We start from the raw sequence: 238,620 nt of genomic DNA, 5'->3' as shown, positions 1-238,620 counted from the left end.
TAAAAAATGGGGCCTAGGAAATAAGGCGACTAGAAAATTAGACGACCGTAAAGAAACGGAATTTACTGACTTACTGACAACAAGTATTTAATCAGACAAAAGATAATTTAAGTCTGTAATTAAATTTCACGCAAGTTATTGCCTGAATTTCGTTATTTTCTGGTCGTCTAATTTGCTTGTCATCTAACTTCCTAAACGCCATGAAAAAATAATAAATTGTGTTTGAGGAACACTGTTCAATAATGGTCAAATTTGTCATCATGAATCTCAAAAAACGGTTGCTCGAATTTTCAAACATTTCCACGTTAATTCCATAGTTAATTCCAAATTTTGAAATTGTTCTTACTGCCAAAACAACAACGGCAATCACCAATAGAAACATTTCACAGGCCAATTATTCGGTTGCATCTCTTTGTCTTGCTTTCGTCCGCCGCTGCGCTGAGTAATCGCCGGCTCCTCGTAAACATACTTGCTACCGGAAATCTGCTCATCTTGTTCAATGTTCGCCGACTCATTGTTCTCAATTTTTTTGTCAAAATAACTGTTTCATGGAGTTTATACTTTTGGACAAAACTTCAAGTTGCCATTTGGTATTTGTGGCATTTTACTTGTAGTCAAATATTCTATATTAATTTTCTGGTCTTTTTAGTTGGTTTATCATTTTTAAGCAGAGTTAATTCTACACTACAGATACAGAAACATTAGAACAAAACTGAAACTGAACTGAAATAATTTATTGTCTATTGTAAAACTTTAAATCCAAGCAGGAGAAAAACTTAATGAAAATTTTGTGAATTACTGCCAGTTTTAGTGACTTTTAATGAAATCATACAGAACTTATGAAAAAAATTGGGAGGATCAAACCAGTGATCTCGTATTTCACAAAACAATTTGTTAATTGAACAAGTATCCACCCAGAAGCTACTTAAAATTGGAAAACGGTGATTTGCAAATTAGTTTCAAAATTTTATCGACTTTTTTCAAGTCGATCAAATTGACTATCCGAGCTCTCCCAACTAAAAAGATCTTTTTTTTGAACAAATTTTCAGCAGCACAGGCAATTTTCTGACAAAAAAAAACAGGTCAGAGAAGGCGTTTTTCTCTCAAATTTAAAACATATTGGCACCAAAGGCGCCTTTAGAAAAAGTTTAGTGTCCGTCAGCCAAAATTGGAGATCTTGAAAAAGTACAAAGAGTGTACTTTTTGGGTCGGCAGGGCGTCGAATCCCTGAGAGGAGCAGCGCGTTCGCCTCCACCGCCCCCTTAATCCGCTGGTGAGTTGCATGAAAGCTGCATGAAAGTGTGATTATCTTTTCCAATATGCCATATGCCCCAAGCCTTCATAAATAAGAAAACCAAGTGCTTTTTTATTTTTAGGAAATATATATATAATTTCTTCTTTTCAAATTTTGTTTCATTTTTTTCTCCAATCACCAACTCCACAATTTTTTTCAAGTTAACGGGTTTTTATCCCGTTCTTTATCTTATTTTAGTTTATAATGTTTTTCATAAAAAGTAGGCGGCGAAATATTTATCTCCGGCAAAGGAATAATGTCGGTTGATATATTAGGTTTTGTTCTATAGGTTAGTTTATATATCAATTACTCTGATCTACTTTTATCTGTAAACCATTTTTGTTAAGTTTTCACTATTTGAGATTTCAATTTTCCGAGTGCGGTGGAGTTATTACAATTCCATAGGCTCTATTGTATACTGTAGCCGAAGTTTTCCTGATTATCTTTTGCTGTGGTACCAGAGCTTTAGCCAGTGCTATATAAATTTTCTATAGCATGGTGTTCATTTTCCTCAAAAATCTTCCATTTGACATCTCCGGGTCAAAAGTATAGTACTGTGTACTTCAGCAGGGGCTGATCTAGGATTCTTTCGTGGGGGCGGTGTGGGTATCACAAAAGTTTTCGAAATTTTGTCAACATTTTTTTTAGATAGATCAAATTGATTTTCTGATCTCTCACCAATCACTATAAAGACCCTATTTGACCGATATTTTTGCACTGGAGGCAAACTTTTGAAGAACAGGTCGAAACAGGCGTTTTTAGGCACTTTTTGAAAAAATTTGTAAAAATTAGTATAGATCGGTGCCAAAAGCGTCTTTAGAAAATGGGACGAAACGCTGCTCAACTGGTAGCAACAATGTTTTATGTTTTCAATACTTGAATTCAGCATTTACTTTATTCTTTTTTTTTTCAAGTAGTATTTATTTAGATACTCCTACTATGTACTCTCAGATATAGTGTCACTTGGTTACAATTAACACACTTTAGCACAACTCTCTCTCTCTCCCTTATCAACCGCAGTGCAACTTTGACCTACAACGGGAAATTCTTCGCGCACGAAAACGTGGTGGGCCGCGCTCACGATGTTGTTTCTAACTATGAAAATTCAAGTCGAGTTGAAACCCCCACCCCCCTAAAAGGCTCCCTGGGGTCAGGATGTTGTCTTAGTGTTCCAAAATACCAGGAAGCCCTTCATTAAAAATGGGGCCTAGGAAATAAGGCGACTAGAAATTAGACGACCGTAAAGAAACGGAATTTACTGACTTACTGACAACAAGTATTTAATCAGACAAAAGATAATTTAAGTCTGTAATTAAATTTCACGCAAGTTATTGCCTGAATTTCGTTATTTTCTGGTCTTCAAATTTGCTTGTCATCTAACTTCCTAAACGCCATGAAAAAATATTAAATTGTGTTTGAGGAACACTGTTCAATAATGGTCAAATTTGTCATCATGAATCTCAAAAAACGGTTGCTCTAAAACTGGAAAACAGTGATTTGCAAACTAGTTTCAAAATTTTATCGACTTTTTTCAAGTCGATCAAATTGATTATCCGAGCTCTCCCAACTAAAAAGATCTTTTTTTGAACAAATTTTCAGCAGCACAGGCAATTTTCTGACAAAAAAAAAACAGGTCAGAGAAGGCGTTTTTCTCTCAAATTTAAAACATATTGGCACCAAAGGCGCCTTTAGAAAAAGTTTAGTGTCCGTCAGCCAAAATTGGAGATCTTGAAAAAGTACAAAGAGTGTACTTTTTGGGTCGGCAGGGCGTCGAATCCCTGAGAGGAGCAGCGCGTTCGCCTCCACCGCCCCCTTAATCCGCTGGTGAGTTGCATGAAAGCTGCATGAAAGTGTGATTATCTTTTCCAATATGCCATATGCCCCAAGCCTTCATAAATAAGAAAACCAAGTGCTTTTTTATTTTTAGGAAATATATATATAATTTCTTCTTTTCAAATTTTGTTTCATTTTTTTCTCCAATCACCAACTCCACAATTTTTTTCAAGTTAACGGGTTTTTATCCCGTTCTTTATCTTATTTTAGTTTATAATGTTTTTCATAAAAAGTAGGCGGCGAAATATTTATCTCCGGCAAAGGAATAATGTCGGTTGATATATTAGGTTTTGTTCTATAGGTTAGTTTATATATCAATTACTCTGATCTACTTTTATCTGTAAACCATTTTTGTTAAGTTTTCACTATTTGAGATTTCAATTTTCCGAGTGCGGTGGAGGTATTACAATTCCATAGGCTCTATTGTATACTGTAGCCGAAGTTTTCCTGATTATCTTTTGCTGTGGTACCAGAGCTTTAGCCAGTGCTATATAAATTTTCTATAGCATGGTGTTCATTTTCCTCAAAAATCTTCCATTTGACATCTCCGGGTCAAAAGTATAGTACTGTGTACTTCAGCAGGGGCTGATCTAGGATTCTTTCGTGGGGGCGGTGTGGGTATCACAAAAGTTTTCGAAATTTTGTCAAGATTTTTTTTAGATAGATCAAATTGATTTTCTGATCTCTCACCAATCACTATAAAGACCCTATTTGACCGATATTTTTGCACTGGAGGCAAATTTTTGAAGAACAGGTCGAAACAGGCATTTTTAGGCACTTTTTGAAAAAATTTGTAACAATTAGTATAGATCGGTGCCAAAAGCGTCTTTAGAAAATGGGACGAAATGCTGTTCAACTGGTAGCAACAATGTTTTATGTTTTCAATACTTTAATTCAGCATTTACGCTATTCTTTTTTTTTTCAATTAGTATTGATTTAGATACTCCTACTATGTACTCTTAGATATAGTGTCACTTGGTTACAATTAACACACTTTAGCACAACTCTCTCTCTCTCCCTTATCAACCGCAGTGCAACTTTGACCTACAACGGGAAATTCTTCGCGCACGAAAACGTGTTGGGCCGCGCTCACGATGTTGTTTCTAACTATGAAAATTCGAGTCGAGTTGAAACCCCCACCCCCCTAAAAGGCTCCCTGGGGTCAGGATGTTGTCTTATTGTTCCAAAATACCAGGAAACCCTTCATTAAAAATGGGGCCTAGGAAATAAGGCGACTAGAAATTAGACGACCGTAAAGAAACGGAATTTACTGACTTACTGACAACAAGTATTTAATCAGACAAAAGATAATTTAAGTCTGTAATTAAATTTCACGCAAGTTATTGCCTGAATTTCGTTATTTTCTGGTCGTCTAATTTGCTTGTCATCTAACTTCCTAAACGCCATGAAAAAATATTAAATTGTGTTTGAGGAACACTGTTCAATAATGGTCAAATTTGTCATCATGAATCTCAAAAAACGGTTGCTCGAATTTTCAAACATTTCCACGTTAATTCCATAGTTAATTCCATATTTTGAAATTGTTCTTACTGCCAAAACAACAACGGCAATGACCAATAAAAACATTTCACAGGCCAATTATTCGGTTGCATCTCTTTGTCTTGCTTTCGTCCGCCGCTGCGCTGAGTAATCGCCGGCTCCTCGTAAACATACTTGCTACCGGAAATCTGCTCATCTTGTTCAATGTTCGCCGACTCATTGTTCTCTCAATTTTTTTGTCAAAAAAACTGTTGCATGGAGTTTATACTTTTGGACAAAACTTCAAGTTGCCATTTGGTATTTGTGGCATTTTACTTGTAGTCAAATATTCGATATTAATTTCCTGGTCATTTTAGTTCGTTTATTTTGGTTGTTAATCGAAATATGCTCATCTTGTCAAATAATCGCCGACTCGTCGTAAGCAATATCTTGTCGGTTGTTACCGGAAATCTGCTCATCTTGTTGAAGATTCGTTCGGCTCCTCGTAAACACTATCTTCTCCTTTATTACCGGAAATTTGCTCATCTTCACTGATGTATATGTTTGGTTCAGTAAATTGAAAATGGAAATTACCATCATCAGTTGACGTACTGAAAGATGCCATTTGCGTGTTTTGTTTTGAATAAGTTAAATACATATATTTTTAATTCGCTCGTTAAGATCATGTTTAACCACTGATATCAAGAACTGTGCGCTTATCTATAATTTTCATTTACTGTACGAGTGTTGAAATAATTTCAAAAACGCCTAAAGATCTGGCTTTCTACCTGGCTTATGTAAAAAAAAGCAAGTTAGACAGTCTACAAGATCATGCATAATCCAGTTAAAACAAATTTTGTACCTTTTTATCAAATGCGCTCGAGCTATAAATTTATTTGTCGAATTAAAACTAGTTATGTGTCTTTTTATCAAAAATTACATAAATATATCTGTATGTATCAGCTGTGAGTTAAAGGTAATTTATGAAAAAATACATTTAAAGAAATGTATTTGTTATTCACCTGTAGAACATTGAATTCTTGCACTTTTGCACTTCTCATCTAAGCCAGAGAGGTTGTTTTCCTTTCCGGATACGGCGGCGCTTCTGGCTGGCATGATAGGTTACTGCTGATAACCTTCAGAATCTGAAACTGGGTATGGAAGCGGTTGCTGCTGCAAATTTTGATGATGTTGGTTATAAGACTGGACCCCTGATGGCGGGTAAGGTTTTGGTTTCGGCGGGTAATTATTGTAGAAAAACTGCGGAAAACAAAAAAACTGAAACACACCCAAATACAAAGATTCTACATATTTCTAAAATGATTGCAACAACAGAAAATCTAGTGAAAATTTGTGAAAAGTAGAATTATCAAAAAAGAAACTCGGAGACACAGGGAGCTTTATGGACTTCATATTGTTGCAAGATAAATAATCCTTTTTTCATTTTTCTGATTGTTTTGAAACTTTGCACCTTTGTCAGAGCAAAATTGATAGACAATTGTTGTTTAATAAGTAAGATATACCCTAGTGGATAAAATAAAGTGCAGATTCAGAATTTTTGTCTCTAAAATGCTTGTTTTCACGGATGATTTGAACAAAGTTTACTAAAAACTTAAACCTAACTTTATACCTAAGCTAATAGCAAATGATCATAGCTTCCCTCCGTGAAATTATTTAAGTTTGGTTTTAAGGACTTAAACTAACATTTTGTTGGGTCCGAAGCCATCTTACCATCTGCACTAGGTTTTGCAACGGATGGAACTTCTTTATGAATAAGTAGAGAAAAAATTTGTCCAAGTGATTCGAAACATTCTAAGCGATCAAATTGATTTGTTCAGGGTTAAAACATTTACTTAACTCTGTTTCTCGCAAGATCACGAATTTTGAAAAAATTGTGCTTGTTTTGGAAACTGGCATTTTTAAACCTGGAAACAACTGGGAATTCCCCGAAACTACTGGTAAGTCGTTTCACGAAGGGTAGCTCTGATTGATCATTTGCTCCCGGTCTTTGTAAAATTTTGTTGAACTTCCTTGTCAAAGATGTGAGAAATCATTCTTTGAACCAGGGCGGATCTAAGATTTTCTCGAGTGGGGGGGGGGGGTGCGGATTTTCAAAAAACTTTCCAATGCTCTCCCATTTTCCAAGTTCCCCCAAAGCACTAAAAAGCTCCTGTTTTGTTAAAATTTTAGGGACAGTCAGCCAAAAATATCTTTTTCAAAATAGTACAAAAAGGGACCCCCAAATTCGCCCATGCATTAAACACAGGCGTTTTAGAGATAAAACCGCAGTTTGCGCCTAATTTTGTTCACTTTTTCAACAAAATTCTACTCAACAATTGAACGCTTTACTAATCATTCTTTTTACAATTTTGATTACACCTTTGACTCAAATTAGTTGTCCAAAACATGCTGCTCTGTTTTATGAACTACAAGGTTCTCTTGTTTGTATTACTCCCCGTGATATAATGCTCCGTTGAAAGTTGCATCGATCCGCACAGTTTTGTACCTTGATTTGCAAATCATCAGCTTGAAAAAGAGACAGGTATTTCTGCAAAGTTAGGTCCTTAGAGTTTTTTGCACAACTTTTCAGCGTTTTGGCAAAGCCTTCACTCAGAGTAGCGACAAAAAAACTACGAAAAAAGAGTCCGAAATTTTATAATTTATATTGATTAAGCTACGTTTTCTTTATCTTGCCATTGTCAAGCAGACCGAAAGCCAGACTGACTCAGATAGACACGCGTGTAATTTTTAGTTTCGAATTATAGCAGTGCTTTAACCATTATCAGTAAAGTGAAATATAACATATGTTTTCAACATGTTTTCTTGCCGTGTTTAAAAAAAACGTGTTTTTTTTTCGACGCCATTTTTGAAATTTTTGTGCATTATTTGAAAAACTAGTGAAAAACTGAAAAACAAGTGCATTATTTGAATCACTTGTGCAGTATTGTTACTAGAGCTCTCAACCAAAGATAGAAGAGCATGTTTTTGCTCTTTCACACAAGTTTTTTCTTGACAAGGCATGAATAAAAAATGAAATATTAGAACGCATGAACGAAAAAACAAATCATTTGCATAGTTTTGCGCACTTTTCCGGGCTCTTTTTTTGAAAGAACCCCAATTCAAACAATCATAAGAACAAAATCAAACAGAAAGAGCAAAAACATACTTTTCAACAGTTAGAACATAGTTGAAGATGGCCTCGGGCAAAAAAGCCCGGCCTTGGGCACACAAAAAGCCCGGCCTTGGGCACTTTTTCACTCGTGCATTTCTCAATTATGTTCTAACTACTACTTCGAGAGATAAAAACACGTAACAGCATCAAAATTTTCCAAATGAGTGTTTCTTTTTTCGTTTTTTTTGCATGTGCTTCATACCAGATAAATGGCAGCTTATTTAACATCTTGTAAATTGTTGAAATCTTGAGACCACGTGTCTCGATTGATCACCTAATTTTTCTGTTTGAACTCATAGCTGCTTTTTAAAAAAAAAATTTATCTCCGAGCTTTATTTGAACAATCAAACTTTTGAAACAGATGGAAAAAACTACGTGTTGGCCAGAGTGTTTTACACTAGTGGACAAAATTAAGCGCAAAATGGAGATTTTACTGTGTAAAATGCCTGTTTTCAATTTGAATTTCGAACAACATTACATTCGAAACTCAGTAAAATTTGTAATTGACCGAGAGCAAATGTTCAGAGCCACCATCAGTGAAAGTATCAATATTTGATTCAATGACTTACTAATGTAATCCAGGTCCAAAAACTCCAGTTTTCCTCATCTGAGAAAAAAATTTTACTGAAAAAGTAACAAACATCTGAGCTTAGTAAAAATTTCACACTGATTGTTTCCATTTTCTCGCTGATAGTGTTTCAAGCTGCATGAATATTTACTCCGCTTATTCAAGAAAGATTTCACTACGATGCAAAACTTAGTGAAGATGAGGAAAACTGGTAATTTCGGACTTGGATTACATTGGTAAGTCAGAGAAACCAAATTTTGATATCATCACTTATGGTAGCTCTGATCATTTGCTCTCGGACAATGTAAAAATTTTACTGAAATTCGAAAAAAATGTTGTTTCAAATTTACATTGAAAACAGGTATTTTAATTTAGACTTTGCGCTTATTTTTGACCACTAGTGTACAACAGATAACAACAACTTTTTGGTTTCAATGACTTATCAAAGTAATACTGTTTTTAAAAGGCCAGTTTTACTTATCTGTACTAGAGCCAATCAGGGTCGTTTTCATTCGACAGTGTCGGCATATGAGGATATCAGGGTCAATTTAACTCGACTCAGTCGACACATGAGCTAACCATGTTCAAACAGAGTCAATAAAATCGACATATATGCCAATCAGGGTCAATCAATGTCGACAGAACCGACACCTGAGCATATCAGGGTCGAATTCATTCATCAGAGTCGACACATGAGCTTATCAGGGTCGATTTAAGTCGACAGAGTCAAAACATGGGCATATCAGCGTCGATATCAGTCAACAGAGTCCACACATGAGCATATCAGGGTCAATCACAGTCGACAGAGCCATCACATGAGCCGATAAGGGTCAATTTGATTTGACAGAGTCGACATATGAGCATAAGAGGGTCGATTTCAGTCGACAGAGTAGTCGACAAATGAGCCAATCAGGGTCAATCAATGTCAACACAGTCGTTACATGAGGCAATCTTGATCAAACGCAGACAAAAATTTTGACACACGTGTCAATCAGGGTCAATCACAGTCGACAGAGTCGACTCATTAGCCGATCGGGGTAAATTTCTTGCGACAGAGTCGACACATGAGCACATCAGGGTCAATTTTAGTCGACAGATTCGACACATGGGTTTATCAGGGTCAACTTCATTTGAAAGTGTTGACTCATGGGCATATCAGCGTGGATTTTTTTCGACAGAATCGACGCATGAGTTTATCAGGGTCCATTTCATTCGACAGTGTCGACACATGAGCATATCATGGTCGATTTCTTTCAACAGAGGTGACACATGGGTTTGTCAGGGTCGATTTCATTCGACAGTGTCGACACATGAGTATATCAGGGTGGATTTTTTTCGACAGAGTCGACACATGGGTTTATCAGGGTCGATTTTATTCGACAGTATCGACACATGAGCACATCAGGGTCAATTTCATTCGACAGATTCGACACATGGGTTTATCAGGGTCGATTTCATTCGACAGTGTCGACACATGAGCATATCAGGATGGATTTCTTTCGACAGAGTCGACATATGAGCTTATCAGGGTCGATTTCATTCGACAGTGTCGACACATGAGCATATCAGGGTCGATTTCTTTCAACAGAGTCGACATATGGGCTTATCAGGGTCGATTTCATTGGACAGTGTTGACACATGAGTATATCAGGGTGGATTTCTTTCGACAGAGTCGACACATGGGTTTATCAGTGTCAATTTCATTCGACAGAGTCGACACATGGGTATATCAGGGTCAATCAATGTCGACAGAGTCGACATAAGAGTTGATCAGGGTCAATCAATACATTTCGACAGAACGACAGACTCTTGAGTCAACTGGTGTCTAATTTGTTGCTTTCTTTTACACGAAAATTAAAAGTTTTTAAGACTCAAAGAATTAAATCTGGTCAACTTTAGAATGACTTGAACACAAAATTTTACCACGAAATTAAAAAATAATAGATCTTAAAACATTTTGACATTATGAAACAAAATGCAGAATCCCGAGTCAGTTGAAAAAAATGGCTCATCTAATGAAACTACGAATGAAAAACAAGGTGATTACGTTTTGAAGAAACCTTTTTTTTATAAAATCAGTTTTTTAGAAAGAAGAAAACGAAGAAATACCTATCGAGATCTAAATTGATTCCAAGCCTTCAAAATTTCAAAATTTTAAATTAATTCAGGCTAGTCAAGGATTATGATATTCATACACTATGACGAACTCTGACATCAAAGTTAACAAGATCCGGAAATTTCGCCAACAATGACTATGATCGAAAAAAGTTAACCAGAATAAGCCCCATATGACAAAAGTTGAACAGACTCAACCAAAGTTCAACCCATACGGTAAATACAGTTCACCGTCTCAGCTGAGTAGTGTTACTGATTTATTTATCATAACTTACAGGAACCATTTTAAAACCTTTTTTTTTCAGACGGTAGTGTTATGATATGTTTTACAGCAAATTAATATTCCGAGTTTTGCTATCAATAAATTTCCAGTGAATCTTTTAATAAGAGTTTTTTTGTTGACAATTTTTAAATATAAAAACCAAATTCAATTATGTACTGGTAGCTTTTCTCATTCATTTTAAGCTTAAAATGAAACATTTACAGCACATGTCCTTATTTAATCTTATTTGAAATCTCAAATGTTTAGCAAGTAATCTAGAAATCAATATGTTAAGTTCATGAAATAAACTTGACATTTTTTTGGTTCTTCTAGAAGAGTTCATGTCTGAAATTAGTTCCAATTAATTTTTTTGTGGTTAGTTCATGTTCTTCTATAGTCATCTTCTCTAGTCTTAGTTTGTCCTCCAGTCAGCCGACTCGAATCATTCTCATCTCACTGGATGAAAGCAATATCCATTCACTAGAACCACCATCAATATATCGCATATGTTGATTGAGTGGTGCTTCTGAAGTGACCAGTTTACCATTCAGATAAACATTAGAACAAGATCTATACCACCAGCCACCTCCTTCCCCAAACCGTGCAGCACAGTTGCCAATATGTTCGTCTTGATCTCTGTCAGTCGTTGTGAAAGCCATTCCGTTGTGCCAATCAAGGCCAGAACCAGTACCACTGGTGTTGTACATATTCTCACTCTTTGCCACCATTGTGCCAAAAGATATATTGTAAAAGGGAGCGGGTTGGATCGTGAAGTCTAAAACAGAGCAAATTTATCCTCTTCGAATTACGCCTAAAATATGTTCACCCAAAAGTACACAGATGATTTTTGTTGAAAGACAGCAAATTAAGATCGCTTGTATCAGGCGATACCCTGACAGTTCTGACTGGCCTTTATCTGCATAACTCATGTTTTTGTTATATTTTTGAATGTCAAGATAATTCTCTTTCAGTAACAAAGTATTTGTAGCAATTACAGTGCCGTATTTCCTTTTTCTGCTTTTCAAACTGAAAAGCTGTTCGAAGTCATAAACAGTATCAAACTTTTGAAATTCAATAAAAACTTTCAAAGATGATCTTCATAAGGAAAATAAATTTTTATTAATCAGGCATTGGTCAATGCATACATAAACAAGCCATACAAAAAAGGCACTTTCAGCGTTTTTGAAAAAATATATGTCAGAGAAATGGAAAAATTTACTGTATCCAGGACTAAGCTCTGCGCACAAAGATTTTTTGAAAAGTTTTTTGGTGTACTATAGTTTTTTTGCCAGTGAAAAAGAATCAAAATAATTATTGGGCATTTTCGAAACTCATGTTCTTTAAAAATTTAATAACACCATTTTAGCAAAAGGTATCATGTTTGTATGACTAGTATTTTCTATAGACTTAGTTCATGAAACTGTTTGATTAGCATTTTTGGTCTATGGTGGTCAAGCAGGGGTTAGCAGGTTTTGAATGATTTTTTGCGCATAAAACCAATTTCTGACACTGGTTGAAAAACGATATTGCCCATTTAACCCATTTACGAGTTTTTTAACCAAAACAATGGGGTTTTTAACCAAAACATTTTGATTATCTCGTTTAGACAGTTATTTTTAAAATACGTTAAGTTGCTCTGAGATCAAAATATCTAATTAAAAGTGCAAATTAGTTTGACAATGCCCTTTTTTTGATTGACAACAGTATGCGGGTGTTTTCTTGATATTTTTTTCTCATTTTTAAACTTTTAATTGAAAGCTGTGTAATGATGACTGTTTGTTTAGTTTACCTGACCATTCGCCCCAAAAAAGTGTATTGTTGGAGAAACTGCGCATCGAAACTCGAAGGTTCCATCTTCCTTTTTGTGTCAACCTGTGCATTCTGTTCAACCCCAGCCACACATCTCCTGCTCCGGAAAAGTCTCCAAAACCTGCTTCATACTCCCCAAAAGTGCGGTTGAATAAAATGTCAAATTGTTTTCGCCTCTGTAAAACTATCTCCTGTCCCCACTGAAATGCGGGTCAACTTAAAAATTACAATCCCTTTCAAGAACAGGAGTAATTCTTTTGTAAATTCAACCCAGAAAACTGTATTTCGGGAACTAAACGGTATTTTAGAACGCATTTGGACCCAAGTTTGTATGAAAAAAAAAACACGTGAAACATCCGGGAAGAGGTCTGTTTGAGGCTAAGCTAGATGTAATTGCTTCATTTTGACATGTGCCGCTCTGATAGTTAGCATTTGTTTAGTGAAATTGATTCAATTTAAATACAAAAATTTTTATATACCAATTTTTCATGCTTTAAAGGGAGTAGGAAGACCCTTAGATAAATCATATATTCAGCTTTTTCAAAATTTTTGCTGCAAATGCTTGAATAAAACTAATTTTTGTACATGCTTTTTTTTATATTGTTGCCGCGTTTTTTCTAAGATGAGCGTTTTTTAGTTATTAGCCTCCAGGATAGTTTTTTTGTTCTCAATATCCGCTTTTAGCATTTGTTTTTGTGTATTGTGATTGCAATGCTGCAAGATTTTTTGACCTTTTTTTATTTCTTGACATTCAATGGTAAAGTTTCCTAAATCATACATAGAAAACGGTTTTTCTAGATAACTTACTGTTATTTCTTTCAGATTCACCTCCACCCTCTCAATTCTGCTGGATACATTTGCTAACTCACCGGCAACACTATCAATTTTTATTGAAATGTTAGTCAAACCGTCTGCCAGTCGGGCGAGGTTTTCCGTAATACGATTGCTGTTGACATCGTTCCTTCGATTGGCGTCAGTGTGTTGTGCGTTGATCTTTTTTGTTTCATTTGATAAAAAAACTGTCAGGAACAATAGAACGACAACCAATGTCTAAATAATTGAAAAAAAAACATCAATACAAGGAATAAATTACAAAAAGAAAATTATTGGGCTTCTCATGCTGTTGAAGAAAAGTAACATAAAAATTGAACAATCCTCCATCAAATGCCTCACAATTTTTTTTTCAGTAAAAAAAATTTGACAAAATGATTAATTTTCATTAAAAATTTTTAGATTCAAAATTGTTGCTTGTTTTCATTCATTCTTTTTGGCGCCAACGTAACAAATTTTGTGGGGGAGCGCTCGTCAAGAAAACGCAATTTTTTGATCAAAATTTCCCAAAAGTGCCTAAAAACGCCTTTTTTGGTCTGTTTTTTTTTAAAACTTGCCTGCGCCGGAAAATTTTGTTTTTCACTTAATAGGGTCCTTATACTATTTTAGGAGAGCTCGGAAAATCTAATTGGACAACCTAAATAACTTCTGCGAAATTTGCCATGTTTTTAAAAATACCCCCTGGAAAACTTTTGCGCAAGCCACTCGGTTCAAGTTCTACCATTTAAAGTAATTTTTAAACGCTACTGTTCATCAGTTTTCGTTTCATTATTCATAAAAATAACAGTTGTTTTGCGTTTCTGACACTGGCAGAAAATATCTTTAGAAAAAATTGTGGCTTCCACTTGCGCTCAACTGTTTTCGTTTTCCAATCAGTTTAGTTTATGCAAACTTAAGCTTTTGATAAAAATTCTCGCATTTTTTCTTAAATGGAAGTTTATTCAACAACCCCGTACCCAGCAAAGACTTCTGAATTACTTAGAAAAATATATAGATTACCTTCGCTATAACTACTGTTTCCGAACAAAAAAATCTATTTCTTATCTGACAATAGAAACAAACAAGTTCAAGTGAAGTCTAAGCTAAGAGCATTTCACCGCTCTACCATTTCATATTAGATCAAAACGTTTTTAAGTATACAAAAAAGTCGTAGCTTTATGATGCGTTCAAAATCTCTCATCTGACATCTCCGGTTTGAAAGTATAGTCCTGTGTACTCTAACAGGGGCGACGGATCTAGAATTTTCTCGAGGGGGGGGATTTCGAAAAAAAAATTTCAAAAAATTTGTCGACAGTTTTTTTAAAGTAGATCAAATTAATTTTCTCATCTCTCACCAATGACTTATAAAGTCCCTATTTGACCAAATTTTCTGCTGCGCAGGCAAATCTTAGAAAAACAGGCCAAAAAATTGAACTTTTTGTTAAAACTAGGGTATTTTGACGCCAAAAGCGTACTAAAAAAATGGACCAAAATGCTGCTCAACTGGTAGCTACAAGGTTTTAATTGTTTTAAACACTTTAATTATGCATTTAACTTTTTCTTCTTTTTTCAATTAGTACTGGTTTAGCCACTCCTAATGTACTCTTAGATAGTGTCATTTGATTACAATTAAAACACCTCAGCGCAACTCTTCTTTATCAATTGAAGTGCAAAAAATTACGGGAAGTTCTTTGCACACGAAAACGTAGTGGAGTGGACCGCTGTCACGATGTCGTATCTAACTATAAAAACTCGAATCGAAATGAACCCCCCCCCCCCAAAAAAAAAAAAAAACGCTCTAGGATAACGGGATGTTATCTTATTGCTCCAAATTGCATATGAGCCCTTCAATAAAAATGATCAAGGTGTTTTTGATGAACACTGTTCAATAATGGTCTAATTTGTTGTCATGAATCTTTGAAAAAGGTCGCTCGAAATTTCAAACAACTTGATTAATTCCCGCTATAATTCCATAGTTTGAAACTTTACTTACTGCCAAAACAACAACGGCAATCACCAATGCGATCATCATAGCCATGAAACATTTCACAGGCCAATTATTCGCTTGCGGCTCTTTGTCTTCCTTTTGTCCGCCGCTGCGCTGAGTAATCGCCGGCTCCTCGTAAACATATTTGCTACCGGAAATCTGCTCATCTTGTTCAATGTTCGCCGACTCCTCATAAACGCTATCTTCCCGTTTGTTACCGGAATTCTGCCCATCTGCATTGATGTTCGGGTTAGATTCAGTATTTTGAAGTTGGAAACTAACATCACCAGTCGATGTTTTGAAAGATGCCATTTGCGTGTTGTTTATTAAAAAAATTTGGTTACCCCTTTTTAAATGCGCTTGTAAAGTTTATGTATAACCACCGATATTAAGAGCTGTGCTCTTATCTATCTTTTTCATTTACTGTGCAAGTGTTCAAATATTTTCAATAATGACCAAAGATCTGGCTTTCTACCTGGCTTATGAAAAAAAGCAAGTTAAACGTTCTACAAGAACATCATAATACAGTTAAAACTACTCTTTTGGCACTTTTATCAAATGCGCTCGAACTATAATTATCTCTGTCGAGTTAAAACTAGTTATGTGTACTTTTATGATTACCCCTTTTTTAAATGCGCTTGTAAAGTTTTTTATAACCACTGATATCAAGAGCTGCGTGCTCTTATCTATCTTTTTCATTTACTGTGCAAGTGTTCAAATAATTTCAATAATGACCAAAGATCTGGCTTTCTACCTGGCTTATGAAAAAAAGCAAGTTAAACGTTCTACAAGAACATCATAATACAGTTAAAACTACTCTTTTGGCACTTTTATCAAACGCGCTCGAACTATAAATATCCCTGTCGAGTTGAAACTAATTTTGTGTAATTTTATCGAAAATTACATAAATATCTCTGATTTTATCAATTGTGAATTAAAGGTAATTTATGAAAAATGCATTATAAAAAGTCTAATTGACATTCACATGCAGAACATTAATTTCTTGCAGAGTTTTTTTGCAGTTCTCATCTAAGCCAGAGAGGTTGTTTTGCTTTCCGGATACGGTGGCGCTTCTGGCATGCTAGGGTACTGCTGATAACCCCCAGAATCTGAAACTGGGTACGGAAGCGATTGCTGCTGCGAATTTTGATGAGGTTGGTTATAAGACTGACCCCCTGATGGCGGGTAAGGATTTGGATTCGGGGGGTAGTTATTGTAGGCCCCTGGATACTGTCCAGGTGCTGCTGATTGGTTGGTGGGTGTGTACCCTGGTGTGTATTGGTACCCTTGTTGAAGAGGGGGATGGGCTGCCATGTTTGGGTTGTAGTGGTTGGGAGCATATCCAGGTGGGGGTGGGGGCTGATTAGGATGGACTGATTGAGTCATCGGGGGAGGGGGAGGTGGGATTGTTTGGCCCGGACCCCAATTCGGTTGACCTAAAACAACAAACAAGGTCATTTAATTTGCATGAGGTGTAATTTATTCGAGGCATAATACAAACAATTTTTTTTGATAGTTTCGAAGACGAGAAAACGTGGGAATGTTTGTTCTGTACGCCATGTTCTAACCCGCAGATCTGTATCCCTAAAAATTCTCTAAAAATTCTCGCAAGATCTTACAAAGTACGGCGTTTGCATCTCAACTTAGCTATCTTGAAAAATCTTGTTGGAACTTCGCAAGATTGTTATTCATCTGAAAGAGTTCTTTGTACGATGTTTGCAAAAAAAAATCCCAAAAATCATTTAATGTTGGCCAAAAATTGTTTAATCTTTTCTTCGGCTGAAACTGTTCTCAAAATGATGTGACAGTAAGGAAAATTACACTCTAAATAATGTGCAGAAAAATAATTTATATAGAATCGATGAAAGATTTTGCGCATGTAGACTTTTTTAATGGTTCACACGAAACTGAAAAGGATATAAAAAGAAAATGGGGGGGGCTCTGTTGGAAATTAAAGCCTGTGTCACGTACCTCCAAAGGGGTTGTTGTTCTGTCCCCCTCCTCCTCCTCCAATGTCACTGGTGAGTATCTTCAGGGCAGCCACAGTCTGTATGGTGTCGTGTGAGATATGAGGTCGCTGATACTAATCAAATGTAATATTAATAGATAATAGATAATAAATTGTCTTCAGATTTATAATCAATAAAATGCATTCTTTTCTTCACATAATTATTTACCATTTTGAAGCCTGAGAAGCGACATTAGACAAACTCAAAACAAAAAGACAGTTCGCAGCAAAAGGCATTTTGAAATTTAGGGAGGGGGGGTCGATTGGTTACCACAACTTCAGAGTTTTTAGAGTTTTTATCACTCAAACTTTTCCAGCCAGTCAAACAATTTGTATTGCGTTTATGCCTTTACTTTGTTGACCCCCCACCTTTGAAATTTTCGCCGCTATCATATAATATTTTGAGTGGCGAATGCGCGCCAAAAAAACTCCATGGTCGAAACTATTCCAAATGTGTCCAATTTCGCCAATTTCGTACTTTTTGTTAAAAACGTCTGATCCGCAAAATTTTTAAGAAAAATAGGTCCTGGCAGTTTTTTAAAAGAGTTCTTAAATTTTTTGCAAACCACAGAAAAGTTCGGAGATACATTTTCGAAGGTCCGCCTGAAAGTCCCAGAGCAGAGTGTATAAATCAGACTAGTCGGCATTTGGGTTAAAATTTGCATGATTTTTGTAGCTACATGCGTTTATCATATTCCTCTGTATTTTTTAGTGTTTTCGGTTGGTTTATTTTCCGGCAGGGATCTTGCTTACTAGTTTTTTAACTACCCCCCCCCCCCATTACCATAAGAGATGTGGCTCGTTGTAAGAAAATAAGAATTAGTTATAGGCGTACAATATACCACCATTGTTACCTGGTTGCAGAGTCCCTCCAGTTTGGGTCGAATGAAACAGCAGAGGAAGCAGCAGCCTGCCAGAATGAGTGCCAGAATGACCAGGATCAAAATGGCCAACCACACTGGCATCGGTTCCTTCACACAACATCGGCCAGGGGTCATCACCTGCAGAACACAACAGGGTTGTTATACAAATATGAGATTTTTGTTCCTGTAAGAATAGTTGAAAAGAAAAGTAATAGTAAACAAATGAGCTTGTTTTTTTTCGAATACTTTCAATCCCATTAAAGTTTCTAGAGCAGTAGCTGTCCATTTATAATTTACTAACTGATGATATAAGAAACAGAATTTTTTTGGAAGCTATTCTGACAACAATCTAATAAAGTTTTCTCTTTGGTCGGTTGAAACAAGTCTTTAACGGTTTTTTATTTTTTTACTGATAAAAAATTTTTTGTTCACTCTTTTCTGCTCAAAACCATGGCCCTCTGAACATTCTTTATATAATCAGTTCTCTTTTGCTCATCCCATCGCCAAATCCTCGCTTTCTACATTTCATGCCGGTTTTTTTCATTCTTTTGATAGTGTCATCCCTCCTGAATGGCGAAACCATAAGGTTTATTGTATTATATATACATAAATTGTTTTTATACTGGTGGCATGACCTTGTGGGTTTTCAAGGCCATCTTAATTACCAAACCGAGTGATCGGCAGAGCAAAAAATAATTTGTTTATCATACAGTTGTCAATTTACCCATAACCTGCGTCATTGTATTTGTCAATTTCGTTCGCATTCGATATTGAAGATCTACGCATACCGTAAGGTTTGACATGGTACATCCATCAAACTATACCAAGAACCTGCTAAATATCAATCCATTTTGACCGCGAGCATCTGCAGGTTCACCATTAGAATGGTCGAAGTGGGCGGCCCTAATGGAAATGGCCATATTCGCCAAAGATCGAATTGAAGTACGAAATTCACGCCGTGACAAAGCGACACTCACAGATCCGACTGAACCCATATACGAAGTCAAAATAAATGGAGAAACCGACGCTCAAAAAACTTCCGGGTACGTAAACAAGGAGAGATAACCGGCTGGGAGAATAAAGTATTAAAAGCACGAGAAAAAGGAGTGCAAACAATTCCTTTGGATGGAACGAGGTAGAGGCAAAAGTCAAAAGTTACATATTCTTATGTTTGGGTGCTGAAGGCCAGAGACAACTAGAGTGAAAAAAGACCGGGCGTGGCCCTACAATCTACGAAAACGAGACAAATAGTAACAATTGTGGAAGCTTTTTCATAACAGAACAAAAAATTGCATTTGAACGCCTTAATTTGTCGAAAACAGGGAAAAAATGAACCACTTCAACAATTTCATACAGATTTAGTGAAATTGGCGTAAAGGGCCGACTGCGTAGATTCAGAAGACGAATGCGTACAAGATAGGTTTACTGCCTAAATAAACCACAAAAAGACAGCCAAAGAACTATTAGCAGAGATACGATCTGCACAAGATGCGTACGAATATGCAACTTGTCGAGAAAAGGGAACCAAACACGGTAGAGCAACAAAAAAAACTTTTCGGTCCATCATTTTCTACACCAACAAAATTAGAATTTATGGGATACACACAACCTCGAGAAAGAAAAAACAGGCAAACTAACAAACTAATCAAAGGGACCGACCTCATGAGGACGATAGAACTTCACACGAGGAAAATTGAACAATAGAAGAGAACAGATTACAAATCACGTGGGACAATACAAGAAATATTACAAATGCTGAAGACAATTCGGTCGGAACCCTTTATAATCATGCACCGCGAAAGATAAGATCTGTTCTAGAAATGCAGAGGGGAGATTTGGCAAAAGTTTGCTAATCTACAAAAGTTAACTTCATGCGAGTGGGAGAAAATGAATAACAACTACAAAACTAAGAAGACATCACAAAGGTAGAAGAGGTAACCCAGTGGCGTTCGCTGAAATCATGTCAACAAACGGATGGGAAGATATCCCACTAGACAACTTCACAGTTATGGCCATAGCAGAAGCGTTTAAAGTCAGAGACACACCAAAAATAACCAAAAAAGACTTAAACGAGCACATAGTAAAATGAAAACGACATCTGAGAACATGAATGCCATTCCAAATTCCGGCAGTCTGATATGTTCCAAGGAAAAAGTCTGCACAACAATTGAGGACAAACGATGAATCGACGACTTTCAACTACATCCCATCGGAGGACGCTGCTCGAGTTCTCGCATTTTATATTGGGAAATTAATGTTTCCGAAAGGACGACTTGCCATTGCACTATAACTCGGATGATGAACAGTTCAATTAGCACCGTTCATCATCGTAGACGATCAAAAGGAGAAAATCGTCGGAGGACATTAAACTGGTACATATTTTTAATTCGCTCGTTAAGTTCATGTTTAACCACTGATATCAAGAACTGTGCGCTTATCTATAATATTCATTTACTTTACGAGTGTTGAAATAATTTCAAAAACGCCTAAAGATCTGGCTTTCTACCTGGCTTATGTAAAAAAAAGCAAGTTAGACAGTCTACAAGATCATGCATAATCCAGTTAAAACAAATTTTGTACCTTTTTATCAAATGCGCTCGAGCTATAAATTTATTTGTCGAATTAAAACTAGTTATGTGTCTTTTTATCAAAAATTACATAAATATATCTGTATGTATCAGCTGTGAGTTAAAGGTAATTTATGAAAAAATACATTTAAAGAAATGTATTTGTTATTCACCTGTAGAACATTGAATTCTTGCACTTTTGCACTTCTCATCTAAGCCAGAGAGGTTGTTTTCCTTTCCGGATACGGCGGCGCTTCTGGCTGGCATGATAGGTTACTGCTGATAACCTTCAGAATCTGAAACTGGGTATGGAAGCGGTTGCTGCTGCAAATTTTGATGATGTTGGTTATAAGACTGGACCCCTGATGGCGGGTAAGGTTTTGGTTTCGGCGGGTAATTATTGTAGAAAAACTGCGGAAAACAAAAAAACTGAAACACACCCAAATACAAAGATTCTACATATTTCTAAAATGATTGCAACAACAGAAAATCTAGTGAAAATTTGTGAAAAGTAGAATTATCAAAAAAGAAACTCGGAGACACAGGGAGCTTTATGGACTTCATATTGTTGCAAGATAAATAATCCTTTTTTCATTTTTCTGATTGTTTTGAAACTTTGCACCTTTGTCAGAGCAAAATTGATAGACAATTGTTGTTTAATAAGTAAGATATACCCTAGTGGATAAAATAAAGTGCTGATTCAGAATTTTTGTCTCTAAAATGCTTGTTTTCACGGATGATTTGAACAAAGTTTACTAAAAACTTAAACCTAACTTTATACCTAAGCTAATAGCAAATGATCATAGCTTCCCTCCGTGAAATTATTTAAGTTTGGTTTTAAGGACTTAAACTAACATTTTCTTGGGTCCGAAGCCATCTTACCATCTGCACTAGGTTTTGCAACGGATGGAACTTCTTTATGAATAAGTAGAGAAAAAATTTGTTCAAGTGATTCGAAACATTCTAAGCGATCAAATTGATTTGTTCAGGGTTAAAACATTTACTTAACTCTGTTTCTCGCAAGATCACGAATTTTGAAAAAATTGTGCTTGTTTTGGAAACTGGCATTTTTAAACCTGGAAACAACTGGGAATTCCCCGAAACTACTGGTAAGTCGTTTCACGAAGGGTAGCTCTGATTGATCATTTGCTCCCGGTCTTTGTAAAATTTTGTTGAACTTCCTTGTCAAAGATGTGAGAAATCATTCTTTGAACCAGGGCGGATCTAGGATTTTCTCGAGTGGGGGGGGGTGCGGATTTTCAAAAAACTTTCCAATGCTCTCCCATTTTCCAAGTTCCCCCAAAGCACTAAAAAGCTCCTGTTTTGTTAAAATTTTAGGGACAGTCAGCCAAAAATATCTTTTTCAAAATAGTACAAAAAGGGACCCCCAAATTCGCCCATGCATTAAACACAGGCGTTTTAGAGATAAAACCGCAGTTTGCGCCTAATTTTGTTCACTTTTTCAACAAAATTCTACTCAACAATTGAACGCTTTACTAATCATTCTTTTTACAATTTTGATTACACCTTTGACTCAAATTAGTTGTCCAAAACATGCTGCTCTGTTTTATGAACTACAAGGTTCTCTTGTTTGTATTACTCCCCTGATATAATGCTCCGTTGAAAGTTGCATCGATCCGCACAGTTTTGTACCTTGATTTGCAAATCATCAGCTTGAAAAAGAGACAGGTATTTCTGCAAAGTTAGGTCCTTAGAGTTTTTTGCACAACTTTTCAGCGTTTTGGCAAAGCCTTCACTCAGAGTAGCGACAAAAAAACTACGAAAAAAGAGTCCGAAATTTTATAATTTATATTGATTAAGCTACGTTTTCTTTATCTTGCCATTGTCAAGCAGACCGAAAGCCAGACTGACTCAGATAGACACGCGTGTAATTTTTAGTTTCGAATTATAGCAGTGCTTTAACCATTATCAGTAAAGTGAAATATAACATATGTTTTCAACATGTTTTCTTGCCGTGTTTAAAAGAAACGTTTTTTTTTTCGACGCCATTTTTGAAATTTTTGTGCATTATTTGAAAAACTAGTGAAAAACTGAAAAACAAGTGCATTATTTGAATCACTTGTGCAGTATTGTTACTAGAGCTCTCAACCAAAGATAGAAGAGCATGTTTTTGCTCTTTCACACAAGTTTTTTCTTGACAAGGCATGAATAAAAAATGAAATATTAGAACGCATGAACGAAAAAACAAATCATTTGCATAGTTTTGCGCACTTTTCCGGGCTCTTTTTTTGAAAGAACCCCAATTCAAACAATCATAAGAACAAAATCAAACAGAAAGAGCAAAAACATACTTTTCAACAGTTAGAACATAGTTGAAGATGGCCTCGGGCAAAAAAGCCCGGCCTTGGGCACACAAAAAGCCCGGCCTTGGGCACTTTTTCACTCGTGCATTTCTCAATTATGTTCTAACTACTACTTCGAGAGATAAAAACACGTAACAGCATCAAAATTTTCCAAATGAGTGTTTCTTTTTTCGTTTTTTTTTGCATGTGCTTCATACCAGATAAATGGCAGCTTATTTAACATCTTGTAAATTGTTGAAATCTTGAGACCACGTGTCTCGATTGATCACCTAATTTTTCTGTTTGAACTCATAGCAGCTTTTTTAAAAAAAATTTATCTCCGAGCTTTATTTGAACAATCAAACTTTTGAAACAGATGGAAAAAACTACGTGTTGGCCAGAGTGTTTTACACTAGTGGACAAAATTAAGCGCAAAATCGAGATTTTACTGTGTAAAATGCCTGTTTTCAATTTGAATTTCGAACAACATTACATTCGAAACTCAGTAAAATTTGTAATTGACCGAGAGCAAATGTTCAGAGCCACCATCAGTGAAAGTATCAATATTTGATTCAATGACTTACTAATGTAATCCAGGTCCAAAAACTCCAGTTTTCCTCATCTGAGAAAAAAATTTTACTGAAAAAGTAACAAACATCTGAGCTTAGTAAAAATTTCACACTGATTGTTTCCATTTTCTCGCTGATAGTGTTTCAAGCTGCATGAATATTTACTCCGCTTATTCAAGAAAGATTTCACTACGATGCAAAACTTAGTGAAGATGAGGAAAACTGGTAATTTCGGACTTGGATTACATTGGTAAGTCAGAGAAACCAAATTTTGATATCATCACTTATGGTAGCTCTGATCATTTGCTCTCGGACAATGTAAAAATTTTACTGAAATTCGAAAAAAATGTTGTTTCAAATTTACATTGAAAACAGGTATTTTAATTTAGACTTTGCGCTTATTTTTGACCACTAGTGTACAACAGATAACAACAACTTTTTGGTTTCAATGACTTATCAAAGTAATACTGGTTTTAAAAGGCCAGTTTTACTTATCTGTACTAGAGCCAATCAGGGTCGTTTTCATTCGACAGTGTCGGCATATGAGGATATCAGGGTCAATTTAACTCGACTCAGTCGACACATGAGCTAACCATGTTCAAACAGAGTCAATAAAATCGACATATATGCCAATCAGGGTCAATCAATGTCGACAGAACCGACACCTGAGCATATCAGGGTCGAATTCATTCATCAGAGTCGACACATGAGCTTATCAGGGTCGATTTAAGTCGACAGAGTCAAAACATGGGCATATCAGCGTCGATATCAGTCAACAGAGTCCACACATGAGCATATCAGGGACAATCACAGTCGACAGAGCCATCACATGAGCCGATAAGGGTCAATTTGATTTGACAGAGTCGACATATGAGCATAAGAGGGTCGATTTCAGTCGACAGAGTAGTCGACAAATGAGCCAATCAGGGTCAATCAATGTCAACACAGTCGTTACATGAGGCAATCTTGATCAAACGCAGACAAAAATTTTGACACACGTGTCAATCAGGGTCAATCACAGTCGACAGAGTCGACTCATTAGCCGATCGGGGTAAATTTCTTGCGACAGAGTCGACACATGAGCACATCAGGGTCAATTTTAGTCGACAGATTCGACACATGGGTTTATCAGGGTCAATTTCATTTGAAAGTGTTGACTCATGGGCATATCAGCGTGGATTTTTTTCGACAGAATCGACGCATGAGTTTATCAGGGTCCATTTCATTCGACAGTGTCGACACATGAGCATATCATGGTCGATTTCTTTCAACAGAGTCGACACATGGGTTTATCAGGGTCGATTTTATTCGACAGTATCGACACATGAGCACATCAGGGTCAATTTCATTCGACAGATTCGACACATGGGTTTATCAGGGTCGATTTCATTCGACAGTGTCGACACATGAGCATATCAGGATGGATTTCTTTCGACAGAGTCGACATATGAGCTTATCAGGGTCGATTTCATTCGACAGTGTCGACACATGAGCATATCAGGGTCGATTTCTTTCAACAGAGTCGACATATGGGCTTATCAGGGTCGATTTCATTCGACAGTGTTGACACATGAGTATATCAGGGTGGATTTCTTTCGACAGAGTCGACACATGGGTTTATCAGTGTCAATTTCATTCGACAGAGTCGACACATGGGTATATCAGGGTCAATCAATGTCGACAGAGTCGACATAAGAGTTGATCAGGGTCAATCAATACATTTCGACAGAACGACAGACTCTTGAGTCAACTGGTGTCTAATTTGTTGCTTTCTTTTACACGAAAATTAAAAGTTTTTAAGACTCAAAGAATTAAATCTGGTCAACTTTAGAATGACTTGAACACAAAATTTTACCACGAAATTAAAAAATAATAGATCTTAAAACATTTTGACATTATGAAACAAAATGCAGAATCCCGAGTCAGTTGAAAAAAATGGCTCATCTAATGAAACTACGAATGAAAAACAAGGTGATTACGTTTTGAAGAAACCTTTTTTTTATAAAATCAGTTTTTTAGAAAGAAGAAAACGAAGAAATACCTATCGAGATCTAAATTGATTCCAAGCCTTCAAAATTTCAAAATTTTAAATTAATTCAGGCTAGTCAAGGATTATGATATTCATACACTATGACGAACTCTGACATCAAAGTTAACAAGATCCGGACATTTCGCCAACAATGACTATGATCGAAAAAAGTTTACCAGAATAAGCCCCATATGACAAAAGTTGAACAGACTCAACCAAAGTTCAACCCATACGGTAAATACAGTTCACCGTCTCAGCTGAGTAGTGTTACTGATTTATTTATCATAACTTACAGGAACCATTTTAAAACCTTTTTTTTTCAGACGGTAGTGTTATGATATGTTTTACAGCAAATTAATATTCCGAGTTTTGCTATCAATAAATTTCCAGTGAATCTTTTAATAAGAGTTTTTTTGTTGACAATTTTTAAATATAAAAACCAAATTCAATTATGTACTGGTAGCTTTTCTCATTCATTTTAAGCTTAAAATGAAACATTTACAGCACATGTCCTTATTTAATCTTATTTGAAATCTCAAATGTTTAGCAAGTAATCTAGAAATCAATATGTTAAGTTCATGAAATAAACTTGACATTTTTTTGGTTCTTCTAGAAGAGTTCATGTCTGAAATTAGTTCCAATTAATTTTTTTGTGGTTAGTTCATGTTCTTCTATAGTCATCTTCTCTAGTCTTAGTTTGTCCTCCAGTCAGCCGACTCGAATCATTCTCATCTCACTGGATGAAAGCATTATCCAATCACTAGAACTAAAATCAGTATATCGCATATGTTGATTGAGTGGTGCTTCTGAAGTGACCAGTCTACCATTCAGATAAACATGAGAACAAGCTTTATACCACCAACCACCTCCTTCCCCAAGCCGTGCAGCACAGTTGTCACTACGTTCGTCTTGATCTCTGTCAGTCGTTGTGAAAGCCATTCCGTTTTGATTATCAAGGCCAGTATTAGTACCAGTGGTGTTGTACATATTCTCACTCTTTGCCACCATTGTGCCAAAAGATATTTTGTAAAAGGGAGCGGGTTGGATCGTGAAGTCTAAAACAGAGCAAATTTATCCTCTTCGAATTACGCCTAAAATATGTTCACCCAAAAGTACACAGATGATTTTTGTTGAAAGACAGCAAATTAAGATCGCTTGTATCAGGCGATACCCTGACAGTTCTGACTGGCCTTTATCTGCATAACTCATGTTTTTGTTATATTTTTGAATGTCAAGATAATTCTCTTTCAGTAACAAAGTATTTGTAGCAATTACAGTGCCGTATTTCCTTTTTCTGCTTTTCAAACTGAAAAGCTGTTCGAAGTCATAAACAGTATCAAACTTTTGAAATTCAATAAAAACTTTCAAAGATGATCTTCATAAGGAAAATAAATTTTTATTAATCAGGCATTGGTCAATGCATACATAAACAAGCCATACAAAAAAGGCACTTTCAGCGTTTTTGAAAAAATATATGTCAGAGAAATGGAAAAATTTACTGTATCCAGGACTAAGCTCTGCGCACAAAGATTTTTTGAAAAGTTTTTTGGTGTACTATAGTTTTTTTGCCAGTGAAAAAGAATCAAAATAATTATTGGGCATTTTCGAAACTCATGTTCTTTAAAAATTTAATAACACCATTTTAGCAAAAGGTATCATGTTTGTATGACTAGTATTTTCTATAGACTTAGTTCATGAAACTGTTTGATTAGCATTTTTGGTCTATGGTGGTCAAGCAGGGGTTAGCAGGTTTTGAATGATTTTTTGCGCATAAAACCAATTTCTGACAATGGTTGAAAAACGATATTGCCCATTTAACCCATTTACGAGTTTTTTAACCAAAACAATGGGGTTTTTAACCAAAACATTTTGATTATCTCGTTTAGACAGTTATTTTTAAAATACGTTAAGTTGCTCTGAGATCAAAATATCTAATTAAAAGTGCAAATTAGTTTGACAATGCCCTTTTTTTGATTGACAACAGTATGCGGGTGTTTTCTTGATATTTTTTTCTCATTTTTAAACTTTTAATTGAAAGCTGTGTAATGATGACTGTTTGTTTAGTTTACCTGACCATTCGCCCCAAAAAAGTGTATTGTTGGAGAAACTGCGCATCGAAACTCGAAGGTTCCATCTTCCTTTTTGTGTCAACCTGTGCATTCTGTTCAACCCCAGCCACACATCTCCTGCTCCGGAAAAGTCTCCAAAACCTGCTTCATACTCCCCAAAAGTGCGGTTGAATAAAATGTCAAATTGTTTTCGCCTCTGTAAAACTATCTCCTGTCCCCACTGAAATGCGGGTCAACTTAAAAATTACAATCCTTTTCAAGAACAGGAGTAATTCTTTTGTAAATTCAACCCAGAAAACTGTATTTCGGGAACTAAACGGTATTTTAGAACGCATTTGGACCCAAGTTTGTATGAAAAAAAAACACGTGAAACATCCGGGAAGAGGTCTGTTTGAGGCTAAGCTAGATGTAATTGCTTCATTTTGACATGTGCCGCTCTGATAGTTAGCATTTGTTTAGTGAAATTGATTCAATTTAAATACAAAAATTTTTATATACCAATTTTTCATGCTTTAAAGGGAGTAGGAAGACCCTTAGATAAATCATATATTCAGCTTTTTCAAAATTTTTGCTGCAAATGCTTGAATAAAACTAATTTTTGTACATGCTTTTTTTTATATTGTTGCCGCGTTTTTTCTAAGATGAGCGTTTTTTAGTTATTAGCCTCCAGGATAGTTTTTTTGTTCTCAATATCCGCTTTTAGCATTTGTTTTTGTGTATTGTGATTGCAATGCTGCAAGATTTTTTGACCTTTTTTTATTTCTTGACATTCAATGGTAAAGTTTCCTAAATCATACATAGAAAACGGTTTTTCTAGATAACTTACTGTTATTTCTTTCAGATTCACCTCCACCCTCTCAATTCTGCTGGATACATTTGCTAACTCACCGGCAACACTATCAATTTTTATTGAAATGTTAGTCAAACCGTCTGCCAGTCGGGCGAGGTTTTCCGTAATACGATTGCTGTTGACATCGTTCCTTCTATTGGCGTCAGTGTGTTGTGCGTTGATCTTTTTTGTTTCATTTGATAAAAAAACTGTCAGGAACAATAGAACGACAACCAATGTCTAAATAATTGAAAAAAAAACATCAATACAAGGAATAAATTACAAAAAGAAAATTATTGGGCTTCTCATGCTGTTGAAGAAAAGTAACATAAAAATTGAACAATCCTCCATCAAATGCCTCACAATTTTTTTTTCAGTAAAAAAAATTTGACAAAATGATTAATTTTCATTAAAAATTTTTAGATTCAAAATTGTTGCTTGTTTTCATTCATTCTTTTTGGCGCCAACGTAACAAATTTTGTGGGGGAGCGCTCGTCAAGAAAACGCAATTTTTTGATCAAAATTTCCCAAAAGTGCCTAAAAACGCCTTTTTTGGTCTGTTTTTTTTTAAAACTTGCCTGCGCCGGAAAATTTTGTTTTTCACTTAATAGGGTCCTTATACTATTTTAGGAGAGCTCGGAAAATCTAATTGGACAACCTAAATAACTTCTGCGAAATTTGCCATGTTTTTAAAAATACCCCCTGGAAAACTTTTGCGCAAGCCACTCGGTTCAAGTTCTACCATTTAAAGTAATTTTTAAACGCTACTGTTCATCAGTTTTCGTTTCATTATTCATAAAAATAACAGTTGTTTTGCGTTTCTGACACTGGCAGAAAATATCTTTAGAAAAAATTGTGGCTTCCACTTGCGCTCAACTGTTTTCGTTTTCCAATCAGTTTAGTTTATGCAAACTTAAGCTTTTGATAAAAATTCTCGCATTTTTTCTTAAATGGAAGTTTATTCAACAACCCCGTACCCAGCAAAGACTTCTGAATTACTTAGAAAAATATATAGATTACCTTCGCTATAACTACTGTTTCCGAACAAAAAAATCTATTTCTTATCTGACAATAGAAACAAACAAGTTCAAGTGAAGTCTAAGCTAAGAGCATTTCACCGCTCTACCATTTCATATTAGATCAAAACGTTTTTAAGTATACAAAAAAGTCGTAGCTTTATGATGCGTTCAAAATCTCTCATCTGACATCTCCGGTTTGAAAGTATAGTCCTGTGTACTCTAACAGGGGCGACGGATCTAGAATTTTCTCGAGGGGGGGGATTTCGAAAAAAAAATTTCAAAAAATTTGTCGACAGTTTTTTTAAAGTAGATCAAATTAATTTTCTCATCTCTCACCAATGACTTATAAAGTCCCTATTTGACCAAATTTTCTGCTGCGCAGGCAAATCTTAGAAAAACAGGCCAAAAAATTGAACTTTTTGTTAAAACTAGGGTATTTTGACGCCAAAAGCGTACTAAAAAAATGGACCAAAATGCTGCTCAACTGGTAGCTACAAGGTTTTAATTGTTTTAAACACTTTAATTATGCATTTAACTTTTTCTTCTTTTTTCAATTAGTACTGGTTTAGCCACTACTAATGTACTCTTAGATAGTGTCATTTGATTACAATTAAAACACCTCAGCGCAACTCTTCTTTATCAATTGAAGTGCAAAAAATTACGGGAAGTTCTTTGCACACGAAAACGTAGTGGAGTGGACCGCTGTCACGATGTCGTATCTAACTATAAAAACTCGAATCGAAATGAACCCCCCCCCCCAAAAAAAAAAAAAAACGCTCTAGGATAACGGGATGTTATCTTATTGCTCCAAATTGCATATGAGCCCTTCAATAAAAATGATCAAGGTGTTTTTGATGAACACTGTTCAATAATGGTCTAATTTGTTGTCATGAATCTTTGAAAAAGGTCGCTCGAAATTTCAAACAACTTGATTAATTCCCGCTATAATTCCATAGTTTGAAACTTTACTTACTGCCAAAACAACAACGGCAATCACCAATGCGATCATCATAGCCATGAAACATTTCACAGGCCAATTATTCGCTTGCGGCTCTTTGTCTTCCTTTTGTCCGCCGCTGCGCTGAGTAATCGCCGGCTCCTCGTAAACATATTTGCTACCGGAAATCTGCTCATCTTGTTCAATGTTCGCCGACTCCTCATAAACGCTATCTTCCCGTTTGTTACCGGAATTCTGCCCATCTGCATTGATGTTCGGGTTAGATTCAGTATTTTGAAGTTGGAAACTAACATCACCAGTCGATGTTTTGAAAGATGCCATTTGCGTGTTGTTTATTAAAAAAATTTGGTTACCCCTTTTTAAATGCGCTTGTAAAGTTTATGTATAACCACCGATATTAAGAGCTGTGCTCTTATCTATCTTTTTCATTTACTGTGCAAGTGTTCAAATATTTTCAATAATGACCAAAGATCTGGCTTTCTACCTGGCTTATGAAAAAAAGCAAGTTAAACGTTCTACAAGAACATCATAATACAGTTAAAACTACTCTTTTGGCACTTTTATCAAATGCGCTCGAACTATAATTATCTCTGTCGAGTTAAAACTAGTTATGTGTACTTTTATGATTACCCCTTTTTTAAATGCGCTTGTAAAGTTTTTTATAACCACTGATATCAAGAGCTGCGTGCTCTTATCTATCTTTTTCATTTACTGTGCAAGTGTTCAAATAATTTCAATAATGACCAAAGATCTGGCTTTCTACCTGGCTTATGAAAAAAAGCAAGTTAAACGTTCTACAAGAACATCATAATACAGTTAAAACTACTCTTTTGGCACTTTTATCAAACGCGCTCGAACTATAAATATCCCTGTCGAGTTGAAACTAATTTTGTGTAATTTTATCGAAAATTACATAAATATCTCTGATTTTATCAATTGTGAATTAAAGGTAATTTATGAAAAATGCATTATAAAAAGTCTAATTGACATTCACATGCAGAACATTAATTTCTTGCAGAGTTTTTTTGCAGTTCTCATCTAAGCCAGAGAGGTTGTTTTGCTTTCCGGATACGGTGGCGCTTCTGGCATGCTAGGGTACTGCTGATAACCCCCAGAATCTGAAACTGGGTACGGAAGCGATTGCTGCTGCGAATTTTGATGAGGTTGGTTATAAGACTGACCCCCTGATGGCGGGTAAGGATTTGGATTCGGGGGGTAGTTATTGTAGGCCCCTGGATACTGTCCAGGTGCTGCTGATTGGTTGGTGGGTGTGTACCCTGGTGTGTATTGGTACCCTTGTTGAAGAGGGGGATGGGCTGCCATGTTTGGGTTGTAGTGGTTGGGAGCATATCCAGGTGGGGGTGGGGGCTGATTAGGATGGACTGATTGAGTCATCGGGGGAGGGGGAGGTGGGATTGTTTGGCCCGGACCCCAATTCGGTTGACCTAAAACAACAAACAAGGTCATTTAATTTGCATGAGGTGTAATTTATTCGAGGCATAATACAAACAATTTTTTTTGATAGTTTCGAAGACGAGAAAACGTGGGAATGTTTGTTCTGTACGCCATGTTCTAACCCGCAGATCTGTATCCCTAAAAATTCTCTAAAAATTCTCGCAAGATCTTACAAAGTACGGCGTTTGCATCTCAACTTAGCTATCTTGAAAAATCTTGTTGGAACTTCGCAAGATTGTTATTCATCTGAAAGAGTTCTTTGTACGATGTTTGCAAAAAAAAATCCCAAAAATCATTTAATGTTGGCCAAAAATTGTTTAATCTTTTCTTCGGCTGAAACTGTTCTCAAAATGATGTGACAGTAAGGAAAATTACACTCTAAATAATGTGCAGAAAAATAATTTATATAGAATCGATGAAAGATTTTGCGCATGTAGACTTTTTTAATGGTTCACACGAAACTGAAAAGGAGATAAAAAGAAAATGGGGGGGGGGGGCTCTGTTGGAAATTAAAGCCTGTGTCACGTACCTCCAAAGGGGTTGTTGTTCTGTCCCCCTCCTCCTCCTCCAATGTCACTGGTGAGTATCTTCAGGGCAGCCACAGTCTGTATGGTGTCGTGTGAGATGTGAGGTCGCTGATACTAATCAAATGTAATATTAATAGATAATAGATAATTAATTGTCTTCAGATTTATAATCAATAAAATGCATTCTTTTGTTCACATAATTATTTACCATTTTGAAGCCTGAGAAGCGACATTAGACAAACTCAAAACAAAAAGACAGTTCGCAGCAAAAGGCATTTTGAAATTTAGGGAGGGGGGGGGTCGATTGGTTACCACAACTTCAGAGTTTTTAGAGTTTTTATCACTCAAACTTTTCCAGCCAGTCAAACAATTTGTATTGCGTTTATGCCTTTACTTTGTTGACCCCCCACCTTTGAAATTTTCGCCGCTATCATATAATATTTTGAGTGGCGAATGCGCGCCAAAAAAACTCCATTGTCGAAACTATTCCAAATGTGTCCAATTTCGCCAATTTCGTACTTTTTGTTAAAAACGTCTGATCCGCAAAATTTTTAAGAAAAATAGGTCCTGGCAGTTTTTTAAAAGAGTTCTTAAATTTTTTGCAAACCACAGAAAAGTTCGGAGATACATTTTCGAAGGTCCGCCTGAAAGTCCCAGAGCAGAGTGTATAAATCAGACTAGTCGGCATTTGGGTTAAAATTTGCATGATTTTTGTAGCTACATGCGTTTATCATATTCCTCTGTATTTTTTAGTGTTTTCGGTTGGTTTATTTTCCGGCAGGGATCTTGCTTACTAGTTTTTTAACTACCCCCCCCCCCCCATTACCATAAGAGATGTGGCTCGTTGTAAGAAAATAAGAATTAGTTATAGGCGTACAATATACCACCATTGTTACCTGGTTGCAGAGTCCCTCCAGTTTGGGTCGAATGAAACAGCAGAGGAAGCAGCAGCCTGCCAGAATGAGTGCCAGAATGACCAGGATCAAAATGGCCAACCACACTGGCATCGGTTCCTTCACACAACATCGGCCAGGGGTCATCACCTGCAGAACACAACAGGGTTGTTATACAAATATGAGATTTTTGTTCCTGTAAGAATAGTTGAAAAGAAAAGTAATAGTAAACAAATGAGCTTGTTTTTTTTTCGAATACTTTCAATCCCATTAAAGTTTCTAGAGCAGTAGCTGTCCATTTATAATTTACTAACTGATGATATAAGAAACAGAATTTTTTTGGAAGCTATTCTGACAACAATCTAATAAAGTTTTCTCTTTGGTCGGTTGAAACAAGTCTTTAACGGTTTTTTATTTTTTTACTGATAAAAAATTTTTTGTTCACTCTTTTCTGCTCAAAACCATGGCCCTCTGAACATTCTTTATATAATCAGTTCTCTTTTGCTCATCCCATCGCCAAATCCTCGCTTTCTACATTTCATGCCGGTTTTTTTCATTCTTTTGATAGTGTCATCCCTCCTGAATGGCGAAACCATAAGGTTTATTGTATTATATATACATAAATTGTTTTTATACTGGTGGCATGACCTTGTGGGTTTTCAAGGCCATCTTAATTACCAAACCGAGTGATCGGCAGAGCAAAAAATAATTTGTTTATCATACAGTTGTCAATTTACCCATAACCTGCGTCATTGTATTTGTCAATTTCGTTCGCATTCGATATTGAAGATCTACGCATACCGTAAGGTTTGACATGGTACATCCATCAAACTATACCAAGAACCTGCTAAATATCAATCCATTTTGACCGCGAGCATCTGCAGGTTCACCATTAGAATGGTCGAAGTGGGCGGCCCTAATGGAAATGGCCATATTCGCCAAAGATCGAATTGAAGTACGAAATTCACGCCGTGACAAAGCGACACTCACAGATCCGACTGAACCCATATACGAAGTCAAAATAAATGGAGAAACCGACGCTCAAAAAACTTCCGGGTACGTAAACAAGGAGAGATAACCGGCTGGGAGAATAAAGTATTAAAAGCACGAGAAAAAGGAGTGCAAACAATTCCTTTGGATGGAACGAGGTAGAGGCAAAAGTCAAAAGTTACATATTCTTATGTTTGGGTGCTGAAGGCCAGAGACAACTAGAGTGAAAAAAGACCGGGCGTGGCCCTACAATCTACGAAAACGAGACAAATAGTAACAATTGTGGAAGCTTTTTCATAACAGAACAAAAAATTGCATTTGAACGCCTTAATTTGTCGAAAACAGGGAAAAAATGAACCACTTCAACAATTTCATACAGATTTAGTGAAATTGGCGTAAAGGGCCGACTGCGTAGATTCAGAAGATGAATGCGTACAAGATAGGTTTACTGCCTAAATAAACCACAAAAAGACAGCCAAAGAACTATTAGCAGAGATACGATCTGCACAAGATGCGTACGAATATGCAACTTGTCGAGAAAAGGGAACCAAACACGGTAGAGCAACAAAAAAAATCTTTTCGGTCCATCATTTTCTACACCAACAAAATTAGAATTTATGGGATACACACAACCTCGAGAAAGAAAAAACAGGCAAACTAACAAACTAATCAAAGGGACCGACCTCATGAGGACGATAGAACTTCACACGAGGAAAATTGAACAATAGAAGAGAACAGATTACAAATCACGTGGGACAATACAAGAAATATTACAAATGCTGAAGACAATTCGGTCGGAACCCTTTATAATCATGCACCGCGAAAGATAAGATCTGTTCTAGAAATGCAGAGGGGAGATTTTGCAAAAGTTTGCTAATCTACAAAAGTTAACTTCATGCGAGTGGGAGGAAATGAATAACAACTACAAAACTAAGAAGACATCACAAAGGTAGAAGAGGTAACCCAGTGGCGTTCGCTGAAATCATGTCAACAAACGGATGGGAAGATATCCCACTAGACAACTTCACAGTTATGGCCATAGCAGAAGCGTTTAAAGTCAGAGACACACCAAAAATAACCAAAAAAGACTTAAACGAGCACATAGTAAAATGAAAACGACATCTGAGAACATGAATGCCATTCCAAATTCCGGCAGTCTGATATGTTCCAAGGAAAAAGTCTGCACAACAATTGAGGACAAACGATGAATCGACGACTTTCAACTACATCCCATCGGAGGACGCTGCTCGAGTTCTCGCATTTTATATTGGGAAATTAATGTTTCCGAAAGGACGACTTGCCATTGCACTATAACTCGGATGATGAACAGTTCAATTAGCACCGTTCATCATCGTAGACGATCAAAAGGAGAAAATCATCGGAGGACATTAAACTGGTACAAGTAAAACCAAAAAAGGAGCAGATAGGCAGCCTTTATGAGAACAAAATTTCAGACCCAGAGATCAAACAGTGAATAAAAAACAATTGCAAACAATTGTGTTTGAGAAATGGTAAAGTCGAAAACTATCTAATAAAAACCCAATTGATCGAAAAAGTTGTCCCGATTCAAGAAAAAGGAAGAAGAACTCCGATACATTTGAAAGAAAGAGCCGAGAAAGAGCTGTAAAAATTGATCAAACAAAAGCAGATCACTGAATTAAACAAGTGCACAGACAACCAATTAATTAGTCCCATAATCATAACCATAAAAAGGATCAAATTGCCAAATTGGCATTGGATTCCAAGAAATTTAACAATATCATACACAAAAACAAATATCAATTGCCCAATACAGAACTGTTTCTGGACAAAACAGCGCAGATAGTAAAATCAAAAGAAAAAAGTCAAAATGTTTTCTCAAATATCGATTACGATATGATTACTCGCAAATTCCGCTGGATCCAAAATCCAGAGAACACTGCAATTTCAATCTTATCTGAGGAAATGCAACAGGAAGAGTCAAAATCCAAACTTGGTTTTAGGATCAACCGACATGCCAAACGAAACTGCACCATCAAATACAGGTAGTACACAACAAAAACTAGAGGCAAGCCACAAAATGATCACGAGCAGCATTGTGACACCATTCCTTCTCAATTCAACTAAGACAGACATTATTGGAAAGCATCCATCTCATGGACCCAAGATCCGCCGCTATGATCGACCTCTGCGAACCCATTTGGTTTACGCACATACACAGATCAATTGTCCAGTTGTCACGAAACTGCCGACAATGTACTGAACGAGGTAAAAATTTAAGACCATTTTTAGGGAACACTCATTCACTCCAAATCGAATCAACAGTCGAGCCGAATGAAGAGGTTCAACTAGATTTCGCAGGACTTCTACCCAACGAACTAAACCACCGAAGCGTATATACTCGTAGCCATAGATTACTGGTCGAATTTCCGACAGCTAAAGTGGTATTTAACAACAGAGCAGCCACAAGATTTATGCAAAGATATAAATCAATCAACAGCGTCTCGCAAAATTCAGATGCAATCAGAGTCAAAAGTTCTGTTTTTTTTTTGTGGATCAAGCAACATCAAATAATTATTTGCATCTGCAAACAATCACCACTTGATAGGTGTGGTCAGACGAATGATACAAGCATTAAAACGCAAGCTAAAAGTTATGAGAATAGAGAAAAATAACTTATCTTATAAAATAGCATCAGACAAAGCTGAAATAATCAAAACATTTTGAATCACTCCAGTGGCTGAAATTCTCGCCATTCGAAGCACACATAGAACCAAACCAAGCACACTATCATCAAGTATAACAACAAGCTCAGCAAATAACCTAAACTGGGACGATGCAAAACACGCCTGAAGACAAAGTGGTTAAAAACGGCGGCCATCAGACCTCCTACCAGAACCTTTGAACAAGGAAATTATAAAACCAGCACAAGCAGCCCAACAGGAAACACGTGTGAAAACTAGGCAGACATTATTTAAAGAGCGAGAAAAGTTATATCTAAGATACAAAATGATACAACACCAGGTAGATGCAAACACCAAATAACGGACAGATGAAGTGGCAACGAGAAAAATAAGAGTAGCTACAAAAAAAGACCCAGAAACATCGAACAAAAATACAAAACTACGAACGGGAAAATCTTAATTTACACACCACACACACAGCTTGGGTGCAGACATTGGGTAAGCCACCGAGAATACCAAGAAATGGCAGATTCGCATTTGTCCCCAATCTGCTGATTTATGGACCTTGCATACCCTCACGACTAAGCAAGTACGTTGCATGTAGATCCGCGCAGAGAACAGGACTAGGTTTACAATTGTTTTAAACATTGAAAAACCAAACGCGCCACAACATCCCATGTTCAAAAAAAGGAATATGTCAAGAAAAGATAAACAGTAGCAGTCACAAGATAGCCAAAGAAAAAAAAACGCGAAGCAAACAGGACAGAAGTCAGGAGGAAATCTAGCGCAGATAAACCCAACAAGAGGAATGCAATTCAGGTCAGAACTATAAAAAGAGATCAGCACCCCAACAAACAGGGACATTGAGACGCCAGAGCAACAAACGTCATCAAGTGAGGCTTGGTCCTCTACATTCGAGAACACGGCCCCATCTCCGAGTAGACTGAATCAAAAGAAGACGCATCCCCAATTACCACGAATATCGGCAGAAGCAACCAGGAAATCCACTAAGAACCGACAATCGGCGTTGGCGGGAGCGTTGGGAACTCCAGTACCAATAAGTGCAATTAACGAAGCTAAGCAAATGCCAACGGAACCCAAAAAGAAACAATTTTCTATCGAGTCACCGACCAACAAATAAAGGGAGGGGAACAACTCGAAAATAAAAAGTTTAACCCACGAGATGGGTTTCCATGAAAAATTGCCAGAATATCAAGCATGTGTGAAATTTTCAAAAACAATAAAACCCAAACCTAAAAACAAAAGCATGGAAATATTGGATTTGGTGTCCCCGACTTTCAGTTCAAGCAGAATGATATCAGATATTAGAGAGGTTTTTCTTGGTATCGATCAAAAAACAAGAAGACAACGAAAGAAGAAATAAACTCGGGACTCAATAAATCAATAAAATATGAAGGGACTCAATAAACTCGCAATTCAACTTAAGTCTACTTGGACTCAAAAACTCAAGTTTATTTTTGACTTCCAGGGGTAGTGTCATCCGGCCCGAATGGCAAAACCATAACAGTGGTTATATTTGAATATACATATAGTAATCTATACTGATCGAATGGCCTTGTATCTTTTGAAAACTACCTCCATAGCCACACCGAGTGATCGGCAGAGCAAGAAATAAATGGTTTTATCAAACAGTTGTCTTTTTTACACGTAACCTCAGTCGTCGTATTTGCCAATTCCGCTCGGATTTGATATTGAAGATCTACGCATACCATAAGGTATGACATATAGATTCATGCCAGATATGCTTGGTGTTTTTTCACATAGTTTCAACTCTGCCATTGGCGTGCGCAGAAATTTTCTATGGAAAAGCGGTTTTTCGAAATAAGTTTGAAAACTTTTTTTAGGTCGACCAATTTGTTTCTTCGAACTCTCCGAAACAATTATTCTGTCAACAATTTTTTGAGCGGCATGCATTATTTTTTTTTGAAAAACAAGCTAAAAATGGCGTTTTTAGCATTTTCAAAAACTATTTGATTAATAAAATGCGTTTTTTCAGCGCGCGCTTCCCCCTCAAATGTAGTTATATTGGCGTCGTAGACGCCTTCAGAAGTTTATTTATAGTTCACGTTGAAAATTGAGGAAAATTACTCAAAATCTTTTGCAAAAGTTACTCAAAAGCTTTTAAAAAGTATCTCAGAAGTGTTTCAAATCTTACGTCATCCTCATAATCTTCGTCGTCATAGCCTGAAGAGTAGTCGCCAGTTGCGTAAGTCGCATTTGCATCACAACATTCGTAGATCTTCAGCTCAGCGATTAGTGTCGAGTTCACATCGCTAGTCATGTTCACGTAGATGTTCCTCAGTTTTTCCAACTCTGCCTCGGCGGTGAAGTTGCGACATTCGTAGTCGTGATAGCACACTTTGTCTTCGTAAGTTCTTTGCCTGAAACGAATATGCGGTCAGTTTGTTCCAAAAAGATAGACTTCAATTTCTGTTTTTTTTTCTAATCTTTCGTAAACTTGCATTAGAAGCAGGAGCGAACCTAGGATTTCTTCGAGGGGGAAGGGGAGCTTTCTCCCTTCAAATTAAGCATATTGTAGAAAAAAAATTAGGGTCAAAAATTAGCCAAAAATTGCTGTCTTAAAAGGTACCAAAGGGGGAGGGAAGTTCAAAACAAGCATATTGGCAAAAGCAGCTTGAAAAAATTAAGGGTTTGTCGACCAAAAGTCATAGAGCCCAAAAGTGGCGAGGAGTTCGAATCCGGGGAAGGAGGGGCTGGTGAATGACTGTGTGTCGCTATTAAAATCTTCGCTGGGCAATTGAAAAAACAAGAGGGTGGGGTAGAGGAGTTTTTTTGCATTTGTTGCGTTTGTTTCTTCTCCATAAACCCGCTCTCGTTAAATTATGGTATAAATCAACTATTTAAAAACAAATAATTAAGTGTCGCCAAAATTGCTGTTTTCTGACAAAAAATGTTGCCTTTTCAACGTTAGTAAGGCCGCACACTAACAAATTTAGTGTTAATGACAATCATTAGCTTTTTCAAAAAAAAATAGAAAAAGCTTTAATTAAGAAACGCTCTATTGGTAACATTTAAAATAACAAATAGGAGATTGGGGATAGCGGGAATTTTCTGAATGAAACAAAAACATTTATTACTATAAAGTATTATTAAAATAGTCGATTAAGGGGGTAACCACGAGAAAAAAGGCACAAAACTTTGAAAAGGTTTTATATCCGAGTGATTTTGTGGGGCTTCAACCTATTGAGTTTTCCATTTTATCACTATTTTATTGAATATTTAATGACCCATAACTTATTACCATTTTCCTTCCAATTATTGCCATTTATAATCGGGTTGTCTTTTGTTGCCCCCGAATTGGTCTCAAAATAGTGGTAAAAAAGGGGTTAGACCGATTTTTTTCTGTTATTGTTCTCTGACAAATTACCCTTTTAAAATATTCATCTCCGACTCTTATTGCTTTTAACCTGGTTTTGCTGTCATAAAATACTATCACCAACAAATACCTATATAATAAACACTATTAGAAACCGATTACTTGTAGATTGTAGCCGTTGAAAATGAATAAAGTTATTCTGAGCCTCGTACTACTCTCAATTTTGGTAAGTTTTTTATCATGGCGAATTTTGTATGCACACTTCCGGGGACCGTAATTTTAGCATAAAGATAAACAAGACTGCTCGTATCAGGGCGAAGCCCTGAATGTTCCGACTGCCTTTTAAGCATTATGGGGCAGTAATAACATCAAAAAATAAATTTAATAAAATAGAAATGAAAAAAAAAATTCTAAAATTTGAATTTTTTTATGAAATCATCCCCCGACACGCCATATAAAGTAAAAAAAAAAATTTCGCTCATTTTAACAAATCAATTATGGCAAATAAGTTTCGTTCAACCAATTTGGAACGATTTCTAAGACGCATTAAATCTCCGCTTACGCGTTAATAGCCCGAAATATATCGCGCGTTAATTGTCCCAAATTGGTCAAAATGGCAATCTTTAAACCCCCATAACTGTACGAAAAATCATCACAGGTGAAATATCTTTTCAAATTTAAGCTTAGACAACAATACCTTTTGAATGATAAAAAAAATTCTGTCAAAAATGGCTAGTTAAAAAGTCAAAATTTGTCTGAAGAAAAAAAACCCACCCCGAGCACAAATATTCCGTTACTTTCGTATCGAAAAACGGAACAATAGCATGAAAATTTGAGAGGTGTTCCATTACACATAAGCCGATCAGATTTCATAATACTAATACTATCCAAAACATTTCGGTCATCGATGTTATTCTGCTATATCAGAAATTTGGTAGTAAATGAGCACAACAAAAAAAATGACATAGCTTTCATTCAGTTTGTACTAACGTAAGAATGCTCGTATATCAGGGCAAAACCCGAATGTTTTGACTGCCCTTCAATTGGTCTCAAATAGTTTTAGATAAAAGAGAATATATGAGAAACTATTAATTTTGAACAATGTCGAAGATCGAGTGTGAAAATATTAGTCGTACGACATTATTAACAATGATTTTGTTGTGCGGGATTATTCGCCAAACATTAATATTTCGATTAGGAGTCGCCAAGGCGCTTAAAGATTTACTGTTAAAAATTTTTACTTCGATCGCCGAAAAATGTTTTGATAAAAAACCACCCCAAGCATAAATATTCCGTTTCTTTCAAAAATTGGAACAAAAAATAGCAAAAACGAATAAATTTCATGCATCTGCCACTAAATTTCGATGCCAAAATTTTTGTCCGATTTTTTCAGAATCACGATATGGATTGCTGCTACAGAGCTGAAAATTTAGTTACAAAAGCACGCGATAACTTGTAAATAAAGCTGGCAAAAACCCTATTTTGTATGCTAATGTTTTTGTTCATCCCCACGCTCTAGCATAGAATTCTGTTATCAGCATCTTGAACGACTTTCAATTTCATCAGGAAGTTTCACAAAAATTTTTTGAAGCCAAGTTTGCGAAACTTAAACTATTTATACTTGAAGGCAAAAAAAAAGCATCTTTTAAGATAAATATTTTTACTGAATCAAAGTGCTTAAGTTTAACTAAAGTTTGATTTATGGTGCTGCAAAATTTGGCCCAGATTACAGATGGAACATTTTTAAAATGGACAGATAGCTCTTATTGGAAGCAAGAATTGCTATCCTGAAGCTTAGTACAGACATGTATGAACTGCCAATTGTGTGTTTTTAATTTTGGGTTTTATAAAAAAACTTTTGCTTAATGAAAATCAATCAGAATGTCTGCTTAAAAAATTTCGAAGACAAAAATTGATTGTCATTTGGCAGCGACTATCTGAAAAAAATATAGTACATATATGTATGAGAAGAAACCTTGAAGGGAGGCGGAGCAATAAGTAGAATGGTCCAAGTGCAGAATGGGTCCAAGGGCAGAAAAACAGAAAAATATTGACTTATGTTGGCTTATAAGGGCTAATTGATAAAACATTTATTATAATCGTCAAAAAATACCAAGAAAACGAATAAATTACGCATGAATTGACTAATTTCATTAGGTGTTTTGATTAATTTTTTTAAAATTCTTGATTAAATTGCTCAAATTATGCATAAAATGTTCGTTGCTTTGCTATTATTGACATTTCTGATGATTATTATACCGATTAGCTTATAGAAGTTGTTATTTTTCCTTTTTTTCTGCTCTTGGACTCATTCTGCTCTTAGACCATTCTGCTTATTGACTGGCCGCCACCTTGAAGACTATGTAATCAAGGCCATTACTTTCGTCCAAATCAATTTCTCCTCACTCAGATCAGCGAGAAAGAACTAACAAGAATACTAGTATCTCCTGGCAAAGCGCCTTCAGTTGCCTTTGTCGTCGGTATCGAATAGTTTTAATCAAGGACAAATTAAAAAACCATAAAATCTGGACTATATCTAACATCAAGTGTGAAAATTGGATTCGTACTGAATTGTTATGACCGATTAGCCGCCATTTACTTTTGAATGGTTGCCTAGTACGGGTTAAATTGCGACGCAAAAACTTCTTGAGTTGCGTTTTCAGCATCAACTGCACTGGAGCTCTACGAAAAAATAATGATTAAATCTGACTTTTATTGTCTATATCTATAAGAGAAAAATAATCAACTATGATCAATTAAAAACGGACTTTATGGTTCTTTTTATCAAAAAAAAACTTTGCAAATCAATTATAATCGATCAATTTTCACTTTTACAGATAAAGACAATGCAACTTCATTATATTGATTTTTTTTTTCGTTTTTTTGAGATGCGCAAAAAATTGCTCATTTGAAACATTTTCTCAATTTACTTAAACAAGAGTTGTATGTATCTAATTACCCTGAGAAACAGCGCGCTGAAAAATGCAGTTTCTGAAAAATGGAACTTCGACCTGTATTTTTTGGTGTTTGGGGATTGGTTCTGGTGATGGGGGGGGGGGGTAGTGGCGGTGGGAAATAACAAAGGACAAATGGGGAGGGAAAAGGGCAAACGTTTGCATTTTGAAAAATCTGAGGTTTAAAAATAGAGTAAGCTGTAGACCCGTTTTGCATAAGAAAAATGCTTTTGCAGAACTTTTGAAAAATCTGCAGATCTTTTGAAAATCTGCTTTTGCAGATCATGTTTTTGCAGAAATCGTTGCAGAAGTTTTTGCTGAAGTTTGAACGACACCAAACAAAATAAAGTAGAAAAAATTCATTCTAATTGAATTTAAATGGATTATAATTAACTTTAAATTTGATAAAACAATGGATAAAAATCAAGTCTTTATTCCCTTTTGTGGTCTGATAGTCACAGGGGATTTGATTTTTTTGATAAAATTTTAGACTACAGAGATCCATTTCAATTAAATTTCTTTTCACTTTTCTTAGATGCGGGCATAACAAGTCTTCAAAGAACATGTAGGCTAGTCCAAAGCATGGCCAAAATGGCTGGCAACTTTTCAATCCCCAATATTTTACAAAAAAAACTCTGTTTATATTTGAGTTCACGGAGTCGATATCTGCAATGGGGTATGTAAGTTTTTTCTTAAAAGTTTTGATTCAATCACCGAATTTTGGCTGATAAAAAAATCAATCCAATAAAAAAATTTTCCCATTTTCTTTAGAAGTCGGAACAAAAAATTCTTGATTGTTTTGACTGCCCTTCATGGCTTACTAATAAGCTTATCAAATAACTTTTTGCAGGATTAAAAAAAAAATTCCCCACACGCTATATAATGTACAAAAGTGTTGAACTAACGGCTCTTTTCCACTCCCTACCTGAATTAATTTTTAGTGACGTATTGTTAGGATCAAAACGCGCCTCAATTTGGAACGAAAACTGCTCTAAATATGTCGCACGGGTAATGTCCAAAATGGACCAATTTGGCATTTTTAAAAATATACAATTTTAGAAGTATGATCGCTGGTTGATAATAATTTTTAAATGTTGTTCAGGAGGCATCAATAGTTTTCAGATGTATGTAAAAATTTTCCCTACCAGAACAGCCAGTTCAAAAATTGCAAAAACCTGGCAAAAAAAAAGAAATTGAAAAAAAATTTCATCGATGCTGATAGATAAACAGATTGAGGCAAAAATAAAAATTATCAGGTTGCTTTGCCAATAGCGCTGAGTGATCCAACTACAGAAACAATCGCCAAATTTTCATGAAAAAACGTAACAAGTAAACGATCTTTTCCCCATAATCAGTTTAGGAATGAGGTTGTTCGTTGGTTCAAGCTATATTTTTCACCCAATCAGAATTCAGCAGTTTACTGTTTTACTTGGCCATTTATTTTTTTTCTTGTAAGAGGGGGTGGTCAGCGTACCAATTTTTTCCATTTAAACAGCCAATCAGCCATATCAGCAATACCTTATCAGCCATAAACTAAACACCAAAAACAGCACTGTTTTCAGAGTTTTAGAAGTAGTTATTTTATGTTTAATTTTTTTCTCGTTTTGGGCGAGGGGTTGGAAAGCTGCCCCAGAATTAAGTGTTTTAAAAAATGATGTGTCAGTGGATGATTTGGAAAAAACATCTCTTTTTTTTGAAAAAATAATCATTTTTTAATCAAAAACTTGTCCATGGAGAGGGTGGAACTTGTCCACGGAGAGCCGGTTATCGCCTCTAACTTTATCTCGGTTTCAGGTAACAGGCGACCTTAGGCCGAGATAGTCAGCTCAGTTGTCTCTGACCAATCGAACTGTTTAAAGAACATAGGCTAGATTGGCACAGGGTTGATTGGCATAGGGTTGATTGGAATATAGGGTAGATTAGAATAGGGTAGAATGGCATAGAATAGATTGTCATGGATCCAAAAAATTATAGCAGCATACCGTTTTAAAATTTTGGTTTTACTAACAAAGCTTCTTTCTAGTTTAAAATGTGCTTTATATGTTGCAGGCTAGCAGCATCAGTGCGGGTCGTGTTTCGAAACAGTGGCTGATTGACAACAAAGACAACTTGCACAAATTTCACCCGGGTTTGTACGGGAAGCGAAGCGGTTCCGCGATGAAAACTACTAGACGGGAACAGGTCAGCAAATTGAATCGAAACTGAAAAAATATATAAATTTGCATTAATTTCGAATCGTTTTCAAATACAGGCGAGTTTTTCTATTTTATTCAGTGAGGCTATGATCACTTAAAATCAATATTTTTATGGATAAGTTTTACCGAACTAAAAAATTTAGAAACTCCTGTACGACAAGTTCCTCAAATTGTGAAGGTCTTATCTGTTTCAGGAACAGCTCGAGTCTAATTCAATAGGTGGACCGCAGCAAGGATTTGCAGAGAAACACTTTTTCGTAGCACCGATTCCCGAGTTGAAAAAGAAATCATCGGCCATGTATTTCCGAAAATAAAACTAGCACTAAAATGAAATTGCAAAGAAAACTCAAATATCCAGTATCAAAATTGAAGTAGTTGTGCTGTTTTTCTTTTTAATCAGAAAAGACGAAGAAACGCAATAAGAACTGAACAATTGAATTTTTTTCAGATTTTTAAGAATAATTAAGCGAGCGGTGGTGAAGTGGGTACGTCTCCGCCTCTCAATCGAGAGGTCTGATGTTCGAGGCCCACCATGATCCGTGCTCCTTGCTTGAGGGTGAAGCAACATTACCCAGCACAGAAAAATAGCCAAAAAAGTGCATGTAGTTCTTAAACAGGGGCACAACAGCGGTTTGCCGTGATGAGCTGTACAGCTCTTGTGTTGGTCGTTTCCCCCGTGGATAAATGGTCTCAATAACTTAATAATAATTTTGCTCTATTTGCTCACTTTAAAACCCATATTTCAGTCCGTGCGCAAAATTCGCATACTTTGCAAATGATGGCCAAAAAATCTTTTGATTCAATCTTTTTCTGAAACTTCAGTTGACAGCGATAATCCAACGCAAGCATTCAACTGAGGAGGGTTTTTAGAAAACAACGACGAATCATCTCTAGATTACTCAATTTAGTCGAAAAGCGCAGCAGAACTGAAAATCATTTCGTATCAAACCGTCTTTTGCTATTGCCGGAACTGTACAAAACTAAATTAGAATTTTGTTCCAACTTTTCAAGAAATTGAAAAAAAAAAAATTGCTGGAATGATTTTTTCTCGAGAAAACTTTTGATATTTTTTCAAGGAACAGTTTTTGAAGGATTTTCCATGTGCTTGAAAAATATTAATGCAATGAGCTCAAATGTAAAAGATTTCTCATGAATGTTTTTTTTAACAGAGTAATGGGATTTGAAAATAATGAGACAGTTAAAGCGCCAAATTTGTTGTTCTGTTAATGCGTAAGCATGATTTAGTTCGGCTCAAATTAGACAAGATATTTGGCAGATCATAATAGCTGCAGATGCGAGAGCTACTATTTTTTAGTTTAAATAGCGCTTAGGAAAAGTTTTGAAAAATTTTGAAAACATTTTCAAGTCTTATCTATTTTTTCATGGACGTTTGAAACTACTTCGCAGATGTAAACACGATGAAAAATTTACTGATTTTTTGGGTATTTTTTGTTATTAGGCGTATAAATCAGGGGCGGATTTAGGGGGGGGGGAGGCGGTGGGCGGACGCCCCCTTCTCAGGGATTCGACCCTCTGCCGACCCAAAGGGTCCCCCCTTGGTACTTTTTAAGAAATCCATTTTTGGCGGATCGATTCTAAAAATTTTCTAAAGGCGCCTTTGGCGCCAATATATCCTCATTTTGAGGAGAAGCACGCGCCAAAAAAAAAGTTCCCAAAAACGGCTTTTTTGACCTGTTTTTCAAAATTTTGCCTGCGGCGCACAAAATTGGCCCAGAACAGCGTCTTTTTAGTGCTTTAGAAAAGCTCGGAAAATCTATTTGGTCAACCTAAAAAAAAAGCCACAGCAAAACATTGTCAAAAGAGCAATCGCCAAAATTCCAGCACAATGAAAAATTTTAATAACGTAAACTCAAAATCAAATTTAAATTGAAATCAAATTGAACCAAAATTCAAAACCAAAATTAAAATAGGTAGAAGTTATTGAGAAAGATGTGTGTAATTAAATTTGCAAAAGGCGCAAAAGTGTTTTAATAACAACTTGCTATTTGGCATTTTTCTTGTGCAGTATTTACAAAATTAGTCACCGGGTTTCGTTGGCGGCCAGAAAGTCAATTTACCCGTTTCAATTGGTTACACGCACACATATATACACAAACACACGCACACAAACCCACACACACACACACACACACACACACACACATATATATAGAGAGAGTTTCGGGTTGAAGAAAAATGCTTATCATGCAGTTTCATGTATGAAATCTATGGAAAAAAAAGCTTATCATAGAAAATTCATACAAAATATGAAAAATGTTTTAAAAATTTTAAATCAACATTTTTGGTTTAATTGCATCTTTTGAAGATTTCTGGTCATTAAAAATGATTTGAAATTTTTGATGAAAATTGCTTGTCATACAGTTTTCATGTATGAAATTTATAAGATATGTCTGGGTAACTTTAAATATATTTAAATAATTATATCTATGATAGAGGGCATTTTGACAATCAAAAACAAAATTTTAATTTCGGTCTGAAAAATGCTTATCATAAAGTTTTCATAAAAGAAAATTGTGTGATCTGCATTTTTTTCATAAACAAAAACAAAAACTTTGGGTAAAAAATTTTTAATCCCTTTTTTGGTTGCAAACTTGCATTTTTTGCTAAAATATAAATTGAACGAAAAAAAATTTTTGCATGCAAAAATTGAATTTTTGTGTTTATAACGTAGTCCAGGATGAGTTTTTCACCCAAAAAGTCCAAAATTCATAAGAATGTGTTTTTTTTGTAAACACGATTATTATCTTTTGTTTCATTTGCTAAGATAAAAACATATTTTTAAAAAACAGGCCTTTTCTCTCAACCACCAAAATTTTTAAACTAAAAACTATCTAGCCATATTCGAAAAGTTATTTTTTTTGGTATAATATTCCAGGTGAAAATTTTAAGCTAACTTCATTTTTTGTTATTTGTTGTTATTTTTTGTGGTTAGCACTATGATTTATAGCGCCAAAATTGGTTTAAAAGATTTGCTAAAATCACAGATATTTTGTAACTTTCCTCAAAATTTGAAACAAAAAACGTTATTATAGTCAGAGGATCTCGTTTCCAGTTTGTGAAGTTCGCAAACAAAATTCGATTCCGCGACAGCATAATCCACTGCACACAATAAATGTTATTTAAGAAATCCACAAAATGGTCTTGATTCCACAAATTTTACTGTAGTTTCTGCCAATGTAGCTACTTTTGAAGCAATTCGAAACGCTGCAAGGTTTTAACCATTTGTCTAAAAACTCCGCAACAGCAAAAAGATCAAGAATAAATAACCTTGATATGGATTGCACAACAAAACCGTTTTTTTTCCAATTGCGCAATCCGTTCTTATTTCACAAAATACACAGTTTGGCATGCAATTATAACACAAGATTGATAAACTAAAGAAAATGAGCTTCACAAATTATATTTAATAATCAAGAAACTTATGGTAATTTTAGCTCACGTTGATGAATATTTATTTCCAAGCAAAAATTTCTAAAAGAAAAACTGAAAACAAAACTGATTTCAATTTATTATTTTTACAACAAAGTTATCCGGCTGCTCAGAACGCTCTAACCGCGTTCATCAAAATTACAAAAAAGCTCGGGATGACCGAAACTTCTTATCATACAATTTCCATATATGAGAAACTTCTTGTCATACAATTCCATACGTACAGAAAATTGTATGAAATCTCTATGATAAACATTTTTCCATAAATGAAAATTGTATGATAGGTGTTTTTCCATAAACCAAAAAGTTTGATTTTTTCTTTCTAAATTTATTTTCTGACAATTTTTTGGTTGTGTTTGCCGCCGAACACAAGTGACAAAACTTGGTTACTCAAAGCACCTAAGGTTGGACGGTCTTGGCATTTACAATGCACAGAAAACGACCTGAGTTCGGCTGTCTTTCACAATTGATATAACAAAAGTAACAAACTTTTAATTTTTGGCAAAATTTTTTAATGGTGATTATTTTAAATTTTTGAATTTTCAAATTATCAGACATTGATCAAGGCATATATAAACACCCCATACAAAGGAAATAGGAGTTTTCAGCGTTTTTGAAGAAAAAGAAATTAAGTCAAAAGAAAATAAAAGCCAATATTATCGTATCCAGGACTACGTTATGCACACAAACATTAAATTTTGCATGCAAAAAAGTTTTTTTCGAAAAATGTTTGTTTGCGTACGAAATTCGATTTGCGGTTGAAAAAAAAACAAAAAATTTTTGGGCCAAATTTTCAAAATTACTTCAAAATTACTCGCCATCAAAAAATGCCAGTCATACAATTTCCATATATGGGAATTGTATGATAAGCATTTTTTTTCAAAAAACGAAAACCTCCGTTTTCTTTTACCAGACTGTTTTATTAGAATCAAACAGTCACAGAAATAAGTTTATATCTTTTTTCAACCATTTTTAGAAAAAATTGTATGAAAATTGTATGACAAGCATTTTTCCACACACTTGATGTATGGAATTGTATGATAAGCATTTTCGGTGTATGGAGGTCAACCCGGGAGAGGTTTGTTTTTTCTTTTGCATTTTTTTCTTTTGTATTTTTGTGTAAGTGTGTTTCTGTGATTTATAAGATGGGAGATTTCTACAAACGCTTGAAACTTTAGTGAAATAGGAATAATCGAAATAGTTTTTCTGCAAAATTGATTCACAAACAAAAACAAAAAAGTATTTAAAATTCTTAAAACATTTCTATATATCTTTTCAAAATGTAACTTTTCGAAGTATTTTTGAAAAGTTTCTTTAAATTATTCATTAAAAAAATGTTCTCCATGCTGGCAAAATTACTTTTCCTGGAGCAAAAAAAAGGTTTTTCACTGAAATGAAAAAAATTTTCTATTAAAAAAACGACTTGCTCAGTTTTTCTCGACACAATTTTTTTGAATCTTTTTTAAATTTTGTTCCAACCACGACTGATAAAGCTTTCGTAAGATGTATTATAAGACCTATAGCGATGATCATTTGTGGTACTTGATTTTGCGTGGAAAACAAAAAAACTGAAGCACACCCGAAGATAAACTTCTTCTCCATTTACAATGATCGAAATACAAATATATGGGTTATCTACTTAACAATTCCCCCCCCCCCCCCAGCCTATGGTACCTACTTATTGTAAAATGCTCATGATTGTTTTTTGTTAATCTTAATCTACTCACTCTGATGTGTAGATTTGTTCAGATCCGATCGAAAGGATGGGAAATAATGCCAATAAAACAAACATCGCTGGACTGGACCAAGTTGTCATTTTCGAAATTATTAGCCACTTGTAAATATTGTATTAGGAACCAAACAAATAAATAATGGAGTAAATATCTGAAAATATATAGAAGAGATTAAAATGGTAAATGAAACGGAAGGATCCAATTTGTTCAAGTAGTGATTGAAGTCTCAATCAAAATAATGCACTCTCTTGTTATATTGAAGTATACACAATGTTTATAATAATATAGGACAAAGGGCTTGTATTCAAATCGAATAAGACTGAGAGGATTCGCCTCCCAATGTAACTATAATAAGAGCTCAAAAATGGATGGGGGGGACCTTTATGAGCCACGAATTAATGACAGTAGCGTGTAGCGGCTAAACGCGAAATTGGGGCATCCAATTGCAAAAGAAGGTCAAAACTTTGCTATCTTACTGTAGAAGCTCAGGAAACTACTCTAAACCTTCTCCTGCACTTAATTGATAATTACAGGCTGACTTGTCCGACTGTAATAGAATGCATAAGAAGAAGGCTAAGTAAAGTAACCGCACGGACTACCAAAGAAATAAACAATGAAAGAAAGACTAATTGCAACGAAAGCACATGACGGGAAATTGAGAAATTTCAAATAGCTACAAAAGGGAATTTTTCCCATTATTGTTTTTTTTTTATGTTAGCGGACTGTGATTCTGTAGAGAAAAGAATGTAAAATTGTACTACTGAAAAGAAATATTGCAGAAACAAGGCAAAATTTTTCAAGGTGCCTGTTACTAAGATCATTCAGAAATCAGAATATAAAACACATGTGTCGTTTTTTCTATTTACTTCTTAATTATTAAATAAAACTCCCATACAATAATTGTGCTCGGGTGGTTTTTTCACGTAGCCAAAGTTTTCTTTTTAACTAGCCAATTTTGTTTTAATAAATCTAGGGCAGTCAAATAGTACGTCTAGCAGTTTTCCGCAAAAAAATACTATCAATTTTTTTGGAAAAATTTGTTCGAAAAAAATTAAGCGCAAGTGTCTAGCCTAAGAGAGCATATCATCAATCTTAGGGCAGATTTAGAATTTTCTCGTCGAGAGCGGAGGCGGATTTTCAAAAATTTTGTCGATAATATTTTTGTCGACCTTTTTCTATAGGTCGACTAAATTGATTTTTCTGAGCTCTCCTAAATCACTATAAAGCCCCCATTTCGACCAAATTTTGCCAGCAATTTTTGGAAAAAACAGACCCCCGCACCTAAATTCATCGCGTATGGAGATCCAGGGGCGAATCTAGGAATTTTTCAAGGGGGACCGATTTTCAAAAAATTTCGAAAATTTTGTGGACCTTTCTTTTAGGTCGACCAAAATGATTTTCTGAGCTCTCCCAAATCAGTATAAAGACCCCATTTTGACAAAATTTTCTGCGCTGCAGGCCAATTTTTGAAGAAGAAAAAAACAGGCTAAAAAAGGCGTTTTTAGGGACTTTTTTGAAAACGTTGACCAAAAAATCCCGTTTTTTCGACGCGCGCTACCCCTTCAAATCTGAAAATCAGCTTATGTAAGAAATGAAGAATTTCAGATCTTGCACAGAAAATCCCCTCGGTACGGGCGGATTTTCATCGTATTGCAGAAAAATCAAATCAAGTGAACTCGCATCAAATGACAGATAATCAATTTTCTTTTGATGAATTTTTTATTTGAATGCTTTTTTTTTCGATTGAGACCTCAATTGTGCTTACAAATAGATGCAATCTGCTGTGTTATATTGAATGCATTGCTGTGTTAGCATACAATGTAATGAGTTTTTTCAATAAATAATAACAAACTTGTGAATCAGTTTTTGTCCAACTTTTGCTTTCAAAGTGGCTTTCAGACAGTAAAATTGTCACAGAAGCTTTAAACGCGTCGTTGGTTCATGCGACCAATGCTTGAATACTTTGCTGGACCACAAACGGATAAATTCGAACGGATATTGCTGGGGGCTGCAGAGACGCATAGACTGAAAAGCTAGGAGGGAATAAATTAAAACTGCGTGTTCTTTCTGTAGACGTCAGTCCCAGAGGGAATTCATTCACAATTTACCAGTTCATTTTGAGTCTATGTTCCGCCTAATCCCAACGCAAGCTGAGAAAAAACCATGTATGTTATAAATCTGAACACCAGTGAAATAGAATATGGTCTCTTTTTTTTCCAAAAGACGATTTCTACTCAGATTTCAAAATCTATTCAAAACAAGGGAACTGCAGGTTTGAATGAAGAGTCTTTAATTTAAAAACTGCATAACTTTCGAGATCCTTTTGAGGGAGAAGGGATCTCTCTAACTATCCGCCCCCCTACCACCCTTTGGCACCTAGTAACGAATTGCCAACACTACATTGAACTAGTTCAACGGTTAATCTTTAATATGAACTTTTTTAAACTACTAATGACTCTCTCCCAGAGTTTGCAAAAGGGGGAGGGCAGTTTAAGACAGGGGCTGTAAACGTGGGGGAATTCACAATATCTCTAGGCCGGTCTTGTTCGCTATTTCACACCGCCGCAATATGTTCCCTTTAATACTGAGGTCAGCGGGGCAACCGATTCCCAGTACTGTTCACAATCCCAAAAGGGTTGATTTGGTGGTTGGCTGCTCACTACTGTAATGTGCTGCTCGCCCCGTGATTCGTGCTCTTCCGACTGTATCTCACTCGTCAATCAAAAATCGATCGCAACAACAATTCCAATAATAAGAATGAATTAAGAAAAGAATATAACCAAATACAGAGTAGCCTATAATTGGCTGAAATATAAATTAATCATTCAATTAAAGAAAGGGGTTCGCGATTACTATTATTTAAAAACCAACTGCCTTCTGTAGTTCAATTAACACCTCAGTACTAACTAACGTTCTCCTCGAGAACTTCTTTCAATATCAATCGTTCAACAACGATTCCGCTATCCTCTAGATACCCTAAATAACATTCTCTAACTAACTGAGAACCAACTATTCGATTCGCTCGCAATAATTCTTCTCTGACCGAGAACCAACTACTCTTAATAGTAGCTAACACTGTTTGACTCTTACAGGCTCTCAGGTACCCTCCAACTCCTTATCTTTCTTTACACTTAGTTTTAGTAAAGTCACGCCATTCCCTATCAGTCCTGACATCCACTTAAATCACCCGTCCGCACATGTTTTAAGACTTTATCCCTCCTCCTGTCAACTCTGCCACGTGCCAACTTCGCTTTCTTTTATCAATCTTTTCACACTTATTCGATACCCGAAATGCGGTAGCTGTCACAATTTGACCAAGCAAGCAAATGTCATACGATTCTAATCAACCAATTCCTGAACTCTGTCAACTTCAGCTTTCGAGTTCAACTCAACCTCCCAACCATGCTATGTTTACTCATTCTTTATTCCCAAGGTCTTTATTTTAATTATCCCGTTAACGTTTCCACCTCCCAAGGGTAGGGGGAGACCCTTTTTATGGGTAGCTAACTAATTTCAGGCATCTAAAATTTCTATCTGTACTCTATTCCAATCCCGACCTTCTAGCTATCAGGGGAACGTAGTTCGTCTATTAGGGGTCAAATTAAACCAAAAAGTCACCTCCGGAGAGCCAAGTAGATTTTCTGTCCACTCATACTATTTAGGAAACTTAACTCTCATGCAGCGGTCCTATTACACTCAATTTCTTCTGGGACTATATTTCTTTTAGTCTAGTTCAAATTCTATGAATAGCGCATTCGCCAAGTTAAGTTGAACCCAATGTTTACCAAGTCCACTTTAAATTAAGTCCACTACTCCAAGGTTGCAAGGTAAAACTGTATCTCTATCGGCTTCTGCTCTAAGTCCCAATATATAAGTTTTCCTCCTAATTTTTAGCAAGATGACCCGTTCTAATTTCGAGAGGTTGGGCTGGGAAATACGCCACTTTCCGGTGTAAATATTGGGGCTTTCAATGCAATTTTGAGGTCAAAAAGCCCAAAGTTCAACTTAAGGTCACCCAGGGGTCAACCGGGGTCAAACTTCCATATTTGGGTTTAGAATCCCATGGGGCCCTAACTACCAAGTTTCATCCATATCCCGTTAATACTTCCCATATTATCCCATTTCTAAGGTCCATTATCACTTTTTCCGGGAAAAGGCTATTAACACCGGAAGGAGTCACCGGAGGGTTTTCACTCACAAGGGGTCTTTTTTCGGGGTCCATATCTTATGTCCATTGCTGCAAAAAAATCGATATGCCCTCGCTCAAAATTTTGTGTAAATTGCCTATTTCCGGTCTAAGGGGGTGTTTTTCCAAATGCTAATAGCTTCCGGTCCAACCGCCGGATTTGACTCAAATTATAATACAAGATGTAACTTGCCACTACCTATCATCCCTCCAAGTTTCAGCTCCCTGCAATCATTGGTGGCCGAGAAACGACTTCCGGAAGTTAGGGGTGGGTTTGTTTACTTTGGGCATAAAACTGGAAGTGGGGGTCTGAGGGGTCTGGGTTTCCAAACTTAAGCTCCCCTTAACTAGGCCTGCAACATACTAGAATTTGAGCCCAACACCGCCGCTAGTTTCCGAGTTCTGATAGGTCCTTTTACACTTCCGGGGACCGTTATCACTTGCCGCCCAAGGGTCTGAGGGGTCCCGATTTTTTTATGCCCGGGTCGAATCAATTCTAGTATCGCTCCTCTGAATTTCATAACATTAGCTTTCATAGTTCCGATATGGGGGGGGGGGGGGGGGGTTCGCCGATTTTGTTAAATTTTAATTTCTGGAATAGGAGGGACGATATCTTCGAAGAATGAACTATTTTGAACTTTACCCTTTGTTTGCTGTACTACTTAACTTAATGACATATCGATCTTACGCTCAGGTTACTCTAGCATGTAATACACCAATTCTACAGGGGCGGATTAAAGGTGGGGGAGGGGTGTTGGGGCGGACGCGTTTTCTTTCAGGGATTCTCGACCCCCTGCCGATCCAATGGGTCGCCTCTTTGTATTATCTTGAGATATCTATTTTTAGTGATGAACCCTAAAAATTTTAAAAAAGGCGCCGCCGGCGCCAATAGCTACTAATTTTGAGGGGGTAGCGCGCGCCGACAAAACGCAATTTATTTGGTCAAAATGTTTCAAAAAGTGCCTAAAACGCCTATTTTGGCCTGTTTGTTTTCAAAATTTTGCCTGAGGCGCAGAAATTTTGACCAAAACAAGGTCTATTTAGTGCTTTGGGAGAAATCCAAAAAAAAATTGGTATCAATTTGGTCGATTTAAAAAAAAAATCGACAAATCTTCAAAAACATTTTGAAAATCCCGCTCGAGAAAATCCTAGATCCGCCTTGGTTTAAAAGGTCCCAAAGAAGTTCTAACGAGTGTAGTTTTTGGTCAGAAAATTTCTAAAATTTTTTTTGACTTGGGGCTATATTTTCATAGCAGGCAGAGGACGGAAAATTCTTTACTCAAAAGCATCCAAGCTGTCCAAAATTTCTAAACGAGACTGCTCGTATCAAGACAAAGCCCTGAATGTTCCCATTGCCTTTCAAGGTCTAGGGAGCAGTAATAACGTGAAAAAATTAAAGGTAAAAAAATGATTTTTTTTTAATTTTGAGATTATTTTGTGAAAAAAATTCCCCCACACTCCATATAAAATACAAAATGATAAATTTTGCTCGTAGTAGCATATCAATTATGGCAAATAATTACTCTTCATTCAACTAAATTTGAACGATTTCTACGACGGATTAAATCTCCGTTTCCGCGTTAATAGCTCTAAATATATTCATGAAATTGTCCCAAATTGGCTAAAATGACAATCTTTAAACCCTCGTAACTTTACGAAAAATGATTCCAGGTGAAATATCGTTTCAAATTTAAGCTCAAAACAACAATAATTTTAGAATGGTATAAAAAATTCCGTCAAAAAAGGCTTGTTAAAAAGTCGAAATTTGTCTGAAGAAAAAAACCCACCTCGAGCACAAATTTTTCGTTATTTTTGTTACGAAAGTCGGCACAAAAATAAAAGAAAAAATGAAATAAAGCTAACACACAACCGAACAGCTATGATCGAGCATCAATAAATTATAAACTTGAAGCCCACTTGAAAATGTTTTTGCTCATTAGTAACCAAAAGTATGATTGACTCTAGGTTTGAATTGATCTTGATTTTTTAATTTGGCCCTTCATTGAGACAAAATGTGGTAATTTTGGGGCTTTACTAGGAGTTTATGGATGATTCAAACAAAATTGACAGGTCTAGGACAACGGAACGGCGGGTTTGCAGCCGATGCGACTTGCAAGCGATAAGACTTCAAGCCAAAAAAAATTTATTAAAACAAAAAAAAATACCCAACATGCCAATATTTTTTTTCAAAAATAACTATGAGTTTTCTAGCGGAAATATTCCTGTTTGAGGCCTTGATATTTTTTGAATAAAGAGATAAGCTTTTAAACATGTTAAAAGTTGTTCAGAATGATCAAATAAAACGAAAATTAAAAAAAAAAGAACAATGAGAGTATCTTCGTTGCGGAATACCCAGTTTGGCCTTCTAATGTTCTTCTCCTGAAATAAGCCTTATAATTTATTTTGCGGAAAAAAGACCCAATGTTTTCAACAGGTAGATACTCCACAAAATTTTTTAACTGCTTCAATTAACTCAGTTTCCAACTCAATTACGTTCAATTCTGGCATCAAATGGACCAACAAGATGTCGGAGTTTTTGTTCAAGTTGTTAAGAAAAATTTATTGAAAATTTTCAAATTTTGGGCCCAAAGGCCAAAAACGACAAACCACCGGCAAATTTATTCACTTCTTGTGCAGAAGGACGCAATGAGATAGGTAACCGACGGGGTGCCAACTTAAAAGTCCCACTCCATAATAGATTTTTTATCGGACTAAAAATTAGGGCCTTGGTTGTCGCAAACAAAACAAAGACAACTTCTCGATGGAGTAAAAATCTTTTCCTATGTTTCAATTTTGCCACGCACTTTCAAAATTTACTTTTTCTTTGTTTTTGGAGATTCTCTTAAAAACTCAGTTTCTTTTCGGCTTATTTTTTGATTTTTTTTTGCACTTTATTGCAGAAAATCTTCAGAACTCATTGTATGGTTTGTTCATACAATTTTTTCAAACTCCTTACAACATTTCTCCAACGCTCTGATTTACCGTTTGCTGAAATTTCCCTTTTTTGGTCTTTGAGTAATGAAAGTTTTTGAAAGCGTTTTCACTTCTTCTTTTAACCAATTATATAGTTACCAGCAAACATTTGTGCGAGGAGATAATATCTGAAGCTTAGGAAGAGTATTTAATTTTAGCATGACAAACAAGAAAACCCAATTTTTTGTGTTCTAACTGCTCAACCAGATATAGTTTCAAATATTATTAGATGTTTGGGCTATTTTACTAAAACTAGCAATTCCCAGAAAAGTTTTGGTCCGGTATTGACCGAAATTTTTAGTCACACATTATTCAGAAACGACAAACGTCTCGCCATTCGTTTTCAATCAATTCCATACGTGCAGAAGTTTATTAAACCTCTCAGACACATGAAAACTTTTTGTCGAATATTTTTTCCAATGATGAAAATTTTTTTTGATTTTTTGTCCAAACTCACAAAAAAATTAACGACGTGTAAAAACCACTCCTTAATTCGCAATTACCTAACTGGCAAACTGCAATTAAGGGTTTAACTTTTTAAGCAACAATGATCCTTCAATTTTTGTTCATAACTACAAGTAAAAACAGTTATTCTTCCTATATGGCTAGAAGCCATTTAAATTGAAAAATTTCGTAAGTGAATGAAATTCCTGGCCGCTTTTTCACAAATTCAAGATATATTGACCCTTTGAAATATAAAAAAAAACATAAAATCTTGAGTGACATACTAAAAGTTATTTTTGATTCACTGGAATAAAAAAATTCAGTCTGGACATGATTATATACAAAAATGTTCATTTTTTGTTGAAATGCAAAAATTTTTTCAAAAGTCGAAAACAAAAATGAGCCTAAAAATTTTTGGCGACTAATATATGAAAAAATAGGATAATTTTTGCAAATGGTTTTGAAAATATTTTGCAACCGATGTAAGAAAAAAAGCGTCACACATTTTTAATATTTGAAAATTGTTTAATATTCTTTTTTCAATACCCTTATTTTTGCATGACAATCAGTTTTCTTGCATTTTCTACAGAAAATTACTGGTTGTATCAGATCAAAATTGATAAATCAAATATTTTTATTTTTTTTTGTTTTTCTTTTCCAGCTGACAAAACAGGAAAATAATTGCTCAAATTTTGAGTCGTACATAAAATGAATCTGACCACATAGCTCGCCTCATTTAAAATTGGAATAATTTTGGGTGAGGGATAATTCGCCCTGCTTAAGTAAATAGTGCCTGCGCTTTCATTATCATAGATATTCTTTCAAGAGCGGGTATAAGTTATTCCCGAACTTGGCCAAAATGGCAGTTTTGAAATTCTTATAACCCATAACTTTACAAAAAATGATCGCAGAAAAATTATCTCTTCTTCAAATTTAAACTGATGTTTTTAAGGGGATTTTGGATTTTGTAGGATAATATTATTACAATAAGGCTCTCAAGATCTCAAGAAAAAAAAGAAAACAGCTCAGAGCACATTTTTTGTCGCTTTAATCAAATATTGGAGAAATATGAGTTATTCTTGCATGAAAACGATACTTTTTGATCTGAATGCCCTGTAAGTTGCTTCAATTAGCTAATTGTATTTGAAACAATTTAAAGGTTCTCACAAACTAACTTTCAAAGTAATTCATCTATTTTCAAGTTTTTTTGGAATGATTACAAGTAAATAATCCTGTCTTAGTAATTTTTGCAAAATATCTCCCCCTTAATGCATGGCTAATCAAAATTGATTCTGTTTTTTTTTGCATCTGAAAAAAACGCGATCAAAATTTATGGTTTTCAACTGTCAATAATTGGTAAAAATATGGGTTTGCTGAAATTAAAAACTTGCTCCAGTATTTGATTATTTTGTCGAGCACCTTGCTTTTAGAAACTCAATGAGTTTTGTATTTGTCAGAAGAAGCTCACTAAATATGGAAGTGCAAAACTTTTTTCTTAGTTGTTTTGACTATTTTTTCAATGGTCGGAACAATGAAATGATCTTTTTCTCCGAAAATTTTTCTCAGCACTTGAAACAAATAATCTACCTAAATCTATCCTATATTAAAATTTGATGCATTCTTGATTCAGAATTTCGATATAAACACGAGTATTGTTTCAATGGTCGGAACAATGAAATGATCTTTTCTTCCAAAAACTTTATTAGCACTCAAAACAGATAATCTACTTAAAGCTATCCTATATTAAAACTTGATGCATTCTTGAATAAAAATTCGATATAATTTTTGACAAAGTTAAGCGAAATTAAGCGCAAAAAAACTTGACGAAATGGGGACCGATCGTTTAACAGACCAATCTTTTAACAGAACAACGTGATTGAATGATGCATGATTGGTTGACAGACTCAAAAAGACGCTCAGCCTGGGGCCAAGCTTCCCCAATTCAGACAATTATCTCGCAATTTGTAAGCAAAACTATCAACTTCAAAAACACTAGTCTAAATTAGCGGCAAAACAAAGATTTACGCGCACAATAACGCTCGTGTTGAAAGGTGGCGTCCCTCATGGGGGCTATTTTCATACGCGAAGGACCAAATGCACGAAAAACTCGTGAGCGAATGACCGAAAATAAAATTAGCCGAAAGTCAAATTTTAAAAAGAAGCAGTCGCCATTCAATTAAATGAACCAACATTTTGCTTTTTTCATAACGAAAGTCTTGGAATATAAAATTTTTTCCGATTCGGCGGCGTCAGTGGCAAATTGGAAATTTTGCTTATTTCTGCCGTTTTTATATTTGGCCAATATCAATACTCATTCTCTAAAACTGTTTACTTTCTTTCCAAATTTAAGATCACTGGAATCTGATTGGTGGATTTTTATTTTCGCACATTCGGTCCCTCGCGTATGAGGGATTCCACCGTCCCTCATGCTTGAAGGACCGAATGCTTGAAATAATTTTCGCTTACTTTCAGCCAATCAGAATTTATTATTCAAAATCTCTACGTAAACCGCAAAAATCTCAAGGTAAGAAAATAAATCCAAGCCATTAGTGGTAATATTGACCGATTAGATAATAAACAGATGAGTTTTCAAGACTGAAAAATTCTTATGATTTTGAACTCAAAAATTTTGATGATTATCTGAATAGTAATGCGGTTGTAATATTTTTGATTATTTTCCACTGATTTAATATATTTTCTGTTAATTTTGACTTCGATTTTGTGAGAAAGGCATTTAGCCAATAGAAACGCTAAGCGATTTTGATTGGTTGAAATTTTTCAAGCATGCGGTCCTTCAAGCATGTAAACCCTCCCCGTGTTGAATTGAAGCGCAGCGGAGCAAGCGGTCACACTTTATAATTGTTCTGAGTCTGCTAAAAACCGGTCTGCTAAAAAACCGGTCTGCTAAAAAACTAGTCTGCTAAAATCCCTAGCACCTGACAAAATTAAGCACGATAGCAGGTTTTTAGTCTCTAGCAGCAGGCCTGTTTTCAAAAAAATTTAAGACACTATCTACTTTGAGCTTAGACAAAAACTTTTCATAGACCGATAGAAAACTATCAGTGGTACCTATAATGAAATTATAAAATTTGGTTTCAAGCAAGAACTAGTTATTTACTCCACTACCTGTCCCATCGGAGTAAAGTCCTTGGAACCAGATTTTGATAATTTTTATTGGGCCATCTCGCGAAAATTACTAATTCTTAGAAAATTGACAAGTAGTATCAGCGCAGCTAAGCGTAAAAAATTATTTCGGGTTTTCCCATTGGCATCAATCATATGAAAATCTAATTGTTGAAAATTTTAAACTTCATACGAGGAATTCAAAGACATTCTGAGGATATATACAGGGGCTGATTTAGGAGGGGGGCGGGGGGCGGACTCACCCCCCTCAGGGATTCGACCCCCTGCCGACCCAAAGGGTCCCCCCTTTGTACTATTTTGAGATATCCATATTTCGTGACGGACCCTAAAATTTTTCTAAAGGCGCCTTCGCCGCCAATATATACTTACTTTAAGGCGGGAGCGCGCGCCAAAAAAAAAAAACAAATTTTTTTGGTCAAAATTTTCTAAAAAGTGCCTAAAAACGCCTTTTTTGGCGTTTTTCAAAATTTTGCCTGCGGCGCTGAAAAATTCACCAAAACACGGTCTTTTTTAGTGCTTTGGGAGAGCTTAGAAAATCATTTCGGTCGACCTAAAAAAAATCGACAAAATTTTCGAAAATTTTTGAAAATCCGCCCCCCCCCCCCCTCGAGAAATCGAGAAAATCCTAGATCGGCCCCTGGATATACAAACAGGTTGCCGATCCCATAGTATGGCATTTTGGGGAAAGCGCAATCAATCTGGGAATTTGAAAACACGTTAAAAATTGTGAAGGAAATCCGGAATATAACCGAGATTTAAGTGTGTTCCAAATTGCCCTGCATCGAGTTAACACGGTGTTAATTTAACCTAAGGCTTTCTAAAACTAATCATTGGCTGTGTAAAACTCAAAAAAAGGCCAGACACAGTTCTGCCAGACAGTTTTTGACTTAACACTTTGCACCGTAATGGTAGCTCTGATAACTTGTAGTTTGTTCTCGGTCTATGTAAAACATTTGCTCAATGTCAAATTTGAAAAGAGGCAATTTTGAAAACAGGCAAAACAGGCAATAAAAGCCTGATTTTGTGCTTCTTTTTGTCCACTAGTTAACGAGACGTCTAATTGAAATTTAGTAGCGCCAATAATCAGGGGCGGATCATCTAGGATTTTCTCGAGGGGGGTGGGGGCTTATTTTCAAAAAAAATCGAAATTTTTGTCGACCCCTTTTTAGGTCGTTCATATTGATTTTCCGAGCTCTCCCAGAGAAAATTGTTTGCGGAAAAATGTTCTGCGCCGCAGGCAAAATTTTGAAAAAACAGGCCAAAAAAGGCATTTTAAACTTTGACTGCAGATAAATTTAGCACACAGATAAATAAAAGGGTCTAGGCCTATAGAAAGGTCCAATCCAGAGCGAATTTCCCAACCAGCAGATGGATTCTAACACGAGAAGGCTACCAAACCAGATGAAGTTCCCAACCAGCAGAAGGGTCTCAACCAAGGAAAAGTATCAACCAACAGAGGGATCCTCCCAAACCAGACGAAAGCCCAACCAGCAGAAGGGTCTCAACCAAGAAAAAGTCTCAACCAAAAGAGGGATCCTCCCAAACAGATGAAGTTCCCAACCCGCAGAAGGGTCTCAACCAAGGAAAAGTCTCAACCAACAGAGGGATCCTCCCAAACCAGACGAAGTCCCAATCAGCAGAAGGGCCTCAACCAAGAAAAAGTCTCAACCAACAGAGGGATCCTCCCAAACCAGACGAAGTTCCCAACCAGCAGAAGGGTCTCAACCAAGGAAAATTCTCAACCAACAGAGGGATCCTCCCAAATCAGACGAAATCCCAATCACCAGAAGGGCCTCAACCAAGAAAAAGTCTCAACCAACAGAGGGATCCTCCCAAACCAGACGAAGTTCCCAACCAGCAGAAGGGTCTCAACCAAGGAAAAGTCTCAACCAACAGAGGGATCCTCCCAAACCAGACGAAGTCCCAATCAGCAGAAGGGCCTCAACCAAGAAAAAGTCTCAACCAACAGAGGGATCCTCCCGAACCAGACAAAGTCCCAACCAGCAGAAGGGTCTCAACCAAGGAAAAGCCTCAACCAACAGAGGGATCCTCGCAAACCAGACAAAATCTCAACCAGCAGAAGGGTCTCAACCCAGAAAAAGTCTCAACCAACAGAGGGATCCTCCCAAACCAGACGAAGTCCCAACCAGCAGAAGGGTCTCAACCAAGGAAAAGTCTCAACCAACAGAGGGATCCTCCCAAAACAGACAAAATTCCAAACAGCAGAAGGGTCTCAACCAAGGAAAAGTCTCAAACAACAGAGGGATCCTCCCAAACCAGACGAAATCCCAACCAGCAGAAGGGTCTCAACCAAGGAAAAGTCTCAACCATCAGCGGGATCCTCCCAAATTGGACGAAGTCCCAACCAGGAGAAGGGTCTCAACCAACAGAGGGATCCTCCCAAACCAGACGAAGTTCCCAACCAGCAGAAGGGTCTAAATCAAGGAAAAGTGTCAACCAACAGAGAGATCCTCCCAAACCAGACGAAGTCCCCAACCAGCAGAAGGGTCTTAACCAAAGAAATGTCTCAACCAACAGAGGGATCCTCCCAAACCAGACAAAAAAATCCCAACCAGCAGAAGGGCTTCAACCAAGAAAAAATCTCAACCAACAGAGGGAGCCTCTCAAACCAGACGAAGTTCCCAACCAACAGAAGGGTCTCAACCAAGGAAAAGTCTCAAACAACAGAGGTCTCCTCCCAAACCAGACAAGGTTCCCAACCAGCGGAAGGGTCTCAACCAAGGAAAAATTCCAACCAACAGAGGGATCCTCCCAAACCAGACGAAGTCCCAACTAGCAGAAGGGTCTCAACCAAGGAAAAATCTCAACCAACAGAGGGATCCTCCCAAACCAGACGAAGTTCCCAACCAGCAGAAGGGTCTCAACCAAAAAAAGTCTCAAACAACAGAGGTCTCCTCCCAAATCAGACGAAGTTCGCAACCAGCAGAAGGGTCTCAACCAATGAAAAACCTTAACCAACACAGGGATCCTCTCAAACCAGACAAATTTCCCAACCAGCAGAAGGGTTGCAATCAAGGAAGAGTCTCAACGAACAGAGGTATGATGCGTTGATTATAACCTGAGCATATGATTGATTCGTCATTAAGAGAAGTAGTACAGCAAACAAAGATAGCTCAAAATAATTCAAGTTTGGAAAATATTGTCCCTCTTAAGCCAGAAATTAAAATTTGACAAAATCGCGAAACCCCCCCCCACCAAAATCGGAACTAAGGAAACTAATATTTGGAAATTCAGAGGAGCGATACTAGAGATGATTTGACACGGGGATACGAAAAACGGAACCCCTCAAGCCCTTGTCCCCGGAAGTGTAAATAACCCTATCAGAACTCGAAAACTAGCGGCAGTACTGGGCTCAAATTTTGATATGTTGTAGGCCTAATTGAGGGAAACTTAAGTTTAGAACCCCAGAACCCTAAGACCCCACTTCTGTTTTTATGCCCTAAGTAAATAGACCCACCCCTAACTTCCGGAAGTCGTTTCTCGGCCTCCAATGAACGCAGGGAGATGAAAGTTGGAGGGATGATTTGTAGTGGCAAAACAAATCTTTTGTTATAATTCAAACTTTTTCCAACGGTTGGATCGGAAGCTATTAGCTTTTGAAAAACACCCGCCTAGATTGGAAATAGGTTATTTACGAACAATAATAAACAGTCGCATAATGATTTCATTGCGGCAGTCGACAAAAAATACGAACCGCGAAAAAGGACCCCAAATGAGTGAAAACCCTCTGGCGACTCCTTCCGATGGCAATAGCTTTTTTCCGGAAAAAACGACAATGGACCTTAGAAATGAGATAAATTTTGGAGTATGATTGAGATATAAATGGAGTTTGGTAGTTGGAACGCTCAAAATTTTCTTATCCCATATGTAGAAGTTTGAGCCCGGTTGACCACTGGATGACCTTAAGTTGACATTTGGGCTTTTTGACCCCAAAATTGCATAGAAAACTCCGCGATTAAAAAGAAGCAATCGCCATTCAAATGAATGAAGCAAAATTTTGCTTCTTTCATAACGAAACTCTTGAAATATAAAATTTGTTCCAATTCGGAGGCGTCAGTGGCAATTTGGAAATTTTGCTTATTTCTGCCGTTTTTATATTTGGCCAATATCAATACTCATTCTCTGAAACTGTTTACTTTCTTTCCAAATTTTAGATCACTGAAATCTGATTGGTGGATGTTTATTTTCGCGCATTCCGTCCCTCGCCTATGAGGGATTCCACCGTCCCTCGTGCTTGAAGGACCGAATGTTTGAAATTAATTTTTGCTTATATTCAGCCAATCAGAATTGACTACTCAAAATCTCGACGTAAATCGCAAAAATCTCAAGGTAAGGAAATAAATCCAGGCCATTAGTGGTAATATTGATTGATTAGATAATAAGCAGACTAGTTTTGAAGACTGCAAAATTGTCATGATTTTGAACTAATTTCCCAACCAGCAGAAGGGTCGCAACCAAGGAAGAGTCTTAACGAACAGAGGGATCCTCCCAAACCAAACGAAGTTCCCAACCAGCAGAAGGGTCTTAATCTAGGAAAAGTCTCAACCAACAGAGGGATCTTTCCAAACCAGACGAAGTTCCCAACCAGCAGAATGGTCTCAACCAATGAAAAGTCTCAACCAACATAGGGATCCTCCCAAACCAAACGAAGATCCCAACCAGCAGAAGGGTCTCAACCAAGGAAGAGTCTCAACCAACATAGGGATCCTCCCAAACCAGATGAAGTTCCCATCCAGCAGAAGGCTCTCAATCAAGGAAAAGTCTCAACCAACAGAGGGCTTTTCCCAAACCAGACGAATCTCCTAACCAGCAGAAGGGTCTCAACCAAAGAAAAGTCTCAAGCAACAGAATGATTCTTCAACCAACAGAAGGATCGTAGCTAACAGAAGCTTACCAGCCATCAAAACGGTCTCATACCGCAGAAAGATCCCAACTAATACAACGGTTCCGACCAGCAAAATAAGTTCTAAACTTGTTTATACTTAATTTCGCCAGTTTCAGCAATAATTGTTTATTTTTGGTTTACCAAGGTAGCATTTAAAATAAGGTCTCAACACCAGAAATTTTCAAAAGCTCGAATTTAAATAAATACTTTGAAATCTTATCAGATCCCAAACGATAAATGAGTTACGCATATGGTGATTTTCTAAGCGTTTTTAATAGTTGCTCATTAAATTCAACGTCTAAATTTCAATGATATAAAAATTGCATCAAAAATTGCAGAGGGAAACAAAACCATACCGAATAAAGTTTTTGTTCAGGCATCAAATGAAAGTAACGAGATGTTTGTCCTCCAAAATGATTTTCAATTTGTTTTTACATAGCATGAGGAAAGATGCATTTCAAAAAATCTCAAAATTTTCGCTTTGAATTTTTTTTTAATTTGAATCAATCGTTTATTGTTTATGGCAAACTCAACTCTAGAGACCTCAAAAAGCAGAGCAATTTCCCTTCTTTGCTGTAAGAGTATTTTTGTCATTTTTGAAAAAATTGATACAAGAAGATGGTTAAGCTAACCAAAAGAATTTTAACCAAACAAAAATTTTTCTCAGTTGGTTTTTGCTGAACTAAAATTGTCCTAATAACGCTATGTTTGTACCTCTAAAACTACTTGAGGTAAAGATGTACGCTTCATATAGTTCAATTGATTAAATGAAGTGATTGGAGCAGATAGGAGAATTTTCATGAAAAAATTAAAAGTAACGGCCGTTTTTTGTTCAGACTTTTGAAAAAATTAAAGAAAATATATGCTTGGGTGGTTTTCAGAATTCAGTTATTTTTCGTTTAAATACCTACGCATTTTAAAAAAATAGTACTGAAAGGTATCGTTGTCTTGAATTGTTATTTAGAACGATTTTCTGTGAAAATTTTTCTTAAAGTAACGGATTTTGAAAATAGCAAGTTTACGCGCGATAAGTTGCGTTTATAAAACACGCGTAAGCGGCGTTTTGATGCATTCCAAATTGAATTGAAGCGAGATACTTATTCCTATCAAAACAAATTTGCTCGTGTACAGGGTAAAGCCGTGAATGATGCGACTGCCACTTAATCCAAATCGAGTTGTTTTTGGGAAAAAATACCAAAAAACTACACATTTTGGGCAATATCAAAGATCAGTTGTGAAAATTGGAGTCGCGCAAAACTATTGCGATTAAATAGGTAGTCTGAATTCAACGATTTTGTTGTGCGAGATATTTCGCCACGCATAAATCATTCGTGTTATGCTTCCAGCTGTAGGATCGGTGGTCTTAATACACTTTCGACAAAATAAGAACTGAACATAGAATGTGTTTCCTTGGGACTTGCATGCAGTGTGGTTAGGCTCATAGTAACCCGAGCGTATGATTGATTCGTCATTAAGATAAGTAGTACAGCAAACAAAGATAGCTCAAAATAATTATAGTTTGGAAAATATTGTCCCTCTTAAGCCAGAAATTAAAATTCGACAAAATCGCGAGCCCCCCCCCCCACCAAAATCGGAACTAAAGCAGCTAATATTATGAAATTCAGAGGAGCGATACTAGAGATGATTTGACACGGGGATACAAAAAACGGAACCCCTCAAACCCTTGTGGGGCAAGTGACAACTGTCCCCGGAAGTGTAAATAACCCTATCAGAACTCGGAAACTAGCGGCAGTATTGTCCTCAAATTATAATATGTTGTAGGCCTAGTTGAGGCAAACTTACGTTTGGAACCCCAGAACCCTAGGATACCACTTACGTTCTTATGCCCTAAGTAAAAATACCCACCCATAACTTCCGCAAGTCGTTTCTCGGCCTCCACTGAACGCAGGGAGATGAAAGTTGGAGGGATAATTTATAGTGGCAAGATAAATCTTTTGTCATAATTTAAACTTTTATCCAAATAGGTTATTTAAAAACAACAATGGACAGTGGCATAATGATTTCACTGCGGCAGTCTACTTAAGATACGAACCGCGAAAGAAGTCCCCTTGTGAGTGAAAACCCTCCGGCGACTCCTTCCGATGGCAATAGCTTTTTTCCGGAAAAAGTGACAATGGACCTTAGAAATGAGATAAATTTTGAAGTATGATTGAGATATGAATGGAATTTAGTAGTTGGAACCCTCAAAGGTTTCTGATCCCATATGTGGAAGTTTGAACCCGGTTAACCACTGGATGACCTTAAGTTGACGTTTGGGCGTTTTGACCCCAAAATTGCATAAGAAACCCCGAGATAAACACCGGAAAGTGGTGTATTCCCTGGCCTATTCCCATGGAGATATGAACCGGCACCTTGATAAAAATTGGGTGGAAACTTGTATTTTGGGAACTAGATCAGAGGATGATAGTGATAGAGCTTGTACATTGCAACCCTGGAGTAGCAGAGTTAATTCAAAAAGGACATGGTAAATTTTGGGTTCAATTTGGTAATCGTTCTAATAATAGCAATTCAACTAGGTAGTGCCTGGGGAAACTGTTAGTAATAGGACTGCAGCATGAGAGTTAAGTCTAATAAATAGTATGAATGGACGGGAATCTTATTTGGCTTCCTGGATGTGACGTTTTGGTTTAATTCAAACCCTAATAGACGAACTACCTTCCTCTGATAGCTAGAAGGTCGGAATTCGAGTACAGTACAGATAGAAAATTTAAAAGCCTGAAATGATTTAGCTACCTATGAAAAGAGTCTCCCCCTACCCTTGGGAGGACGGAGCGTTAAAAAAGTCGTTAAAATAAAGACCTTGGGAGGGTCACTGAGCAAAGATAGCATGGTTTGGAGGTTGAGTTGAACTCGATAGCTGAAATCACTGACGTCAGGAAATAGTTGATTAGAATCGTATGACATTTGTTTGCTTGGTCAAATCGTGACACCTACCACATACCGGGTATCTAGTAAGCGTGAAAGGATTGATAGGAAAACGAATTTGGCACGTGGCAGAGTTGACAGGAGGAGGGAAATTGTCCTAAAGCATGTGCGGAAGGGTGATTTAAGCGGAATGGCGTGACTTAACTAAAACTAAGTGTAAAGAAAGATAAGGATTTGGAGGGTACTGGAGAAAATGTCAGATTCACAACAGTTGTTTGGTACTATAAGGAGTAGTTGGTTTTCAGTCAGAGTAGAGAGCAATTGATAACGAGACAAATTCTCAGTTAATTAGAGAGAACAATTGATCCTCCCAACAAGCAGAAGGGTCTCAATTTAGGAAAAGTCTCAACCAACAGAGGGTTCCTCCCAAACCGGACGAAGTTCCCAACCAGCAGAAGGGTCTCATTCTAGGAAAAGTCTCAACCAACAGAGGGATCCTTCCAAACCAAACGAATTTCCCAACCAGCAGAAGAGTCTCAACCAATGAAAAGTCTCAACCCACATAGGGAACCTCTCAAACCAGACAAAGTTCTCAACCAGCAGAAGGGTCTCAACCAAAGAAAAGGCTCAACCAACAGAGGAATCTTCCCAAACCAGACAAAATCCCAACCAGCAGAAAGGGTCTCAACCAAGGAAAAGTCTCAACCAAGATATGGATACTCTCAAACCAGACGAAGCTCCCAACCAGCAGAAGGGTCTCAATCTAGCAAAAGTCTCAACCAACAGAGGGATCCTACCAAACCAGACGAATTTCCCAAACAGCAGAAGGGTCTCAATCTAGGAAATCCTCAACCAACAGAGGGATTCTCCCAAACCAGACGAAGTTGCCAACCAGCAGAAGGGTCTCATTCTAGGAAAAGTCTCAACCAACAGAGGGATCCTTCCAAACCAGACAGATTTCCCAACCAGCAGAAGGGTCTCAACCAATGAAAAGTCTCAACCCACATAGGGATCCTCCAAAACCAGACGAAGTTCCCAAACAGCAGAAGGGTCTCAATCTAGGAAATCCTCAACCAACAGAGGGATTCTCCCAAACCAGACGAAGTACCCAACCAGCAGGAGGGTCTCATTCTAGGAAAAGTCTCAACCAACAGAGGGATCCTTCCAAACCAGACGGATTTCCCAACCAGTAGAAGGGTCTCAACCAATGAACAGTATCAACCAACAGAGGGATCCTCCCAAACCAGACGAAGTCCCAACCAGTAGAAAGGGTCTCAATCTAGGAAAAATCTCAACCAACAGAGGAGTCTTCCCAAACCAGACGAAGTTACCAATCAGCAGAAGGGTCTCAATCTAGGAAAATTCTCAACCAACAGAGGGATCCTCCCAAACCAGACGAATTTACTAATCAGCAGAAGGGTCTCAATCTAGGAAAAGTCTCAACCAACAGAGGAATCCTTCCAAACCAGACGAATTTCCCAACCAGCAGAAGGGTCTCAACCAATGAAAAGTCTCAACCCACATAGGGATCCTCTCAAACCAGACAAAGTTCCCAACCAGCGGAAGGGTCTCAACCAAGGAAGAGTATCAACCAACAGAGGGATCTTCTCAAACCAGACAAATTAGCCAACCAGCAGAAGGGTCTCAACCAAGGAACAGTCTCAACCAACAGAGGGATCCTCCTAAACCAGACCAATTTCCCAACCAGCAGAAAGGTCTCAACCAATGAAAAGTCTCTACCAAGATATGGATCCTCTCAAACCAGACAAAGCTCCCAACCAGCGGAAGGGTCTCAACCAAGGAAGAGTCTCAACCAAGGAAGAGTCTCAACCAACAAAGGGATCCTCGCAAACCAGACGAAGTTTCCAACCAGCAGAAGGGTCTCAATCTAGGAAAAGTCTCAACCAACAGAGGGATCCTCCCAAACCAGACAAAGTTACCAATCAGCAGAAGGGTCTCAATCTAGGAAAAGTCTCAACCAACAGAGGGATCCTTCCAAACCAGACGAATTTCCCAACCAGCAGAAAGGTCTCAACCAATGAAAAGTCTCAACCAAGATAGGGATCCTCCCAAACCAGACAAATTTCCCAACCAGCAGAAAGGTCTCAATCTAGGAAAAGTCTCAACCAGCAGAAGGGTCTCAACCAATGAAAAGTCTCAACCCAAATAGGGATCCTCTCAAACCAGACAGAGTTCTCAACCAGCGGAAGGGTCTCAACCAAGGAAGAGTCTCAACCAACAGAGGGATCCTCCCAAACCAGACAAAGTTCCCAACCAGCAGAAGGGTCTCAACCAAGGAAAAGTATCAATCAACAGAGGGATCCTCCCAAACCAGACGAAGTCCCAACCAGTAGAAAGGGTCTCAATCTAGGAAAAATCTCAACCAACAGAGGGATCTTCCCAAACCAGACGAAGTTACCAATCAGCAGAAGGGTCTCAATCTAGGAAAATTCTCAACCAACAGAGGGATCCTCCCAAACCAGACGAAGTTACCAATCAGCAGAAGGGTCTCAATCTAGGAAAAGTCTCAACCAACAGAGGGATCCTTCCAAACCAGACGAATTTCCCAACCAGCAGAAGGGTCTCAATCTAGGAAAAGTCTCAACCAGCAGAAGGGTCTCAACCAATGAAAAGTCTCAACCCACATAGGGATCATCTCAAACCAGACAAAGTTCCCAACCAGCGGAAGAGTCTCAACCAAGGAAGAGTATCAACCAAGGAAGAGTCTCAACCAACAAAGGGATCCTCGCAAACCAGACGAAGTTCCCAACCAGCAGAAGGGTCTCAATCTAGGAAAATTCTCAACCAACAGAGTGATCCTCTCAAACCAGACAAATTAGCCAACCAGCAGAAGGGTCTCAACCAAGGAAGAGTCTCAACCAACAGAGGGATCCTCCCAAACCAGACGAATTTCCCAACCAGCAGAAAGATCTCAACCAATGAAAAGTCTCTACCAAGATATGGATCCTCTCAAACCAGACAAAGCTCCCAACCAGCGGAAGGGTCTCAACCAAGGAAGAGTCTCAACCAAGGAAGAGTCTCAACCAACAAAGGGATCCTCGCAAACCAGACGAACTCCCAACCAGCAGAAGGGTCTATATCTAGGAAAAGTCTCAACCAACAGAGGGATCCTCCCAAACCAGACAAAGTTACCAATCAGCAGAAGGGTCTCAATCTAGGAAAAGTCTCAACCAACAGAGGGATCCTTCCAAACCAGACGAATTTCCCAACCAGCAGAAAGGTCTCAACCAATGAAAAGTCTCAACCAAGATAGGGATCCTCCCAAACCAGACAAATTTCCCAACCAGCAGAAGGGTCTCAATCTAGGAAAAGTCTCAACCAGCAGAAGGGTCTCAACCAATGAAAAGTCTCAACCCACATAGGGATCCTCTCAAACCAGACAAAGTTCCCAACCAGCGGAAGGGTCGCAACCAAGGAAGAGTCTCAACCAACAGAGGGACCTCTCAAACCAGACAATTTAGCCAACCAGCAGAAGGGTCTCAACCAAGGAAGAGTCTCAACCAATAGAGGGATCCTCCCAAACCAGACGAATTTCCCAACCAGCAGAAAGGTCTCAACCAATGAAAATTCTCAACCAAGATAGGGATCCTCCCAAACCAGATGAATTTCCCGACCAGCAGAAGGGTCTCAATCTAGCAAAAGTCTCAACCAACAGAGGGATCCTCCCAAACCAGACGAAGTCCCAACCAGTAGAAAGGGTCTCAATCTAGGAAAAATCTCAACCAACAGAGGGATCTTCCCAAACCAGACGAAGTTACCAATCAGCAGAAGGGTCTCAATCTAGGAAAATTCTCAACCAACAGAGGGATCCTCCCAAACCAGACGAAGTTACCAATCAGCAGAAGGGTCTCAATCTAGGAAAAGTCTCAACCAACAGAGGGATCCTTCCAAACCAGACGAATTTCCCAACCAGCAGAAGGGTCTCAATCTAGGAAAAGTCTCAACCAGCAGAAGGGTCTCAACCAATGAAAAGTCTCAACCCACATAGGGATCATCTCAAACCAGACAAAGTTCCCAACCAGCAGAAGGGTCTCAATCTAGGAAAATTCTCAACCAACAGAGGGATCCTCTCAAACCAGACAAATTAGCCAACCAGCAGAAGGGTCTCAACCAAGGAAGAGTATCAACCAAGGAAGAGTCTCAACCAACAAAGGGATCCTCGCAAACCAGACGAAGTTCCCAACCAGCAGAAGGGTCTCAATCTAGGAAAATTCTCAACCAACAGAGGGATCCTCTCAAACCAGACAAATTAGCCAACCAGCAGAAGGGTCTCAACCAAGGAAGAGTCTCAACCAACAGAGGGATCCTCCCAAACCAGACGAATTTCCCAACCAGCAGAAAGGTCTCAACCAATGAAAAGTCTCTACCAAGATATGGATCCTCTCAAACCAGACAAAGCTCCCAACCAGCGGAAGGGTCTCAACCAAGGAAGAGTCTCAACCAAGGAAGAGTCTCAACCAACAAAGGGATCCTCGCAAACCAGACGAACTCCCAACCAGCAGAAGGGTCTATATCTAGGAAAAGTCTCAACCAACAGAGGGATCCTCCCAAACCAGACAAAGTTACCAATCAGCAGAAGGGTCTCAATCTAGGAAAAGTCTCAACCAACAGAGGGATCCTTCCAAACCAGACGAATTTCCCAACCAGCAGAAAGGTCTCAACCAATGAAAAGTCTCAACCAAGATAGGGATCCTCCCAAACCAGACAAATTTCCCAACCAGCAGAAGGGTCTCAATCTAGGAAAAGTCTCAACCAGCAGAAGGGTCTCAACCAATGAAAAGTCTCAACCCACATAGGGATCCTCTCAAACCAGACAAAGTTCCCAACCAGCGGAAGGGTCGCAACCAAGGAAGAGTCTCAACCAACAGAGGGATCCTCTCAAACCAGACAATTTAGCCAACCAGCAGAAGGGTCTCAACCAAGGAAGAGTCTCAACCAATAGAGGGATCCTCCCAAACCAGACGAATTTCCCAACCAGCAGAAAGGTCTCAACCAATGAAAATTCTCAACCAAGATAGGGATCCTCCCAAACCAGATGAATTTCCCGACCAGCAGAAGGGTCTCAATCTAGGAAAAGTCTCAACCAACAGAGGGATCCTCCCAAACCAGACGAAGTTCCCAACCAGCAGAAGGGTCTCAATCTAGGAAAAGTCTCAACCCACATAGGGATCCTCTCAAACCAGACAAAGTTCCCATCCAGCGGAAGGGCCTCAACCAAGGAAAAGTCTCAGCCCACATAGGCATCCTCTCAAACCGGACAAAGTTCCCAACCAGCGGAAGGGTCTCAACCAAGGAATAGTCTCAACCAACAGAGGGATCCTCTCAAACCAGACAAAAATCCCAACCAGCAGAAGGGTCTCAACCAAGGAAGAGTCGCAACCAACAGAGGAATCCTCCCAAACCAGACGAATTTCCCAACCCGCAGAAGGGTCTCAACCAAAGGAAAGTCTCAACCAACATAGCGATCCTCTCAAACAGACAAAACTCCCAACCAGCGGAAGGGTCTCAACCAACAGAGTGATCCTCCCAAAATAAATGGAGTTCCCAACCAGCAGAAGGGTCTCAATCGAGGAAAACTCTCAACCAACAGAGAGATCCTCTCAAACCAGACAAATTTCCCAACCAGCAGAAGGGTCTCAACCAATGAAAAAACGCAACCCACATAGGGATCCTCTCAAACCAGACAAAGTTCCCAACCAGCGGAAGGGTCTCAACCAAGCAGGAGTCTCAACCAACAGAGGGATCCTCTCAAACCAGACAATTTCCCAACAAGCAAGAGGGTCTCAACCAAGGAAGAGTCTCAACCAAAAGAGGGATCCTCTCAAACCAGACAAATTTCCCATTCAGCAGAAGGGTCTCAACCAAGGAAGAGTCGCAACCAACAGAGGGATCCTCCCAAACCAGACAAATTTCCCAACCAGAAGAAGGGTCTCAACCAATGAAAAGTCTCAACCAACATAGGGATCCTCTCAAACCAGACAAAATTCCCAACCAGCGGAATGGTCTCAACCAACAGAGGGATCCTCCCAAACCAGACAAAGTCCCAACCAGCAGAAGGGTCTCAACCAAGGAAAAGTCTCAACCAACAGAGGGATCCTCCCAAACCAGACGAATTTCCCAACCAGCAGAAGGGTCTCAACCAATGAAAAGTCTCAACCAACATAGGGATCCTCTCAAACCAGACAAAATTCCCAACCAGCAGAAAGGTCTCAACCAATGAAAAGTCTCAACCCACATAAGGATCCTCTCAAACCAGACAAAGTTCCCAACCAGCGGAAGGGTCTCAACCAAGGAAGAGTCTCAACCAACAGAGGGATCCTCACAAACCAGGCAAATTTCCCAACCAGCAGAAGGGTCTCAACCAAGGAAGAGTCTCAACCAACAGAGGGTTCCTCCCAAACCAGACAAATTTCCCAACCAGCAGAAGGGTCTCAACTAATGAAAAGTCTCAACCAACATAGGGATCCTCTCAAACCAGACAAAATTCCCAACCAGCGGAAAGGTCTCAACCAACAGAGAGATCCTCGCTAACTAGATAGAATTCCCAACCAGCAGAAGGGTCTCAATCAAGGAAAAGTCTCAACCAACAGAGAGATCCTCGCAAACCAGACGAAGTTCCCAACCAGCAGAAGGGTCTCAACCAAAGAAAAGTCTCAACCAACAGAATGATTCTTGAACCAACAGAAGGATCGTACTAACAAAAGCTTACCAACCAGCAAAACGGTCTCATACCGCAGAACGTTCCCAACTAATAGAACGGTGCCGACCAGCAAAATAAGTTCTAAACTTTTTATACTTAATTTCACAGTATTTTTGGTTTAACAAGGTAGCATTTAAAATAAGGTCTCAACACCAGAAATTTTCAAAAGCTCGAAACTACATAAATAATTTGAAGTATTATCAGATCCCAAACAGTAAATGAGTTACGCATATGGTGATTTTCTAAGTTTTTTTAATAGTTGCTCATTAAATTCAACATCTAAAAGATTTTTTGTCCTCCAAAAGGGTTTTCAATTTACTTTTTACATAGCATGAGGAAACATGCATTTCAAAAAATCTCAAAAATTTCGTTTTGATTTTTTTCTTTCAAATTTGCATCAATCGTTTATTGTTTATAGCAATTTCTACTCAAAAGACCTCAAAAAGCAGAGCAATTTCCCTTCTTTGCTGTAATAGTATATTGTCATTTCTGAAAAAATTGATACAAGAAGATGGTTAAGCCAACCAAAAGAAATTCAACCAAACAAAAATTTTTCTCAGTTGGTTCTTGCTGAACTAAAATTGTCCTTATAACCCTCTAAAACTACTTGAGGTAAAGATGAACGATTTAAATAGTCCAATTTATTGGACGAAGTGATTGGAGCAGATAGAAGATTTTTCGTGAAAAAATTGAAAGTTACGACCTTTTTTTTTTTGTTCAGATTTTTGAAAAAATTAAGGAATATGTATGCTTGGGGTGGTTTTCAGAATTCAATCATATTTCGACTAAATAAGTACACAAAGATACAGGGTAAAGCCGTAAATGATGCGACTGTCACTTAATCCAAATCGAGTTGTTTTTGGGGAAAAATACCAAACAACTACAAATTTTGGGCAATATCAAAGATCAGTTGTGAAAATTGGAGTCGCGCAAAACCATTGCGATTAAATAGCTAGTCTGAATTCAACGATTTTGTTGTGCGGGAGTTTTTGCCACGCATAAATCATTCGTGTTATGCTTCCAGCTGTAGGATCGGTGATCTTAATACACTTTCGACAAAATAATAACTGAACATAGAATGTATTACCTTGGGTTTTGCATGCAGTGTAGTAAGGCTCATAGTAACCTGAGCGTATGATTGATTCGTCATTAAGATAAGTAGTACAGCAAACAAAGATAGCTCAAAATAATCCAAGTTTGGAAAATATTGTCCCTCTTCAGCCAGAAATTAAAACTCGACAAAATCGCGAACCCCCCCCCCCCACCAAAATCGGAACTAAAGCAGCTAATATTATGAAATTCAGAGGAGCGATACTAGAGATGATTTTACACGGGGATAGGAAAAACGTAACCCCTCAAACCCTTGGGGGGCAAGTGATAACTGTCCCCGGAAGTGTAAATAACCCTATCAGAACTCGGAAACTAGCGGCAGTATTGGGCTCAAATTTTAGTATTTGTAGTAGTTGTAGGCCTAGTTGAGGGAAACTTAAGTTTGGAACCCCAGAACCCTAGGACCCCACTTCCGTTTTTATGCCATAAGTAAAAAGACCCGCCCCTAACTTCCGCAAGTCGTTTCTCGGCCTCCAATGAATGCAGGGAGATGAAAGTTGGAGGGCTGATTTGTAGTGGCAAGATAAATGTTTTGTTATAATTTGAACTTTTTCCAACGAGTGGATCGGAAGCTGTTAGTTTTTGAAAAACATCCCCTTAGACCAGAGGTTCTTAGTAAGTAAGGCTCATAGTGTAGTAAGGCACATAGTAACCTGAGCGTATGATTGATTCGTCATTAAGATGAGTAGTACAGCAATAAAAGATAGCTCAAAATAACTCAAGTTTGGAAAATATTGTCCCTCTTAAGCCAGAAAATAAAACTTGACAAAATCGCGAACCCCCCCCCCCCGCCCCCCCCCCCCCGTCGAAATAGGAACTATAGAAAGAGGTCGGAGAGTTAAAAGGATCGTTAAAATAAAGACCTTGGGAGCATGGTTTGGAGGTTGAGTTGAACTCGATGGCTGAAATCACTGACGTCAGGAATTAGTTGATTGGAATCCTATGGCATCTGTTTGCTTGGTCAAATTGTGACACCTACCGCATACCGGGTATCTAGTAAGCGTGAAAAGATTGATAAGAAAACGAATTTGGCACGTGGCAGAGTTGACAGGAGGAGGGACATAGTCTTAAAGCATGTGCGGAAGGGTGATTTAAGCGGAATGGCGTGACTTGACTAAAACTAAGTGTAAAGAAAGATTTGGAGGGTACCGGAGAGCCTGCAAGAGTCAAAACAGTTGTTGGCTACTATAAGGAGTAGTTGGCTCTCAGTCAGAGTAGAGAGCAATTGATACTGAGACAAAGTGTAGTTGATTCTCAGTTAAATAGAGAGAACAATTGATGCTAATGAATCGAGTAGTTGGTTCTCGGTGTAAGAGAACAATTATAATAGAAACAGTAGATAGTTGGTTCTCATTAGAGATTTTCTAGAAAGAGAGAACAGTTTAGTGTTAGTGAAATTAGTGGATGTTAACTTGCAATCAAGCAATTGTGCGGATAAATCGCGGACCCTTTCCTTTTGATTTGATTATTAGATTATATCCTGGCCACTGAGGACCTTCTGTAATTGGAAATTAGTTTATCATTGGACATTTTTGCGATTGTATCGAGCATAAGAGACAGCTTAAAGAGCAGTTCACAGAAGGGGCAAGCAAACTAGAGCAGTACAGAATAATTGCCACCAATATAACCCTTTCGGGATTGAGGATAGTAGTGAATCTCGGTCGCCCCGCTGAATTCATTACCCAAGGGACCACTTTGCGGTGCCGTTAAGTTAGAGTGCGTGAACGGACCTAGAGAAGCAATCCCCCTAAATCTACACCAGCACTGAAACCTTCAAAGTGCGCATAAAATAGTCCAGAGCATGACCAAATTAGCAATTTTGCCAATTTTGCAAGAATATGATCGGATGATTTCAGGAAGTAGATCTCTTCAATGGGGTACAAAAGATCTTGCTTAAAAATAATATTTCAATCGCCGAAAATTGACTGAACAAAAAAACTACCCCTAGCATAAAAATTCCGTTTTCTTGGAAAGTCGGTACAATAATGCGCGACACTAAACACTTCTTTGTGTTTTACATAGCGTGTGGGGAAGTAAGAAGAAGACTTTTTCTTTTTATTATTATTTCATCATTCATTCAACCAAAAAACTTTTTATTTGACAAAAGAGTGCAGTCGGATATATGCTTCGCCTTGATATACGAGCAGTCTTGTTTCGTTTTTTTTGTTAAGTGAACCTTATCAATTTTTGAAGCTTTCTCACGACAGTTATAACACCCTCCCACCTCCCCTGTGATGCCCACCTTGATGGCCAATGTGCCGAGTTTTTCCAAAGATTTGAATAAAGAATAAAAGACTTGAGTACTCATCACTCAAGGTATTTTCACGAAATAACTATTTTGTTTATTTTGTTACTTATATCTGATTATTTCTCGATTTTTTAAAATATTGAAAATTTGGCGGTCTTATATAATTTAAAAAAAGTGTTAGCAGGTAAAAATAGACTAGTAAATTGTTTCTTTATGAACTTCATGCGCATAAAATAAAAGAAAAGCTTTTACGTCAGTATTTTAATTGTTCTACTGCAACAAAATCATCAGTCTATGCGTTAATATGTTCCTCCTGATCTTCCGGGGGCGTTTTTGGAGGACTGCTAGAACTGGCTTCATTTCCAGCTGTTTTCAAATTTTCCAGTTCTTCTGGTTTTTTATCATCATCATTAGGTTTCATTGAAAGCTCAAGGTTTTTGGTCGAAAAAGTGTCAAGAAAATTGTTTTCCTCAACGTCTTCTAAATCGTTTTGTGTATTTTCTTTTGAAAGCGAATCTTTGTTTCCGTTTTTGACATCAAATGAGACGTGAGAGCCATTTGGCGATTTTGCTTCTAATTCGCGAGCAGATATCATTTCTTCTGCATTTGTAGCTTCATTACTTGGAGTTTCATGTGAAATATCAGCTTTGTCATCATCAATTTCATTTTGTTCATGAGTTTCATCATTTTTTTCGGCGTTTTCCGTTTCATCATCAATTATATCATTATAATCATCCATTAAATCATTTCGACCATCTATTACATAACTGGCAGACATGTCTGTAACATCGTTTTTCCGTTCCAAAGTGCCCTCCATAACATGTTGCAACATCTCAAGATCATCCATGGAACTGGCGCTCCTTTCAGCATTTGTGATATTTGTATTACTAGTTTCAATGTCTAAAGGAACTTTTTGAGATCCGTTAGAACGTTGTGAAGTTCCAGATTCTGGACGTTTGGGCGCCTCCGAAGCTTTTGAAGATGGTCTTGAAGATGTCAACTCTGGAGTCTTTCGATCGATTTCAAATTCAGCTGCTGGCGGTAATTTTGGTGCTACGTCAAACGTTGCTTGACTGTTTCTTGAGCCAGGTTTAGTTTGTTTCTTAACAACTGGCGCGACTGCAAAATTAGCAGAACGAAGTGATTGAGAGCTTTTCCTACCATCGTTTGAGTCCAGTTTTAAATCATTATTTGTAATTGGAAGACTTTTGACACTGTGATTGCTTGTTTTCGACGATGGGCGCCAAGACGCGTTCACTAAGCTTCTAGTTGAGTTAGCCGACACTTGTCGACTCATGTTCACTAAGCTTCGCGTAGATTTAGCCGACTCCTGTCGACTTGCGGTACCCTCACGTGACTTAGCTCGCTCATCAGCTGTTTGTATGGCTTCAATTTTATCGGACTTAGCAGAAACAGGGCGTGAATTAGGTTTCGTGAACGTTTTTGCGCTTGGAAAGCTTGGTGCTATTTTAGCCGAATTCGTAGAATCAGGGCGTTTGAAAGCTGATTGGACACGAGATTGAGCCGACATTGGACGTTTGCCACTCGTGTTTGGGCGAGAAATAGAAGCACTCGTTATTTTTCTCGGCTCAGCGGAAGATTCCGATTCAGTGTTTGGCGACTTGGCTTCTTCTTTTTTGCCCGACGTTTCTAAAGCTGTGCCTTCAATAACTAAACCAGCATTCGGAATCTCATTGGGATTGTTTTCGTTCGTAATATCGGCATCATCAGGTATGTCTTGGTTTTCGGTCAAATTTTCTTTTTTCATTCTTTCCGTCAAATCGTAAGTCTCATTTAAATTGTTTGAGATATCCGTTTCTTCTGTTTCGATTGTGCCGCCTAACTGCAGAATTTCTTCCTCTGTCGGATCGCTAATCTCAATTGCACTTTCATTTGTCGAAACAATAGCCGACTCGTTCTTGTCGTTTTCTTTCGTGAACTCCTCTCGTAAAATTTCCGTCAACGCTGTTTCGTTTTCCTCAAAAACATGCGATCTTTGATTGTCGGGTGTCAAAATCCCATTTTGTTCGTTCGAAGTCTTGTCGCCTTGATCCGAACGTGATGATTCGGGCCGAGTGGCGGGCTCGGTTGTCATTCCGTTGTCCTCTTCAAGGCCCGAGTCGTGTGAAGTCACGTGACTGGATGGTCGCTGGGAGTGTTCGTTTTGTCCTTCGGATTCCCCGATTTGGGGCGAAGAGTTTATTTGTTCATTTGGATCACGTGGGGGGATGTAGATGTCGTCATCTGGCTGCGAAAGACTGATGGATTTGTTGGGCTGACGCTTCAAAGATTGAACTAAAATGGGATAATACAATCAGCAGTCTATAGAATTTCAGTGCAATGACAAATCAGCTTTTAAGTATTACAGACCTAAAGAAAACTTGATTTGGATTCCAGAAGAAGGTATAAAGAAGAAGGAAGGGTATATATTCAATTTCCTTACCGCAAGTTGAAGCCGACCTATCCTATGTTAATTACCTGTACACTATTTGTATTCATGTGAGGCTAACCTGGGGTTTCGATCAGCTGGGCATTGTATGAGCCCTGGGTAGGTGTGAGAGAGCGGGGCTCGGAGGCCGACTGGACTGAACTGCTCGCCCCACAACCCATGTCACAGATCCAACTTCGGGTTTCTCTCAAAGCGCTATTTTTTCTATGTTTTTTTTGCAAAAAAATTAGTTTCTTATTTTCTGCAAATTTGCTTTTTTATTATATTTTCTGGAGTAACTGCGAATATATTTTCTGGAGTAAGGCGAATAAACTGGCTCCTCAGAATAAGGCTGAGCTGCAACTGGAATGAAAGTTCAAATGCTCAGAAATTGAAGTTTTTGATGATTTTCGAATAAATAATTGATTTCTAATTTTCTAGTTAATAACAAGTTTTCAAAAACTCCTCAATTTTTTCGAAGTGTATCAAATTAAAAATTAAAAGGATGCTTCAGAAAATTTGAAAGGAAAAACACATTTCAATTGAAAAACTGGTCAAAATATATTTTTCCATGCAGCGATTTAAGCACGGCGGTGTGTTTTTTGTTCGGAGCAGGTGATTTTAAACATAATTAGTATATAAGAACAATTGGTTCCCTTTTAATATCAATTGTAAATTATTCAACGTTCAATCTATGCATTTCGAGACGCTATATAGAAATGGTACCGTTGAGCAGATGCGTCGAATATCTTACCAAAATTTTCGATTAATTTTGATAACTTTTTGCGAAACATTACGGCGTTGTGTAAAATAGCAATCGAGCTACAATATTTCAACTTAAGCTCGTTTTTCTTGAAAATTTTTGTAGCCTTTCAAAATTAAATGTTGAGTACTAAATGTTGACTTCTACATGTTGAGTGCTCTAGGTTTCTTACTTTTTAACTTATTTTACAAGTCCCAAAGTTATATTTGAAGACAGAGGCGGGTCGAAGTCTCTTTTGTCAACTTTGTTTGTAAACTAAGAAAAAAAATAGGTTGATTTGCTAAGTTTGTAATTTATTCTTATTTGAACAATGTCGTCTACTTAGTCACTCTGCTTTTAGGCATGGAGACACCGGTATTAATTGTGGCAACGGTCGAAATATGTAAAAGTGGCAAATATAATCCATGGAAAACAGAGGATTTCGCTTCCAACCAAAAACGGGACCATCAATGCTATGCTCAAGTACAAATGAACCGTTTTATGGCTGCGCATGACATCTCAATTTTTTTATCATTTATTTATCATAAAAAACTAGTTGTTCAGAAGCAGCAAACTCAAAATAGATCACTAAATTAGTGGTCTATTAATAGATCACTAATTTTTTCAAATCTAATTTGAGTTAGCTGCTTTGACCAACTAGTTTTTTATGAGCAAAAAATTCAAAAATGTGCTGTCGCCAGGCGTTAATATAATAAGAACAATTAAAATGACTACAGATAATTGAAGTTTTTTTGTGAATCGAATCAAAGTTTTACAAATTTTTTTTTCCGATGAAAAAAAATCATCGTATCAGCGTTTTCTCTAAAATGACAGAAATTTCTGGGCATATTTTCCGCTGAAAAACATTCAGTCGTTCGTTCTGCATGATTCTCATGTCTTTTCACAAACTGAATGAGACAAAATGAGACAACCCGCATTTAAGAAAAGTGAAAACAAATCGATTATAATGGATTTTCGTGGTCTATAATGTTGTAAATATAATCGATTTCCATGTTACGTTCAGACAACAAAATTGGACTAAAAATGGATTTATATCCATTTTTTCTAGCCAAAACAAAAAGCATTATAATTCATTTTGGATCCATTATAATGGATTTTATAATAAGTAGGAAATCACACTAAAATGGATTTTTTTCCACTTTATTTTTGTTTCGCGCGTCGTGCAAAAATTTTGCAAGAATTGCAGCAATTATCAAGTGAGTGATGCGGAAACTTTGCAAAGCGAGTGTACGGCCTGCCCTAATCCATTTCAAAACCTAAACTCAATCCCCCTGATGTTTGCCCCTTTGCTCCCCTCCCGCCACTGAACTTAACCACTCCAGCTAAACACCTCCACCACCATTGAACAAACCCCACCCCCCCAACTGAACACCCCCCGCCTAAACAACAAACCCCCCCCCCCCACCTGAACCCACATATCCCCCCACCTGAACCCACAGATCCCCCCACCTGAACCCACATATCCCCCCAAACGAACCCACATACCCCCCACCTGCACCTACCCCCACCTGAAAACGTTAAAACGTTACGTTGGGGGGGGGGGGGGGTGTTGTTGTAAATGGGTAAACGCTAGGGGGGGGGGGGGAGAAATAAATCGATTATAATGGATGGAAAACGGATTTTGTTGCCTCGAAAAACAATCATATTATAATCCATTGTTAATTGATTATAATCGATTTCTTTTCACTTTTGTGCACACTGACAAGGAAACTCAAATTAAATCGCTTTTTATTCATGGAACTCCAATGCGAGAAAGTATTATTTGATTTTTTGGAAAGTAAGAAATTGTTCAATTTACTGCGTCAAACTACAACCTGTTATGTATTTCTGAAATGACGGATGTGTTTTTTGTACAGGCTTCAAAAAAAATTAAAACTGAAATTTTGTCTTTATTTTTCTAAACCATTTGAAAAAAAATACCATCATTTCTTTGTCGAAATCTTATGATGTTGAACTAAGCAAACAATTAATTGGAGCTATTTGATGCGCGCGAATGTAAAAATTTTCAAACAGCGCGTATCACCAGCAATCGTTTATTTTGGTTCAAAAAATCACTTCAAATTGATTTCCAACATTTAAAATTCTTGAGATATAAATAAGAGTTGGATAAAAATTATTTTAAAAAGTAGAAAAAATTAGAAGTTTATTATGCCTAGATACTGAAGTTTGCTTAAAGAGTTTGAAATGCGCTAAAAATTTTGGTCCTGATAAAAACAGTTTTCTTATTTATAAATCTTCTAATAAGGAACTTAAAATTCTATGCTGAATATTGCTTATGAGCAAAACTTCTTTAAAAAAAACCCAAACTTTTAGATTAACTTTGCCGTTTCATTTAAAATTAGATTAGAAGTATTTCAAAAATTCGAGGGCTTCACTCTGAAGACAACACTTTTGTTACGTCATTAAGTTTCACATTATGTCCCTTTGTTTTCTAAAAGAGTGTTCTAGTATAATCCTCCATTTTTGCTGAAACCAATTCTAAAAACTTGAATTCGTTAGATTTTGGTTTATAAATAAAACCAGCTTAATTAATTGTCTTATAAAAAACGGGCCCATTTTCTATTCACAAATTTTTTTTGAAAAACGTCAACTTATAAAGCAAATTGCTTAATTTAATACTGTCTATACTATTAGGAATTTGTAATGCGCGACCAATTAAACTGGCAGAAAAATCTTCTCTATCTGAATTAAAGTCTTTTAATTGAGCCATTCAAGGCGTTGCGTGGAATGTTTCATATTAACTTTGTAAATCGGTTCAATTGTAGTAATTGTTGAAAATACTATTTCGATACTTGAAAAAAATTCTTGATTGACAACTTAACAGTAACCCATAAAGTTTTAGCGGTCAACAGACAGTGACAGACACTCTGAAGGCCAGTACCTGTCTCTGATGTCTATCAACAGATAGAAACAGAATTGACTGACGGAAGAAATAGAAGATGAACTAATTAAGACTCAAATGCCTGATTTAGCACTATGACATTCCCTCTTGTGAAGCAAAATGAAACGGATCTATAATTGAAATGAATTTAAGTACTTAATTGAAAATTTTGAACAAATAAACTGGAATCCATCATAGATCACAACTGGAATGGCTGAATTAGGTTTGATAGCAAATACACGGTTACTTATTGGCTTTAACGGTTATATAAAATTTGAACGAGTTTTGTTTAACGAATTTTATGCAAGGCGATTTGAGTTCTTCGGTTTTCTGTCGGCTCTCTCACTGGGCTATGGTATTTAAAACTAACTCCCTTTTTTTCTTCCTTTGAAACCACTCTGTTCGCGCCTCGAGTTATACGGTCGATCATGACGGCCCCCATCTTACTCACCGCAGTGAGTTTTCGGTCACTCCGTCTGAACCCTGTATCGCCCTGGCTACTCCCCGAATCTTGGCTTGAGTAGGAAACGAGTGTTTGCTTCCTAGTATTCTTCTTCGTTTCGATTGCCGCCGACGCCGTATTTGGATTATTCTCCGGATCTTTCGCTCACGAATCTTCCGCTGCGTTTTCCTAGTTTTTCTTGTGCGTTTCATTGCCCTGCTCGTTCTCCGTGTTCGCGCCCGCCGTGTTTGCTGATGTTTTCTCATGTTCGGTGGCTATTGACTCGGTAGCTGCTCGTTCCGTCCCTTTCCTGCTGATACTGATCGGGTATTGCCCCTCCGGTAATGTTGCCAACGGTAATTTCCCCATGATCCACTTTGACGCCAGCGGTTGCACGTCACTATCCGATTCCGAATATTCTGATTCGTTGCGTCGCCCCTTGTTTTCTGTAACCGTCTTTTGACACTATGAACATTTTTTGCTAGGAATGTCTTTCTTAGTTCTGCAGGCGTTGGTGCCTTTGGTGCTCCCCCTGGAAATCGCTTCGAGTTTTTTGATTTTCTGATCACAATTCGTTATTTCATAAGCAAGCTACCAATGCTTAATTTTGTTGTATGCGCACGTTCAGCTATTTTTTTACTATTGAACAATTTATACCTGTTCGTAATCCTAGTAGCAGTGCGCTGAAACACCAATCGTGAGGGACTGGCTTCGGAACTTGGCCCGTGGAATGAGGTTGCCGTTGGTTCGTCGCCTTGTCGGGTCGCCTGTTCGTCCGTCAGCCTCAAGGGGTGGTTTCGTGCCATCCCTCATACTCCGAGTCGGATCTCACGCCCCAGTTGGTATCCGCTGGGTTTGGCATTCTTTGTGCCTCTGAGTGTTACTCATCTAAACAAGCATATTTGGAATGTAGTACATTGGATCATTTTTTTTGTTAACTTCGGAGTACTCTTGACATAAAATTCGTTCCCTGATCTACGTAAAATTTTTTAGGCACCCCATCATGATTGTTGATGTAGGTCTTCAGAAACATTATCCGAGCGGTTTGTATTGCATACCTTCGCCGATGGCCATCTAGAAAACCGATCCACCGCCACTACTGCGTACCTTCTGGACTGATTCAGATAGTTTATTTATCCTGAAAAATCCAACTGTATTGCCTCATTGGGCTCCTTTAGTTCGGTAATTTTAACTAAGTCCCCCTTGGTACACATTGTTTTTAAGTTCTTACCGGCAAGTACGCACTCCCGACAATTGTCGGTTTCTGATGCAATATTTCAGTGAGTATAAGGGTACCATTTATCCTTTGCGGCCGCGAACATGTTGTTCTTGCCGTGATGATAATTATGCAACCGATTGTTGATTGCCTTATTTAAAGTACCTGTCACCCATCTACTAACAGTTATATCGTACATGAAAGTCGCTAACCAGCCGCCCATAGTAACGGTTAATTGCATACACTTTCGAGGCGGTATCGAGATCTTTGGCTTTAATCATCTGGTAGATTGCTTCTAGCTGGGGGTCTGATGAGTATTGTTGATGTAGGTCTTAGGAAATTTTAAGTGATTATTGATGTAGGTCCTAAGAGAATATAGAAATTTGTCCGCGCGATTTGTATTGCATACTATCGCTGATGGCCATCTAGAAAACCGATTCACGCCACTGCTAGATTCTTTTTGGACTCAGTCAGGTAGTTTATGGGTCCTCAAAAATCCAATTGTATTGCCTCACTGGGCTCCAATGGTTCGGGTATTTTTAAATAAGTCACCCTTGGTACACATGGTTATTAAGTTCTTACCGGCAAGCACGCACTCCCTACAATTTTTGGCTATTAACGCAATACTCCTGTGAGTATATGGGTACCAATTATCCTTTGCCGCCGCGTACATGCTGCTCTTGCCGTGATGATAATGATGCAATCGATTGTTGATTCTCTTATGTAATGCACTTGTCGCCCATCCACAAACAGTTATCTGGTATATGAAAGGCGTTAATGAACTGTGCAGAGTAACGATTAATTGCTTGCACTTTTGAGGCCGTATCGGGATTTTTGGCTTTAATCGTCTGATAGATTGCTTCTAGCTGGGGGTCTGATGAGTATTGAAACTCAATAAACCGGAAGTTAAAAAGTTCCGGTAGCGCCATGGCTTTGGAAATTACTTTAAAATTACGAGGGACTATCGGCATAAAAATCTTGGACGGTTCAACTGGGCGAAAGGATTCACCTGGCAACGCTGAAGGTATTGATAATATCGTGTTACTTTTCGTACTGTTCGTCTCCGTGGTAATTCCACTCAAGTTTTCTTCTCCGACTATTTCTTCTACTTAACCTTCTTCACTACTGGCTATGCTTGAATGACGTTTTAAACTTTTCTGTAATTTCCGAAATGATTTGTTCATGAGAAAAAATTGATTGTTATATTGATTCTGTATGACTGTGTTTACAAAAAGTAATCGTTCAAAATAATCTATTTAAATTGTTGTTTCACCGTCGGCGCGTTTTGCCTCGTGGTCGCCAGCATACGCAAGTATTTTTTTCTCTGATTAGTTGACTTGTCATTGCATTACAGCTCGCCATCTATCGGCCATATTTTTGTTCGAATTTTGCATACTGCACTTCTACTTGTTATTTTTGTTAATTTCCGTTCTTTTAAATTGAGATTACTATTTATAAGAGTTTCCGGGCCCCACGCTAATGCATTTTTGAATCCTAGGGCGCTGTGCATTGAAGTTGTTTTTGTGACCGTGAACATTTTATCGTAGGCCGACACTGGTTTTGCCTCACTATTTGGATTTTTGAAGAGGTAGTCCGCGAGACTAATTTTTGCCCCTAGCATGTGTTCGACTTGGAAGTCGAACGAAATTAGCCTATCTAGCCATCTTGTTAACCGGCTTAACATTGCTTTGTTCTTTTTGTTATTTTCGCTTAAGAGCCATACCAGAACTTTATGATCGGTAACAAATTGAAATTTTCTCCCCAGTGCATGATTTCGAAAGTATTCAGCCTCTCAGACTAGGGCGAGCGTCTTCATTTTGTTTGCGGAGTATCTTTTTTCAGCGTTGTTTAGATTCGGTACCAATTTTTTCTAATACTGCCCCAAATCCATTTTGACTAGCGTCGCGCACTACCCTTATATCTTTATGCACATCAAAGTACCGAAGTTCCATAAAGTCGGCTACCTGGCGTTTTAGTTTTTGAAATACTTCCTGATACTCGGATGTCCATATTTATTCATTTTTCTTGCTTAAAAGTGGTCTTAATGGAGCAGATGACCTGCCAATGCGGATAAATACTTGTTTAAACTGTGAATTGACCCCATAAACGATTTTAGTTGAGATAGTATGCGGGTTGGTTCCAGTGCCTCGATTGGCTCCGTTTTTTATAAGAGCGGCATTAATCCGCTCGAAGTAATTTTGTGTTCGACTAACACTTCACATTCGTTTTAGGCAAAATTTCTTTTCGTTAGTTTTAGTGCAATATTTTCTTTCATCTAATTTTTTCCACGATCAATATGTGCTCTATTTTGGAGCCTTTAGTTACCACTAATTTATCATCGAAAAATGCGTGTGCCTGTGGATATTCAGCTAGTAAGGAATCCATTACTCTTTGAAACTCCGCGGCATAGTGGTAAGGCCGTAACAACCGGTTTTAAATCTGCAGGTACCAGTCGATTTACCGCCGATGAGCGAGAAATTACAATGCAGGCTAGTTTCTTGGTTCAATGCTAATTGGCCGTACTCGTACGTTAGATCAATAGTGGAGAAGAATATCTCACCCGACTTCTTTTCGCTTATCGTTTGGCCAACGGCAACCATGAGTTCCTCGATGTTAGGCATCTGGTACTTAATTTGTGCTCATGTTTACTTATTTCCCGTACATCCTTCTAAAATCTATATGTCCTTTCTATAAAAATCTTTCTATATGTCCTTGTTTGATTAGGCTATCAATTTCCCCGTCGATTTTTTTTTGCAGTGTTATTATTTTTTGCATTTTGTTGAACAGGCATAAGATTTGCAAAAAATTCGGCCTACAACTTACAGTTACATATTTTCCCCACCCGTTTAAAGAGATTAGAAAACAGCCTACTAAAGTACTCCTGCAATTTCTCCAGCTTATCGTCATCTGCAGCGTTCTCATCCTGGACTGACATCACTTGTTGGCCGGGCGCCTTGGGGACCAGTTTAAGTCCCAATTCTGCCATCAGATCACTTCCTAGAAGCCGACGTCGCCCAGCTGTTGGACACGAGCTCCAACTTTGTGGCCACTTGTAAGTGGATAGGATCCTTTGGCTCAACTTCTTGTAATTTAATTGCTGTGGCGCCCTTTTTTTCCCCAATAGTAAATATTGAGATCGGTGACCCAATATCAATTCATACAATTGTCTTACATGCATTGATTTTTGTAGGTAGTTTTGGCGACTGCCAATTCAACTCGCGTTTTTCTTTGATCGTGTTCCCTTCACCATTTTGTCCCACGGCCAGTACGTTTTTGGGGTGTATTTACCCATCCCACTGAACTCTCTCGTTGAGATGTGTCATTCGCCATTCCTTCCGACTCGAATAACTCCTGGCCGTCCTGGCCTTGTATCATCGCGACCGATGATCGTGCCCTGTTATTTTTCTTTGCCATACACGTTCGTTCGAACTGGCCGACTCTCTTACGAAAACTGCACGTGATGTTTTTAGCTGCACATTCGTTCATGTGCTCACTTGTGAACCCTGGATTATAGCAGTTGTAGCATCTTCAGTCTCCCACGTTCCTTCCCTTCGGTATTGTCCTCGCCCTTGGATTTGATCGCGTCCTCTCCCCCGGTTGTTACGATATCCGCCCCTGATGATGCCCACACTGGTTCCGTCTTAATTTGTAGGCCGCCTCCCGTGATGCCATTCGTTGATGCACCCCCGGTTGAAACGTAAGTTTTTGGATATTTTTGCACCCGCTCGTAAGAAAGTGCTATTCTATACACCTCCTCAGGGGTTTTTGTGGCCCTGCATAGCTCGTTTTGAGCCTCTTGATTTGTCATGTTGACGATGAACACGTCTCGTAGAACTCTTGCTTCTGGTGCGCCGAAAAAGCAACGTGCCGCCATTCCACTGAGCACCGCGTTGAACTGCTCTAATGACTCTACGAACCTTTTTTTTCTTGATAGCAAATGGAAAACTTTCTACATTCCATTACGTTCATTTTTGAACTCCCGTTAATTGCGTCTAGCACCCTCGGATAACGTGTAGCCCTAGGTCCAGGTGTGGTTTCCTTTTGTGTAGTTCGGCCTGTCTTTTCTCCCCCAGGCACAAGTACAGCTTTGAAATTAGAGTCTGCTCTTATTCTAGCCGGTTTTTCCAATCAACGCCCCCAGCAAGGAGGCTATTCGCGTGGCATTCAGCGTACTAGCAAAATAATATTTTGCAGAATTTATCGAATGTTTCGCAAACATTCCCGACTGGAGGGGGTTCACCCAAAATTTCCATAATATTGGCGGTTCTGCGCTTTTCGGCGGCCAAAAAATATGTAACCAATTGTGGGTTTTCCCCCAACATTGTCCTGCTTGCTGCGCCAGGTTGAAAATTTCGATAATTGATTTAAGTCCTCGATTAAAAACTTAACAGTATCCCAGATCGTATACAAAATGGTTCAGCGGTTAACCGACGTTGTCACACACTCCGATGGCCAGTAACTGTCAATGATGTCTAGCACCAGATAGAAACAGAAATGATGGACAGAAGAAATAGAACATGAACTAAATATGACTCAAATGACTGATTTAGCACTATGATATAATACTTTTAAGAATTAATTTTTTTAAATTGACTTCAGATCAAAATGGCCTAAAACGGGTAAATCGGAGTGTGAATTCCTGCATGAGACAATCAAATTTCTTAGGTTAGGATCCTCCAGAGAAAAAATGAGGTTTAAGAGAAGCTCGAATTTTTTTTCTGAACTCGATAAAGATCATTAAATTTAGGTGAAACCAGAAGACTTGTATCTGTCTGTTAATTGGACTCTACGTCATAATCGAAAGTGTAAAGTTCACCTCCGTCAAATTTTAGGACTAAAATAAATACCATTTCCACATGTCCATATAAACCGCGAAAGAACATTAAAGCGGAGAAAAAAAATTGATCAAACTGACATATTAAGTCAAACAACATATGCATAATATTATATTTGACTAGCGCTTTTGAAACACCACACGCTATTTTATCTACGGTTTAAATTTTTTTTTGAAGATTAAATACTGGTTTTTGTGGCGTTTAAAAGCTTAAAAACTAATTTTTGGGTTCATACCTTAGCTGGGTTGACCTCCTCAGAAAAAAATTGTATCATTCAGTTTTTTTTTTCAAAAAACTGCTCACAATAAAGTTTCATACAAGGTGTATGCAGAATTGTTTATCATACAATTTCCATAGATGAAAATTGTATGATAAATACTTTTCATCTTGCTGCAAAAATTTGACAAAGTCGCAATTTCAATTTCATGGTTCAAATAAACATTTTTAAAAAATTGCATGCAAAAATTCGTTATTTTTTTTCTTTGACGTAGTCCAGGCTGAGTTTTTCATTCAAAAGACACCAAAATGAAAAAGAAATTTTGTGTGAGACTTAACTTAAAATCTTTAATTCTTTATGCTTTAAGATACACTTCAAATTGTCCAAAAAATTGGGCCACTGTTTCCGAAAAGTAAAAACTGACAGTTGGAAGTAATGAACGCAAGTAAACAGACAAAAAAGACTGACTTTAACAACAAAATCCACACTTTCGAATTTCAAAGACAAAATAGATCTCTTAAAGCTTTTTGAATTTCTAGAACATTAATGATTGGCGTTTTTTCGATTAAAAAAACCATTTGAGCTAAGAATTAAATTCCACTTGTTTTGATTAAAAATTGTCAGATTTATTGGTGCGTTCGAGTGATAGAGTGCGGAAGTCGAGAATAATTGAAGGCGTGGTCTCAATTTGCAGTGTGAGTGAAACGAAATGGAGTGATTTGGTGATTCCAAATCCAGACGATCGAAAATAGGGCAAAAAACAACCAATTCTACGGAAGGCGACATCACAGCGAAGGCGAAGTTGGAAAGAAAACGAAAGACAGAATGTCGACAAATAAACATGTCATAAAACGGAAAAACTGACTTTCAAAAACTGATTTTTGAAACTTGTATGAAAACTATTTTAAAATCTTTTTGTCCAAGGGGTTATGTGGTGGTATTATCGTTATATGTTAGATATAGGTCCGTATTTATGCTGAACGTCGTTTTCCTAATTGATGTTGACTGGTACTTGGCCGAGCTATGTTCGATAACACATTGTTTAGTTGTCGCTACGATCTGATCTGAAGCAGCATATTCTAAGACTGAATTAAAATTGATAGCACCTTTTATTTGTTGAGTTTAGGGAAATAGTATGTAATTCCCCTAAGTAAGGTTTTACATCTCAGCCGTAGTATACGCTTACTATTTTCAAGTTTACGAATCTGCAACTCGCGGTCAAAAATTTATTTGATTTTTATTTAATTTTCTAATTTTCGTGTTTTGAGCAATCGCTTGGCGGGCGATGTTAATATATCAGAATCTGTAAAATTGTTGCTTCATTTCACAAACATTTCGATTGTTTTTAAAAATCGAGCAGTTGTTTGCTAGAAAAAGCTAAATTTATAAAATATTATCATCTTGTAGATTATTTTGTAAAGTTCTTCCAAATATGTTTTAAGAACATTTTTTTTGAAAAACGAATCAAGAAGGTGTTTAATAGATCTTTTCACGGCTATAGATACTGTGTTTGAGGTGTCAAAGCTTTCCAAAGCTAAATCCAGAATTTAAAAACGGCCTTTGGAAGAGGAACATTTTTGCTCTGTGATGTAAAAACTTTAATCGGGACCTTTTATGTGCGTTTGATGAAACTAGAAATTCTGTTGAGTCAACCGCTAAAGAAAGCTCAAGATCTTTTAAAAACAGTTCTGATGATCCCCCATCCTAAAAAAAACTTGCTCCGCCCATGTATTTGCTTTTATGACTCTTTATGAAAATGGACACCAAGAAATGAATTTATTTCACAAAACGTATCTATTTTTTCACAAAATTATCTATCAGCCAAATTTATTATTAGTATCTGTATAAAATATTGCCATAATTTAAGGTTCCATGAGCGAGAGAGTTGTAAAGATAAAATTATTGGATAAAACACCAGCACACGAGCAAGCTTTTGAAAAAATCGAGCATTTTAATTCAACAATCAAGACTTATGTGAGAACTTTTAGTTTGTTCATTACTCTTAATCAGAGTTCTGAGTAGTCAATGAAACGTTATCGAGTTATCTATGAATTGAATTGATTCTCTAGGTGATTTTTCTATGCTGAGGACTTGCCAAAGCCATCATCAAGGGGTATAACGAGTCAACAGTAGCAAAACCTGCTTCCAACAAAAAGAGATGCTAGAAGTGTAACATCGAAAATGTCAGATTTATCGATGCTTTCGAGTATTAGAATGAGGAATGCGAGAGAAATCAAAATTTGGGTCCCAATTTGCAGTGTGAGTTAAACGAAATGGATTGATTCGTTGATTTCACAACAAAACGATCGATAAGAGGGTAAAAAAAACGACGAAATCCACAAAAAGCAAGAACACAACTTAACCGACGGAATTCGAACATCGAAGAGAAAAAAAAGAGAGATTGTCGACATTCACACTTATCAGAAAAACCGAAAAAATGACTTTTAAGGAATACTGATTTTGAAATATTTTAAAAAACTCTTCAAAAATCATTTTGCCCCACGGTTATATGTTGTTGCTATCGTTACGGGTTAGATATAGATCTCATATTTATGCTAAATGTAACTGTTCTAATTGATGTTGACTGATGCTTGGCCGAATTATGTTCTATAACCTTTTGTTTAGATGTCGTTACGATCTGATCTGAAACACTATGCTCCAAGACTGAAGTAACATTGATAGCACGTAAAACTTATTGAGTTTGAGGGAGTTAGTATTTGATTCTCTCAAGTAAGGTATTACATTACAGCCGTACATAACGCTTACTTATTTGCGCAGCCATTAAAAGGTTCAGTGGGCTCAAGGATCTGCTTATTATATTGACTTTTTGGGACAGGCAGTTGAATTTTTTTTAGGGCCAAAACAGACAGAAGTTACGTTACTAACAGCTCCAGTAGAGAAACCAGTCATCGACGGCAAAGCGGCTACAAATACTTAAGATTGTAACATTCGAAAGCCACAGTCTGAAACAAGATGGAAGAACAAATGGGAAGTTTTCGAGATGTACAAGTTTCATGCGATAAAATAACATGGGAAGCGGCAATGAGAAAAGCCAAGAAACTCGTATTTTGTCGCAAGGAAGAGAGGGACTATACCATTTCGCGGAAAGCTATCCGAAGGTGGATATAAACAACGATTTCATCGCAATGAGGATAGTTTGGCAGAACTTGTAGGTAGTTTTCCGAAAACCGAGAAACCGAAGTTTCGGTACATACGTACTTTTTCACAAAAAACAATCAAAAGGGGAACATTGGATCAGTTCTACTGTCAGCTGAGGGGCCTGGCAGAACGTTCTGATTTCGGAGCAGGAGAAGACGCAATTATCAGCGGCATTTTTAATCAAAATGTCAAATTTAGAAATTCAGGATGATTTCGAGAAGGAAGTGATGATTCCGGAAAAGACTCCAGAGTACGCAATACAATTGGAGCAGTCACAGGATAACACAAAGACTATCAGGGATAAGAGCGGATACGGAATTTTGTTGATCGGGGATGTGAACTTCGTGCAAGATGATAGTAGATCGTCGAGGGAATCCGTGAAACTCATGAGGAAACTCGTGGTCAGTGCAGCATCGTCAGGTTTACCCAGCCATGGGTCAAGATTGTAGGAAGTGTGGCATGAAGAAAAAATTTACTAGAATGTGTAGCAGTGGAGGATTGCATGGCCAATCTAGCGCAAACTCAAGAGGTAGAGGAGTATCAGGATCGCAGAAAGGAGGACGTGGAACGAGACCTCCATTCCGTGCCAAGGTTCAACATGTGGATGAGAATGAACAAGATAAAGTAAAGGACGAGAGGAACTATGATGAAGAGTAAACAAATCTGATAGTGATAGAAAGTCATTTACAACTTTATGATTCGGACTCATCGGATGATATCAGATGAATGCAATTGATTATGTTTGAATGCAATTGATGACTACCATGCCAAATCATGACATGTTTTTATGGATTCAAGGATACGCCAGTAAAGAGTCAAATGTCGCTAGATACCACATTACGTAATTTCGTTTCGCTAGAAAACAATCGAGGCGGGTATCCAGACATACTTTTAGTTGGAGAACGAGCAAAGAAATAATTCACGCCGCTAATTGCTCAACTGTGATTGGCCAACTGATAGCAAAAAAACTCATACTTCAGAGAGCGCGCGAAAAATAGCGTACCGCAAATTGAACGTTTCTAAGTTAATCGGTTTAAAATTACTAGTGATATCGCTCAGCAATATCGCAATAATTTTCATGATCAACTAGAGCCAGGAAGTAGCTAAATGATAACGGAAACTTTTGAAACAAACTCATGCAGCAGAGCGAAGTTGTTCGAATATGCTACCTACATCACTGAAAATGCGATACATGTGAAATTAAATCAGCGAAAGTGATACAATAGAAGAAGGCGGCACAGTTTTCAAGGAGGGAGAGGAAAGCTCCAGCGAAGCTGGAGGAAAGAATGCTCAGTCAGCTAAAAGGAATGGGAATCGGAAGCGGATTCCAAAAGTGACGCAAGACAAAACCACCGTTAGGGGAGAAAGAAAGGCTCATAAAACAGAGGAGAAAAGGAGAGATGTCGCGCCTTGAGCCAGTGCTAGAAAATTATTGATATCACTGGTGGGTGATCATTGCACTCAAGGGATATTAGAAAGATTGATTAGTACACTACTTTCACAGAAAGATCAGGATGTATAAAAGAAGAAAAGAAAGCAAAGTTTATTTTATTTGAAGACTTATTTCGTAAAATACATCAATTAAGAATCACTGAGCAAAAGGTTTTAAATTTGCAACCGTTGCAAGCGCATTTTAGCCGCTATCCGAATACCCCAAAATCAAACATAATAACTGAATATTGTTATGGTTGAAATCGTGCCTTCACCCTTACTGGTTTTGATGAGGTGACTTAAAACACGCCGCTGCTGGATGACAAGAAATTTAAGACGAGGTCCTCAGAAGTGACGTTATGGCGGACAGACGAAGGAAGTGAATCCAAACCTTGGGCGTAGAGGAGTTATCGCGGACGACAGAACCAATGGTAGTAAAGTTTCCAGAGGAGAAATTCAGACTGGACACCATTAAGGGCAGGATCAGCCTGCCCATTGCAAACGTGGCTAGAATAACGTGTCGCAGGGTCAGAACTAAGAAGGAGATTGAATGAACGTTTGAGGAGGCGCATCAGGATGCAGGAATAGTGAGAACTTCAATGTTGACGACAACGATCAAGGAGCTTGGGAACAAGGAAACAGAGATCCGAAGCTCAGATTAAGCGCATTGTATTGGATCCCGATGTACAAGTTTGCAGCAATTAAAGGCGACTCCAGGACGATCAGAAAACAGAAATTGTTGATCAAGGACCCTGACGCGATAGAAAGAGTAAGAACTGAAGCACAGCGTCATAAACGCCAACTTGTCGGAAAGCTTGAGGGGACGACGAAAATAAGAAAAGAGGAGTTAAAAAAGAAGCCGCAAATACCCATCGGACAAGGAAGCCCGCAACGTGTCCAGAGTAGTGATTCGGAAAGAGAAAGAGACGATAACCGGGAGGTCGCACTGCCTGATTTTTGCAGACGTAGAATTGGGATTCAAGGCCCCATGTCAAGCTGAGGACTTACCAGGGCCATCATTAAAGGGCATAACCAGTCAACAGGCACAAAACCTACTATTAACACACCAAAAATGCGAGACGTTCAACTTAAAAATTGTCAGATTTATTGGTGCGTTCGAGTGATAGAGTGCGGAAGTCGAGAATAATTGAAGGCGTGGTCTCAATTTGCAGTGTGAGTGAAACGAAATGGAGTGATTTGGTGATTCCAAATCCAGACGATCGAAAATAGGGCAAAAAACAACCAATTCTACGGAAGGCGACATCACAGCGAAGGCGAAGTTGGAAAGAAAACGAAAGACAGAATGTCGACAAATAAACATGTCATAAAACGGAAAAACTGACTTTCAAAAACTGATTTTTGAAACTTGTATGAAAACTATTTTAAAATCTTTTTGTCCAAGGGGTTATGTGGTGGTATTATCGTTATATGTTAGATATAGGTCCGTATTTATGCTGAACGTCGTTTTGCTAATTGATGTTGACTGGTACTTGGCCGAGCTATGTTCGATAACACATTGTTTAGTTGTCGCTACGATCTGATCTGAAGCAGCATATTCTAAGACTGAATTAAAATTGATAGCACCTTTTATTTGTTGAGTTTAGGGAAATAGTATGTAATTCCCCTAAGTAAGGTTTTACATCTCAGCCGTAGTATACGCTTACTATTTTCAAGTTTACGAATCTGCAACTCGCGGTCAAAAATTTATTTGATTTTTATTTAATTTTCTAATTTTCGTGTTTTGAGCAATCGCTTGGCGGGCGATGTTAATATATCAGAATCTGTAAAATTGTTGCTTCATTTCACAAACATTTCGATTGTTTTTAAAAATCGAGCAGTTGTTTGCTAGAAAAAGCTAAATTTATAAAATATTATCATCTTGTAGATTATTTTGTAAAGTTCTTCCAAATATGTTTTAAGAACATTTTTTTTGAAAAACGAATCAAGAAGGTGTTTAATAGATCTTTTCACGGCTATAGATACTGTGTTTGAGGTGTCAAAGCTTTCCAAAGCTAAATCCAGAATTTAAAAACGGCCTTTGGAAGAGGAACATTTTTGCTCTGTGATGTAAAAACTTTAATCGGGACCTTTTATGTGCGTTTGATGAAACTAGAAATTCTGTTGAGTCAACCGCTAAAGAAAGCTCAAGATCTTTTAAAAACAGTTCTGATGATCCCCCATCCTAAAAAAAACTTGCTCCGCCCATGTATTTGCTTTTATGACTCTTTATGAAAATGGACACCAAGAAATGAATTTATTTCACAAAACGTATCTATTTTTTCACAAAATTATCTATCAGCCAAATTTATTATTAGTATCTGTATAAAATATTGCCATAATTTAAGGTTCCATGAGCGAGAGAGTTGTAAAGATAAAATTATTGGATAAAATACCAGCACACGAGCAAGCTTTTGAAAAAATCGAGCATTTTAATTCAACAATCATCAGTTTGAAATCAAGCAAGAGAAATATCAATTTTACAAAAATGTAAATTACAATTCATCAATGATAAATAAATAGTCGAAATTATCATTTCTTCTGAATAGAAATCACATGCAACTGAGCGAGTTGATTCAAATTTTTCTACCATTTTGTAAATAATTTTTAATTTGTAAAAGGAAACTATAAAATCGAGCAAAAATAAAAAATAACAAACATCTCTCTTTAAAATTAACGTACCCAAACTAGTTGAAGGCAGCCAAGGATCAGCGGCTAAATGATTGGACTACAAAAAATACAAACAACAAACATCAAATAAAACAAGCAAAAGCTTTAGATTGCAATGACGTTTTGACATATAGGGACAAAATAGGGTCTTGATTTTCCAGGAACATATTACTAAACTTCCTCGATAAAGTTCAAAAGTGCCACATAATCATTTATAAGAGCTGCTCTGAGGTTCAGTTTAAAAAGTTAGAGAAAAGATATTGGTTTGATAATCTTCGGACTATTAAGTTCGTGATTACATGTCTAACAAATACTCGTCTGCTTCATTCCCGGCTGATCTTCACTGTCGCCGTTGATTGGTTGATACTGAACTGGCTCGTAAGTTGACTGGGGACCTAAAACAACATACCAAAAAATTAGAAATAAAAATTTAGGTTTATATGTCTGAAAGAGATGAATCGAAAAACGTTTAGTGGCTGAAGAAACTTTCTAATTGCGCATGCATTTTCTGATGACCTTAATTTGGAGATCGGTCCTCAAATATTAAGACATGTAAAATCTAAGAATCGATATAAGGAGAACTATCCACTAAATCAAACAAACAATTGGCACATGTTTTAACAATCTTTCGGAAATTTAAAAATTTTGATAATTCTTGATTGGAAAGTTCAAATTTTTGCTAATTTGCTAGAATTTTTTTTCCCGATTTCTCGTAAGCATATTAGTTCCTTCACTATTCTGTCAAAAAATATTTCACTTTCTTACCGAAAAATAAACTGTCACAAGAAAATTATTTTTATGCTGATGAGTTAAATCCACATGTTAGAAGCTTAGGAGATTTCTCTATCACCTGATTAAAAATGTAACAAGTATTTTTACCCATGGGGGAGTAGTTATTTGAAGAAGGTGTAGTCGAGGGACTTTGGGTGGGGTGGGAGGGGGGTTTGGAGGTTGGCCTGGAGAGTGATTGAGGGGGTGGTTGCTGTTGGTAGTTCTGACTGTGACGTAAGTTCAATGACAGGTGTCTATCATTATTGTTGTTGTTCGAGTAGTTTGAAGTGGGTCGTCTGGGGTTGGTTGAAGCTCTAGTTGGGCTACTCCTGAAAAACAAACATCTTGTTGGGCTACTACGCAAAAAACACCTTCATACCTTATGGCCATCGTAATGGATTCAGAACATGCAATTTTAATTTCAATAATTACAGTCTTTTCAATGATTGCAGTATTTGAGTTGCCAGACGATAGGAAGTTAAAACCGCAAGCCATGAAATAATTTCTAATGCGTCATTAAAACACTTTTTAAAAGTTTTTTTTGCCAAGTTTTCTGGAATTAATTTTCAAAGTATTCAAAAATCTTTTAGTCTCTCAAGGTTTTTGCAAACTCATTTAAGTTGTTTTTTCGAAAACCTTTTCTTGTTGCTAGTTGAAAATTAATTTTGAAGTAAATGAAATGTGCCGAGACTTTACTTTCAGTTTTAACCCCCATTTTAGATAACCAATGGATAGTGATGCCCATACCCGTACTGTTGGTGCTCAGAGTCGCTGTTGTCATGGTCCATTAATGGCTCAACACTGAAACATGCAATTGCACACAGTGATAAAAAAAACTCTCAAAAACACACTTTTATACACACACAAATCATGGTCACTCAACTACTATAAACTCCACATGTACACTGTTCAAATCGAAATTTGGGCTTCCTTAACAATAAACTATCTTCAAGAATTGTTCCTGCTTGTAGTCAAATCAGAAGCAATCATCTATAAAAAAAACTATCAACGATCTGGAACATTAACCTTAATGCATAAAAATTCTCCGCCGAAACACAAGAAAAAAGCAGTCATAGTTTTTTTGCACCAAAATTTGTGTACGGACTGAAAATTAGTCATAACTATTCTTTAAAAGAAATCAAAGTTTGATACACGAGAACAAACTAAATTAAAAAAAAAAGATGACAACTCGTTTAATCACAAGATTGGACTAGATTGCTGTTTCATGTAGCTTTTTCAAAAGATATCACCATTTGTATCAAACGCTAATTATTTCGGCCACATAGGTTCTGCAACTATTTTATTTTATACTGATCCCATGATATACTTTTATTGTTGTTGTTGTTGTTGTTGTTGTTGGGGATTCACAGCACTGCTGTTGGGAGTCTTGGTCCCGGCGTCTTCTCTAAAACAATGTCCACTTGTTTCTGCACGTGATACAATCACAGAATAATTGCCACGTGCACGTTGTCATTTCTGAAAATCTCTCGTTTACAAATTTCCACATCGTGTTTAAAATTCTCGTCTTGAGGCCGATTCGTTTATCAAAATGAATATATGGTTCTAATCGATTTACAATCCTACTGGTTCTGAAAACAAATTCGTTTCTCGCTTTTTCCGTTCTCACTTTTCGCATCTCAAAAATTTCTATATTTCTAGCCCGTGTGGTTCGCCTGTTTAACACTATTTCATTTCGTTCATTAGAATCAAGACTGGCAAGAAGTAAGATGTTATTTAGCTGGATGAACATGGACAGGGGTAAAATGTTTAGCAAGCGTAGTTCGTTGATGTACACTCCCGTTTTATTTCCAGTGATCCACCGGATTGCTTTCTTTTGAAATCGCTCCAACTGCAATTGATCCCCCCTCGATATATGTGTACATGAGAGTCCGTATAATAACACTGGGAGTATTAGTGACTTATACAGGCCTAACTTTACAAACGTATTTATCTTTGCTGATAGGTTTCTTCTCAGGAGGTACAGTACTTGGTTTGCCTTCTTTAATCTTGTTTCAATGTGTACCTTCCAACTTAAATCGCCCGACACAAAAATTCCCAGATCTTTCACAACCTTCGATGTTCCAAGCACTACACCAAAAAGCATAGAGTTGGCGTCTCCGCCCCTAAAACTTACTTTTGCACATTTGTCTAGTGCTAATTCCATTTTGTTTTCAGTTACCCACTGCTGAATTTTGTCCAGATCTTCTTGAATTTCAATTGATGTTTTTTTGATGGAAAGTAGTTTAAGATCATCCGCAAAAATATATGGTTCAGAGAATTTGAGTACTTCAGGTAGGTCGTTAATAAAAATGCAAAAGAGCAGTGGTCCTAAAAGTGATCCTTGGGGAACACCACTAGTGACTTCTAAAACTTTTGAGCTGATATTGTCTACTCGTACAAACTGTTTCCTGTTTTTCAGATAGTCATAGAGTACCTCTAACATGCAGCCTCCTATTCCTATAAGTGCAACTTTCTTGAGTAGATCAAAATGCGGAACTTTATCAAAGGCTTTTGCAAAGTCAGTGTAGACTGCTACAATTTCTGCGTTTGAGTCATTGTCACGCGCTTCATATATTTCTTTCAGGAAGGAGAGCATGTTTGTCAAAACTGATCTACCTTTAGTAAAACCGTGTTGATGTTTCGTCAAATACCAGGCAAAGTAAGGGTACAGGTCTTTGTATATACATTTTTCAAGGACTTTGCTGTCAATATTTAATAGCGATACTGGTCGATAGTTGTTCACCAATTTTCGGTCACCTTTTTTGTGAACAGGAGTAACTGCAGCTGTTTTCCATGAATCAGGTATTTTTCGTAGGCGTTTTACGTTTCTCAAAATTTTGTTCATCGGTTTGCATATATTGCGGTTCGTTTTCTGAAAAAAGCTAGGTGGCAACCCATTTGGGCCGCGTGACTTTGTTACGTCCAGAGTTGATAAAATCTCACTTACTGTCTTTTTCGATATATCAAAATTCGTTAACAAGGGATTTCCAAATTGAATATCTCTAATACTAAAACTTTCTTTAGGATTAAAAACTGAATGAAAGAAGTCGTTTAGCATGTTGACTTGTTCGTTTGGATTTGTGCTTTCAACTTCATCTTTTATGAGTAACTTAGGAAGACTTGTATGTTTATTCAAGTTCTTTAGGTGTTTAAAAATTACATTAGTGTTCCGTGTTCTAAACAATTCCTCTTGGTAGTTTTTCCTGTCCACTTCCGATGATTCAGTTACTAAATTTTCAAACAGTTTAACTTGTTGTCTTCTGTAGTTGGTGGGTTTGAGTATACATGATTGCCGTTTTGTTTGTAACTTTTTGATCAAATTTGAAGTGCTACTTGTTATCCAAGGTGGAAGTGATTGCCTATGTCTTGTTCTGAGAGGCACAAAACTCTTAATGATTTCATCCAAATATTGGGTGTACTCCTCATGCATTTTGTTAATGTTTGTGTGGCATACTGGTTCAAATGGGTTCTCGTTTATAAAATTGTTTATTCCTTCAAAATCGGCATTTCCAAAACTTCTAAAATTTTCCAAGTATGGTTTCGGCTCTGATACCGTGCATTCAATAGACAACATTATGGCATTGTGATCTGAGCAGTCATAAATCTTGGAAACGTTAAAATCTTGTTCGGCACTTGTATAGCAATTCCGATAGAAGGCTACGTCTAGTATGTTCTTCACACATGTTGGGAAATCTATCGCCTGCCTAAAGAGTCCATTTTCAAAAATTTGCAGTATTTGGTTTTCTTCCTCGTCAGTACTGGTGAGGGTGTTCCAGTTTGTTTCTGGGAAATTTAAATCCCCACATAAGAGAAACGGTTTGTTTTTAGGAATGGCTTTGATCAGTTGTTCAAATTCATGCACTTTGTATCTGTAATTACTGTTTTTTGGCGGATTGTAGAATGAGCCAATTATCATTTCAGTTTGATGAAGTTTTATACTACATAGCACACATGAATCAGGAATGTCATGTTTGGTGGATAAGTCCTCGGTAATTAGACTATTCTTGACAGCTATTAGGCTGCCTCCGTGACAGTTTTTACCACTCACAATAGCTCTATCAGATCTATAGATGTTATATTCACTTAGAAAAAGCTCTGATGATTGAATATTCTCGTTAAGCCAAGTTTCGCTTAAGCATATGACATTAAAATTTCCAACTGCAATTGCATTTGCTAGCTTAGTTCTTCTCTCTATGTTGATTAGGCTTCTAGTATTTAGTTGCAGAATGTTGAGGAATCCTAGTCAATGCTGGGGTTCCTGAACTTCAGTGTCAATAGTTACTTTCACACCATCATTGAACAATTCTAGATTCCTTATTTTCAGCTTTTCGCGAGGAACGCCTTCATCTAGTAGTTGTCTTCGTTTCTTAAGGATTTCGTTCTCTTTAATTGCACTCTCTTTGGTCAATGCTGGTAGCAGGTAGACCTCTTTTTCGACCAATTGTTCTCGCTTTTCTCGGCTTTTTGCTAGTACTAGTCGTGCTTCATGTTCGCTAGGTACAGTTACCAGCAGTGTTCTTGGCTTCATTCGATTACGATCAAATTTTCCCAGTCGTTTTAGTTCTATTATTTTCGGCTTCACTCCAATTATGTCTAGTATTTCGTTTACTTCGTCATTTGTTGGGACAAGGTTTTCTCCTTTTGTTTTCTCAGGGTCCTCTTTGACCCCTTGTATCCTAAAACTTTGATTTATGTTGTGATCAGAGTTAGATCTGGCAGCATGTTGAGTGGTTTGAGCTTGATTTATCCGGGTGGTGGTTTCAGCAGCTACAACGGCACTATAAGTTTTTTCCACTTTATCGCATGTCGTTTTCATTGCATTTCCAATTTTTTGATCTACTAAATCGGTAAGTCTTCTTTCCATGCTTTTAAGGCTTTCAGTTACATCAATGTTTGAGAGCTTCTCGTCTATGTTGGCCAGGGTTTTGCATCTTATAAAGTTGTCTCGTTCATTATTTTGCACACAAGTATTACAAAGCAACATGACATTCGGCCCTAGTTCTTTTATTCCATTTATGGCCACTAGAGACAACCCAACACAAGTTGGTTCCAAATGCATTTGAGCGTTGCATGCGACACAAGTGTATGTTTTCTCGTTGCTGGCAAAGCCTCTTTTACATGTTTTGCAGTTTTTGCCCATTTTTGCTTATACTATGGATAGAAAAACAGTTAAGCCTGGTGGTTCCCGAAAAGGGGAGGCCTGTGGCTCACTCAGGGGAAAAGAAGAAATAGACAAACCTGGTGGTTCCCGAAAAGGGGAGGCCTGCGGTTCACTATTTCTACTTACGTTAATAGGGGCACTGACAGTTCTTGAAACGACACTCGTAATATACCAGATGTCCTTCTGTATTGCAGATGTTCGAATGTTTATCGTATAAGATTTTATTCTTGAGAATACTTTTAATGCCCTTCAGACCTTCTTCACTGAGGTGCACTTCGTCAGTTTTCAAATGATACGAGCTGTGGATTTTTTCACTCACTCCTCTAAACTTCCAAGTTCCTTTTATCTTTCTTAGGAATTCGTTTATTTTTGCAGATCGAGCTCGGTTCTCACTACGATGAGGGATTCCGATGACGAAAACTTTTTTGGCTCGTTCACACAGCTCCTCGGCTAGCTTCGACAGTTCTTCAGCAATGTCGCCTGCAGGTATACTGGAGGGGTCTTTTCCGTTGAAGGCGTCGTTTCCGCCGATGAGCAGAGCGATGATGTTGAATTTGTCTTTCTCGGGTAAGAAGTTTTTGACCGCACCAATTCGGGCCCCAGGTAGGGACAAGATATTGAAATTTGGAAAATCAAGATGGCGTGCTTGAGAATCCGCAATCAGGAGATTTTTTGAAGATGATGTCTTGAGCAAGTGATATCTTCTGTCGGACAATTTCATCGCGGGGCAACCATTGCTACCCCGGTAAACATTTCAACTATCTGAAACTATTTAATAAGTTTATCACAACAATTAGGCTAAGTAGATACTGGGTCTTAGTAGATACCGACAAAAACCATTGATTTTGGGGATGAACTTTTTTGTATTCTGATCAAAAAGGGTCAGCGACTGCAATTAATCTGATGTACAGTAACTAATATAAAAGTTAGTTGCTGAATATGATTGCTTAGTAAAAAAATACTTTACATCAAACTCAAAGGTAGAAAAAGTAAGAAACAAAACAATTATAAAAGAAGCTCAAAGCCGGTCGCGTCTCAATTCAGAAAAACTGCGATCTCTTTTCTCTCCCCCCCCCCCAAAAAAAAATCTGAAAAATGTAATTTTCTGGAGCAAATTTCTTCTGCTATTTTTTCATAGAGATATGGGGTTTGAAAAAGCTAATTTGTCTAGCTTAGGATATTTGACACGCAAAATGTTGAGTTCTTATAACACGAATCAAATTATTTGAACTTGAAATGAGGCAGGTCATTTCGTCTTAATAATAAATTACGAGACACTTCATAATTACGGTAAATCACTTCATATTTAACCTGGGGCGGTCAAACTGAAAAAGGCGAATAGAAAATTTTTTTCGCTTAGTTTATCAATGTTTTAGATAAAAAATTCGAAATCATTTAAATTGTAACCGGAATTGTTTCGACATGATGCACAAGCAGTTTTGCCCCAAACTTAGAACATGCGTCGGAAGATTATTCTGCACTATCCTGCAAATGTCTATTCTGCACTCTGGTTGAAACGATATTGCAAATTACGCTTTTTGAAACAGCAAGAAATTTAATTAGGAACAAAGTAGTTTCTTTTCTGATACTACTAGATTTCAGGTGAAGCTTTTAAAACATGCGTCGGAAGAAGCTGATCATTCTGCACTATGCTGAAAAGTTCTACTCTGAGCTGGTTGAAACGATATTGCAAATAACGTTTTTTGAAATAGCAAAAATTTAATTAGGAACAAAGTAACATCTTCTCTGATAGTATTAGATTTCAGGTGAACGTTTTAAAACATGCGTCGGAAGAAGCTGATCATTCTGCACTATGCTGAAAAGTTATACTCTGAGCTGGTTGAAACGATATTGCAAATTACGTTTTTTGAAACCGCAAGAAATTTAATTAGGATTAAAGTAACTTCTTCTCTGATACTATTAGATTTCAGGTGAAGGTTTTAAAACATGCGTCGGAAGAAGCTGATTATTCTGCACTATGCTGCAAAGTTCTACTCTGAGCCGGTTGAAACGATATTGAAAATTACGTTTTTTGAAACAGCAAGAAATTTAATTAGGAACAAAGTAGTTTCTTTTCTGATACTACTAGATTTCAGGTGAAGCTTTTAAAACATGCGTCGGAAGAAGCTGATCATTCTGCACTATGCTGAAAAGTTATACTCTGAGCTGGTTGAAACGATATTGCAAATTACGTTTTTTGAAACAGCAAGAAATTTAATTAAGAACAAAGTAACTTCTTCTCTGATACTATTAGATTTCAGGTGAAGGTTTTAAAACATGCGTCTGAAGAGCTGATCATTCTGCACTATGCTGCAAAGTTCTACTCTGTGCCGGTTGGAACGATATTGCAAATTACGTTTTTTGAAACAGCAAGAAATTTAATTAAGAACAAAGTAACTTCTTCTCTGATACTATTAGATTTCAGGTGAAGCTTTTAAAACATGCGTCGGAAGAAGCTGATCATTCTGCACTATGCTGCAAAGTTCTACTCTGAGCCGGTTGAAACGATATTGAAAATTACTGTTTTTGAAACAGCAAGAAATTTAATTAGGAACAAAATAGTTTCTTTTCTGATACTACTAGATTTCAGGTGAAGCTTTTAAAACATGCGTCGGAAGAAGCTGATCATTCTGCACTATGCTGAAAAGTTCTACTCTGAGCTGGTTGAAACGATATTGCAAATAACGTTTTTTGAAACAGCAAGAAATTTAATTAGGAACAAAGTAACTTCTTCTCTGATACTATTAGATTTCAGGTGAACGTTTTAAAACATGCGTCGGAAGAAGCTGATCATTCTGCACTATGCTGAAAAGTTCTACTCTGAGCTGGTTGAAACGATATTGCAAATAACGTTTTTTGAAATAGCAAAAATTTAATTAGGAACAAGGTAACTTCTTCTCTGATACTATTAGATTTCAGGTGAAGGTTTTAAAACATGCGTCTGAAGAGCTGATCATTCTGCACTATGCTGCAAAGTTCTACTCTGAGCCGGTTGAAACGATATAGCAAACTACGCTTTTTGAAACAGCAAGAACTTTTATTAGGAACAAGGTAACTTCTTCTCTGATACTATTAGATTTCAGGTGAAGGTTTTAAAACATGCGTCTGAAGAGCTGATCATTCTGCACTATGCTGCAAAGTTCTACTCTGTGCCGGTTGGAACGATATTGCAAATTACGTTTTTTGAAACAGCAAGAAATTTAATTAAGAACAAAGTAACTTCTTCTCTGATACTATTAGATTTCAGGTGAAGGTTTTAAAACATGCGTCGGAAGAAGCTGATCATTCTGCACTATGCTGCAAAGTTCTACTCTGAGCCGGTTGAAACGATATTGAAAATTACTGTTTTTGAAACAGCAAGAAATTTAATTAGGAACAAAGTAGTTTCTTTTCTGATACTACTAGATTTCAGGTGAAGCTTTTAAAACATGCGTCGGAAGAAGCTGATCATTCTGCACTATGCTGTAAAGTTCTACTCTGAGCCGGTTGAAAAGATATAGCAAACTAGGCTTTTTGAAACAGCAAGAAATTTTATTAGGAACAAGGTAACTTCTTCTCTGATACTACTAGATTTCAGGCGAAGCTTTTAAAACATGCGTCGGAAGAAGCTGATCATTCTGCACTATGCTGCAAAGTTCTACTCTGAGCCGGTTGAAACGATATTGCAAATTACGTTTTTTGAAACAGCAAGAAATTTAATTAAGAACAAAGTAACTTCTCCTCTAATACTATTAATTTTCAGGTACGGCTTGATGAGTTAGGCTTCGAGTTCAAAAATTGTCAAAACGCTTAGGAAACAGTTTTCGAAAAAAATCAAAGAAAAAAAGTATTTTAGCTGAATAATTGGTAGATTATATTTTTGTATTTATTGGAGGTTGTTCGCATGCTAGGTTTCAACCATTCAACGCCTTTTTAAACAGTTTAAGACTGACTGAATTTTTCAAAACTTTCGACCATTCGATTTTTCGCGCATGAGAAATTTCATCGCGTTCAAAATCACACAGAAAAACTTAGTTAACACTGCCTCAGTTTTTTCTCGAATAAACTTGTGTGTTGTGTGCGTTGTGGTTAAATTTTTCAACTTTGGCTTGATAATATCAAAATTTTTGATCATTTTAGTTGTCTATTAATCGCTATAAGCTTTTAATAAAAAAGTTTTTAAAAAGTCTTTTATCATTTCTAAATACACAGTTCTCTTTTAAAAGTTTTGTTACATTTGTTTTGACATTTTGTTAATAAAACTATCTGGTTTCAAGTTGCATACCAAATGTCACGGTAGAATATAAATTTCAAAGTCATGATAAATTTCAAAGCTGCGTATTTATTCCGTCCGGCTTTTTTAGGAATTGTTCTGACTGAAAATAAAATGAAAAATTTCAACTGGATAACACTACGGCACCTAGAATTGAGCAATGCAATAGTGAACTAAGGGGAGAAACTAAGATTGAAAACTGAAATTAAAGAATACTCCAATAAAAAATGAACTTTCTCAAGTTTCATATTCAAATCGGAAATATTTCAAAAGGACTGAGGAAGGTAGAAATAAATATGAAGTAGATCCAGGGGCGGATCTAGGATTTTCTCGAGGGGGGGGGGGTGGATTTTCAAAAAATTTTCCAAAATTTTGACGACCTTTTTTTTTTAGGTCCACCAAATTGATTTTTCGAGCTCTCCCAAAGCACTGTGTTTGCCCCTATTTTGGCAAAAATTTCTGCACCGCAGGCAAATTTTTGAAGGAAAAAACAATCAAAAAAGCCGTTTTTGGGCACTTTTTGAAAAAATTTTACAAAAAATTCGCGTTTTTTTTGGCGCGCGCTCCCCCTCAAAGTTAGTATATATTGGCGCCAAAGGCGCCTTTAAAAAAATTTTAGGGTCGGTCGGCCAAAAATGGATTTCTGAAAAAGTATCAAAGGGGGGACCCTTTGGGTCGGCAGGGGGTCGAATTCCTGAAGAGGGGCGTCCGCCAAACCCCGCCCCCCCACTAAATCCGCCCCTGAGTAGATCTATTCCAGCTCAGCATGACTTGAGAGAAGGTTCAGTTTAAAAGGATTCATCCAGGATGATCTACGCAGTTGGCTCGGAATTTAAAATCTCGAAAAAACTCACTTTTATCAAGCGCATGCTTGCATGTTTAAAACGCTTTAAACGTTAAAAACGCTCAAAACTTTTTGAAAACTCGTAGTGTTTTTTTGCAACCATGTTTTTTGGTGCATACTTTAATAAACATACTGTAATAAGCTATATCAACTAAAGTACTACTGGCGAGAAAATAAAGTACTTTTGTCAGAAGTACTACTGGCGAGAAAATATTTTTTAATTGAAATAAATAATCCTCATTAACGTAGAGAAGAATTAGAATCATAATCAATCATGTGATCAATTTTGTTCAGGTGCAACACAAATGGAAGAAAAGTGGGTTCGGTTGTTTTCAAAGGCGACCATATCAAAAAACACATGCTGTCAAAAACCAGAAGCAGTGGTCACTAATAATAGCGAACTCTTTCTGAGAAATAATTATTTTGTTTTAATTAACTTTTCTGACTTTCAAAGAAAGCGCGGAGTAATTATGCTCTTTTTTAATAATCTTTTCAAAAACGTTTTCAAAATTGAGACTTTTTTAAACAACCCCCCTCCGTATTACAAAAGTGGGCAATTTGTGACCAGGTACAAAATTTCTGTAAGCGTAACCCTTGATTTAGTCGTTTAGAGATGGGAATAATTTTGTAAAACATAAGTTGATGCTAATAAGTGAGTATCTTTTCCCTGAAGCAATTCAGATTTTCGTCCGTTAACCAAAAATGCTGTCATATAATTCCTCACACTTATTGCTATGGAAAATTGCCACTAATATGCGTATCGAAAACTGTTTGAAATGTCTGCGGTGCAGGTTCGGTCGACCTAAAAAAAAAGGGTCGACAAAATTTCGAAAAGTTTTTGAAAATCTGCCCCCCCCCTCCAACCCCCTCGATAAAATCCTAGATCCGCCCCTGGTCTGTGATGAGCTTTTTTCCATGAACGAAAGTTTTTTTCATATTTCTGTATTTAGTCCCAGAACATGATAACAAGGGATTTTCTCAAATAAGAAACCGACAGTTTAATTGACACAAGGCAAAATAGCTGTCATAGTCGGTGATTAAAATGCTAACAAGTTGCATAAAAGTTAATTGTCAAGTACTTTTTCACCAACTAGGTGTACGGAATTGTATGATGAGCATTTTGTGGCGTGCATGTGCAATAAGCTGCAGAATCATTTAACATATGTAGCATTAAACCGCAATATAAGAACTTTTTGGAGGTCAAACCGGGCTATTAACGTTCTACTTCATTGGTCGTGTCTTACAACATGCATTAAAAGACCGTACACTAAAATAGAGATGCATTAATTGTTAGCGTGGGGAGAAAGGAGTGTTAGTTACCTCGGCAGACATCATCGCATAGTCATTGTCCAGGGGGGCAACCCTACACAATAGCAGCACAACACAAACAAATTAGATAAGTGACATGGTTAATATGGTTAATAAAATTGTAATCGGGTCAAGGTTTACTTGAAGGACGGAGTTATCAAATGAGGGCAGAATTGAGTTTGAGAATGAAAAGAGCGGAAAACGTAACAAACTCCATATACGTCTATGATAAGTTTTTGCACACTGATTTGAAAAGAAAAACAGTTTTTTCATAGGTTTTTTAAAGCACCCATTTATTCTTTTAGTGGGTACAAATGTGAAATTAATTATTTGTGGATCAAAGGTAAATTATGTGGTTATTCTAGCAGTACAAGTCACTTCTGTTTGTTCAAAAAAGAGACCTCAAATGAAGTTACGTTAGAAATTATTTATACAGCGAACGTAATTTTACAGTTTTTTTGTCATTTATAGTGAATTTCCTTGAAAAATTGTTCAGAATAAAATTTAGGAAATACCAAGACAATTTCACATGATTCCGAAATCAAATGAAATTAACTGAGGAGATTATTTTGGAGATTAGAAAACAGTTAAAAAGAGGCTGGTTTAAGTTTAAATTCAACTTAAACAAAACTTTAATCAAATATAATCAATCAAACAAAACTAAAAAAAAAACTAGGTCCGGAAAAGCAATTAATTGAACAGCAGAAAAAAATAACTTGATTTTATCCAAGAGGACTCTATCTGGTTAAGCAAAAAAATCCTTCCCAACAAAAAACTTTAAAAACACCAAGGTAAAAATTTAGAGATTATCTGTATGCAAGATCAACCAATTGACTGCATTAGGTCGACTACCACATTTGGCTCTTTTCCACTTTCTCCCACATTTCAAGTTTTCATTTTTTTTTCAGTTGTCTTTCGTGTTCTCATGGCTGATTGCGTGATCTTACGAGGTAAGATTTGAAGAAAAAATGTGTTAATAATTGTTAGTTCTCACCATTATTTAACAATAGTTACCAATCACCATTATTTGATTATGCCAATGCAATGTTAGTTTTTCAAAGCTGAAACTCAAATGTGGGGAGGTCAGTGGAAAAAAGCCTCAGATTTGTGCAGCAGTTAGGCACGTGCACAAATGAACTATTTAGCAATTAAGTATCAGTTGAGAATATCGTTTAATTGACTTAACTTTTTTGACTCGAAAAAATTGTACCGCATGCACATCGAAACTAAAGTTTTCAAAACTGATTCCCCATTATTGTTTGATTGCTTATTGAGGAATTATCTAAGATTTTATTATTATAGTTTATAAACTCTGAGCATTTATTTTTTTGCAAAAAACACTAAGTGCATGCTAAAGGGAGCAAAAATGTTTTGGGGGCTTTGCGTTGTTTTGATCATTCTGGTTGTTAAATTAATGCCATAATCAAATCAGATGCAAGTAATTGTTTTGGCTCATTGTGGGTGAATGCATTTGTATTTCATTTAACGACGTATTTGAAACTGGGCCACAAATTTTTCAGAAGTTATGGCGGCTCCAAGATAACAGTTATTAACAATCAAAATGTTAACATCAAGGTGTTTTTGTACAAAAGCGTGATGTAAGATCTTGAAAAAAATTCGTTTACTGAAATGTATGTTCAATAACAACAAAATTTAAAGTTGATTCCTAAGGATTTGAAAACGAAGACGAAGTTCAAATTGTCTGTAGAGACATCAATTGTTTTTAGAGACGTAAATTTCAGTGTAAAACCAAAAGTTTTGGTAAAAAAACGCAAACATAAACGGATGTACACGAAAGGTACATTTTGATGAAAGTTTTTCAAATGTTTCCTTAACAATGAGACAAAGATCAGCAAAAATCTTCAGCTCAAAACAATTTACGACAATTGAAACAAATTTTACCCATTTAAAGGATGAATCTCATCATTTAAAATCAATTTTCATTTGATTCTTCTAAGAGTTAGGAAAAGTGAAGACCGGCACGGGTTGAAAGTCACAGAGAAAAAGTCACTTCTCAGGAACTAAATTAGTAAAATATCAGTTCTGTATCAAATTCTGGCAAGATGCAATTTATCTCTGATCAGAAAAAAATTAGAGAAAAAACCGAAGTACTGCAGCAGTACTTTAACAGTACTGAAATTGTACTGTTACAGTACTGTTTTTATTCAGCTTTTTTTCTGATAGGAATCAAATTAGAGGTTTTGTTTTCAAATTTATTTGATCAAAGTTAAGCCAGAGTTTTTGTTCTTTTAGTTCTCTGATCAGAAGAAAATCAGAGAAATTGTTCTATTATTTCTTTGATCGAATCGGAAATAATCAGAACAGCAATTTTTTGTATAAAAATCTAAAGATTTCAAAAGTCTGCGCCTAGCTACAAAAAGTGACTTCCATGAAATTATTTGGCTGATCCGATATAACTGATTACACTTAATGCGAGAGCAGGTGTCTAGTAATAAGACAAAAAATCCAAAAACATCCAGCCGGTTTTTCTCAACACTGGGAAATTTTTTTGCGAAGTTTTTGATTTCGTTCGAACCCAATTAACCTAATCAATGGTCGGAATAAACAATCGTCGAAACAATGAATGTTCATGATGAGTGGTCAGTTGTAATGTACTCAGGTAGAGGTCCCTTTTTAATGCAACCTTTGGAAACGATTATGTGTTAGGGACATGGAGCGACCCAAATGTGGTGAGTGTTGTGACTCAAATTAGGTATGCTGCAACATTTGGAGATCGGAAAAATCCTGCACTTTTTTGCTAGACCCAAAAAAGATATTTCACTCGCGACGTTGTGCGACCCAAAAAATGCTTGTTGCGAGCATCAAGATTCAAACAGGGTATGATGCGACTAGGCGCGAAAGAAGTCTTTTTAACAGTATTGTACGACTCGAAGAAGATATATTGCGAGTTTGCACTTCACACGCGTATTGCGCGACTTTGCAAAACTCAAAACGAGTAAAACTATATTTTATGCTTTTTATGTAAAACTTTGTAGCGACCAGAAAAAAAAATGCATAACTTTTCATTTTATGTGATTTTATTTCTCTGAACATTTATTGTCAAACAAATAGACTGCCAAATTTTCCAAGGATTTTTGTTCTTTTTTTTAACAAAAAGATCGAATTCAAAATTTATAAATGCAAAAATTTTTATAAATTGTTTTATTTCCAACCACGAAAAAACTCAAGATTGTACTAAATGGATCTCCTCGAAATTTACAATTTGCTGCAAACATTTTTTTGAGTCACTGCTGCTCAATGCTCTACTCGGAAAGAAGCTTTGAACTTTTTTGCGCAATTAAAGATGCTTTTTTTGCGCAATTTATCTCGCCCCCCGACCCATTCCGATTCATGTTGCGACTTTGAGCGCCTATTTTTAGATAGGTGTGTTGCGACTTTGTGCGACCCATATTGCGACTTTCTGCTACTCAAATGTCGGGCCGAACTATGGAACTTAGGTACATACATTCGCCCGATGTTTGAGTTCTTTCGTAGCATAAGTCACGGAACTTGGCACGGGAATATTTTTTCTATTTTTGCGTTTGCTACCATCTGTAATTTTGCTCATTAGTTTAAGCTGTAAAAATTGCGTCAATCAATAGTGACTGAAAAAAAAACGAGACTCGATTTTTCTAGATATGAACAAAATTTCCTTTCAGCTCAAAGTACAACTGAATTGTTTTGATATATTATCACAAACCACTTTCCTTTTACATATTTTTGGCACCAGAAAAACACGACTGAATGAAATATTCGTAGTAACCCTAGGGGTTGGTTGATACTCTAACAAGCTTCATTCCTTCTTAAGTAAACTACTCGCTTTGTGCTGCGAAGCAGGGGAACATTTATGAAACAAACTGTTAGCTCTAAATTTTATGACAAAACGAGACAGTTTGTTATGATAACTAGTGGCTTTAATTAGAGTATACCTCCCAGTTATGGCCTTCAGGTACCCTAAAGAAACAGCTGACTATGAATACTAATTTTTAAAACAAAAGTAATTGCAATATTCAATTGGATAAAAAATCATAAAAATAACAAACTGAATACAGCTAGTGATGCACAAAATTTTCAACTTTATTTTTAACCAAGCTGGAAAAATAGATTTTCTCTGTAAACTATCCTATGCAAAGCGCTGAATTTTGACCACCTTTTAAGGTCTATGCAGTAGTGCTCCATTTAAAAAAAAGCGTTAAGCTTTTCCTCAATAAATGAACAAAAAATGTTTTTTTTCCACCATCACCTAACAGCTATGTAAAATACAAAGTGATATAATATAATTCGCATGTAGCAAAGTATTAAATCGTTTTAACAGCATGCTGCCCCAGTTCAATTTGTAATAATTTCTAAGCCTTATTAAATGATCACTTACGCGATAATACACAAAATATATTGCGCAGTTTTTATCCCAAAATGACCAAAAATATAATTATCAAAAACCCATAATTATACAACAACTGATCACAAGTGAAACTTTTTTTTAATTTTGAGCTCAAATTAACATTACCTTTCTGTTGATTTAAAAAATTGTCAAAAATGGTTAAATGCTTAATTGAAATATTTATATTTTTCTGGAGAACGAAAACAATCTTGAGCACAAATAGTCCGTCACTGTCTTCGAAAGTCGGAAAAAAAAACAAACTGGAACAATTTCTGAACCAGATTAAAATTCCGCTTAGGTTTTAGTCCAACGAAATATACCGCGAGTTAATTCATTGTGAGACCAAACTGCATTTTGTGAATTGTGAGCGGATTCCGCCACAAGGACGCTCCCTTGGTTCTTCTTTTTTAAATTTCATTTTCTTTGATCGTTAAGGCAAAATTTCAACATCAAACCGACATAATCAAACCGACATAATCAAACCGACATAATTAAACCGTCATAACTTTGCAAACCACACCAAGCCTAAATATGCCATCCTTTCTTTGAAATTGCGAAAAAAAATTCTGTTTTGCATCAAATGAAGAAGGGATGATCATTCCTACAGATTTTGTTTTTTCTCCGAGAATGTTTTTGATAGATTCTTTCGCCCACGTTGAAAAACTGCTAAGCAATCTAAACAAGCAAATTTAAAAACTTTTCCTGCTGTCCTTTCTAACAAATTGAAAGTTTGACAAATTTAATCTACGTAACAATCTCTTCTTGACAGGAGATAGTAAAACCCCGATTTAAAAAATTCGATCGGAGACGGTTTTTGGTCTTTCTCCTTGATAATTGCGCTCAAACAATGAACCCAGCAGGCCTGGAATGAATTCATGTTTAAACACGGTGGGCCAATTTTTTTATGAAAACTCTGGTGAATAGTTTATGGCTGTTTTCTACAAACAATTGCCTAATTCTTCACACAATGTGTTGCTTCCCACATTATTTCAATTTTTTGTAATTTTTTACGAAAAAAAAGTGGCGCAATAAAATAGATTGCATAAACAATTGATTAATCCAACTATTGAAGAAAGTGCGATTTAATTTTTATGCTTGGGCTGGACTTTGTTTTATATGTTTTTTTGATCAAATGGATATAGTTGTTTTGAGCTCAAACGTAAAAAGATTTTCAACGTGTTATTTTTCTTGAAAAATTAAAATTGTTTCACTTTGAGACTACTCTCAAAATTTAAATACAAATTAAGATAACTAACGCGCGATATATTTCGTTCTGTCAATAGGCAACGAGCAAATTTATTCCTTTCGACTGAACTTGCCATGTTCTGGACTAAATTAAGCGCGCTTGAAAGATTTTTTTGAAAAATGCTGAAAGCGCTACGCAATTTATAATTTGGGGCAAATTATCTTGCTCTACAAAACTGTTCCAAATTGAATTGAGGCAAGCTGATAGTTAGTATTAATTTTCTACTAGTCAATTTTTTTGCACAATTGATGTTTGATATGGTTTAAAATTTATAGTTTTTCAAAAAAAAATTTACCAAAGGCTAGTCGATATCAATAAAGAGGCTGTCGGAACATTCATGGCTTTGCTTTGACATACGAGCAGTCGGATCTTTTTCCTCCACCCCCCCTCCCCCACCAGCGAAATTTCACTAGTAAAAAGCGCCGAGCAGTCTCGTTAAACTATAAACATGATTTTTATAGCTCAAAAAATTGCACCGGGTAAAAAAAGTAAAAGAGCCGAGTAAAAAGAGCCGAACAGTCTCGTTAAACTATAAACACGTTTTTGAAGGTTAAGCCATCGCTTTTACAGCACAAAAATCAACTGTGGTCAGAACATTCTGTGATACTTGCAAAGAAATTAGCAATTCTTGTTTGAAAATTTGACATGATTGAGTTGTCGTTGACACAACCGATCTCATGCACAATTGATTTTTTTTCTCCTAAAATAAATAAGTGAGATATTCAATTCAAGTGCTGCCTGATCAACAAGGTTTTGCCTGGATGCGAGCAGCGTTTTAAGTCCACTATAAGCAAGTTTTGAGAAAATATTGACATATGATACAAGTTTGTAAAACCGACAGTTTTTTCGACAAACGTTTGCTGATGTGGGTAGTCCTCAGTTTACTCAATTTGAATACCAATGCAAAAATTTGTATTTTTAAATGAATATGCAATGAATTATTAAATTACTAATTCATCGGAGAACGCGAGATTATATTATTAGTTTCACCAGGGGCGGATCTAGGATTTTCTCGAGGGGGGGGCGGATTTTCAAAAAATTTTCCAAAATTTTGACGACCTTTTTTTTTTTTTTAGGTCGACTAAATTGATTTTTCGAGCTCTCCCAAAGCACTGTTTTGGCCCTACTTTGGCTAAATTTTCAGCGCCGCTGGCAAATTTTTGAAAAAACAGTCAAAAAAGCCGTTTTTGGGCAATTTTTGAAAAATTTTGACAAAAAAATCGCGTTTTTTTGGCGCGCGCTCCCCCTCAAAGTTAGTATATATTGGCGCCGAAGGCGCCTTTAGAAAAATTTTAGGGTCGGTCGGCCAAAAATGGATTTCTGAAAAAGTATCAAAGGGGGGACCCTTTGGGTCGGCAGGGGGTCGAATCCCTGAGGGGGAGGCGTCCGCCCCCCCCGCCCCCCCCCCCCCTAAATCCGCCCCTGAGTTTCACTCAATGAATTAAACCTCAAAATCAAAAACTAGTTCATTATTTCATCCCTCCAAAGTTTGTGTTCCTATAGGATGGGAATTTTTTTAGGGAAATTTATTTTAGATTTCAACAAATTGTTCCCTTTTTGAAAATTATGATTTTTTCATTTATCATTCTTTATTAGCATTTGTTTACCTTTATACTTTTGTGATGAGCATAAAATTTGTGGTTTCTGCGATTTGCTGACGATTTATGAAAAGCTATCCAGCCTGTTTAAGCATAGAGTGTAAATAGACTTACGCCTTGAGGGGGACGCCTTCTGCTTGGAATCTCTGGTCGAATGTCTCCTGGGGGTCATATGGTTCTAATATTCGGTAGTGGGTGGACAGTTTCAGGCCGATACACATCAAAGGCAGCAGCGACAGGGTTGCGATGAGGAGGAAGAACCAGAATTGATTCTAAAATAATAAAAACAAATCAGTGATTTTTTTTTACATTTTTGGCACTAATTCAATTGGTTCAAACTGTGAACAAGAAGAACCAAACTGATTCTAAAACAATAAAAATATATAACTGAAACTTGATTTGTGATTTTTTGAAAAAACTATAAACTTCGATCGGTTGAAATTTCGAGCGGAAAAACAAAACAAAATTGAGCGCTTGCAATAATTAAACCTTAGTTTTAAGATTTTAATTTTAAAACTGAAATTTTAATTAAATTGATGAACTTTTAAAGGTTTGAATTGTGAGCAGAACGAACCAACACTAGTTTTAAAAAAAATAAAAAATCAGTGAGAAGAATTTCATTAAAAAGCTTTTTTTTTAACTAAAGAACTTCATATGGTTGAAATTGTGAGCAAAATAACGAAAACTTTTTAACAATGAAAAATTATATTCGTTTTAAAACTTGTTGCACTAAATAATGAATTTCAATTGATTGAAAATGTGAGCAGAAAGAACCAAAATTGGTGCTAAAATTTTTCAGCACTTGTAAATAAAAATTCAAAACTTGTTGAAAAAACGAATACAATGGTGAATATGAGCAAAATAATCGGTTTAAATTTTGGTTTAATTTTGGCTGTTATAGCCAGCAAAAAAATAAGTAATATACTCCGAGGCAGTGAACTTTGCACGTTTGAAAATATTTATTTTTCTATGAGCTAGTCTTAGTGGGCGGATATTCAACAAGCCGTCATATCTAGAAACCGCAATATCTTGAAGTCAAATTTAAAATTACATCAGAATAACGTAAATTACATCCGAATTAGTGACAAATTCATGTAACACTGACAATCTGTTGTTAGTTTGTTTAACAGTTTTAATTTCGGCTCATTGGAACGGTTTTTCTATATTTGGCTTATTAGCTCTTCGGCTTGTTGACCTACCACCTCTTAATGATAATTAAATAAATTTTTAGCGCAGAATTGACAATTTTTAACCTGAAGAAGCTGTCGTTAATTTTGATTATCTTGCATGAGAAGTGGTATTTGAAAGATATTTATTGCATGGCCACATAAATAGAATAAAAAAATTTGCAGGCCGATGTAAACAATATGCCTCATTATTAGACTCAAGTGATCAATCTCCCCCTAAAACTTAATGGCAAACTTAATTTCCATCAATTTCTGTCAAACTGAAAGGTATTGATGGAAAACCAATCATAACTTTCAAATAGACACAATTAGCTAGCTATATGATAACTGTGCTGCTAAATTTACCCGTTCTTTTTTTAAAAAAAAATGTTTCAGAATAATAAAAAAAAGAAAAGGTAAGCGGACAAAAGGACCAAGTATACTCAAATGATAAAGTTTGGAAAAAAATCTTGATTTCAGAGTGTAATAAATCAGGTTTTTAAAATTCTATTTAATTTTTAAATCAAATAGAATTTTCTTACATGCTAATTCATGCAGTACATGAAGTCACCTCAAAATAGCTCACGTTGTAAAATACCAATTTATTTAAAGCAGAAATCTGTCATTTAAACAAAAAAAACTATATATGCCGATTCGACACTGCCTACAACCCTGAGATATACATTCTGTCTGAAAAATAATCGCTTGCATGGCAAAATGTTTTTGAAACCGGTCATGTGATCTATTTCTAAATTCCATTTTTTAACACGAAGTGTGGCTTATTTCTAGTTTTTAACAATTTGATTGGACAACAAATATAATTTTCGAAAGAAATCAAGCTGTTTCGAACCCCTCACCGTCCAAAAGTTCCCCTTTAGTATTCTTTTATGACATGCGAACGACTCTTAAGTTTTTCTAAGGCCGGCTTCGGTGCCAATTTATACAAATTATGAAGGAGGCGCGTTTCAAAAAAAACGGCCTTTTTGACCTTTTTTTTCTAAAATTTGCCCGCGGCGCAATTTTCTTGGTCTGAATAGGGTCTGAAGAGAGCGCAGAATAATTGAACAATACAGGGTCTTTTTAGTGCGTTGGTAGAGCTCGGAAAATTAATTTAGTTGACCGAAGAGTTTCGAAGATTTTTGAAACTCGTCCCCCTCGAGAAAATCATAGATCCGCACCCTGGTTCGATTGCAATTTTGAAAAAAACCAATTTAATTACCATTTCCAAAATTGAAGGTCAGAATCGGGGGCGGATTTAGAATTTTTTCCAGAGGGTCGGTTTTTTTTAGATTGACCGGAAATTGATTTGCCGAGCGGTCCCAGAACCCTAGACCCTAAATTTGCGCCGCGGGCAAACTTTTGCGCCGCTTCCGGCTACATTTTTTGCGCGCCGCTCCCAGCTATATTGGGAGCGCTATTCCCTTTAAAGTATTTTATATTGGTGACGAAGGCGCGTTGGGAAAAATTAGGGTTGGTTGGTCTAAAATGGAAGTCATAAAATAAAACCAAAGGGGGAACCTTTAGTTCGTGAGGGCGTCAAATCTCTGAAGAAAAAAGGGCGTAACCCCCCTCGCCCAAATCGGCTCTTGGTCAGAATCTTTTCAAAGACGTTGTAAATTGTCCAATAAATCTGTTTAAACTATTAAATTGACTATAAGGCGGAGTGTGACTTACGTAATCAGCGAGCACTTGGTCACACGATGTCTTGAAGAGTGCCGAGTGTATCTGTGAAAGAGGTTTGCAGTGTCCGATGTTAGAGTCCACTTCCTCTCTCAGATAAGACCCGTAAGCATCGACAAAACCAGACAGACGTTTTTGGTAAGCCGATGCTGCCTATTGATAAAAAATCAGTTTCGAAACAGAATCATTATCATCATTTTTTTAAAAAAAATTTTAGTCAAATTGTTGGCGATAATCTTCCAGGTCAGGTCAACGAAATTGAACGAAGTTGGTTGGCCTGAAACTGCTTTTTGACAACTTTAAATTAAAGAATCAGTAACCAAACAGTATTTACAAAAGAAAAGAAGTTTTTTTTATTCTGTCATGGCATTAACGTAAAGACTGGGAAAGTAATGCTAAATTTTGATTAAAACTGGTTTTGAATTGGTTGATCGGAGGTGCCGTTCAACATCATTTTAGGCCGAAAAAAACCTAGAATATTGCTGTTTAAAACTGATTTTGAATTGGTTGATCGGAGGTGCCGTTCAACGTCATTTTAGACCGCTGTTTTTATCTGGGAAATAAATTATTCTCACCTTATCCCATGATGCATACGGGAACTTGGCTCTAGAAGCTTGGGCCAGATTCTCAGTGGCTTCTTTCACCAGAGCCTTCACAGTGCCGCTCGAGATGTCATAGGCCTCAAAACCACTTCCAGCATCGGCAGATGCAATTTTATCCCCATTTTGCTGAAAAATTATAATCACAGTATGATAAAAGTATATCCAGTTACTGTACCGAAATTTGTCAGACCATGGTATTTTTTTTTGGTTTGGAGTTGCAGTTTAAAAAAATTGAGGTGATAATTTCGAGTTTTTTTGGCCATTTTCTCAAGAAGCCGGCTTTGAACGAAAATAACAACAAATAGATCAAAAAAGCTAGAAAAAATTCGCTGACCACCATGCACCAAATTTGCTTATCATACAATTTCTTAAAATATTTTGTTATTAAAATGATCCCAGACGCAGTTACCATAAATGAGATTTGAAAATTACGCTTTTTTGTTTTTGATGGTAATCTCGTAAGCTTTGTATCAAATTTATCAGAATAATTTTTTCTCCAAAACTATCCTGATGTTCGAAAATTTTCAAAATTTTGTAATTTCAGCTTGCGTTTCTACATTCAAGCTATTTTTCTTCGAAGTAGTCAAAATTGGGATGAGGAAAAAATAAGCCAACTCATAGTTCCTTTTCTTCCTTTAGGGAGTTACTTTTGTGGTTGATATCATTTCAATCTGCCAATTTTTCTACAAAAAGAACCTACTCACAATTTTAGAGATTTTATCCGTGAGTTGCCCTAGTTGATTGATCATCAATTCCTGAAACAACAAAATAGTCGATGAGTTTTCAATTTCGGGTCCAATGAAACGTTTTCTAAGCCATCTGTTAATGATTTGGATATGAGCAACAATCAGCTATTTTTAATTTTCAAGTTATACTAACCCGGGTCTGTTTAAGTTTTTCCAGGTATTGCAAATTAATTTTCTCCATTTCCTTTGCGGCCTGTTGTAGCTCCAACTGTGCTTTCTGCAAAAAAAAATAAAATAAAATTGAGGTAAAAACAATATAAGATTTTGGAAATTATTAAAACTTCTGTTACCAAAATTTTTGATACACATAATCAGGGGATTTTAGGGTTCGATCCCCTCCCGACCCAAAATTTCCCCCTTTGGTACTATTTTAAAAAACCCATTTTGGGTGACTGACCTTAACACTTTTATTATATATCGCCATTGTATACTAAATTTGAGGGTGGAATGCGCGCCAAAAAACACATTTTTTCGTCAAATTATCAAAAAGTGCATAAAAACACCTTCAAAAAATTTTTTTTGAATTTTTTTTTGCAGCACAAATTTTTTTTTGTCAAAAGATGGTCTTTTTGGAGTTCTGGAAGCGCTCGGAAAATCAATTTTGTCGAGCTATAGAAAAAGGTCGACAAAATTTCAATCTTTTGAAAATCCGCTCTACCCCCTTGAGGAGTTACTAGATCCGCCTCTGTACATAAATGAATCGATTCAGAAAAGTTAAATTTTAGATTATGACTGATATTATTACCGTTAACTTCAATCGCTCATCCTTGTCTACAATTTTGTCAGCCGAGTCTGAAATGAGTTCGTCAGCGAAATTCGACAACTTGAAGCTCAGAGTTGACAATGAGTAGTCTTCGATTTCTCCCTTGTTCTAAAACAAACTTTTTAGTTACCTTTAACTATATGTTTATCGTCTTTTTTCCTTCAATTTTGCGTGGATTTTGCAACGAAAAGATCCAAAATTTGATTTTTTTCCCGAATTTTGACAAAAAATTTAAGATAAATTCTAATTGAAAAGTTTTTATACATTAGCTAGAATGTTGTCCGATCAACAATCGTGAAGATTGTCGAGATTTTCACACGCGCATTTTTGATATGACAATTTTTTCAAAAATTTTTAACTTCAAAAGTTTCAGAAGTATTTGAATCAAACAAAAAATGAGTTTTCATCCTGCTGACAATTAAAGTTTCGACCGATGCCTTGACCTTGTTCAACTCGTGTTTCACCAAAAGGCAGCAATTGGCCCCTTGTCTCTCAAGAATTGGTCTCAGAAAACGTCAGTTAAAAAACTATTCGCAAAAAAAAATCGTCATTCAAAACGTCCCTCAAAGCTTCCCAATCGAACAGAAAACTATTGCTTTCTCAAAGGCATTTGACTTGACTTTAAAGATAATTCGCCCCAAAAAAGAAGAAGCTCGCAGAAAAAAAAATTTAAACCGGTTTTGCAACGGCTAACAAGCCACACACATCTAGTTACTGCAACTAACTTCTTTCAACTCTCAGACAAATTTTACTAATTTTTGCTCGAGGGAGCACAACATTTTCTTCCTTCAGCGTTCAGTTTTTGCGTATCAAGACCAATAAATCGCTTTGACTTATTCCCTTTTTGTTAAAACCGGTTCTAATTTCAGTTTCTCAGTATAAAAGTGAAAACTTATTTTACCGTAGGATAAAAGTTGAAACAAGGCCTAGCAAGATAACTCAAAAGTGAACATTTCTTTGCGGAGACCTGAACAGTAAATTTTTGCCAGATAACCTAGCCAAGTCGATTTTTATATACAAATACTATCTCAACATGCATTGGTTTTTTTTCTAGTTTTTGTTATGAAAACAATCTATTCGAAAACCCTCGGGAATCATGAGTGTTTTCTTAAGGTGAATAAGGCTGGAGCAATTTTGTTGATTGAAACTTTGTTGAGGTTAGAAAAGATGAGAAATTGTGCAAATTTCTTTTTTTTTATCACTTGGAACCAATTGTTTAACAACTCTAACTTTTAGATTTGAAAAACCCCTTTGAGAAAATTATCAAATTTGTGTGGTCAGCAATGTCAAAAAAGAGCAAAACAGCAGCAACATGGCTAGCCAACTGAAATTTGTAAAAAAAGTAATGAACGCAACGAAACAGAAAAAAAATTACTTGTTTTTTAAAAAGTTTTCAATTTTCAAAATTTACAGAGAAAATAGATGTCTTTAAAGTTTTTTGAATTTCAAGAAAAATTTATGATTGGAGTTAATTTAAAAAAAATGCCCAATTCGAGAAAAATGAATCACTGGGTAAATTTTTTTTACGTTGGAAAATCTGAACATTAAAATTTTTGTTCGAAACTAGAAGTTGATCACATTTTTCTTGACATTAACAATTTTGCTGTTCGATAGTGGAGGTTTTTCCTTTGACGTGATTGCGGCCACATGGTTTTTTTAAATTTACCATGCTAGAAAAATGTACGTTTTGTTTTTCTAATATCAAGTCTTCAAAATATTGGCACTATCATGCAGAAAAACTACGGTTATGTACAACTTATTGACCAACTAGCTCTTGATACTAGAAAGTTTTTTTGAACCTAAAACAGAGTTTTTTAGACAGGGGCGGATAAAGGATTTTCTCGAGGGGGTGGGGCGGATTTTCAAAAAATTTTCGAAAATTTTGACCACCATTTTTCCGAGCTCTCCTAAAGCACTATAAAGACGCTGTTTTGGCCACATTTTCTGCGCCGCAGACAAATTTTTGAAAAAACAGGTCAAAAACAGGCCGTTTTTGGGCACTTTTTGGAAAATTTTGACAAAAAATCGCGTTTTTTTGGCTTGCGCTCACCCTCAAAGTTATTATATATTGGCACCGAAGGTCGGCCAATAATGGATTTCTTAAAAAGTACCAAAGGGGGGACCCTTTGGGTCGGCAGGGGGTCAAATCCCTGAAAAAAGGAAAGGGGCGTCAAAATACCAACCCCCCCCCCCTCAAATCCACCCCTGTTCAGGAATAACAGTTCCTGAATGTGCTCGCTAATCTCCAAAAAAAACTGTAAGAAGTTTCCAAAACATTTAAAACTCAAATTGTGCTATAAATTTTATACGATGTCATATATGTTCAAAATTTTTCCGCAAGCTAGCCCCCGGTAATTTTTCTCAATACCCAAAAATTTTGGACAGTTCCGTTGAACTGAAATATCTTAGTCGGTACATAGACAAACTGACTTGACATTTTTTCTCGATACCAAAAATTTTTGGATATATGTGAACGGAATATTAATCAGTGAAATCGGAACATAGACAAGAGGTACTGGACTAGTTTTTTGGGTTGGTTTATGACTCGAACCTGCTGACCAAAATTTTCTGAAAAATTTTGTATAAAAAGTAAAAAAATTGCCAAAAAATCCTCAAAACGTCTCCAGAACTCTGCGAAACTGTGCTGTAAGATGACACCAACCTTATATTAAGTGGTCTGGTAGCGAAATATCAGGCAAATTAAGTTGAGTTTTTTCATCCTCAGGTTTCTTCCGCGTGTGTTGTTGGAACTTAACCAATTTGCCTGATCCCCCACCCACCATTGGTGAAACTGAAAGCCAGTTCGCTTCGAGTAAAACAAAGCCGTTTCAGCCCGTCATATTATTGACTTCGTTGCGTGACAGTAAAGTTAAGTGGTCAGGTACGGTGATATTAAGTGAGTTAAGTTGAATTCTTTCATCCTCAGGTTTACTCCGTGTGTGTTGTTGGAGTTCAACCGACCTACTTAATTTTCCAACCCCATTGGTACTTAAGCGTAACGAAGCCGTCGCATAGGTCCCCTAAGTGTATGGTATTCATTCTAGGAGCTAGTTCTTTGGATCACGCGCTCCGAAAACTTCCCGCTCCGTCCCAGAAGCGCGTCAAAGATACTTGCTTTACGAAGCCAGGTTTAAGTTTGAACTTTAACGCTAGGGACTCTCAGAAAACAATACAGTACTACCTTCATCACTACTTGTCGCACCGTAACGACCTCGTAATTTGGCACGACGCCATAAATAACTCGATAAGTAGGCACCGCAGCAACAATAACCGCAAGCTGAGTAGTGAGCAACTTGTCAATTTGTTATTAAGGTATAGGACAAACATTTGTGCGATCGTATACTGTAGACGCAACGGAACCGAGGATATAGAGGAAAGTTTAGGTTCAACAGGTATTCTCATTCTCAACGTCGTTAAAGACTTTATCTCTAAGCGTAAGGCTAAGGACCAGGTACTAATTGAGAAGTACAAAGAGCTTCACCAGCCTCCTTCCCTTGAGTTAAAGACTCTCCTCCTTCTAAGGCGTTATAGCGCTAATCTTAACATCCTTAAGACACGTAAGAAGCGAAACCGCTTACCCCTCAAAGCTCGGAAAGCTATAAGAAATAGGCTTCAGGTAGAAGCTTTGAGACGTCAAGTTCCCCCGTCTTGTAAGCTAATGTTGATTTACTAATGCAAATTTGATTACATACCAAAACAGTATCTCATTTTATTGATTGTTTTCTATAAGTGAGCATCCGTAGAATATTGTCAATTTGTGAAAAACATGGACGAAAAATTCCAAAGTAAGATACGCAAGTTATTCGAAACCCGTCTAAATCTAGAAAATGAGCTGCTTAAAGGTCACTCATTATTACTTGAGTACATTGAGAATAATAGTCGCACTACAAAAATTGATAATGCTGTGTACAAATGTAAAATTGCGTTGGAAAAAGCTGTCGACGTCAATGAGCAATTAATTAGGTTAGCGGGAAAAACAGAAAATCCTGAAAAAATTATTGCTCAGCAAGACCTTTGGCTTAAGAAAGTAACCGAAATGAACGATAAAGTAATGCACGAAGCTCAGAGTTACAAGATGAGCCTTGAACCTTCGTCATTTCCAGCAGCCGGCATTACAGGGAGCAAGGGATCTTTACAACAAACTAGGTCTGAGACATCCTCACACTCGCACAAAACAAGTGATTCAGCAGCACGAGTATCTGAAAACAGGTCTAAGGTCTCTAATAAGTCTAAGGATAGTAGAAAGCTTGACTCACATAAGTCTGATAAATCTGCTTCCACTCGTCATACGTCGACTGTTCGCACTATGTCATCAAGTGAGAAACGGCATGAGTTAGCTTTAGTAAAACGACGCCATGAGGAGCTGGAAAGGCAGTATCAAGTATCTTTAAGACTTAAAGAGCAAGAGAACCGTCTTAAGTTTGAACAAAGTCAGCTGGAACTAGAGCAATTGGCTGAAAATCATAAAAAGCAACTAATTGAAATGGAATTGAAAGCGTTTGAACTTGAGGACAGTTCATCTGAGGTTAGCGAGAAGGTAGCGGAAAGTAACTTAACAGGAGTAAGTCAACCTATTTCAAAGGTAGCAACCGATCGAACTAATGATTGGGTAGACTCTGTTAGTTCACAAGCACCTCCCGACGTTGCTAGTGCGCCAGGTTTGCAGGCCTTCACTCATGTACCCGTTTCGTCAGGACCGACGACTTCCGCCCTCCTTGCTCATGCAATTCACACCAGTAATAGTCATAACCATGAGCACACAGCATTGAGTGACCCTGGAATCCATAGTTATGGACATCGGGCTATGCCTCAATTTGGCAGTGCAAGCCGTTTGCCATTGCAAGCTTCTGTTTCATTCCCAGCCTCTGTTCCATTCCCAGTTAACAATATGCATTCTAGTGCACACGTGCTACCACCACCGTCTGCTGTTCCTTTACAGACCATGAGTTCAAACATAACTAATGGTAGTTTTGCCATCGCGCAACCGGAATCATTACCTGTCCCAATGTTACCGGCCCAACCCGGTTCTGGTTTTGTTTCTTTGTCGCCTGCATTTGCTGGCGGTGGCTTCTCATCTTCTGGAGTAAACCCAACGCCGGTTTTCTTTTCGGCACCTAATTGCCATGCAGCGCCAGTCCAGACGCAACATAATCTTCCCTTTGTTCCGCATACTGTGTCACCTTGTATCAACGATTACTACACAAGTGATGCAAACTTATGGCGATTGGCAGCTACAACTCCAATCGTCACGCCTGCTCAGTGTTGTAATGCTGGAAACATTTTTTCTAATGTGACAACTATTGTCCCATCGTGTAACACCGCCTCTCCGTATACTAGTGGTGGGACTGTGTATTTTAATACTCCCCCAGTTCATCCACAACATGTTCCGCATTTTGTCAATCAAACTAATACTGGTTATCAGCCAGTCAACGAGGACTACGCACCGTCTCCCGCTTATCCGAACCAAGGTTGTTCATCGGATCGACCTCTCTCCGCTCGTGAATTGGCGGAATTATTGATGCATAGCCGCAAAGATCATCTTCCTGAATGGAAGTTAGCCCAGTTTGACGGCAACCCGTTAAACTGGCACGAATGGTTTGGTCAGTTTAAGTCCACCGTTGATTCCGCTGTTCTCACCGATGATACGAAATTGACATACTTAAAAACGCTCGTCACAGGCAAAGCAAAAACCGCAATTGCGGAGTTTAGTTATAGTGGCGTTATGTACAAGGATGCACTGGCCACCTTGCAACGGAAGTTTGGGCAACCACATGCCATTGTTGGTGCGCATCTTGATAAGCTGAATACTTTTCCTCCACTTAAGATGCACAATTCGGAAAATGTCATTAGTTTCTCCTCTGCCATATCTGGCCTCGTAGCAGTTTTCAAATCATTGTCTTTCAACGATGATCTAAAGAGTGTTAACCTGTTAAACCAAGCTGTTAGTAAACTTCCGCCTAACCTCAAGGAGGCTTGGTCGATGCATACTGTTAGACATAATTGGCAGCGACCAACACTCTTAGACTTTAACAACTGGTTGAAAGAAAAGGCCGAGGGGCATGAAAGATTACGTTTACTCAGCTCTAAGGCAAAAAATGAAGAACCGGTTAAACCAAAAACAACCAAAGTTTTTGCAGCCAATAGCCAGGTAACTAGTAAGGCTCAGGATAAGTCTCAGGATAAGTCTAAGTTTCCGCCGTGCGTTTTGTGTAAGGGTAGTCATGCATTGTGGAATTGTGCTGTTTTTAAGGAAAAGAATGCTACTCAGCGAGCAAAATACGTAGCTGAACAGAAACTTTGCTTCGCTTGCCTCAATGGCAATCATAGTTTCCGGCAATGTTCTAGAGCAAAAAAGTGCCCGAAGCCAGAGTGTGATAGCACACATAATGTCTTGCTCCATGGAGCCGAAAGAATATTTCCTCGGAAGGAAAATTCAAATGTCTCGAATAAGGCTGGAACAAACAAATCCAAGGAGAATACAAACACTTCCACCCATGCCGCTGTTAGTGATGTACTTGACATTGAATCTTCTAAAGGGTTGTTGCCAATTGCAACACTTGGTGTATCCTCGGATGTAACCAGTCTCCTGACGTTGGTTCTTTGTGATAGTGCATCGACTCACTCCTGGGTGTCTTCGTCACTCGTAAAGCGTCTCGGCTTAGTAGGGGAGCCCGTTAACTTGTCAATTAGTGGTTTCAATTCGACCACCGTTGTTGAGACTCAGAGAGTCAAGTTTACAGTTTCCTCCGAGCCGAATAATAGTGATTTCGTATTTTCTCTCTGTGCATATGTTAAAGACAGTATTCGGATTGGTTCCGAATTAATCAATATTGCTGATTTGCAGAATAAATATCCACAATTAGCACCTATTAAGCCCATTCAATATACTTATGAGGACGTTGAAATTATTATCGGACAAGACTACTACCACGCCGTTAGACCCATTGAGTTCATCTTGGTAGATGATAAAAACTCACCGTGTTCCGTTCGCCTACCGATAGGTTGGGTCTTAAGTGGTCCGTTGCCGCCGTCCGGTAATTCTACTTCTTCGTGTTTCAAGTGTGTTGTTGAAGATTCTTCTCTGACCGACCAGATAAAATCCTGGTACGAGTTGGAATCGTATGGTGCTTTCAAACAAGTCGATGCCCGTTCCGCCGCGGATAAACATGCTTTATCCATCCTCAATTCTGAAACCGTTCACAATGGCGAAAGATACATTGTGCCTATGCTTTGGATTGATAGTAATGTCAGTCTACCAAACAATTATTACTCGTCACTCGCCCAATTTAAATCATTGGAGAGAAGTTTAAGTAAAGACCCTGAGCTGCGCGAAAGATACGCAGAAACAATTAGAGAGGACATTAGGAAAGGCTATGTCGTTACCGTCGAACCGCATGATCCACGTAAGCGTTCCGATCGCGAGTGGTATCTTCCGCACCATCCCGTCGTAAATCCGAATAAGCCGGGTAAGGTGCGCCGAGTCCTTAATGGGGCTTCTAAGTTTCACGGCACATCCTTAAATAAGTCCTTATTGGTGGGTCCTGACCTACTCCAAAATTTAATTTTTGTGCTTTTGCGATTCCGTCAACATAAGTACGCCGTCTCCGCGGATATAGAGGGTATGTTCCTCCAGGTAGGAGTCCTTGCCCGCGATCAAATTTCGCTCCGTTTTTTGTGGCGGGAGGATACCACTTCCGATGTGGTAGTTCATCAGTACACTCGCCATATATTCGGCGCACGGGATTCACCTACGTGCGCCAATTTCGCGTTGCAAAAAACAGCAACTGATAATATGTCCACATACCCTGAGGCCGCCTCAGTCGTAAATGAAAAGTTTTACATGGACGATTACTTGGATTCATTCGAGAACGTTACCCAAGCAATTAAAACTAGTCGCGATTTGGTTTCCTTACTAAAATTGGGAGGATTTAATTTGACTAAATTTGTCAGTAATGCTGATGAAATCACTTCAGCAATGAACCCCGAGGAATCCGAAACCTCATCTTCACCCATCAAGGAAATATGTAACGGTGCCGAACGATCATCACACGTCTTAGGTCTTAAGTGGGACCATGTGAAAGACACATTGGTTGTTAGCAGAGGCGTGGATCGTCCTCTCGATAAAGCAATAACTCAACGAACCGTCTTGAGTTTCGTCTCTTCTGTGTTTGACCCTGTTGGGTTAGTAGCTCCATACACAGTTAGGGCCCGTCTTTTACTGAAAGATATTTGGAAAATCAGTGGTCAAAGTTGGGACGACGAATTGCCAGAAGACATAAGAGATAAGTTTCTCGAGTGGCACTCCGGTCTCCCTCTCTTAGGGCAATTGACTATTCCCCGTTGTTACTTCACAGAGCCTGTTGATCAAATTGAGCTCCACATGTTCGGTGATAGCTCGCAGGACGTTTTCTGTGCTGTTGGTTTTTTGCGTGCGCGACTCGCGAGCTCGCATAAAACTCAAATATCCTTCATCTTTGGTAAAGCTCGCGTTGCGCCCATGAAAGCGCTATCGATACCGAAGCTAGAGCTTCAAGCTGCTCTGCTCGCCACACGACTAAAAGATGATATACTGACCGCCCTTACCGTCTCTATTAATCATGTCTTTATGTGGACAGATAGTACAACAGTTTTGCAGTGGCTAAACTCCACTGAAAAATTACCTGTATTCGTCGCTAATCGTGTCGGCGAAATCCTCGAGTCGACCACTATTGATGAGTGGCACCATGTTCTGAGCGGCGATAATCCAGCTGATACCGGTACGCGGGGGATTTCTTCGGAAGCCCTCAAGGATAGCAGCTGGGTTATTGGTCCGAGCATTCTCAGGACTACTGATTGGCCGTTTTTACCCGACGAACGTGTAATCAATAAAATTCGTTTGAAGGGTCCTTCTTGTGATGTTGATAATTGCTTGGAGACATCATCTTCCTTCGTCACCGATGTCACATCAATAAAACATCCCGAACACGGGTTCAATTGGGAAAGGTTCAGTTCCTTTACAAGATATAAACGAGTAGTCGCTTTTATGTTGAGGGTGTTGCCTTCACATAAGCATTTTCGTGGTAAAGACTTACGAATCACCGACCCCACTGAACTTGATATTGCAGAAAGCAAACTGATTCATCTTGCTCAGATGGAATCCTTTCCCGTTGAGTTAAAAACACTCACCGCTGGCAAACCTATTAAGAATAGTAGTAAAATTGCCACATACTCGCCATTTATTGGTCCCGCTGGAATCATTCGTTCCACCGGACGGATTGTGCGCTTAGTGGATACCGAGTTTGATACTAAGCACCCAATAAAACTCGATGCCCGACATACCTTAGTTCGTTTGTTGGCCCGCAGCCTCCACCATAAGCATTTTCATCAAGGATTAGATTACATGCGCTCCGTTTAAAATATGAAATTTGCAATACTTGGGTTGCGTCGACTACTTCGGTCTGTCGAAAATCAATGTGTGACATGCCGTAAACGCAAAGCAAGTACCATCCAGCCAATTATGTCCGATTTACCGGTCGAACGTCTCGGATACAAGCAACCACCCTTCAATCATACGGGTGTGGATTACTTTGGACCGCTTTACGTTCCGGTTCGCAGAAGCACGGAAAAAAGATGGGGATTCCTTTTTACTTGCCTCACCACCAGGGCTGTACACCTTGAGATTGTACCGTCTCTGGACACCAGTTCGTGTGTCATGGGCATTGAACGGTTCGTTGCGCGCCGTGGTACGCCAAGCACAATCTGGTCGGATAATGGCACGAACTTCGTTGGTGCGGAAAAGGAATTACTTGCCTGCATCAAGAGCTGGAATGGCATGGCTCCGACCATTTTTGCACACAAAGGTGTTACTTGGAAATTTAACCCGCCAGGCGCACCCCATCATGGCGGCTCCTGGGAACGCCTCGTCCGAAGCGTGAAGCGCGTGCTGTACGATATCCTAGGCAGTAGGCGAGTCACTGAAGAGGTGTTAGGAACAACACTCTGCTTAGTTGAACAGGCTTTGAATTCGAGGCCAATCACTCCCGTTAGTACCGATTCACGTGAGTTAGAAGCGTTAACCCCAAACCATTTTTTGCTTGGACAACATGCCACAAGCTTTCCTTCGCTTTTACCCGGGGAGCACTTCGATCACAAGAAAAGGTACGTGCGAGCGCAGTCATATGCTAACGCGATTTGGTCTCGTTGGCTTCGAGAATATGTTCCCTCGCTGAATAAGCGTGTCAAGTGGCACACTCATTCTGACTTCACTCTTAAAACAGGCGATCTCGTGTGGGTGATTGAGCCCGATAGTCCGCGTGGGTACTACCCTCTCGCCCGAATCGTCAAGCTAAACTACGGACAGGACGGTTGCGCCCGATCCGCCCTTGTCAGGACCGCAACCCGTGAAGTCACGCGGCCGACCGTTAAGCTCGCTCCGGTTCTTCCTTCTTCAGGGGGGGAGGATGTTGCAATGCAAATGTAGAGTATAGAATGTAGAGTATAGATGCATATAAAACTGAACCAAAATGTAACAACAATAAGCACAGTTGGCCGAGTGGCCTAAGCTAACGCCGATTATACAGGTTAACAGTTGACGTAGGTTCGAGTCCCCCACCTGCCCATGTATTAGTATACTAAAAACGGGGGTTACATCCTATTTTAACTGTTTTTTGGTTCTAATTCGGTTCAGCCTTGATTAAGGTTGACCGCCAAAAAGAGCAATTTGTCTCAAGGACATTACCGACCGGTTCTTGTGGCTAGCTTGCGCCGTTTTGTACAAAAAACGCACAGATGCAAAAAATGTTATATGATGTTCTGATCAATAGAAAAATGCCGAAATTATTTTATTGACCGAGTTATTTGCCGAGAAATATCTCTTACTAATTTACGGATTTGGAACAGTTTTTTTTGGAGATTAGCGAGCACATTTTGGCGCCCCACAAGGGACCCGACGGAATCCGAAGTTATTCCTGAATTTGTACAAGGGACCCGACGGAGTCCGAAGTTATTCCTGAAATTGCACAAGAAACACGACGGAGTCCGAATTTATTCCTGAAATTGCACAAGGGACACGACGGCCTACTGCTTACTGACGGATTGTGCTTCTGACGATCTACTGCCTACTGATGGACTGTGCTTCTGTCGGGCTGTGCCTACTGACGGGCTGGGCTGTGTAATCAGCTTACTGGCGGGCTGTGCTTCAGTGTGAATAAAAACGGTGGTGGAAAGGTTCAAGGCAGTTTGCGGAACATTTTCGCTAAGTTGAAGCCAGCAGTAGTATCCGGAGTTCAACAGGAGTATCCGGAGTTCAACAGGAGTATCCGGAGTCCAAGGAACCGAATCATTGCGACTTGTCATCTTGGGCTAAACAACTATCCATATCAGACACGGGGTCAACTGCAGACGTTTTGTGTGAGTTGAGAAGTGATTGCTGGACAATTTCTCTGCGGCTGACCGAAAAACAAAGAAAATTTGACAACCCGAAACCGGTGACCGCCCAATCTCCAAAACTGTAAGAAGTTTCCAAAACATTTAAAACTCAAATTGTGCTATAAATTTTATACGATGTCATATATGTTCAAAATTTTTCCGCAAGCTAGCCCCCGGTAATTTTTCTCAATACCCAAAAATTTTGGACAGTTCCGTTGAACTGAAATATCTTAGTCGGTACATAGACAAACTGACTTGACATTTTTTCTCGATACCAAAAATTTTTGGATATATGTGAACGGAATATTAATCAGTGAAATCGGAACATAGACAAGAGGTACTGGACTAGTTTTTTGGGTTGGTTTATGACTCGAACCTGCTGACCAAAATTTTCTGAAAAATTTTGTATAAAAAGTAAAAAAATTGCCAAAAAATCCTCAAAACGTCTCCAGAACTCTGCGAAACTGTGCTGTAAGATGACACCAACCTTATATTAAGTGGTCTGGTAGCGAAATATCAGGCAAATTAAGTTGAGTTTTTTCATCCTCAGGTTTCTTCCGCGTGTGTTGTTGGAACTTAACCAATTTGCCTGATCCCCCACCCACCATTGGTGAAACTGAAAGCCAGTTCGCTTCGAGTAAAACAAAGCCGTTTCAGCCCGTCATATTATTGACTTCGTTGCGTGACAGTAAAGTTAAGTGGTCAGGTACGGTGATATTAAGTGAGTTAAGTTGAATTCTTTCATCCTCAGGTTTACTCCGTGTGTGTTGTTGGAGTTCAACCGACCTACTTAATTTTCCAACCCCATTGGTACTTAAGCGTAACGAAGCCGTCGCATAGGTCCCCTAAGTGTATGGTATTCATTCTAGGAGCTAGTTCTTTGGATCACGCGCTCCGAAAACTTCCCGCTCCGTCCCAGAAGCGCGTCAAAGATACTTGCTTTACGAAGCCAGGTTTAAGTTTGAACTTTAACGCTAGGGACTCTCAGAAAACAATACAGTACTACCTTCATCACTACTTGTCGCACCGTAACGACCTCGTAATTTGGCACGACGCCATAAATAACTCGATAAGTAGGCACCGCAGCAACAATAACCGCAAGCTGAGTAGTGAGCAACTTGTCAATTTGTTATTAAGGTATAGGACAAACATTTGTGCGATCGTATACTGTAGACGCAACGGAACCGAGGATATAGAGGAAAGTTTAGGTTCAACAGGTATTCTCATTCTCAACGTCGTTAAAGACTTTATCTCTAAGCGTAAGGCTAAGGACCAGGTACTAATTGAGAAGTACAAAGAGCTTCACCAGCCTCCTTCCCTTGAGTTAAAGACTCTCCTCCTTCTAAGGCGTTATAGCGCTAATCTTAACATCCTTAAGACACGTAAGAAGCGAAACCGCTTACCCCTCAAAGCTCGGAAAGCTATAAGAAATAGGCTTCAGGTAGAAGCTTTGAGACGTCAAGTTCCCCCGTCTTGTAAGCTAATGTTGATTTACTAATGCAAATTTGATTACATACCAAAACAGTATCTCATTTTATTGATTGTTTTCTATAAGTGAGCATCCGTAGAATATTGTCAATTTGTGAAAAACATGGACGAAAAATTCCAAAGTAAGATACGCAAGTTATTCGAAACCCGTCTAAATCTAGAAAATGAGCTGCTTAAAGGTCACTCATTATTACTTGAGTACATTGAGAATAATAGTCGCACTACAAAAATTTATAATGCTGTTTACAAATGTAAAATTGCGTTGGAAAAAGCTGTCGACGTCAATGAGCAATTAATTAGGTTAGCGGGAAAAACAGAAAATCCTGAAAAAATTATTGCTCAGCAAGACCTTTGGCTTAAGAAAGTAACCGAAATGAACGATAAAGTAATGCACGAAGCTCAGAGTTACAAGATGAGCCTTGAACCTTCGTCATTTCCAGCAGCCGGCATTACAGGGAGCAAGGGATCTTTACAACAAACTAGGTCTGAGACATCCTCACACTCGCACAAAACAAGTGATTCAGCAGCACGAGTATCTGAAAACAGGTCTAAGGTCTCTAATAAGTCTAAGGATAGTAGAAAGCTTGACTCACATAAGTCTGATAAATCTGCTTCCACTCGTCATACGTCGACTGTTCGCACTATGTCATCAAGTGAGAAACGGCATGAGTTAGCTTTAGTAAAACGACGCCATGAGGAGCTGGAAAGGCAGTATCAAGTATCTTTAAGACTTAAAGAGCAAGAGAACCGTCTTAAGTTTGAACAAAGTCAGCTGGAACTAGAGCAATTGGCTGAAAATCATAAAAAGCAACTAATTGAAATGGAATTGAAAGCGTTTGAACTTGAGGACAGTTCATCTGAGGTTAGCGAGAAGGTAGCGGAAAGTAACTTAACAGGAGTAAGTCAACCTATTTCAAAGGTAGCAACCGATCGAACTAATGATTGGGTAGACTCTGTTAGTTCACAAGCACCTCCCGACGTTGCTAGTGCGCCAGGTTTGCAGGCCTTCACTCATGTACCCGTTTCGTCAGGACCGACGACTTCCGCCCTCCTTGCTCATGCAATTCACACCAGTAATAGTCATAACCATGAGCACACAGCATTGAGTGACCCTGGAATCCATAGTTATGGACATCGGGCTATGCCTCAATTTGGCAGTGCAAGCCGTTTGCCATTGCAAGCTTCTGTTTCATTCCCAGCCTCTGTTCCATTCCCAGTTAACAATATGCATTCTAGTGCACACGTGCTACCACCACCGTCTGCTGTTCCTTTACAGACCATGAGTTCAAACATAACTAATGGTAGTTTTGCCATCGCGCAACCGGAATCATTACCTGTCCCAATGTTACCGGCCCAACCCGGTTCTGGTTTTGTTTCTTTGTCGCCTGCATTTGCTGGCGGTGGCTTCTCATCTTCTGGAGTAAACCCAACGCCGGTTTTCTTTTCGGCACCTAATTGCCATGCAGCGCCAGTCCAGACGCAACATAATCTTCCCTTTGTTCCGCATACTGTGTCACCTAGTATCAACGATTACTACACAAGTGATGCAAACTTATGGCGATTGGCAGCTACAACTCCAATCGTCACGCCTGCTCAGTGTTGTAATGCTGGAAACATTTTTTCTAATGTGACAACTATTGTCCCATCGTGTAACACCGCCTCTCCGTATACTAGTGGTGGGACTGTGTATTTTAATACTCCCCCAGTTCATCCACAACATGTTCCGCATTTTGTCAATCAAACTAATACTGGTTATCAGCCAGTCAACGAGGACTACGCACCGTCTCCCGCTTATCCGAACCAAGGTTGTTCATCGGATCGACCTCTCTCCGCTCGTGAATTGGCGGAATTATTGATGCATAGCCGCAAAGATCATCTTCCTGAATGGAAGTTAGCCCAGTTTGACGGCAACCCGTTAAACTGGCACGAATGGTTTGGTCAGTTTAAGTCCACCGTTGATTCCGCTGTTCTCACCGATGATACGAAATTGACATACTTAAAAACGCTCGTCACAGGCAAAGCAAAAACCGCAATTGCGGAGTTTAGTTATAGTGGCGTTATGTACAAGGATGCACTGGCCACCTTGCAACGGAAGTTTGGGCAACCACATGCCATTGTTGGTGCGCATCTTGATAAGCTGAATACTTTTCCTCCACTTAAGATGCACAATTCGGAAAATGTCATTAGTTTCTCCTCTGCCATATCTGGCCTCGTAGCAGTTTTCAAATCATTGTCTTTCAACGATGATCTAAAGAGTGTTAACCTGTTAAACCAAGCTGTTAGTAAACTTCCGCCTAACCTCAAGGAGGCTTGGTCGATGCATACTGTTAGACATAATTGGCAGCGACCAACACTCTTAGACTTTAACAACTGGTTGAAAGAAAAGGCCGAGGGGCATGAAAGATTACGTTTACTCAGCTCTAAGGCAAAAAATGAAGAACCGGTTAAACCAAAAACAACCAAAGTTTTTGCAGCCAATAGCCAGGTAACTAGTAAGGCTCAGGATAAGTCTCAGGATAAGTCTAAGTTTCCGCCGTGCGTTTTGTGTAAGGGTAGTCATGCATTGTGGAATTGTGCTGTTTTTAAGGAAAAGAATGCTACTCAGCGAGCAAAATACGTAGCTGAACAGAAACTTTGCTTCGCTTGCCTCAATGGCAATCATAGTTTCCGGCAATGTTCTAGAGCAAAAAAGTGCCCGAAGCCAGAGTGTGATAGCACACATAATGTCTTGCTCCATGGAGCCGAAAGAATATTTCCTCGGAAGGAAAATTCAAATGTCTCGAATAAGGCTGGAACAAACAAATCCAAGGAGAATACAAACACTTCCACCCATGCCGCTGTTAGTGATGTACTTGACATTGAATCTTCTAAAGGGTTGTTGCCAATTGCAACACTTGGTGTATCCTCGGATGTAACCAGTCTCCTGACGTTGGTTCTTTGTGATAGTGCATCGACTCACTCCTGGGTGTCTTCGTCACTCGTAAAGCGTCTCGGCTTAGTAGGGGAGCCCGTTAACTTGTCAATTAGTGGTTTCAATTCGACCACCGTTGTTGAGACTCAGAGAGTCAAGTTTACAGTTTCCTCCGAGCCGAATAATAGTGATTTCGTATTTTCTCTCTGTGCATATGTTAAAGACAGTATTCGGATTGGTTCCGAATTAATCAATATTGCTGATTTGCAGAATAAATATCCACAATTAGCACCTATTAAGCCCATTCAATATACTTATGAGGACGTTGAAATTATTATCGGACAAGACTACTACCACGCCGTTAGACCCATTGAGTTCATCTTGGGAGATGATAAAAACTCACCGTGTTCCGTTCGCCTACCGATAGGTTGGGTCTTAAGTGGTCCGTTGCCGCCGTCCGGTAATTCTACTTCTTCGTGTTTCAAGTGTGTTGTTGAAGATTCTTCTCTGACCGACCAGATAAAATCCTGGTACGAGTTGGAATCGTATGGTGCTTTCAAACAAGTCGATGCCCGTTCCGCCGCGGATAAACATGCTTTATCCATCCTCAATTCTGAAACCGTTCACAATGGCGAAAGATACATTGTGCCTATGCTTTGGATTGATAGTAATGTCAGTCTACCAAACAATTATTACTCGTCACTCGCCCAATTTAAATCATTGGAGAGAAGGTTAAGTAAAGACCCTGAGCTGCGCGAAAGATACGCAGAAACAATTAGAGAGGACATTAGGAAAGGCTATGTCGTTACCGTCGAACCGCATGATCCACGTAAGCGTTCCGATCGCGAGTGGTATCTTCCGCACCATCCCGTCGTAAATCCGAATAAGCCGGGTAAGGTGCGCCGAGTCCTTAATGGGGCTTCTAAGTTTCACGGCACATCCTTAAATAAGTCCTTATTGGTGGGTCCTGACCTACTCCAAAATTTAATTTTTGTGCTTTTGCGATTCCGTCAACATAAGTACGCCGTCTCCGCGGATATAGAGGGTATGTTCCTCCAGGTAGGAGTCCTTGCCCGCGATCAAATTTCGCTCCGTTTTTTGTGGCGGGAGGATACCACTTCCGATGTGGTAGTTCATCAGTACACTCGCCATATATTCGGCGCACGGGATTCACCTACGTGCGCCAATTTCGCGTTGCAAAAAACAGCAACTGATAATATGTCCACATACCCTGAGGCCGCCTCAGTCGTAAATGAAAAGTTTTACATGGACGATTACTTGGATTCATTCGAGAACGTTACCCAAGCAATTAAAACTAGTCGCGATTTGGTTTCCTTACTAAAATTGGGAGGATTTAATTTGACTAAATTTGTCAGTAATGCTGATGAAATCACTTCAGCAATGAACCCCGAGGAATCCGAAACCTCATCTTCACCCATCAAGGAAATATGTAACGGTGCCGAACGATCATCACACGTCTTAGGTCTTAAGTGGGACCATGTGAAAGACACATTGGTTGTTAGCAGAGGCGTGGATCGTCCTCTCGATAAAGCAATAACTCAACGAACCGTCTTGAGTTTCGTCTCTTCTGTGTTTGACCCTGTTGGGTTAGTAGCTCCATACACAGTTAGGGCCCGTCTTTTACTGAAAGATATTTGGAAAATCAGTGGTCAAAGTTGGGACGACGAATTGCCAGAAGACATAAGAGATAAGTTTCTCGAGTGGCACTCCGGTCTCCCTCTCTTAGGGCAATTGACTATTCCCCGTTGTTACTTCACAGAGCCTGTTGATCAAATTGAGCTCCACATGTTCGGTGATAGCTCGCAGGACGTTTTCTGTGCTGTTGGTTTTTTGCGTGCGCGACTCGCGAGCTCGCATAAAACTCAAATATCCTTCATCTTTGGTAAAGCTCGCGTTGCGCCCATGAAAGCGCTATCGATACCGAAGCTAGAGCTTCAAGCTGCTCTGCTCGCCACACGACTAAAAGATGATATACTGACCGCCCTTACCGTCTCTATTAATCATGTCTTTATGTGGACAGATAGTACAACAGTTTTGCAGTGGCTAAACTCCACTGAAAAATTACCTGTATTCGTCGCTAATCGTGTCGGCGAAATCCTCGAGTCGACCACTATTGATGAGTGGCACCATGTTCTGAGCGGCGATAATCCAGCTGATACCGGTACGCGGGGGATTTCTTCGGAAGCCCTCAAGGATAGCAGCTGGGTTATTGGTCCGAGCATTCTCAGGACTACTGATTGGCCGTTTTTACCCGACGAACGTGTAATCAATAAAATTCGTTTGAAGGGTCCTTCTTGTGATGTTGATAATCGCTTGGAGACATCATCTTCCTTCGTCACCGATGTCACATCAATAAAACATCCCGAACACGGGTTCAATTGGGAAAGGTTCAGTTCCTTTACAAGATATAAACGAGTAGTCGCTTTTATGTTGAGGGTGTTGCCTTCACATAAGCATTTTCGTGGTAAAGACTTACGAATCACCGACCCCACTGAACTTGATATTGCAGAAAGCAAACTGATTCATCTTGCTCAGATGGAATCCTTTCCCGTTGAGTTAAAAACACTCACCGCTGGCAAACCTATTAAGAATAGTAGTAAAATTGCCACATACTCGCCATTTATTGGTCCCGCTGGAATCATTCGTTCCACCGGACGGATTGTGCGCTTAGTGGATACCGAGTTTGATACTAAGCACCCAATAATACTCGATGCCCGACATACCTTAGTTCGTTTGTTGGCCCGCAGCCTCCACCATAAGCATTTTCATCAAGGATTAGATTACATGCGCTCCGTTTTAAATATGAAATTTGCAATACTTGGGTTGCGTCGACTACTTCGGTCTGTCGAAAATCAATGTGTGACATGCCGTAAACGCAAAGCAAGTACCATCCAGCCAATTATGTCCGATTTACCGGTCGAACGTCTCGGATACAAGCAACCACCCTTCAATCATACGGGTGTGGATTACTTTGGACCGCTTTACGTTCCGGTTCGCAGAAGCACGGAAAAAAGATGGGGATTCCTTTTTACTTGCCTCACCACCAGGGCTGTACACCTTGAGATTGTACCGTCTCTGGACACCAGTTCGTGTGTCATGGGCATTGAACGGTTCGTTGCGCGCCGTGGTACGCCAAGCACAATCTGGTCGGATAATGGCACGAACTTCGTTGGTGCGGAAAAGGAATTACTTGCCTGCATCAAGAGCTGGAATGGCATGGCTCCGACCATTTTTGCACACAAAGGTGTTACTTGGAAATTTAACCCGCCAGGCGCACCCCATCATGGCGGCTCCTGGGAACGCCTCGTCCGAAGCGTGAAGCGCGTGCTGTACGATATCCTAGGCAGTAGGCGAGTCACTGAAGAGGTGTTAGGAACAACACTCTGCTTAGTTGAACAGGCTTTGAATTCGAGGCCAATCACTCCCGTTAGTACCGATTCACGTGAGTTAGAAGCGTTAACCCCAAACCATTTTTTGCTTGGACAACATGCCACAAGCTTTCCTTCGCTTTTACCCGGGGAGCACTTCGATCACAAGAAAAGGTACGTGCGAGCGCAGTCATATGCTAACGCGATTTGGTCTCGTTGGCTTCGAGAATATGTTCCCTCGCTGAATAAGCGTGTCAAGTGGCACACTCATTCTGACTTCACTCTTAAAACAGGCGATCTCGTGTGGGTGATTGAGCCCGATAGTCCGCGTGGGTACTACCCTCTCGCCCGAATCGTCAAGCTAAACTACGGACAGGACGGTTGCGCCCGATCCGCCCTTGTCAGGACCGCAACCCGTGAAGTCACGCGGCCGACCGTTAAGCTCGCTCCGGTTCTTCCTTCTTCAGGGGGGGAGGATGTTGCAATGCAAATGTAGAGTATAGAATGTAGAGTATAGATGCATATAAAACTGAACCAAAATGTAACAACAATAAGCACAGTTGGCCGAGTGGCCTAAGCTAACGCCGATTATACAGGTTAACAGTTGACGTAGGTTCGAGTCCCCCACCTGCCCATGTATTAGTATACTAAAAACGGGGGTTACATCCTATTTTAACTGTTTTTTGGTTCTAATTCGGTTCAGCCTTGATTAAGGTTGACCGCCAAAAAGAGCAATTTGTCTCAAGGACATTACCGACCGGTTCTTGTGGCTAGCTTGCGCCGTTTTGTACAAAAAACGCACAGATGCAAAAAATGTTATATGATGTTCTGATCAATAGAAAAATGCCGAAATTATTTTATTGACCGAGTTATTTGCCGAGAAATATCTCTTACTAATTTACGGATTTGGAACAGTTTTTTTTGGAGATTAGCGAGCACACCGAAGGTCGGCCAATAATGGATTTCTTAAAAAGTACCAAAGGGGGGACCCTTTGGGTCGGCAGGGGGTCAAATCCCTGAAAAAAGGAAAGGGGCGTCAAAATACCAACCCCCCCCCCCCTCAAATCCACCCCTGTTCTTAGACATTTAGTTAAATAAATGACTCGCAATGAACTAAGAGTTTTTTCATAACCTTTCAACGCACCAAAAAAAATGGGACCTCACATGAAGAGCATGATATCCTTGTGCTGTATGTAAATATTCAAAAGTTCGCCTGTTGGCGCAGATAGTTTATCAAAAAAGGGTCGTTATAGTGTTTTGACAGAGAGCTCGGAAAGTCAATTTGGCCGACTTAAAAAAAGGTCGACAAACTTTTCGATTTTTTTTTGAAAATTAGTCGAGAAAATCCTTGAACTTCTCCTGCATAAAATATGTACTTACAAGTAACCCAAGATGCAAGTTTCAAGTTTGCACAAAGGTTTGCTTCGCTCGTGTCAAAAATATATAAAAACTTTCAAAAACCACGAATCATTACTCGGATTGTTCAAAAGCTTTACAATTACATGAAAATTTGAAAATACTTTCAAAATATAGTTGATAAAAATGCACGAACTAGTTTGTCGAGGAACGCCTGAGCTTCTTTGTCGACATCCTGCAGCAGATCAGAATATACACCAGTGATATCATCTACTTCCTGGAGAGTTGGAAGCAAATCATCAGTCTTGATATCCAACTCTATTTCCTGCAACTCATTGTTCAGTTTCCGGCCCAACTCCTGAAACAGAACCGCCAACATCATGCTTAAAAATACGACATCTAATTGAGGATCCGACGTGTTTTAAATCTCTCACTGCAAACAGGCCGTAGGCTTAATTAATTAAAAAGTAAATAGCACACTGCTTTTATAACTATTGTAATCAACAAAAAAATGAGGCAGGGCTGCTTTTAGATTTTAGGAACCGGGGATTACTTTATTAGAAAAGAAAATTTTATTGAACACAAATGTAGCTTCTTGCACATTTCGGAACGTTTGAGCGCAAAAATTGACACTGTTTGCCGGTTTTTACGCGCGTTCGATCCCCGATTTGGGAAATATAATAGCAATCTTAGTCCAAAATGGATGCGTGTCAGATGTTTCGAGATAATATCAAGCGCATTGGGTAGCAGAGTTGGCTTCTCAGACTTTTTAGCAACCTTTAAGTTGGATCTCTTTAACTACCCCCTTTGGTACCTCGTAACATGTTGCCACCCCTACAAATAAATAATTCCCATCTGTTAAACATATTAGAATTTTGTAACTAGTAACAAATTAACAAATGCCTCCCCCCCCCCCCCCCCCCCATTGCACAAGGTGGAAAGTAATAACAGGGATCCCATATTTTTACCGAATCGTATGAGAGACACTTGAGAAGAGGAGGCTTGAGGTATTGGTCGAACTTGAGTCCCACGGTTGCCGACCCATCGCCTTTCTTGCACTCTCTGTCAACACATAGGAACAAAATTATTTAGAAGGCTAATTGAAAGAATTAAATAATGAAACAATTCAAGTTCAGAAATATTTTTGGATCAAAAAACAAACAAACTAAATATTTTCACAAAAACCATCGAAAATTGTGCTAGTTGAAGTATTAGTTAATTTGAAAAACATTAGAACAAAGTTTGAAACTTTGAAAAGCAACATTATCAGGGGCGAATCTAAAATATGCTCGGGGGGAGCTTTCAATTCAAAGAAATATAGTAATTTGCTTTTGAAGCTTCGCGTGTAAAGATATATTAATCAGTTTTTTTCCCAACCCCAAAGTCAGAACACCATCCTTACCTGATGAGCTGTGCCAATTTCACTTCATCGTTATCTGGCTGTCCATACAACACAGAGGTAGCAAAGTTTCCAGGGTAGCCAGGCACTGTGTCTCTGACGTCCACAACTTTTTCCAGGAACCTGTATGACTCATCCTCACACATCATCAGTCGGAAGTTTCCCCCACTAATCAGGCCGGAGAGTCCGAGCAGCATCAGGAGAGAGAAGGTCAGGAAAAGTAAAACGGTGACCCTGAAACGAAAAAATATTGATAGAAATATTTGTGCGATTTCGGAGAAAAAACCACGATATCGAATACTGTTTGATGGCAAGGTTGTGTAGACGTCTAATTTGACTGTTGTGCGGAGTTTTGTAGGCGTATGAATTTCTGACTATTTATTTTCAAAGCAATCTGATTTCAACACGAATAAATTTTTCTCTAAACGTAAGCCAATTCTTGAAAAAAATAATAAAACATAAATAAATTTTTTAAATGCATCATCATGGTTACAGTATTCAGGAGTATTCATTTAAAAAAACAGCTGGTTACTGCGCAAGTAGCCCAAAATGTTGCAGTCATAGTCTTAAGAACACGCAGTTTTTTTCTTTCAAATTAGTGAGTTTTTCAGTGCTGTGATAAAAGGATCTGGACAAAAACTACAAATAAGGCATATTCGACACTCATAGTAAAACAGGCAAATTGGACAACAGTTTTTGAAGAAAATTGAAGAGAAAAAAATCAAAAAATCAAAAAAACACTTCAATCAGTTTTTGCAGATGTTTTTTTGAGCTTTTGAAGTTTTTGCTTTTCAAAATGGCGTTTATCAAAATCGATTATGCTTAAAACTAAAATTGTCAAGAAAGCTATTGTAAATGGTTTCATTTAAAGTTTAATAAACATGCTGTACTCGCTCAAAATTAGACAAAAAAAGGCAGTTTCAAACCGGTTTTTCTCCAAATTACAAATAATGTTTGGACAATTTTTAATATAGTTTGAATCACAACTGAAAAGACATAAAGTTGATATATCACTCGATCCGTTCCGATAATTTTTTGTGCTGCCTGACATTGCGTGGAAAACAAAAAAAAAGAAAGAGAAAAACTAAAACCCATCCGAATACGAACTCCCTCCAGTGGTCGGAACAATAAACAATTCTGCCCATGGTCAGCCTCTTTTTTGGAGAACCATAATGTTTTGTTAGAAGAAAAGCCGTCTGCGAACTGAAAAAAAATGCATTTTGAAACTTAATTATTATGAATTTTTTTGAAAATCTAGGAGCAAAAGACCCCTGACGGCAGATGTTTCTAACAGTATATATTTTTGCCTCATTGCATGTTTCCTCCTGTTATACTTTTTCCAGATATTTTGTTACGACTTTCAAAAAAACATGCGGAATATTTTTGCTTGGGGTGGTTTTCGTATTCAGTCAAATTTCTGTGATCGAAATCATCGTCGTTTTTAGCAAAATGTTTATACTCCATAAAAGATGCAAACTTCTTTGAGTTCAATTATGAAAAAAAATTCTATTATTTTTTTGGAAATTTGTGGATTGAAAAGTGTCAATATGGCAATGCTCTGGACTAATTTACGAGCGCAGTGAAGATTTTTATTGTCATCCTGAACACGTACAGCGATTTATTATGCGTTTCGAATTATCAAGGCACCACAAAACTGTTTCAAACTGAACTTTTAATCGGTCGTATTAATTAATGATCTTTGATATTGTTCAACACTTTTGTCTTTTTTTATGAAATTTTATGCTAACAACTGGTCTTTAATATACGAACAGTCTTGATGGTTTGTTTTTTTGTAATTTTCTGAAAAAAACATGATTTTGGTTTTGATTCGTTCTGTTTGCAATGATAACCGGAGCCGGAACATTCTATGCTACTTGCACATTAGCCAACTTATCCAGACATTGTATATTTTTTGAATGAGGCCCTTGCCGTCGTAAAGAGCAAATTAAAGGTTTCAACTTTTGAAGTGACGCAATATCTATTCTTATCTTTCAGGTGGTTTTTTATCTGGTCAAACTTTCTATTACTAAGTGTTTTCGACGAAACTTTTTAGATATCATCTGAAAATTTTTGTTGCTGAGAGCTCAAAATAATTTTAAAAAACCATTTAGGATCATTTTTTTTGAAGTAAGTGGATTTGAAAATGCTGATTTGGCTTTAAACTAAGGGGGTTTCAAAAAGCTGCTTCAAAAAGTTGATTTAACGCGCGATATATTGCGCTCTTAAAACACAAGTTATTCGGCGCGTTCAATCGGTCAAAATTGAATTGAGGCCAGTCAAGTGATCGTACTATTAGGACACGACACGCTAAAATCTGTTTTTACTTATCATAGCATGGGGAGTGATAAAAGGAAGAAACAATGTTAGCTTATTTCTTTTGAACCAATTTTCCTTAAAATTTGCAATTGAGTGCAGTTCAAGCAATGAGAGATTTTACCTGATATAGAAGCAGCTTTTTGTTCCGACTTTCGATACGAAAGTAACGGAATATTTGGGCTCGGGGTGGGTTTTTTTTTCTTCAGACAAACTTCGACTTTTTAACTAGCCATTTTTGACGGAATTTTCTTATATCTTTCGAAAGCTATTGTTGTCCTGAGCTTAAATTTGAAAAGATATTTCACCTGTGATCATTTTTCGTAAAGTTATGAGGGTTTAAAGATTGCCATTTTGGCCTATTTGACCGATTTGGGACAATTAACGCGCGATATATTTCGCGCTATTAACGCGTAAGCGGAGAGTTAATCCGTCTTAGAAATCGTTCCAAATTAGTTAAAAGAAGCTTATTTGCCATAATTGGTTTGTTACAAGGAGCGAAATCTATCCTTTTGTATGTACTTTATATAGCGTGTGGGGGGATGATTTTCATTAGAAAATTTCACAGTTTTGAAAAAAAAAATTTTTTGTTTTATTTCATTGAATTTTTTAATGTTATTACTGCTCCATAAACCTTAAAAGGCAGTCGGAACATTCAGGGCTTCGCCCTGATACGAGCAGTCTTGTTTAGATATAGATTCAAGAGGAAGCTGGAAACAATGTGGGGCCCTAAAAGTTGTGACTACTATATATTGTCTATTAAATAGTTCATGGTTTAAAAAATAACAAAAAAACTTTCCGAAGCAAGAAAAATTAGAGTACAGATTAGTTAGTTTTGCGTCTGGTAACGTGCTGATACAGCCAAATGGTGCGCTTAACCCAATTTGTAATGATTTCAGAGCCGGAACAATTCGCGGCTTACGCGTTATTAAGATAAAATACTCAGCGTATTTGTCAGTTATTATGATAAAATACTCCGGCAGTTTTTATATCCCTATAACCCCATTTCTGCCTTATTTTTTTAAATCTTCATCTCAGAACCCCGATATCTTTCAGATGACAAAAAAATCTCCTGAAAAATGGTTGGTCAAAAAGCCAAACCGATCACAATAATGCGTGATTTTTTACTGAAAAAACTGTGAAAAAGTGGAGTACCTCGTATCGGACAGAAAAAGCACCCCTTACTAGCTTTCTTTGAGGTAGTAAGAATCGGGCGGGAAAAAACATCAGCCAATCCATGCTAGCAAGGTTGTTTTAGTGGTGTAAATTATTTGAACTTAATGCAAAAACATTACATTCAGGAAAGTATAATCTATCAGGAGTGTATTCTCGAGTTATGTTTCGAATTTGTGCTCGAACCAAACCCCTGTCTCGACTATTCTTTTTTGGTGTAGCACTGACATGTGCACGACATTGAAAGTCGAAATAAATTGAGCACCTCGATCCGGAATTGTGTAAGAATTTGCAGCCCAACAAGTAGCTTTGCCTTATAGAGAACCTAAAAAAGTGGAGAACAAATTAGTTAGGCTTACAGAATGAGAGTGATGCCGCCACAGTGTGAGATGTTGGTCCTCTGGGCGGGTGTGGCCTCTCCGTCATAGCCACACACACCACAACACACAGCCAGAGTGAGACAGATTGCCAGAAGCAGCAGCAAGGCAGCCACGCCATAGCCCACGTAACCTCTACATTCAACCAAACACAAACATAGTCAACAGACAATTGAAAAAAGTGTCAATGAATTCAAGACTGCTCAATTGGCAGCTAACTGGCCATTCTTCCAAGATCGGACTTTTTTTAATGTTGAATTGTGCAAATAATAATCAAGGAGGTTTCCTTCATGAAAACGAATTTATTGTAAGGAAGCTGAAAAATTAAATGATCCAATTTTTAAATTGTTAATCACTTTTCAATAAATTTTTGCTTGAAAATCTTCTAAGGCTTCTACTTGTAAAAACGACATAAAATGCTTAAACTGACTTAAAATTTCTTTAAATTCCTGTCTCTTATCAACAATCAAAAAGTTATGATCAGTAAAATGAGTTATAATCGATGGGTATAACTCATAGAGTAATTTCGGATAGGGTACACCGTCTGCTCGTCACGCTATCTTATTTTCGGCCGGATAGATTCGTGCAACTTCTTAGTCTAATACCGATCCTAATCTTACTCTTATACTATCTAGTCTCAGGTTGTTTAACTAGTCTCTGCTAGGCTCAATAGATCTAGGGTATACTGGTTTATTGCGGCTGCTGAAGTACTCGGGAGAGTTCAACTAATTTCTAAGTTAAATTCAAATCTCTCTGGTGCTGAAATTACAAGTAATTTCAGCACTTACAAATAAGTGGATTGTTAGTTAGATGGATCATGATTGGTTAATATTAAATACTTTACATTGGTAAAATATCTAATTTATCCAATCATAAAATGTAGTTTAGATCAGGTTCCAAAAACCTTGGTCAGTGTCCACCTTATGTGTCCAACTTTTCGCAAACACGATTTGATTGAACTAGATTATCGTCCGAAAAAATGTTGCCCAGACTTTCGAGACTTAAAATCTGCTCGCGGCTATGCAATTTAAGACTGGGGTTTGCATATTGTGCAAATATCATTTGAATGGTGCGCAAACAGCTCAAAAAGAATTTTCGAAAAACGTACTGCGCAGATTATAGGTTAGGTGAAACAAATTTATAAAACCGAGTTTTTTGTTATAATTGGTTGTGTCTGTGTCTGTTCATAAAAAAATTGGCCACGAGAGACTCTAAAATACCTGTAAATATCGTTTGAGATGATGTCTTCATAGTCGGAAGCTTTACCGGGAAGCAGCTCTGAAATCTAGGAGAAAAAAAACATTTGCAAAACCTAAATCTATTCCGTAGTTCGATTTGTGATGCTTTCACTTACATTTGACACTTGTTTGACAATTTCTTTGTAGCAATCAGAGTGTCTACTAGCTGAAGCCTCATCTAACATCTGTAGAATTGCTGAAACAGAAAAAAAAACTTTTTTAAAGCCACGAAAACCAAGCTCATTTTTTGGTGGCCAATTAAATTTATGATGGTGTAAATGTCGGCCAAGTTCGTAAAAATGTGAGTCTAAAGAGCTATTTTTACAAGCCGTCATCTCGAAAAAAAACTGTAGAATTGAATGAAAACTCGAAAAAACGTAGAAAACTATTTGGCGAGAAAAAGGCAAATTTGAAAATTAATTGACTGATTCGACGGTTATCTAATTTTATCTGTAACTATTTTATGGTGAAAGGGTTATTTATTTTCATATATGTATATTATATGGGTGTATAGTATCAGTTGTATATACTGTTGTATATACAGTTGTATAATACAGTTTCTATATAGTAAAGGCGTATGACATGCAATTATTTTTACTTCGAAGTACTTATTTTGAAGTACTATTTTAAGTTGCAGTACTTATTTCAAAATCATAGATTAATTGTTCGTTCTTTTTTTCTCAAACTCATTTTATGCTTAAGCAATCATTTCCCAAAAAAACTTGTTTGCAACAACTATTTTTTTGTTCATAACGCACCGACAGCAAGGGACCATGGATTTTGATAGGTTATTATGGACTTCCGCGACAAAAATAATCCATTATAACCCATAACAGATGTACCATCCAGATCAAAAAATTATTTTTTTTCATCATTATAATCTTTTTTTTTTCGAAAAAAATTATATTTCCATTATCGTCCGTAGTAATCGAACTTATTCTTTTTTTATATTGATATTGATTAATTTGTCAAGATAATTGATGAAATCGTTTGTTTTAAAAACCAAAAAACCATTACAGTGCATCATAACCAATTATAATTCTTTTTCTTCTTAGTTCTTAATTGGATGGTTTTTGAAAAAATTTTGTAGAAAATTTGCAAAAATTCTGTGCCATGTCCAACATTGTTATGTTGGTGGTTAGACTAAATCGGCCGATCAAAGGATTACGCAATTTCCCCCTTAATTTCAGCTTTTTTCGGCTCTCCTTTTACGCTTCTAGCTAGTTCAGCAAATCGCGGGCACAATGAAAAAATTCTCAATCGCAAAGGAAATAAAACAATTTACAGAGCCCTTAATGAGCTAACTACTACTTAGCAGCTTCAATATTGAAGCCCGTGTCCCGTTCCGTTCAATCGCTCATCAGTTTTTGCTTGACTCGATTAAAAACTCGCCTACTCTAGCAGAGCAGCGACACAACTAGTTCAACTCGGTACTTAACTCGGGTTCCAGCGGAACTCGCTCGCACAACTATTTCAACCCGGTACTAAACTCGGGTTCCAGCGCAACTCGCTCACTAGCAATAACTGTTCTCTTCTCTGATTGAGAACCAACTACTCTTAATAGTAGCCAACAACTGTTCAGACTCTTAAAGCCTCTCCGGTACCCTCCAATTCCTTATCTTTCTTTACACTTAGTTTTACCTAAGTCACGCTATTCCCTATCAGTCCTGACATCCGCCTAAATCACCCCTCCGCACATGTTTTAAGATTATATCCCTCCTCCTGTCAACTCTGCCACGTGCCAACTTCGTTTTCTTTTATTAATCTTCTCACACTTAATAGATAACCGGCATGCGGTAGCTGTTACAATTTGACCAAGCAAACAAATGTCACACGATTCTAATCAACCAACTCCTGAACTCTGTGAATTTCAGCTCTCGAGTTCAACTCAACCTCCAAACCATGCTATGTTTACTCGGTAATCCTCCCAAGGTCTTTATTTTAATTATCCCGTTAATGGTCCGACCTCCCAAGGGTAGGGGGAGACCCTTTTCATTGGTAGCTAATTCGTTCCAAGCATTTCAAATTTTTACCTGTACTCTATTCCAATCTCGACTTTCTAGCTATCAAAGGAACGTAGTTCGTCTATAAGGGGTCAAATCAAACCAGAAAGTCACCATCGATAAGCCAAAGAAAAAAAAACCCTATCCATTCATATTTTTTAAGAAACTTAAATCTCATGCCGCGGTCCTATTACTAACAGATTGCTTTGAGACTACTTTTCTTTAGTCTAGTCGAATTTTTATTAATAGATCATTCGCCAAGCTAAACAGAACCCAATGTTTACCAAGTCCATTTTGAATTAAATCCACAACTCCAAGGTTGCTATGTAAGACTGTATCTCTATCGGCTTCTGCTCTAATTCCCAATATATAAGTTTTCCTCCCGTTTTTTAGCAAGGTGACTCATTCTCATTTCCAGGGGTTGGGCTGGGAAATACGCCACTTTCCGGTGTTAATCTTGGGGCTTTCCAACAATTTTGGGGTCAAAACGCCCAAAGGTCAACTTAAGGTCAATCTTCTGAGGTCAAACTTCCAAATTTGGGTTCAAGATCCTATGGGGGTCCTAACTAACAATTTCCATTCATATCCCATTAATACTTCACAAGTAATCCCATTTCTAAGGCCCAGCATCATTTTTTCCGGAAAAAAGGCTTTTCACACCGGAAGGAGTCGCCGGAGGGTTTTCACTCACTAGGGGTCTTTTTTCGGGGTCCGTATTTTTTGTCCATTGCCGCAAAAAAAATACGTATGCCACTGTAAATCATTTCGCGTAAATTGCCTATTTCCGGTCTACGGGGGTGTTTTTCCAATTGCTAATAGCTTCCGGTCCAACCGCCGAATTTGATTCAAACTATAATACAAGATGTATCTTGCCACTACCTATCATCACTCCATGTTTCAGCTCCCTGCGCTCCTCGGTGCTCGAAAAACGACTTCCGGAAGTTAGGGGTGGGTTTGTTTACTTAGGGTATAAAACCGGAAGTGGGGGTCTTAGGGATCTGGGGTTCCAAACTTAAGCTTCCCTTAACTAGGCCTTCAACAAACTAGAATTTGAGCCCGATACCGCCGCTAGTTTCCGAGTTCTGATATGGCCATTTACACTTCCGCGGACATTTATCACTTGCCCCCCAAGGGTCTGACGGGTCCCGATTTTTGCATGCCCGGTTCAAATCATCTCTAGTATCGCTCCTCTGATTTGCATAATATTAGCTTTCTTAGTTCCGATTTTGAAGGGAAGGGGTTCGACGATTTTGTCAAATTTTGTTTTTTGGCATAGGAGGGACGATATCTTCGAAGATTGAACTATTTCGAACTTTACCCTTTGTTGGCTGTACTATTTAACTTATTGACGAACCAATCTTACGCTCAGGTTACTATAGCATGTAAGACAGTATAATTGCCAATTCTACAGTCTTCATTTCTAGCATATTATTCTGTCGAACAATGCTAAAAACAATTCTTTTTACCGTCTCTCTACTAAGGTATATAAATCTACTAATCTAACACCTCAACTCGACTCTTTGTCTAATATCTAATCCCTCTTTCAACAACAATTTTTTTTGGATAACAAGATTTTCGCTTTTTCTGCTATACTACACCGCCTTGTACGACTCTCCAGTTTTTGACACAACTTATATGCACCATCGTTTACGTGTTGCAACGCAGCGAACCGTGGGCTTCAGTTTCCGTAGACTCTTTCATAATCAATTTATCTATGTTAGCACCAAGGGTTGCTTCCTTGAGTGAAGCAACTAAAAGTCTAAGAAAGATTTTCAAGGCGTTGTGAAATGCCTCCACCATTCTATCGAAACTATAAAGTGTTCAACCAAAAATTTCACTCAGTTTCTATCCGTCCTACTGGTAGAGATACTTCTAATGCAATTATAAATGTCGCGGATGAGATTAGTAAGGTAGAGAGGGAGAAAGAGTTTTCAGTTTCACTCACTGCAATCCGGCAACTTCACACTTCCGATCTCTCACCTCAAGTCTTCTACTGTCATTTCCATCTGTCCTCGAGCACGAGGTGCCTGTAGTCCTGCTGCGGCACCGTCTAGTCACCTTCTCCGTCTTCATTTGTCACCTTATCGTCGGGTGGTCGCCAGCACTGCTTGGGGACCTCGCATTCAGATTTAACCCAGCCCCGGTCAACCTCAGCTTCCCCGAATGAGTCCAGACTTTTTTCATCGATCAATGCGAGTTGGCAACCTTCTTTTCTTTAAGCCCCACTTCCCTTCTGGCGTCGAATCCAGCTCGTTCTTCGTCTGTTTGGCATAGCTTGAAAGGCCTGAATGAACCTTCTGAGCTGCTACTCGCTTGCAGATTTTGACGTTCGTCCCATACTTCCGTAGACATTCTATGTTTGCACGTGGTTTCCGTCATCTCTTGGCACGATTCAGCCCAAGTACTTTTTGTTTCGTACGTGTTATTGTCATCTGGCCTTTGAACGGTTTCTTTCATCATCTGTCCTCCCGCAGAGACATTGTCCCCACTACTCAGAGAACCATCTGCAGTCTCGTCCTCGTCAAAACTCAACTCATCATCGTCAGATCCGTCGAAAGAGCCCTTCGTGTCGTTCTCATTCCCGCCCGGATCAATCGTTACATCTTTTCTCTCCCGTCCAACCATCGTGAGTACGCTTCGTGTATCGTTTCTGTGTGACAGCAAGGATGTAATTAGGCGACTCAAAATTGGAAGGAAACGGCAACATTATCCAATTCCACGCATTGACTCCCCCACTTCAATCAATTTTCCACTCGTAACCTCGCCTTTTACCACAGCTTTCTCTTCACTATGCTCATCGACCGATTTCACATTGTGTCCCGTCTCCTTTGGTCAGACGTGTTCCATTGAGTTGTCGTCGGGTTCGCAATTCTCCAGATCACCTTCTCTCAAAGAGCCATGACTCCTTCCCTTTCACTCGTTTTCCTGACCGCTACTTTCGGAAACTTCGGTGCCGACTCGCTCGGCAGCGTCGTCAACTGTTCCCACTTTGCCGGTTTTATTTTCGCGTGTCACTGCCACGTCAAACCCAGCCATTTTTGAGCCAGAACCTGCACTCTCGGTGTAAGCCAGCGCCCACTTTAGCGGCTTCGCACTCTCCGCCTCACAAGAGTCTGTAGACACATCTGCGTTGACGCATACTCTGCCTGTCTCCATTCCATCTCGGACGCGAAATCGCCCAGGATGGAATCCCAGGACATCTGAATCTAACCTCAATTGGACTACTGCACTTCTTTCCAGTTTTCAAAACATCGTTCTTCATGTCGAAAACGAAATCCTCGTTCCGTTCATACCAAACGAGTCCAAATGTTAGATCAACATCCAGTCCATCGACCACCAAGACATCGATCCTTCTGTTAAATTGTCCCAGTTGCAGCACAGCCGACCCTTTGCCGACTACATCCAAACTTTCTCCGATTTTTTGTCTCAAGAATTTCCTCGGCCTGTCTCAGGGGCACCTCTGATCCAATCGATCGGTAGGTTTTGTAGCTTAACAGGGTCCATTCAATGTCCCGATCCAATTCAATTTTGGCCGCCCTTCCGTTGACATAATCATTCGTGAAGGCGCGACATGGCATCCAGTACTTGTCGTCCTGTTCCACAGAAGTCGATGCAACCATCTTCTCACCTGTGTCCGATATTGGCTCACAACAAAGTTCTTCTCCCTTGTAAGCGTTCATCTGCTTCTTTGCTCCTTCTTCTCACCCAGCTACAGAATGCATTGGCGATACTCCAACTAGATCATTTTTCTGGGGTCGCAAAGCTGAATCCCATTCGAACGGCACTGCAGAGTTCGGATCGGCATTCGTGAAGATTTTCTTTGACTTCTCATCATAGAAACTTCCTATACATTCGTTCATCTATCGAGTACTCGGAACCATGTCCGTGTCAATCTCGTGGTTCTCCATGACTACGGTTGGAAAAATCTCTTTAGTCTCCCCAGCTTGATCTCCACGGAAATTAATCCCACCACTTCAACATCTCGGACATTTTTGTCACATCTTCCAATCAATCTTCCGATCAATCAAAACTTTCTCCGATTTTTTGTCTCAAGAATTTCCTCGGCCTGTCTCAGGGGCACCTCTGATCCAATCGATCGGTAGGTTTTGTAGCTTAACAGGGTCCATTCAATGTCCCGATCCAATTCAATTTTGGCCGCCCTTCCGTTGACATAATCATTCGTGAAGGCGCGACATGGCATCCAGTACTTGTCGTCCTGTTCCACAGAAGTCGATGCAACCATCTTCTCACCTGTGTCCGATATTGGCTCACAACAAAGTTCTTCTCCCTTGTAAGCGTTCATCTGCTTCTTTGCTCCTTCTTCTCACCCAGCTACAGAATGCATTGGCGATACTCCAACTAGATCATTTTTCTGGGGTCGCAAAGCTGAATCCCATTCGAACGGCACTGCAGAGTTCGGATCGGCATTCGTGAAGATTTTCTTTGACTTCTCATCATAGAAACTTCCTATACATTCGTTCATCTATCGAGTACTCGGAACCATGTCCGTGTCAATCTCGTGGTTCTCCATGACTACGGTTGGAAAAATCTCTTTAGTCTCCCCAGCTTGATCTCCACGGAAATTAATCCCACCACTTCAACATCTCGGACATTTTTGTCACATCTTCCAATCAATCTTCCGTTGAACGGCAGTACAACCGGTCGTGGCTGCAACGTCTGAAAAGCATCCAGTAGCATCAAGTTGCCCACAATCTTGTCGACAAGTTCTGTGTCCATATACACGCCAGTTGCGAACGCATTCACAAACTTCCTGAGAGTTTCAACTGATCTCGTTCTCCACCCTGCGTTTGATTTGACTTCAGTTGCGACCTCAACGTTACCCTCGCTAGGTAAAAAATCGAAAAACTGGGTCTCGGCGCGGGCAATGAGCTCTGCTTCACCGCTACGTGATCCTTACATGACGCCCTCTTTGCCAACAGGCTCGGCCAATACACCAAACCCTTCGTGGGCCAGCTGGTTTTCGTCTTTAACTTTGCTCGTTGCTCTTGGGATCTCTGGGTTTCTGCCCCCGTCAAGCACAACTTCGAAGTGATGTGAAATCGTTTCTTCGCAGTCTTCGATGATCACCTCAACTGTTCCTTCCCTTCCAGTCCGTAGCACTCCTCTGGGACGTTCGAGGAGCATCCCGTGTCGTCCTTCCAAATGTTTGAGGCTCATTACGACGTCGACTTCTATCTCAGTAGCCGCCACCACAACGACATCCAGTCGCTCGGTGAATGTCCCAATCTGCACATCCACTTCTGCCTGGCCCAAAAAAACAACGTCATTAACCTGATCATCCCACCACTCGTGACTTTTCCCGTTGACCGCCTCAAGCTGAAGGGAAGATTCTAGGATCATGAAAGCCCATACATTCATCATGTGGACTGCAGTAGTCTCTTCCAGCTCCATCCAAATTAGGAGGTTGTCCACAAACCCAACAACCAAGTGCTGTTTCGGGCAAACCTCGTTTGGCCCTTCAGCCGCTTCCAGCACCAATCTACTGCCGGATGAATCGTCGTTATCATTTCGTCTCGAATAAGTTATAGTAGTTAAATCGGGTTCGGTCATCGTGGTTTGTTCGCTAACCATACTTGTATTCGGCTTCTTTGATTCTTCCGAATTTCTCATCGTCATTTTCTTCTTAGTCCCAACTGCTTCCTCGTTCAGCACGATTGTGACTGTTTTTGGTAGTTTCTCGAATTTCACTGAGACTGGCTGCATAGCATTAGTCTCGTGGCAGATGGCTGACTCTTTGTCGCTCATAAATAGACCATGACACTCTTTGAGCTCCCGAGCACTGAGGACCACATAGGAGTCAAGCAAGCCCTTGCCGACAATGATCAATGTGAACACCTCCTGGAAACTTCCAAATTCAATCTTCGCCCTGATGTATCCAAGGGTCTCAACTTTTCTATTTTTCTCTTTGAAGGTTCCTTCCAACTTCCACTGAACCTCCGGACAGCGGCAGCGAACCCGAGGAGCTCGAGCAGTCCTTCAGATATCAGATTGCAATCTGTCGTATTGTCAATCTCGATATCCGCTACCTCGCCGCAGACTCTGCCACAAACGAAAGCTCGTCTCTTGTCAGCCCATTCGAGTCTGGGTGCACCCAATTCTCGTGCGGAGACTCTCGGACCGTCGGAGTGGGCTACACTCTTCCACATCCTACTTTGGTCCAAGGGAGGGCCTATCTCTTCCAACAATGGCCCCGAACTACCGCCTGCATGAATACAGCGCCGCTGATAGTCCACCCTGATTTCTGAATTCCTCTTTAGTGTGCTGAGACTGATCAACATAGGTACGAACAAGTCCTCGACAACAATAACTGCTTTTTTCTCGGTTATTGATCTTATCTCCAACTTCATGAACGTCCAGCCATGAATGACAGCGCCGTCATGCCTTGGACCGCAGTAGCTCTTCAGTTCGTTCCTCGGTTGCGTCATTCTAAACTCAGCGTAGTTGATACAATTCGAACAACCCAAACTCACTAGTTTGGTTCCCAGCAGAAACACATCATCAACTCTCGCTTTGAAGAATACTTCGTTTGCTGCTAGGTTGCCCCACTTTATTTTCTTCGTCGTGGTTTAGTCTACTCTTCGTCAAACACTCGTCGTTGCTGGATCCAAAGATCGTTATTACGGGAGTCGTCTTCTCTAAGCACATTTTCACTCTACTTAAGAGTCCGCAGAGTTCCTCCCCTTTATACTCTGTACTAGCGAGGGACACCAAGACACGATATGACCCACAATCCCGAAAGGGTTATGTTGGTAATTAGACTAAATCGGCCGATCAAAGAATTACGCAATTTCCCCCTTAATTTCTGCTCTTTTCTCCTTTTACGCTTCTAGCTAGTTCAGCAAATCGCGGGCACAATGAGTAAATACTCAATCGCAAAGGAAATAAAACAATTTACAGAGCCCTTACTGAGCTCACTAATACTTAGCAACTTCAATATTGAAGCCCGTGTCCCGTTCCCTTCAATCTCTCATCAATTTTTGCTTGAATCGATTCAAAACTCGCCTAATCTAGCAGAGCAGCGACACAACTAGTTCAACTCGGTACTAAACTCGGGTTCCAGCGGAACTCGCTCGCACATCTATTTCAACGCGGTACTAAACTCGGGTTCCAGCGCAACTCGCTCACTAGCAATAATTGTTCTCTTCTCTGATTGAGAACCAACTACTCTTAATAGTATCCAACAACTGTTCTGAATCTTAAAGGCTCTTCGGTACCCTCCAATTCCTTATCTTTCTTTACACTTAGTTTTACTTAAGTCACACCATTCCCTATCAGTCCTGACATCCGCCTAAATCACCCCTCCGCACATGTTTTAAGACTATATCCCTCCTCCTGTCAACACTGCCACGTGCCAACTTCGGTTTATTTTATCAATCTTTTCACACTTGATAGATACCCGGCATGCGGTAGCCGTCACAATTTGATCAAGCAAACAAATGTCACACGATTCTAATCAACCAATTCCTGAACTCTGTGAACTTCAGCTCTCGAGTTCAACTCAACCTTCAAACCATGCTTTGTTCACTGAGTAATCCTACCAAGGTCTTTATTTTAATTATCCCGTTAACGGTCCGACCTCCCAAGGGTAGGGGAGACCCTTTTCATTGGTAGCTAATTCGTTCCAAGCATCTCAAATTTCTACCTGTACTCTGTTCCAATCCCGACTTTCTAGCTATCAAAGGAACGTAGTTCGTCTATTAGGGGTCAAATCAAAGCAAAAAGTCACCAGCGGGAAGCCACGTAAAATCCCCGTCCTTTCATACTAATTAGGAAACTTAACTCTCATGCAGCGGTCCTATTACTATGAGATTGCTCTGGGACTACTTTTCTTTAGTCCAGCTTAATTGTTTTGAATAGATCATTTGCCAAGCTAAACAGAACCGAATGTTTACCAAGTCCATTTTGAATTAAATCCACTACTCCAAGATTGCAATATAAGAATGTATCTCTGTCGGCTTCCGCTCTATTTCCCAATATATAAGTTTTCCTCCCAATTTTTTGCAAGGGGACCCATTCTCATTTCCAGTGGTTGGACTGGGAAAAACGCCACTTTCCGGTGTTAATCTTGGGGCTTACCATGAAATCAAAACGCCCAAAGGTCAACTTAAGGTCAAATTTCCGGGGTCAAACTTCCAAATTTGGGTTCAAGATCCCATGCGGGTCCTAACTACCAAGTTCCATTCGTATCCCATTAATACTTCACACGTTGTCCCATTTCTAAGGTCCAAAGTATCACTTTTTTCCGTAAAAAGGCATTTAACACCGGAAGGAGTCGCCGGAGGGTTTTCACTGACCAGGTTTTTTTTTGGGGGGGGGGGGTCCGTATCCTATGTCCATGGCCGCAATAAAATACTTATGCCACCGTTCATCATTTCGCGTAAATTGCCTATTTCCGGTCTAAAGGGGTGTTTTTTCAAGTGTTAATAGCTTCCGGTCCAAAGCCCGGATTTGATTCAAATTATAATACAAGATGTATCTTGCCATTACCTATCATCCCTCCAAGTTTCAGCTCCCTGCGCTTCTCGGTGGCCGAGAAACGACTTCCGGAAGTTAGGGGTGGGTTTGTTTACTTAGGGTATAAAACCGGAAGTGGGAGTCTTAGGGGTCTGGGGTTCCAAACTTAAGCTTCCCTTAACTAGGCCTTCAACAAACTAGAATTTGAGCCCGATACCGCCGCTAGTTTTCGAGTTCTGATAGGGCCATTTACACTTCCGGGGACCTTTATCACTTGCCCCCCCCCCAAGGGTCTGACGGGTCCCGATTTTTGCATGCCCGGTTCAAATCATCTCTAGTATCGCTCCTCTGATTTGTATAACATTAGCTTTCTTAGTTCCAATTTTGAGGGGGGGGGGGTTCAACAATTTTGTCAAATTTTGTTTTTTGGCATAGGAGGGACGATATCTTCGAAGATTGAACTATTTCGAACTTTACCCTTTGTTGGCTGTACTACTTAACTTAATGACGAACCAATCTTACGCTCAGGTTACTATAGCATGTATGACAGTAGAATCGCCAATTCTACAACCACATTAACTATGGTTATCAATTATGCTGAAATAAACTAAAATCTCTGTAAAAATGGCATTTTACTTCGAGCAACTGATTTTTTTCAATTTTTTTTCCCGTATAAACAAAATTAACATTATAACTTATGATTTTGGGTGACATTTCTTAGAATCCTTTTGCTCTCCTTATGTTTTCGGACAAAGTCAAAGTTATAAAGCAAAACTCAAAAACACGACTTATTTAAAATTTCTGGAAAAAATGCTTCTCCTAGTTTTTTTTCCCACGCTATTAGTGGGTTTAATTATTTGAAGAATTATTATTGGTTTTTTTGTTTTCGGACAAAATCTAAACTATAAAGCAAAACTCAAAAACAAGATTTATTTAAGATTTTTGTGAAAAAAGATACTCTCAGTTTTTTTTAATAGTAAGATTAGTGCTACGTAGTAAGGGTTTCTTTAACTTGAGAAACAAATATTACTCCTAGATAGTTCATGAATGAGAAACTAAATGTTTTTCATGTAGGTTTCTTAAATCACATAGGTTTCCATACGTACTAAACTATATGGATTTGTTTTCAATTCAAGACGTTTTTAATTCATAGAAAATGCAAGAATTGAAGTTTTGGTCAACACTTCCTTAATTTTTCTAAATTTTAATTATTATCTTACGCTCTTTGGAAGCCTTAAATTTTAAAGAATGCCACGTAGTTAGGCATTAATATTTTGATGAGCGCCCTGTTTTTAAGACTGAGGAGGCATTGTTTTGTTTCCTTGAGAACTCTAAAATGTTAGGCGCAGTTTTTCAATCATTTTTTTTTCGACCTTTTTGGTAGGTCGAACAAATTGATTTTCTCAGCTATCCCAAATCACTATCTCAAAATAGTACAAAGGAGGGACCCTTTGGGTCGGCATGGGGCCAAGTCTCTGAAGTCCCTGCCTCACTCCCTCCCCCCTTCCCCCATGAAATCCGCTATTGTTTGTAAGTAGGTTGGCGATCTGTTACTTCGTTAATGGTTCTGAGAAGCCAGGCGCAATTTTTTCCGCCATAGCCAGTCGTAGTTTTCTCTCAAGGCCATAGTTTTTATGATTGCAACTTCTTAGGTTTAATAACTTTTTTTCCTAATGGAATTTTTTGATTACCGAACAGCAGGACTTTGTCAAATGTTGTAAGAACAAACATTAGTTAGCGATGTATATGATTTGAAATACAATTTGGCACAGGGCGGATTTAGAGCGTTGAATTTGGAATATGATTGGGAACCCAGTAGGAAAAAGACCGGCTGTTTTTCCTTTTCCCCCCATCTCACATGAGAATCAATTTTATAGTCTAAGGAGTGGTTTTACAAGGTTAACTATGAAAACTAAATATGTTTGCCATGGCCTAATTTATTTGTATGTCAATTTTCATGACAATCGGACAATGCGAACAGTAATTTTAATTATAAAAAATTGCAGGTGGGGGGAAAATGAAAAAGAGCCAAAAGCACCGAAGTTTCCGAACCGCACCGAAGTTTCATGGGTAATAATCGATTATAATGGATTTTCGTTGACCAAAATGTTGTCAATATAATCGATTATCATGTCAAAATTAGACCACATAATCGATTTTTAATCGATTATAATCGATTATTTTGAAAAAATTTAAATCCATTATAATCCATTATAATCGATTATAATCCATTTTTGTTTTCAATATAATGGATTTTTTTTGTACATAAAATCCATAAAAATTGACTATATTTTTTAAATAATGACTCATATTTTTGCAACTTTCTGCAAAACTTGAACGAAGAACACGTTCATCCAGGGGCGGCCAATGTGTAGTAATTTTACAAAAAAGCCCAAAAACGGCATTTTTGACCAGCTCCTCACGTCAACCCCTCCGCCCCAACGTACCCCCCCCCACGTAACCTCCGCCCCACGACGTACCCCCCTCACGTACCCCCATCCCCCAACGTACCCCCATCCCCCCACGTACCCCCCCCCCCCCCCCCCCCCCCCCACGTAACCTCCACCCCACGACGTACCCCCCTCACGTACCCCCATCCCCCAACGTACCCCCATCCCCCCACGTACCATCCAACCACGACGTACCCCCCTCTCTCTCTCTCTCTCTAGTTAGGGGACATCTAACTGTAGAACGGGTAAGAGTGGGGGGGGGGGGTGGGGGAGTTGGTGTGGGATCTAGAGGTAACCTTTTGTAATTTTTCATAACTCGATTGAAAATAAGAAAAAATGAAATTAAGCGAGAGAAGAAAATAACTAACTTAAGCTTAACAAAATTATGAAAAATGAAAACATACAAAAAGATTTGAATAAATAGATTATAATCCATTATAATCGATCAAAATGGATTTTTTTTCTTTTGATTATAATCGATTATATTGGGATTTTATTGCTCAAAAAACATTATCATTATAATCCATTTTCAATCGATTATAATCGATTATTTTTGTTATTTTGTAGAGACTGACTATCTAATATAATCGATTTTTATCCATGAAACTTCAGTGCGGGGAGGTACTTAAAAAGAAATTAGACGGTTTTGCAAAACTGCAATTGTGGGAAAATAGACGAAATTCTCTGTAAAATTCTCTGCAGAAATTCTTAAATTTGTCTGCAGACAAATTGCGTTAGAAAAAAAATTGCTTGCAGTTAAATTTCGGTGGCCAAAAACTTACAAGTCAATCATGCATAATTTGTTCAATTCAAAACTCTCTTGTAATATTCGGATTTTACATTTTATGTTCATTTAAACTAATTGTTTTTGAGAGGTATTGACATTTTATGTTCTTTTTGTATTTGTGAAACTTGACTCTTGAGAAAAATGTTTGTTGGCCCTTTCCTTTTCATAGTTTTTTCGTCTAAAATGGCAGATCTGTAAAAAAGAAAATCAGTCTAATTTCGTTTTTGTAGCATCTGTCTAATTTGCTTATCGTCTAATTTCCTAGGCCCCAAAATCAGGTCTCTGTTGGATTTCGATACTGTCATCTGCTGCATGCAAAAAAACAGCTACTTTTTCAGAACTACCAGAATTTCCTAGATCCGCCTCTGGGTGTATGTGATTTCGACTAGTTCAAATGAGTCCCCTGATGTTTTTGCTCACCTTTTTGAACATCCAAAGTTTGTCCATTGGTGTCGGCCGGTATAATGTCAAACTGCTTCTTGCTCTTAATCACCAGAATCTGCATGTCTATTTCCAAATTCAACAACTCATCGTACTTCGCAAAGTTCTAAAACAGATTTCTAAACTTCTTTTATTTTTTAAGTGACTCTTTCATGAAAGTTGAACCAAATTACAAAAAGTTCTATCTGCTAATCAACCAAAAACTTGAAAGAACTCAAAATGTTTTAACGGTCTATTTGGAGGATTTTCATTGGTTAGATAATTGAACCTTCCATCATGTGAAAAGCTCAGTTTTTCGATAGGAGAATTGGGTGAATACCTCGGAGATATAGCTTACCGCTTCAAAATCATCGTCGGGAGGATACAAAGTTTCTTGCGTTACTGGAATATCGTCACATTCAGAGCCACATTCACTCTTAGTCGTGTTCAAATCTTCCATCAATAATTTCAAATCGGCTAACAGAGATGTCTGATCATCGACCGCACTAGCTGAATTTTTGTTCACGTCCAAGTACAGATGCAGCAAAAGGTCTACTTGTTCGTTGAGTATATTTAGAGTACCGTTCGCTTCGGCGAACTTCGGGTTGTCTTCGATTATTTGATTCTGAATCATGACTCCCAGCGTATTTTCCGTATCTAAATTAAAGTTTTTATATGGTTTATGAAAAATATGAGGACTTTATTAAAACAGAAGAAAAATTTATTGAACACTGGGTTGAGAAGTTGTCAAAGGTAAAATTGTTTAGAATAAAAAAAAAAGAATTTTTACAAGGGTTGGCTTGATAACATAACAAGACTGCTCGTATCAGGGCGAAGCCCTGGTTGTTCCGACTGCCTTATAAGGTTTATGGGACAGTAATAACATTAAAAAAATAAATATAATAAAAAATAGAAAAAAAAACTCTAAAATTTGAATTTTTTTTTATGAAATCATCCCCCCACACACCATATAATGTATAAAAAAAATAGATTTCGCTCATTTTAACAAATGAATTATGGCAAATAAGCTTAGTTCAACCAATTTGGAGCGATAATTCTAAGACGATTAAATCTCCGCTTACGCGTTAATAGCTCGAATTATATCGCGCGTTAATTGTCCCAAATTGGTCAAAATGGCCAAAATGGCAACCTTTAAACCCTCATAACTTTACGAAAAATGATCACAGGTAAAATATCTTTTCAAATTTAAGCTCAGGACAACAATACTTTTTGAATGATATAAAAAAATTCCGTCAAAAATGGCTAGTTAAAAAGTCGAAATTTGTCTGAAAAAAAAACCCACCCCGAGCACAAATATTCCGTTACTTTCGTATCGAAAGTCGGAACAAAAATCAATAAATGTTAAAAATTGACAATATTCGATGTAAAATTATTCAAGATAATGTTTCAAATAATAAAAAATAAAAGACTGAAGAAGATAATTTAACTTACCGTTTAAGTTTAGGCTGTAGAGCACCTCCTTTAGGCTGAGTAGTTGTTTCGAAATCGCATATTGGTAGCCCTGAAAAAAATACACAACCTATTTACACGATTTCTTGACTTTTAAAGCGTTTTAAGTTCAAAGTTTTACTTAATGGTTAGACAAATATACAGGGGCGGATTTAGGGGGGGCTGGGGGGCTTCGACCCTCAGGGATTCGACCCCCTGCCGACCCAAAGGGTCCCCCCTTTGATACTTTTTCAGAAATCCATTTTTGGCCGGCCGACCCTAAAATTTTTCTAAAGGCGCCTTCGGCGCCAATATATACTAACTTTGAGGGGGAGCGCGCGCCAAAAAAAAAGCGATTTTTTTGTCAACATTTTTCAAAAAGTGCCCAAAAACGGCTTTTTTGACTGTTTTTTTCAAAAATTTGCCTGAGGCGCAGAAATTTTTGCCAATATAGGGGCAAAACAGTGCTTTGGTAGAGCTCGAAAAATCAATTTGGTCGACCTAAAAAAAAAAAAAGGTCGTCAAAATTTTGGAAAATTTTTTGAAAATCAGCCCCCCCCCCTCGAGAAAATCCTAGATCCGCCCCTGCAAATATATCAATTACATTAAAAGTGATATAACAAATCAAGTTACATAGAGATACAAAAAATTATAGTCAAGGTAAATCAATTTATTATGCTGCTATCTGATTGGTCGAAAACTGGACTAAATTGGTACCTTTAATCTACTTCAAACATTACATCCCCTTTCTTAAAAGAAGAGGTCATTATTGAGTAAATGCTTTCTTCGGCAGTAAAAATGTCTTTCTTCGATAGTAAAAAAGACGAGAATGTTTATGAGCGTTTTGAGATAAAAATAAAATAACCTTCCCAAAAAAAGTGTTTAAACGCTTTAAAAACTCTTTAATGAATGACTTTAATTTCATTACAATGACAATTTTAATTATAGATGTTCAAAAGGACGGGGAGGGGGGTTGGTCTTTTATATTTTCAGAAGAGAAAATTAGTGACCTTTTCCACGTTTTTGCTGTAAGTCCTGAGATCAGTTTTTCCATTCTCCAGGGTAGTCTGCAGATTGTCAGTGGAAGACCCGAGGTCAAAGTTCACCCAAAGAAGCATCAGGCCACATACCCTAAATCAAAAAAAAAATATTCATGTAATAATTAAATAAATCCCTATTAAAATAATTTAAATACAAAAAATATTATTAAATAAATCCCATGATCGCGCCGCACCGTACCTCGTTTCCCGACCGAATCTGATTTTGTAACCAAACAAAATAAGATCAAAATGACTCACCCGAATTTTACTGAAGCTAAATTCTATTGAAATTATAAATTTATTGGGAATACACAGGGCCGGATTAAATTTTTTCAAACGCACAATTTTCTAAAGTCATTCAAATTTTATAAGGTTTTTGGGTTGACTAATATCTTTTCAGAGCTCTCATCAAAGATCATAAGACACTATTATGGCAAAAGCTTAGGCAGTTCAGACAACTTTTTGTGAAAACAGTTCGAGATTGAGTTTTTTTTTACAACACAGCACAAAGCAATGCCGCAATGCCACTAATTTTTTCTAGAGATTATTTTAATGTTAAGAACCATTTATCTATCGAATCCAATATCAAGCAAGTATTGCCGGTTACTGCCCGTACCGAGAAAAATCTTTATATCTGACCTGAAATACTTTATATCTAATCTAATTTCCGGTCAGAAATTCTTTTTGAAATTTTTATATAAAGCAAGAATTTTCTTAAGTTTCGTAAGTTTTCGTCTTAATTTTGAGCAGCAATTAGCTAAATCTAGGCTATAAAAACTTCTCCTGGTGAGTCTCGATCCCCTGACCATCCGATTCCTTTGTGTTTGCTCGAACCACTTGTCTACAGTCCTTGATAAAAATTACTAGTTTTAGCAGAATAACAATTGTTGTAACAAGTGTAATTTTGCATTGCATTGATACTGTTGTTATGTATACTCGAAGCATGTTTATCTCGTTGCGGTTGAGCAGTGAACTGTTGTTTGTTATTTTTTTCCAGAAACTGTTTATTTCTAAACAAAAAAAGAAAAAGATCACTTCTGCGCAAAAAACACGAGAAACTAGGCAAGATTACCTACACAAAACTTCTATCTAGAAAAACAGCCTCCGTTGTAGCACACCCTCACTGGAGTTTCATGGACAATAATCGATTATAATGATAAATTGTTGTCTAAAATGTTGTCAATATAATCCATTATCGACTTTTTTTTTCAAAAAAACACAATCCATTAAGATCCATAATAATAGATTAAAACCCATTTAAAATTAACCTTACATTTTTTTGCGCAATTATTTGCAAAACTTCCAACATTTCTTCGTTACTCACGGCCTGCTCGCAATCTAAACCTACTCAAATTACGCTACCTCACTTAGACCAAGTAGAGAAAACTTAAATAAAAAAAATGATGATAAAAGTGTAAGTTTATGAAATGTAATACGGAGCAAAATAGAAAAAAAGATAACTTTGAAAAAAAATTGCGAAACTCATAATTAAAAAAAACCTTATAATCAATTATAATCTATTATAATGGATTATATTGATTAAAAGTATTATGATTATTAACAATTTTTAATTGTTTATAATCAATTATAATCGATTGTAATAGATTATATTGATAAAAAAATACTATAATTATAATCCATTCTTGATGGATTATAATAGATTCTTACTGTAATTTTATAGATACTGGTTATAAAATGACAATATAATCGATTATTATCCATGGAATTCCAGTGCAGGCAGCGTTTTTCAACACCTTTTTTTGGTTTTTTTTCTGCAAAAATTTTTGAATTTTGATTCCCAAAACGGCCCTTAAAAAATCCAAAAATTATTCTTTTTGACTAAAACTAATTTTTCATGGCTTAATTTAAGCCGAAATAAGTTATTGTATGCCTGCACGCTCACCTAATTAGATCGAAATTAGACCAAACACCAAAAGTTTCAAAGCATTTTTTCTCGTGATTCAACATTTGTCACTGTGTTCTCTTAATCATATCTGAGGTCCACGGTGAGATTTTGAACAAGAGTAAACTTGAGCTGCCTAGCTGAGGAGTCAAGCAACCTTTTGTGAGCTCGCAGCATCCCCAAAAACGCGTTTGTTTCGAAGAAAATCTAACAAATCAAAAGCCAACGTTTCATGCCTGAGGTTCATTCAAACAAAATTCGCCCCCTCCTTAATCCGCCCCTGACTTCAAAGCATAATTAAATGGCAGATTTTAATGTCTGAGTTACAAATTAGTCTCAATGCCCATGAATTTCCCCTTGCTGCCAAAGTACCCAGGTTTGGCCTCATAATTATTCATTTTTGGAATATCTTTTTGATTTAATTTTTGATTTAAACACAATCGCTTTGTTGCTTCGATTCATTTTATGATGACTTTGTATGATACCAAACACTTGGACTTAGTGAGCTGATGAAATGTTTCTTCGTTTGTTTCATTTGAGCTCGTCTATATTTGAACTATTGTGTAAGTCCGACTAACGAAGAAAGTGATGAAATAATTGAGTTCGGAGTGAGTTTTTTTTTATATCAATTTCAAATTCTAATAACAATTCTTATATCATAAAAGCTACTGACGTCCTTAGCTTAAAGTCAAAAATTATTTACTTTTTTACTTGCTATTTTTAAGTCGTGTTTTTTTGTTTGGTCAAAAATTATAACTTAGACGACTTTTAAAAATTTTGATTTTGATGAATCTTATCATTATTTTATCGTATGAAATGAGCCATTTCGTACAATAACTTAATAAAATGAGCCAAAACTTCCTTGCCTTAAGAAGTCAATCAAAAAATTTACGTTTAAAGTGTGCATATGTTTAATAGTGAAACATTAACAAACAAACTAAAAAGGAAAATTTTTGGTGCCCCACTCTTTAACCCCACGTTATCTAACCCCCAATTTTATGAACCCATAAAACGATAGCCCAAAAACACAATTTAACCCCCTATCAATACCGATAATTTGTTTCAGATTAAGTCCTTTTTATAAGTACAGGAGTATTCCAATTAGGTGTACTAATTGCGACCTGAAAAGCCAGTCTTAATTCACTTGATGCCTCTAGCATCTCAAAAATAATTGCAAATCGAATAGTTGAAGAATTATTCCCTCATTCACAGGTTTAAAACAGAGTTAATCTACATGATGCTAATTGCAAGGATTTCAAGATTTTTAAAAATGTACTTAAAATCATACCACCTTTCAATTGAACGATTGTTTTACCATTATATGAGCTAAAATGTTTGAAGACTTTTTCCATTTTACTTCATCCTCCAAAGACAAAAAAACTTTAGTGGTATCAGGCCACGAGTATTATTTTAAACGAAAGAATAAAAACAGCTATTAACTGAAATTGTTCAAAATACTAGGCTCATAAATAGTAGGGGAAATTCAAGTAACATCCAATCGCACCATAAAGGAATCGGAAAAAAATTGCAAAAATTGCTTTTGCCTTTATTTTTGGATCTTATTACGTAAAAGTCGGGTCCCGAACCAAGAAGATCTATTCCCCCTTCACTATGGAACCAAAAAGATGTGGCAACATCCGGTTTGGCAAGAACAACAAATGCTGATGATAGGTCTGGCATTATGGCATACAGTCATATTTCAGTGGTTCACATCCTAGTTTTTGGAAAGTAATCGCAAACCTGTAGAAAAACACTTCTCTTCAAAAAAATAGTTTCTTTAACGCCTCGAGCGGGCACCAAATTACAGAATTACTTTTTTAGTTTTACGTCAAATTACATTTCATTACGTTAATTTACGTTATAAAAATTAGGTTATAAAAGTTACGTTACATTTTACTCTAAAATCATTGCCATTTGAAAAAAGCTTAGATTAGATTGATCAAAGTTTTAGTCAAAACCAGTTTTCTTTCCATAATTCTTTCAAATTTAGCCAATTGACCTGTTATTAGTAAAAATAATTTCAAGATCAAGTCCAATTTTGGAGCAATCTAATCATTTTTGGTTATTAATTTGAATCATGCCGATCGGATTTGTTTTCAAGTTCCTATTAAAGTCTTCTAGACAATTGACAAGGTCATTTCCACTCAAATCTAAAACGAATTTAGCAGCTAGCATGTTTTTCTCTGTGCTTCGCAAAAATTTTTGCAATTAAAGCTTTGATGTTTACCGACGCTGTGGTTCTGTATTCTTTTTCAGTACGTTTCACTTTGATTCTAACATTTAGTATTAAATAGGGGTTAAATTGTAGTGGGGTTATCTTATTCTGGGTTTATATGAGAGGGGGTTAAGAAAAAGGCGGTTAAAAAACGCGGAGTGATAAGCTTGGGAACCAAATAGTTATAAATGAAAGGATTTGTCATGGCAACTGAACGAAGGAAAAAACAGTTATGTTATCTGCTCTAAAAGCAAAATACCAAAAGAAAACAACTTGTATGTGGGAGATCTATGAATGCGTTCAAACTCTCCTCTGACATAATTTTGGTGGATTTAAATTGATATACTTCTCGAAATATTTTTTTTTGTGAACTCTTATCAAATTTTTAAACTCCACCAAGCCCAGTTTAATACAGACAAAAAGATAAGTTTTTTGATTCATTAACCAAGAACATATTTCGCCATATTTCAAAAGTTCTGATTCGTTTCTCTTAGGAGTATTTCTTAAGAGAAACAAATCAGACCTTAAAATGAAACTGTTTCAGAAATTCTTTTAATTTTGATTGAAAAAATTATATTTATTTCGAAATAAAATTCCGCTCGAAGACGTTCCTCTTAAAAAGGACATCATTCTCTATTCGATGCTGACAATTGCTAAGGTCGTTAGGTAAATACATATTGGACGCCAAAGTAATTGCAATCAACTAGCTGCCTCGAGCTCCAAATATTTGGCAATGTGTCTAAAAGTTGATTGAAAGTCTCGAGTGACTATTCATGCATTTGATTTTTTTTTCTTTTTTCACGAACAATATAAATTTTATTGCTCAAAAAGAAAGCAAAAAAACTTGAATTCACTTGAAATACTTCTCAAACAGCGACATAAGGTTCACAATAGTTTCAAAAAACGTTGGCGCCAGAATTAAAAGAAACAAAATGACCAAATTTTAAAAAGAAATTTGAACACGTTCCTTGTTTATTGTTTTTTTTAATTTTCGCTTTTTTGACGCCTTTCGTTTCTGACGCCATGTTCTTTTGGTAAAAGGGATTACCAAATATAGATAAGAGCCAATTTGAGGTCTTTCTCATTCAAATTATCACCACTTTATCGCAAAAAAAATGTGCACTGCGACGAAAGTAACCTCCTTCATTTGGCTGTTTTTAATCGAAAAAAATCACGTGGTGTCAAAATGGAGACGGAAAAGGCAGGGAATAAATCTTCTTTCGACGGGCCGGAGACTTAAAGCAAGATGGCTCTCAATTAGACAACCTTCTGCAATGGTAATTTCAGAAGCAGATCTATATTGATTAAAGTGCATCAAAAAATTGATTATTATGAACTTCAAGCATAGTTCTTTGTTTTTCGAAAATTGTAAAATTCTTTTTTGTCTCATATAGCCTCGTCTCAAATCACGGTAAATACTTTTTTTCAATGTTTCAACTCGCCTAGAACAAATAGTTGAAACTTTTCGTAAGTAAACAACAGATAATAAAACGATAAGCATTTAAGCACTACCCTAGAGTCGATATGCCAGAAGAAAAAACTTTTTTTTGCAATTCGGCTGGAAATTGCACCTATTTGATAAACCCTTATGCGATAAAAGCTATTCGAGAATGCTATTCAAATAGGTTCCTTAGGGATTTGACTGGGATAAATTGGGATAAAAACCTTCGTAGCTAGCTCAATCTACTTATTCGTACAAAGAATGGGTTGGGTTTTTATTGAGTCGTGATGTAACGTGAACTTATTAAAGACAATGACCTTTACTCTAAACCAATTTGAAACTAGAAAATAGTCATTTTTAGCATCTCTGTCAGGAATATTTAGACATTTTCATTAACCCGAAGCACATTTACTGGCAAAAAGGTCAAAATTTTAAATTAAAGTTGACCGGTACTTTTACCACCTGAGACTTTTAAAATTCAGGCCAGCAGAAGCAAGAAATGCAACAGGAAATTGCAAAAAGGCCATATCGTATCCTTTTTTAGATCGTGTTAATTAAATTTTAGTAATGTTTTTTCTTCATTTTTTGATGCAATTCGCTATGAATAAGAATTATCCGTGCAGCACGAAAATTGAAGCATTTACAAAGGGGGTGTTTTGTGGAAATATTTGACAATTTGGAAGCGTTTGTCATTTTCTTATTGATTGATTATAAAACACTTCCTAATCGTTACTCTGCAGTGAGATATTGAAATGGTGATTAGTAAATTTCCTCAATGCAAAAGCTATAATACTGTAATGTAATTTGATCCAATTTGAAATGAACAAATTCATCTTATGGAGTCTAAAAACACCTGAAAAAAACCACTCGAAAAAAACTTAGAAAAAAAAGGTTTTTTTTTATCAGAGGATATAGAATTTGAAATGAATGTTGAATGACATATGATAAAATGGAACAAATGCTGTAATGCTATGGTATAAAGGCAGGATTCATCATCATTGCCATCATCATCTTCAATTCATTTTTAGCACCTTTATCAGCCAATCAACGGTGCAGTTGGAAAAAAAAATCGGTTAAAGTTTTAGGTCAAGAATAATCGTGCTGCTCTTATGTTAGCTAAATTTCGAATAGTAATCAGCAGCAGTAAAATACTCTCACTTAAAATACATCGCTTGGGTTTCTCGAATTTCCTTGAAACAGAAAATTCATGGATCCAATTTAATCTACTAAAATCTATTTAATGTGTTTATTTTTCTCCCATTTGGGTCCGCATAATCCTGTCTAACAAGTTTTCTGGAAAAAGGCTGTTTCAAAACCATTTCGACTGACCATCAGTGGTGTAACATTGTTCGAAGTGGCCTTCGAATAATCTTCAGCAACATTTGAACATTAGACAAACGTTCGAACATTCGATATTTCATTGAGTTTTTCCGTATTCTTGAGAGAAATTTGAAAATCAATATGTAATTGAAAATTTCCCAATCATGCAGAATATTTTGCATGTTCACACAACCTCCAGTAAATTTTTCCCTTTTCTTGATAACAACGTTTCCAGCAGTGCTAAAAGCACCATCAGACAAGGTACTCGAGAATGTTATGAAGAACATTTTCATCGCCAAATTAGCGAGTCACGGATAGTTAGTGTATACAACTCAAAAACACGCTGCTGAAGTAGGACCGAATGTTCGAGAGAGCGTTCGAAGGCTGAGCATCAAACGAACGTTCGAACATTCGGTTGCACCACTGATGACCTTCATGTAAAATTCTAAGAAGATCATAGCAACTCTTTAGGTTGTATAATGTATTGATGAGGTCAGCGTCTTCTTAAAAAAAAGTATTACAAAAAGACTATGGAAGACATGTTACGAAAAGCCCAGGTTGACTATCATACAAAAATTCCCCTGTCTTACCCCTTCTTAAAAAATTTGTAGTGGATGTCCCCCAACTTGCGACTGACCAATAAAAAAAAGTTCTAAGAAATTAAATAGCGTGAAAATGCTTGTCTGCATATTAGATGCAACTTTTATGAAGAGCACTACTTAACCAAAAATTTTATTAAAGCACTCCTAAAAGTCAACCAATGCTATTGAGTATATATTCAACCAGTGGAACTTGATAATCATCCAGCTGATTGTACTTTTTGATGACTTTTGAAAATAAATATAGGGTGCTTTGTTGTTTGACTATTTGTCAGAGGCACTTAGCATGGTGGTAAGGCGTTTACTTTTAAACCGTCAGAGCGTGTATTATATCTTATGCTATGGTAATGATAACGTGTGAGGACGAGCTCTCTTTTGACTTCTAGCCTAACCGATATCAGCTGCAATAGTGGTACCACGTGAAAGTTCTAGTCGCAAAAAAAGAGCTTTCCATAGCAAAATAACACAGTCTGGAATATGGTGAGATAATACAAATGGATTATCCTCGACAGCACTGTTCAGGTTTACTGATAGCTCCTCTGCGATTCACAGGAACCACATTATATGACTATGATCAGTTTTGGAATTTCAGTCGAGGTGTCAGAGTTTTGAAAGACATTTTTTTTTGCTTTCTTCCTTTAGTATTTCAAGCTTCTGACAAAAACATAATTTTCCATTTTTATAATTTTTAGAATTTCTTTTAAAATTTCGTGGCACAATTTTTTTGAAGTTACAGAACCCTTTATTTTAAATTTTTAGCAAGAGTTTTTTTTGAAGCTTGCTCAGTGAACAAGATTTGGTTTTGGTAAAAAGAACATGAACGTACCATAGATTTATTAATTGTTTCAATTGAAACACCATTTCAATTTTGGCCGGCAAAACTTCTCTCTCTTGGTCATAAATTTTTTGGAACTTCTGAACTCATAGGACCTGTTGCTCCTTTTAGCCAGTGAAAATATACATACAAGTGTTTGAGGTTTATTCAAGATGCCAATTAAAAAGTGTTAGTGCTGTTATAAAAGCCGTTTGGGTCGTTAGGAAATATTGTGCAGAGCTAGCTTGCACTGTTTGTGTCGTAAAAAAAGGTCGGTTGTGGCGTGGGAAAGCATTAAACGTGCTCAGAGTTTTCTTTAACGGTCTCCTATGTTGCAAAAGGAGAAAAACGGGAATCGTTCACTGGGTACAATTTCATGCTTAACCATTGATTTAGCTCGTTGTACGCGGGTTATTCTCTACCTGGAGTGGGGCGCTTTTATTTATTGGGGGTTGGGGTGGGGTGGTTTTCTCTGCAGGTAGTTTGGGTGGGGATTAGTTAAAGTGACATCATGTTCCAGAACTCTTTCAAATTTTTTATTCAAAACATACACGAGGATGAGGACAAAAACAATGAGCCAGAATGTGAAGAATCGTCTAGTGCAATTATCACAACTGGAAGGAGTTGCTTCCTGGTCATTCTTGGGTAACTCGTATTTGGGACGACACTTGTTGCAGCAGCACCTGCACACGAAGATGATGAGCCCAATTAGGGGAACAACGACCGCCAGAGAGAGCCCCACAACAACACAGATGGCGAAACCAAGTTGACTGTTCAGCAGCTAAACAAAAGCATTACACATGTATAAATTACGAAGGATAGACGGTGAAAAAAAATGAAATAAAATTTTTTGAGCAAATTAAAGTGTTTTTTTTTTAGAAATTTATTTTTTTAGAAAGCTTTTATAGCCCAAGAAACTCTAAAGTAAGGTTACAAAACTAGGTTTCTTATTGATATCAAGTTTTCTTAGCCTAAAATAGCAATTTCCATGTACCGAGTGTTACTCGATTGCTCGAAAAACTCAAAAGTTTCAAATCGTTTTTTGCCACTAAGACAACTTCAAAAAAAGTTTATCGTTTTTCAAAGCTCGACCCTTCCGATGACTATTTATAGTAATTGATTTTGCGCAAAAAAAAAAACAAAAAAAACGCACCTGAATTTAAAATTTTTTCCTTTTTCAATGGCCAGAACAAAAACACACTAAAGGAGACAAAACCCGGCAATGGAGATGTAATGAATACTTTCTGATTGTTCAAATTTTAACTTCATTTTTTCAAAAGATTTTCAACCAAGCAGGTGTAGGCAGAATTTTGTGAAAAGTAGCGCCAAACAAAAAAAATATGCGAGGATTTTCAAAAATAACGACCTCATTGCGCAAACGTCCATGAACTAAGCACTCTCTTAATTTTCAAGCGAAAGCCGGGAAAACTGAAGGAAGATTTTTTTTGTGTAATTAATTTTGCGGGCTCAAAACAATTACACCTAACGGATTTTTCTGAAGGAGTGTTAAAGCCAATGTTGACTATTTTTGAGGGAGAAAAATGCCAAAAACCAGAAAAAAATTGCAAATTTTTCGAAAACGTCTCTAACACGTCATTTTGGACAACTTTTTCTAAAAATTAGCCTCCGAAGCATAAAAAATGTTTTTTACTGTTCCGGAAGATTTCGTAAAAAATGTCAACAGCTCGAAAGAGAAAAAAATCTTATAACATTTTGTTGGAAAGTTCGCCTCCGTCTCAAGAGACTCTTAGATCAGCCTCTGTATTAAACACCACATTGAAGCTTCTTCATCAGTCAAAGTTTTGATAAAAAAATCAAACTAGAGCTTTCTATCAATTCATTGACAACTCGAAAAATCAGACAACTCGAAAAATCAAACAACTCAAAAAATCAGACAACTCAAAAAATCAGAGGTACTATGAGGTGGGGTATAAAGAACGCTTGTAGGAGGTTAAATGTGATATCATATGTTAGCCAATCCTTTGGTTATTTGGATTTTGAAAATAGATATTACAGAAAAATACTCTCAGTGTAAAGAAATATGCTTTTTGGTGCGCATACTAAAATTTAGAAAAAAATGATTGAACTTGAACATCTTTATTTCAAACAACAATGAGTTACTGAAAAGTATACAACGGTATACGAAACTTTGACCAATCAATTGTTGTGTTTTAAAGAAGCGTTGCTACTCTGACCACTGGGCAAAATAAAAAACTTAGAACAATCAATTGGTATGTTTTAGAGCAGTGCTACTGTTCTGATCATTTCACGAAGTTGAAGGGAACTATTTGCTTTTTTGAAAAGAGCTCGAGGTATGATTTTTTCTTAATTTTAAGTGAGCCAAAAAACGCTCCCTGGAGAAACAAATGCTTTCAGATCAATATGCTAGAGAACTTTTCATTAAACGAAGCAAACGTTGTTCTTTATACTGCCAAAGAAAGTAAAAGTTCCAAACTAGTTATGGAAAAGCTCACTAGAAAAATAAACTTCGAAGAAATGACATTATAATCTATCTTCAATCTCAAATTTAGTTACAATTTAGACCTCACTCATTGAGTTTACCTTTTTTTATTATCACAGTGTTTTAGCAAATGGTGCATGATCGTCAAATACTTGAAATTGATTTTGTCAGAAAAACCATTTTGTTGATAAACTAAAGTTATTGTTCCGACTTTTGTCACAAAAGTAACTGAATAATTTCGCTCATGGTGGTTTTTTTTTTAGGAAAATTTCGAATTTTTAACTAGCCATTTTTGACGAATTTTTTTTTTATATCAGTCAACGGTTTTGTTGTCGTGAGCTTAAATTTGAAAATGTATTTTGGCCAATTTGGGACAATTAACGCGCCATATATTTCGCACTATTAACGCGTAAGCGGAGTTTTAATCCGTCTTAGAAATTGTTCCAAATTAGTAGAAGGAAGCTTATTTACCATAATTGATTTGTCGGCGCACAAACAACTCGGCCAAAAACAGTTCAGCCAGTTTTACAAAAGGCTGGATTCTAAAAAAAAATATGGAAATGGAGTTATTTCTCGTTTTAAGGTCGCCGGTGGGCGCGCTACTCGCGCGTCGCTGCTTTGCGGCGATAACCGGCTCTAAAGTTCTTATATAATCCTGCCCTCTGTTGGCAAGCTCGCAACACGTTGGCGCGACTGCGGCGGTCACTATTACTGGCTGAATTGTCTCTGGCTGAATTGTCTGCATACTTTTGGCTGATTTTTCTGGAGTTCAAATCGGCTAAATTATCTCTGGCGAAAATTGTCTGAACGCGGATTATTACATTAAATTTTTAGATGTTATGACTGCTATATAGACCTTAAAAGACAGTCGGAATATTCAAGGCTTCGCCCTGATACGACAAGTATAGTTTTTCTTTGTTTGGCTAATCAATTTAACCCACCTCAAATTCCCCTGCCATTAAATGCAACCGAATAAAAAGTTTTGATTAAAATTGAATGGTCTTTAACTATTCTTTGATCTTCTGAAGTAAATTTCTCTGTCAGAGTTTTGTTTAGTACTACTTAAAACGTTTATTACTCTATATTATTGGTCTGACAGCGTCACTATAACTGACCGGAAAAAACTATGATACAGTTAATGCATTTTTCAACCAATTTCACAACCTCAAAGCAAACTTGCTGGTACTCGTGTGTGGCAACATACAAGAGCCATTTCATTTGTGATTAGGTCTTAAGAAAGATTTTAGATTTAGGAATTTTTTCGTTCTTTAACCTAAATGACTCGATGTATCGAATAACTTTGAGTTATCAGTTCATTGCAATTTAAATTTTACTTTATATACTCATTAGTCATTTCAATTTGTTAGTCTCTGGTCATTATCAATTAACCCCAAACTGCAGAAAAAAAGATAGCTTTTGGTGCTTATTTCAAAATAACTTCATAAAAAAGTTTATCTACCATTATTGTTCCGACTTTCGACCAGACAAAATTCGACTTTTTAACTACTATTTTTGACGGAATTTTATATTACCATTCAAAAGGTATTGTTGTCCTGAGCCTAAACTTGTAAAGATATTTTATCTGTGATTGTTTTTTTAAAGTTATGGGGGTTTAAAGATCGCCATTTTTGTCAAATAGGAATAATTAACGCGCGATATATTTTGCGCTATAAACGTGTAAGCGGAGAGTTAAGTCGTCTTATAAATCGTTCCAAATTGGTTGAACGAAGCTTATTTGCCATCTTTGATTTGTTAATAGGAGCCAAAATTATCATTTCGAATTTTATATGGCATTTCATATTTTTTTTATTACATTTAAATTTTTCATATTATAACTGCCCCATAGACCTTAGAAGGCAGTCGGAACATTCAGGGCTTCGCCCTGATATAAGCAGTCTTGATCTTTTTAGAATCAGTTTATTTAAATTGTTGTGTCTGAAACCTGTTGTGCTACTTGCACAGCATCCAGAAACTTTCTGATTGATTATTATTATAACTAATTTTGAATCAAATTTCTCTGTTTTAATTTTAAGGAATTTGGTGGTTCCTTTACAATTGTTTTTATTCAAACTGTTTATAAATTTTTTCCTATTATCTATGAATCGAACTTAAAAAAAGCTGTCAAAAAATTTTGTCATAAATCTTAAGTTCACTATGTCAGCTTTTTTATAAGCTTAATGAGGCCAACTAGCAATAAAACTGATCACAAAACTACGCAATCGTTTTTGCAAAATTATAGTGGCAACACAACGCGAGCATAACAACAGAAGGTATAAACCATTAACTGTATCAACAACTCGATTAATTTTGCAACACAGTTTCTTCTTCTGAGAAAATGCGAAAAATCAATGTTTGAGAAATCTAATTTTTGACAACATTTAGGCTCATTAAACTGCTCCTGGAGACGTGAAAAGCGTTAATTGTAACAAAATTTTAATTTAATGCAAAATATCAGATTAAGTATTGAATACATTTGAAACAAATAGAGTTTTGAAACAAAGAGAAACTTTTCCAAAATATATGAAACAATATCTTAAGTTTCCTTGTCCGTTTCGACAACCTTTTTTTGCTGATGGATTTTGTCTCGACGAGTCAAACAACTCATCAAGTGATATATTCCATCGAAGTCATTTTATTCGTGATTTGAAGTATTTTTCTTCGCTAAATTTCGTAGGTGATCAAAAAAAACCAATCTTTTTTAGTTAAGAAGTCTAGAGGCAAATTTCTTCTCACTGCACAGTTTACTAATGCCAATTATATGCGTTTTCTACTTTAATTGTTATCTTCATTTTATGCAAATGTAGTTGAGGAACATTCTGAACAGCTTCCAAACCGGTTATTCTTTTTTTTGTAGAAGTGAGCTAGAAAATTATGGCATTAATTTCCTTGCGAAATTCAAATTGTGATAGATTTTACCGTATCTTTGTACTCTTCAGACTGCCACACTTCACTAAGAGTGATGTTGCCAGCGATGGCGCGTCTCATCAAATCTGGAGAAACAGAAACAAATACATTAAAAACATAGATTTTTTATAGCTTTCTGAAATCATATAACTTTCTTTTAACAAAAATCATCAATTAGAAGACAAATTTTTTAATACAGTAACACATTAGATGCTTGAACCTCCATATTGGCAATATCCTCGGACAACAGCAGTAAATTTAGAGCAAACAAGAGGCCAAAAATATAATGGATTTTGAAATCGGTGCACGAAAAACGGCATTTTTACCCCTTGAAGCAAACTATTCCGTAGAATTGGAAAGATAATGCGTTTTTGCAGTGATCATCAAATGATTTATCAGATATCGGAAAATCTGAATCTCGGCATAAGTTTTTGAACATTTTTCGAAAACTTAACAACCCCGGGTGGACCAAAAGTGCTGGTCGAACAGTATCCATAATCAAACAGTTTTAGTGCAATTCAATAAGAAAAGAAAAGTTCACGGAAGGTCTATCATCATGATTTTTCACATTTAAAAATTGTAGGATAGCCATTTCCCATAAATCAAGCTGTTTTATTTAATGTTTTTTTTTTGTTTTCGAAACTTTTAGGCGGTAATGTTAGTAACCAAGGGTACTCAAATTTGAGTTAATAAATGTTTAACTGTCTTGTAATTACAATAGATTGAAACAAAATGTATAGATATTTTACACTAAAAATATTAAAATATAACTAACATTACTTTTAGGCGGTAATGTTAGTAACCCAGGGTACTGAAAGTTTGAGTCAATAAGTGTTTAACTGTCTTCTAATTACAAAAGATTGAAACAAAATGTATAGATATTTTAAACTAAAAATATTAAAATATTAAACTTCTAATTTTTGTGAAGAATGTTATATTTTCTGATTTAAAATTTTGAAACAAGCAGTGCCCGGAGCATCCAAAGTATGCTATACTAAAAAAAATTCTCAGCGTTTTCGACACAAAAAATCAAAAAAAGCCAAAAAAGGCAAATTTTGTTGATATAGGACTATGTTATGCTCACAAAAAGTAAAAAACTTTTGCAAAAAAAAATTTTTCGCTGGAAAAAGATACCATTTGAAGTTTTTTGGGGCTATCTTGAAAGAAAAGCTAATCATACGGTTTCTCTTTTGGAAATGGTTTGTAGAATTTTTTCCAAACATGCTTTCTTTTTGATAACGTTATACCAATTTTCAAGCAAAACATCAAAAACATGATTTTCAATCCGAGTTTCTCATATAAGTGAAAATGAATGAAAGTTGCGTGACCAACAACTTTTCATAAATATAAATTTTTAAACTGTATGATTTGTATTTTGGTCTATGGAGGTCAACTCGGGCCTCCGTTTAAGCCAAAACGTCAAAAACATTCTTTTGAATCCGAGTTTACCATGTTAGTGGTAATGAAGGAAATTTACGTGACCAGTAACTTTTCATAGATTTAGTTTATTAAACTCTATCATTTTGGTCTATGGAGGTCAACCCATGAATATCCCAGGTATTAAAGGTTCTCATATGAAACGCATCAATTTTTTTTTCGACAAGTTCCAGTTGCGCTCAAAGGTTGTATTTTATTATCGCATGATTTTTATAAGAGATGAATCCCTCATGCCAGAAGCGAATTCTCGAAGTTATTGTAAGCCAATCAGAATCAAAGGTTCGGGAAAATGAAATATATCATTCGCAAAATCAGTCGGCTTTAAAAAGGACATTCGAAAGTGTACAAATTAGTTCCAAATCTTAGAAATCAGGTACAGCGCCCCAGTGTCCTCGGAAGGTAAATTTAGCAGAAAATTCTGCTTAAGAAATAAGTTAATCATCTTTTTTTCTTCCAAATTTTTAAAAAATTTTCTTTTATTTTGCAATATTTGCTTACCGTTTACGAGAAATAAAAAAGATATTGTATTCTTCTTCAAAAAAATTTCTGATTTATTATCTTTTTCGTTATATTCAATGTTTTTATAGTTTTTGCTGGACTCAAGAAAAATGCTCAGCAAAAAAGATCAGAGCGCTCAAAGGTTTTTTTTTTGCGCTCAAAGGTTGTTTTTTATTGTCGCATAATTTTTATAAGAGGTAAATCTCTCATGCCAGAAGCAACTTCTCGAAGTTATTGTGATCCAATCAGAATCGTGAGTTGAAATGATGAAAAATATCATTCGCAAAATCAGTCAGTTAAAAAAAGGGCATTCAAAAGTATAAAACACAAACCTTTGTTCGAGAGTTTCAAACCTTATAAAATTGGTTCAAAAGTGCCTGAAGCGTTAATTCAGCGCCCCGTGTTCTCCGAACAAAAATGTTGCAGAAAAAGTTGCTTAAAAAACGATATACGCTGTTCTTGCTCATTTCTGCACAAGATTATGCAATTTTTGCATTAATTTTGCAAGATTTGCTTACCATTGGCAAGAAGTAAGCAAGATGATATTTCTCCTTCAATGATATTTCTGAATTGTTACTTTTTTGGCATACTCAATGTTTTTCACAGTTTTTGCTCGATTCTAGAAAAGGCTCAGCAAAAGATCAGAGTGGAGTTTGCTGAATTATACTTCCCTTATGGCAAAAATATTTAAAAAGTGCACGAATGCATTGAAAGAAAATATTCATAAAATTATTTTAAAAATTTTCGAAAAAACTTTCCGAAAAAGGTAGCTTAAAGTTACAACTTAAAAATTTTAATTTTTTCAGTTATCAATGATTTTCACTGCTAACTAACCATATTATGAAGAGTATTGGCAAAAAAATTATTACTTTTACGTGCAAAATGATTATTCTACGTACACGAAAACACAATAAATAGAAAACGAAACACTTCCGAAAGCTTGGACTATCTTTCATCGCAGACAATACAAAAATGTTTTTGATGCATAAGTCGTACACTCCGTCAATTTAACCTGCATTTTCTGTTTTTGTTCACTCTACGTTTCAAAATGATGGGAGGAAAATGTTCTTGTGTAGGGTGCGTTTTTTCTAGATTTTGACTGCCTCAAAGAAAAAACCCTAAAGGTCAAAAAACGTTACTCCACCAAAAAATTTTCAGCCTGCCTTGAATTTAACAAAAAATCTCAGTGTCGAGAAAACAAGGGTGTCAATTTTCCAATTTTCTGATCCAACTTTGGACTCTTTTTCTTTCCCCCTCCTCACATAAGCATCGATTTCATGGTGTAACGAGAGGTTCTACAAGGTTAAGTATGCAGACTAAATAGGTTTGTCTTTGCCTAATCAGTACTTAGGCCATTTTTTTTCAATAATTCGACAATGCGAACACAAAAAAAAACTCTTCCAAGAGGGTAGGGGTTGAAAAACAGCAAAAGTTTTGATCACATTCAATTTGTTTTTTTTTCGATTTTTACTTTTTTTGGACTTTAATCTTTTTCTTCAATTAGTTACCTAATTTGTTCGGGCTTTTGACATAATTGAAAGTAAATGAATAGAAAATCGGTTTGAACTCTTTTTTCGAGACTCTTCAGTGGTCGGAACGAGCTAAACTCTTTGCACAGCATCCGGCTACTTTTGGTGTCTGAATTTTTGGTAGTATGCCTCCATCATGGAAAGATTCCATTAAAATATATCTTCATAAATTCCTTCATAACATTTTCTACAGCATAATTAATATGTCTTTGAAAATTAATTGACTACATCAACGTAAAATTTTTGGATTTTCAAAACAAATAGACACAATTCTGAAAGATTTCTGAAAGACTTCAAAATTAGAAATTGGCTTAAATCAAGCTTTTGAAAGTAATTGTTTTTGTTTGCTCAGAATCTTTTGCAATAGTTTTTTGACTGGGTTGTACCCATCTGCATGTAAGGAAGTAAATAGTTTTTAGTGCTTACGACAATATCTATATATTGGAGTTCCGCAGCCAACAAGATTGAATAAAAATTAATTTAAAATTTTTTTATGAAAATTTTGATTATACAAAATTCATTCAAAAAAATCAAATGTTTGTTTTCACTTTAATTTTGCTTTAAAGTTTAGTTTTTCAGAAATTTGTAAATGCAAAGCTTATTGCAAAGTGTTTGCAAAACTATCCTACACATAATCAACTGCAAAACGATTTGCTTCCAACGTTTGCTCCTCTGCCCCTTAACCCCCCCCCCCCCCCCCAGACACCCACTGAAGGAGCAAACTTTCTAGAACAAATTTCTTTCAGTCTTTTTATAAAAAAAAACTATTGAAAAAAATGATGCAATTTTTTCGGGTAAAGATTCTTGCCGGCGTGTGATACCTCTCAAAAGTACATACACACATACATACATACATTCATACATACATACATACATACATACATACATACATACATACATACATACATCCATGCATACATACATAAATACATACATACATACACACATACATACATACAAATATACAACTTATTTGAATGAATTTGATTTTTCAGTTTCGATACCAATCCCCCCAGAGTAAAACAAAAAACAAAGTTGCGTAGAAAAAGTTGAAAACGAACAGCAGGTAACCAACTTTTTGAAATTGTTTACAAACTGTTTTAAAATGTGCAACCATACCCGCGTTTCAATATGGTGGAAGAAACTCTTATAATGGAGTTTTAATTTCTTAAACCAATCGATTTTAATTGATTTGCAATAGATTTTATTGCTTTAATAAATCATAGAAGTATTTTCCATTTTAATTGATATAATCGATCATTTTTCTCTTTTATAGACAATGGCAATAAAACTGAAATGTAATCAATTTTTATCCATGGAACTCCAAAGCGGGCGGTTTTAGACAATTTAGGGAATGTTGATTGGCTGAAAACTTTCGCGCAATCGACCCTTCTATCATGCGAATAACCCCTTCATAAGAAAAACGTACCGTAAATGTTTTGTCCATATGGCGGATCTTTTTTGAAGTTGACGTATTGTAGTATTTCATAGATTGCATCATCCACGTATTTAAGAAGAAAAAACTTATCATCCGGTATTTTTGTGACGTAACTTTGCTCTCGGAAAGCCGAGAAGGTAACCGTTTCGTCATCGTTGCTCAATTTGTAATTTTTCTGAGCAGTTGATTGGTAAGTCAAGGAGCCGATAAACAGAAACGAAATTAGCAAATTTGCTTGCATTCTGACAATAATTTTAAATTAAGATTAATTTGAAATCGATTATTAATAAGATATTATGAATTTGTAGATTAATAAGAGGAAATAAATTAATTCAATTTTAAAATGACAATAATTGGAAGAAGAAAAAACTATGATAAAATGAAGATTTCTAGGTCATCTGAACTGAAAACTGAACTTCTTTCTGCTTTTTCCATAACTTTTTTTGTTCATAATTTAAATTTCTCAATTAAGCGACTTGTTAATTAAATAATAACTTTAAGTTCAAATTCAAATATTTAGCTGTAACTAAATTACAAATATGCTCTAGTTAATGAAATTGAGGTCGAGTTGCTTTCAGCGGTTAAAATAAATAACAACAAACACAGCTTTAAATTTTTCAAATACGTCTCTGATAATCATATGCAAGCGATACGCAAATGGTATCAAACAATATAGTCTGAAATTTCATTCACTCTTTTTGGATCCGGTGAATTAGTTTTCTTTTTTTTTCTGGTCGTATTTGTTAGTTATCTTACCACACTGATACTACACACTCCGCGCCTAAAACAGACAAAAAATGGTAGTAGAAATAATAACGGTTAAAGACTACACTAAAAACGAGTCCTTTTTCCACCATGAAAAAAATTGGAAAATGTAACTATAAAGATTTTTATAAATAATCTGTCCACGTAGCAATGCCAGCAAAGCATAAATAAATAATTCCACTTTTGTATATATATTTTTTATTTTTGCAAATTCGTAGCGCAGTACTGCAAAAGGTATTCTGCTATGTTTACCACTCGGATTGAAAAAGAAACGAAGCAATAAGTATAATGTTGATTTCCCATAATGTTTTTTATATGGTGGGCACTTGTATACAGGTTATATAATGTATAAGCTATAGCGACCGAGTTTTATTCATTTGGGCGAACAACTTTCAGTGCAGTTTTGTTGGAACGATATGTCCAAGTCCTTTACCCGCTGTAGCAAATAAGTGAGCCCAATTTTGCCGGGGGTACCTTCTGACTACGTAAATACTCACATATGACACTAACTTCACTTCTCTGATTCAGATTAAAATTGACGTATTAAAAAATAGGACTGCTTAGTCAACGTCTAAGAATATATCGCGAAACATTTAAACAAAAGCGACTTACACACCGGAATCTGAACCAAAATTTCTATTTTCATTTTAGTTCAATTACAGATTTTGACTAACCGAGAAACAAGGATATCAGCTTTGTCTGCCATATCGACAGTCGGCTTATTTTCATATTTCTCTGAAAAGGTGCTAAAAGAAAGACATTTATGGATTTCCTTAAGGCCAAAGAAGGGCTATGGAAATGGTGCAAGAACAAATATAATATGAAAGTACGTCCAATCGACATATTTTCAAGACGAATTGCAGTAGTCTACTTTTTGTTTCAAAACTGATGACAGCAATGAGCTCACTTTTTTCGAAACCCGTGAAATGACTGTTTTTGAAATTGACGGCGTGTGTGAGCTCGGAATGTTTTTCAAGATGCATTTTCCTGCATTTGTAAAAAAAAACGAGACAATTTTTTTGGCTTAATTGTGATTATACCTGTTGACATTTGAAATTACCACCAAGGGAAATGTAGGAAAGGAAGGTTACTTCACGTGAATTTACATTCTACTTCAACTACGTGTGTTGTAAACGTTTACAGACAACCGTCAGCTCTCCAAATCGCTTGTTTGTCCCATTTCTCAATTCCCATTTCTGAATGGAAATTTGAGGTCGTTTGCAAATTGGGGAAACTACAAGAAATGAACGAGGCATGAAAGACCAGGAATGAACTAAATGGCGCCTTTTTTCTGTTCACATTTTCACCTGATGTAAAAAAAATGTTGCGTTTGTTTTCTCCTAACGAATTTTTTGACGCTCGACCGCTTTTTACCGCGGATCATTTTCATAAATTACCGCCCGTAAAAAAGACGCCTTCTCAGTAAACCGAAGTGACTTTTACTCGAAAGTTTAGATCAATAAAGCCATTTTTTCAATTGGTTATATAGAAACATGACAACTATCAGAAAAACTGTTGCCGCCAATTTATGTTGATGAAAAAAATACCTATTTAGGCAATTCGAACTTGAGAGCTTTTTTCATTTTTTGAGCTCATATGAAGATAGTTTGTTCGAAAATAACCTATAAATAGGATAATTTTTAATCCGAGCCCACAAACAAATCTTGAACCATCACAAATTTCGCTTTTTTGGACGCGTCATGAAGGACTGAATTACCTTTATCTACTAATTCACCAGTTCGCGCTTGGATTAACTGGACCAGTTTTTACAAATGTTGGTTCTTTTCAGGTTGAGGCTATATAACTATCCGCCCTAGAAAAAATCCGTAAAATTTTTCTATGCTCCATAATAGTATTGTTTTTCGGTTCATTTACTAAAAACTTAACCCGCTTCTGAAAACCGGATCAATTGAGCTATCTCCTCCCGTAATGTCTATCTCCCCACCCCAAGCAAAAACGGTAAAATGCTACAAAAAGAGGTCAACAAACGCAAGTATCTCGATGATGGGTTAATAGCACACACTCAATTGACCGACTGAATTTCATTTTATATGCGTATCGAAAAAACTTTTTTAAAAAAAGTCAAAATTTATTAATTTTTTTTTCAAGTTTTTGTTTGGGTGACCATTGCTTCTGATTGGAGAAAGCGAGTTACCAGTGTTGTTGCTCTAGCCTTGTATCTGAATAACGAAAACTGTTCTCAGCAGCACCTTAATAGTGTAAGCAATAGCTTTTTTTCATATAGGACAGAAAAAAAGTCGCTTTATCTGCCCCAATTTTATTGATTTTTTCTCTCTGAATGTGATTTTTGACATTTGATACTGTACTTTTTGGCGTTTCACATTCGTTGGAGAATCTGGTTCATGATTTCATATTATAAACATGTATCGAATACCTATAGAGCTATCCCCCATCCCCCCTCTCACGCGAGAATGCGGAGAGATCATGCAATTGACACTGAAAACCCTGCAAGGCAAAAAAAAACAATGCAGAAAATGACTCGAAAGTTTTAGAAAATGAAAACAATCCCAGGAACAAAACTTTTACTAACAACAATAGGAAAAAAATTTATTTAAACAGCAACTTCCCAAAAGAAAGACTGTAGTAAACTTGATTTAGCGAACCAAAAGCGAAGCTGCGAATGATTCTTACCCAAAGAAGTTGACGACTGGAAAATGTCGATAATGCGTACACAATACCTGAAGGCGAGCTAAAGTTTTTTAGACCACAAAAAACAATAAAACTGCAAGGCATGGTCAGATTTAACCCGCGTCGGTCATCACCGAAAACGGTTACGCTGCAGACAAAGAGTTGATATACTTTTATGGAAAAACATGCTGCACACCAGTATCAAATAATTCATGACATTTTTTTTTTTTTACAAAAGAAAGTAGGCTGCAAATTATGAACTTTTTTCAGTACTTCAAACCAACTTTCTACAATAAAACGTTTTCAAAAAACGTTGATTTTTTTGCCCAGCCGAGCCAAGATGGGCTTGCTCATCAACGAATCAAACAGTTCAAACTAACGGCCAAAAAAAACATTCGTGGCGGGACTCAAACAAATGTTTTTAAACGCTAGTATGAACTCTCTTAGGTTCAGCTATTCAGCATGTTGACCAAAAGATTAAACAATCTGGAAAAAGATTGGCTCAAAAGTTATCATTCCGACTTTCGTAACGAAAGTAACGGAATATTTGTGCTCGGGGGTTTTTTTTTTCTTCAGACAAATTTCGACTTTTAACTAGCCATTTTTGGCGGAATGTTTGTTATGTCATTCGAAAGGTAATGTTGTCCTGAGCTTAAACTTGAACAAATAATTCACCTGTGATCATTTTTCGTAAAATTATGTAGATAGAAAAAATGCCATTTTTGGCCAATATGGGACAATTATGAGTTTATGACCGGGCGTGGTTACTCATAGAGTTATTTCAGATAAGGTACACCGTCTGTTCGTCACGCTATCTTTTTTTCGACCGCATAGATTCCTGCAACTTCTTAGTCTAATGCCAATCAATTGGAAGATCATCCAATCAATCAGTTAGAATGGTGTTGTACTTTCTCAGTGGCTAAGATTTATGTTAAGAAAACTTACTTAATCTTACTTAGGGTTGTGAGATTTGTGATCAAGGGTTGTAGAATAGTATATCAATCCACAAGGTCCGGGTATAATTGGAACACAAGTAGATAGTCGGATACTATTTTAGATCTTACTTCGTTCGTGATTGCTTTTACCTGGGTCAACTAAGAGGAGGCGCTTAAGTGAAGGATGAGTAACCAAAGTTCTTCAGTGTTTATCCTAATTAGAATGGCTAGTTTTTCAAAGACTTCTATCCGTCCTGGGTCGTTCATAAGGGTTGGAGAGTGAATCTACGTGTGAGTTCCTTAGACACTTTTTACTAGGAGGTTGAGAGAACAAGATTGTTCTGATTGATCCAAGGGAAGCCTTGATGATCAAATACAAACAGTTTTCAAATGAAATAAAAATTAAAATTAAGTTAAAATTTATCAAAACAAGGATAGCCATGATGATCTTGTTTAGGGAAAATTTAGGTTTTTACAAAGCAAGGACAAGCTTTGATAATATTTAAGTTTTAAGTTCAATTTAAGTAAAATATGGAAAAGTTTAAAGAATTGATTTAAAGATTAAAATTTTATATGATATTGTTTTTAGGAAAAAATATGGTTGTGTTTTAGATGAAGAGAAGCGATATAGAAGCGATTGGTCTGCTGTTCAGTTTTTGATCTGAGTGTTTGTAGTATCGTTTGAAACATTGGACGTCTTGAGACGTAGAGACATACTTATTAAGTTGTCTATGCTATCTTAAATTTTGTTTATTATTGTTTTAGCCTGGGTCACCTAAGAGGAGGGGTTCAAGTGAAGAATGAGTAACGGAAGTTCTTCATTCTTTATTGTACTTAGAATGGTTAGTTTTTCAAAAAATTCTATTAGTCGTGGGCCGTTGATAAGGGTTGGAGAGTGAATCGACGTTTGAGAAACTTAGACACTTTTTGCTAGGAGGTTGAGAAAACTAGATTAATCTGATTGATCCAAGGGAAGGCTTGATATTCGAAGTTCTTTAATGAATTAAAATTTGAAATTAATTTCAAAATTAAACATAAGCATTGATGATCTGGTTTAAGGGAATTTCAGGTAATTACAAAGAAAGGATAGTCCTTAATAGTTTTTAAGTTTCAAGTTAAAATTGAATAAGTTATTAAAAAATTTAGAAAGAACTGATTTAAAGAATACAAACTTGAATGATATTAGTTTTGAATAATTATAATGTTTTAGATAAAGAAACAAGAATGAAAAGATGGGAAAAAGATGAAAGGGTGAAAGGATTAGTTCCCTTGAGAAGCAAAGAACTTTGATAAACTAAAAAAAACTAACTTTAATTTCAATACTAAATTATTTTTTTTATCAATGAAGTTTAATTTTAGAAAACTTTTAAAATTACTGCAGATTTGATGAAAAGAATGACTCGCGTATTTTTTATCATTCGTTATTATGATTTTATAAAATAGTTCAACAACATCAAGAAGTACAGAGCTTGGAAATGAATCCTAATGCTCCAAGTAAATTTTATTTCATGTTAGAGAGTGAAAATCTACTGCAATGAAAACTTCGAAGAGAAATAATCGTTGCAGTTTGCGTCGTTTCTTGATTTTGAAGCTTGGTCTGAGGTCTGAGGTTCAATTTTTGACCTGTTGTTTGCCGTATCGTTCGAAATATTGGAGTAGACGTATTGAGACGTAGAGACATGCTTATTAAGTTGTCTATAGTATCTAACACTTTGCAAATTTGCAATGTATTTTTTTAAAATCTTATTTCTTATTCTGATTTGCTGAACCTAAGTTTATTTAAGAGGTATTGTTCGAGACTGTTGGTTGCACCAGATGGATTTTTGACCGGGCATTGTCACTCAGAGAGTAATTTCAGATAAGGTACACCGTCTGTTCGTCACGCTGTCTTACTTTCGGCCGGATATATTCGTGGAACTTTTTAGTATAACACCAATCTAAATTCTACTCTTAACCTTCTAGTCTCAATAGATCTAGTGTAAACTGGTATTTGCGAGTTAGATATCAGGAGCTATCTTGAAGGAGAACAACTGTCTTCTAAGTTATATTTATTTTGTTCGTTGGCTGAAACTATGAATAGTTTCAGCGTTACAAATAATTGTAAGTGCTAGTCATGGATCATGATTGGTTAGTTAAAAATATTTTATAGAGATAGTCTTATCAGTATTATAATTGGATATAAAAACTAGTTATAAACTGGTTCCAATTAGCGCGCGTTATTTTTCGCGCTATCAACGCGTATGCGGAGATTTAATCCGTCTTAGAAATCGTTCTAAATTGGTTCAAGGAAGCTTTTATGCCAAAATTGATTTTTTAATAAGAGCAAGACTTATCAATTTGTACTTAACATGGCGTGTGGGGGGATGTTTTTTAAAACAATTAAATGTTTTTTTTTAAATATTTTATTTTATTACATTTAAATTTTTCATGTTATTATTGCTCCATAGACCTTAAAAGGCAGTGGGAACATTCAGTGCTTCGCCCTGATACGAGTAGTCTTGTTTATATCAATTCGGGCAATTTTTACAATACACTTCAAATTCAAGCTCTGAATACTCAATTTAAATAATGGCAATCAAACTATGTCACTTTCTTAACGTGTCAAGAATATAAAAACTGCTCAAACTGAGCATAAAATTAGTCAAAGGGTAATTGGAATAGAAAACTTGTACCGTAATGCTAGATTTTTTTAGACTCATAGTTTCAGTCCCTAGTTCTTTTTGTTTTGACCAAATTAAGTTCAATGGCATTTTAGTGACGTTAAAAGGTCTATATTTTTACTTAAATCGTTTTTAGAAACCACCAAAATTTAATTAAATTAATTTCAACTGCGACTCGCTTGTTATCTGACATCACCAACAGAAGTCCTGGACTACCTCATACTCAGCAAAAACTTTTTTTCTAACGAGAAAATTTATAGAAATGGTCACAGAAAACTAATTGACAATGAAATGCTCTTGGAAAAGATTTTATTATAACTCTAAAATCAAAGCGACTAACTTCCTTCCATACTAGAGCAAGCATTCCATATAGCAGACAAAACTGAACTAAAAAAGAAGACAAATCCTATCAGGGCAAAGCGTGATCCCTCAGTCTTTTGAGCAACCTTTTGTATTTTTCGAAGACTGTTGGAACCTCATATTATTGACCTTAATCTGACCAAAAACTTTTTTTAAAAAAAAGCAATTCTGAACATTTTTGGACGCTTCCTAATTGATCGGTGAAATAGTTACCTTCAATCTTCACTTTTGAACCATTAGTAAGTAGAACTATAACCAAACATATTATTTTGCAATAGTAGCAGACGCGACGGAGACAACAATAAATAGTTTTGGAGCAGATGGAATTATTAAGTTGTGAGGCTACAATTCCAATTCTCAGAATTTATCAACTCTTCATAAAGAACTCAAAACTCAAACCCTTGCTGCCGTAACTTCTGTAAAACTAACTTGGTTATCAAATCATTTGAGAAAAGCAAAACTGCAATTATCCCTTTGTTCTATTAGACGAAACTTTAAAGAAACCTAAATTTCGGTTTTTCTATTCACTTTTACTTTTTGATTGCCATAAAACATTTAAGAAAGCAAGTTTTTTTTCGGCAAATAATGAATTGATTTTAATACAATGTGGAAACAAATATGTGCTTTTTGTGGTTCTGCTAATATTGGTGTATTGATAATCAAATTCAGTTTCTTCGTCTAAATGGTTGAATAATGTCGGGTTTTATTTTGCCTCAAGTGTCGCGTCTTATCGCGATAGTTAATTTCGACAAATCCTGCTTAAATATGATTTGAAAGCAGTTCTGCTTTCTTTTCATACCGTCAAAAGCGGAATTAATGTTTCGAAATGAGTTCTTGTAGAATTACTAGACAACTTCTATATGAAAGCTCAGAAGCTTAATCGAAAGCATGATGATAACCGAAAGTTCAAACGTCAGTTCAATTTACGAGAAAAAATCGATTTTCACCCTCCGAAAGGAAAGCATGTAATGCATGTAATCAAAATGGATCATTCCAAAATGAACAAAATCGGCATTCAGCACATTATGTCGGCAAGACTTCTGATATGGCTCGTTGTGCAGAAAGAATGAATGAAGCTGTAAAAAAGAATTCACGAGTTAATTGAAGCGTGTTTCTAGAGGGCTAGTTTGAAGTTTGTCACGGTTCGACTGCTGTAGCCTATCCAAGGGCCATTTTGAATAACAGTAGGCTGAAATTTTCAACTCCTAGAACATTTCCAAGGTTTTCTTTTCAAAATAAATTTGGGCCAAATATCGTACAGGCTCATCCAATTGAAAATAATAAAAACAGACGGCAACTGTGAAGAAAATTTCCGAACATAATTACCATTGTGATTCAATTTTGGACTCTTTTAACATCCTCTCCCGTAAGCTTACTTGGTTCTGAAAGTTCTAAGTCAAAATATCACCGCCACAGGAATCACAGGGCCATAGGCTTGTTATTTTTGCAAAAACTTTTGTACTTATATGTACTCGGATTCCGTGAACATGCTTTTTTACATGGATTCCTAAAAATCTGCTGCGGAATCCGTGACTATATATCTGAAAAGGCGGCATGCTTTTTAAAGCTAAGATGTCACGGAATCCGCGGAATTCTGCGATGAATTCTGTTAATTCTGTGGAATCCGTTTGCGATGAATTTTGCGATGAATTCTGTGGAATCCGTGGACTTTTACAAACAATGTTAAGATTTCTACCGAGTCATTATTTGCCTTTTGCGGAATTCGTGGATTTCAACGACCAAAGTAAACTGGTTTGGCTTGGAATCGGCAAATTTGTGGTGCACTGTTTTGTGGTGTAATGTCGCGGCTATTCTGTTAAAACTACAAGAAATAAAATTCTGCTCCATAAAGTTAAAAATTTCAGAATGTTTCTGAAACTTGATTTAAGTTACATTACGTATTTTGAGCATTGATTCCCATCAACAGCAATATTTTTCGTTTTGATACAACTTTTTCAGTCTCTGGAGTATCAAGCTCAAAAGTATGGACTCAATTGTATAAAACTTCTTCACTTCATATTTTTGCAGTTTAATCTCAGAAATTACCGAGTTACTTGATCCGGTGTCAAAAGACAGTCGTATCTGTTTTGACGATACAGACCTCAAAAGGTCTCCAGCGCGCATACCAAAAAATTGGAAAAACTGTAGAGAAAACATATCTGCAACTGAAAAATCAGTCTATGGATGGGGGCAGTCATGATTTGGATCCTCAGCGCAATATATTCAAAATTTTCTGGTCAGTCATTGACACCAGACAATGTAATTCTTGTGTTGTTTGTAAAAATTTTTCAAGAATACCCCTAAAACTAATTATTATGATATACTGCAAAATTTAATTTGGTTTGAATCTTTGATCATAAACTGAAATAGTGTTGATCAAAAACGTTGATCTAACTGGGTTGACCATCCTAAAAATTGTCCCCCATCGTAGAAATTTTTATAAGATTTGTCGGAAAATTCCCCCATCTTTAATTTTTCTAATAAAATAAAAAAAAATTTTACAATTTTAAAAATTTTAAAAACAATGAACTACAAAATATACTAAAAAAATTTTAAGGTCAGCCAGTCAAAATGGTCATCTCAAAATAGCACAAAGGTAAATTTTACATTACATGTCCAAAATGTGCATTCTGTGCCTTGCAAGCGGATTGCGCAACGGCCAAAATCAGATTTCTTGAGAAATCCGCAATATTGCTACTTTTCTTTGATCTTCTTTGCTGTTTTGGATTCCACAAACTAATAACTAAAAAACTCTACCGCTCAAAATTGATGCAAAAATAGTGAATTTGCGGAATCGGCAATCATAATTGCGGAGCCGGAACATTTTGTGGAATCCACAAACAAATAAAAGACATTGTAGAGTTAAATTGAGCTGTTGCGAAATCCATAATTGCAGGCGGAGTTCGCAAATTGTAACTGGAATCCGCGCATTGTAAATGGAATCCGCATTTTTTCGCGGATTCCGTTTACTTATATGTATATATGTAGTAGCGTTTAAATTTATATCTTTTAATTATTAAATGTTCACCAGCAAATTCAATCTCAATTACTACATTACTAAGTTCATCAGCTGCCGGTTGAAACTCCTAATAACCGATCTCAATTTCTGTCAAACACCAGCTTCAGTTTTTCGGACCGATGGAACCCCAAATACTGACCTAAATTGACCATATGCTGTGCATTGTGTTTCTAAACACTCTGAACCCAATGACTTCGAATTAAAAAAATTTGTTCCATTTTTATTCTAATATTTGGGATCGATGAAATCCAACAAACTGACATAAATCGGCAATATGTTCTGCTTTTTGTTTCTAAACACTCTCAAGCCAATGACTCCCAATAATGAAATTATTCCATATTTATTCAATAATATTCCAGTGTTTGGGAATCTGTCAATCCCAAATATTGACCAATAATTGGGATCGATGGAGTCTCAAATACTGACATAAAATGGCAATATGCTGCGAGTTGTGTTTCTAAATACTCTCAACCCAATGACTCCAATTAATGAATTCATTCGGTGCTGTGTTTCCAAAACTATGATCCTAAAAATTGTTTGCTGGGATCTGTATCACAAATACTAAAAGATGACATCAACAGATGACATCAACCGATTTACTTAACCAATTTTATAAGGTTTATTTGTGGATTCCACTGACAATGGTTTAGTCCTTGCTTTTAAATTCCTCATTGCTAAAGATAAGAACTCCTGCTCCAGCTTTTAATTGTTCATATGCAAGTTCAGTAATAAATTCGGATTTCACTTACAGTTTGCAGATTCCACTTACATTTGCGGATTCCACTTACATTTTGCGGAATTCATTTACTGTTGAGGAATCCAGAACAACTAGTTATATTCGTTTGTTGCGGAATCCGCGACACAAAAAAAAAGCCGACAAAACTAACGTTACAGTTATTTGTACGCGGAATCCACAGAAATTTTGTTAGTTGATTCCACTTACATTTTGGAAGAGGTTTAAGCATTAGTTTCTGCAATCCAGGAACATACAGACACAAAATAGTGCGCCTATCAAGTGCACAGTTTGGCCTCGTAATGTTCAGAAAACTCTTAAGATGAGTTTCCAATGGCTGATTTCTTCGTTTCAAGAAATCAATATGGGCGTAGAAAGCAATTTTTTTTATCTTTAAAGGGTTTCTTTATTGTTTTGTGGGGTCATTGTTACATTATATTAGGCCCTTCTCATCTCATATCGTATCTAAAGAGTCATAAATTGTCCACATCTATATCAAACAGGTCTATATCAAAGTGAAAGCATTCGTTTTTGATATAGATGTGGACAGTTTATGATTTTTTAGATACGATAACGTTGCAGTATCTCTGATAAAAAAAGAACTTTTCATGTTGTTGTGTTCCAACTACAACTTTTAATATAAAATCAAATTATTAACAATAATATGTGAAAAACAAATCCAACTAAATCACAATTGCTTCATTGAGAACCTTATCATTAACTTTGAACCAGTATCATTAAAATCATTAACCTCATTAAACAGTAAATCACGGGCGTATTAATGATTTTCTCGAGGGGGGGGGGATGATTTCAAAAACTTTTTCAAAATGATGTCGACCATTTTTACTTGGATCAAGTTCATTTTCTGAGCCCTCCAAAAATACAACATTGATCCTTTTGCAAAAATACTGTGCGCCGCAAGCGTTTTTTGACAAACAAGTCAAAAGTGCCGTTTTTGCGCACTTTTTGAAAGGTTTCAAACAAAAAAAAACGTTTTTTTCGGCGTGTGTTCCCTTACAAATGAGTAAATATTGGTATGCCACAAACGTTACCCCCACCTCCCTCCCGCGCTTTCCTCGAAATCTTTCCCTGCTGTAAATACAAAAGTAATTACGAACTTCATAGAAAAACAAAAAAGCAGATTTGATCGGATTTGATTGTAAATATTAGTTCTTTTTTTACTTTGAGCCGAATATGGAGAATAAGCGCAGTGGTTTCGCTAAGTTATTATCAATTATTCTGCTTGCTCTTCGCGTTTGTAACTGAAGTTGCCATAGTTGCTGCTCAAATGGGAAGATTTTTCCCAACCCGCTCCAAGGAGAAAGGTGGGTGTTGCCGCAGCGACTGTTGGGTCCCTAAACTATAGATGAGTCCTTAAAAATTCTGAAAGTGGTAGCGTGTTGGGAAGGAATGGGGCAAGGGTGCGGAGTTGAAGGCGTTTACTTTCAATTAGGCTGGTCCAATTTTCACAACGATATTGTAATTTTTTTAACTAAACTAGATCATTAATGTTCTAATTGTGACCTATTTTGTGCGCATTTGGCTTCCTTTTTACCAATTTTGAGAATGTATAGCGCCACATCTAAAAACACGCGGCTTTCTTGTTCTAAACTTTTGAAAACGTATCAAAAATTTCAATTTTCAGAAAAAAAATCCAATATTTTTAACGGTTTTTTTCTTTTTAAAAAAAAATAAGGACCCAACTTGCATGATGGTACCGACAGGTTTCATCAAAACCGCGACCGGACTTAGCTTTGGTTTACGGGACGGATCGGTTGTAACCTTCGGCTTAAGCTTACCATACATTTCTCATTTTATTAACTACACAACAATAGTTCAATTCGCTTACTTTTTATATTCAATTTCAGATATAATTTTTGGTTTGACGAGCTGGTTCAGCTCCTTTTGTTTCTATGTAATTTTCACGACTATTTCTCAATTATTACTGAGAATGGGTTGTGCCTTATTGGGTGGAGTTATCAATAAAATTGTATTGGCTCTTTATCCAGACCATTGGGGAGTTGCATCGGCATTCAGTCAAATTTCGTTTGAAGTAGGTTACATTATTGGACCTACTGATGAACAATTTTTTGTAGATCTCTTAAAAGTGTTATAAAAGTTTTACAGAAGACTTTTGCAGGAATTTAAGAGATTTTTATTGGCCTCAGTTCAATGTTAGCTACACAAAATAACACAGTCTTAACTGCGACTTTTAGTTTGTCGAGGCGTGAGATTTTTTGAGTCTTTAAAAGAAGCAGTTGTTTTTTGGGCAAAAAGATCTTTTTGTGTTAAATTTTTTGGTGCTAAAACAATAATTTCGAGCGCAAAATTAATTTTCCTTTTTTAAATGGTCATTTCTGTGATTGGCATGCTTGGCTCAACTTTAATGGGCTTAGTGGTTTATTGTAACTTTGGCCCAGCTACGAACCAAGTTTTACTTGTGGTATTTTGACGTTATCGCGTATTGTATAGCGGCGACATGGATTTCAGATTGTATTGATGACATCATGTCTTTTCTCAGGTACAGTTGTGATTAGAGTGGTTTTCCGTGAAATTAATGTTCCTAAAAAGGTCTGCTCTGAAAAATTCCGGGAAACAATTGCTTTAAAGAGCCGTCAGGCAAACTGAAATATATGATTAAAAAAACGATAAAATTTTTAAAATCCCGGGAAACCACTTGAAAAAAACTTCAAAAAGAAATATGATGACGTATGTTAAGAGCATGGTCCTTTTATATCAATTGTATCTTCTGTTAGTCCAAATGACAACAAAAAAGAGTACAGAATTGTACTCAGTTCGTGGAACAACAACGTCCACTACTGGGGAGGAAGGGGCGTCGGAGGCGCAGTGGTCGGCGGGATGCTCTTCGATATTTTCGGCTACAAAACCGTTGTCACCTCACATACTTGTTTATATTTACTCATGTTTTTAGGAGATTTAAGAAACTATGCTCGCTTCAAGCACGCCTCGAAGAAATAATTCGTATAGCGAAAGTTTATCTTGTAGCTCAGTTTGTATTCATTCGTTTAATTTATTATCGAAGTTGCAGCTGTTCAATTGATCGAATAATTGCTGTTTTCTTCCATGAAAAAATTTTCTGAAGAATAAAAATTTTGCCCGAAAATGTTGTGTGTTTTTTGGTCTCCTAGAGAGCTGTGACGGTGTCAGTTTTATAACTACAACTAACAAATACTCAACCGCTTTTTTGCAGTCAATTCAAAATATCGTTGTACCGCTAAACACATATGTGAATGATTTGAAGACAGACGAATTGCTATACCTCACTGATAGAGCAAATTTTCAAAAAACTGAATTTGCAGAAACTTAAATTTTATTATAATTTTTTTTCGAAACAAAACAAAAATCTTCGCAGCCTTGATGGTTTGTAGAGCAAACGAAAATTCCACAAATTTATTAACTCTGATAGAATTTAAAAAAAAGTTCAGTCATTTCAACTTTTGTTGTTTTAGTCACTACTCTAATTTGGTCAACCGTTAATTCTGTAATTCTTTCGCTCATCTATCGGCTTCAAAAAACTAGTAAACAAGAAATACCGGCTGGCGCAGGTTCCAGTCGCCTTTATTTTTGCAAAAAACGTAAAAATTATGAAAAGTACTATCATAATTATAAAGCTAAAATGTTCACTGAAAAAAGCCACATAATTTGGTGTCTTTAGATCACTGGAACCCAGAGACAAATCTTAAAACTCTTTTTGAAAATTGTAATGAGTTTCACTTAGAAAATCTCTGTGGATCTGCGCTGAAATATATTTAACGTAAACATTGTTGGCACATTATTTTTTTGGCAGACCGCAACGGGCGAAATTTGCTAATTTTTCTGGATGATTGCAATTGGAAGCGGATTCCGCAAATTGTAAGCGGATTTCGCAAATGAAAGCTGATTCCGCAGAATTTGTCTACATGTTGCGGACTGCGCATACAGTTTGCAGTTTATGCTTGCAATTGGCTTGGTGCAGAATCCGCTCACAATCCATAAAGAAAAAGCAGTTCATCCTCTTAGTTTTTTTTTCATTTTTTTTTTCATTGTTGTGTGTGGGTGGGGCAATAATATGCACATAGATCACAATAAAAAAGAACAAACTGTTTTTTAAGGTATAATTTTTTTTTTAAATGAACCATAACTGTGGACATGGTGGTTGTTGATGGCTATGGACTCCGGTTTGGTGCTGGGGAAAGTTGAGACTGGGAGGATTGGGGGTCAGGAGAAGATTGGTACTATATGCAAAAATGTTAGAATAGGTTCCCCCCTCCCCCATCCCCTTTAGGCAGGCACCCTGCGTTGAACCGGATTCGAAGATCTCCTTGACACAATCCTTGTACCTGAATGAAGTTTACATGGCTTTCTATCAGTTTTCCTAACCAGTGTTGACACATGTCAACACTTGTTGACCAGGCAGGGAAATGCTCGTCAATGGGTTTTCAATTTCGGGAAAAAAGCTTGTCATACAATTCCATACCGTTCCATAGGCCATAAGAAAAAAAATGTAGGAAAAAAATGATTAAAAGAATATGGCCAAGTCGATTAAATGAATCTACATTCCAAAACCTTGCAGAAAAATTGCAAGATTCTTTAAAAGATGCCTAATTTCTTTTGAAGATAACTTCCGTTCAAGTTAGCTTTTCGCATAAGATCTTATAAGATATGATGCTTTCTGAGGAAAAGTTGCTTCAGACGCGAGCTTAACTATAGTGCTTGTGCATTAAAAAGCATTACTTTTAACCATTAAATATTTAATGTAAATCACCATGAAAATAAAAGAGAAATATACGCGCAAAGCATTATTGAAAAACTTTCAATCTTAATTTTTAACCGTAGCAATGTGACCACAACACAAAATATTTCCAAATGAATGACTCTGTTGATGATTGTGATGACATTAAAAGACGTAAAAATCAGAACTGTCTTACACTCTATCTTGCCTTAATTTGACATGAATGAATCAGTATGAAAGACAACATCTTGTTGTTCCGACTTTCGTCACGAAAGTAACGGAATATTTGTGCTCGGGTTGGGTTATTTTTTTCTTCAGACAAACTTCGACTTTTTATTAGCCCTTTTTGACGGAAGTCTTATAGTATCATTTAAAAGGTATTGTTGTCTTGAGCTTAAATTTGAAAAAATAATTTATCTGTGATCATTTTTTTTGTAAAGTCGTGGGGGTTTAAAGATTGCCATTTCTGCCAATTTGGGACAATCAACGCGCGATACAGTGCTGATTTAAATTATCCGGACAAAACGAACAAAACTTGAATTTTTAAACGCGTTTTTCTCAAATTGGGTTAAGATTAGACAAAATGTTAAGAGAACAAAAGTTGCTTAGAATTTCACCAGAATTAATATGGTGCCATTTTTCTCCGAAATTTTCAACAAAAATTTTACCCCAAAAATGGGTCATTTTGGCTTTTTTCAATCAATCAAGAATTACACTGAAACTACTTTGTTAATTGATGAGAAAATTACACCATAGGAAGCCTCCTACATAGCCCAACAAAGTTTAAGAAGGGTTAAATCTCCAAAAGTGTGCGCAAATTGTTTAAAATTTGTTTTTAAACAGAGATTCTGGGTTTTATATAGTAAAAATCACATTTATTGACTATCAAGTAAGAAATTTTTCTCTTATACTGGTTTTTGGTGATTTAACCCTTCTTAAACTTTGTTGGGCTATGTAGGAGGCTTCCTATGGTGTAATTTTCTCATCAATTAACAAAGTAGTTTCAGTGTAATTCTTGATTGATTGAAAAAAGCCAAAATGACCCATTTTTGGGGTAAAATTTTGGTTGAGAATTTCGGAGAAAAATGGCACCATAATAATTTTGATGAAATTCTAAGCAACTTATGTTCTCTTCACTTTTTGTCTAATCTTAACCCAATTTGAGAAAAACGCGTTTGAAAGTTCAAGTTTTGTTCGTTTTGTCAGGATAATTTAAATCAGCACTGTATATTTCGCGCTATTAACGCGTAAGCGGAGATTTAATTCGTCTTAAAATTGTTCCAAACTTGTTCAAAGATGCTTATATGCAATATAAGGTTTGTTAATAAGAGTGAAATCTATCACTTTGTTCTTTTTATGACATGTGGGGGGATGGTTTTCACAAAAAAAAAACTCGAATTGAAAAAAAGAAAATAATTTTTGTGTTGGTCTAATGTAAAAAGTTTTGGAAAATTTTGAACACTGTTTTTTCTAGTTGAGAAAAAAAAATTGTACACAAAAGGAAGCAAATTATTAAAAACTTCAATTTCACTTAACCGACTAAGTGAGCGCCTTATCAAATTTGGGAAACAAAAAGCACCTGCTTAATTTTGATCCAGAAAAGATCAGGGTTGATTATTACTGATTCAGGCGTGTTCGATGCGTGAGTGTAGTTGACCTTGCGAATTTCTGGCATTATGATGAAGATCTCCTCGATTATGATGAGTCAGACATTAGCATAGACAACTCCAACATGGATTTTTTCTACACAAGATGTTACTTAGACCTGATTTCTAAAAAACTTTTGTATATGGGCTTTTCGTACGATTTTCAAAGATAGAAGCCAATGATAGCTTTTTCCATTAACTACAAGTATGGAATTGTTTGATAGTACTTTTTCAAATTGCGCTGAGCCCGGGAAAACTATAATTAGACTACGCATGGCTTACAATAACAGTTTGTATTCTGGCGTGATTGAAACCAGCTACTTCTTTTTCTGGATGTGTTGAATCAAAAGTTTCGAGTTTGTTACCGCAATTTTTTTTACATTTTTTTACCATTATTATACCAGTTTTCCTTTGTAATTTTAAATATTCAACTTGACACGTTTTTCAGCAAAATTGACACATTTTGCATATTTGAGCTGCACATAATGTTTTTGAAGTAGAAAATCTGCCTGATAATTCAGTTTTCCCTGTGTTTTCCGAGTTGATCCGATACGTTTTTTTTTAATTTGGGGCGCAAAATTAGACGTACCATGCATAAAATAGAATTAAGAAACAAATGCTCATTTGATAGCAGTTAACTTTTTTCATAAATAAAAATATTTTTCAATTCTAATTTTTTCGCACGCTTATTTTTTCACATGCTGTATAACGTTTTGTGTGATGTTTTTTCTATTACTATATTTTTTTATAAAATAAATTTTTTGTTCCGACTTTCGATAGGAAAGTAACGGAATATTTGTGTTCGGGGTGGGTTTTTTTTTCTTCAGACAAATTTCAACCTTCAAACTAGCCATTTTTGACGGAATTTTTTTATATCATTCGAAAAGTATTGCTGTCATGAGCTCAAATTTGAAAAGATATTTTACCTGTGATCATTTTTTGTAAAGTTATGGGGGTTTAAAGATTGCCATTTTGCTCTATTAACGCGTAAGCGGAGATTTATGTCGTCCTAAAAATCCTTCCAAATTGGTTGAAAGAAGCTTATTTGCCATAATTGATTTGTTACAAGGAGCGAAATCTATATTTTTGTATTTTATATGGCGTGTGGGGGATGATGTTCATCAAAAATTTCAATTTAAAAAAAATTTCATTTTGTTTTATTTCGTTGAACTTTTCAAAGTTATTACTGCTCCATAAACCTTAAAAGGCAGTCGGAACATTCAGGGCTTCGCCCTGATATGAGCAATTTTGTATATAATTGTATTCTGTAATTTTTTTTATTGATAAAAAATCAATTTTTGGCTCTAAAATGAATCAACCTTCACTTCAGAATTGTGCTACAGTCAATTTTTGTAATCTCAAGCAGCAAAAGTCTTGCAATGAAAAAAATTGCCTGTAGCATAATTCTGAAAAGATGATTGATTCTGTTTAGAGCAGAAAGTCGATTTCTTACTACACTGAAAAAATTTGAACTTTACTGTTATAAAAAGTTGATCTATCTGTAAGAATATTGAAAATGCGTGATTTTGGTGCTTCGCATTTTTTGTTGCAGATAATAGCTTCATGAGATAAATTTTTTTTTAAAATATTGTTATTTCTCACAATGATCGAATTCCACTTTCGTCGGTGAATGTTTTTTATTTCCCGGTCTCATTAGACCTGTAGGAAAACTAAAACTGCTTTAGTCAACAATGCAAAATTGCAAACTTAACATGATAAATAGCAAGTTTAACTTGCTATTCATATTGCTAAGTTCGTAATTTTTGCATTGTTCGTCGAAGCATTTTTAGTTCGTACAGATCTATGATACCAGGAAATAAGAATAAGATAGAGTGTTCGACTGAAATGTTGCGCAAATCAATGGTGGCAAAAAACGATGGCGGAACTAACTGAACGTTTGCTCAATCAGAAACTATTCTCTGGGATATAGCCTTCAAGCAATCTTGAACAATTCAAGTTCCTATCAGAGTTCAGTATTCAAGAAGTGTATTAGGAACTTATGTACAACTTAGACATTTTGGAGCTAGAGTGCCCAGAAACTCTGACTGTAGTTCGGCTCAATTCACTTAACTTTCAAACAACAATAGTTTTTTATTGATTCGATTTCTTAACCTAATTTAAATAAATATCAACTTTCTGGAAATAAATCTATTAATACAGCTGAAGTTTTCTTCAAGATTGATCAACAAAAGTTTTTTTCAAGATTGATCAACAAAAGGCTGTCCAATTTGTCGAGACGTTGTGAGGTTTTACCTTTAAGAGAAAAAATTGTTGTCACGCTTTAAAACTTGGTAGAAACTCCTTTTTTCAGCGTGCTGTACAAATCGAGTACCAAGACAGTAGAACAAGTATTTTCAAACATAATTTTCTAAAGCTAATGAGTCAAAAAATTTTCTCAAACATTTTCAATACAGAAATTTTGAAAACAAGCAGGATGACGCAGTAAGCGAGTGAATTTTATTATCCTTAGTCTGAGTTGAAGAAAAATTAATACAAGTTCCCATTAAAATTACAGATTTGCTCAGCTCATGTTTTTTTTCACACTGAATGAAGATAGTCAAAAGTGAATTTTATCTTTTTGTACAGTTTTTGTGTTTGTTTTTCATGCCATGGCAATTTTAATAATCCATAAATTGATTGTTTTTGTTTAATTGTTTTTCTATATAATGGGGAAAATTTAATTTAAATACGCTTTGTTCAGAAACTTTTTGTTTTTTAAGATATTGTTTTTCGCTGTTGGAGCAAAATTTTCTTGTGATTAGAATTACATTCATCGAAGCAAAACGTTCGATACTGAGAGCTTTTCTCCTTCAAGTGTAAAAGAGGAGCTTATAAAGTCAACAGCGGACCAACAAGACGAGTAGCGACGGTGAACTTTGCTAAAAAAAAAAACAATTTTTTGGCGAAATATCTTCAGTACATAAATACATATGAATGCATGAATGCATCAGCTAATTATTTGGATCTCCGCGAAGAGCTGAAGTGTTTGTATGTTGGTTCTTTCCAATCGTCTTTAGAATATAGGCCAATCAAAAATTCACATTCAAAAAAGTGAAATTAGCTAAGAGCTTCAGGTTAATACAAGTCATTGAAATTTTCAAGTTATCAGTCATTTCGAAAATTGAGATTTTTTGACGCACTGAACGAAAACTAGAGTCGACTGCGGCTTAGATATCATATCGAAGAAGAGTTGTTTTCGAGTTCTGAAATCAACCTGATTCAAAATCTCGGGCGGTTATGGAAAAAACTGTTTCAGGTCAGAAAACGAAAGTTAGTCAGATTTTTAAAATCTGATTGATCATCTAATTTTATTTTGCATCAAGCGTTTGTATAATTCAGATATCAGTCTATAAAAACCAATACTAGCCAATCATGATCCTTAACTTAATCCTAAATGAAGGCTGTTGCCTGAACAATTTACCTGATCAGACCATCAATATAAGTATTTAAAGTAAAATGGTTTTAAATCTAATCTGGCTTGCATCATTGTTGCGTTGCTAAGACATAATGAGGCTGCAAAAGTTAAGAGTACCACTGAGGCTAATTTTTGAATGAGGAGTATCACGAACCAATCTAGTTGAAAATAGATAGCGTTACGATCAAACGGGGTAATTTATCTGTAGCTAGTCTATTGGACATCACGTCCGTCCCACCTCACCTGGTGCTAAAAAACTTACAGAACACTATGAAACCCTCGATTTCAAGTTGTAAATTTAGACTTCAATTTCCGTATATCTCAATACATTTAAACTGTCATTATATATAAGTTGCAAGAGTTTGACACATTTTTGACACAATTTAAGAAAAAAAATCAATTTAAAAAAAAATTGTTATTGAAAGAAAATTAAGAAAAACACTTGAAAAGCAAAAGAAATTATGCCAAAGCGGTGTTCAACATAAAAAAAAACTCACAAAACAGAAGAAAAAACCGACAAATTGGCAAAAAAAAACAATTTGAGAAAATACTTAGATACAAAACGTCATAAATCAAAATGTAATTTTATAAATAACATTTAAAGTTTTTAATTTTTATATCGCCACAAAATTCAATAGTTAAACCTTCTCAAGGGTTTTTCAAAGTATTTGAACCGAAATCAATCTAGCTCAAATTGTTGAAAAAAAATTATTAACTGAAACACTGAAATTTTGAACGAGACTAAACAAAATGATAGAATACATGTCTGAGGAAGCCGACCAGAGTGAAAAAAACTTTTAAATTAAAACCATTTCTGGTAAATAATCAAATCAGATTGATTTTGTAGCTATCAAACAATTTGAACGTATACAATTCTTAATACTTTGAAAAATGTTCATTTGAAAGCAATTTTACAAGCGGTTTGTTATCAAAACAACTTAAAATACTTCAAACTTTGCTTTTTTTGATAGATGAAAGTGTTCTCAAAATTTTTGAGTTCTTAAAAACATGATTTAATTTATGCGCGTTTGTCAATGAAGATGCGTCAAAATCTTTTTTTTAAATTTCAACGTTTGATTAGTGCGTCATGAAAGCCAAGTTTAGATAGCAGAAATAAAATATCAGTTTATAGAAGTCATAATAAGTTTTCAATGACATTAATAAAATGAAACAAATTTTTGAACACCAGCTCAACCGAACCAAATTCTATTTAATCGTATTTTTATTTCTTACTTGAACCACTTGCTTGAAGACTTGTTGTCTAACCGATTCCTGCATTAAAAAATTGTGATAGTCGTAGTTTTGTCGTTTGAATAAAATGATGAAAAAATAAGTGCTGCAATTCTGCTTAAGCTATTGAATTTAGTTTGTAGATGCAGTTCAACAGTTCCGAAGTACAGCAGTACTTAAAATTAAAAAGTTGTTTAACAGTCCTGAAAATTACTTTAAATACTGTTTTTACTCATCCCAAATCACTGACAAGTAATTTAATTCAAATCGACAGAAGTTGAAAATTCTGAAATGACTACTTTAAACAAAAGTTCCCAAGCGCGGCTTCATAAATTTTTCTGAACAAACAGTCAACTCGGCAAACTGTTACGTTTTTTTCTGGATTCAGATCTAAAATATAACAGTATTCAAGCAAATTGCCCACATTTTGCAACCAAAACTCAAAATTTTCAAATAACTTCAAATTTTGGCACTGTTCAACGCATTTTCATTTTCGGCAGTTTGTTGTCTTCGACACTGTTGAACGCCCACAATTTGAAGCAATTCAATGGTGAAGTTTGTTCGCTTGATTTATTGAATTTTTTAAATCAAATATTGTTTAACAATTCAATTCTTGTTATAAAATTATAATCGGTATCGCATTTGAGACGGTTGCACACAGAGTGAAATGTATCGAACCTTTTCTACAAGATTCAAGTTTTTAAATAGCATAAATTGTATCAATGTTTGTTTGGCTGTCTTGCTAAATTGAGAAGCTTAAGGTTTTGGAAGCCGAAGTAAGCTGAAATATTTCGATGTCTCATTCTAATAAATCAACGTGAAATGTCGCATTATTTTAAGATTTGGCGGAAAGTTTATAAATTTATAAAAAAACGGTTTGCAATATATATTTAGGAGAAAAGGCAACCCTTTTGCCGGAGGTTATTAATATATCAAATTTAATTTTGTTCTCGGTTTTATTTGATGCGTTCAAATCCTCGTTCCAGATTTTGGAGCCGGATTTAAGCCAATAATTGCTATCAATCATTTTATGGTTTTTTGCCCCTGAAAACGTAATTGTTCTCAGGTGATTTCTTTTCAGTTGCAACTTTTACTCAATTGAACTCGATATGGATTTGTTTGATGGTTGGAACAATTCATTACAATCTCTTTATAATCTGAAATTCAATCATTAAAAACTCGCAATAAGTTAATATCTTTTCACTTTAAAAGATATGATTATTCAATTTTAAGCAATATCACTATCATCAATTCACCTTAAATTCTCTTTTTTCCATTATTTTTTACCTAAAATATAAATCTAGCAATCATGCTGATGCTTATCATGATTAAAGTTATGTGCGCGGCTAATACAGGATAATCTAAGATTTTTAAAAATATATATCTTATATTTATTTGCGAGCTTGTTTTTATTACCTTCTTTTTAGGATTTGCGAAGTGATGTCGTTTCGAAGAAAAAAGAATGCTTTAATGTCTGTTTACCTAAATATGCAAACCTCAAACAAAACTCAACCAGGTATGGCATTTTTTTTTTCGTCTGTTTATTTTTCAATTTTCTCAGAATTAACGATCAAATAAAGAGATTACTTTCAGTTTTCTCTAACTTTGAATTTTAAAGGGCATTTCCATTAAAAAAATCAATTCTTTTGAAAACCTTCCCCGCTCTGTTGTGCGTATTTTCAGAGAAAATAGAAAAAAAAATTAAAAAAAGAATGATTCATAACATGATTTCGATTTGACACAACAAGGAAAACTATTCTTTTGTATCATTGACACAATCCAAATTTCATGCTAGTTACACAAAAAGTAGCGTTTAACAAGCGATCATAGGTGAGCACTTTAACAATTTGTTCAAAGTAAGGTCTTTATAGTGGTTTGAGAGAGCTCAGAAAATCAATTTGGTCGACCTAAAAAAAGGTCGACAAAATGTTCAACATTTTTTTTTGAAAATCCACCCCCCTCGAGAAGTTCTTAAATTCCCGCCTGTTCAGAGGTTTTGATGACCTCATCAAAAAGTTCTCCTCTGGTACTAGTTTATAGTTTTCATTTTTGGTCGAAATGTACCATTTTTGGCGACAAATTGTGCCAGTTTTTGAGAGAAAGCGCACAGATGAATAGAAATTTTGACTGAACAAAAATATTGCCATATTTCAGAAAAGTTTTTTATTACCGTTTAGACATTTTTTGACTAACTAGGACCAGCATCCGACTTTTAAAGAGCGTAGAAAAAGTTTTAATCTATAAAAGCAAACAACAAAAAAAAATTATAAAAAGCAACCCGCATCCAATTTCAAGCGCTAGTAGTCGATTATACTATGATTTTAATACCTGAATTTCAGAAGAAATCGAGTTTGATCAATTAATAATCTATTTTAATTTTTTTTTCGAAATAAAAATAAAAATCAATTAAAAGCGTTGTGATAGATTATAACCGATTATTATCCCATCTGTTTTGCGATACAATTATAAGCAATTATAATCAAATATTTTCATCACAATTTCTAATTCAGATGTTGTGCGCAAAAAATTATTATAATTGATTATAATCGATTGTAATCCATTTTCTTTGCTCATTTTGCCTTGAACCTTGCATCTGAATTGTTTATAATGTATGGTCTTTGTAGACGTTGATTTATGAGAAAAATGAGAAAACTGTCTTGAAAGTTTTCATTTCAATTCATACTTATAACTTGCATGCCTCCATTGAAGTTGCTTCATGATGCACATTTTAAGCTTTTTTAATCACTGAATTATCAACACATTGCTTTATTTCATGATTTATACGGAAAATTTATTTTTTATCACCTACCACGGGAGCCTTTCAACTAATATGAAATGATCTCTATGAATCTTTTGTTTCGTGGTAAAAATTTGTGTTCAAGTGAACCAAAGTTTTACAAGGCGTCATCATCCTTTTAGAGGTTTTGTTTTTGACAGAAAAATCATAGCCGAATTGATTTTAATTACCAAAATTAGATGCTTAAAGGATTTTTAATCTATTGTAATCGAGATAACTTCCAAGAGATTATAATCTGTTATAATAAATTATAATTGATTTAGTGAGCTTTTTGCATGAACTAAAATAAATTATTGTTTATTATAACAGATTATAATGTCTTGAAAATATCACGATTACAATAGATTAAAAATCCTTTAAACATCTATTTTTAGTAATTATAATCAAAATCATTATTATAATCCGTTATAACCGATTACTTACGCTTTAACTTGCATTCGGGAACCCTCTTAAAAATGCATATCTTGTTTGTCGTATTTTGAAATTTTTTGCGTAAAAATTATTTTACACGGGGCAAATTTTTCAAAAAAAAGCCAAAAAAGTGTTTGAAGACCCTTTTCGAATAATTTCGACCCCTCTCAAAATTAGTAAAAATCGTAATGATTGCGCCTTTAAAAAAATTTTGAGGTCCGTCAGCCAAAAATGGATATCTCAAAATAGTACAAAGGAGAAACTTTTGGGTCGGTAGGGGATCGAATCTCTAAGGAGGAGAAAAAGGGGCGTTCGCCCCCTCCCCGCCCCCTTTCTAAATCCGCTACTGATTATAAGCAACTTTTCTAAATAGAATTTTGAGATTTTCAAAAACCCTTGAATTTTGTTTTGAATAAACTCAAGTCTTCTGCTGAATAGGAATGCCTTTTTGTCCGACTTAGGTCAAATTGCTTGGAAAAAACCTTTTCATACAATTACCATGAACGTTTGATCAGCAAGCAATTTATTTGTTTTATAAGCAAAATTAGTTCTATGCTCAAACAAACAAAAGTTTCAGAAAAACCAGGAAGTTTTTTAAGTTTTTGCCTATATTGTGGTCTAGGCACTGCCATCTCACTCAGGAAAATCCATCAAAATTCACGTCAGCTTAACCTATTTGACTTTTCATTTGAGATAGTAGTTGTGTTTGGAAGCAAAACACAAAAGTTTGAGCCAAAACACAAAAAAAATATTGTTTATCTTCAAGGGAAAACTAAAAAGATTTATAGCAAAAATGCAGGTCATACGATTCTATAAATTAAAAAAAGGTTATTCATACGATTCCCTTGTTGGAAAACTGTTGGCCATTCTACTTTCATACAGTTTTTTCTTCTATGGAAGGTTATTCAAAAGTATGATAAGCATTTTTTGCATAAGAATAGCTTTTTTGTCAATCCAAACATATAATACTTAGGAATATTGCAGCGTACGTTTCTGATGGCTAACATCCCATTTTCATTATTGATTTGTTATTTTCACCCACTTAACAATGACAAAAAACAAGGGCAAGAAGGTAGGTTTGGAACAGTATTAATATCGGTTTCTGAGAAAAATTATTAAAACCAACCGTTGAAAATGACGTCGTTTTTTGTTTTCAACTTTTTTTGCTTTCAGCACTCTAAAAAGTGACATGTAATTTGTAATTTGTAAGCTGATAAACAGTTATAATCACATGACATAAAACGTAGAATTGCATCTGTCAAAATCATTATTATAATCCGTTATAACCGATTACTTACGCATTAACTTGCATTCGGGAACCCTCTTAAAAATGCATATCCTGTTTGTCGTATTTTGAAATTTTTTGCGTAAAAATTATTTTACACGGGGCAAATTTTTCAAAAAAAAGCCAAAAAAGTGTTTGAAGACCCTTTTCGAATAATTTCGACCCCTCTCAAAATTAGTAAAAATCGTAATGATTGCGCCTTTAAAAAAATTTTGAGGTCCGTCAGCCAAAAATGGATATCTCAAAATAGTACAAAGGAGAAACTTTTGGGTCGGTAGGGGATCGAATCTCTAAGGAGGAGAAAAAGGGGCGTTTGCCCCCTCCCCGCCCCCTTTCTAAATCTGCTACTGATTATAAGCAACTTTTCCAAATAGAATTTTGAGATTTTCAAAAACCCTTGAATTTTGTTTTGAATAAACTCAAGTCTTCTGCTGAATAGGAATGCTTTTTTGTCCGACTTAGGTCAAATTGCTTGGAAAAAGCCTTTTCATACAACTACCATGAACGTTTGATCAGCAAGCATTTTATTTGTTTTATAAGCAAAATTAGTTCTATGCTCAAACAAACAAAAGTTTCAGAAAAAGCAGGAAGTTTTTTAAGTTTTTGCCTATATTGTGGTCTAGGCACTGCCATCTCACTCAGAAAAATCCATCAAAATTCACGTCAGCTTAACCTATTTGACTTTTCATTTGAGATAGTAGTTGTGTTTGGAAGCAAAACACAAAAGTTTGAGCCAAAACACAAAAAAAATATTGTTTATCTTCAAGAGAAAACTAAAAAGATTTATAGCAAAAATGCAGGTCATACGATTCTATAAATTAAAAAAAGGTTATTCATACGATTCCCTTGTTGGAAAACTGTTGGCCATTCTACTTTCATACAGTTTTTTCTTCTATGGAAGTTTATTCAAAAGTATGATAAGCATTATTTGCATAAGAATAGCTTTTTTGTCAATCCAAACATATAATACTTAGGAATATTGCACTAAATTCGACACAAACGGCGTACGTTTCTGATTGCTAACATCCCATCCTCATTATTGATTTGTTATTTTCACCCACTTAACAATGACAAAAAACAAGGGCAAGAAGGTAGGTTTGGAACAGTATTAATATCGGTTTCTGAGAAAAATTATTAAAACCAACCGTTGAAAATGACGTCGTTTTTTGTTTTCAACTTTTTTTGCTTTCAGCACTCTAAAAAGTGACATGTAATTTGTAATTTGTAAGCTGATAAACAGTTATAATCACATGACATAAAACGTAGAATTGCATCTGTCAAAATCATTATTATAATCCGTTATAACCGATTACTTACGCATTAACTTGCATTCGGGAACCCTCTTAAAAATGCATATCCTGTTTGTCGTATTTTGAAATTTTTTGCGTAAAAATTATTTTACACGGGGCAAATTTTTCAAAAAAAAGCCAAAAAAGTGTTTGAAGACCCTTTTCGAATAATTTCGACCCCTCTCAAAATTAGTAAAAATCGTAATGATTGCGCCTTTAAAAAAATTTTGAGGTCCGTCAGCCAAAAATGGATATCTCAAAATAGTACAAAGGAGAAACTTTTGGGTCGGTAGGGGATCGAATCTCTAAGGAGGAGAAAAAGGGGCGTTTGCCCCCTCCCCGCCCCCTTTCTAAATCCGCTACTGATTATAAGCAACTTTTCCAAATAGAATTTTGAGATTTTCAAAAACCCTTGAATTTTGTTTTGAATAAACTCAAGTCTTCTGCTGAATAGGAATGCTTTTTTGTCCGACTTAGGTCAAATTGCTTGGAAAAAGGCTTTTCATACAACTACCATGAACGTTTGATCAGCAAGCATTTTATTTGTTTTATAAGCAAAATTAGTTCTATGCTCAAACAAACAAAAGTTTCAGAAAAAGCAGGAAGTTTTTTAAGTTTTTGCCTATATTGTGGTCTAGGCACTGCCATCTCACTCAGAAAAATCCATCAAAATTCACGTCAGCTTAACCTATTTGACTTTTCATTTGAGATAGTAGTTGTGTTTGGAAGCAAAACACAAAAGTTTGAGCCAAAACACAAAAAAAATATTGTTTATCTTCAAGAGAAATTTAAAAAGATTTATAGCAAAAATGCAGGTCATACGATTCTATAAATTAAAAAAAGGTTATTCATACGATTCCCTTGTTGGAAAACTGTTGGCCATTCTACTTTCATACAGTTTTTTCTTCTATGGAAGTTTATTCAAAAGTATGATAAGCATTATTTGCATAAGAATAGCTTTTTTGTCAATCCAAACATATAATACTTAGGAATATTGCACTAAATTCGACACAAACGGCGTACGTTTCTGATTGCTAACATCCCATCCTCATTATTGATTTGTTATTTTCACCCACTTAACAATGACAAAAAACAAGGGCAAGAAGGTAGGTTTGGAACAGTATTAATATCGGTTTCTGAGAAAAATTATTAAAACCAACCGTTGAAAATGACGTCGTTTTTTGTTTTCAACTTTTTTTGCTTTCAGCACTCTAAAAAGTGACATGTAATTTGTAATTTGTAAGCTGATAAACAGTTATAATCACATGACATAAAACGTAGAATTACATCTGTCAAATTATTTGTGAAAAAAGACATGTCTAAATCTCATACTTTTCTCACATGTTGAAAGTACAATATTAGTACAATGAGTTTTAGAATTTTTGATTTAAAGTATCAATTGGGATGATTTTTTGACTACCCGGGTTGACCTCCATACACCGAAAATGCTAGTCATACAATTTCATACAATTCTTTTATGAGAAAAAACTATTCATACAATTCTCGTACAGTTCTTGTATGAGAGAATGCTAGTCATACAATTCTCATATAATAGAATGAACGATTCTCAGAATAACTTTGTCTTCAGGTGTTTCTAACTTTTATTTAATTTGTTTTTTTTTGTGATCCACGCAAAACCAAAAACCACAAATACTCATCGGACTCAGTTGAACTATGAATGATAACTTCTTTTCTGTGGTGAAAAGATTGAACTATTTCCGAAAAACTTTTCAGCATCGAAAATAAAACGCTGTGAACTTTTTGATTTTTAATCTGTTTTTGAACGGGGAAAAAGCAAGGTTATAAAAAAGGCTTATAGAAAGCTTTTACTGGGCTTATAAAATTTAACTTGTATATTAAAAAAATGCTATTATAAACAAAGATCACCCAGTATTTGTTCCGACCATTTAGAATGAGGAGAATTTTTGTATTTGGGTGAGTTTTTAGTTTTTTCACTTTGTTTACTTTCCATGCAAAATCAGCTGCTACAAAAAACTGCGGAGTGAGTTGGGTGATATAACATGTTAAAACCCTTTTAGTTGCGATTCGAACAACATATGAAAATTTTCTTAATATTTTCCCAGTATTGCGAAAAACGGTTCGATATTTTGATTTTTGTCTAGCTTCAAACGATTAAAGCGAGCGAGCAGGCTTACTATAGAAGGATAGTAGCAAATTAGGAGTAAAAAGTTAAGTTAACTGTCCCGAATTTGTCATCATGGCATTTTTTAAACCCATATAACTTTACAAAAAATGATCACCGGTGAAATATTTGTTTGACTTTGAGCTCAAAACAACAATACTTTTTAGATGATATAAAAATCCGTCAAAAATAGCTATTTAAAAAGTCGAAATATGTCTGGAGAAAAAAGTCAATTTTTTGTCAGTTTCTTTCAAAGTCATACAAAACATTTTTTAGGGGAGAATCACACGGTCAATACAACGCGTTTGTTAACCTATTAATTGATGGAAATAGCGGGTTTTCATCTTAGACTAATTAGACTAAGGAAAAACAGTGCTGATTTAAATAATCGGTAACCGGACAAAATTATTAGAAAAAACGAAATTTCAAAATTGATTTTTTTTACAAATTGGGTTGTCATAAAACAAAAAAGTGGAAAAACTGTATAAGTTTTTATCAGATTTAAAAAGGCAAATTTTGAACACAAACTGAGACTTATGTTTCTACCAATTCGACCAAAATTGGCTACGTTTCGAACTATGTTTGAAGCTAGCCAGCTATGTTTCGACCGACTCGACCAAATTATCAATGCTTTGACCGTCCTCAACCTAAAACAAATGTGTCTCAACCGTTCAACTGTGTTCGACGCAACTGATACTCAAAAAAGTTTTCTTGTGTAAATTTGTGTTACGTGCTGCGATCAGTTCTGACTATAAGGGTTACAAAGTAAAATGAAATATCTTGGGCTTATTTTTGAAAATGAAATTTTTCAAAAAAAAAAATCAACAATTAAGTGGGTACAGATATGTGAAATTACGTGAGCAGACATATGGAGTTATCTGACTTATCATGTAAACATTGATGAAACATCTGAAAAAACCTGTAAATTACACAAAAAAAATCGTGGGGATTCTAAAAAAAAAGAAATGAAAAACATTTGATTTTACATGTACATGTTTGGGCATGTGAATCACATGTGACACGAGTTTCAGCTCACGTCCAACCAAGTTGTGAAATTACGTAACTTTTTGATAAATTACAGGTTCATTTTTTAGAGTGAAGGCTCTTAAAAGTTTGAAAAGAATGCTGAAAATTTTTGATCTTTGTATTTGTGTAAGTAGACATTCATGTTCCAATTTAAAACCGCTTTAACAATTATAATTTAGAATATTTTTCTCTTCAAACAAAAGGCTATGTTCTGTTCTCGTCACGCTTGTCCGTATTTTTTACAAAATGAAACTTAGGTTGAGAACACTTGATTGCTTTTAAATTTGGTATGCTTTGTAATCATCCAATTCAAAACAGTTTCGGCCTTTATCTTCAAACTTATGAAATCAATGGATGAAGGCTCCCTATTTGTAGTTCTGCAGTTGCTAATGAGAAAATGGTAAAAGAGCCAAAGAAGCTAATTTTCGGGGTCTTTTTGATTATACCCCCCCCCCCCCCGAATGATAAAAAAATGAAATAAAAGATTTTATAATATAAATGGGACACAGTTACTATGCACGATATTATAATGGGATAGGTAAAAAGGAAACGTTTTCACTTAATTGAGACTCAAATTGGCTATTTTCTCCATTTTTCTCCAATTTTTTCCTAAATTTCAGTAAAGCATGAATTCCATTAAAAGGACGCCGAATGCATTTTAATTGTCATTAAATTCCCACTTTTTGCCATTTTTTCGCTTGATTTAATGCTCGAGAAATCAGTCTTGTCATTACGAGGCCAAACTGTGCAATTTGTCAATTGTAAGCGGATTCCTCAATAGGCAAAAATCAGATTTGTCGCGTAATCCGCAAATTGCTTTTTTTCTTTGCTGTTTTGGATTCCACGGACAAATAGCTAAAACACTGTATTTCTCTAAAAACAGACAACGTTGCGGAATCCGCAACAAAATGTGTGAAATCTGGAACCAGTTTGGGGAATCCATGATCGAATCATAATATATGTCTTTAGTAATTTTAAGCAGTTGTGGAATCCGTACACCGTACAAACCAGTACACTTGTATAATTGGAATCAACCAATTAGACACATCGATAGTTATATATTAACAGTCATCAAACGAAAAAATGAGCCACCCTCAAAGTGACGATAGTCCAGATGACGAAGAGGTTTACCCCTTCTTCATAGATGCACCCGATAATAGAGGGCAACATGATTTTTGCAAGAATTTACTCGTAAATTTGTTTGAACCCGGAATCAGTCCATGCAAAGCAGAATTCCCAGATGTAAAAATCAAAAGACAATTTATTGAACATTATTTGAAAGATATATGTAACTTAACACAACAATATGGAATCTACACCATAGAATTCAGCACACCAAATACGAATCATCGTAAATACGTAATTCAAACAGATGATCTTGAATTAGAAATTTCAAAAGTATTCTTAGAATATATCAAAAGCATACAATATCATAATTCAAAAAAAGCAAACTCTATTTTCACTAACGAAGTTTTTGCAATAATATATACCTCTATTTCCATATTAGAAAAAACAGAATTTCAAAGTATCTCACCAACTGAAACATCCAAACATACAAAAGTACGACATGAAACCACATTATTTTCAACTTTTCTACATATAATCAAAGAAAATTTCACTAAAAACGATGTTTCACAACACACAAAACATGACTTAAAAAAAATTTTGGCATGGTTTATAATAGATTATTTCACACATAATTTAGACTTAATTTCACAAGCAAGAAAAAATTTTAGACCTCAAAACCCAAATGATGATACTGCCATTACAGAACAATCAGACTAGGTTTGGGACCCTGAATGGTTTCATCCTACATTTATAAATATCCCACAATCTATCTCAAGTCAAGCAATAAGTACAATATCTTACCACAGAGATTATGTAAAAGTAGTACCACTAACCATTGATGCAACACCATTAAACTACAATACATTTTTACCTGATACACGAAATAACAGTTTAAATTCGACCGTCATACACATTGAAAACCTTAATGGAACTAGAAATCTTACACAACAAGATATTCAAACACCATCACCTTTCATAAATAAAGAAATTGTCCAAACAACAACAACTACACAGCAAAGTATTTCACTAATACATCCAAATTTAACAACACCAAGAAATACAAATAGTTCACTGGCACAAGTAACCTTACAATCAACCGTTAAACCTTCGGTTGCTCCAAAATATTCACATATGAATTATCAAACATATAGACCCATGACAGTACCACAAAAACCACGAAAAACATTCACAAGAAACACTTTTGCAGAACACAATTATAATTATGCACATTCGTCAAAAACAAACTACCCCCCACGAAAAAATAATAATCATGTATGCTGTCACTATTGGGATAACCCAATGACAACAACTAACTCAGTAAATTTTCGAACTAATTCACATCCTACACAGGATCATAGTGAAAATTACCCATTCTTTCAACAAAATAAAAATAAAAAGCAAGCACCTCATCATACGGATTACTTATCATCTGATGATGATTATTTACAACCAGACATTTTTGCACCATTTACCCAAGAATATCACACACAAGGATCGCGACGACCTCATACATATAATAGAATTTTCTCTCCAAACCCAACAGATACACGAAATCAACAACCAATACATATGCCAAATCCAACTAACACACAATCTTTTCAACCGATTCAACCACAAAACGCAATGACTATGCACTCGTATCAACCAACTCAAATGCAAAATGAAATACCACTTCCATATTATCTTCAGCAACACGAAATAACAAAAAATCAACTTTCAAATTTTTCGCAAATGCAAAATGCCGCAGAATCACTACAAATGACAATGAATCCATACCTCATGGGTGGATCATCAATAACATCAAATAAACCACTGATGGTATTTACAGGAACAGATCCTGAATATTCTGTAGAAGATTATTTAAATGCAGTAACAGCAAATTTAATTTTAAATATAGGACCTGAACCAATTAATACGCCACTACATCAAAATTGGATACATAGACGCACAGCATTGATACAAACAACCTTAGATGGCGCAGCTCAAAAATGGTTTTCAGTCTAACCTATAGAAATAAAATCAGACTGGAAAAGATTTACACAAGAATTTTCAAAAATGTTTGACTCCGAAAGAAATAAACAACACCAAAGAGTTTTATGTAATGAAATTCGCAGATTACCAAATGAAACCATCAAACAATTAGCAGTACGTATCGAAACACTAGTTTGAAAGGCATATTCACTTAATACACATGACTATAAAAACACAAAAATGACAGAAATTTTAATGATGACCTTAACACCTCAATTAAGGAAAATAGCAATAAAAAAGAGAGCATCTCATCCTTCCTCAATTCGAGAGCCAGATTTAGATTTTCGAAAACTAGTAGACAAACTAGAGCAAGCGAAAATCACAATGAAACTTGAAGAAACAGAGAATCCAAAACTACAATATGCTAATCGAATTGAAACAAACACTACACATATAAATAACATACAGGAATCAGATACAGACCTAGTTGAAAAAATCACTGAAATACTAAACATTTATGAAAAACACCCAAGTTTTAAAGGCAAATTATCTTTCAAAAAATGGTGTAACTATTGCCGACGATACGGACACAGTATTTCCGAATGTAGACAAAAACAACAAGATAACCAAAACAAACCTCAAAAGCATAAAGAGCCAAAGAAATCGTTCTATCAATATATGAAAAAATATCAAAATCTACCAAACAAAAATATATATAGTAACAACAGTTCAGGAACACCACTTCCGAACAACACCAATTACACAAGAAATCAATCACCATATAACTCAAGTTATAGAGGAAGATCACCAGAACGAAGAAATACACAGAATTCTTCACAAAATAATTATAATCGATCAAATAGTCGAAATAACTATTCGAGATCAAATTCCAATGCAACACAATTTGTTTCTAGATCCAGTTCCCAATCAAACCCAAGAAATAAACACTATTCCAATAATCAATCACGAAACTCATCTTACAACAGAAATAGAAACTATTCGCATAATCGAAATAGAAGTTATTCGAACAATCGAAATCAGAATTACCCGAACAATCGATCAAGAAATAACTCATATAATAGATCAAACTATCACAGATCAAATGACAATTATCAAAACAGATCACGGAATAATTCACAAAATTGAAATTCAAGCTATAATAATCAATATAGAAATTATTCCCAGTCACCACATAGGAATAATAATCATTATAATAATTCTAAACATCGACATACAAGTAGTACACCAAAACACCAAGGACATATTAATCAGGTACAGTCAAATGAGGAAACAACATCAGACCCCCCAGGTATTGACGACACAGGAAGTAACGAACTACAACTAAATCAAATAAACTGTGGATCATCAGATACAGAAAGTGATACAGAAAATACCATCTACGTAAATATGATAACAGTCGAAAACGACTACGAACCTATCATATATGAACAACTTTTCACATCACATATATATGAAAATCAATTGGAACTCCTTCACAATTATTATATTGAACCCATCAATACTACACAAACTGCACAAGAAATAAACGAAATTAACACGGTAAATAAACCCGATGAAAAAGACAAAACAAAATGTTTAAACACAAATCATATTTATCAAAATATACAAAAAGAACAACCCAGAGAAAAAATTTGGACAATACCATTTCTCTTAGAAAGTCCAAGAAACAAAGAATTTCAACCACTAGATCTTGAAATTGATTTTTTAATTGATTCAGGAGCAGAATCAAACATAATTAATATTCCCACATGGAATGAAATCAAAATATTACATCCAAAATTAACGCCTCTTGCAACCTCTACTAAACTAGCATCAGCACAAGGATCAACATTAGTAAATTATGGAAAAATTCAATTATTCCTTCTCCCCACAAGAACAATGGAACAAAATAAAATTCTAAACAAACCATTTAAAGAAATATTTCATATTACTGATATTAAACACAATATCATTGGCATACCATTTATATCAAAATATATACCAACAATCAACATCTTGAAGAGTAAAATACTGATCAAAGATAAGTACACAAAAACAACAAAATACAGCTCTAACATTTTTTCAAAGATTAAATAAACAACCACCATTCTTCTCAAAATTTTATCCAATTTATAACCAACAACGGAAACACCTGAAACCACTATCAGGAAATATATATAATTTTTCAATAAAACAAGTTCACCAGTATGATAAAAGTCAAAATAAACAACAACTTTTTATGTCAGACTTTGAATTTAAACCTATTCACAAGTTTTTCAAAATCACGATTTCATCTATAAAATACTTGAAAAACACGAGTTCCGACATCATTTTGCTACACGTGTATAACAATACACCGTATCAAGTAACGTTACCCTTAGGAATTTTAGGATATTGCAAAACAAACGCTACAATCTCACCCATACATGAAATAGCATACCGCGTAAATAATATACTCCAATTATTAGATATTTGCCAATCCACAATTCTTAACGAAGAACTATCCATAAATAACATAATAAGCAATGAAAAGAGAAACACAGATTATTTCACAAAAACACCATATTTTAAACCATCATTCAATATAACAAATTACACAAAAGAACAACAACAATTTTTAACGATGTTTAACTTTGAACACTCACAAATTACACAAATCGAATTTGACAAACTAGCAAAACAACTATTAAAATATTCAACAGTCTACGCAACATCAAAATTTGATGTCGGGAAAATCAGTTCATCACCACATCTCCCGTTAAAACCTGACGCAGTTTTCAAAAAACAAAGAGCTAGTAAAGTACCAATTCATTTACTTGACAAAGTAAACAGATTACTTGATATTTTAGAACAATACAAAATTATCTCACCAGTAAATAAAGAAGAACAACCAAAAGGTAACACATTTATTAACCCTGTTATCATCCTAGCAAAAGGAGAATCATTAAAAATAGTTTTAGAAGCTAGATACCTCAATTCACTTATAGACGAATCGAAATGCAATTGGCCTATTGAACCAATACAAGTTACTTTAACAAAAATAAACGGAAAATACTTTACAACCGCATATAAGAATAGTGCATACAATCAAATGCCACTAGATGAACAATCACGACGTTTAACACAATTTGTTATTGGAAATCAACAATATGAATTCAACCGCCTATTCTATGGAATTTCCATAGGACCAGCAGCATTTTCAGCTTTTATGAGCAAAATTTTTAGACCACTAATACTCAAGAAAAACGCAATCACCTATTTAGATGATGTTTTTATGCAATCACAGACGAAAGAAGAAATGTTTACAGTTTTAGAACACTATCATAAAATACTTCAGAACAAAAATCTGAAGGCCGCCCCCGATAAATCACACTTCTTTTAAACACGAGTTAAATTTTTAGGACATAATATAGAAAGAAACACAATCACTCCATTAAAATCACGCATTGATGCTATTCAAAAACTTCAACCACCAACAAACAAAAAGAAAATCCAAGAATTCCTTGTAATGTTAAATTTCTTAAGCAAGTACGTTTATAAAATGCAATTATATTTAAGACCGTTCTATAATATCCTCAGACAAAAAAATAATTATAATGGACCACTGAACATCAAACACGATTTGAAGAAATTAAAAAACTTTTAACTGAACAAATTTCAAACACAATTCCAGATCCAAATCAACCATTCTATGCAATGTGCGATGCTTCAAATTTTGGCATCGGCGCAGCATTAGTACAATCACATAGTGATACAAATAAAACGAACCTTATATCAGCAAATTCCCGATTATTCACTCAAGCAGAGCTACGACTCTCAACTCTAATGAGAGAATGTACAGCTATAATTTATACACTTACAGAATATGAATTTTTGATACTTGGATCAAAACATCCAACAGTTCTATTCACAGATCATAAACCAATCATTTTTCTCTTTACACAAAAGTCAAATCCCAATCACCGAGTTTATAGATTTCAATTAATTCTAATGAAATTTCCAAACTTACATATAGTTTGGACAGCAGGAAAGAATCTTGCATTACCAGATACATTAAGTCGAAATACACCACCTGAATTACTTACACGAAAAACTACAGTTGAAATACCCAAAAATATAAAATTTTACCTTGCAAAAGACGAAACATCACCCCGACTAGAATGAAAATATGCAGTAAGAACTGACATTGAACAATCACAAATAAATAACCTACAACATTTCCCACTTAACTTAGATTGCCAAAATAATCACTACGAAGTTGATGTACTAGGAACATCAACTTTCAAACCAATTCCATACTCACAATGGATAAAAAATAACACCCAACAAAAACGAATAAAACACCACTCGCATAAAAAAGACCTTTTTCCGTTAATTGAAAAAGATAATTTAACTGATAAATTAAATTTATCAGGACCACAAACAAATGATTCAAAATACACAATAAATCAAGTCTTTGACCTCCATGACGCACTTGACACAATTCCCCTATCTAAATTAGAAATTGAAAATATTTTTCTCCCTCCAACAGATAAAATTACAATAGAAATCTTGAAACAATATCAAAATCTTGACCCAGTAATTAGACAACTAAAATCATGGCTCAAATACAAAACTAAGCCCGCAAAGACAGATACCACAATTTTAGGAAATAAAACACTCCTCCGATTTTTCCGAAAATATAATAATACAACAATTAATGAAAACACAGACCTTCTAAAATATCAATTAAATGACTCTACAATTCCCTGTCTCCCTTTAAGTATGATTCTAATAGCTTTTAACATTTCACACACACAAAACACTAAAGGACACTCTGGATCAGAGAAAACATATTCAAATTTTACACAAAAATTTTATTTCCCAAATGCACCAATTTAGATAAAAGTACTATGCAATGATTGTATAGTATGTTAGCTAAATAAACCTTATCCAAATCAAAAACAAATAGCACAAAAACAAGATTTTAAAGGACAAAGTTTATATTTTAACCATCGTATTTCATTCGATACAAAAGGACCAATTTCACCATCCTCTGAAGGAAACTCCTACATTATGGTAATTGTTGATGCATTTACACATTATGTAGCACTCAATCCAGTACCACATTGTAACGCTTATTATGCTTACACAACACTTTATGAACACTGGATAGCTAAATTCGGATTACCCGAAATCTTAGTTACAGACAACGGTACAGAATTCATAAATAATTAAATCATCACACTATGTCACTTATATAACATCAAACACAAACTGCGTACATCTCATGCACCTTGGACAAACGGTTTAGTCGAAGGTATGAACCGTTCACTACAAGAATATCCTAGATGTATCATAAACGGAAATGATACAAGATACACAGAATGGTCAGCAAATGTAAAATTGTTTCCCTTAGCATATAATTCACAAATTACGACAACTCTAGGAATGTCACCATACGAAATGGTTTTTAATCAAAAGCCACGTAAACCAATTATGTTTACAGCAAACTCTCATAAAAATGCACAAGGTTATTGCCAACCAACTAAAGACTCAGTTTGTTATAACCTACCTTTACAAACGCATGATGAAGATCATTTCCATCACCCACAAATCCTTAAATTAGCCTCCGGCACACACACCGAATGGATTTTAAATAGAGATAAAAAACACAATGAAATTTACCGAAGAGTAACAAAAAAATTGTTACAAAGGCAAAACTTTAACGAACAAATTAATTCACGCTTTACACCAGCCTCAGATTTAAAAATTGGAACATTTGTCTTAATACCTAATTTTAATACACAAAAAGGAATTTCTAAAAAAAATTCGAACACACAATAAATAATTCGACCACACATGAAAATTGCCCCAAACAACAAAAAACATTATACCAAGAAGCCATTTCTTAAATGCTCTTCTCTCGATCAGTCAATACAGTTTTCAACATTTTCACAAACTTTTTAACAATACCTAAGCTTTTATTCATATTTATCTTTGATACTTTTGAAGCTTTCATAATAATTTAAATCATTTTTTGCAATATTTTTTAAATTTTCTACTCCCTATTTGAAATATATCTCCAACTTTCCCAAATCATTGACCATATTCACAGGTACGATAACCCAAAGTTTATTTAAATGATACGAACCATTTTTAGTAGAACAGATATTTTTTTACTATTTGTAATTTTTATAAAATTTTTATCATCCCTAATATGACAAATGTATAAAAAAGGCAATCATAACATTCGCCTTAGCAACAATCCTTTTAATTCTTTTCCTTGAAGAATACTACAATAAAAATAAATTTTTTCACTAAGAAAAATCAATTAGACAACCTTTAAAAATTGCTAACCAACAATCACACAGTCAGTCTTCACCGACATCATCCCAAGAAAACCCGACAATACCTACAACTACCCAAAACCCCCAAACATCCACACGAATTTCTTTCCAAGATAACCCATACACTTTTGAAGAACGACACGCTCGCTTATCTGAACCATTAGAACCAGTTCAGCGACAGGCACCCCTAAGTGAACCAACATATAACTTGTACCCAACATTACCACAAGAATTAAGTAGAATAAGAAATATTAGTCAAAACCAAAATACAGTTGAAATGAATAGACAAATTATACATCCACGACGAAATAGAAATTTTCAAGCCCCCCGAGTTCATTTTGATATACCCCAACCCCCATCACCAAGTACTCCAGAAAACCCAATTAGCATACTACCGGAAACCCCTACACTTCTTACACAACGTAGCACCTCAATTATACCCTCAGATTACTTAGGTTCAACACCAACATCTGAACAAATACGTGACAATCCCTTTAACCCCCCCCCCAACCAAACATCACGACTACCATATTGGACAACACATTCATTCACACAAGGTGAACCAAATTTAATAAATGACCCAATAGATATTTCTACGGATACAACAACATCATCATCACTACCAGAAACATTATCACTACCGTCAACACCACCAATAAGCCAGATTTCACCGACGCCTTTCCCCCTAAATTTTCCAAATAACCTCGACGCTAGATATCGAGAACAATCATCAACAAATATCCCTTTAAGATTAGATTGAAACACGTTCACAGCACCCCCACCATTGTTTGGACAACATCCAGAAAGTAACCGACTCCACAATTGGGCACTCCATAGACTACAATATAGACAAGACATCCACGAAGACATTTGTGACCATAACATCCAAATACTCCAACAAAATAGTCTACAATTAAAATTTGAAATCACGGTTAAACTTAACAACATTGCTCAACATCCTTACCCATCAAACCCACCCAATATAACAGCTCAATCGTTACCACCACCATTTATAACAACTGAAGTAATATATAAATACGACAGATATACCAAAAAGACAATTGGTTACATCACATTTTATAACCCATACTCAGGATTATCATACATATGTATATTCTAAAAATATTGATACTTCAACAAATCTTTTTTCTAACATTTTCCGATCAGAACACAAATTCTTCTCCCTGCACAGGACCCCAGGACTTATTAGTAACACACTACGATTGTGAAGAAAATGAACAAAAAACAGTACACAAATATGCAATAAATCAAGTATCACAATGCGAAACGGAACCACAAGATATAGAAACCACAAATGTAATAGCGACATTGTATTCAAAAGCCCGAGCAACAACATTCGCAGGATATAAATTTACAGCAACATTTTCCGAAAAGAAAGTACATTGTTCACAAGTTTCAAACGGAAATAAAAACCGACTTGACCACGAATCATTCTACCAAAGTAATATAGAACGACTTCTACATCTAAATCCCGATGATTGTAAAAACGAGCTACTCAGATTGAATATCACAAGAAATAAAAACACCGACAGAAAACGAGTATATTTTCAAGTCTTTGCCGATTCTGTACATCAAGCAGAACTTGAAAGATGTCAAGGACATATAAAACTAGATTAAAAATACCCATACAACGGCGCACACGGAAGATTAACTTATGAAATACACGATAAGCACTGGATACCACACATTGGTATAAATAATCCATCAAACTGCAAAGCAGACACAAAAAATAAAGGATATCAAGAAATAATGTTTTTCGATTGGAAAATACAACTCGAAAAAATGCAACTCACACGAGATTTATCCGACAACACAATGATCTATCAAGGAATTAGATTACCTTGTAAAAACGATCAAGGTTATTGTGATCCTACAACACGGACACAAGCAACAATTGTTTGGTTTCCCGAAGATACATGCACAACATTTCAAGTAGCAAAAATACACGCTCGAATGATAAAATTTCACGAAAAATATTTTATACAATCAATTCCATATGAACAAGTCCATCCATCACGAAAACAAAGTACTGATTTTCGAAATCTCCATAATATAGAAAATAAATTAACACGTTTCCAAATATATCAAGAAACAGAAATCGCATGCAAATACAGAAACCCACTTCACAAAACACAATATTCTGAAATATTAGTTGAATACGATAAAGGTTTCGACATGACCACTGGAAAAACAAAAATTGACCCTTATGCCACAGGTCACCCTCTACACGAAGGAACATCATATATACCAGTTAACTTTCAAAAAAGTAATGGTCAACCTGGTGGAAAACTAAAGCCACATGACACTAGAAGCACACGTTTACAAGAACTATCACTAATGAATAATACTTATTTTGGTAATATCCACTATAATATCCACTTAGATATGAAGTTAGACTACACGATTAGTCGAATTTTTCAAGGAATGTCACTCTCCGAATTAGAAACACTTCACCAACTATGCGAATTAGAAAGGACACATATCCTACAATCACTCGCACTAGCAGTGTTAAAAATACCCTACGCAGGATATTTATTATCAGGAAATAGATCAAATTTTTAGACTAGGAAGAAAACATTTTATGGTTTTATACTTGTACCAAAAAAGTATCACCACTATATGTTTTTGAAGATAAACGCTGCTATAAAAGAATCCCTATCTTTTATAAAAATAAGGTACATTTTGTTGACACACTTTCAAGACGAACATATTTTTGGGATACCGCAGTCCCATGTGGATCAAAAAATAGCCACAATGTAGTACAATTGAACCCTGATGAAGATAAATATTATCTTCTTACTCCATACCCCACGTTAATGCAATCACTCAAAAAATGTTCACCCGAAAAAATCAGAGCTATTGCTCGTAATCCAAATATTGATTTACAATCAATTGGAATATATTCAAAATCAGATATCCAACACCACATTAGAACACAACAATTCCAAGAATTATTAACACAAATGGACACTATACAAAGACAATCAATTGGCCAAAAATTACGCAAACTTGCCGAAACTGCAGGATTTGCAGATATTTATTCACAAGATTATCGCGGATATTTTAAAGACATTAAAGACTATATATATCTAAACGGTGAAAAATACAGACCACAAGATATTTCACCTATAAATATTTTTAGCTTTGTTACCCTAAAAAATGAAATTCTCGATTTTCTAGGATGGATACTATATTCACGCATACTATTTGCAGGATTTTTTGGAATTTTTTCATCATCAATTAACAAAATTCTTCTAGACGCACAAATAAAAGAATATAATACAAAAATAGCGACAAGACAGAACACATACGACGAAGAACATAATAACATAGACGTAACACCTACCGCACCACAGTTGCCACCCCTACCACATAACCATCCATTATCCTTAGTCCCACGTAATTTCCGAAACCTAGCAATAACACATAACCCAAATTTTAGACAAAACATATCGCAAAGTCCCATACAACATATAATGACACATCATTCACAAGATGATAATACATTTGAACAAATTATAGAACAACCCCATGCCACCGCTTTTCAGTCTCAAAATAATCATTTTTTTAGCCCACGATGAGCCGACAACTTGGATCCCTACACCGCTCAAATTCGCATCCAACCAACCTCCACACTCCAATCCCAATAATCCCACTTTTTGCTTTCCCGCCACCCGATTTTTCAACTATTAATATATCATCAAGCATGAATTCGGATACTTATTCAGATATTTCAGTTTTATACTACATTTCACAACTTAATAACCCTAATATAGAAACCCCTGACGAATTTGCAGACTCCGAACCATCTCCATCCAATAATTTTCAAACCAACTCCTCAGTTTTTTCAAAACCCCCTTTTCAACCGATCCCACCAAATAACCCACTCCCATCCATTTCTACTCCTTCTTATGCTTCACAAGTAACCCCAACCTATTATCCATTTTATTCCGACCGATCATCTAATAATTCTCCAGATACCCCCCAAATCTCCCAGGAACTCGATAATTTTATCACCCTACAACAACAGCTAATACAACCTAACATCCTCACTATAAATCAAATTTCATCAACAATAGAATCCTCAAACCCACCTACTCCTACACTCTCCTCAGCTTACACTGCATCATTAGCAAAATCATCCACATCCACCGAATCATCAAATAGTAGTCACCGAGCTTATCGCACTTTTAAAAGAAAATTCCCGAACCATCCATTCCCGACCAAACCAGGAACAGCCTGCGAATATATTAATCACCCACACCACACCAACACGAAAGGTTTTCTAGCAATCACCTTACCCTCATTCCCACAATATACTTTAAACACACCTAACTACACTAACGACACACGTAGTTTTGTAGATGAACATGTTTTAATGCCGACAATTCACTGGACAGCATATTACCATTTTACTAATCCCCTTTGCCTGCCACTATCTAGTACTCAAAACGATATAGAAAAGAATAAAGATATGCTATATAGACTCACCGCAACACTAACACCTAGACAGTTTACTTATATAGGATATAAAAAATCACTAAAAACATTCACTGCACCCCGAGCTAACGAATTTACAATAGAATATTACGACCATAATATCATCCGAACTAATCAAGACCAATTTCTAGATGACGACCGCTTCGCTAACCCACAACTAACAGAAAAATTCTTCATCAAAACGACATATGTATTCACACTTAACATTTTTGATAGAAAAATGATCACATCATTTCTGAAGCACTAACTGATATTCAAGCTTCCGAAAGTTTTAAAGAAAAATTTCAGTTATTTTCACTAACCTTTGACTTCGTTGCACCACATGAACGCGATTTGCACTGTTCACACGACATTATGTTACGCAATAAACAGACTCATACATATACATACTATCGCTTTATACAAAATCATTTTGATTTACATACTCCATCAAGACAACCACACCATCGTTTTCAGTTTCTTAACTCGAAGTACATTTCACCATTTTTTCTTAATTTCACCTATTGCATCAAAGATACTAACCTCCACGGCATCCTCCGCAATTATGACCCAGTAACACAAATGTATATATTTTGTCCCATCACGAAGACCTTTAATGCCGAAGAATCCAGACCCTTCCTTATCCCACATGAATTTATCCAACCTATAGAAATCCCAATATTAGAATTTATTCACAATACCAAATATATTCACAAAATATATAACCTCATTCAAAACACACCTTATGAGTTTGCAGTAGGCACCGAAGAACTAAAAACCATTAAAGCACTTCAATTACTTTGGCCACTGCTCCAAACTAAAAGCATCATTCGCATACTAGCAAACATACTAACCAATTCGGACATAATACACGACATCTTTCCCCAGGGCTTTTTCCCACACGATTAACAGGTAAGTATAATTTAAAAATATTCTTAACTAATAAATTTAAAATAATTCAAACCATTCTTTACTCATGTTTCTTTTACATTTTTAGTCTTCATACCAAGATCATCGGCAAAAAACAGAAAAGAAAAATAAAAACTAAACTTGTTAAAATTCTTCTAAACTTCATTAATATTTTACACAAGATAATCTGATAAAAGTCATACCAAATGTAGTAAATTAATTTATAAATTATTTCCCCATAAAGCAGTAAATTTAATTATGATGAAAATTTATAACTCTAAATTTCCCCCAAAAACTAACAGTAAAATTGAAATTCTATGTAATAAATTAATAAAATGAAAATGCAGTGCTAACCTTTTGATATTTTCATTCACTCGCACAGGAATTCTATCCAAACTCGCACAGCTCGCCCACGAAGAATTGCTTAAATAATGATTTTAAGTTTCAAGTTTTCACACTCAACAACTCTAACACACGATAACAAGTTTCAAACTTTCCTTTAACCCGGTTGGAAAGGAATTATATACTAAACCAAACTAACCAACGCAGCTTACTAAACACCACAAATCTTAAAATAACAGCATGACTAAGAAAAGAAAACCAACGGTACCCAAACCGGATTAACCCTGTTTAAAACTGGATAATTTATTCTTTTGAAGACTATTATAAAGTCTAAGAAAGAAATAATAAAACACAAAAAAGTCGAAATACAAACCCATAACAGAAACAATTTGATTTTTGAAAAAAAGACACAACCAAAGAAACATAAGAAAGACCAACATAAACCCAACATAAAACATTACCACATAACAGGACCTCTCAAAGAAACCGCACGAAACCATACTCCCACTCCTGGCCTAACCTTTCTAGAAATTAGTTTTCTCTCCAAGAGAACTTCAGCAGCCGCAACAAACCAGTATACCCTAGCAGACTAGAAAGTATAAGAGTAAGATTAGGATCGGTATTAGACTAAGAAGTTGCACGAATCTATCCGGCCGAAAATAAGATAGCGTGACGAGCAGACGGTGTACCCTATCCGAAATTACTCTATGAGTTAACCACAAAGGACTTAACTCACAATTAACGCGCGATATATTTCGCGCTATTAACGCGTAAGCGGAGATTTCATCCGTCTCAGAAATTGTTCCAAATTGGTTGAAAGAAGCTTATTTGCCATAATTGATTTGTTACAAGGAGCGAAATCTATCCTATTGTAATTTATATGGCGTGTTGGGGGATGATTTTCATAAAAATTTTGAAATTTTAGAAAAAAAAAAATTTCATTTTGTTTTATTTCATATAACTTTTTTAATGTTATTACTGCTCCATAAACATTAAAAGGCAGTCGGAACATTCAGGGCTTTGCGCTGATACGAGCAGTCTTGTCTATATTTAGATTTCAGTTTTGGTCGGTGATTTGAGAAGCTCATCAAGTGCTTCCTGTGGCGAATTGAGCTCTTTTCGTCGTCTTCTTCTTTTTCTTCTTCTTGTAAATCTGTCTTATTTCCTTTGGAATTAGTTTTAGCAGTTTTGTTAAAAGCTTTTTCCTCAAGAGCGGTTGTTTACTATATGAGACGTAGATTTTATTGGGCAACTTTTTATCTTTTATATCTTTGACATTTAAACAAAAACGAACGCAATATTTGTAGCAATTTCTATACCAGGGAAATATGACCAGCGAAAAAGTCAATATTATAATTTAATTAAAAAAATCACCAAAAAATCAGTCATTTGTGATGAATTTCTCGCTTTTTTCTTACCCTATTTCGGAAACACTCGTCGCATATTCCGGAAGGCTTTTCTCAGGGGTTTAATCTATATGCCGGCATTCTAAAATAGATTCAAGTTATAATATCGGGTTGACTTAGATATCGCCTTCATTATCGTTCCTTGCCTGTCAATTACATACCTGAATTCCACACTCTTCAATTTGTTGCAGAATTTGCTTCCCGTCTATTTGTAACTACGCCAAAATTTTAAATTAATCCAAAACCATTTGAACCCGCTTAAAATTCTTACTGTCATCTCTCAGTCGGTAAAATAAAGCTTTAAATCAGATTTATAACAATTTTAAGCCGCAGTTTTACGGTGATATTTGATTGCATGTTACGTAATGCATTTTCCTTAAAAAATGCACAAAAAAAATAAATTTTTGTCAAATTATGGGAAGTTGCGGTTGCAACAGTAAACTTGATGTGTATCATTTTAATCAAACTTTTTTATCAAAGAAGCTACAGCCAAATAAATTGATTGAATGACTGAAAAAAGTACGTAAGAACCTTAATGTAGTTTTTTTAAAAGCTCAGCATTTGAGGCCTATGATGATCAATGCTTCCTGCCTATGAGAGACTTTCATACTTTTTCAGAGTAGCTATTTTTGCATTTATGAAGCATTAAAAAAAGCGGTTTTTCTGGAGCTTTCAGAGCTAAGCCGATTAATTATAGCTATAGAGATGATAGTTTCAGTTTTAACGTTTTTTTATGAATGTATTCCTGCAACTTGCTCTTATCGATTGGTTTTGCAAGTCTGCTTTTTTACTAACTTTAGTACTAACTTTTTAACATATGTTGTTGTCTAACCATAATCACGCAAGCTTCATCAAAATTATTTGAAAGTGCGGAACAACCGTGACAATCTGTTCTTATGCTGCATGATATTATTATTTTTCGGCTTAACGGAATGGTAATCTTGTTTTCGGCTTGTTGGTCTACCACCTACAAAATTTCAGTAATTTTTCAATTATGTGTTCATTTCCATAGCAAGAATATTCTAATGTTCATAATGGAAATGTCAGTTCCAGAAGTTTGGCATAAATTTGTTTTTCATCACTGCCGGAACCCATTTCAAATTTCAAAAAAAAACGTCTTTCAATTCATTAGCTTGCGGTAAAAAAAACTCTCTTCGAGTGTCTCTGTAGCTATCTGTAGCTCTGATGTAGATTTTTGTTTAATACTAAATTAACCTCAAGTGCTGAAACAAAACCAATAGGTAAGTTAAACTGAGTTTGTTCAAAATTTGAACAAAAATTTACCCAAATTGATTTATACTGACGTTTTAGGCACTAATTTTGATTTTTAAACTTTTTTGATTTACGTAAAATCCGTTTGATTCTTTCTAAATCGTTTTACAAAGGTAAAGGAGATACCGTACATCAATTTTTCTACCACAAATTAACTGTATAAAAATTGATTGAAATGGTTTTCAATCTCAAATCATCAGTGCGGAAGACATCAAAGTTTTTCAGGTGGTACACGTAATGTTTCCTATTTATTGTTCCGACTTTCGATACAAAAGTAACGGAATATTTGTGCTCGGGATGGTTTTTTTATTCAGACAAATTTCGTCTTTTTAAATAGCCATTTTTGACGGATTTTTTATATCATTCAATAGGTATTGTTGTCCTAAGCTTAATTTTGAAAAGATACTTCACCTGTGATTATTTTTCGTAAAATTATGGGGGTTTAAGGATTGCCATTTTGGCCAATTATAAACAATTAACGCGCGATATATTTCGCTCTATTAACGCGTAAGCTGAGATTTATGTCGTCTTATAAATCGTTCCAAATTGGTTGAACTAAGCTTAGTTGCCATCATTGATCTGTTACCAGGAGCCAAATTTATCGTTTTGAATTTAACATAGCATTTCATATTTTTTTAATTTAAATTTTTCAAATTATAACTGCTCCATAGACCTTAAAAGGCAGTCAGAACATTCAGGGCTTTGCCCTGATACAAGCAGTCTTGCTTTTGTTAGAATCAGTTTACTTAAATTGTTGTGTCTGAAAGCTTTTGCGCTACTTGCACAGCATCCAGAAATTTGTTTATTGATTATTTTTATAAGTAATTTGAATCAAGTTTCTTTGTTTTAAACTTATGGAATTTGGTTGTTCCATCACTATTTTTCTTTTTCAAACTGTTAATAGATCCGTTCCTATTATCTATGAATCGAATTTAAAGAAAGCAGCTGTCAAAAAAATTCGTATATCTCAAGTTCACTGTGCCAGCTTTTTTTAAATAATTTTTAGAATTTACAATGCTTTCTGTCAAACGCTTAATAGAATCGAAAAAGTGCAGAGAAGCTTTAGATTAATTATGCTGTTTTTTTTGTTCTCATTAGATTTTCGGTATCTGTCTTGCTCATGGTATGGTGCAATCTGGATTTCAAAAGCCAAGTCATTGGTTACAACAAATTAACTTGCTGAAAAAATTGTAGAGCCAAAACAAGGATTTCTGTCTGCTGAGTAGGTAGTTCAGAAAGTAGTATAGGTATTATATCACCAGCATTTTATAACAAGATTTCTATGTACAAACAAAAAAAAATTGTGGAAAAATGTATACTTTTATGCATAACGTAGTCCAGATACAGTCTTTTACACAAAAGAAACAAAAATGTAAATGATTTATTGTTTGAAGTCAGAAACTTTTAATCTTTTAGTTTCTTAGCTGTACAAAAAAATTTCCTATTTTCAAATGAGGAGTTCTTAAAACTGATTTTTGTGCATTTCGTGTCACTCAACGTGCTGATTTATTGATATGACGAAACTAGAAGTTAAAAGAACATAAAAAGAAACCCAAAAATTTTATTAACCTCATTTAAGCGAAATAATCAGTCGAACAGTTCATAGTATGGAGAAAATACTGGTCGCAAATTTTCTTGCAACCAGAAAATGCTAGTCGTAAAGCTATCAGACAACTGTCTAGACGTGTGAAGTGCTTGCTCACCATTGCGAAATTGTATGACAGCCCGGGGATTTCACCAGCCCGGGGATTTCAACCCAAAGATTTGATTACAGTTCACTGGTCTTTTTGCCAAATTCGCTCAAAATCCCAATTTCAAAATCTGTGAATCCAGGAACAAAAACAATTGATTCTAGTTGGCTGAAATTAATTGAAAGTTTAAAGTTCAGTTATTCAATCACTCAGTTAGTAACGTTCCAGATTTTGATTTATTTTTTTGTCGGAATGAGCAGAAAAAAAGGATCCAAAAAGACCCCAGTTCCCAGTTCACTTAACTCTTTATAGTACTCTTGGTGCTGCTCATCGCAATTAAACTAAATAAAATTGAAAGTTTTCAAAATTGACCAATTTTTACAATTTTAGCCAATTGGAATTAAAACGGTTATTAGTTTAGATGATTCGATCTTGCTAACTTCTAAATTATTTCGAAGAAAAACTTTGTTCCAAGCAGCGAGCAAACAGACACAGTTTAAATCAATTACGTTTCTTATTTATCTATTTACCTATTTTTATACCAATTTTTTTTGTTTCAGACAAATCAAAGAGCAATCTTTCTGATAAGAGTAACCTTGTTGGTGCTTGAAAGTTGACGGTATAGATAACAGTTTTTAGACATTAATTATTGGCTTTCGATACAAAACTGAAATATTTTAGTGGTGACGTAAATTAAAGTATAATTTTCTTCTTTGATAATTTTTCCACGTATCACCGTCTTTAAATGTTGATGTCTAAGTTACGGAAGTTTTGATAAAGATAGCTAGCGCCTGTACTTATCTTACAAACTACAACTAACTAAAAGTAATTTCAGATACAATTAAATAGACTAGACGCATCTTTATCAAAAAAACTTTTGGAGAAAAGTAGCTTCCCGTGCCAAATCTTTGAATGAAAATCAGCGCTGATCAGCTGTAAATCATTCATTTTCCAGGCCTCTACTAGACCTGCAGCATGTCTATTTTGAAGCTGCACAGCAAAAAGAGTGTGCACGTCTCGCATGCATTGTGCAGGTCTGCAAGTTATTAGTCATGTCTGCCCGAGTTTACCTCCATACACCGAAAATGCTTATAATACAACTCCATACAACAAAAATCATTATCATAAAATTCCATACAATGGGGGAAATGCTTACCATACAATTTCCATGTATGGAATTTGTATGACTGGCATTTTTTTGATGCCAGTCATACAAAGTAATTTTGAAAATTTGCCCCAAAATTTTTTTTGTTTTTTTTTTCAACAGCAAATCGAATTTTGTACTGTACGCAAACAAACATTTTTCGAAAAAAAAACTTTTTGCAAGCATAATTCAATTTTTTGTGTGCATAACGTAGTCCTGGGTACGATAATATTGGCTTTTTTTTCTTTTCACTTAATTTTTTTTTCCAAATCGCTGAAAATTCCTATTTCTTTTGCATAGCGTGTTTATGTATGCCTTGATCAATGTCTGATAATTTGAAAATTAAAAAAGTTTAAATAATCATTATTGAAAAAATTTTGCCAAAAATTAAAAGTTTGTTACTTTTGTTATATCATATGTGAAAGACAGCTCGAAGACAATTCCGGTCGTTTTCTATGCATTGTAGATGCAAGACCGTCCAATTTTTGGTGCTCTGAGTAAGCAAGGTTTTTGCCACTTGTGTTCGGTCGCAAACAGAACCCAAAAATTTTCAGAAAAAAAAATTAGAAACAAAAAACACATTTTTGGTTTACGGAAAACACCTATCATACAATTTCCCTGTTATGGGAAATTGTTTATTATAGAGATTTCAAATAATTTTCTGTACGTAGGGAATTCAATGAAAAGAAATTTCCCATTTATGAGAAATGTATGATAAGCGTTT

At 36.4% G+C, this 238,620-nt stretch overlaps 8 protein-coding genes across 19 annotated transcripts; 2 read left to right on the top strand and 6 right to left on the bottom strand.

Annotated features, from left to right (window-relative positions):
• Nucleotides 1–10,907: 10,907 nt before the first annotated feature.
• On the bottom strand, nucleotides 10,908–15,854 carry LOC134854047 (angiopoietin-related protein 7-like). The gene is made up of 4 exons (XM_063870117.1): nucleotides 15,336–15,854; nucleotides 13,340–13,582; nucleotides 12,513–12,732; nucleotides 10,908–11,498 (listed from the first exon to the last, which is right to left on the bottom strand). The coding sequence occupies exons 1-4, from the start codon at nucleotides 15,639–15,641 to the stop codon at nucleotides 11,152–11,154; spliced, it is 1,116 nt and encodes a 371-aa protein (XP_063726187.1). The 5' UTR covers nucleotides 15,642–15,854; the 3' UTR covers nucleotides 10,908–11,151.
• Nucleotides 15,855–16,247: 393 nt separating this feature from the next.
• Nucleotides 16,248–18,332, bottom strand: LOC134854569 (trithorax group protein osa-like). The gene is made up of 3 exons (XM_063870875.1): nucleotides 18,192–18,332; nucleotides 17,301–17,412; nucleotides 16,248–16,765 (listed from the first exon to the last, which is right to left on the bottom strand). The coding sequence occupies exons 1-3, from the start codon at nucleotides 18,300–18,302 to the stop codon at nucleotides 16,359–16,361; spliced, it is 630 nt and encodes a 209-aa protein (XP_063726945.1). The 5' UTR covers nucleotides 18,303–18,332; the 3' UTR covers nucleotides 16,248–16,358.
• A 2,708-nt stretch (nucleotides 18,333–21,040) lies between these two features.
• LOC134854873 (uncharacterized) lies at nucleotides 21,041–31,074 on the bottom strand. The gene is made up of 6 exons (XM_063871232.1): nucleotides 30,559–31,074; nucleotides 28,564–28,806; nucleotides 27,738–27,957; nucleotides 26,379–26,723; nucleotides 23,000–23,025; nucleotides 21,041–21,178 (listed from the first exon to the last, which is right to left on the bottom strand). Exons 1-6 carry the CDS (start codon nucleotides 30,862–30,864, stop codon nucleotides 21,041–21,043), a joined length of 1,278 nt encoding a protein of 425 aa, XP_063727302.1. The 5' UTR covers nucleotides 30,865–31,074.
• A 396-nt stretch (nucleotides 31,075–31,470) lies between these two features.
• LOC134854396 (uncharacterized) lies at nucleotides 31,471–53,001 on the bottom strand. Of its 8 annotated transcripts, none has more exons than XM_063870634.1 (6): nucleotides 52,527–53,001; nucleotides 50,756–50,912; nucleotides 39,248–39,473; nucleotides 33,422–33,568; nucleotides 32,528–32,639; nucleotides 31,471–31,988 (listed from the first exon to the last, which is right to left on the bottom strand). In XM_063870634.1, exons 2-6 carry the CDS (start codon nucleotides 50,842–50,844, stop codon nucleotides 31,582–31,584), a joined length of 981 nt encoding a protein of 326 aa, XP_063726704.1. In that variant the 5' UTR covers nucleotides 50,845–50,912; nucleotides 52,527–53,001; the 3' UTR covers nucleotides 31,471–31,581. The 8 variants fall into 8 exon arrangements, with proteins under 8 accessions (XP_063726704.1, XP_063726696.1, XP_063726698.1 ...); XM_063870626.1 differs by having other exon boundaries at nucleotides 50,756–51,572; nucleotides 52,527–53,000; XM_063870628.1 differs by having other exon boundaries at nucleotides 50,756–51,386; nucleotides 52,527–53,000.
• Nucleotides 53,002–63,055: 10,054 nt separating this feature from the next.
• On the top strand, nucleotides 63,056–64,483 carry LOC134854872 (serine/arginine repetitive matrix protein 5-like). The gene has a single exon (XM_063871230.1). It carries the CDS (start codon nucleotides 63,056–63,058, stop codon nucleotides 64,481–64,483), a length of 1,428 nt encoding a protein of 475 aa, XP_063727300.1.
• A 7,443-nt stretch (nucleotides 64,484–71,926) lies between these two features.
• Nucleotides 71,927–74,008, top strand: LOC134854871 (uncharacterized). Its single transcript, XM_063871229.1, has 2 exons — nucleotides 71,927–72,541; nucleotides 73,310–74,008. Exons 1-2 carry the CDS (start codon nucleotides 71,927–71,929, stop codon nucleotides 74,006–74,008), a joined length of 1,314 nt encoding a protein of 437 aa, XP_063727299.1.
• Nucleotides 74,009–79,583: 5,575 nt separating this feature from the next.
• On the bottom strand, nucleotides 79,584–82,419 carry LOC134854284 (rho GTPase-activating protein gacZ-like). Its single transcript, XM_063870479.1, has 2 exons — nucleotides 81,890–82,419; nucleotides 79,584–81,674 (listed from the first exon to the last, which is right to left on the bottom strand). Exons 1-2 carry the CDS (start codon nucleotides 81,987–81,989, stop codon nucleotides 79,672–79,674), a joined length of 2,103 nt encoding a protein of 700 aa, XP_063726549.1. The 5' UTR covers nucleotides 81,990–82,419; the 3' UTR covers nucleotides 79,584–79,671.
• A 16,581-nt stretch (nucleotides 82,420–99,000) lies between these two features.
• LOC134854593 (prominin-1-A-like) lies at nucleotides 99,001–193,896 on the bottom strand. Of its 5 annotated transcripts, none has more exons than XM_063870916.1 (23): nucleotides 193,752–193,896; nucleotides 186,161–186,950; nucleotides 181,280–181,353; nucleotides 176,454–176,683; nucleotides 167,581–167,701; nucleotides 166,574–166,643; nucleotides 165,480–165,778; nucleotides 165,122–165,248; nucleotides 151,103–151,182; nucleotides 150,969–151,033; nucleotides 149,731–149,883; nucleotides 145,889–146,119; nucleotides 145,455–145,548; nucleotides 144,683–144,844; nucleotides 123,919–124,044; nucleotides 123,307–123,390; nucleotides 123,132–123,182; nucleotides 122,401–122,553; nucleotides 121,820–121,978; nucleotides 119,094–119,251; nucleotides 100,937–100,990; nucleotides 100,298–100,518; nucleotides 99,001–99,813 (listed from the first exon to the last, which is right to left on the bottom strand). In XM_063870916.1, exons 2-23 carry the CDS (start codon nucleotides 186,408–186,410, stop codon nucleotides 99,722–99,724), a joined length of 3,054 nt encoding a protein of 1,017 aa, XP_063726986.1. In that variant the 5' UTR covers nucleotides 186,411–186,950; nucleotides 193,752–193,896; the 3' UTR covers nucleotides 99,001–99,721. The 5 variants fall into 5 exon arrangements, with proteins under 5 accessions (XP_063726986.1, XP_063726985.1, XP_063726987.1 ...); XM_063870915.1 differs by lacking the exon at nucleotides 193,752–193,896 and adding an exon at nucleotides 187,187–187,378; XM_063870919.1 differs by lacking the exons at nucleotides 99,001–99,813; nucleotides 193,752–193,896 and adding an exon at nucleotides 111,767–111,809 and having other exon boundaries at nucleotides 100,457–100,518; nucleotides 186,161–187,378.
• Nucleotides 193,897–238,620: the final 44,724 nt, after the last annotated feature.

This window comes from Symsagittifera roscoffensis, chromosome 9 (assembly GCF_963678635.1).
Source record: "Symsagittifera roscoffensis chromosome 9, txSymRosc1.1, whole genome shotgun sequence".
Classification (NCBI taxonomy): Eukaryota; Metazoa; Xenacoelomorpha; order Acoela; family Convolutidae; genus Symsagittifera; species Symsagittifera roscoffensis.
Note: the sequence above shows the minus strand (reverse complement) of the source record. Positions and strands in the feature narration are given on the sequence as shown.

Bases quoted from the DNA above. Each gene is read 5' to 3' on its own strand.
- LOC134854872 (XM_063871230.1), top strand. From the start codon at position 63,056: ATGAAGTTCCCAACCCGCAGAAGGGTCTCAACCAAGGAAAAGTCTCAA.
- LOC134854396 (XM_063870634.1), bottom strand. From the start codon at position 50,844: ATGACAACTTGGTCCAGTCCAGCGATGTTTGTTTTATTGGCATTATTT. The intron at 32,640-33,421 runs GTAACAATGGTG...ACATTTGATTAG, and splicing joins TGGAGGGACTCTGCAACCAG to TATCAGCGACCTCACATCTC. The intron at 31,989-32,527 runs GTACGTGACACA...TTGTTGTTTTAG, and splicing joins GAACAACAACCCCTTTGGAG to GTCAACCGAATTGGGGTCCG.
- LOC134854284 (XM_063870479.1), bottom strand. From the start codon at position 81,989: ATGGGTTGTGGGGCGAGCAGTTCAGTCCAGTCGGCCTCCGAGCCCCGC. The intron at 81,675-81,889 runs GTTAGCCTCACA...ATCCCATTTTAG, and splicing joins CCAGCTGATCGAAACCCCAG to TTCAATCTTTGAAGCGTCAG.
- LOC134854871 (XM_063871229.1), top strand. From the start codon at position 71,927: ATGAAAAGTCTCAACCCACATAGGGATCATCTCAAACCAGACAAAGTT. The intron at 72,542-73,309 runs GTCTCAACCAAT...CAACCCACATAG, and splicing joins ATTTCCCAACCAGCAGAAAG to GGATCATCTCAAACCAGACA.
- LOC134854873 (XM_063871232.1), bottom strand. From the start codon at position 30,864: ATGGCATCTTTCAAAACATCGACTGGTGATGTTAGTTTCCAACTTCAA. The intron at 27,958-28,563 runs GTAAGTTATCTA...CCCGCATTTCAG, and splicing joins TGAATCTGAAAGAAATAACA to TGGGGACAGGAGATAGTTTT. The intron at 21,179-22,999 runs GTGCGCAAAACT...TGTTTTCCGCAG, and splicing joins CAAAAAAAGAGCCCGGAAAA to TTTTTCTACAATAATTACCC.
- LOC134854569 (XM_063870875.1), bottom strand. From the start codon at position 18,302: ATGCCAGTGTGGTTGGCCATTTTGATCCTGGTCATTCTGGCACTCATT. The intron at 17,413-18,191 runs GTAACAATGGTG...ACATTTGATTAG, and splicing joins TGGAGGGACTCTGCAACCAG to TATCAGCGACCTCATATCTC. The intron at 16,766-17,300 runs GTACGTGACACA...TTGTTGTTTTAG, and splicing joins GAACAACAACCCCTTTGGAG to GTCAACCGAATTGGGGTCCG.
- LOC134854593 (XM_063870916.1), bottom strand. From the start codon at position 186,410: ATGCAAGCAAATTTGCTAATTTCGTTTCTGTTTATCGGCTCCTTGACT. The intron at 144,845-145,454 runs GTAAAAATATGG...GTTCTGTTTCAG, and splicing joins AGTGTCTCTCATACGATTCG to GAGTTGGGCCGGAAACTGAA. The intron at 100,519-100,936 runs GTATGGGCATCA...TTTGTTTTTCAG, and splicing joins TCTGAGCACCAACAGTACGG to GAGTAGCCCAACTAGAGCTT.
- LOC134854047 (XM_063870117.1), bottom strand. From the start codon at position 15,641: ATGGCATCTTTCAAAACATCGACTGGTGATGTTAGTTTCCAACTTCAA. The intron at 13,583-15,335 runs GTAAGTAAAGTT...TCAATTATTTAG, and splicing joins TTGCCGTTGTTGTTTTGGCA to ACATTGGTTGTCGTTCTATT. The intron at 12,733-13,339 runs GTAAGTTATCTA...CCCGCATTTCAG, and splicing joins TGAATCTGAAAGAAATAACA to TGGGGACAGGAGATAGTTTT.